The 280,187-nt window shown below is 40.3% G+C and overlaps 28 protein-coding genes, 2 long non-coding RNA genes and 1 other non-coding gene across 55 annotated transcripts in view; 20 read left to right on the forward strand and 11 right to left on the reverse strand.

The window, feature by feature from the left end:
• Positions 1-4,966: 4,966 nt before the first annotated feature.
• Positions 4,967-8,503, reverse strand: apof (apolipoprotein F). Its single transcript, XM_018673487.2, has 2 exons — positions 8,343-8,503; positions 4,967-7,616 (listed from the first exon to the last, which is right to left on the reverse strand). Exon 2 carries the CDS (start codon positions 7,575-7,577, stop codon positions 6,249-6,251), a length of 1,329 nt encoding a protein of 442 aa, XP_018529003.1. The 5' UTR covers positions 7,578-7,616; positions 8,343-8,503; the 3' UTR covers positions 4,967-6,248.
• Positions 8,504-8,722: 219 nt separating this feature from the next.
• Positions 8,723-16,938, forward strand: tac3b (tachykinin precursor 3b). 2 transcript variants are annotated; one of them, XM_051074800.1, is made up of 8 exons: positions 8,723-8,860; positions 10,886-10,958; positions 14,651-14,768; positions 14,949-15,060; positions 15,136-15,165; positions 15,270-15,314; positions 16,388-16,460; positions 16,543-16,938. In XM_051074800.1, exons 3-7 carry the CDS (start codon positions 14,655-14,657, stop codon positions 16,435-16,437), a joined length of 351 nt encoding a protein of 116 aa, XP_050930757.1. In that variant the 5' UTR covers positions 8,723-8,860; positions 10,886-10,958; positions 14,651-14,654; the 3' UTR covers positions 16,438-16,460; positions 16,543-16,938. The 2 variants fall into 2 exon arrangements, with proteins under 2 accessions (XP_050930757.1, XP_050930756.1); XM_051074799.1 differs by lacking the exon at positions 10,886-10,958 and having other exon boundaries at positions 8,724-8,860; positions 16,385-16,460.
• c1galt1lb (core 1 synthase, glycoprotein-N-acetylgalactosamine 3-beta-galactosyltransferase 1, like b) lies at positions 16,745-25,247 on the reverse strand. Of its 2 annotated transcripts, XM_018673492.2 has the most exons (4): positions 24,605-25,247; positions 24,163-24,423; positions 20,339-21,003; positions 16,745-20,024 (listed from the first exon to the last, which is right to left on the reverse strand). In XM_018673492.2, the coding sequence occupies exons 2-4, from the start codon at positions 24,377-24,379 to the stop codon at positions 19,713-19,715; spliced, it is 1,194 nt and encodes a 397-aa protein (XP_018529008.1). In that variant the 5' UTR covers positions 24,380-24,423; positions 24,605-25,247; the 3' UTR covers positions 16,745-19,712. The 2 variants fall into 2 exon arrangements, with proteins under 2 accessions (XP_018529008.1, XP_018529009.1); XM_018673493.2 differs by lacking the exon at positions 24,605-25,247 and having other exon boundaries at positions 24,163-24,527.
• On the forward strand, positions 24,493-26,611 carry LOC108881463 (uncharacterized). Its single transcript, XR_001960618.2, has 2 exons — positions 24,493-24,589; positions 25,623-26,611. It is a non-coding gene; the product is annotated as an uncharacterized LOC108881463 (long non-coding RNA).
• os9 (OS9 endoplasmic reticulum lectin) lies at positions 26,295-39,110 on the reverse strand. Of its 3 annotated transcripts, none has more exons than XM_018673490.1 (15): positions 38,901-39,109; positions 38,303-38,485; positions 35,462-35,525; positions 35,305-35,381; positions 33,994-34,092; positions 33,624-33,825; positions 33,346-33,501; positions 33,096-33,214; positions 32,523-32,583; positions 32,135-32,214; positions 31,827-32,030; positions 31,500-31,701; positions 30,877-31,044; positions 30,312-30,421; positions 26,295-28,192 (listed from the first exon to the last, which is right to left on the reverse strand). In XM_018673490.1, exons 1-15 carry the CDS (start codon positions 39,069-39,071, stop codon positions 28,055-28,057), a joined length of 2,034 nt encoding a protein of 677 aa, XP_018529006.1. In that variant the 5' UTR covers positions 39,072-39,109; the 3' UTR covers positions 26,295-28,054. The 3 variants fall into 3 exon arrangements, with proteins under 3 accessions (XP_018529006.1, XP_018529004.1, XP_018529007.1); XM_018673488.2 differs by having other exon boundaries at positions 32,135-32,217; XM_018673491.2 differs by lacking the exon at positions 30,877-31,044 and having other exon boundaries at positions 32,135-32,217; positions 38,901-39,110.
• A 451-nt stretch (positions 39,111-39,561) lies between these two features.
• On the forward strand, positions 39,562-50,573 carry b4galnt1b (beta-1,4-N-acetyl-galactosaminyl transferase 1b). Its single transcript, XM_018673495.2, is given in 13 exon segments — positions 39,562-40,080; positions 41,718-41,819; positions 43,126-43,348; positions 43,472-43,648; positions 43,958-44,064; positions 44,411-44,448; positions 44,523-44,564; positions 44,566-44,704; positions 45,581-45,673; positions 45,796-45,983; positions 46,086-46,226; positions 46,317-46,554; positions 47,810-50,573. Coding segments are annotated over 11 exon segments (1,596 nt in total). The 5' UTR covers positions 39,562-40,080; positions 41,718-41,819; positions 43,126-43,133; the 3' UTR covers positions 48,028-50,573.
• Positions 50,574-51,638: 1,065 nt separating this feature from the next.
• On the reverse strand, positions 51,639-72,735 carry arhgef25b (Rho guanine nucleotide exchange factor (GEF) 25b). Its single transcript, XM_051074543.1, is given in 17 exon segments — positions 51,639-52,531; positions 54,708-54,848; positions 54,948-55,153; positions 55,244-55,421; positions 55,504-55,695; positions 55,853-55,930; positions 56,030-56,080; positions 56,542-56,634; positions 56,747-56,836; positions 57,768-57,837; positions 58,046-58,149; positions 58,368-58,434; positions 59,050-59,078; positions 59,080-59,178; positions 62,835-62,940; positions 63,054-63,376; positions 72,344-72,735. Coding segments are annotated over 16 exon segments (1,755 nt in total). The 5' UTR covers positions 63,200-63,376; positions 72,344-72,735; the 3' UTR covers positions 51,639-52,426.
• A 429-nt stretch (positions 72,736-73,164) lies between these two features.
• Positions 73,165-73,236, forward strand: trnaq-uug (transfer RNA glutamine (anticodon UUG)). Its single transcript has one exon. It is a non-coding gene; the product is annotated as a tRNA-Gln (tRNA).
• Positions 73,237-76,385: 3,149 nt separating this feature from the next.
• Positions 76,386-83,076, forward strand: ankrd33ab (ankyrin repeat domain 33Ab). Its single transcript, XM_018673499.2, has 5 exons — positions 76,386-77,962; positions 78,938-79,240; positions 79,343-79,472; positions 79,782-79,922; positions 81,438-83,076. Exons 2-5 carry the CDS (start codon positions 78,986-78,988, stop codon positions 82,277-82,279), a joined length of 1,368 nt encoding a protein of 455 aa, XP_018529015.1. The 5' UTR covers positions 76,386-77,962; positions 78,938-78,985; the 3' UTR covers positions 82,280-83,076.
• Positions 83,077-84,206: 1,130 nt separating this feature from the next.
• On the forward strand, positions 84,207-94,444 carry LOC108881466 (activin receptor type-1B). Its single transcript, XM_018673498.2, has 10 exons — positions 84,207-84,404; positions 86,236-86,246; positions 87,440-87,685; positions 88,807-89,073; positions 89,179-89,409; positions 89,551-89,718; positions 90,739-90,895; positions 91,030-91,154; positions 91,275-91,405; positions 91,709-94,444. Exons 1-10 carry the CDS (start codon positions 84,337-84,339, stop codon positions 91,832-91,834), a joined length of 1,530 nt encoding a protein of 509 aa, XP_018529014.1. The 5' UTR covers positions 84,207-84,336; the 3' UTR covers positions 91,835-94,444.
• Positions 94,445-94,716: 272 nt separating this feature from the next.
• prkag1 (protein kinase, AMP-activated, gamma 1 non-catalytic subunit) lies at positions 94,717-101,571 on the reverse strand. The gene is made up of 13 exons (XM_018673500.2): positions 101,405-101,571; positions 99,918-99,969; positions 99,727-99,827; positions 99,560-99,641; positions 99,409-99,467; positions 99,223-99,268; positions 99,087-99,141; positions 98,355-98,481; positions 97,937-98,102; positions 97,795-97,832; positions 97,311-97,457; positions 96,688-96,787; positions 94,717-96,549 (listed from the first exon to the last, which is right to left on the reverse strand). The coding sequence occupies exons 1-13, from the start codon at positions 101,411-101,413 to the stop codon at positions 96,539-96,541; spliced, it is 993 nt and encodes a 330-aa protein (XP_018529016.1). The 5' UTR covers positions 101,414-101,571; the 3' UTR covers positions 94,717-96,538.
• A 208-nt stretch (positions 101,572-101,779) lies between these two features.
• LOC108881470 (GTP-binding protein Rheb) lies at positions 101,780-106,533 on the reverse strand. Its single transcript, XM_018673501.2, has 8 exons — positions 106,115-106,533; positions 105,053-105,124; positions 104,875-104,942; positions 104,643-104,725; positions 104,142-104,198; positions 104,000-104,047; positions 103,594-103,675; positions 101,780-103,495 (listed from the first exon to the last, which is right to left on the reverse strand). The coding sequence occupies exons 1-8, from the start codon at positions 106,164-106,166 to the stop codon at positions 103,403-103,405; spliced, it is 555 nt and encodes a 184-aa protein (XP_018529017.1). The 5' UTR covers positions 106,167-106,533; the 3' UTR covers positions 101,780-103,402.
• Positions 106,534-107,877: 1,344 nt separating this feature from the next.
• On the forward strand, positions 107,878-116,418 carry LOC108881472 (zinc finger protein Eos). 5 transcript variants are annotated; one of them, XM_018673503.2, is made up of 8 exons: positions 107,884-107,970; positions 109,210-109,267; positions 109,361-109,465; positions 109,813-110,067; positions 110,478-110,645; positions 110,740-110,889; positions 111,215-111,346; positions 111,662-116,418. In XM_018673503.2, the coding sequence occupies exons 1-8, from the start codon at positions 107,902-107,904 to the stop codon at positions 112,543-112,545; spliced, it is 1,821 nt and encodes a 606-aa protein (XP_018529019.1). In that variant the 5' UTR covers positions 107,884-107,901; the 3' UTR covers positions 112,546-116,418. The 5 variants fall into 5 exon arrangements, with proteins under 5 accessions (XP_018529022.1, XP_018529019.1, XP_018529020.1 ...); XM_018673504.2 differs by having other exon boundaries at positions 107,941-108,056; XM_018673505.2 differs by lacking the exon at positions 107,884-107,970 and adding an exon at positions 108,126-108,501.
• Positions 116,419-116,735: 317 nt separating this feature from the next.
• Positions 116,736-118,764, reverse strand: LOC108881476 (40S ribosomal protein S26). Its single transcript, XM_018673510.2, has 4 exons — positions 118,606-118,764; positions 117,380-117,557; positions 117,126-117,256; positions 116,736-116,829 (listed from the first exon to the last, which is right to left on the reverse strand). Exons 1-4 carry the CDS (start codon positions 118,606-118,608, stop codon positions 116,794-116,796), a joined length of 348 nt encoding a protein of 115 aa, XP_018529026.1. The 5' UTR covers positions 118,609-118,764; the 3' UTR covers positions 116,736-116,793.
• A 1,214-nt stretch (positions 118,765-119,978) lies between these two features.
• On the reverse strand, positions 119,979-123,066 carry fkbp11 (FKBP prolyl isomerase 11). The gene is made up of 6 exons (XM_018673507.2): positions 122,683-123,066; positions 122,480-122,542; positions 121,256-121,343; positions 121,067-121,100; positions 120,861-120,931; positions 119,979-120,229 (listed from the first exon to the last, which is right to left on the reverse strand). Exons 1-6 carry the CDS (start codon positions 122,806-122,808, stop codon positions 120,021-120,023), a joined length of 591 nt encoding a protein of 196 aa, XP_018529023.1. The 5' UTR covers positions 122,809-123,066; the 3' UTR covers positions 119,979-120,020.
• Positions 123,067-126,434: 3,368 nt separating this feature from the next.
• Positions 126,435-133,101, forward strand: arf3b (ADP-ribosylation factor 3b). 3 transcript variants are annotated; one of them, XM_018673509.2, is made up of 5 exons: positions 126,436-126,520; positions 128,363-128,605; positions 128,705-128,815; positions 128,921-129,045; positions 130,802-133,101. In XM_018673509.2, exons 2-5 carry the CDS (start codon positions 128,458-128,460, stop codon positions 130,961-130,963), a joined length of 546 nt encoding a protein of 181 aa, XP_018529025.1. In that variant the 5' UTR covers positions 126,436-126,520; positions 128,363-128,457; the 3' UTR covers positions 130,964-133,101. The 3 variants fall into 3 exon arrangements, with proteins under 3 accessions (XP_050930424.1, XP_018529025.1, XP_018529024.1); XM_018673508.2 differs by having other exon boundaries at positions 126,463-126,565; XM_051074467.1 differs by lacking the exons at positions 128,921-129,045; positions 130,802-133,101 and having other exon boundaries at positions 126,435-126,520; positions 128,705-128,829.
• A 2,700-nt stretch (positions 133,102-135,801) lies between these two features.
• Positions 135,802-154,696, forward strand: erbb3a (erb-b2 receptor tyrosine kinase 3a). 3 transcript variants are annotated; one of them, XM_051074469.1, is made up of 30 exons: positions 135,802-136,198; positions 143,191-143,348; positions 143,720-143,906; positions 144,307-144,432; positions 144,931-144,996; positions 145,464-145,582; positions 145,862-146,003; positions 146,232-146,345; positions 146,580-146,697; positions 146,841-146,914; positions 147,018-147,108; positions 147,294-147,311; positions 148,002-148,219; positions 148,311-148,443; positions 148,606-148,699; positions 148,908-149,062; positions 149,149-149,202; positions 149,304-149,445; positions 149,534-149,653; positions 149,751-149,849; positions 150,036-150,221; positions 150,335-150,490; positions 150,673-150,748; positions 150,869-151,015; positions 151,392-151,489; positions 151,576-151,770; positions 151,871-151,939; positions 152,053-152,314; positions 153,543-153,907; positions 153,982-154,183. In XM_051074469.1, the coding sequence occupies exons 1-30, from the start codon at positions 136,108-136,110 to the stop codon at positions 154,039-154,041; spliced, it is 3,933 nt and encodes a 1,310-aa protein (XP_050930426.1). In that variant the 5' UTR covers positions 135,802-136,107; the 3' UTR covers positions 154,042-154,183. The 3 variants fall into 3 exon arrangements, with proteins under 3 accessions (XP_050930426.1, XP_018529018.1, XP_050930425.1); XM_018673502.2 differs by having other exon boundaries at positions 153,543-154,696; XM_051074468.1 differs by lacking the exon at positions 147,294-147,311 and having other exon boundaries at positions 153,543-154,696.
• Positions 154,697-155,825: 1,129 nt separating this feature from the next.
• pa2g4a (proliferation-associated 2G4, a) lies at positions 155,826-162,761 on the forward strand. The gene is given in 14 exon segments (XM_018673511.2): positions 155,826-156,025; positions 156,923-157,051; positions 157,341-157,446; positions 158,334-158,403; positions 158,511-158,603; positions 158,895-158,958; positions 159,207-159,285; positions 160,127-160,136; positions 160,138-160,206; positions 160,335-160,468; positions 160,599-160,693; positions 160,775-160,902; positions 160,998-161,051; positions 161,214-162,761. Coding segments are annotated over 14 exon segments (1,176 nt in total). The 5' UTR covers positions 155,826-155,943; the 3' UTR covers positions 161,277-162,761.
• Positions 162,762-163,548: 787 nt separating this feature from the next.
• LOC108881478 (uncharacterized) lies at positions 163,549-165,670 on the forward strand. The gene is made up of 4 exons (XR_001960621.2): positions 163,549-163,623; positions 163,723-163,749; positions 164,237-164,259; positions 165,334-165,670. It is a non-coding gene; the product is annotated as an uncharacterized LOC108881478 (long non-coding RNA).
• A 1,689-nt stretch (positions 165,671-167,359) lies between these two features.
• Positions 167,360-178,558, forward strand: crbn (cereblon). Its single transcript, XM_018673515.2, has 11 exons — positions 167,360-167,503; positions 167,809-167,921; positions 168,091-168,293; positions 168,652-168,801; positions 170,298-170,460; positions 171,152-171,214; positions 171,327-171,411; positions 171,558-171,673; positions 173,061-173,125; positions 175,101-175,232; positions 175,652-178,558. The coding sequence occupies exons 1-11, from the start codon at positions 167,431-167,433 to the stop codon at positions 175,833-175,835; spliced, it is 1,347 nt and encodes a 448-aa protein (XP_018529031.1). The 5' UTR covers positions 167,360-167,430; the 3' UTR covers positions 175,836-178,558.
• A 6,135-nt stretch (positions 178,559-184,693) lies between these two features.
• Positions 184,694-187,725, reverse strand: LOC108881482 (vasopressin V2 receptor). Of its 2 annotated transcripts, XM_018673516.2 has the most exons (3): positions 186,408-187,725; positions 185,276-186,176; positions 184,694-185,078 (listed from the first exon to the last, which is right to left on the reverse strand). In XM_018673516.2, the coding sequence occupies exons 2-3, from the start codon at positions 186,120-186,122 to the stop codon at positions 184,870-184,872; spliced, it is 1,056 nt and encodes a 351-aa protein (XP_018529032.1). In that variant the 5' UTR covers positions 186,123-186,176; positions 186,408-187,725; the 3' UTR covers positions 184,694-184,869. The 2 variants fall into 2 exon arrangements, with proteins under 2 accessions (XP_018529032.1, XP_018529033.1); XM_018673517.2 differs by lacking the exon at positions 186,408-187,725 and having other exon boundaries at positions 185,276-186,379.
• Positions 187,726-187,860: 135 nt separating this feature from the next.
• On the forward strand, positions 187,861-190,708 carry vhl (von Hippel-Lindau tumor suppressor). The gene is made up of 3 exons (XM_018673518.2): positions 187,861-188,310; positions 188,722-188,844; positions 189,455-190,708. The coding sequence occupies exons 1-3, from the start codon at positions 188,124-188,126 to the stop codon at positions 189,652-189,654; spliced, it is 510 nt and encodes a 169-aa protein (XP_018529034.1). The 5' UTR covers positions 187,861-188,123; the 3' UTR covers positions 189,655-190,708.
• Positions 190,709-193,698: 2,990 nt separating this feature from the next.
• Positions 193,699-198,526, forward strand: tatdn2 (TatD DNase domain containing 2). Of its 3 annotated transcripts, none has more exons than XM_018673514.2 (7): positions 193,699-194,031; positions 194,765-195,074; positions 195,189-195,611; positions 195,802-196,752; positions 196,898-197,025; positions 197,601-197,784; positions 197,963-198,526. In XM_018673514.2, exons 2-7 carry the CDS (start codon positions 194,775-194,777, stop codon positions 198,101-198,103), a joined length of 2,127 nt encoding a protein of 708 aa, XP_018529030.1. In that variant the 5' UTR covers positions 193,699-194,031; positions 194,765-194,774; the 3' UTR covers positions 198,104-198,526. The 3 variants fall into 3 exon arrangements, with proteins under 3 accessions (XP_018529030.1, XP_018529029.1, XP_018529028.1); XM_018673513.2 differs by having other exon boundaries at positions 193,699-194,006; XM_018673512.2 differs by lacking the exon at positions 193,699-194,031 and adding an exon at positions 194,106-194,621.
• A 1,472-nt stretch (positions 198,527-199,998) lies between these two features.
• On the reverse strand, positions 199,999-200,744 carry ghrl (ghrelin/obestatin prepropeptide). The gene is made up of 4 exons (XM_018673448.2): positions 200,566-200,744; positions 200,388-200,465; positions 200,191-200,302; positions 199,999-200,075 (listed from the first exon to the last, which is right to left on the reverse strand). Exons 1-4 carry the CDS (start codon positions 200,677-200,679, stop codon positions 200,056-200,058), a joined length of 324 nt encoding a protein of 107 aa, XP_018528964.1. The 5' UTR covers positions 200,680-200,744; the 3' UTR covers positions 199,999-200,055.
• A 1,152-nt stretch (positions 200,745-201,896) lies between these two features.
• Positions 201,897-205,884, forward strand: ccdc174 (coiled-coil domain containing 174). Its single transcript, XM_018673519.2, has 11 exons — positions 201,897-202,020; positions 202,217-202,324; positions 202,423-202,523; positions 202,612-202,670; positions 202,761-202,917; positions 203,114-203,209; positions 203,314-203,450; positions 203,543-203,637; positions 203,900-204,047; positions 204,159-204,311; positions 204,927-205,884. The coding sequence occupies exons 1-11, from the start codon at positions 201,979-201,981 to the stop codon at positions 205,553-205,555; spliced, it is 1,725 nt and encodes a 574-aa protein (XP_018529035.1). The 5' UTR covers positions 201,897-201,978; the 3' UTR covers positions 205,556-205,884.
• A 15,555-nt stretch (positions 205,885-221,439) lies between these two features.
• On the forward strand, positions 221,440-242,260 carry LOC108881486 (FYVE, RhoGEF and PH domain-containing protein 5). Of its 4 annotated transcripts, XM_018673521.2 has the most exons (22): positions 221,440-221,704; positions 222,687-225,282; positions 228,694-228,847; positions 229,331-229,389; positions 229,492-229,522; positions 230,177-230,328; positions 230,529-230,685; positions 232,740-232,827; positions 232,951-233,001; positions 233,474-233,532; positions 234,780-234,851; positions 235,066-235,134; positions 237,498-237,581; positions 238,168-238,247; positions 238,444-238,534; positions 238,688-238,825; positions 238,984-239,086; positions 239,870-240,006; positions 240,105-240,230; positions 240,433-240,587; positions 241,134-241,184; positions 241,349-242,260. In XM_018673521.2, exons 1-21 carry the CDS (start codon positions 221,695-221,697, stop codon positions 241,168-241,170), a joined length of 4,449 nt encoding a protein of 1,482 aa, XP_018529037.1. In that variant the 5' UTR covers positions 221,440-221,694; the 3' UTR covers positions 241,171-241,184; positions 241,349-242,260. The 4 variants fall into 4 exon arrangements, with proteins under 4 accessions (XP_018529037.1, XP_018529038.1, XP_018529036.1 ...); XM_018673522.2 differs by having other exon boundaries at positions 232,743-232,827; positions 241,134-242,260; XM_018673520.2 differs by having other exon boundaries at positions 221,441-221,704; positions 241,134-242,260.
• Positions 242,261-247,161: 4,901 nt separating this feature from the next.
• prkcda (protein kinase C, delta a) lies at positions 247,162-261,279 on the forward strand. 2 transcript variants are annotated; one of them, XM_018673524.2, is made up of 18 exons: positions 247,162-247,324; positions 250,492-250,621; positions 250,773-250,972; positions 251,071-251,137; positions 252,020-252,176; positions 252,687-252,718; positions 252,880-252,965; positions 253,518-253,647; positions 253,736-253,836; positions 255,047-255,143; positions 255,258-255,388; positions 255,974-256,147; positions 256,249-256,340; positions 258,108-258,170; positions 259,321-259,459; positions 259,590-259,778; positions 259,982-260,110; positions 260,226-261,279. In XM_018673524.2, the coding sequence occupies exons 2-18, from the start codon at positions 250,513-250,515 to the stop codon at positions 260,382-260,384; spliced, it is 2,055 nt and encodes a 684-aa protein (XP_018529040.1). In that variant the 5' UTR covers positions 247,162-247,324; positions 250,492-250,512; the 3' UTR covers positions 260,385-261,279. The 2 variants fall into 2 exon arrangements, with proteins under 2 accessions (XP_018529040.1, XP_018529039.1); XM_018673523.2 differs by having other exon boundaries at positions 247,163-247,324; positions 250,489-250,621.
• Positions 261,280-262,311: 1,032 nt separating this feature from the next.
• Positions 262,312-265,559, forward strand: rft1 (RFT1 homolog). The gene is made up of 10 exons (XM_018673528.2): positions 262,312-262,602; positions 262,698-262,783; positions 262,884-263,006; positions 263,092-263,383; positions 263,462-263,596; positions 263,741-264,001; positions 264,093-264,237; positions 264,349-264,454; positions 264,546-264,795; positions 264,891-265,559. The coding sequence occupies exons 1-10, from the start codon at positions 262,540-262,542 to the stop codon at positions 265,053-265,055; spliced, it is 1,626 nt and encodes a 541-aa protein (XP_018529044.1). The 5' UTR covers positions 262,312-262,539; the 3' UTR covers positions 265,056-265,559.
• A 759-nt stretch (positions 265,560-266,318) lies between these two features.
• On the forward strand, positions 266,319-268,107 carry mustn1a (musculoskeletal, embryonic nuclear protein 1a). The gene is made up of 3 exons (XM_018673536.2): positions 266,319-266,788; positions 266,901-267,030; positions 267,385-268,107. Exons 1-3 carry the CDS (start codon positions 266,780-266,782, stop codon positions 267,480-267,482), a joined length of 237 nt encoding a protein of 78 aa, XP_018529052.1. The 5' UTR covers positions 266,319-266,779; the 3' UTR covers positions 267,483-268,107.
• Positions 268,104-273,399, reverse strand: ruvbl1 (RuvB-like AAA ATPase 1). The gene is made up of 11 exons (XM_018673533.2): positions 273,107-273,399; positions 272,291-272,377; positions 272,051-272,183; positions 270,909-271,060; positions 270,524-270,613; positions 269,710-269,859; positions 269,557-269,620; positions 269,261-269,459; positions 269,048-269,150; positions 268,869-268,960; positions 268,104-268,514 (listed from the first exon to the last, which is right to left on the reverse strand). Exons 1-11 carry the CDS (start codon positions 273,245-273,247, stop codon positions 268,355-268,357), a joined length of 1,371 nt encoding a protein of 456 aa, XP_018529049.1. The 5' UTR covers positions 273,248-273,399; the 3' UTR covers positions 268,104-268,354.
• Positions 273,400-273,539: 140 nt separating this feature from the next.
• eefsec (eukaryotic elongation factor, selenocysteine-tRNA-specific) overlaps positions 273,540-280,187 on the forward strand; it is an 82,977-nt gene continuing 76,329 nt past the window's right edge. For 5 of the 6 annotated variants that reach the window (XR_001960625.2, XR_001960626.2, XR_007814357.1 and 2 more), the window contains exons 1-5: positions 273,540-274,340; positions 276,185-276,392; positions 276,714-276,810; positions 277,383-277,547; positions 278,905-279,549. Coding sequence is in view for 2 of the 6 variants with exons in the window: in XM_018673527.2 (XP_018529043.1) it covers positions 274,034-274,340; positions 276,185-276,392; positions 276,714-276,810; positions 277,383-277,547; positions 278,905-279,549 (1,422 nt within the window). In the remaining 4 variants the exon portion in view is untranslated. The remainder of the gene's footprint in view (positions 274,341-276,184; positions 276,393-276,713; positions 276,811-277,382; positions 277,548-278,904; positions 279,550-280,187) is intronic. The other variant, XM_018673525.2, reaches the window with a different exon arrangement.

Raw genomic sequence — 280,187 nt, forward strand, 5'->3', positions numbered from 1 at the left:
ATCTTTGACAAGGTCTCTGCAATCGTGGATGACGTTTCTGATCATGGACAATGACTCTGCAATCGTGGATGACGTTGTGGTGATCATAAACAATGTCGTGGACGAAGTGGTGACACCTGGAGGAAATTAAAGAGAAACATACAAAAGAAAATGATCAATACACTACTACCAATTCCTCATCCACAGTTTAACCATGAAAACACAGATAAATATTCAACATTATGGCTGAACCACTTTTAAGCACATTTAACAAAACATGTTTATGCCTTACTATACCATTTTACTTCTGATAATGCAAATTACTTTTACATTACTTCTCTTAATACAGATTACTATATTATTTTCATATTGCAGATTACTTATTCTAATACTTTTATGATATACTGCTTTGTCTTGTACAGTTGATGTAAAGTCGTTTGTGAATTACCTGGAGGTCTCTGTCCTGGTCTCAAAGAACTTCATTGTACGAAGACACTCACAATCATGCACGACATCTCTGTGATCGTGGACTATGTCTCTGCGATCGCGGACAATGTCTCTGAGATTATGGACAAGGTCTCTGTGATCATGGACAATGACTTTGTGATCGTGGACGATGTCTCTGAGATCATAGACGGTGTCTCTGTGATCATCGACAAGGTCACCACGATCGCGGGCAATGCCGTCAAATCGGTGACCCCCGTCTCCGCCGATTCTATCGCAAGGTCTCTACGAAGCATGGGACAATGTCTCTGTTCATGGACAACGTCTCTCTCATCTTTGACAAGGTCTCTGCGATCATGGACAATGTCTCTGATCATGGACGATGTCTCCCTCATCCTCAACAATGTCTCTCCAATCATGGACGAAGTCTCTGTGATCGTGGACGATGCCGTGGACAAAGTGGTGACACCTGGAGGAAATCAAAGAGAACCAAAGGAAAATGATTAATACACTACTTCCTATTCCTCATCAACAGTTTAACCATGAAAACATAGATAAATATTCAACATTAAAGCTGAAACAGAACATTTAACAAACATTAGAATGCAGGCTTTTAATTTGAGTTGAGTATTTTTTCCACCACAGATGGTCACATACAGAATCATTATTTCACATTTCAACCTTCTTCTAATTAACATTTATTTATTCATTCATTCATTATCTATACCACTTATCTGTTAAGGGTAAGAGGGGGCTGGAGCCTATCCCAGCTGACATTGGGCGAGAGGTGGGATACACCCTGTATGGATTGCCAGTCCATTGCAGGGCCAATACATACAGACAAACCATTCACACATCCACACCTATGGGCAATTTAAAGTCACCAAGTAACCAAATGTGCATGTCTTTAGACTGTGGGATGAAGCCAGAGTACCCTGAAAGAACCCATGCAAGCACAGGGAGAACATGCAAACTCCACACAGAAACGCCTTGGGCTTGAACCGGGTGCTCAGAACTTTCTTGCTGTGAGGCGACAGTGCTAACCACTGCACCACCATGCCCAAACAATCAAATCTACAAAGGTCTTAACAGCAGCTTATGTGAAAAATGTACTAAGTTAAACTGGCCCTTATACACTATAAAAGTATTCTTCAGTTAAAATTTACACATTTATGAACACGTCACTCCAATATTTTATTTGTAGACTTGATATTGTTTTGTATGGTGTAGTCTAGTATGTCTAACACATAAACATAATTAAGAATTTCCGATCATGTACAGTCAAACTGAATTTAAGATATTTTTAAATCCCATTTTGACTGATCCTTGACAATAATAATCCAAGACAGAAAATTTTGCATTTGTTGGTTCTGATGTATTTTACATTCCTTGGAGAGCTACAGTCAATTTGTCCACAGACAAAACATTGACAACTATTGTGATACATTTTTTTTAAAACCAAGAATGCCAAATATTTGCTTCAACAGAGACTTGAGACGTGAGAATTTTAGTTTTCTTTGTCATATGATAAATGTCATATGATAAATAGTAAAAACTGTTGATTAAGCAAAACAAGACATCTGAAAACATCACCTTGGGTTCTGAGCAATTACATTTAGTGCTATTTTCTGATTTAATAGACAAGATTAATTAGTTGTTATATTCAGTACTAAATCCATAAAATCCAGTGACACTGAACGAAAAAAAACAGGTGATTGCTGAAATGAATAATTCATCTCATGAATATATTTTTCAGACTGGGTAAATGTTTTGGACCCATACCTATTGGTCTGTAAGGTGATGTTGGTGTCTTTGTCTAAGCTGCAGCAGCCTTTAACACCAAACCATGCTCAATCAAGCATCAAGTCTAAACAAACAAATGACTAATCACTAGGGAACGAGATCTCATGGCATGAGATCTTGTGATATTAAAACATTAATATTAATTAATATTAATCATTATAGCTGAACCAGAACATTCTCCAAACATTAGAGGAGTGTTTCACAAAATGGGCTGTTTACTGTCACATATGACAAGAAAAAGCATCACATCCAACAACAAAGTAACTAAAATGTAACTAAAAGATGTAAAAGTTAAGACTCAAAATGGTGCAGTAAGACCACAAATAGACACAAAATGATCACAATGACATGGTAATCAGACAAACAGGCTACTGAACAGTTACCTTGCTTCCGTAAGATACCCAAAACTCATGTCATGGACACTATAGTCACAGAAACACAAATACATTAACCCAGGCGCATAACAACGACGACAAAAAGGAAAAAGCCCCCAAAAGGTGTAAGGCAGCCAGGTACAGACACATTATGACCACAAACAGACACAAAGCGATGACAACGACATGATAGATCGCTATAAAGTTAAGATTATACGTTATAAAGGAGTTAAAATTACCACAATGGAACGCAAGGTTACAAAGAGATGCAAAATGTCGGTAAAGCGACTGCAACTACAACAGGAATTTAAACAGACCATCAAGAGTTTGTTGCGTTTCCACCCGTCCACATTGGGGGTCAACAACTAATATCAGGGACGCCTCGGTCACGGAAGCTCGCTCTTACCTACACTATAAAAACGACTGAAAGTTGAAATAAGGTCAATATGTGTCACTTAAAGAGAAGGCTAATGCTAACGCTCGCCACTAACGGAAATGCTAACGCTAGCCTCTAGCTAGTTCGCTCCTTAGCCTTACCTTCGCCCCGCAGGTGTGTTCAGCGTCCAGCCTCACTCATTTTCGACAAAAAACAGCTTCAAAACTTATTTTAGCATCCAGGCTTCTTCGGTAATTGAGTTTTTCACAGTACTGACAAACCGAGGCGGCATCGTACACGCTGGTTTTGATACTTTTACCGACTTCCTTTCTCCGCCTCTCTGTGCTCCGCCCAGAACGTCGTAGCCAATGACAACACATGCAAGCCAACAACGAAAGAAACAAACGCCAATTGGCCAGGTGACTCTGATCCACTTAGCAATTGCCTCTGATTATTTGGTATATGTATTATTTTATCTATCTATTTTTTTAGTTGTCTTTTATTTCTGCACTTACTATCAACAGTGTTTACTTATTAGGTAACAGTCACAAATTCAAAATTTTACAGGCACCACTGCGGAGGTACAGAATTACCTCGCTGAACCCAATACTAGACGGCTTAAAGATCCACTGAATTACTGGGAAATTAATTTATCCAGGACTGTACAGGGTGGCAATGGGATATTTGTGCACCACAACCTCATCTGGTCCCTGTGAATAATGTAGTCAAAGGGAGGGGAGTTCATTTCAGAGGTTTCTTTTCAGGTTGGGAAGTTATTTCTTAATAACAAATGAATGTTTTTCCCAAAATCACTTTCCATTGTAGTGATTTCCATTGTCCATTGTCTGTGCCCACATTGTACATTGACTACTCTATTTTCATGCTTCAGTTAAAACACAGATATTAATATAACTGGTATTAATAATAGAAAAATGTTTATCATTTGACAGTAATTACTATGAACTTGTGGTCAGAATAAAAAAATAATCGATTTCCCTTAGATTTGACTATTCTACATTCTGACCAGTAGATGTCACACTGTTAACATGAATTGAACAGTATGCTTACAGTTTTTCTGTACAGTAATTTATCATCACAGGGCTGTAGAGAGGATTGTAGAAACTCTGAGATCAGAAATTTAAATATCCCCACTACAACTTTTTGCACTGTCATGCCCTGAATTGTGCACTGTTTTCAAACATTTTAATTCATGCAGCATGCTACAGAGTCTGTGACTGCTTAAACACACAAAGGTGCCATTTTAATTCATCCACCACCTGCAATCACCTGAAGGAGTTAATTCGCATTTATTCAATTATCTACTGTAGTTGTTGTTTCCTACCTTCCCATAGACGAACACACAGGTTATCTTAAACTTAAACTTTTTATTTAATCAAATCCCTTTTTCTCATTACCAGGAGGCAGGCTAGGTGTTCTGCATTGGGCTTATCTGATCCAAAAACAAATAGCATGTTCAGTTTATGATATGATATACTGTATTCATAACTATTAATGCATCAAGCGGATTAATTTGCTGCAAATTTAAGAACTGAGGACTTCCAGAGAGAAGTGGATTTAACAGTTTGGTAAAAAAGAGAGCAAAGTTCACAGGGCAGCTCTCAGAATCATGGAAGAGATAACATATTGCCTGTCAGCTATCATAAATGGCTCTCTACCAGGGTAAGAAACTGGCATTATGGACATGTGACCAATCTGTCACAGGACCAACATAAATACAGACAGACAAACACACTAACTTCACCTAACTTACATGTCTTGGATGGAATGTCATGTTATGTGGGAGGAAAAACACATGGAGACAGAGAGAGAGCATGCAGATTCAAATGAGAGGTGTCAGCCAGCTGCCTTCAAACTGATCCTTTTTACAGCAGTCATAATAGTCATAATAACATAAGTGACCCAGTTTTGTTCAGATGTCTGGTTAGCCAGCACAAACAAAAGCAGGCACCCTGACACTGAAGCAGACAAGTGGAGATCAGCCATCATTGATTTTATTATTTACACCTGCAATTTTCCTACTGTGACATGTCAAAATGTCTCTGGTGAAAAAGGCCCATTCTGGATTTTCTTTCATTGAGATACCATGCTCTTCCACAGTAAAAAGAAAATGTAATAATCCAGAAGTCAGAGAGTGTGACCCTCACTTTTCTTTTAAAGGTTTGCCAGTTGGAGAACATCAAATGTTTGTCGTCACACATGAACACAAGCAGCTTCCACAGCTCTCATCATAAATATAAGAGCTCCTAAATGATGTGTTGAACTGTTGTTGTGCATATAGGAAGAATGTATGCAACTGTTTGCTTTTTACTTACATACTTACATTCATTCATCAGAGGGCAATTTGACTTTCTCCTCAGAGTACATTGTGTATTTCACAATCAGCTTGACAACACTGAGTCAACTGAACAAACTACCACACTGACAGCAAACTATGTGCACACACATTTAATATACAATTTACTAACACTTAAAGATAAACACATAAAACAATAAGATTTAGTTCCCAGTCTACTGTCCCTGCAATGACACCAGAGGTGAGAATGTGACCTGTGTCTGACCTGACAAAAGGTTTTGATGGGAGGAGGAAAACAACAAGAATGAGGAAGGACAGTACACAAAGGAAAAGACACTGGACAGAGGGCAAAATCAAAGTCTTGAGGGTTTACAGGCTTAGTTTCCTGAGACCAGTTCTTTAAATGTTGCTGCTTAACGTGATAAATTGTTCAACTATTTTCTCATATACACAGAGATTTGTTTTTTCTAAAAGCAAAGGTTCAAAGCTTACTCTCTGAGGTTACCTATACTGAGATTATTTACAATTACTGTAATGTGTAATGTAATCCACCTTTAACTAATTTATATTATTTTATTTTATAGGTTAGATCGTCTTCCTCTAAAAAACAAAACAACTAATTTACTTAAATTTACAGACTGAGTTAAATCACTATTAAAATCACTACAAAATCACTACATAATTATTGTGTCAAACTGTGTAAAATGAGGTGTGTGTGCACAGTCACACAAATAGTAAAAGCTTTTTTCCCCTTTCAAAATGTGACTGATTATCCACTGAGAAATACAACAATGTGTAATACTGCATTTTCCTTGTAATCTAGATCACATTAACTCTGGTAAACCAAATTGTTACTCTTCAGCCATGTCAGTTAACAAACACTGATCCTGTGTCATTGTTTCTTTTTTAATGTATAAACAAATTAAAACTTTGCAGGCTGATTTATTGATCCTTCAGTCTATTGGATGGTGATGACTCCCTCCTCCCAGCTGAACTGGTTCACCAGCACATCATCCTCTTGCTTCATGGAGTTGAGCAGATACCTGACTCCGGCCTTCACGCCAGTCTTCACCCCTGCACCCAGAGCATAACCTGCCACCCCAGCGGTGCCCCCCGTGGCGACCATGAGAGCATCTGTGCCCAGGTCGACAGCACTGAGGATGGCTCTCTCCTTGGCGGTTTCGGAGCAGTTGACCGAGGCGTAATACACTGCTGTGCCCAGGTTGTAGAGGGTGCTAACTGCAGGGATCCACTCCACCACATTGTACACGCGCTCCTCGCTTTTGTTGATGCAGCTCCTCTGGGTGTTGCGCCTCATCCGTCGACCTGAGGTGGTGGGGATGGAGACATCCTCCTCTGCACTGCACTGACGGATCCAGCACTCACATCCAGAGGAGTCGGACGGCAGGACACGACTGCCTTTCTTCAGCACTGCCCGGTATGTGCCAGGTGTGAGCAGTCCACTGCTGGTCACGCCAGCACACAGAACTCCAAGTCTCTCACAGCTGTTCACTGCCTCCTCCAGTCCACCTGTAGCTCCCTCCACAGCTGTTCCCACCAGTGTGGTTCCATTCACCCTGGTCCACCCCTCACAGTGTCCTTCCTGCGTAGAGGTTTCTTCTCCCACCATCACCAGCTGCTGGATGTTAAACATCACAGCTTCTATGTGGGACCCTGCTTGATCCCTCTCTGAAGATGATGCTGCAGATGGAGGTGATGGAGGAGATGCTGACTTTCTCATCCTCCTCTCTATCAGACTTTCCACCTCCATCAGGAGCTCCTCCGTATCCTCCACTCCTAGCAGGTCATACAGCTTCAGCACCAGGGTCTGAGCCTCCTTTGGGCATCCTGCCACCACCAACACAGGCACCAGAGAGAGACCCAGCAGCTCCTGGGGGAACATGGAGGACAGTGGGTCATCCACGGTGCTGGCAGACAGAAGCTCCTCACAGCTGATGTTGCCCTGAATGTTGAGATGATCTCTGATCTGCCCCTGAAGCTTCATCTCGAGGTCTGATATCACATGTTCGGCAGAGCGGGCTCTTTCCTCTTTTTGTGCATCCGCTGACACAGGACCAGTCTTTTCAGCAGAAGATAGACCGAGCTGGAGTTGGGATCCCAGGAAAGACTGATGGTTCCGTTTGGGCATTTCCTCTGCCTCTTCATGGGAGCCAGTTCCCAGGAGTAGAGCGTTCCTCTGAGACAGAGGGGGTGTGACCCTGCACAGAGCCTGTTCATTCAGTAGGAGCTGGATCACAATCAGCCACTTCAGTTTGGAGGACATCATTTCCACTCCTGTTTGTTTTTCCAGATACTACACCAAACACTGAAGACAGAGACATCGCAAAATTTATCCTTATGTGCCCTTATGTACTGAATAAACAGTGACTTTGAGGTCTTGAACTTTTATTTGCTTAATGTGTCGTCAGTGTAAACCAAGTAAATCCTGCAGTCACTCTCACGCAGAGATTATTTGCCTGTTGTCTCGCTGTTTGTTCAGACCGTCTTGTGGCTAAACTTGTTTCTTTGCAGACACTACTCAGTGACTGGTGCAGTTGTTTGGTACTGTGTTTACTATCACAATTAGTTATTCATGTGGTATGATTTAAGAATTTTAACAAATTCTGCCCGAAGTAACCTAAAAAAGCCAAGTCTAGAGTAAAGTTAGCTTCTTACATGAGGAGACGTTTTCAAATCTTGAGCAAGAACATTGATAATTTAAGTTTTGTGTCTCCCTGTGACTGTGTTTGAGTGTAAAACTACTGCAGTGCCAATATTAACTAAAGGAGAGGATTGACAAATCAGGAAAAAATAGTGGTCCCCTCTGCAAACAACAAAAATCTATATTTTAGGATGATTTAAACATTTTTTTCGACATACAAGAAAGAGCATCGCATCCCAATATAAAGCCTTGACACTGAGCTGAAACATTTTTGCTTATCCTCTTTTTCCTGCACTGACTAAAACTAAAAATAGAAATGTTACTCTACTCACAACTTCATAACTTCAAAACATCTTTTGAAACTGTGCCAGCCATTCATGCTGCACCTACCTTAACCAGATCTGGAGTCCTGGAGTCCAGAGAGCAGCAGTTCGACCGAGATGGCTTCAGTGTGTAGGATGTGTTTTGTTTTTTTCCCTTTTTTCTCCCCCCCTCTCTTTTTCTCAGAACATGCATAGCGATCTTCTTTCTCTTTGCCTCCAATGAGAATCCCCTTCTTTACACATGACATCCCACAGTCCGTCCCCCCCCCCCCCCCATCTCATCCGTCTTTCAGCGCCCTCTCCTCTTTGGCCTCGTTGCTCAACAGAGAGATCAGGGCTTGAATATTGATTCACGTGGGGAAAGTCCATGTGTTCTAAAGCAGTTTTTGTTTGTCTGCCCTGTTATCCTCTCATCCCGTCCCACCCCTCCACCATCTCCCCCGTCCCCCTGCTCCCTCTCTCGCAGTCGGTAGGTTTTGTTTGTGACCCAAATACTTGAAAGAAATCTCCTCTCATGCCGTGAGCAAATTTTTTCTCTTATACAGCAGAAGAAGTGAAGTGAGGGAAAACGTGGGGCTATCTGAGGTAAAGACTTGAAAAGAAATTAAATCCACACAGCGTTCTATATTTTTTAACTAGCTTTATTTCTGTCTTTTCTGTTCACACTCCCTGTTCTCTTACCTTCACATCTTAACAAAGCATTTTCTGTGCTCTTGAACTCCATTTAAGAACAGACTTCTTTTACCCTCTGAGGCCCTGATGTCAGTAAAGGTCCATCTCTGTGGCAATCAGAGCACCAACAACAGCCTGACTTAGCAGCATGCATCAGTGTCAGTTAGAAATGTTATCTTACCAGGTTCACTGCAATGATAGATTTCAGTCTCTGTCTCCAACATTTATTCCATTTTTCAGCAACACCTAAGTAAATGGGACTTGGACCTAGCTGCTTAACTAAAAAAACATTTTATTAGGAGATTAATTTGAAGTTGAAACAAGTGGTAAGAAGCAGAAATACTAATTTCTGTAGTAATTCTCCAGCAATATGCAGACTTCTTTCTGTTTCTAGTTGTATTTGCACTGTGACCAACAATTAGTACAAAAGACCACTCTCATTTTATTCACACTCAAAGAATTTAGCCTCCTCCCACTTCCACTATACCTCTCTCACTCTCACCTCCTTCCACCCCCTTTCACTTCCTTTCACTCTCTCTCTCCTTTTACTGCAACACAAAAAACCTGCTTTATTCTGTAAGAGTACTCCAGAGTTTTTTTTTCTCTCCTCATTCTCTTTAAACTGAAAGGACAAGGCTCATTCATGAACAAATGGTCCACAGTGGCAAAAACAAAGCATCAAAGATTCATCATAGTGGCACAAAAACCTGTGTTAGTGTTGTCTGGTATCACCTATGAATGTTTTTCCTCATCAATCATGTAGATGATCTGTGAAACTGCTCCTGAAGGTGATATTATTATTTCAGTTCAGTGTGATGTTTATGATCATTTTATTTATGTAATTGTATGGCACCAACAATTAAAAGTTCTGTACATTATGAGGAGATATGAACCATACACTGATGGATACAAAAAGAGATTAGAAAAAAGAATAAAAATGAAATAGAAAATTAATAAAACAGGAAAATAAAAGTTACAATACAGGCTCAGTGCAGTGCAAGATGTAAATAAATAGTTCCAAATTTAATTCAGTAGGAGGCAGTGACAAGCAAGTGTCACTGCCTCCTACTGCAAGTTTTAGGTGATGCATAAAAACTGAATGCTGCTTCTCCATGTTTAGTATAGACTCTGGGGACAGTGAGCAGATCATATTAGATCATAATGTAGCTGCAGGTCAGAGATGTATTTTGGCCCGATATCATTCAGTGCTTTATAAAAGTGCTTGTTTGGCTGAGATTTCAGGATCTGTTTCCTGAATCCAGAAACAAATGCATTAATTTAAGTCATCAGAGACAGACCAGAGTGTTTTTATTCATCATTAAATCAACAGCTTTCCTACAAGCTTAAGCATAGAACAAATAAATGCTAAAGATTAAAAAAGAAATCATGGAATTTTAAACCTTAACTTAATCAAAATTTTCAACACAATCAGCAGCCGAACACACTTCACTGTTTCACTGTTGTTTGCTTTGTTTTCACCTTCTGTCAGTTTTATCCCAAAACAGCTTGATAGGGTTTAAGTCTGGTTTTCCCTTTTCTCTAAAGAAATGGGTCATCGTCTGGCTGTAGGACAAACACACCATTCTGACAACAATATACAGCTGCAATAAAGTATTGTCCTGATAATACATCACAGGGTGTAGTAAAACAATTTGTTTCAACACCTTTGTCCAACTTTTAACATTTACTTATGTTACTGCAGGAAATCTGTAAGGTAATACATTTCTTAATCCCTGAAAAAGGCCTGTTTTATACTCAATTTACAGTCTTTGGTGATGTTTTTATGGTCATTGGTAGACCTCAGGGAGTTTAATTATTTCCTGATTATTCAATGGGCTTGACCTGCTTAAATTTTAATAAAAACTGGAACAACTGGAGTGTTATAAAACTTTGCACCAGTAATGTACCTCTCAACCTGCTCTCACCTGATTCTTTCAGGGAGTCTGGACATGAGGAGGCAGGCCACTGGGTTTCACTAAGTTAACAATCTAAACAATCAGACCACAGGCTGGTGAGTGATTCATGAGGTATGATGGTTTATGAGTAGGACGGACACAAGTTAATGTATGGATATAAGCCTCCAGAGTCCAATCAAAAACCAAGCTGATGTAAGCTGACAGCACTACACACAGCTGTGGGTCTGTGTCTTCAGAGCATCAGCTCATTAGATGTGAGTCACCATTGTGTTCACACTGATCATCCCAGTGCAATTATCATGTCTGAGTATGTTCTATATAATGAATAAATAAAACAACACATCAACATGTTTGCAGTGTTTGTGATTGTAGTGTAAGTTTTACATCAAACTGCTGAGTGTTTTGAGAATTGAGATTTTCTAAATTTAAACCTGTCAGAATTTACAGCATCACACTGTGTAGCATAAAAAATAAATACAGGCATGAATGTTGCTTTTCAAGTTTTCCTTAACAGGAAATGTAGCCTTTTTCAATATTATTTAATTCACAAATAGCCTCTTTTAGTTAAATACATTTTTACATTTAAAAATTATGTATTTTAATTATTTATATTATTTATTTACTACTGCTGAATCCTATTTGTTCTGCTGAAAATTTTCCATCTAGTCATCTCCCGGATGCTGCTGTTATTTATAGTTACACAGAGTTAACATGGAAACATCCCTGTGGTACACAGCCACAGCCTGCTGCAGGTGCCTCATTTAAGACGACCAAACACTAAACGTTTGTCAGGTTTGTCCCAAGAATGACTGGAGGAAATGTCTTGAGGTGATTAAGAGAAATTAGATTGTAAAATATCATGCAGAATTCATATTATACCTTGATGGTTCCAAAACTTTTGAAGTGTTAATAAAGTGTGATTGATGCAGTGCCCTTGAGTCAAGAACTGTGAACACACACACATACACACACACACATACCAGAAAACCAGAAGAGACTCCAGGACTGTACCTGGCCAATTACATAACACCATGCACAATGGTGTATTGTTATTCCTCCACTTCAATTTTTAATAGATTTCAAAAACATGTTTCTCATTGTCTCATGTCTCATCCAACTTACTGCCAGTTACAGACTCCTTTATTCTGCAAAGTAACATGTGATGGCAGCTCTATAAATTTAGTACAAAGTACAATATTACTCTTTAAAACACTGTGAAGTAAAAGCATCAAGTCTCACAAAATGGAAATGCTCTTTCACAAGTATTTCTGGTAGTAGTGCCTTAGTAGATGCACTTTGTCATTTTACAAGTCTAGGAGGAGGATAAACATGGTTACCCAGGGCAATTCATTACACAGAGATTGCAGAAATTCAACACAATAAGTCAATAAACCAGGATGAGCTTCTCCAATGCAAAGCCATAAAAAGTTAATTTTAACTCTTACTACAGGTTCTAAATCCTATCTCCACACAAAGTTTTCCAGGCTGCTCCTAAAGTACACATCAGTCACAGCGGATGTGTAGTTTCCTAATGAAACTCAAAGCTTCAAGCCATCGGGCATTCCAAAATGGCAGGTGGTGATTTATATCTATTCCAGATACAAACCCTCCCATGTTTACTGCCATCATTAACAAACTATCATCATTTTTATTGTTCAAATGCAACCTTAGATTGGTGGAATGAGCCCTCCTGTATTTAGTTTTTTGGGGTTTTTTTGGTTTGTTTTGTTTTTTTGGTGTGGAAGAGAGGGGTCAGTCAGAAGGCTTCCACTTATCATTTGTGGAGGACAGAGACACAGGTTATTGATTCAGAGAGTGTGGGAGTTATTTGGCTGGCCGCTCCATCACACCAACCAATCAGAGAGCAGACCTTAATATCCGCTTGCAGGGCGTTTGCAGTTTCCAAGTCAAGTCAACTCACAGAGGCACATTACACATTTGATTTCTCCTGGGACGCACATGCACACTCTCTGCTGAGAATATAAGATCATGTACATCTGTGTGATTTCATCGCATATTTCCTGCTGTGTAATTATCAGGGTTTGGACCTTCCGGTCAGTAATCAAGCCTACACACGTATAATATCATTACACAAACATACAAGGGTCAGAGGCCAAAGAAATGGCACCATTGGCACCACACAAAAAAAACACAACCAGTTGCCAGTTTATTAGGTACACCAAGCTAAAAGTGATACAGTCCAACACACAGTCCTGCAAACATGTTGATTCAGTTTTAAGGCCCACACTCCACACAAACTACACAAGAGAAACAAAAACATGTGAGTGCTTACTGACTTTTGAATAGATTTGCTTGTCCACATACATGCTCATTAACACACATTGTATGTCAGTTTTGTTTTATCTGTACAGCTGCTTTTATCCTGTTGTTTGTTACACAGCTTCTGCTAGACACCTTATTCTGCATCTTTTGGTATTGCCTCTCCCTACGTAACAGTATTTGTTGGTGAGGGATGGTGCAAAGATGGAGAGCACTTCCACTTTTCAGACTCATTAGACTCATCTGATGCAGAGACATTAAAATGTTTTTGTCATTAAATAACCATCAGTGGCAGAAAAAATGTCTATTAACATACACAAATCTTGTGTAAGTTCTTTTGGTTTAAGTTCAATATGTCTAATGAGAATGATGCTACAAACTGAGAGGAGGGTGTGTGTGTGTGTGTGTGTGTGTGTTTAGGGGTGGGATGTGAGTTTGGGCAGCGGGTGGAGCTCTAATTAGATTACAAATGAGCTCAAGAACTATAATAACTGAGATAGAGAAGCTGCTGAGCAGAAACACTTGTAGTCAGCTGGCACAGAGTTCCTTTCATTCAGAGCAAGATCAAGATTTTAAATCCCTGTTACAAGGTAAGACTTCTATTGTTATTTCAACTAAAATACAGCAGATTGTTGTGATAACGAAGCCTAATGACATGATGACAGATGACTATACAAAATACTTTCATTTCCCCTTTGTCATATATTAATTACATGGCTTATGGGATGAATGAATACACTGACTGACAGGCTTGGCTTTTGATCCGCTCTATAAAACACTGCTGTGTTGTTTTACAGTGTTGAACCTTCATATTGATTATATTCACATATTAATGGTCTATTCTGTTTGAGTTTACAGCATCTGTGGTCATGCCAAAATGAGATTATTCTTATTAATTTTAGGTCATTTTATCACATAACAATGCTTTAAATCACAGGTTCATAATATCCTATTTGTAATTTCTTAATAATTTGTTGAAAGTTTCTCGTATTGAATCTCAATGGATGAAATAAACCACATGGAAAACTGCGCTTAATAAACTGGCTCAGTTACAGATCCAGTGGAAGTGAACAGAGGCTTTAAAACACGAAACATGCAGTCAGTCTTTATTCAGTGTGTAGCTCATGACAGCTGATGTACAGAGTGTTTTCAGATGTGAATCAGAGTTTGTACTGATTACAATGGCTGATATTTAAAAAAAAAAAAAACCCAATGGCTGCCAATTTAATAGTTTTTCAGAGCACCTGAGGCCTGAAAACTCCCTGCCACTGAAACAACTGTGAACTCAGAGTTAAACAGGTCTTTTCTCATAGTACACATGGTAGGAGGGACACTCCTCACACGCATATCACTGTTTTTCCCAGCAGTTCTCCAAAGGCTTTGCTGAAGATGTTGAAATGCAACATTTACTGTGTGTAAAATGTATGTTTAAAGCCCAATGATTTCTCTATGTTGTGCTGTGCTTTTTTTTCCTGCTTTAAATCTATTGCACTTGTTCCTGTCTCAGAGTGATGGAGAAAACTTCAAACTGCTGCTCTTTTGCTTCACTCATCGCTTTGGTCATCCTTGTCTTACTTCCTGTGAGGTCTTGGTGTAAAGAAGACACCTACAAATCACTGACGGAGGTACAGTACGACTGACCTGGCTACAATTGTATGATACTCACTGAGATAAGTGAATTACACCCACACATCCAGACCTGATCTTCCGGCTTATGAGAGCAGATTTTAACATTTTTAGAGTCAGGGGCAGAAATCCACAATGATTTGCCACAGTCTAACAAATTTTTTTATTTTGTCTTTCAGGCTAAGCCAGAGTGCTGTGCCAGTGAAGGTCCAGACTTGAAGAGATTCGATGACATCGATTACGACAGCTTTGTGAGTTTGATGGGAAGGAGAAGCGCTGCTCAGCTAAACAGTGAGTTAATAAAACACCTGTAACATTTTTACTGAGACTGGAATGCTCATCATTTAAAGTGGTAATTTTTTGCAGGTCAGAGGAACTTCCCAATGTCAAGAAAAAGTAAGAACATGAAGTTGAATTCCATGATGAACCTGTATCCAACCAACAGCTTTATGGTACGAATATAATATATATAATATACATACTCTGCTCATCACACACAGGACACATGGACAACATCCTCGCTGAGTTTCTGGGGCGGAGGACAAGTGAGTAACTTCAGCAACACTGAAACAACACTAATATGCTGTGGATAGGGCAAATATATATATTAGTGCAGACTGTGTTTTTATCAGTACCAGAAATAAAAACTCCCAGTATTACAAACCTGACCCACTAACCCACTTGAAGCTTGTGATAATTTTAGGCTGATACTGATATTATATTCTAAAAAAAGACAATAATATTGGCTGATATTTATAACAATTGTAACCAAGATATGTGCTGAGAGTTGAAAAATGAATCCAGGGTTTAGGAGGAAGTAGACAAACTATGGTGGCATCTTAATTGTGTATAACACTGTAATGTATGAAGAGGATTTCACTTTCTACATTTGATTAGTACAGGTTGAACAGATGACTGTGCTGCTATCAGCTGCTCCAACAACAAACTGTTGGAGATTTTTATGAAATAATGCAATTTTTCTGATTTTTTTTTTTTTTTTAACTGAATAACTACCGCATTTCTACAGACTTCCTTCATCTGTTATTGGTAAAACAATCCACACGAATCAGCTTTCAGTGTCAGTGTAAACATGTTCAACTGAACTCTGCTAGTTTGTTATTTCACAGTTTAAAGAAATTTGGAAACACAAGTAATTGGATTTTGAAGAATCCATCAGGTCAAGCAGTGGTCAATGGGGGTTTGGCAATGCCCATAAAGCACAGCAAATTTGAACTTTCCACGCACCCACGTTCCGCTCCGCTCAGCACACCACACCACACCACACCACACCACACCACAGACATCCAGGCAGAGGTGTCTCAAAGGCATGTGCAAAAACTACTTTTCCATGATAATGTGAATACACATCAGTCCCCAGATTTGTCAGTACTTTACTGCTCTTAAATACTGACAGTAGCCCTGGTGTTTAATCTGAGAAAGCAAGCACTGATAAAAGTGTATTTACTCTGTAGTTAACATGCTCACAACAGCAGTGCTTTCAGAATGACAGCTACTATTATAGAGGGATTTTGTTGCGGTGAATGTGGTAACCAGTAATTGACTGTGTAATAACAGACTTCAGGTCGGTAAGAACCAGCTTTGTCTCGGTTCACAGCAGGAATGGCTTGTCCGTGTACACAGGAGTATTTACAGAAAAGGAGAGGCTGATCGATCTCTCATCAGAGGCAGAGGTAAGAAACTTTGACCTTAACCCTCCCTTAAAGAGAAAATATTTATCTCTAACTAACCTCTAACCTTGTTCTTTCTACTCAGGTTCCAGCACTTCTTTGTAATGGAGACAGTCTCAACCTCTCCATTTACAATCTCTCACAGCGCTGACAAATCCTCTCAGCTATTGTATCAACAGAGGGCATGTATTGTAAAGTTATTCAACCACACACACATGCAGAAAAAAGACATGTAATCCTGTGCATGAGTGCTTTCTATTGCCACTGAACAAACACAAAACAAGATGTACAATAAAATATGTATTTATTTATAGTGATTAAAGTACTGTTCACAGAAAACAACCCGGCACACACTGATCACATGTGCTCACTCACTCACACAAGAGAACCGACTCAATTCAGACATCAATACCAACATAAATATATTTCCAATATAAATACAGTACTGTACACCTTTTCCCTTTAATAAAATTTGAATGTTGGAGAAGATTGTCGAGGACTGGATGTGTTGTATCACTGCCACCAGAAATCAGACATGGCTGTTACTGACTGGGTGTTTGGGCCGGCAGAAATGTGATCCACTGACATTAACATGATAATAATACTCAAATCCTTTGCTACTGAAATGTCCCAAGACTGTCAATTCAGTTGAAAACAAACATGTGCATTAATTTCAAAAGAAACTTGTTCTTTAAAACATGCTGATTTGGTTTAAACAGGACTTTTCCATTTTAAATACAAAACACAAAATGGAGCATGCTCTGTGCTCGTGTACAGAAGGAAACTGAGTATAAACACTTCGAAAAAGGCATTTTGATAGGCATTAGTTACTTCAAACAACTTGGAGGAGAATAAAAGGTTTAAGTGGTTAAAAAGATAAACACCAATTATAACACTCAAAAGTGCATTCAATTTTCACATAAATGACAAATTTGTTCTGTTTGAATCCTCACAGAATCCTGCCCAATTCCTGAAGCCATTTTCTGTATTTGGTAGTTACTGTATCTCCCATAAAATTAATTATTTGTTTGGTTACTAAGTAGTAAAACTGAATGATTTTAAATATATGCAATGTAATTACTACAAAAGAAAAGGTCTGGCCCACCCAGGATTTAGAAAATACCCAGCATTGCTGAAACTACAATTGTGTAAAAGAAAAAAAAATCTTGCTTATTCCAAAAAAAGCTGTCAAGAGTAAGTCATCCACTGACTTGCGCAAAGGCCATACTCACTACACTGGAAGGATTCAACTAAATGAAACTCCTTCCAAAAGCGTCACTCTCATCACGGTAACGTCACAGTGCAAAGACACGTGTGCAGCTGTTGGCTCATACAATCTCAATTTAGAAGGCACAAGCTAATGAGTCCACTGAGGGAGCAGATTCAGGGGATCTGTGAAGTGTGTGTTTGTCCAGGGCCAGTTACATGAAGAACAAATAGAAAACCATGTGCCAGGTGTGTTCAGAGTTTCATTTCAGGGAAAGAATGGTGTGTGACGGACTACTTCCTCCTCCGGCTGAAGGTGTGTCAAACCAACAGGACTGGATCCCAGATCAAATGTCAGCTTGTGATAAATTGAACACACACCATTTGTTAAAACTAAGCACTAACATTCACTGCAGAGTTTTCAAGATAAGCTCTGGAATAAAGGCTCGTCTGTTGTAATCTGATCTCATCGCACTGGAGAATCTTTGGCTGGATCAAATGAATTTTAATTTCATCTGGATTTTTCATTTAAAGCATCGTGGCCACATCAATGGCTCTCTATTAGACATAGAGAAAGTATGGACATATCCTAACAATGAACATAACTTCATGTTTTTGTATTTTAGGTTGAGTTTTTAAATGCAGTGTTACTGGAAGAATAGAATTGGTCTATTTGACTAGTTCTATTTAACATTGATTAAGGCTGAAAGATCATGGCCAACAACGCAACACATTTATTGAGCTGAATGTTGATCAGAGTTTTTCAGTCATCTAGAGGATAAAATACTTTTGCTTTACTTTTTTCTTACTTAGAGGAAACTACCTGCATGTTAATAATGTCATTCATAGAACTGAAACTACTGTTAATCAATAAGTCACTCAGCAGAAAATGTAGGTACAATTGTTTCAGTAATTGTAATTAACTGGTCAAGTCTTTTTTTTTTTTGTTCTACTACTTCTGATAGTAAGTTGATCCTTTTTGTTTTTTTTGACAGTTTGTCAGGACAACAGGTATTTTTCAGTATTTTCTGACATTTTATAGAGCAAACAAATGATCAGTTAATCAAGTAAACGATCTGTAAATTCAATAGTAAAAAAAAAAAAAGAAAAAATCTATAGTTGTAACCCCATTTGTTTAAATAAGATAAAATAAAACTGCAATAAAAACTTTAAAAATGACTGAGACTTTCTTAACCATCATAGAGTTAAATATCAATAAAATATAATAATAATATATAATAATAATGCCACTGCAGCATATTAACTTCTGGATAAAGCCTGAATGGAATTTGGGAGCCAACAAACTAACAAAGAAACCGATACACCACATCATTCTCAGAACAAATATTAATAAATATTAATATGTCCTTTATATACAGTGTGTGTTTGACTGAATGCACAGGGTGAGGCACTTCTATTTAATATGATCTAGTATAATTATTAGAAAATCGCTGAAGTAGCCCTGCACCTCATGGACTTGTGGCCCCTTCAGATTTGAATCTGAGAAGAGGAAGTGCATCTTGGTATCTTTCACGCTCATCAACAGGCACATGGTTGTCTATGTGTGAAACGAAAACAAGGATGTAAAGAGTGGTAGATCAAGTTTTGGTACTCTTGCAGCAATTGACAAAAGAGAAAACAAAACACTATATCTAATTGAACTGGCTCTGGAAAATACTTATTGGTTGATATGAATTAAAAAGGTACTTTAGTTCATTTTCAAATGAATACAGCCTACAGACAGCTGTTCTCAACTTTTAAAGAAAACACTCAGTTGTAAAAACCATCAAACAAAACTGAAAATCAGAAGTAAAAATCATAAATCACCTCTTAGACCAGTCTTGCAGTCACAGTTTACATAGCAGTCCTTCAGCTTGAGAATCCTCAGGCCATGCACTTGATGTGGAGAAACTTAAGATAAAAGTGGACTGTCTTCTCTACTTTTGTAGAAATGATCAGAAATGATCTCAAATAAGCAAACATTAAAAACACACATCCCCCCTCTTCCTAATCACTGATCCCTTCAGACTGTTCCACACAGTCCCACTGTTATTTGTTCACCGGTGCAGCAGGAGGGTCTTTACCAGCTGCAGGAGGGGGATCTGCATCCTGTCTCTCGTCAGTTCTGGACACATCACCGCCCTCTTTTCGTCCTTTCACCTGAGAAACCAGTTCTCTTTGTCCTTCTGAAACTTCAGAGGAACCTGACTTCTCAATACTGTAGCCTTGTGGGCCGGGGGGCTGGTAACGATATCTGTATCCAAAGGCACGCAGGTGATAGGTGTAGTACTCCAATAAATACATATGTAAAGCGTCTACATAGTGGAAGGACACCGACACGTCTGAGCAGCAGTTTGGGCCCTGAGAAAAAACAGAGTATGTGGTTATGCAACATAATAAAAGCATCAAAGTCGCATGGTGGTTATAAGCCAAACAAATCTAATGAGCAGCAGCTAGTGCCAATGTGAGAGCATTTGTGTGCTGGAAATGTAGCAACCTGATAAGTTATTACTCTCAGTTTACAGTGTTTACAATGACTGTGGCTCTACCAGTTAGACAGCAAATGATGCAAAAAGGGAGATACAATATTCTTTGTTCTCAACCATTCAGCTGTCAACTTCAAGCAGACACATTGTTAATTCAAATATTGACAATCCTGAAGTTGTTTCACTTGCCTCTGAGATGGGGTAGTAGCAGTAGCTCCAATACCAGAAGCTCTTGGGGAACTTGGCAGTGAGGTGCTGCTCAGGGACAAAGGGGTGAAATGTCTCCCTGTGTGCAGTGTCTCTGGAGTCTCCTGCCAGCACCCCGACTTTCTCCATGCACTGCCCCATTGCTAGGTCCTCCACAGAGGTAGTGTGAGTGCACTGTTTGTTTTTAAAACCCTCTACAAATCGCCGCAGAGCCTCTTTGCTCAGCACGTAACCCGCTCCGCCGCTCATATAGCCCTGCTTGGTGTAGGGCTTGAATCTGCGGCCAAAGTAAATCGGCTCCTCCGGCGTGTGGTTCGCGAGAACCCACCGCAGGTTGTCTACAATTACGTAGGTGTCGTCATCCGCCTTGAGGAACCAATCCGCCTCGTGGCCATGATGCTCGTAGGCATAATGGAAAGCCCGGATCGTTTTCCAGTACAGCTGATCCCGACCTTCCTTTGTGCCTAATCCCACAGTGGGGAAGTCGGGGTCATCTACAGAGCTCATGAAGACCACAACGTTGCAGTGACGGCTCCAAGTGGACTTCACATGCCGAGCCTTCTTCTCCAGGTTGTTGGGTCCAGTCATCACCCAGCAGAGAATGCGTACCTTTTTGTATAGTTCATCAGCCATGCGGCTATCCTCACCTGGTAGAGATATAAACATTAACATTACATTTACATCATTCATTTTATCTATTTAAAACTGCAGAAAAACAGGAGCACCTCAGGTGTCTTCTTGTCGAGGAAACAATATGCTGTCATGGAGGTGTTGAAATGTTTCAGTCAGTCAGAGAATTCAGAGTCATCAAAAAGACTTAGTACACATACAGTGTCTTTACATGTAGTTGAGTTGTAGTTATTCTCTTCATATACAAAAGTCATGAAAGAAACTGTGCTACAATTTACACAATAAAAACAAATAGCTTTACAAAAGTACACAAAACAAGCACAAAGGCAATGAAGTGCAAGTGGTATCAAGTGGAGTAAAGTGTAAAAACTGAATAGAATGACTTTTTAAAAAATGTTTATTAAAAATGACTAATAATGCTTGCTACACTAGCTTTCCTCTCCCAATTTGGAGATAAAAGCTCATGAGCAAGCTAGGCCTGCAAGTTGAGAGCCAAAAACTTCAGCAGTTTGTCAGTGGGGATGCTTTTTAATTGACATACTGGACAGAGATAACAACAATTGCTTGCTGTAGCTGATAAATGTGGGCTGGGTATTGTGAATGATGAATGGTAGATAGCAGAAAGTAAGGCAGCCCAACTGATTATCACAATTATTTTTTGTTACTCCCACCCCGATGATAAATGGCAATTTTGTTGTGGGGTGAGTGATAATGATGAAATATGTCTGTTTTTTGCCATATAAAATTAATTAAATCACTTATTAATTTAGCACTCTCATTAACATCCATTTTACTGCTCCAGTTTTCCAATGTATTCTCATCGCTTCCATTTTTATTAATTCATCTTTGTGACCTCCATCCTTCACAGGCTTGTGTTTATTAATTTTTGCCTGCTAAGAATAATCAGGTTACACAGGCAATCAGAGCATGCTCATACACACTGTGGTAACCTGTGAACACGTGTAGCACACACATTTCTCCCCTACCCCCTGACTCTATTCTGGCTTTCATATCTTCACTGTAGTAGTGACAGAAGACTCTGAGTCATTCCTGATTTTTTCTGTTTGTCTGTGTTGGCTCAGACTGATGGTGCAGTGAGGACAAGCAGACGGACAGGTAGAGCAGAATATTCAGATGAGAGAAACTCTCTAATCTCAACTAGAGGCTAATTTTAACTGTGTTGGTCAGAGAGGATGTTTCTTTAGACTTCTAGAGTATATTTTTTGTATTGGTACAGATGGATTTTGGATGGACTCATTTTAGAATACTCTCCTTTCATCAATCACTCAGCTCTTACTTTACATCTCAGTGGTTTTTTGTCATGCACATGCATACTTACAATAAGCTGACTAGAAAGCTGTACACGTGGTAGAGAAAAGTATGTGTTGTCCCAAGAGAAAACTAAGAAAATCAGGTTTCGCCAGTCCCCTGCCCCAACTGAACAAGTGACAGCAACAACAACTCCCTAGAAAAATGCACACTCCAAAGTATAAAGTAAGTCATCTGGACTTTCTATTCTAAGCATCAAGGTCAAACACAATCTATTTTAACTAATAAATCACAAATCATTGTATCATTCTTGCCTGAGCTGAAAGCATCCATCCCATGAAATTAAGGTTGACAAAGTAGTAGGGACACCTCTCAGTATAGCCCCATACAGTTCAAGTCAGTAGTTTTATCTATGTGTACCAAATAGGCAAGTGTGTTATCAGTATTGTCACTGAAGAAACTGGCTGAAAACTTAAAATGTGTTTGACATGGATTTATTTCATCACAGTCTTTTTAAAGACTTCCTTCAAGAAATCAAGCTTCTAATAATGTCACCTCAGCATCCACCAAATAAAAAGGATTTATTCAAACACAGAAAATGAACCTTAACTTTATACTGAAGTGAGAGACAAAACACTTCTGAATAAAACCTGAATAGAATCAGGAGTCAACAAACTCTAAAAAAGAAACGAATCCACCAAATCATTCTCAGAACAATCGTTTATATCCTTTATAAACAGGCTGTGTTTGATTGAATGTGCAGGGTGAGGCACTCATCTCATTTAATATGATGTTGTTTAATTATCAGAAATCACTGTAGTAGCCATGCACCTCACAAACTTGTGGCTCCTTCAGATATGAATGAAGGAGCAGGAGCAAGATGGGCTGCTTCTTCTAAGACGAGGCTAAAGAGTGGTAGATCAAATCTTGGTAAATTTTAGGATAAAATAAAACACTAAGCTGGAAAATACCTATTGGGTGAGAGGAGTTAAAAAAGGAGCTTTACTTAGTTTTCAAGTGAATACAGCCTACAGAAAGCTGTTCTTCGACTCAGTTGTAAAAACCATCAAACAAACCTGAAAAACGAGGGTAAAAAGTATAAATCACCTCTTGGCCTTAAGACAAAATCTGTAGTCACAGTTAAAATTAGTAGCAGTCTTTGTGTTTTTTCTTTTTTTTCCACAATCTGACACAGCTCTCTCTGTGTCAAATATTAAATTGAAAACAGAAAGTCAAACTCCAGCAAGTCAAGACAAAGCGACTGGTAAATCAAGTTTTGGTCATCTTTTGATGTTAGGAATCTTTTTAGCCTTCACGCATCAGCCAGGAGGAACTTAAACTGCAAAACTAACAAAAAGTTCATAGTCACTTCACACGTCAGCAAATCTGGTTCAGCCGAACCAATGCAGCCACTATCACTGCCTAATGTGGCTTCTCTTAGGTCTTAGTACTTGAAATAAACGAGAGAATCAGAATCTGTCATTCATACTTTATTTATTACACCTACAAATATCAGATTATGTCAAGTCTGAGTGAAACAAAAATTTACACAGTGCAAAGGAAATCAGCTTTGAATTGCAGACGGATTGTTATACAACGCACTGCATTATATTTGTTACAAGCTTGAGACTTTACCTATGTCAATGGTGCGTCGAAAGGAAACGGTCAATCTAGAATAAGCCTGGGTGTCAGATGGTGTATGAAGAACAGAGAGAGGGTCTGAGAGGGACAGATACACTGCCCAGCTAAATATGTACAGTTTTAGTTTTAAGTTTAAGGAAGCTGACATTTGATCTAGTGGTTTAGTAAGGTTTGGTGAAAAGAGTGGTGTCATTTACTCCCCCAAAGGAATACATTACTGAAGTATGTTATCTTTTCAGAGTGACAGCTGTGCAGATGTGCCGTACCTGTATGATGAGGGTGTTTCAGGTTGAAAAGAGCAGATCTCTCCTTCTTCCATATCTCCCCCTCTTCCTCACTGTGGTCATGAAATTTAGTCACGCTGCTGGGCTGCTGAGCTGACATAGTCCTCTCAAACCACACTTGCCGTAGAAACACGTAGAGTGTGAAGGTTCCCACCACAAAACCCGCATAAAAGGAGAATCTGGATCCGAGGGCCTTCATGCTGAATCGGGTGTCTCGCTGTCACTCGTTCAACTTGGCAGGTGCTGTATACGAGAGAAAGGGGTGGGGGGGCACGGACAGCATGGACACAAGTTTGACTACAAGGGCCTCAGTCTGGAGCTGTGAACTTTAAGTCCGATCGCTGTGTGTGTTGGCGAGTACGAGGAAACGACCAAGTGGGAATTGATAGGGGTCACTCCCCGTTTAAAGGTGTGGTTTACTCACCAGCGGTCCCGCGATCACCATAGCAGCCTTATTATCCGCCTGCTACTTCATCATAACGGTCAACTCTGAAAAGCAAATTCTGAGCCAGTTTTAACCACGACGCAGTAATTTTTTTCCTCTGAACGGTAACTTAGCTCAGCTAGCCTCAGTCGCACGTTGCTAACATTTATCCTGGTAAAACAGCGAGCGAGCTCACCAAAACGCTAACTAAATAATCTCATAGAAAGACAAAAACTAAATTAAATGTCAGTCTTTAATCAGAGGATGTTGGCCTACGTGTTGAGCAGCTGGCCTTAGCTAACTGGGTAGAGCGTTGTTTGATCGACGCTGCTAACGTTAACTTCGGAGCTAAGTTAGCCAGTCTCTTTTCTGTCGTGTCAACAGAGCTAACGGAAACGTTACAGAGTTAACTGACCGACCGGGCTAAACGACACGAATGTTATCTTGAATAAGCCCAGTAGTTTAATGCAAAATAACAAAATGACTGAAACGCCGATGTGAAATTACTCCACACAGCTGTATAAACTAAATCTAACTTATCTGACCGCAGCCCCTGATGAAAAACAACTACTTCCGGTCAAGTATTTCAAAAGAAAAGCGCTGTGTACGCACAGACAGACACGTGTCCTCCTGCAGAGGTTCAACCCGGTAGTATGGCCGGATTAACTTCTGGGTGGTGGTGGAGCTATTGGCCCCCACTTTACATGGGATGTTTCATTTTCATTTTCCCAAACAGTCAACCACTTACCAATGGAGGTGTGTGATACCACAGAATTTTGTTTATGTCAAGTGATATCAGGGCCAAGATAACTGATGTGAATAATGATTTCAGTACTTTTTTATCGTGAAATGCAGCTAATACAGAGAAGAATACAAGAAACACATGGGATGATTTATGTGGCTGCATCATTAGCAGGCTACATCTGTGTATATGGTATATGTATGAGGTATTTGTTTTCACCACTCCCTGTTAATCACATGCATCTTTGAACACAAGACTTTCATTCTGTGATTTCAGAGGCAATCACTGCTCACGTGCATGCAACAGCAGCAGAGATGCAATTATTGCAGCGTTGAGAAGAGTGTTCCTGTGGCCAGAAGAGATCTGAAATGTGATAGATCAAATTCTGTTTCATTATTTATTGGTATTGCTCTTACTGACACTTGCATTGATTCTGTAACAGTAGTATCCATACTTTGGGCATCAAGCCACCAACCCCTAACAACCAGCACTGCAGAGCTTAAATGTGATACAGATGATTGACAGAATTTATATTTATACTGTGATGTTCCATTAAAAAAAAAAAAAAAAAACTAACTAAAGTAACTATTTGCTTAATCATCCAAAAGTTGTGTGCTTTTGTTTTATAAGTTAGAAAACAACGGTTGTAACCCTTATAATAACGGCTACAAAGAAGTAGCTACAAACAAAGCTGGCAGGCATGATAATTCATAATGCTGTCATCAGTCCTGTCACTTGTCTTGTCACTTTCAGACTATTAACCTGCACCTGAATAAAACTTCAAACGTGCAGCAACACCTTGCTATTATCTCAGTGCACGCAAATTCCATACAGTGCATCTGAAAGCTGGAGCACATCCAGCACAGGAAACAAGACACACAGGAAATCAGTGTTTCATATTATACATACAACATAACAAAAGAAATGGCTGGAAGATGTCCAGAGGACTCCTATGGTATTTTTTTATTTTAAAAAAAGCAGAGTGCTCAAAGACTTATTTTTACAAGGCAGCTCAAATGGACTTTTGCCAGATTATGAAGACAATATGGTATTCCTAATTAAGTAAAATAGCCCCATTCAAGAATACAGTAATTAACAAATCTTGTCTTTTCTGCCTCTAGTGGAAGGTGTCATGGTTTATCAGTAATTTGTGCAGCTAAAACATAAAGATCAGAATGACTGATGCAAAGTGTTACAGCACACCTGTGCTTGTCTTAAAACAGGTGTTTCCCCTTCAGGCTGCATGATAGAGCTTAAACACAGTCTGGCTCTCTTTGGGTTACCTGGCTTCACTGGTTGCACCAGTGATCCTGGATAACCAGTGTAATGACTGTGATTATCAACAGGCTCAGTTGGAGTTTCCTATCCAGCTCATTTTAAAGAGGCGGTTAAAAATGAGCCAGTTTGATGACACTGGAAAACCTGAGTTAAGCCCAAAGATAGTTGGATAAATTGATAATCCTGCTTTGTGATCACAGGCCCCAGATCAGACAGCCATTAAAAGGTGGGAACCATCTATATTTTGAAAAGACAAATTTAAAGAAACACACCCACAGCACACTGACATCTTCAGGAACAAATGCCTCAGTTATGTGTCTGAAAAAGTTTATGCATGACTCAGCCCCACAGTTTCATATTATATCAAGATTGCACTGTGACAAATTTTTATATTTTTTTTCAGGCAGCTCAAGTACCACTTAAGTTTGTGCTAATATACAACAAATCAATTCAAAAACATATTCACGCAAGAATTATGTACACGTTGAATTCCAAGTAGCCACAATTATTCACAAACTGTACAAATTCAGCCCTTTTAAGTACACCTCTGAAGGATCCTTAGAAAAGTTTTGTGTGGATTCATTAATTTGTGTTGTATTAGACTGAATATGATTGACAGTGTAGCGCTCTTTGTTCCCCTTTGCTAAATTAAATATAGGTAAGTTCTTGTCAGAAACAAAAGTACACACTTAAAAGATTTCTCTTTCTTCACTCCTTTAAGTGTTTTTCTTTTGAATCCCTTTAATAGCACAAGACAAACCCAAGGGAAACCGAAGAGGAGAAGCAATGTTAAAATCCAGAGTTTCTAAAAATATAAAGTGCCACAGAATGTTTACAAACACTTCTGTAATCTACATCTGTGTTTGCTGATACCACCAAACACCTTGTGTCAGAAAGACAGTGGGAACTGAAACATGAACCCTTGAGTATTTGTCCTTTGTTTTTCATTTTCACACACAATCAACCTGTGAAAACACCCATTCAGTCTGTTGAGGCATGCATAACCCCTTCCCCTCCAAGATGTGTCACTTCTTTGTCAATGGCAACATGTAAGACAAAGACAGTAGTAATTGGACACAGTGTGCTGCGGACAACTTCAGAACTAAACTGCAAGTATTCCGTAAAACTCACTGAAATATTTCTATAAAGGTAGATATTCAATATCACTCGGCTATTCAAGCCATCTATCAAAACTGAATCCCATCAAAAAGGGGAAAATGCATAACTTCATTTAGCCGCACAAGCACAGCTGACATGTTGCTGTTTCATCGTGCAACATATAAACGGTGCCCACTAAAGACACATATTGCCTAGTCAAAACACACGGACAGATTTTATGAATGTGCAAACAGGTGAGTTGAGTCCCCCACCCTGCCAGTCTCCACAGGAGTTCACCACAACAAAAGGTGCACTGAGTGTACTGAATAAGCTCATAGGTCCACGTCATCTGAGTCGGAGGTGCTGGATGATTGGGACTCCTCCTGGGACTCTCCCCACACAAACCTATAGTTGTTTTCCAACTCCTGTTGCCTCTTCTGCTCCTTGTAAACTTCTTCTGTGCCTCCGGTCTGGGGGATGAAAACAAGGCGTGTTAGAGAACAACCACAACTTTTCTGATCTAATGTTTGACATGCTCCAGAAAAGACAGAACTAATTAGAGGTGTGTTCATTCTGATAAGCTGACAAAATAGTCAAAGAGGCACCATCTGTTGTGTGAAATGACTCACTGAGTTTTTTCCCATAGGTTCATGTTTTGTCATATTAAAAGTGTAGTCAATTTTTATGATGTTAACCAAAGGTGTCATCCTTAGGCAATGTAGCTCAACAATGAAATGCCCCAAGAAACATTGTGAAATTCTCCCAGCAAACCTGTTCCCGTATTTTACAAACTAGTTATTCATGAATGGTTTTTGATGAAAAGTTTCAGTGAAAGTAGCTAGGTTCAGTTTTTTCAAGAAATTTGAAAACAAAATGACAAGTTAAAATACATCCTGTACTTTATACACTTTAAGATTATCCCTTAAGGCGACAATCTCTCAACTGGCTGTTAAATATGAAAATGCAGCTGGTTTGTATAAGTTGGCACAAACAAAGGGAGGACGGACTCTGGTCTTCCTGAAGCCTGTACTGTGAAGCAAGTTCAACATACCTAGGATATCTTTTCGCTATCTGGCTTCACTAAACCTAACAACCACAGTCTGGCTAAGCGGTCTTACAGCGGTGGTTATCAATTCATTAATTCAACCCAGGATTTCCTGAGTGCATTCATTCATTCTTAGTAAAAGCAGCATTGTCAGAACCATGAGTAAGGTACTTAATATTATATGAGAAGTAACGCTGATAGCTCTATGTCGTTTCGGTTCTAGTGAAATGTATAAGTATCAAGTATCAAAGTCAGGCTGAGGATTTATTGTAAATAAGTACAAAAATTCTTTTTACTTGCTGAGTGAGCGTTTTTGCTCTTTTGTCTGATGGTGATTTATTCTGAGTTACTCTGAATATGTGATGCAGATTTTTGTAAAACAGTGACAGTAATGTCAGACTGTTTCTGCTGCCAAAGCAGAGAGGAGACATGTCTAAGGTCGATCTAACTGAAATGTTCATTCATAATCAAGGAAAATATACAAGACTTCATGGATAAAATAATCTTTGTTCTATCAAAATGAAGATATAATAGTAAGTAAGTATGTGATGATTTAGTGTGTTAAACTCTCTCTCCATTTGTAGGAAGCTCTGTTGTGGACATGGAAAGAGTAGAACAAAACAATTCCACAGAGCTATAAAATATCTACTGATCTTTATTATTTGTCACTTTATGATGCTAGTTTTCCAGTGATCTGATTGGTCAGTAGTTAGGACACTGACAGGTTTTGATCTGATCCTCAGAAGTTAACCTGCCCCGGAGCAGTTAGCCGTTCAGCGTAAGTTACTGTGGTGATTTACCGCGATAAGAAGTGAACCACCAAGACTGAAAACCCAGAGTTAAACCTGAAGTTACCTCGCTAACCACAAATCCCGCTTTGTAGTACAGGCCTCTGGAGCCTTGGTGCCACTGGTTGTCTGACAACTACAACCCAGTGAGGAAACAGTCTGACACACAGCGATTTCTCTTTTTCTTCCACTTCAGTCTTTGTACAGATGTTAATTTAGTGGCCAGTATAGTCCCTCAGAACTGCATGTCAGATGGGGGTGGGTGGAGGTGGTGGTGACAGTGGTTTCAGAAAGTTACAGAAACATTCCAACCATTTCTGTAACTTTCTAAAACAATCCGACATTTGCACCCACCTCACAGTGACTGTGGAGGGGGGGGGGGATTTTGAACTTCTCTCTCTAGGTCTTTGGTTTTCAGTCATGGCACTATTTCTGTCACTTTTCATGTGAACATTTGAGTGTAACACTAAAAATTTCTGCAAGGAGAGACTCCCAGGAAGTGTGCATCATCATCCCCATTGTTGTAAACCGTGACCACTCAATAATCCATAAATGTTTTGTTTCATGACTACTAACATCTACTCAGTTGTACAACAACCCTTTGTTGTACAGGTCGACATGGTCTGTCTCACATTGGGTGAAATTATTTACTAAGCCAACACTACAGCACACAGCAAACACAGTGCGACTGCATAATTCACACCCACAAGGATCCCAATGAACCCAATAAAAAGTCATTATCCCTTCTCAAAGTACCAGGAGATTTATGAGGAGCTCCCTGAAGGACTTTGTATCTTCTTCTGTCAGCCACTGATCACCTGCCTCCTCTGCATTCTTTCGTGTCAAGATCTTCACCTCAATTTTACCTAAAAAAAAAAGAGAGAGAGAGAGAGAGAGAAACAGGGGAAAAGAGAGGCTTACCAATTAAATATGTACTTCCAAGTTGCTCTGATTAAGAAAAGTGTACTGCATGTTAAAAAAAAACAGATAATCACAATGAAGAATGATAAAGACAAAACAGTGGATGACAAAGAAAGAACACGCATGGATGACACACCTTTCGTTTCTGTTTGTCTTTAAGATATTCTTCAGATAACTGCAGTCAAGAAATTTGTTTTGCTATCATGGCCTTTAATTTTGCATGTGCTTAATTGCTTTCAGTATGAAACATGTAGGAAACCCCATATGCTATTAGCATGATATTTATGTCTTTTGAATGGCTAAACCTGAGTCTGACAGTTGTATACAGAATTGTATGTTCAAGATAACAGATGAAAAGAGAGAAAAGGCCGTGAGTGTTTCGGGCACTCCCACTTCATACCTTCGGCCTTCAGTCCTGCTTTCTCTAGCTGTTCTTTAACCACGTCCTTTATGTGCTGCCACTGGGGGTCTCCTTCGCCCATCTCCTGAACTTTGACCTCCCCATCTGGGCTGCTGCCCGTCTTATATTTAGTAATTTTGATCTTAACATGGTCGTCAGCCGCTTGGTCTGGGGTGACGAGACAAAAGAGGGACAAAGAACACAGTTCACCTCAAAAAATAAAATGAAAAAACCCATCAAGCAGGGCCACAGGATGGAGGAGGTAAGAGTCAAGAATGTGGAATTGAAAACACGGTCTCATAAGCATTACATTTGTGTCACAGATTTGACCTACTGTGAGTGATTTGAGTTATTTCAGTTTTGATTTAATTACTGAAAATCATCCACAGATATCAAAGGCAGCAGAGGAAAGACCACTAGCTAGCCAGAAATTAAAAATATCAATCTGAGAAAATGAGTTTTTTTGTGGATTGAGTTTGTTTTTTGCATCAAACTAAGTCCATGTGTGCATCTATTCTGGGGTGAGAATGCCACAACAGACCATCTACTGTATATATGGATGAAATATGAAGATGATGGAGGTGGACAAAGAGTAACCACTGAAAGGAAGGCAGCCTGGTTACCTGGCTGCTTTGGAGCCAGGCTGGGGCTGCCCCTGGTCGGGTCACTGGCTCTTTGAACTCCTGCTTTTTGCTGCTCTTGGTCCTGGACGTCTTTCTCCTCCAGATGGTCGAGTAGCTTGTCCAGTGTCGTCTCCAGTGTCTGTGTCGCTTGAGAGCGATCAAACTCTCCTTTCAGGCCCTCTGTCTCCAATTCCTGCTGGGCCTACAGGACAAAGAAAAGCCAATCACATCACGTTACGTGTAAGATCTGCCTTATAACTTTTAAATATACATGAACTCTAGGCATGTTCTCTGTGTTAAAATGGCATATTATCTGTGGTCTGAAACCTCATTTATGATGTTGTCAAACTCCTTCTGCATCTCCTCTTTTATTTCTTCAATCTTATCAGACGGCACAGAGAGGTCGGCCATTTCATCCTCAAACTCCTGTAGCAGGCGTTCATCTTCATATTTCTCTTCCTGGCCAAGCTTCTCTGTCTCCCCGTCGCTTGTTGGTTTCTCTCCATGACTTTTGGCTTGGTTTTGTGCTTTCTAAAACAAAAAAAACACAAAAAGAATGACTGCATTGAACTGGAACACCCATACACCACAGTGAAAAAGAATTTACCTTTAAGAGGTGTACAAATGGTACTGACCTTCCTGTTACTCTCTTTAAGGTGCTGGACAAATTTCATCAGGTCCGCTGGGTCAGTGATGATTTTAAAGTTGAATTTTTCTACTAAAAGAGATTCATTTCAAAGACAGAAAACACTCAAAGTCTAACACAGCACACAATATAAATGCATAACTAATCACCATAAAGTACCACATTTGGACTGTTGTTCACTTTGCAAAACAGACGGCGTAACTGCACCCACATAAAAGACTCTCCGGTTCTAGTAATTCTGTTTGAGGCTCTCTAAGCCAGCAACCACAAGACATTGGTGGTCAAAGTGATCAGAAATGGCATCAGTCTTTCTATGTGTGTGCGTGTGTGAGTGTGTGTGTGTGTGACTAGTAGGCAACAGTGGCAAACTGCATTACCTTCATCACCATCATCAATGACTTCATTGTCTGTAAGTGAGTTATAGTCGTCATCTGTTGCCTGTGGAGAAAGATAATAATCAGATTAGTGACGGTAAATGGTAATGTGTTGACCCACACCCTCTAGTGGTCAGATGGGTTCTGAAAGAGACTTGAGCCTCAATTCAAATCCTCACTTTGACCAATTAAACAGAAACTTACAAATTCATTTGTAGAGAGTTTTTGGAAACACAGTTTTAGAGGATAGAGACAGCAATGAACTATAATATTCAGAAATAATCTATCAATTTAGATGGGTTAAAGCACAAAAATTACGAGAATGCATGAAAATGTACTCAGTTACAAGAAATTCCAGTTGATTTAGCACATAATAGTGTTTCTGTGGTCAGTTATGAATGAAATGAAATACAATTAGTACTCTGATTTCAGGGACACTGACATTTCTTAGTTCAAAACTTGCAGAAAAAGTTGTTGTGATGAAACATAATCAGTCAGCCTTTTATTCACCGCCAATGTAAGGCATCATTCATTCAGAGGGTAAACTGATTCTAGGGCACGCAGTGTTTACTGTACCTGACCCTCCTGTTGAGGAGCAGTTGTTTTTGAGCTCCCTGGTTTCGTTACACCCTCCCAGAAATCAGAATCCTCCTCTGCCTCTTCTGACCCAGCATCCTCGGATACATCAGTAGTGTCTGTTTCCAAATAAATGCAAACGAGAAAAGCTTTGTGAGAATGTGAAACTATGTGGATCCATTTAGTCAGTGCACTGACATATTACTACAGTACTTTGAACACATTTTCACTTTAACTATAAAAAATGCACCTTTTCTGTCTGAGATGTCTGAGTCATCACTGGGTGCAGGTGATATCTCTTCTGCTGTTACTTCCACTGCTCCATCTGCCCCTTCATTACCAGCCAACATCTCATCAAGACTCCTCAGCTCCTCTGAGATCTGCTCTACTTTTCGCTTTGTGTCCGCTGGGAACACACAGCGGAAGAGAAGAAAGAATGAAAGAAAAAGTGAAAGATGAAGGAAAAGTGAGAAGGCGAGACAGTTTCCAAATGCTACATCACGGTCACCTTCATTTTTGTCAACTCACAGACTTGGGCCTTGACGTAATCCATGTACTGTTGGGCACTTAGTGCTGGCTGGCACACGATACCCTGGGGCTTGGCAGTGGACGGTGGTCGCAGGAATGGATGCTGGCAGGTGCGACTGGTGTGAATTGTCAGCACATAGCGGCACGACTGAGGCTCATCCACTCTGGCGATGTAGTCACCTGAACCCTCTTCACATACAAACTGGAAATAATAGAGTAAAACCATCTAGGTGCGTCTCGGATTCATATTTTGGTTTAACATGCAAACTGACTTCACATCTCTGTTTGTAGTAGTAAAACAGAAATCAAAATAAGAAAAACCACACAGGCAGAGTGGGATACAAATGTCACCTTAATTCAAATATCTCACCCGGACTTCTGTCTCTCTGGGATTTCCATTTAAGTCACATTTGGATCCATTTACATAGGTCTGACTGTGGTAGCGCTTCAGCCTGTGCTGTTTGGAGGCCTGGGAAATAAACAGCAAAGATACATTAATGCAACCGTTAAACACTGATGCTTTACTGCATCATCCAAAACTTTAAAAAGGTGCTTCTGAAGCTTGTGCATGTCTAATGATTTGCATATTGAAAGCTGGTAAATCACAATACAGTCTTTGAAGTGAACAGGATCTAAGTTACACCAGCAGTTTGTAAATCTAAGATTGTGTGTAAAGTCCTTTTTAAGTTCTACTAGTTCTACTACTTAGTAACAAGTGGTGATTTTCTAAATTGGGTTGCACATGTCTTGGCTAGTAAAGGTCGTAGTACTGTGTAAACTGGTTGCTTTGTGGAGCTGTCCAATCAAAAGCAAGCAACTGTGTACACTGCGAACATTATGAGCTGTAACATCACTATCAAATAATATATTAAATTTAACTGATGATATTTTAATGATGAGTAATTGAAGTAATTTAAAATCTCCCCAGATCACATCATCATTAAACTGCATCAATCAAAGTGTCAGGTCAGATATGACAAACATATTCTGTTTAGGTTACCTTGTGTGTTGGTTCAGGTAGCTACACACAGTTATATCTGGCAGTAACACAGTGTAAATATTTAGCAACAGATAATACCTTGGTAAGAATTAGTTTGTGTGGTGTAACCCATCTAACCCACTTAACTGATGTGTAAATCTCCACCCAGTAAACAATAAAGGCAGGTATAATCAGCAGGTGCAGGCAGCTCTTGTTGTTCTTATGTCATTAAAAAACCATGTACACTTGTTGGACAATCCGACGCTAAAATAACATAGAGGCAGAGGATAAATGAAGAAAGTTATATATATGCATTTTTCCTGAACATTGTCTTGAACTGGGATTTTACTGGGTTTGATTTTAAAAGCAAAGATCATGATAATGTACAGCAAACACTATGATGTGTCCTTTTTTATCTGTAGCGTCAAGTACTGATGAAATGAGTAGAGCTCAGCAAACTATGTGGGCAATTAGTAATGACAATATATTTTGGAACAGAGAGCAAATCCAAATTATATCTGTCCCACATACAGAATTAGACTGGGATTAATTAATAATATGTTGAACACTCAAGGCATTCAGTTTTAAACTACCCACTGGCACATACAGCTACAAGGTTGAGTTCACATCATACAACCATCTTTTTTATACCATAAATCTGATATTTAAGAAAATGGAACTGCAGATCTGAGGTAGCCTTACCTTTGCTGTTTCATTGTTCCAATCAAATTCAGACTCATAATAACCAAGAAACAGAATGTCCCCTTTGATTTCTGTGTCTGAGGAGAGAGAAACAACATCTGTAAAAGTTCATTTGTCATAAAATACACAAACAGAAAACACAGTGATGCGCTCTCACCTTCAAGGTGGTACTGTCTGATATGCTGACCATGACAGAACTCATATGTCCACCAGTCCTTCGTCTGCAGGAAACACACACAGCAAACATTTCAAATTACAAACCGACACATTTTCCTTTTCATTTAAGCTATTTGCTTAGTCTTGTCACCAATATCAGAAATCATCCAATTAAAATTCCACAAAATCAAACAACTTCAAATTTACTTTCCTGCACACACATGGTGTATATGTGTATTTTTGTGTGTGTATTTTTCAAGTATTTTTATTTAATCTGGAAAATGCTATAAAGCTGTGTATCTGACCAAAAATTGTACTTGTTCCTCATTGGTAAATGCCAGTACTTTGTTCAGATGTGCTAATATCTTATTGAGTGCAACAGTAGAAGCAATTACAGACTGTATTATGTTCCTGTTATAATAAAACAGAACAGAGTGTCCCTGAGGAAATTATTCAGCAGAGTTGATCTTCATGTATCTTGTCTCAGTTAAAAGAAAACACCCTGAACAATGGCCACACTCATTATATATATGTAGCATTTGCTGCGTGAAATAACACCTCTGCTCTTTTTCCATGATTATTAATGTTTCATTTCTTCAGAGTAGGATGTAAGTATTTTTTGTCATGTTAGAGGAGATGGTCTTTGTTTCAGACAAGCTGTCCCATGTCAGCTATAAAATTCTGTGGAAACCACCAGTAACTGAGATGATTATTTACAGGACTAAAAACAAAACAGAATTCTTTTCACATTCCTCACAGCCACAGTTCCCTTGTGTGGCATGAAAAGCACCTTGTCTTTAAGCAACCACACAAAAATGTCTTATAAGGAAGTCATTGGATAAGTACGTCACTGGGCACTGGGTTAGGCAACAAACATACTTATAACAGCCAAACTTCTTCAACATTCATAATCTTTCTCTGACTGGACTACAGGATGAGAAATTTATGGAAAAAAGGTGAGAGAAAGAAAATATGTGCATATTATTTGAGGCATTTTGGAACAACGTCTTTTGGTTACTCCCTATAGTCACATTGGATGGTTGGGGTTAAATAAAATATTCACGAGGAAAGTGTAACCACTTCCTGTTTTACCATCTTACTGAAAGAGCAGCACAGTGATGTTAAGGAATGTCCTGAGTTACAGGACTGTGGGTACACTGGAAAGACCACATGTATGAATGCAAATTAGTTTCAGAGGCCCTGTTCAGACATTTTCTCTTGTATTCAAATATATTTAGACTTTGGTGTTTGTAGATCTAGCTTTGACAGATTGCTGTTTATACATCAAACCAAGTCACAAATGAATGAATAGACAACCTATAACCTGATTTCACTTCCAAACTCATGTGATTATACTGTGTGTGTGTGAGGAACCTCGGAACACGCAACAGAAAAAATACACATTTATGTTCTGCCATACTCCTAGATAATATGACTGTGCTTACTTACTGGTATCTTGCCTCACGTATGGACCTGTGAACATCCTGTCTGAATTGTATGGCATGTGCAAATCACCTTTGTTTCAAAGATGTCTTGTGCTTTTTATACAAACTGTAAAATGGACAGAAGTTGTAGAGTGTACTGTACACGGTTTATCCTATGTTGACAGCCTATTTTATTAAAACTACATGTATTATGTACATAGCAGATATTGTTTTTGTATTTTTTCAGATCATAATGTGCTCTAATTTACAGGTGGTGCTATCATATCCATCTGTATACATATCCTGTCAACCTGCTGCCTCAATAAATCAGTCAGTCCCTCTTTTGTGTGCTGCTTTTGCCTTGAGGATCAATGTGCTCACTATCTTTCTTCTCAACACTTCAAGGTTGACTAATGCAGACATACCTTTCCTGCCACAGTGATTATTAAATCACATTATACATTTACATCATTAACTAGAATGGCACTCAGTAGAGTATATACCTCCACCAAACTCATAGACTTCAACACAATAAAGACATATTTTTTACATCAAGACTCAAACTTTATTCCCTGAGAAATTGACAAAAATGTTGAAACATACCCTATCTCACAATGTTAAAGAAAGTGATTTTTAAAAAATTCTGCATCAACCTCTTTCACTGGATCCATACCAAAATTTTATGGTTTCTTCCCTGGCCTATGTCCAATCCCTCCACCAAGTTTGGTGCAAATTGGTTCCTCCCTTTTACCATAATCCTGCTGACCAAGTAAACAAACCAAGCAACAGACAAGGGGAAAACATGACCTCCTTCACTGAGGTAAATATGGCCTGAGGAGTTAGATTTCAGCACTTTTCATACATGCAAACTCCTCACAAGAAGGCCAAAGCTGGCCGGCAAGAACCTAGAACCTCCATGCTATGAGGAGACAGTGCTAACCACTGTGGCACTGTGCCGCCCCACATCAAGAAGGTTCTGGGTTCAAACCTGATGCCTGGGTGAGGCCCTTCTGTGTGGAGTTTGCATGTTCTCCCTGTACCTGCAGAGATTTCCTCCATCAGTCCAAATATTAGCAGGTTAGGTTAACTGACAACTATAAATTGGCCGCAGCTGTGAATGTATGCATGAATGGTTGTTTGTGTGTTTGTGTGTTGGCCCTTCTCACCCAGTGTCAGCTGGGACTGGCTCTACCCCCTGCAACCCTTGGTATAGCTACTGGGTGAATGGATATATGGGCTTTCTCAATGTGCTTTTGGTGCAGTTAACTATGGACTGTATGACTGGAGCCTCTACTTGAATACATTTTAGTGACAGGTGTGATCAGTCAACGTGATACAGTTTGCATCAAAAAGTTTAATTAGTCTAAACAAGCTTAAGCACTGGGCTAATAGACTTCACAGATAAGCAGAGGACCAACCTTCACTAGACATGGGGCATTGTGCATTGGATTGAGCAGGTCTGGGATGTCTGGTCCAGTGTAACCCTGTGAGTCCGGCTCGGAGGCAGGGTCCTGATGAAAACGGACAGCCTGAGCTGGAAGTCGACACTCATACAGCTGCTTGTATTTACTGGACACCATCATAACCTCCTCTGTCTTGGTCTGAGGGAGAAACACAGTCGTGTTAACTGCTGTATGACAAAGCAACACATTAGCAGAAGGCTAAACCTTCTTTATGGTCCATTAACTCCCTGGTTTTGCTTCTATAACTATGGTTCATTTTTGGTAATGTGAAGAAGTTACAGGTAGGTGGAAGTAAGGAAACCGAGGTTGTGTTGTGACAGCTGTCAACGGTAGCTGCTGCGTAGGTCACTTCAGCATTAACCCCGCTCCTTAATATAACTTGCAAGCATATTGTCCATTTCAAAGTAAGCCTCAGCCAGCTAACAGGGATGTTACTTTTTATTTTCGAATAAAAAGTTAAATATTTAATAACATTTAACGCTAGCTAACGGTAGCCTACTTTCTAGCTAGCAAGCTAATCTTTAGCTTTCCCAAACACCCCCCACACGCTCACCTGCCCCAGGATGACAGGGTCGGGAAGAATTTGGATCCCATATTTCATCTCGTTCAGTTCCTCCAAATTCAAGAAGGCCGGGACACAGAGGGGGCATATCAACAAGAAAACGTACAGTCTTTTTAGCCATCGTACCAAGGAAGCAGCCATGATGATTGACTCTCTCCTCATACCCCCATTAATGTGACAGCAACAAAACACAGGAGGACGACTGACATGGTAGCAGCTGATTGGTTGCCGTGACAAGCGCTGCTCTGTCATTGGTCAGTTTTTGTGTCTCTCAACGGTTGGCAAGTTCCGTGGGTGCGTTAGCTTATAGTACTGGTACAGAGAGAGTGGGCGGCAACCTTACCTTGCTAGTATGGATCATCATAAAATAACGCACACATAAGCTGTCCAGGTCTGTGTAGCCATAAAACAAACTCACCGACTGAGACGGTAACCAGACTGCCATTGCCTTGATGGGTGAGGCGTGTCGACAGCCAATTTGGCCAAATGACAATCATGCGGGTTATTTTCTAATATGGTAACACCAGACCACTGTTTATTAAGATTTCTAAGATTCACATTTTACAAGTGTAACAATAAACTTCTCCAGTTAGGGCCCTATAAGCACTCAGTGGCGGACTGAAAAGTGAAAATGTGAACTCAGAGTGTGTGGTATTTGTGTTCAGACTAGAATACTTACCTAATATTACTTAGCCAGACTAGCCAGAAAAAGAAGAACCGTTAAACACGCATTCACACATTCCCATATGATAGGACACACACAGGCCAAACACATATGTGCACAGACGCCCACACACACGCGCATGGTTTTGTTGATCTATATTTATGAGCAGGTCTTGTTACTGGGACATCAGCCAAATAAATTATTACAGAAATGGTGCTATAGCTCATACGTGGTTGATGATGTGTATTACATGTTGGGGCTCCATGATTGACCGCTGAGTGTTGTCTTGAGGTGCGGTGCGCGCTCCGCTCCACTCCGCTGTGCTGCTGCTGCTGCTGCAGGGGGAGCGTCCGTCCAGAGCCTGCAGTGCTGCGATGTGTGGCTGCTGCGTTTTTCCACATCTAATCCCATTTCCAAGACCGGTTGAGAAACAAATTCATTAAGAGGGACGACCTCCTTGCAGGGCGGGTGCGTGAAGCAGCTTACAGTGTGCGTCTTTGGACTGAGGTGAGATCCCCCTTCATTATGCTATGATTTGACTGAAGACATAGGCCCTGTCTTCAGCACGTTATTACATGTCGGTTTCCCTCAGCTGTGGATGAGCATTTGACGATTTCGCCACCGGACAAAACATCAGAGAAGAAGAATTATTAGTATTATTTATTTTATTTATTTTTTGGCTGCCAAAATCTTCGTCGTTAAAATGCTTAAATTCAACGGATCTTTGTTCTGAAGGAGATGGGTTTGGCACGTAAGGCAATCGAAAGACAAGATTTGTGTGCATGATAAAATTTTTCTCCCGGCAATCTTATTCACGACAAGGTAGGATAATAGGCCTGTCCGATGGAGCTTATTACATCTGCAGCCAGGCATTTATAATCGCTGGCCCGGATTGCTGGACAGATGATTACGTTAGTTCTTGTGCTTAAGGATAACGGGTAGCATCAGAGAGTAGCTTATGCCAATTTATCCAAAATTTGAACAAATCATATTGAGGTAACACATCTGTCACGCGCACTTTGGGAGGGACCGATGTCTGTGTCTGTACCGTGTTTCCTTACCTCCTGGTGGGGTTGATTCAGCATGTTTTTACAGTGTTACACTCTAAATTAAAACATGTCATTTTATTAATGATTTGAATTAAGATTATAGCGCGTATAGCATTCATTCATTCATTCATTCTTATGATCAGTGTTCTTCATATTCTTCAGAGCTTTGGTTTGTATTATGGCTGGGCTGTAACTCAGTGTTATTATTAATAGTTTTTCATTGGAGTTTATCATGAAGATATGAACAGAAGGTGTTATTATTATTATTATTATTATTATTATTATTATAAATAACTAGTATCATAACTAATTGTTGCAAATTAGTTCTGTTTAATGTTGCCTCACAGATTATTAGATTATTATTTGTCCACTTTGAGTTACAGTTTATCTGGAAGGAAGGATACTGAGCTGATAGGCTGATAGGCTGATAGGTTGCTGATAAAAACAGTTAAATTGTCTGTTACTGGATAAACTTTGCAGCTGTAAAAATACACTTTCCTATATGAAATTATCATTGCTCATAAACAATTAAAGAATGTATTCACAAGATTCAGTTTTTTATACAGAGCAGATACATGCTGCCTGAAGGATCAAATGCCCAAATGTCACTCTCTTTTGTTTCTAATAAAAGTGTATATATACAGTATATATGTAATGTGTATATAAGCTTTGCATCTAATGTACATTGAGTGTAGCCTACATCACCAGCAGAGATGCTTTTAAAAGGAGCACTCTAAGAAACCATTTCCTATGAGAGATGAAGTCCTATAACGGCTCAGGTGATTGGCTGCTCACTGCTGACCCTATCCATCTCTCCCCTCTATTGATTGTTTCCAGCTCGCCACAGTAATGCTAAATTGGTCACCCCCATCCTCTACAGGATTTCCCCTGGGGGCCGTGAGACCACGTGAGCAGCTGATGAAGCACCATATGGGTGCTCAACTGTGTTTTTTTAATGTGACGATGCAATTACTTTGTATTATTTTGTATACAGTGTACACTTCATCTGGAACTAGTCTGTGATGTTATAATGACTTTTTACTGCTGTATTTTATGGCATTTAATGTAATTTTGCTTATTTCTTCTTGTCTCTAGATGGGGGAGGCGCTCACTCCTTTCTGTAACTATCTACATGGTTTCTGGAGATGCAGGTGCCTACAGAGGATGACCTTTCACTGACTGGATAGAGGCAGTTGGGTATGTAAAATAATAATAATAATAATTTTAAACATTTATATTAGGTGTAATTGAATGAAATGGATGAGGAAACCATCAAGCGTTCCTCTGCTTTATTCCCTTGACATCTTTTTGTAGCGGAAAAAAATGTTGACAAAATTCAACGTGATGGCAAATTGAACTGACTGAAATGTTGAGCTCATCTTCACTAAACTCAAGAGGACTGAAGTCTGTTAGAAAGCTCAAGTGTCACAGGCCAAAACACCACAGATGGTGGAGTTAAAGAAACTGAAAGAATCAAAGACAAACCAATAATGAAATCACAGTGGGTCGGATAAAACATTCAACACTGAACAACCAGCCTCTCTCAGTTTACAGAATATATCTTAGATCGAAAACCCACCCACCACACACACACACACATAATAGTACAACATCTGCTTCTTTCCAGATTTTACACTTCGACACTGAGCTATCTTGTCAGAAACTTCACTGCTAACACAGCAGGCAAGTGCCAAACTGCTTACGTTGTAGCACTGGCTGGTGGAAATGATGATGATGGAAATGTGTCTGAGCATGTGTAAAACTAACGGTTTGTTATATGTTTAACATGGTGACAGCCACATTCCTGATTGTTCATTGTCTCCAGAACAATTTACGAGCAGCATAGATGTGCAAATACCATCTACGGTACACTTGTGCTAAGTGGATCCTCCATAAATGTAACCACAGGGCACCTGAAACAAGCTCAACAACTCTGGAGTCGTGATGATTTATCGACAGGTTTTTCCATGTCAGTCTTATGAGTTTTTGCGTAATGAGGGACACAGTCTTTGTTCTGTGCAGTCAAAGCCAACATGAGGTTTCAAATCAAGTGGAAATCCTTAAAGGTTTCAGGCATTTCTTTGCACAAAATTCCTTTTCTCTTTTTTTCTTTTCTTCCTTTGTGTTAAGATGCAATGGAGGGATAGTAACAAAGACAATTTCATACTTAACCCCTTAATCCTCACCCCAACCTCTAACCCTAATCCACTAACCCTAACCCTAACTCTGCTGGTGATCAGGTGGGTGCTAAGAGGTTAAAAGACTGTAATTTGGAAAATAAATATCCTCTTCATTTGGCTAACGGAGACTGCTGAAGCCTCATATTAGCCTCAACTAAACCTTAAAATTATATTTTTACACAGAACAACTGTGGATTTTGTGCCTTATCTTTCATGTCTGTGTTTGTAAAAGGATCTCTCAGCAACCACTCTACTCTTTTAATACACATGTGGCGCATGTGAGCATGGTATTATGAGAGACTTATTGTCCTTGTCTGTGTCAGGTTTTAGGATGCGCTCCCTAAGGAAGACGGTGTTGCTCGCCATTCTGGTGTCTGTGGTGCTGGTACTGGCCCTCCTCCATTCATGGCCAACTCGGGCCTACAACACAGTGGATGTGTGGCAGCGACCAGGGCCAATAGTAGAGAGGCACCTGGAGGACAGGCTCCCAGAACCAGACCAACGATTAGGCAACATCCCCTTTCATGTGAGGGATAATGTGGCAAGGTAAGTGTGGCTTTTTTTTTTTTTTAGCCAGTGAATTTATTCTGTTCGTTGACTCCTCAGCACAGCAGGCCTGAAATAAAACCTGATTTTCCTCACATACATGTGTCTCTAATCATCTGCCAGTTTGTTGGCCCGTAACGGGTGCGTATGTGAGGGTGAGAGTGGAGGAGTAAACCTGCCCTTCGCCCAACTCTTATTCCCGCGGGTGTCAGCTCACCCGCTGCACACTGCCTTTGAGGCCTCCGAGCTGGAGGAGATGAAGAGGAGACGGGCCAAAGAGTACAAGAGTTTCCAGAAGAGGTAAGAGGCACCATCAAACAAACATTACATCCACAGAAGCAGAATGATGAAGCACCAGCAAAAACAAGATCGAAAACACAAAACCATGTTCCTCCCTTCCTAAATTAAATTGTCTCTGCACAAGGTTTTTTCTCCACTGAGAACAAAATCATGATTTTTTATTATTACCTGCTATTGAAATCTTCGCCTTGTTTTTTTGGATCATGTCAGTTTATATTTTTAAAGTGCTGAAAACACTTATTCTGTTCCTGCCTATGTTTTTCAATGTGTGTTGTGTGGAGGCTACAGTTTGTATCTTCCTCCCATCAGGTCACAGACTCCTGCAGATGTTCTCATTGTTGCAGAGGCTAACAATCCCTTACAGTATCCAACACAGGGGGTGGAGGTACGGCCCCTGAAAACAATCATCATCCCAGGTATGACTTCAGATGGGGAGGCCGGGAGCTGTAGCTGCTTCTTGGGTAGAAAATGTATCAAAAAACCAGACCAGTGCTGGCTCATATATGTGCGACTACTACCCTACAGCCTACTGAATTAAAAGACATTGTTGATTTATGCAAGTACTAATATGGCCTGGAGCATTTTAAGATGCATTTGGCGCCAACAAACACAAAGAATAAATTCCTGTTGCTCAACTATTTACCAGTGACTGAGCAGTGAGCTGAAGCCTTCTATAATATGTGTGGGTAAGTGTGTATGTATGTGTGGCTGCAGGAACTAAATCTGTTATCTGTTAAATCTGTTGTTATCGTCTGCTTTCAGGCTTGGCCTTACACAACCTTCCCAGAGACCATTACTCAGTAAGTATTTCAGTATGTCTACATGTTTTAGATCCGGCCTTTTATTTCATCTTCTTTTTCCCATGTCGCCTCAGATAAACATCACTGCCACACTGGGAACGCTGAATGTGGCAGCAGGAGGTAGACGGGGTGAAAATCAAAGGCGATGGTGAGATGCACATGACTCTGTCTAGCAGCCTCCTGCCGAACCTGAACCGACAGCTGCAGTTTGTCACCTACACAAACACTCTGTTTCACCCTAGCACAGCTGACACAGGTGAGGACTCAAACACAACTGAGCTTTTCTTTTTTGTTGGTCCAGACTTTCTTATGATGATTCTACTTTTTAAAATAACAAGAGAATGTTTTCAAGTTATTTTAGGACCCTACCCTATTTTTTCAGTGTTTTTTCATGTACACAATCAAGTGCTGTGTAATTTGTGATTTGATAGTTTCACTTTGTGGGAAATACAACATTTGCTTTCTTGTTGATCCACAGTATGAAAACAATAATTCCCAGTTTCGTTTTTTGGGGTGGGTGGGGGGGTATGTGTCTGACTTTTCCTTCACCTATACCAGTAACTCCCCTCCTGGTTGCCTGGCAACTACTCAGAGCCACAAAATAGTCAGACATCTCTCCATAAAACCACAGTTTTGTAGGGATTGGGTGAGAGCTGTTGGTGATATGATGTGCTAGTAAATGTATTTTGTTTCCTTTGGACAGAGCCAGGCTAGCTGTTTCCCCCTGTTTGCAGTCTTTATGCTAAGCTAACTGTGCCTCAGCTGTAGCTTCTTATTTACCCCACGGGCATGAGAGTGATATCATGTAAGTCTCAGCAAGCATATTTCATTTTGATTCATTTCGATATGATTTTATTGTCCGTCACACCTGGGGTGCTACGCACCCACTGCCCAAAGGCTGCAGCCCAGAAATGTCCCAGGGCAGCGTCTCTCCACACACTTCTAGTGGGTTATACATGATGTTTTAGAGATGTTCATTTTAGTATTGATCTTTTGTTGCTTGTACATAAATATGAGATTTAATGCATATAGATGTCCTACTCCAAACAGCACATTAACAACTGTGGAACCAGGCAGGAGAGAATCAGCAATAATCAGATTTATTAAAAGTTATTTTTGTTGTGTCTTTTAGTGCAGTTTGAGACAGAGGGGCATCAAGCTGTCTTCAGTATCAAGATCCGTCACGGTGTAACACCCAAACTGTACAACACTGGATCCAAAGGAGGTAAAACACAACATATGAATAGAGTTTTAGAAAAATTTGAACAATATGAATGCTTTTTATTATTATTATTCTGTAAAAAGTGAATTTTCATCAGTTTGCTGTTTGACCTTCCTTCTCCACAGACTACAATGTGAGCGCCCTCGTTACCATAGCTACAAAGACTTTCCTGCGTTATGATAAGCTTCAAGATCTTATCGACAGCATCAGAAGATACTATCCTACTGTCACCATAGTAATCGCTGATGACAGTGAAAATCCCAAAACCATCTCTGGGCCTTACATCGAACACTACATCATGCCTTTTGGAAAGGTACAGAAGTTCAGGGGACAAATGCTGTCGTCTTTTAATTTCACATTTACGCAGACGCTGTTGATGCTCTCTGGGACTCAAGCTCAGTGTCATATGTTGTAGGGTTGGTTTGCCGGACGAAACCTGGCCGTATCCCAGGTGACCACAAAGTACGTGCTGTGGGTGGATGATGACTTCATTTTCACGGCCAACACAAAGCTGGAGAAGCTTGTGGATGTTTTAGAGAGGACCACTCTGGATCTGGTGAGGGGGACGGACAAATAAACAGCTGCTGTCAGTGCTGTTTTTGCAAATTTGTCAGTGACGTGTGTGTGTGTGCGTGGCTGTGTCCAGGTGGGTGGTGCAGTGCGGGAGGCCACAGGGTATACTGCCACATACAGACAGACCATCTCCATCGAGCCAGGGGAGGAGGACGGTGACTGTTTACACATGAGGAGAGGATTTCATCACATCATCCAAGGCTTCCCCAACTGTGTCGTCACTGATGGGGTCATTAACTTCTTTCTGGCTCGCACTGACAAAGTCCAGCAGGTCGGTTTTGACCCGCGCCTCGCCAGGGTAGCTCACCTGGGTGAGTACAGTGAAACCAGTGATACAACTGTACAGCTCAACAAATATGCAATGGTTTGATTGGTTATGTTACCTTCTATTAATATAACTATGACAGCAACTGCTGTGAAGAAAGTATACATACTGATTCTATTCATAATTCACTGTATTTATACTTTGTATTGACAGGAAACAATAGAGGGCATTAAATGATTAGTCAAACACTGCAGGATTTTGAAAAGATACTCCAGATTAGTCTTACAAAGTCGTCTCAAAGAGTTTAGATTAACTTCAAGATGGACTTGAAGTATTGTGTACCTATCCTTTAAGATAACATCTTTCATGTCTCCATTGAACACAGCTATTAATCATTCACAGTGCTGGTGGAAAAATGAGCAAACCTTTGGATTTAATAACTGGTCAAACCTCCTTTGGCTGCAATAACCTCAAGCAAGCATTTCCAGAAGGATCAGCAATCCTTAAAGCACATTATGTTTGTGACTTAGGTGAAGATCAGATCACATTTTATGACTAATTAACACAGAAATCCAGGAAACTTTTTTAGTGCCATTGGAGTTGCATGCACTGGTTTAGCATGAAATTAGAGCACACCCTAACACATGAAAAGAGAAACAGACAAAGAGAGATGAATAACTTTTTCCATCAAAAGGATGACTACATGACGCTAAATTTAGTATCTGAAAAAGGTCCTGATGAAAACCATTAGACTGAGCAGCAAGACAGCAGAGTTAAAAACACAACTGCGTAATAATGAGCCCGACTTCACTGTGAAGAGTTTTATTAATTTGTGTTTTAAAAACTCTTATCTCATTTCAGTTTCTGAGATAGCATCATATACCAAGATAATTTTTGCATTAAATTAATTAGACTGTGAAATTTTCTTGGCAGCACATGCCAACATCCCAGAGTCACTGCACTGCTGTGATTCTACTTTGCATGCACACATTAGAGTTAATTTAATTCAGTTTCAATTATATATTTTTTCTCCCCTTAGTTTTTAGGTTGTTCAAATCTTAAAGTGAAATATCGAATCCATAACTCCATGTTTTTATGGCTGCACAGTTCCATCAATGGAGGTAATACTGAATGTCTTGTACATGATTTTTTATTTTAGGTCTGATTTTATTTCTCCTACATATGACAAATCTTGTATCAAACGTTTAGGTTTGAAGAAAGTTTGAAAGAGAGTTTTTTATGGCTGACCCACTGAGTGAGTTTTGAATGCGTGTGGTTGAATTATTGTGTTTGTTTTTCAGAGTTTTTCATCGACGGCCTGGGATCTCTCCACGTGGGCTCTTGCGATGACGTCATTGTCAATCACGCCACCAAAATCAAACTTCCCTGGGTCAGCCAGTCAGAGAGCGACAAGATTTATGCCAAGTTTCGTTACCCGCCGGCCTCGTCCGACGCCACGCACACGAAAAATGGCCTCCTGTTCTTCAAGAATCGATTCCAGTGTTTGACTCATAATTAGTCCCCACCACCCACCACACTCACCTTCTCCTCTTTATCCTAAGGTTCCTCTGCTCTTCCTGAGTTGCCAAAGAAGTTCTCCTCCACTGCGTCCCGTCAGAGAAGATTTCAGACAAACACTTTTGTTTGCCTTTCGTTGAAAAACTTGAAACGGTTTTCAGGCTTCACCGCAGAGAACATGTGCCATTAGAGCAGTATTATAATGTTGATTCTGTCAGCGCGCAGCTCTGCGGTGAGCCGACAAGTCCTTTTACACTGTAAATATCCCGAAACCTGGCATAAAAGTTCAGGTGCTCTTCTAGAGTTAAATCACAGCATAATCTTGATTATTTCAAGGTTATAAAGGGATACTGCTTTGTGTTTGTCCAAACCTTATCTGGCTACACATCCTCAAGTTGTACAAACAGAGAGACCAAGCTTTGGGAAAACCCAACAGGTAGCATCCAGACAGTCTGAGTCACTTCATCATCATCCTATTCTAATGTCAGTAGAGGTACAAGTCCTCCCTCAATTTGCACTATCCAAAAAAAAAAAAAAAATAAGAAGAATAGAAGAAGACTGAGCTTGGGAAAGCAATAGTGACTTGGTGAGAGTCTGAGAACGAGGTTTCACGGTTAGTGAGGACAAAGGTGACGCTTCCCAGAAAGTGACAATCCTGTAGACACAGAGCATAGGTATCATTTTACCGATGCCACATGAAGAACGTGTTCAGAACTTTTCACGCTGTGGTACCTACGCTCCGTGACAGGTCGTGCCAAAGGTATGGCTGCTTTGGGATGGTTTTATCTTGTTTGTGTTCTATTTTTGCCACCCCACCCCCCACCTTTTACCCAGAATCCTTTGTGTCAGTTTTGAGTGATTAATCACACCTGAGGAGGAGAAACTTTTGGGGTCTCATCCATCTGGAGTCACACCTGGTGTTAGCTGATCTGGGAGCAGCCTTGTTTTTTGTTTTTGTTTTTGTTGGTCTCCTGCTATCTGTCACTCTCCGGTTTCTTCGACAAGCATCTGAAGAAGAGGAGTGTTTGTGTCCGGTGCACGCTGATGAATAACAGTGAGACTGATTGCATCTTACACATGCTGCGTAAAAGAGAAGTTGGATGAACCAAAACGCATGTGAATTTTCTGTCATTATAAAACAAGAAAAGAGCTGGGGGAGGGAAAAAAAACAAGAATTAATGAGAGTTTGATGATTATTTGACATCTTGAAACACAGTCTGAGTGGTCAGAGCATGAGAGGAAAACTGTGAGTGACACGTGGTGAGACAAAGCTGATGAAACAAGACTTGAAAATCCTGTTTTTATACTGGCGGAGAGTCAGTGTGCGTCAAAGACTGTGATACACTCATGCCTGAAGTGTCGATGCTGTTCTTTTATACCATGGCCTTTAGATGGCGCCCTTGTATCACTCTATTGTTTCCTAATAAGTTTTTCAGTTATTTGTTATCAGCAAAGAGGTGCCCGAGATTTATAAAAGGATTTTTTTTTTTAATCTCAAGAGGAATATTTTAAAACTATCTTGTGTGAAGTTTTTGTCTGTTATGGATTTGTTTTGTTTGTTTTTCTTTACCAAAATGTGACATTACCTCTGTGGACAGGAACAAGAAACTAACTTCATCAGTGAAATTATTCAAAAAAAGAAGAAAAAAAAAAGGCTTTTGTGTAATTGTGTGTTCAAAACTTCGTCATACATTAGGATTTGTAGCTGTCGAAAGGATCTATAGCTGAGCTTCTTTTTTTCTTTCTTAAGATTTAACTTGCCTGCCTCACCCCAAAACCACCTGTGTGAGTCTTCTGATCACAGCATAACGAGCATTTTTTTTTAATTTATTTCAAATGTTGACATATTAAAATGTCTAAAAAAACAAAAAACAAACTCTTTCATTTCCGAAGCATTTGTTGGGGGGTGAAAATAAAGGGTCCAGTCTACATTATAGTCAAGTGTCCTTTAAGGCATCCCTGTCCAGCTCCAGAGAGTGTAAAACTTATATAATATATAACAAAAATGTATTTATTTAAACAAAGATCAGGTATTTCAGGTAGTTAATCGCTGATTTTTGATGTGGTTTTGCTGTTTCTTTAATCCAATCAGCAGTTTTTATCAGCGCTCCTGTAAATGTTGGACTGTGACATCTTCACCCTCAGGACTCACTTTATATTTCACATTAACTTTTTGATGTGAATATAATTGTGTCTGTTTTGTTTGTTTGTTTTGTTTTGTTTTCTTGGAACAAATTCAATAGTTGGAACCTGCATCATAAAGTCCTGAGTTCATATGATTGTTCGTATTGGTTCACATCATTACAGTCGTTATTTTGTGACTAATGCCAAACAATCACTGAATGCATTCCAAGAGTAAATGTCTTTGAACAATGAGGACGACAAATTAAAGCAGCTAAAGTCTCACATGTTTTACTGCTGATGATGATGGGACGAGTCAGTCTTTTTTAAAAATAACAAACACACTAAAAAAATGTATCAAGGCAAAAATGCTAAAAAACACACTTGGGAAAATGTGAAAGTGTTTATAAAGAGCAGACGTGTTGATGTTGAGATGTCGTGAATTGAGGCAGCGTACTTGTAAGTACATAGTGCAAGTCCCTGGCCTCACTTGCACTTTAACACAGTGTAAATGAACAACAGGCCTTTGGGACTTGATGTGTCATGCGGTCAGATGGCTGTTGGCAGAAACAAATGCCCGTGATGTGCAGTGTGTTGCAGGGAACTGAAGGGATTCCAGGAAGTCTTTCATCTGAAGAAAAGCTGAAGTGCTACAAGGATTTTTTTTTTTTTTTTTTAAATCCCCACAGTGTCATCGGCCACAGAGAGGATAGTTTTGTTTTCAGAGGTGGAAAGAACAGCAGGAGTTGGAGTTAATGCCTGGCTTGAGGATACTTCAGCAGGGCAGGTGCTTTTTTTTTTTTAACACTGAAAACAATTCAAATTTTTATTTATTTATTTCCCTAACAGCACCTTCCTGCATGTTAACCCCACAGTTTAAGATATAATTATTCAAAATATAAAAAACCTTGATATTGGTAAATTAGAGAACATATCATGAGACTCACTCATTCATAATTATACGCATGAGCCTCTTAAATCTGTCCACTAGAGGGTGCTGTATACCAACAGGTTTGCTCTTACGCAAAAGATCTTGAACAGAGATATAAAACAAATTTAAATATACATTTCAGACAATCTGGATCAAATATCTCATAATTTCTACAAAATAAATACAACTATCTCAGAATAGAAAAGCTGCTGTATAAAGAGACAGTGGAAACATGGAAGACATAATATGGTGAGGTGGGTGCTAATGGGGGCCTCTGACATTATAATGAGATTATTATATGAAAATGGACATATGGAACATACTTAAAATAAGTAAATCACAGGAAATAGATCTGCAGTTTTCCTTTTTGTGAAATTGTTCCATGCTACAAAATGACCCTGCAGTAAATGGGCGATGAGCCTTTATAGTATTCATATCCTTTGGGGGTATTCGTATGTTTTCATGGTTCTATTTATATTTATAATACACTGGGAAATATGTGAGTGAGTGCTTTACGCTGCGACATAAAATAGCTCTAGAAGAAAAATGACGACGACAAATATGTGAACAGCATTTCTCTTTAATTCTGTGAGTGTATCAGGACGTAACAAGTCGCAGAGTTTTACTGATATGATCCCACATGAGATTATTTACATTCAAGACGACAGTGACAGATGAGCACCTCTGTATTATCTTTGTTCCCTTTTTCCTCTTTCTGCTTGATTATGACACACGCTTTGTGCGAGTTGTGTGTGTTTAGTTCAGATAACGCTCTAACAATGGCAGGGTTAAAATAGCCCACCAATGGGAAAACACAAGCTATTTGCTAATCTTCAGCTCATATGGATTCAGATCCCACAGCGAAAACTGGGATCTACAGTCACCCAGCGAGCTGAAGGATACAGTCATTTGAGGACACCGAGCATGTCTGTGTTAGGGGATTTAAGAGCCCAGTCCTCTGGGGGAATGAAGTGGAATTGGTCCCTTACGAAAAATATTATGCATTAGAAAAATATCCATCAGGGAGATTTCAATGGAAAAAGTAAGAAATTAATACATATACAATATGAAGAACAGTCTCTGTGGTGCTTCCAAACCATATTTTCACACCTCACCTATTATCACCATCAGCACAATTACACCAAGATCAAATCCAGATCAGCCTGCACCGTGGTGGTATCTGAAGGAAACTCAAGAGGGACTCTGGGACAAGAAATGTCAAGACTGAGACACTGATACTTGGATGACTTCTGTACAGGAGTCAAACGGTGCTGACAGGGCAGCCTGACTCAGTGGAGGCACTCCCACCCCAGGAGGGTAAAGTGAGTTCATGGGTCATCGCAGGGTGTTACTGCTCGCTCTCCTTGAGCTGATCCAGGTTGTTTGGTCGATGTGCTGAACGAGTCCCGCCCTCACCCTTAAGAGTGGTCGCCTGGAAATTGGCAGTCACTCCCTGAGAGGGAAAAAAAGCAATAAATGAAATATTTCCTTGCTTGTGAGTTTCAGGAAACGTCACAGAGCAGCTCCTGTTTCTCAAAGATGTCTCATTACTGATATTACTGATAAAATATTCTTTAAAAGTGAATTTATGTTTCATGGAGTTAAACATATCACCCGTGATAAAAAAAAAAAAACTAAAAATCTTGACTACAGACTGTAAGTTATGAATTTTATGACAAACGTGTTTAAAGCTGCATTAATTTATTTTTTTGGCCACTGGGGGGCAGCACAACAAAATGTGAAAGCAATCATGTTTGCAAACAGTTGCCATTTTGCACATCCAGGAGATCTGGAGCAACATAACCATTCATTTAGAGTCGTGTTTCTTACCACCTGGTGAATGTGAGTCCAATATTTTGTCTCCTTTTAGCTCTGACTTTGGTCTCCACCGACACCCAACTCCATTTATGAGCTAAGAACGCCACTACATTCACCTGCCAGTCACTAACCGGGTCTGTCAGCCTTCTGGAGATGAGCATGTACAGTGGGTTTGTGCTGCTTTTTATGTAAAAGCTGCTGCCTGCTGCGGCCAAAAACAAGGAGAGTGAGGAGAGTGGCAGGAATACCACACCAAAACAGTAAAAACGTGGGTTGACAAAGCTGAAAGATGACAAAGTGCTGCAGGGAACAGCAGAGTGAGGTGATACGTCTGTGTGGTTTCAATCCGGACAAGTAATCCTTTCGCACAAAGACATTTTATCCTTTGCGAATACAGAAGTATTGATTAACACACCTGTATGGAAACAAAAATTTTTCGTATTTTTCTGCTTCTCCAGTGTTGACAACCTTTGGTTGATGCCTTAACCTAACTGGTATTGGATTTTCCTCTTACAATAATAAGAGTATCGAGCTGTTACAGGAAAGAGTCCTGCTGTTCAGAAACAGACAGTGAGTAAAGTCTGACGAAGGCTCAAGGTCTGAGGGATCAGCACCTTAGACAACAGGATTTTAGGTACATAGGAAACTGTTTGCACGTCTGCACCGAGAGCAGGATGGAAACGTTGCTGATCCAAAAACACGAAGAGGGAGAACAGGTCGAGTGACTTTGTGGAATCAGGCCAGATAAACCTGACTAATAAGAGCACTGTGATCAAACCACTTCCTCCTCTTGGTGGAAGTCTGAGAGAATAAGATAAAACAGCAGGTCAGTGGGTTTTCCATCAACCAGATGACTGAATGACACCAGCTACACTTTAGGTCGTCCAGGTTTTTAAATCCACGCAGAAACAACAACAGGATATATGACAAAGGCAACCAGAGTCATTTCCCCTCATCATCAGTGATCATGACAACAAACAACCTCAGGCTGCAGCCACAGTGAGAACAGCTTCACCCATCACATCAACACAACCCTGAACCCTGTGGATTTATTTGTTCTGTACGCGATAAAAACAGTGTAGTTACAAAGTGTCTTATGTTATGTCTTGTGTTTTGATTATGTACGTCAGTGATGTTGTTATTTAGTTGTAGACTTTGTAGATAATGTTTTCCTACATGAAACATATACAGAAATGAGATCAGACATTTTATATTAACAGTTTTACAGCAATAAAAATGTGCTTTAAATGTGCTTTATTTTTGGATTTTTATTTATTTTTAAGTAAGAAAGAGGACTTTTACCTTTAACTGTGTGTGCCCCAGAGAAAATTGATAGCTAGCTGAAAAGCAGTGTTATGCATTGTGGATAAGTGTTTAAATCAGCACCACTGACCACACCTCGGAGTACATCCCTACATCACTGCACCACGGTGAGAGGTTTAACCACCAAAACATTCACAGCTGTTAAAATGCTGATTAAATGTTAAGTTAGCCCAAAATATTCATATGTGAAATTTTGACATGAAGAAAATCTCCCAGTGAAACCTGTTCACAAAGTATTTGGTGGATTATCCAGAGTAACATAGAGACTGTCATAGAGACACATAGAGACTTTTGAAAGGCTGCAGTGTCACAGTGTTGTAAGCCTGCAAAAGCCTGGATTCACCTGAACTGTATTGTGATGGCAGAAGTTTCAAACAATGATATCTCCAAACCTGGATACATTTTTTTAGAAAAAGATAGTACATTAATAAGTCTACTCGAGAATTTGAGCCCTTGTTTCACTTCTGTGTAAATGAGGACTGATGTACCTGCATGCTGCGCTGGCTGCAGGGCGGCAGACCGTTGGACGTCCCACAATCGTGTCTCACCTCTGTGCACGAACCAAGCTGTGGGTGGGAGGAAAGCGGCGGGGGAGCTGCTTGAGTTGTCACAGCACAGGGGTTAGAAACCTTAAAACAAAGACAGAAATTGAATAAAGAGGATGTCAGAGAGAGGGAGAGATGCATGCTTGTACGTAAACTTGTGAGGCAGTGTTGTTGCACACTCACAGACTTTGAAGCAGGGCTATGCTGGGGCGGACGCAGAGAGGGCAGGGAGCTGTTGTAGGACAACAAGCAGGGCTGCTGACGTCGATCCATGGACGCTGAGGAGTGAGGTCGCAGCCCAGATGCTGACGCAGTTGGAGACTTCATGTTTCTGCCCAGACTGTTGGACTTGCTCTCCTTGCGTTGATACTCTATTGGGGACTGAAGGGCTACGGCAGACAGGAAGAGATGTCACATTACTCATACGCTCCGAACTCTCTCATCTGCAGTTTTATTGAAGAAACACTCAGCTCTGGTACCATTAAGGAAGTTCCTCTGACTCTCTAAAATCTGGAGCACGTCATCGAGCCAAGCCAGCTGTATTTCGGGAGACGATGCCTGCATGATGAAGCGTGTCACGCTGCTGTCAGTCCCCCGGGAGGTCAGGACCAGGCAGCATGGATCCTCAGAGTTCTCCTCCACCCCCAAACAGCTGACCTGCAGAGTGCAGAGTCGTGTAAACCATTGAAAAGAGAAACACTAAACACTAAAATGCAGTAAAATATAGCATTACTCTTACCTTGATGCTGTTTTTAAAAGTATACCCTGGCAACGAGAAGCCTTTTTTCTTATCAATTGGCTCACTGAAGATGACCAGCTGCTCGAACAGGAAGACCCGCCTCTCCCTCGCTCTGGACAGGAAGCCACCTTCCTGCTCACTGACAGAGAAGGTATCCTGCTGGAGCAGCTTCCCCTGAGCTGTGATTTTACCCTGAAACAGTATGTGTGTTACAAACACTGTGAGAAACCACAAGTCACACTGGATATGTGTTTTATCTGTGATATATATGTATATATATACATATATATATATATATATATATATATTTTTTTTTTTTTTTTTTTTTAATTCTGTTTCAGTTTCTCACCTCAAAACCTTGGAGCCTGCCCACGTTCATCATATCATTGCAGCGTTTTGGCACAAAACACATCACCTCCACGGCCCTCTGATGGAGGAGAGGGACAAGTTAAAATAAGTGTTTGTTACGTACAGATTCAGAATATTATTACTTTATATGGATTTCCATTACATAATGAGCTCGTACCTGTAGTTCCTCAACATCTCTCCCTGCCTTACTGTAGTACTTCAGGAAGTCCTGAGGGTTCCAGACAAAGAGAACATTTTATTTAGTTTTAGAGATTTTAATATGAAAAACAACATCAACTTTTTCATGCTTTAATTCTAACAAAAACAGGCTGATGGGGAGATTAACTTTTTATTCTATGACAAGATGTTCCATTAATTTGATGCTTAATCAAAGTTTAAAATGTTTTAGTTTTTCTCTGTACCACCATTCATTAAGTGTTTAGAAGCTGTGATTGATGACTGTAAAAAATCATGTACTAATGCCTCTCACATCGGTTACAAGCCACTAATATGAACAACTTTTGTATCCCTAGGTTGTATAAAATCCTGCCCGTTTACAGAAAGTGGTACCTTTATCCCTTATTACAGTTTTTATTGTATAAATCAGATATATGAGAAATGATGTAAAATTAATTAAAACATGTAACGGTGCCATGAGTGCAGAGACATAAACATGTTAAATAGCAAAACCTTCAGCAGAAGCTGGTACTTCATGATCCTCTGAACAGGTTTGATGAGCAGGTCATTGAGCTGCAGCCTGTGACCCAACTGCTGCCTGAGGTCCTGTCAGGTAAAAAAAAAAAAAAACGAAAGAGAAAGAGAGAGAAAAAAGTTGTTAACAAAACTTTTAAAAAAGTCTTCAGTAAAATTTACTGTGGTGTAAAAGTTTAATCACCTCAAAGTAGGTCTCAATGTACTCAGAGACAATGTGCTCAGACTTGGGTTTGTTCTGACAGTAAACCACGTACATGTGAAGACGTCGTTCCTGGAAATTTAAGAAAGAGAAACAGTTCATGTGGTGGTTATTCTGAATAACACGTGGGTGTGTGTGTGTGTATGACGGACAGTGTGAGGAAGGGACAGACAGAGAAGGAATAAAACCTCTGAGCTGCTCCAACTCTTAGCTTCCTCTCAGTTTTGTTAAGTTTCCTCTTCCCTGAAGAGTTTTGTGAAAGTTTTGTTAAATCGGTGCAGGAACTTTGCCTCATTAAATAGTTCCAGTGGCTGAGAAAGAATGAATAATAAATGGCAATAAATTTGCCTTGTCTTAATTAGGCATGCCACACTACACTGACTGGAGCAGGATAGAGAAGCTGAGCTGAAAAAGCTGCACCAAATCAAAACATTTTTTCCAGCAGTTTATTCTCCCATCCTCCCCGCTGTAGGGTTACATACTGATACAGATATGTAACAAGTATTTGTTGTACTTTTTTCCTGCATATCACCATTTTACATCTTTAAATCAGCATCTTTCGATTCATCAATGGTTTTGCATTTGATATTTTTGCTTTATTTGGACCGTTTGCTCTCACTTTGACATTGAATAGTCTGTTTTTTCAGCGACTAAGTTCATTGTGGGGGTGAATACTTTTTATGGAGCTTTGACATCTGTTATTCCAGCTCATTTTCACACACAGCATGGTCTCTGTGGAGCATCTTTAATGCTGATTGTTGGCTTTGAGAGCTCTTCAGTCAAACCACAGTGATTATAAGACCTTTTATTCTGCAGCTGCACCTGCAGACAACTGATCTACAAGATGAAGACACATCTGGATGGCAGGGGGCCAAGGCTGGACACACAGTTAAAGCCCTGAGCTATGAGACAGCTGCAACCTGCGGCAAAACTAAAAACCTGGGGAGAGACGAAAAAACAAACTTGTCATCCATACTTGTTACTCACTGATCTGGGGACTCACATGTTTGATGAAGAGCTGGGCCAGGCTGTCGGGATCACCCACACATTTCTCCAGCTCTCCCAGGAAATAACTGTGTGACACGAAGCAGAGAAGGTCAAGCAGGAACAGTCATATAATTATATAAATAAACACACACACAAGCAAGAATCAGGCAGCCACAGGGGACATGAGACACGCCAAACCATCATGAAACACGAGAAGCTCAGAAAAAAACAAGCATAAACTGGTTGTTCAAATTCAAAGGGAAAAAAAAGACAGAGGAGACGTTTGTGACTCACTCCTTATGCCAGTCGTAGATCTGGTGGATGTTTCCGAACACAATCCTATCCTTCCCCTTCATGTCCTCTGGCACTCCCTGACTGGCCATGGTGGCCATGTAGCCCTGCACACATCCGCACCCACCCACACACACACACACACACACACACACACGCAAACCCACAAACACAGACACACACGTCAATAATAACATCAGAAGCGGCTAATTTCCATACAAAAAAACTCTATGTTTGTTGTAGAGTTTTATTGATTAAGACATCTGAGTTTTGTCTTGTGTAAACACCATAAACAAATTATTTGAGGCTTTTAAGAGAGACACACCTGCACAATGAGTCCGAGATCTTCCACATACAACCTTTCCGTCTCTATTAGTTCTGTCAGCACATATCTGAGAGAGAGTTTTTAAAACAACAAATAAGTATAATCAGGAAAAATAAAACCAGAAGTGTACATGGGTGTTAAGGGAAAAGATTGACATTTGGGGAAATATATGCTTGTTTACAGAGTGAATATATGCACATTTATGTACAGCCAACAGCTGGTTTGCTTAGCTTAGCATAAAGACTGGAAACAAAGGGAAACAGCTAGACTGGCTTTGTCAAATGGTAACAAAATCTTCCAAACCAAAGTGTAAAAATAACAAATTTTGGTTTTAGGAGAGGTCACATTTTTGGCCGGGGCATAGAAGATAAACCTCATGAAGTCAGTGCACCGGCCAAGACATAGCCCAGCACATAATCCCTTGTAAAAACCACAATTTGTATTTTTTACATTTTGGTATTTTTACAGACTAAACAAAGAAAATACAACGTGTGAGCTTCAGATGTGCTGGTCGGTTCATTTTGTTGCTTCTGGACAGAAGCAACAAAATCAGTCCAGTGGTTTCCCCATTTCCATGTTTTATGCTAAGCTAAGCTAAGCTAACCAAACCACCCCCTGGCTCCAGTAAGGTGTATTTCCCAAAACATCAAACTGTTCCTTTAATGTAGAGGTTGACACTTACATGCTCTTCTCTAAGGCAATGTTTTTCTCCATCTTCGCTGTCCACTGTGGTAGACCACTGACTACCTGAGTCATCGGTCACAGTGCAGCTGTCTTCCCCCTGGAGAGTGTTGATGCTGGACTTCTGACTCTAAAACACACAAACAAGACAGAACAGCTTTTACTAAACATCACTGTAACATATTATGTAAGAGGAGACACTCAGGGAGTCATCCTGCCCTGCGGGGCAGTGAAATGCAGTGTTGGAGAGTAACTAAGTATATTTGTTCAGTACAGTACTTAAGTACAGTTTTGAGGCACTTTACTTGAGTAATTCTTGTCCATTATTTCAGAGGGATATACTGGACTTTCTAGTCCACTACATTTGCCCAGCTACAGCTAATGATCTTACTTTAAAAACAACATGTGATAAGCTATATTATTAGAAGAGTTTAACCAGTGGTTCCCAGTCTTTTGGCTCATGACTGCTTTTATAACAGCAGTGTCTAGTTAGGGACCCCTGTCATGTTTCCAAAATCTATGCATTTTTAGTAGTTCCAACTAAAGAGACATTCCCCCCCCGAAATGTTCAGATGGTTTCATTTAAACACCTGCTTGAGGCTAAAGGATGTAAAATGATCCCATATTTCCAAAAAAAGAGTCCAAAAAGAAAAAAGCTAAATTCAGATTTGTGTAGCAGAACTTTGTTTTTCACTCTTCATCAGATTTGTCTTGCGACACAATGCAACTGCTCAACCCTGAACTAGCTAACTGTTTGTTAAATAGTTCAAACAACAGCTAAATTCTGCACACACATGAATGCATCAGTATTAACTCTCATATAATGACACATACGCCACAGAACATTTTTTTGCATGTGTATTTTTGACACTTTAAGCATGTTGATTTTACTTCTGTACTTTTACATAAGTAGGACCTTAACTTGTAATGGAGTAACTTTAATTTATTGTATTGATATTTTTTCCTTGTATAAAAGATCTGAATATTTCCAGCACTGGTGAAAGTCTGTGGTGCAGAGTGATGCCCGACTACTGGGCATCAACCACACACACTTAAATCATTAAGCTTCAGCGTCCTTTGACCCAGCCAGCACACATCTGTGGAAAAATAAGAAAATGTGAGGGTCCTAATTCTGGGGAACACATCAGTCGGACAATTTTGCTGATCCTCTTCTGGAAAGTCATGCCACCCCCTAAATCTCGAGTAACCTGAGAGTAATAATCAGTTTTTAATGTCTCTCCTCGCTGCTGCAGACACTGTTGGGCAGAGAAATTTGGAAAAGTAGAATCAGGCCTGATGGATGAAGGTGAATAACGAGCAACATTTGTACAATTTGTCAAGTCATATAAAAGAGGTCGGGGGTAACTGACCACAGCATGGAGAGATGTTATATAATGAATACCACTCCTCATTTAAAAGCAGTATAATCTAATGTGAATTTGACTGTAATCCTCTTGACATACTGTAGACTCACCACATTTTGTTCTCTGCCTCAGTGCACTGGATGATAATCCTTCTGTGGAGGCAGTCTGTAGGTCAAATATGCACTTTCTGTTTATTTTAGCTCTTTTTTTTTTTTTTTTTTGCGAGGCTTGTCTTTTTTGCTCTCTCACTCCATTCAGGTCCTCTCCCAGCAGCCGGACACATTCTGCCTATGAAAAAACATCTGAGGCTAATTTCCAGCTCCATCTCCTCTCTGGTTCTGAGCTGCAGCCATTAAAACTGCTGAGCTTCACTTTGTGTTTGCTCTTTATATTTCATCCTCTCTTACAGCAATTAACTCCCCCTGAAAACCATGAGAAGGTTAAAGGAATAGTTCAACATTTTGGGAAATATACTCGCTTCCTTGTTAAGGGGCTCAATACTTCTCTCACACCTGTACTGCCAGCAGTCAGGTAGCATAGCTAAGCATAAAAGCTGAAAACAGGGGGAAACAGCTAGCCTGGCTCTGTCAACACATTACAAAATCCACCGACTAGCAAGTGGAAAAGAGACAATTTGGATTATATGGCAAACTCTTTCCTCAACAAATAGTCTTGCACTTATCAACCTGTCATTTCAACACTTAAGTTATTGTATGGATTAAACAAACAAGATCTAACATGTTCATTTGCCTGTTTCCAGTCTGTATTCTGTGCTAAACTAACTGGACGCTGGCTGCTGCAACATATTTTACCGTACAGATATCATCTAGTTGTATGAGCATATTTCCCAAATTATCAGACTATTGCTTTAAAGAGATGAAGTCTTGCTATTCACACTGACCCAGGCAGCACAAGAATAAAGGGGTAAGGAGCCAAAGTAAATATAAAACTATGAAGTAATTGGGTCCCAACAGGCTATTAGACTGAGAAAGGCTACGAGTGAGGACAGTCATTTATCAAGCAGACTTGATGGGTGAGAGGATTGTTTGAAATCTTTAAAATCCGTTTCTACTTATCTGTTATGTTAAGCTTATGAAACTTGACTCTATCATCCTTAGAGGAGAACTGTCCAACATCCACAGGCCTGTTTCTCACCTTGCCTGTAGGCCTCTTCTTCTTCTAATTTGGGAGTAAACTCCCCCCCAACCCTGACCCTGTTTCAGCCTGTTACAGACTGCTGAGCTAGTTGATTACTTCCAGATGCTGTCTAGAAAAGCCCACAGGATTGATTCCTTTCACCAGAACCTTTCAAAGAGCCCTCAGTACAGTGTAGGGTTTCCAGAGAGAGGTTGTATGTTCATGTGTGTTTATGACTGCACACACACACACACAAAATATGCGACAAAATGTGAAATTGTGTTCTGTTTATTTGGCACAATTGGTGGAAGTCAAATGATGTAGTACGGTGTTGCAGCTAAGAGCCCGTTCACATGCTAAAACAGCTGAACAGGATGCAGGGGGGATATGTGCGTTTTTATAAGTCACAGTCTGAGTGTGAGTTGCCTTGATATTTAAGTGTTTATGATTCAATACATGCATGTGAATTATTAGCTCATGAGTGGTTTGTTGATGAGAGGAGCTCCAGTGACAGAATTAAAGTCACTGTGAGGGCTGTGAAGAATTTAATGGTGAGAGCACGTTTGACTTATATAAGCTGAATAATTCAAACATTAAAATGTGGTTTTTGCGACTGATTTCAATATATGTTCTCACCAGATTAAAGTACCATTTCATACAATGTGTAATTTCATCTCATCATAGTAATAACTTGTATGTATCAAACATCATTTCCCAACTTTTCTGGCACCCTGGTTGATTTTTATATTGGACCAAAGTAAAGGTTTGTCTCTAAAGCAGATCAAATATTTGGATTTTATAAAGACATGCATTTGGTGTTTTATCTCCCCTTATCTCCTTCAGAAAAATGACTGATTTTTTTTTGTTCTTTTTAATATTATTAACTAGCTGGTGCCAACAGTAATAGAAACACAGCTTGCACAGATGGAGGACAGGGTGATTTATGGACTGACTGCCTTCCTAAATCACTTTGAAATCAGGATCCTGTTCAAGTAATTACCGTACAAATACTCTACAAAAAACTTGAAGTATGATTATCACATTATTCAATGCATGCAAATTTAACTTTTACTATAACTGTTTGTTGTGTCTGTGTTTTTGATCCAACTGTAGCAAATTTATTTTGGGATTTTAATTGAAATATGAGATTATTTTTAAAGGGAGACATCAAAGTTAAACTTGTGGGCAGTAGTAGGGGCAGTATATTACTGATAATCCTCACAAGTATGGGAGACAGATGTGTATGTGTGTATGTAAAATAAATAGAATAAAGTAGAGACATTACTAGACTCTGTGTGTCTCTGCCTTGCAGGAGGTTCAGATAAGTAGTTCTGACAGGACGGCTGTGTAGGAGAGGAAGCAGCTGGACTCGACGGACTGTCTCTCCACATCTGTACAGCACAAAAATAAACGGCCATTAGAAACAAGTAGATATAAAATGATGTTTGCTCAGAGTGAATAAATCCACACGTTTAAGTGAAAGCTCTCTGTCTTTACGTCTCACCGTGTCTCCAGAGGGGAGGATGGTGTAGTTATCGTGCGGTTCCAGAGGCCTCGGCTGAGCTTCACTGTGGGAAAGAAGCAATGGCAGCTGCCTCCCATCTGACCTGCACATCTGCTTCTCCACTTTTCCCGCTCCTCCTCTGGCATCAGAGCTCAGTTTGCGGACTGGATTGGTGAGCCATTTCTTCAGGGCACTGACAGGGTGCCGTGATCCTCCAGACGAGGCGTGTGAGCAGGGGCTGGAGCTGCCTGAGGCCTGGTGGGGCACAGAGCCCACTGTTGGGGCCATACTATTGTCACTGCACGCCGCCACAGAGTACGACTCTGCTGCAGGGAGAGGGAGGGAGAGGAAAGGGGAAAAGGACTGGGTTAAAATACAGCAGCTAATTATGGGGTACATCCTCTCAGGTCAGATGCTGCAGACAGATTTCTGCACAAAAATGTTGTTCAATTTCCTGTGTTAAGCCTTAACTGTAACTTTAGTAGCTGCAGCTACTGTACCTACTGGTCCTAAATTATTATAAACACAAAAACAGGTCTGTTCTCACGAGGAAGGACTCATAAATCTAACTGGAAATTTTATACTACAGTTTGACTGCTTGCAATTATTGTACACAATTAAAAGAAAATGCAGTCAAACCAAAAATGTGGTAACATCAACTAAGGATTACAACATTTATATCACTGTTCTTTTTAAAATATATGCACTGTTTTTCACTGAGCTTTACAAAACAGACACATTACTCTGTAGCTGAATCTGTTGTGTACACAGTTCACTCAGTTCTGTTCTTAAAAACAAAGCACTTTGTTAAGAGGGAAGCTCTTGCGCTGCTAACAAGAGCATGTAAAGAAACCTACAGAGATGATTCACAAGGTACTTTCTTGTGAAAAACAGCTTAATTCACAAGCACTGAATGTTAGTGTTTTATTTATTCTAATGTGTTATTTAAAGTCATGGAATAAGGATTCAGATTTTTTTTTCAGTTGAGTAAAATATACTTTAAAGAATCAGCAAAGGTAAAGGTTTTCATTTGCATAATTGTATTATTATCATTGATCCATTAACATGTATTTATATCTGTTGTACCTGGTCAAGGTTGAGCTTTTTTATACTTAAAATAGTTAAAAACAACACAGCTACATTGAAATTGTACTCACAGTAAGTACAGTATGTGAGTAGTGAATGTTTTCACCATGGCTTTATTTGTTTTAATTTTTAATTATTTTTTTTTTCATTGAATCATGGCATCATGAATACCTGATCTGAAAATCTACACTGGCCTATCATAACACACTAAATTCTGTCACCGCTATCCCGACTGTGGTGGCTGCAAACCCTCATTTATCTCAGCAGCAGCTCTCACTCTTGTTTTGCCTACGTGCTGACTTATAATGTCGGATATGGATAGTGAATGAAGCATTAAAGGATAAAAACTCGAGGGAATTTTTGGTTTCTGTGACCCCAGGTCAGTTACAAATGAACTGCCCTCATTCTGCTACTCAGGCTGGACCAACACTGGAGCTGACACCCCTTTACACCACAGCTGGATCTTGTTTCCCGTTTAAAGTCCCTAGACTGTGGAAACTGGTACCTAATCCTCAACCACACTGTTTTAATCACGCATCCTAACATTGACATTTCAGCCTGTTCTGCTGATCGTAGCAAAGTGGAATCTTTCAGGAGCCCCGCTTTGTCGTTCTGGACTGTTCCCAGAAGCCACTATTCCCTGTCAGCACATTTATGTAAGCTGTAATCATAATAACAAGCTTTCAAGAAGCCAGTGAAAATCTGGGTCAGCCATTTGCCAAAACTCCCTGATACAGCCATTAAACAAGACACCATATTGACAGTCAAGCACTGGATGATGTGCTTTTTTCCTGCTTCATTTAAGTCATTCTTCTGTTCCCTAAATTTAAAAAAAAGCACAAATACCACATTCACTGTTCATGACACTGGCTTTTTTGTGACGCTCTTATCCAGACACATGTGCTGTACACGCTGGTCCTTTGAGCTGACTGTCAGGCACAAGTTTAGTCTCAGTCAAAACAATCCAGACATTTAAAGTAGGCTGGATTCAAATAAGACTTTAACCAAACTAATTCCACATCTGGTGCTTCACTCATGCTGTGAACGCCACAAACTCGTTTCAGTAATGGGATGATTTAAAGGGAAAGGAGGAGGGTCAGTATATGCGTGTGTGTGCTTCTGTCTGTGTATGTAAGTGATAGAGAGAAGGAGAGTTTGTGTGTTTGTGCCTGTTTCTGGTGCCTCTTAAGGGTCATGCTGACCAGCAGTAATCAACCAGTTTAGGACGATCATGTGAATGTGAACTGGTTCATTAAAGTCATTATGAGAGTTGGTACCAAATCTCATAGCAATGAGTCCAATAGATGTTGAGATGTGTCACTAAATATCAAAAATGTTAACCCGCTGGTGGCACTACAGGGAAAGTCAGGGGATCAACAACGTTATTAGGGTTCATCCTCTGGGACCATGAATGTCTGAATTTCATTCATAGTTACTGAGACAGATCAACATTGTCATCCCCAGACACTAGTGTTAAAAACACATAAAGTACAAACCTGTGTTGTCAGATTCAGTCTGTGTCACAATCTTCAGTGTATGCTATTGTCTCCCTCCTGTGTTTTACCCACTATAATGAAAAGAGACCAACCATCCAAACAATTAACCATAAAATATCAGACTGGCTTTACCAGCTACATCCTCAACAATGTGACCCAAATAAAAACAGAAATTCACTCTGTGCAAACATCTACCAATGTCCACGTTCACACACATTTACTGTATGCTATCACCCTGAGCAGAGACAGCCATCTGCTGTCTCCTTGTTTTTTTATCTATCAAGGTCAGGCCATACAGCACCGCTAACAACCACCTCACCATCTGTTGAAATGATACAGCAAGTACACCTCACTGCAGGTTTTTCTGGAAATACATCAGCACTTTTTCTCTGAACTGACCCTTAATGGCGCATGATGGTCACTGTGACGTCTGAGTTGCTGCCGAGGCTGAGCGACTCAGCTTGTCATGTTTGTTTGAGACACTTATGTAATGTGTCATTTTCCCACGGAGCAACAGCTGGACCACTATCCGGACCACAGGGAGTGTGAGCGGTGCGTGCAAGCATGCATGCTGTGGATGCATCCTCACATGCAGGCATCATGCACATCCCACTGAAGTTTAACACTTCAAACCTGTGTTGACCTTCTGTCTGGGAAAATAGTGAATACTGACGGTTTAAACTCTGACTTAAATTTTAACAGAAACATTTTCTGTGATAATTTTCACACATCAGTGAGGCTGATTTGTGTGATTTGTCAGCTGTGGAGGTGGTTTCATGCGCAACACAATTTCTCCAGTGCAGACAGATTGATGGATGGATTATGTTTGGGTGGGGTTTGATTCTCTCTGAAACCCCATTGGCTCAGACAATACACTTACCCCAGATGGAGAGAGATGGCAGCAAACGGGACCAAACATTAGCGAGGGGTCAGTCAACCTGACGGAGTTAATCCTGTGTGTTGTACTGAGGCACTGGCAGCTCAAACACTGCCAGAAAACTGTAAAAAAAACTGCAGCTCGATAGTTTGATATGCAAGAGTGGAAACTAACTCATTGCTGTAACTCAGCAGATTGTGTAGTACGAATGTCATCTGGCTTTACTTTGCCTATGCATTTTATTTTGTTACTTCCTACATATAAAAGGCTGCAAATGATGAGTGTGCAGGTGATCAAAGATGTATTTTTGCAACGTTTCCTGTTAAAAGAAATCCAGTTCAAGCTCTGTTCTCTCAGCCTGTTGTCAGGTACCTGTCAACATATTGTCCAGTAATGCCCTTCTTTTCTTAAAAAAAAAAAGTGCTTTAATACTTTAATCAAAGTATATTTTTAAATTGGTGAGTCATTTATCAGTAAAGTGGCAGTTTGTTACTCTGCAAAAGACTTTGTAGCAGCCTGTCATCAAAGGGGCAATATGATGTGATGTAATCAGGAATTAATATCCATCTCTGAATCACAATGTGTCAATGTAATGGGTGGATATTAGCCGCTTAAATGCTAGTTTTGAATGAAAAGACAGTACAGTCACAGTAAGTGGCATAATTACAGTTAAAAGTTAAATTATAAAACTAAAGTGATCTTATAATGTCGGTGTATAGAGAGAAGATCATTCTCATGATTAGTACGTTTGTGGTTCTCTGGCTTTGGTGGGAGAGAGAGTGCCACTTCCATGACCTACTTTACATAAGTGTTGCTGAAGTGGTCTCTCTCTCTCTCTCTCTCTTAACGCAGATGGTTGGGAGACAGTTAACTACATCTTCCCCAACTCAACCCCATAGATGGTCACGGTCAGTAACAACAGGAATTACTGAGATGCTGTTGAGATGATGACGCTTCACCAAGTCTAACCATGACTAAAACTTTGCACATGTTATGTGCCAGGCCTTCACTAGCATGCCACGTGTATATGGGAGCTGATTACTGTTGATGCTTCATATTATGTGCACGCTCACGGATGAAATCATCATTACAGCTGTCAGATCCAGTCATGTTCGGGCTCAAGAGGTCTGCTTCATTTCCTGTTGAAATACTGACCTCTCAGTCCACATTGCTGTCATCACCCAAAACTACAAATCAGCCATTCTCACATCGTCTGCATCCATTCAGTCTTTAGATGACACATGGACACACACAATTTAATTTCATTCATGAGGGGTTTAAATTCCAGACAGAGGACTTTTAGCTTTTAGCTTAAGTGTAAAATGTTATGTTACATTAAATTGCTGTCATTTTTAAAAGCCTCAAGGTTAACCACAGGTAAAAAAAAAAACAAAAAAACAGAATGGAGCTCAATGGCTTGAATAGCCTGAAAAAAGCTGATAAATTTCCTCATGTGATGTCAGCTGAGTCAGCACTGACTGGGCCTAAAGACTACAGGTTTGAAAATGAAAACATCTGTGGGTGTGGCCTCAGAAAGAAGCCAGCTCACCAGAAACTCTGCAGCCTGCTCATCACCTCTGCTCGACGCCCCGAGGCTACATTTCCTGCTACAAGCTTAACACACCTGAATCTCCCATTGAACTGTCCTCAGTCAAGTTGCATTGTGGGTAATGTAAGCACCAGGTTTTGACATGATGAGTCTGACAATATTGTAGGAGAGCAATGTAAATGGAGCTGGTGACTGGTAATGTGATCTGCCATCCTCTGGCCAGCTGCCACAGCTACATAACAAACTGATTCAGTAAATATTTGCAAACTAGGATATATTAGGACATAAAAGGTATCTGAAAGTACATTTTATCATCTATATTATCATTATATGCATATGTCATATGAATATCAGTGTTATGCATGTGCTTTGTTGTTAGTTTTTACTCTGTCTTGGATCAGACCAGCAACTATCTTTCTGAACAGGCAGAATACTGAACCAAGACATAATGAGGTCAACTGTATTTACTTGTAAATTACGACAAGAATGATTATGATTAATATCTCTCTACCCTCACATGCAATGACATCCTGCATGTTGACAATTGACCCAGTTTCTACAGTAGAGTTGGACATCCACTCCTCTCGCCACCACTTCCTTTTTCCCACGACATCGCAGGCTGCTGATGTGGGCTCCAGCTCATACACTGTGGTTGCTACTTGCATCGTCGTTTTTGATTCTCACCCCAAAAACCTTCTCAGTCTAGTCCATCTCCTCTCAGTGAAGGACTGACTAAGGCCAGGTTTGAGTTTAGATGAGAAGAGGAGAATGAGTAAGTTTACTGGTGAGTACTGGACTCAATCAACAAGGTTTAAAAGGTTTATGTTCTCCACTCTGACTGAACATTGAACCTGCATTGCATTGTTTTTTGACCACTTGGGGGCAACACAAGAAACTGTAAACACAACATTAATGTATTATCACCTCATACAACAATATTAGAATTCATGAGAGGTCATGTGTCTGATCACCAGGAGAAGTCTCTGTCTAGGTTTCAAACAACTCCTGGGGGAAACATCTGGCTCTTTAGCTGCTAAAGGTTTCACTCTGTTCAACAGCTAGTTGCTAACGCTGTCTGTCAGCTGTTTGGTATACAGCAGGTTTATCAAAGCTTTTGGCTAAAAACATCTGTCTGCTGCAGCTGGAAATGATGTAGGAGAGATCCAAAACAGTAAAGTTATAAAACCAGAACAATGAGCTGAAAGACACTACAACACTCTCAGAGCCAAGGGGGAACTTCAGTTTCTCTGTGGGTTTAAATTACCATTTTAGTGTTTTAATCCGTATTTCATGTTTTAATGCATTATGTAAAACCCTTTGAATTGCCTGAGAGGAGACTGAGTTATCTATGCCTGCTGGACCCTTCTCTTGTAGGGACACAAGACCATATCTAATTGACTAATTGTGTGCTTTAATGCAAATCAGGTTCAAATGAAGATCAGCCAGTCCTGCGGTTCAACAACAATATTCGATCAAAACACACGACAATCAAACACAAAAGTGCAAAATGGTCGATATGTAGGCTACTGCATATGTAGATGTTCTGTATAACTAAACACTTTTATGCTTTTAGTCATCATGTTTACTTCTTCACATACTGGCAGTGATGACTTCACACACACTGGTGTGCTAATGGACTATTAGTCATGGCGGTTTCTGAGCCAGAGTGATGTATGCGTAATGAGACAGTGAGATTGCTGGCAGGACTTTTAAGTAGATTTCCAAGCAAGTTTCCCAAACATACTTTATCTGGAGGTGTTTCTCTGTCTTTATAAATAGCTGTTGGATGTTGTGCCAAATGAAATGAAACACTCAGGGAGAGAGGGATTGTCAAATGAAGGATTAATAAGAAGGAGATCTTCAGGGGAGGTAGAGTGAGATCAGAAACCCTAAAAAGAAAAACAAAAGAGAAAGCTCCAAATCACATAAGTAGAAGCAGAAAGAACACTTGAAAATGACTCTCCAGCAACAGCACAGACAGCAACAGCTCTTTCCTATACCCACATTAATGGACAGACAGATTACACAGAAAAACGATAAAAAAGAGAGCCAGAGCCATCCTAACTGTGATTTCAAGTCTTCCTATAAACACAAAGCAAACTCATCCACAGATCCACAGACTACCAAACAGACAAAAGAAGGTATTTTTAGAGTCAGAGGGGAAGAAAACACCTTGTATAACAGCAATGCTGACATTATATCACGCAGACGATGTGTATCCTACAGAAAAGTGTCAAAGGTGTCCTATTAAGCTTTGTGAACAAAGGTGAGAAATCAAGGCATCTCAACACAAGGCTGTTTTCATTTTCACATTTCACACATCTATTTGCAGGGTCTGCCAGAGCAGTGGAGCTCAGAGAGGAGCTGCTCTGAAATCACTCCCCGGGCAACTGGAACAACAGAGGATTTAAGGGTCGGGGCAGTAATGGGACACATTTGTGTGTGTGTATGTGTGTGCCTGCGTGCACGTGCATCTTCTAACACATGTGTGTGTGTGTACAGCTGCCTTTTCTCTGAAACTTAGGGGTACAGATTAAGGAAATCACTCTGTTTTTACCCACTGCCACACAAATATATCTACACAGAACAGTAGTCAAAAATGGTGTCTGATATGAAAAAAGTAACTAATCCTACAGCAGGAACAAGAAGATAAAAGTCTTTGTAGTGTAAGCTAATACCTTCATCTAATAATATCTAAAATTTGTGGAATACAAATCAACAAACATTATGTTTTTGCCGGCTGCCACATATGGAGTCTGTGACTGACAAAATGTATAAAAAGTTATCGAATATATAACATATAAATATATCAATAAATAACCATATGAGTTAAATGATTAAAATTGAGCATATAAAGAAATACTTTTAACCTCTAAACACTTTCTAAAAAAATAAATTATGTTTTTTCTCCATCAATCACTGATTGATTTCTCTTGCAGGAGTAGCTTCAACATTTTAGCAGCAAAGTTAGCTAGTGAGTGAGCTAGCTAGCTTGGAAGTTCACAGGCACGATCACTCTTGCCCGGATGTACCACAATGAAAGTCCTGGACTTTATTGTGTTATCTTTGATATGTGTGCAATTTAATGTGTCTTTTGTCCTAATGTTAAACAAACTAAACTAAGACTTCCAAGTTGTGTTAGCTAGCTAACTGAATTAGCATTTGCATCGTAGCTAAAAAAAAAACAAACAAACAAAAAAAAAACTTGTTACTACTGTAAGTTAATGCTTCCATCTCCTCGTATCAAATTATTAATGGACAGATATATAGAGAGATCATAATGAAGAATGTTCTGTTCTCTATCTCATAAATATTATCTATTATTTCTGGATTTAAGTGTGCGTGCATCGGTGTGCGTGTTTGTGTGTGGTAGGGGTCTAGATGTTTTTCGGGAAAGGAATGTCAGGACAGTGACTCAGTGACTCTTGTGTTTCCATGATTCAGTGATCAGCAGTACATTCAAAGGCACTGCAGAGATCCAGATGTGACTCTATCAGTGGCTTTTTGTTTCTTTGGAAGATGAATCATTCCCCAGCCACTCTTGTTGTGCAGTGTCATATTCTCCCAAACACAGGCTGAAAATTTACTGTAAATGAAACCCGAAGAAAATTTGTGAAAGTAACTCTATTTTGTCTTCAGGTGTATAAATCCACAAACAAAACCGACACTGTGTTACTTTGGGGAGTGCTTTTTTTTTGTTTTTTGTTTGCAGCCATGCAAACTTCACATTTAAAGGAATATTCCACATTTTTCTCAAAAATGGACAATGTATACAAACAATATACATTACGTTTGACAAGCTACAATCAACAGGAATAAAGTGCAGTTGTGCAGCCACCTGATACAGTTACTGTTTCTGTAAATTGCTATTTATTGGCAGCAGTGGCGTTGTGTAGCTGGTTGCGTAATAGTAAAATGTATTGTAGAGATGGTTGACACTAGTAAGAGCTGGGCAGTGGATGTATTATTTTTCTTTAACAATTTCTGAGTGTAAATTTCTGTAAATGCAGGTAACATTTGAGTATAAAGAAAGGTTGAGTAGATTTGATTTTATTCTACAATTTGCAAGATCCTATGTGAAAGGGGCACCACAGTGCATTGTTTACTATTTCAAAACATTATGCACACGCAACAAAATTGAATGTCTGTAACGTCCTTGGGAAGCCAGGAAAACAAACTAGTAAACTAAATATGTCATGAGTGAAAAAGGAAAGTCCCTTAAACTTTCAGTCAGACAACATCTACAGTAAAAATCCGTCAGAGCGGAGCAGCATCTACGTACCTCTGACTTGGACAAAGCAGCAGCCACATTTGCTGAGCAGTTTTCTGAACAGGTGCTGACACCCACACCCTCGCTGGTGGTGACCCCCTCTCATGATGATCCAATCCGGCTGCTAGAACCAAGATTATCAGAAGCGGGCATAGTGCTGGACAGATACACACAAAAGCACATGCACACACACTATTCCTGTGTTAATCCCCAGAGGAGATGAGAGGAAAAGTGTACAGAGAGCTCCAGAGTCATTGTCCAAATCTGAGCAGAAACCCCTGAGACAGAAATGCTGTTGCTATCCCATGATCAGAAGCCAAACAGCAGCAGAAAACCAGAGAGGCCGTCCTCTCCTCCACTCCCGAGCCTCTCTGTGTGGTCAGATAGTGGGCAAAGATTATGAGAGGGACCAAAAGTAAGTGAGGGAGCGACAGAGAGGCAGGGAAAGGGAGGAGCTGTGATGAGGGAGGGGATGGTGGCTAACATGCTGCACTGCTGTGCCAGCATCTGTTTCCCAGTCCCACCTCCTCTCATTTGTCCCTCCTCCCCTTCTGTTCCCCCCTCCCCTCCATCCTCACACCTCCCTCATCAGCTTCCCATCTCTTCTCTCTACAGTCATTGCATGTGCAATGAATCAAAAATGGAAAAATGTAATCTGTACAGATTAACTCTCCATTCAGTGTTTTGTCATCAATCTGTCTCTATAGATCAGTCGTCCAGCACTTTGGTCTCAACAATTACTGGATGAATTACCATAATATTTGATGCAGTTGTTCATGGTCCACAGAGGATGACTCCTAATGACTTTAGGAATTTACAAAAAAAAAGCAGCTGGTCCCATGGTGTAATGGTTAGCACTCTGGACTTTGAATCCAGTGATCTGAGTTCAAATCTCAGTGGGACCTCATTCTTTCCCAAATGTCCCTCTGTGGGGATCAGTAAAGTACAAATCCTACCTTAATTCCCTGACTTTCCTCTGTTGCCACCAAATTTTGTACAGATATTCCACCTCAAGATGAATTATATTTTGGTGACTTTTCATCTACTGCCATCATCAGTTCAAAATTTCAAGTTCATACTTTGGTTTATGTCCAAACACTGGCAAAACCAATGACATTCACATCAGGTTTCCTCCAGGTCAAGTCAAGTCAGTTTTATTTATATAGTGCCAGATCACAATAAAACATATCTCAAGGCACTCTTCATACAGAGCAGGTCAAGACTATACTCTTTATATTATATTTACAAAGACAGAGCCAACAATTCCCGCCGTGAGGAAGCACTTGGCGACAGCGGCAAAGAAAAACTTCCTTTTAAGAGGCAGAAACTGGGAGCAGAACCACAAGATGTCACAAGAAAAATTTAAGGGATCATCAGATGATAAACAAGAAAGGAAAGAAGTCAAAAAGGTTAGGTTAATTCATGTTTTTGTGTAGCTTTTTTTAAAATTTACAAATTGATCATTTTATTAAAAAGGAAAAATCAGTCTGGAGTTGAACTATCCACCAAATGTTCATCCGCTATAAGTAAACTGTACTGAGGGCCCACCAGTCGACATAGCTTCATTTTAAGGGGTCACAAGTCAGAAAGATTGGAACCACAGTTTAAAGTGAAGAGGAAATTCAAAACAGTTCTGGAAAATTGTCTCGACCTCTGCAGCTTTGTGGCTTTTATAGTCAACAGAAATCAGGAGTGTTTGAACAAATACCATGACAGTCCCACTGCGAGTGATTATCTGTATGTAAGTGGCTGTGTAAAGTTTTAAATAAGACTTTAAACAGCCCCAGTTACTCAGTTGTACTGGCACTTACAGATCAACATAGATGCATCCATCCTTATAGGTTTTTAAACTGGTAAAAGACCTCCTGCTAAAAAATCAACAAAGCAGTCGTCTGCCCTTTTTTGTCACCAGACCTACTAAAGCATTTCCTGTGCCGTGGACAAATCAACTTGTGGAAATATCCCACACAGAGCAAACTGAGCTGGCAGGATGGAGGCAGGCCGATTTAATCTCAAAGCAAAGATTAAGTATTCATGACTAGATGATCTTCTGAGCACAGCTGTCCAGGCTCGTGGCAGCCAGTAGTGTGATTCAAGGAGATTTATGCATAAACTCGTACGAACCCCAACATGGATAAAGTCAGCAAAGAAGAAAAAAAAAACTGACACACAAGAATTTGTCTCTAATACAGTTGCTGTTTCCATGAGACACACGTATATTACACACGGAGATATTCACACACAGTCACGTCACAGATTGACTAACACAACCCTGGAATCTCAATCCACCGGGGACAGATTACAGCTATAAAAATATCAAAATGCTCTTGCTCTCTTGGCCATCGAGATAAGCTTTTAAAAACTCTGCTGAAATGATGATCCCTGTGAGCTGCAAAGCACTGATGTGCCCACAATGTAGGATTATTGTATATGCATGCATGTGTATGTGAGAGTTCCCAAGCCTAATTAGTCAAAGGTTAATCATCTGGATAAGGTAATGTGCTGCTTTAAGTATTTTAAATCATAAATTCATCAATCATGTTTTTTGTGCGACACTGTCAGTCAGACCTCTGATGTGACCACTGCTCTCTCTTTCTGTCAGATAGCTCCCCACTATGGGAGACATAAGAGTTGCACATAGCCGTAAACAACAGTATTTCAGTACAGCAGATAAACCCACTGTGTTACCTTTGCATCCTGTAGCCACACTGGATTTCCTGGCCCACTTGAACTGTGTCCTGGCATCCTGATTGCTTTCATCCGACAACAGTTTCTCCTGGCTGGTGTCTGAAATCTTACACAAAAGACAGACAAGAGTTAAGTGGGTGAAGCTAAGAACAAAAGAAGTTGAAGTAAAATTAAAAACACCTTGTTCTGTTTATCAAAAGCATTTAATTGTGGTTTTAATTGTGGTTTTTTTAATTGTGGTTATTCTAATGTGTATGCATGACAGGTGTAGGTTTGGTGTAGGTAGAACAGAAAAAGTGATAGGGCTAATTATACCACTTCTCCGCTCTATTTCACCTCTCTCTCTCCACCCTTCTATCTTTCCTATTTTTGCCTCAGTCTAAGTGGCTTCTTATCTTATCTGAGGAATTCCTCTTAGAGGACTAAACTGATTGGGAGGCAGCACAACATCAAATTCTAGGGTCAAAGAAGATTAATGTTGAAGAATAAGTCAGGTTAATTTCATTTTAAGAGTTCTAATCTATAAAACCTGGAAAAATGGGGTTAAATAATTTATATAAAAAAGCCTATTTAGTGACCACCTTAATGAAGGAAAGATAGCTGAAAAGGTTTTGGAGATGTACTGGAGAAAAGTTTTGCATCTGATTCAATTGTAATGGACTTGCAAAAAAAGAAAAAAAAAGAAAAGAAAAATGAAAAAATCTTTTTTTTTCTCTCATGAGTGATGACCTTATTTACACTAAAATTGACTGAAATTCTACCCCATATTTAAGACATAGGAGTGTGATAATAGTCATAGGACCTGCAGCATCATATTTTAGCATTCACATTCTTTCATATTCACAAGAATAAAAATAGCTCATTCCAGTTTTACATAAATCTCACAGTGAATCATCTTAATATAGCATTAAAAGTTGCAAAAGTTATTACACTGCATAGAGAAGAAGGTTTAACTAAAACGTGCCATGGATACACAACTCTTATTCAGCTGTGTTCTTGTTTCATGTCATTAAATGTGTCCTGCTCAATTACATTTAACACTGTTTCAGCATTGTATACCTATATGATACAGCCCAAGTTAATAATTAAATACTTTAGCGTTGAAGTTTGTTATGTCCATCACAATGTCTGAACAATGTTGGAATCGTGGACTAAAGACACTCACTTTATCAACTCTGCATCCCAGAAGCTGTTCAGTCCTGCCTTGCACTTTGGCCAAAGTCTTCATTTTGCATCCCTTGCTCTTCTGTTCCCCTTGATTTTGCTCTGATATGGCGTTCTCTTTCTTCACCTTAGGATATTTAAATTCAGTTTGACTCCTCTCTCGCCGTTCAAACATCCATGCCTGATCTTTCGGTTTTTATTTGATACAAAAGGCAGAAAACAAGTTGAAAAGGGCTTCAGAAAAACATCTCTGTTCCTGCCTGATGTCCAACAGAAAGACGAAAGGAGACAATTTATACTTTGCACCAGATCCTTTTCTCCTCTGGGCAGATGAGGACAGCTGGTCAATTGCAGTGTGATCTGTCCTCAGGCCCTTCTGCATGAGAGGGGGGTCAATCTGTCAGGACAGGTCCAGCCACGTCCCACAGGTCCCATAGGCTAGTTTCAGTCTGTGACCTCTCTCAAAACAGGAGCTTTAACTAACTCAAAACAGAGAAACTTGAAGTACTTTTACTATCGTAGAGCAGACCTGATTGTAACACATTTTTTTACATATTTTTCAGCTTACAACTTTTGTTTCAGTTTCTAAACTCTAGCAAGACTGCACTCAATATACTGAAATCCTTTTAGACCTCACTCTAGAGAACACAGAGGTATTTCAGATTTAAATCATGTTAATACAGTTTGGAAATTTCAGATATTTAGGGACACAGATATAACTGCTCATTAGTTTCACCCTATGAGAACCACATCATAAAGGCTGAAGTCTGAGATTAGAGCCTGTGATCAGAGTGAGAGATCCCCATCCTGTGGTAAATCTGAGAAATACCATCACTCCGCATCAGCTGCAATCATCTTTTCATGAAATAAGTTTTGCTGCTGTTGTCCTGTTTTAACCATTGTCTTTGGATTCTGTCCCATCTGCTCAGAGCACGTTGGTCAACTCTGATGGGATTTTAGTTGTCTGCTAGTCAGTCTTAACGATTAATTAGATTCCTCTGGCTTAAGCAGCTTATGATTAACATTTTCTACATTTACAATTGGACTAATGACTTATTTGTGGACCAAATACAAAACACTGTGCATGGTTTCTGTGTTTTAAAAAGAGATTTTTGCATGAATGCATATTTATTTATTCTTTCAACAGAAGAGAAGGTGTGGTTGTTGCTGTAATTGTTCTAATTACTGATGTAAATGTTAAAAGATCAGAAGTTTTCTCCTCCATGATTTTCTGTTTATGTTCACATGTATTTTTCAGATATGATTTGTGCCATTACATTGTGGGTCTGGTCTATCAGAGAGAGTTTATCAGAAAGCACGGGGAATCTACTTATTTTCCAAAGTAAAGGCATAGCAGGAAAAAAATGCCATGAAACTCAAGAAATTCTTGAAAATCTTTTTAGTTTTGCCAATTAAAAAAACAGGTGTAAGTACCAGGTAGTATGTAAATCACTAGTGTTGTGCTGAAAGATGAAAATGGCCAGTGCGGTAAGTAATCCTCCCCATAAAGCTGTTGTAAGTGGGATGAGCTAAGCACAGGAGCTGAACACAGAGTGTCTCTGTGAAGACTCCTCCTCTCAGTTTTATGTCATCACGACAATATGTAGGATGGAAGTGGGTACAGCACCAGGAGGAAAAGTGTGACCTCGCAGCTGCTCTGACAGTGGGAGTGTTGGAGGAAGTCAGACCTCGGCCACAAGAAGTCTCAGAGCTGTCACATAAACGGACCAAAACGTGGATACATCTACACTTACAGATGACTGATTATTATCCTTTATGGTAAGTGTATATGCTTTATGTTCACTATCGAGTTAGTTTGGTCATTGTGATGGTGCATACATTATGTAATGATGGAGGATGGTAGATGCTGCAGTTCTGCCTTTGAAATTTCACTTCTTTACTTTTGGTTCATGAAACTGAGTTAGTTTGTGGAATTTAAGATGTCACATGTCTGTATGCAAAGATTCTTGAACATTTGTCATAGGAAGAGGTGCATTCTTGTACAGCCTGGACATACAGCACAGGTGATGACCATGTTGGGAAAATATTTATCCCCTATATAGATGTGAAGTATTTCTAAATTTCTAACTTCATAGTATCTGAAACACTCATGTTCTACTGTAAAATTTTGCTTGTGATGAAGTACGCACTACACTAGCTTCAAACACACACACACACACACACACACACACACACACACACACACACAAATTGTGTTAACAATAGTTAATAGTTACAATAACTATTTTGGCTTCAGAAAGCCACATAGAGTCAAAACATGAGTCGACCAAGGCCACATGTGACTGAGGTTATTCTGAGGTGGGTTGTTCCTCATTTAGCCCTCCTGTATGTTCAGCAGAGCTTTTAGATGCTGATCCAGTTACTCAACAGTAAAGGAACACTGAGCTCATACAGCCACACCCACTGCATGACACAGAGATAACACACTCATAATCCCTGACTGACAGACTCACCCCTTGTCAATGTGTCAAAAAGCTAACTATTGATCTGTCAGTAAGTCAGATCTGAGGCCTTATAAATCCAGCGTGCTGTTATTCAACAACAACTTTGTGCCTACAGTGAAGAGATGATTTTAACTGGGCATTATGTGTAATTGCAGCAAGCTTTCCAGGGAGGGAAAATTCATCCTCGCTGAGTTTCCATCTCTAGAGAGTACCTGATTGCACCACTGTTGCTATAGACAACATCCAGTAGTTTCCACACCACCAGTTTCTAATTTTGATTTTCTTGTAGATGTAGCCAAAGGACACAACGCCATCTCACCTGTTCTGCTGTTGGAGGATGGCCACCGCAGCAGAGGACCCCCACCTGGGCTCAGGCCCCGATGATGTGTCTCTCTCAGGGAGTGAGTCCGATTCAGACAGCATCCTCTCCGATGACTCTGTGCTTCCAGACTACAGGCCGGAGGTAACAAATGGGCGTGAGGCGTTACCACTGTATCAAGCATGTGTCCGTAACGAACCGGCCTCTCTGCGGAAAGTTCTGGAGAGAGGGGTCACAAAAGAAGAGGTCATGGAGCTGGACATCAATGGCTGGGTGAGAGTCTCATTCATAATGATAATTTACACACAAGCTTTTTGTATGTTATTACATCTCATGTCATTGTCACTGATCCTCATCATTGGTTGTTATTGACAGAATGGCCTGATGGTGGCTTGCTGCAAAGGTTTCCTGGAAATCATACATGGGCTTCACAAATGTCCCTTTATAGACATAAACCACCAAGACAATGAAGGCAACACTGCACTGATGATTGCATCCCAAGCAGGCAAGTTGTACCTACAAAAAAGTTCACTAAATGCATTAAGAAAAGGTTAAGTTCAGTAGATAAAGCAGTAAGGTGCAAGACAAACAAATGAACTGCCTCAGTAATTACAGTGGTAAATATCATCTGTAGTATGATGTGACCTATATAGACTGTAAAGCTACAATCCTTTCATTTGATCTAGACGCCACCAGTCCCAACACTATCTCCTATCTTCAGAGTTTTGTTGGCAGAGGAGCCAGTTATTTAAATGCTACACATTTTCTGACACACTGCTGATCTAATCTCTGATTTCTGTGCTTTTATCTCCAGGTCATATCAGCACAGTCATGTATCTCCTGAACTACTACCCTGGTATAGACACTGAAATAAAGGATTGTCGTGGTTTCACAGCCCTAATCAAAGCTGCTATGACCGGCCGCGATGACGTCGTGGCTGCCCTCGTTATGGCTGGTATGTGATGATTTCAGTGATTCATGACTTTCTTTGAGACATCTTGTGGGAACTGATTAATAAATTAAGGCACAGTATATCCTCTGTACAGGTGCATATATCTTCCGGAATATCGGAGGACCTTTCTGGCATACGTACTTGTCAACATTACTTGTTGTTCATTGTAATGCAGTTTTATATTGCATAATAATTTAGAAAATCTTAGAGAATAAGTAACAGATCTCTCAGTTATGCACATGAACTACTCACTTTCCCTTCAAGCTTTCATAAATAACAAAATGCACACAAATGCATTTCCATACATAAATAATGTCTGTCAGATCTAAAACACCACACACTTTTCTTTTCTCAGATGACTGTTAGCACAGTTGTCTTGCCGCGCCTCAATGCACACTGAGGGCCTGTTTTTCCAAACACTACTCAGACTTATTCTTCTACTGGTGAAACTGCCTTTGGCTTTTGACAATGCTGCACTCACACAAAAGCTGCTGTACTATGATATTATTAGATCTTTTCTTATTTTTTTGAAACCCTGACATTAGCCCATTAACCAGGACTCTGACAGCTCTAAGTGAACAGTTACAGCACCGGTGGTGAGAATAGCTGACCCCACGGTTTATCTGTCCATATTTGAAGCCCGCTAACTCGGGCTTCGTGAGTGAATGCGCCAGTGACGCCAGACCGGTTTAAGGGATCATTCTCAGGACATTATCACATCTTAAAACACCCGACAGTAATCTCTGACTTACTAGTCTTGCAGGCTGGTTGTAGATTAGCCACTTGCAGAACTATTTTTAGACTGCACGTTTCCTAAAATCTCTGCAAGTCATAAGTTATTGTTTAACACTGAAGGTTTTACAATCTATAACATAATAAATTGTGACATTTAAGGGTACTGATAACTATTTTTACATGTTTGTTTCTGATATTACCATATTATTACTTTTTATATTATTACAGTAAGACATGTACAAAGTATGACAGCCCAGTCCAACTGGACTTCTGAACTATACTGTGGATTAACTGGATTTGTGGTTGAACTTCTAACTAGATGTCACTGGTTGTTGTATCTTTTCCAGTTTAATGATATTGAATTTAGACAATATATTGGTATATAAATGCTATTGTTGGTAAGTTTAAGTTGGTTCAGACATTTATAATGTTGGTAAATTATTTAAATTTGGTTTATTGTAAAGCCCTAATTGGTTATATTGAAAATGACTACACGCTAAAATCTGATGATTTTATTCCCTTATTCCTTAAGTGTGTCATACCCCCTCTAACATATGTCATTGTCCTGCCCAGCAGCTAGTCTTTGGCAGGAATTCACCAAATATTTTGTGCTGAAAGCTCAAATTGTTTCCATCTCACCAAACCTAAACAGCTGCCTTATTGTGTCAAGGTGCTGGTGCTTTGTTGCATGGTGACTCAAAGAAGCTGTTCATGTTATTCTTTTTTAAATTAAAATTTTATTTTACTCTCCTCTTTTCTCTGCTCTACCATCTTTCTTTCCAGGGGCTGACATTAACGCAGTTGACTCCACAAAAGGAAAATGTGCTCGGGACTGGGCACTGAAAACAGGTCGCTATGAGACTCTGTATCGCCTCCGCCGCCTGAATTTGCGTCCGAAAGCTGAGCAGTTCTGTGAGAGTTATGTCCCTGAGTGGCCTGAGCTCAAGGAGAGAGTAGCCAAGGCCACAGCTGAGAAGAGCGCCAGGGAAAAAATTACCCAGCAGATAAAAAACACCTTTGGATTCAGATTACCTCGTGACCCACAGGACAACGGGGTTCTGGACCACATGGTGCGCATAACCACCAGCGTCCACAGTCCCCTAATTTCAACTGGATGTCGTCCACTCTGCCCTACTAGCCCTCCACAGGTGGGGAAGAGGCGGCTTGCTGTACCAGAGCTGGTGAAGAAACACCCAGAGAAGGATCTAGAGGAGGGGTCAGTGTGCCACAGCAATGGCTCCATATCACACATCATTCCCTCAATCCACTCTGCAGAGTCAGTTACTACAACGTGCTGTGCCGACACCGAGCGGCGAGGCAGCATCCTCTCAATGGCCTCCACCAAAGTTGCTACCACATTTATTCCCCGGAGCATGGCAAGAAGGAACAGTGTGTTCCCCTCTGGCTGCATCCCCCAGATCAGCGTCTGCAGGCCACTAGAGGCAACGCCAAAGAAAGAAAAGAAGAAGAAGAAGGAAAAGGGCTTCCTGGAACCACCCAAGTGGAAATACAAGGAGATCAAGGATGAGAAAAAGAAGGAGAAGAAGAAGGCTGAGAAAGAAAAGGCAGAGAAAGAAAAGAAGGAGAAAAAAAAGGAAAAAGACAAGAAGAAGACCAAAAAATAGGAGTCTAAATAAAAAAAGGCTCCTCTGCTGTACGAATCATCCCTTTGGAGAACAATGTGTTTTTTAAGATGTGATCAACTCAGGGCTTGAAACTGAAACCAAATATCCTGGAAGCATTTAGTAAATACTGAACCAATAACCTTGAGAGGAAATGGGTACGAGAGGAGATTTTTTTTTTCTTTCCAACAGTGACTGACAAAGGGCCTCAAACAAGAACTGCAAAGACTCTTCAGGAGGAGTTTAAAGCTTTAAGTCTGTCATATTACATACATTTTGAGTTAGGATAGAAAATAAAGTTTATTTTTATCATCAATATATTTGAAATTTATAGAATCAAAAAAACAACAAGAGTGATTATAATAAAATGCATAAACCCATGTTTACTGAATCAGTCTCACAGGTGCTGAAGCATTTATAGTAGCTACCTCATCATTCATATAAAATACAGATGCAGATACATACTGTATGAATCCATTCCCTATGCAAGTATGTGAGATGGAAATATAGAAATATATAGCTTTGTTATAGCTCATTCGTATTATTATTACTATATACTGTTGTTTACTCTGTTAAATTTGTTGTAAATAATCAGCCAAAATCAGCAATATACTGTGCAGCATGTAGCTAACATGCATCAACATGAAGGATCTTTTTAATCCTCTATTTCAGTTTGCCATTTTCTGATATTGCCAACATGTTCATATGATACATCCTGCTTTTATTAACTCTGTGAGTGCATGGATTCAGCTTACTTGAAATTACTAATAAATATAGGACAGTGAAAAATTTGTCCATTTGTGGTTAAAGGTGCACTGGTCAATATTTTCATATAAACAATGAATCAAATGATTAGGTGTAATATGAAAGATGTTGTTCACCAACCTGTGCAGTGTTCATCAACTCGATGGAGAATCTAAGTCTGTTTTTAGCTCACTGTTTTGGTTTCCTGGCTCACAGCTCTTCTCTAACAAACCCATTTACTTGTTTTCAGCAGAAAAGCTCTGATAAAGCAGCTGTACACCACCATCACCACACAGCAGACAGGCAAAGTTAGCAACACTGACAAACACAGTGGAGCATTTTACAGCTGAATGCTAATGTTCTACTGTATCTGCTGGGTCTGTGTTTATACACTCAGCTGACACCTAGCTAAAACTAAGACAAACCGTGTTAGAGGAGTTGATTCAACTGTATGTATATATATGAGTCTTCAGCTGCACTGTGCTGTGTTGACAGGTATTCCTATTATTTTGTCCACCACACAGTTTTTAAAAACCCTGAAATTTATAACCTCTATAAGAGGGATTCATTGGAGAACTATTGTGTTAGACTGCATTAGTTTTGGTTATATGTTCCCATTAAACTGATAAATGAGTTTTATTTTTATGACAATAGCTCTATGCCAATGTTGTATTTTCAGCAGCTGAAAATACAACAAAAGAAACAATGACAGCAACTTTAATATCCAAAGGCTGTTAACAGTAAAAATCAATCAACTGACCACAATTGAAGACAATAATCTCCAAAGCCGGAAGTGATGAGAGAGAACTGAAATATATTGACAAAAATATAAACTATTTGCAGAAGCAGCCTTTTCTCCATTCCTCTAATGAATAAATCCAGGGATGATCTCAGAGCAACAAGAGACAAATGAGAAGGACATGAAACCAGGATCTGGTGTTGACAAAAGGCCAAATGTGAGTGGCCTCTGTGACCTGATATGTTTGTATTTTGTCGCATTATGTTTCTCTGAAAAACTCAAGGTCTGACATATCCAGGATTATACCTACATGATGTTGACCTGTTGTGACCTTTGTGAAATGGATGGACATCTCGAAGATTAGATAGATAGATAGATAGATAGATAGATAGATAGATAGATAGATAGATAGATTCTCACCTCAATAATCTCCACTCCCTGTGTCTGTACTGCAGCCTGCTGGTGGAGCATGTTAGTAAACTGACAGCATGGTTAGCTGTCATCACCTCGCCTCGCCACCACATCTAACGTTAGCTAACTAAACGTGTTAATGCGATGAACCGGGAATGTATTGATCATGGCTAACCTACGGATTTCGCTGGCCGTCGCGGTCGTCCAGGCTGTCCTATACAGAAGCTCTCCAGGGTGAGTAACTTGCTGTTTTGTTTTCGTCCCTAAAGAAGCTCAGGGCCGCCGACAGCATCAAGGCGAGCGGATGTGGGGTTAGCTGCGAGCTAACGTTAGCTAGGTTAGCTAGCCGAGCCGAGCCGAGCGGCTCATTTAACCGAGCCATAGAAATGAAACCAGGTCAGCTGGCATTTGTATAGACGTGGGTGTTATTTAAATACATTTCATGTTAATATAACAAAATACGATATCACACCGTCTTCCTGTTGCTGTCGAGTCAGCTGGGCTAGTCTGAAACGGCAGTTAAACGTGTGTTAATGTAGCTGGACTGTCAGCTCACTGAATTATTTTGCTGTAAACACAGACGGTCTTGCTCGGGTTTTGGAGCTGTGTATTCCTCCTGAAACCTCTCCCTGTTATTTTGTAAGCGTTTAATCACCTTAATCAGTGTTATCCAGAGACATATAACATGGAGCTGGTTAAATGATGACACCATGAAGATATTATTGCATGTGTCAAGGTTTTAAAGTGCTTAGAGTGGATGTGCTCAAATTACTTGTAAGCAGACATGAGTAATCTCATGTTTACAACATCCAGGCACATATATGGACTCTTTTTTACAGTGTTGCTGTGTATAGATGTTGTAAATTAAAGGGAGGATGAGGATGGTCTGATAGTAGATCATTTCACAGTTCATCATGAGTCTGGTGTGTTTTGTGTCTAAGAGATCAAATTGTATTCAAGCAGGTTAATCATGTGCATGGCTTCCTATCTGATGGGACAGGATAGGAGTGGGCAATAACATCCTCATTTATCATCCATATTTCCTGGCAATGCGGTTGAAAACAGTTTATGGATTAAAAAATAAGCAGTGGGAGTATCCATTACTGGCTTATATAAATCCATGGCTGCAACTATTATTGTCATTATCATTTAAATTGTTAAATGTTAAAAATTATCTTTGTAATTAATATTTTTTTCTATTAATTGGTACAGAAAAGCAGTAAATCCTCACATTTGAGAAGCTGAAACCAGAGAATCTTTGGTGTTTTGCTTAATATAACATATAAGATATAATATAACAAAAAAAGGAAATTGTCACAGAAGATTCTATCTGTCTTCCCCACACAGTGCTCAGTATTGTGCACATTTTGATGTCTTAATTTACAATTTGTCGTCTTCAAAAGCATGAAACAGAGACTTGCTGCTTGTGCTGGAAAACATGTTGACACAAAACATGGCCACTCATTCCTGCTCTGTTCTGGTTGAAAACTGTGCAGCAAAGATGACACAGTGCTCACGCAGCTGAATTCCTGTGGTGATATGAGCTGTTTTGTACCTCACAAGGAAACATTTTTTCACACTGTGATTTATTATTATCGTTATTATCACTTGTATTGTTTTTGTTAAACATTGAGAAAATACATTTTTACTTTTGTCTTTTACCGTGGTGGACCCACAGAAGTCAGTATCTGATCTATTCTGATCTGTGAGTGTTTTGAGAGTTTCCACCCCTAATGCTTCTTCTCTGAGGACCCGTTTGTGGTTTTGAAACAATCATCCCAACATGGATTAAAGCTGTGGCATTTATAGCCATGGAAAGTCTGAAATGTCAGTTTCATGTTTAGTCAGCATTTATCTTCCTTATTTCCTTAATTCTTCTCTAGTGGTTTTTGCTCTTCTCATATCTGACCACCAGCATTTGCCAAGTAGGTGTTGGCATTGTGTGAGTCAGTACCACAAAACATTTTGTAACGCATTAACTCTATATTTCCCCTGCTTGATGAAGATAATGCTGAAGTTCAGTTGCATGTGTGTGGATTTTTCAGCAAACACATCCACCACACAGGCTCTGCCAAGGTCATTTTCTGCTGAGAATCCACTAGGGGCTTTTTTAGAATTACTGGAATGTCACATCATGTCTGTGTCTTAATAACATTACTCAATTTCACAGAGGAAGTCTGAGTCTCTTGTTAGTCTAATGACTGTCACAGCTGGTCATTTAATCTCTACTCCTACATGCCCTCATGTAAACCCTCCACCCATCCTCCCAAAGCCCCTGCCACCCTAACACACCCCACCCCACCCCACCCCACCCCTAACACTTCCTCTACTTCCTGACCTCACCAGTGCCATCCTCTGTCTCTCTGTCCCTACTTCTCTAGCTCAACTTTGCAAGATGCCACTCATTAAAACTTTTCCCTTAATGCTTGAAATATTTACGGGGCTTTGCCTCAAAATTCTCACGATCCCTTGTCAGGTAGCCACCTCACACAGGTCTCCCACAAACCAAAATGTTCTATTTGCAGTTATCTTTACTGGCAATCAAAAAGTGAGATGTCACATGCTAGAAGAAGTAGCAGTTAATCATTGACAAAGTATTGCTAGTTAACATCCTTCTTGCTTTTAGGCTTCATGTAAGGCTGTTTGTAAAGTGTTATGCGCACTGATGCTGCGTCCCAAATCCATACTGCAACTAACCATCATACTATACTGTTTTAGCAGTTGTTATGCCAAAAATGCTTTACCATTTTATACAAACAGAAAATGATACAGTATGTGTGACATCTGTTGTCAATCAAGCTCAGCATCAAAATGTTTTTTGTTTTTTTTTGTTTTTTTGTACTATTCAATTCTTTCTTTTTTCCCAAGATGTTTTTTTAAGCTGTTTTACCACCAGTCATAATTTATTTTATTTTTTTCCAGCTGTGTGTAGCTCCTCAATTCTTCACAGCACACTCAAAAGTCGGCCATATTTGTTGTTAATACTGAAAGTAGAGAGTATGCATTACTGTCTGCTTTCAGTATATATTGTACTATAATGGATATGGGACATGGCATGAATCTGCTTGCTGTTACTGCCCTCTACTGCACATGATGTGTAATGGAAGATCCTGCACAGCTGTGAACAAAATATAGTACTTCATTAATACCTTTTGATTATTGTTTTCTAACAATAAATTCACAGCCTGTACAGTCAATATTAATTTGCAGTTTGTTACTCTGAAACATTCACACAGTTTTGCTTCCTCTGTCACCCTCCGTCTCTGCAGCTCTTTGGTGTAACTGCACCACTGCCCAGTGTGAAAAGGCTGGCTCCCAGTGTGAGACCGACGGAGCCTGCATGGCTTCCACCTCCTTCATTGACGGCCAAGAGCAGCACATCCGTATCTGCATCACACGGGACAACCTGGTGCCTCCCGGACAGCCGTTCTACTGCCGCGGTGCAGAGGGCTTGCTCAACATACACTGCTGCTACACTGACTACTGCAACAGCATTGACCTCAAAGTACCTTCAGGTGAGAACTGTCACATGGCTGATACAGCAGGAGCAAATAAATTACACAAAAAAGAAACATCTTTACCTCAAGCATCATACATGTAACACATGCGTACAGGAAGAGGGGTAACCCTAAGACAGGCAAAGGCATGCAATAAACTGTCTTGTGTCCACCATTTAATGTTTAGGTTTGAGAAGTGGTTTTTGCACCATCTCTTTAACTTAAGTCCTGAAAATGAATGAGTGGCCTAGTTGTTTCATGCATTCGTACATTGCCTGTGATGCTATTTAAAAACATCTCTGTGCCTGTGAAGGATTTCCGACACAGATTTTTGTGACTCATGGTTCCTGGAAAGTGTTTTGTTCAGTGTATGTGGAAAGAAGACTGTAAGTGTTGAACTACAGAGACAGGAAATAGTGGACAGTACCCTTCCACAGCAAGAGCAAAAAATCAACAAAAATAGAGAGCTTTTAACCAAAAAGCAGCACTTTAGAAACAAAGTGACAAATGGTATTTTTACTCAGAGTTGCTCTGCTTGGTTTGCTGTCACACATACTCATAGAGTTTGGATATCCTCATCTAAACTCTGTGTTAAAACACTACAATTATGCAGCATGCATGTTTGGTGGTCTTGGAATGACCACCACCGGAATGATTTATGCGAGGACCAGCTATAGTGTTTTGAAACACAAATAGCTTTGCATTAATTTATCAGATTTATATGTCTAAATCAAGCATGGAGTTGAGGAGAAAAGAAAAACCTGACACAAGCATTGCAAAGACAAGGTACTGCTGAATAATATGAGTGTGTGGTCAAGAGAGAATAAGCAGACCTTGCAATAGTATTAGGAGGTTGTTAATGTAATTTCAACACTTCCTGTTGCTGCTTTTCACAGTTAAAGCCTTTCAGTGTTGAGAATTGATTATTTCTTTGTGAAATAACTGGAAATAATCAACGAAGGTTGATGTGAGAGTCAAATGTTGACTCAGTTTTATAATTATCTGCTTAGACAAAGGCTTTGCACATTCATCAGTGACATGAAGCAGTTCACATCAGGGAAAGAAGTTTTATGTGTGCACTGGTTGCCTGATGTCACATTAATTAATTCTCATTACTTTCTCTACTGTTCTCTTTCCAGTGACAACTCCGACAGGACTGGAGGGAGGCTACGGCCCAGGTGGGACATGGGGGCTGGTGGAGCTAGTCGCTGTGATTGCAGGGCCGCTGTTCCTGCTTTGTCTGCTGCTGTTGGTGGGTGTGTTCCTGTACCAGTACCACCAGAGGGCCTACAACCACAGGCAGAGGCTGGAGGTGGAGGACCCCTCCTGTGACCACCTCTACCTGGCCAAAGACAGGACCCTGCAGGACCTCATTTACGACCTGTCCACATCTGGTTCAGGCTCAGGTCAGTTGGACAGTTTGATAATAAATCTGGCCAACACTCATGTTTAGATCATCTATATCAGAGGACTGGGAATGACTGTTGTTTACTCTCATCTTTATTGAGCAGGTCTGCCTCTGTTTGTCCAGCGGACCGTGGCCAGAACTATTGTCCTGCAAGAGATCATCGGTAAGGGGCGTTTCGGGGAGGTGTGGCGAGGACGTTGGAGGGGTGGAGATGTGGCTGTAAAGATCTTCTCATCCAGAGAAGAGCGCTCGTGGTTCCGTGAAGCTGAGATCTATCAGACCATCATGCTCCGCCATGAGAACATCCTGGGATTTATAGCTGCTGACAACAAAGGTGTGCACCTGTAACATCACAACATGTTTGGTTTTGTAGTCAGATAATGAGGGAATAACTTACTTTATCTGGGTTCTGGTGTTTGTCATTCTCAAGTTATCATTTCTTGTCATCATCATCTTCTTTCTGTCTCTTGCTCAGACAATGGCACATGGACCCAGCTGTGGTTGGTGTCGGACTACCATGAACACGGCTCTCTGTTTGACTACCTGAACCGCTACTCTGTCACTACTGAGGGGATGATCAAACTGGCACTGTCAGCTGCCAGCGGCCTTGCACATCTGCACATGGAGATACTTGGAACACAAGGTAGTGTTTGTGTAATTGTTCATTTATATTTAAGCATGACTTCATTCTGCCGGTCCTTCAGACTTAATTAACATGATGGTTGGAATGGTGACGCTTTCACACAGAGGCTAAAACAGCTGACACATTGTATATGACATTCAGCCAAGAGGTTTAGTTCCTAATGAGTATTAGTTACAGAGTTTCTTCTTATTGTTGTTCAGCCACAGTCACAGTAATGACACCTCATAGCCTGGGCAGGTCAAGTTTGCTCCCTACATTACTTACTTTCCCGTCTCTTTGTGTTGTAGCTACCTGTAGTAAAATATTTTTGTGTTTTTTGTGAATTTTCATCCAAGCTAAATTGCTATTATTCAGTTGTTTCATCCAGCAGTAATACAAGTGAAAAAAATGTGTTAGTGTACCATCTGAAAATAGATTTATTAATTTAGAAATGCCTCTATCTACAAGGAATTGTCACTGCTTTCACTGTTGGTTTTATACATTTCCCTTTTGAAAACAGTTTCTCGCTTTGCCTCTTCCACCCACAGACTGGCACAAGGCCCTTCCTGTTGATGACTGATCTTTCCCATTTATCGCAAGACTTGACTTGAGTAACCAAACAGAATGTATCACAACGGCAAAGACCAACTGTGTAGTTGACAGAATATGTTTCTAATATATTCCATAATTTAAAATAGAAACTTCAGTGAATTATTCTGTGTCTGAGTCGCAAATAGCAGAGAAAGAGGTTAAATAAACAATAAATCTTTTAAAAAGAACAGGACACTGAAAATCCAGTGTGATTGGTGTCATGTCCAAATTTTCATAATGTTAAGCTGCTGTCACAGTCACATACATCACTTCCATGGAGGAGTGTTTTCTGTTTTTATCAAACCAAACTGATGCCCAAAAAAGGAAAATTTCACAACATGCTGTAGTTTCCAGTTTTTCATAAGGAGTACATGATTAGCAGTAATGTTTGAAAAATAATTGGAGCAGAAATAACAATCACAAGTGATTGTCATGTACATGTCTTAATAGGAAAGCCAGGCATTGCCCACAGAGACCTGAAGTCCAAGAACATCCTCGTGAAGAAGAACTGCACTTGTGCTATAGCTGACCTGGGTCTGGCTGTTCGTCATGACTCTGCCACTGACACAATTGACATCGCCCCCAATCAAAGGGTTGGCACCAAGAGGTCTGTGCCCTCATGCGCACACCTGCTGACTAAACGCAGATCTTCCTTTCTCACACATATCTTTGACACCTTTCCTAGAAAAGTCTTTGATTCTGTGAATAATTACAACCTGGGGTTGTTTTTACGTCTCACAGGTACATGGCTCCAGAGGTTCTGGATGAGACTATCAACATGAGACACTTTGACTCGTTCAAATGTGCTGATATCTACGCGTTGGGACTGGTCTACTGGGAGATTGCACGGCGCTGTAACAGTGGAGGTCAGACTCTTTTTGTTTTCACTCTGGATACTTGACCTGTGTTGTTTGTTTTTTTTAAATCAGTGTTACAAGCTGAGTTCACAGCACTGGTCTGACCTGGACACTGTCCTGTATTATCAGGTATCCATGAAGAGTACCAGCTGCCCTACTATGACCTGGTACCCTCTGATCCATCCATAGAGGAGATGAGGAAGGTGGTGTGTGACCAAAAGCTACGACCCAATATCCCAAATTGGTGGCAGAGCTACGAGGTTTGAAAATGCACTTAATTGTTTAAAGTTAAAATGTTTACTCTTGATGTTTGCACGGTTTCTAGGGGTTTATTTAATTTATTACAACCTGGATCTCATCTTTGTAACTTTGGTCATTACTGCTGTTGCTAATAGTAAAATTGCACTCACAAAATTATGACCATTACAGACTAATTAAAATACACAGTTTTTCCTTTATCCTTTAAAGCCTTCTCTATATACTGTGCCTACTGTACCTGTGCCACATTTTACCACATTATAACATCTTGATTCCCACTATATTTTTTCCTCCTGCTGTTCCAGGCCTTGCGGGTCATGGGTAAAATCATGAGGGAGTGTTGGTATGCTAACGGAGCTGCCCGCCTGACAGCCTTGCGAATCAAGAAGACCCTGTCCCAGCTCAGCATTCAAGAGGACATTAAAGTCTGATCAAAGTCAGCAGAGCACCAAGAACGAGCACCTAGCGGGACCCGGTCTGGAGCTGGGTCCTGCCAGACAGTGAGAGGAAGGGTCCAGGCCCTTCTACAAAGAACGCACAAAGTAAGAGAATATGATGGAGAGTGGCACTTTGTAAAATAGTAGTCCATAGACACTCCTGCCAGTTTTGAAGCCACTTGATTTCTGACAAACCCTACCTCGCTTACCCAGCCAAACTACCAAGAACACCTTTCCTGTCTTGTCCTCAGCTACTGCTGCCCTACCTGAACCTTTCTCTACCACTCTACACTCCATACTAACAACAATCCTCGGATCTCCTGTGTAATTGTATGCAATCAGTTACAGGATATGTAATTAACCAGTTAACATTTTAAAAATCAGTCTCTTGATCACTTTTGCTTAATAGTTAACAAACAGCATTCGCTCTTATTGTCTTTGTAAGGGGGCAGACTGGGAGGGTTAGGGGTGTTTTTAACTTATTTTTACTTGTTCTGTTATTTGAATGACTAGATCTAATATATGGATGTTTGTGAGGCTCCTGTGTAGGTTTCTCTATGACACACCTATAGCACACAGGCACATGGTAAACAGACTTAGAAACCTTCAATAATCCATCTGGCTCTGCTACAGCGGTGTGGTTTAGTTAAACGCAGATTACCATGTTAACATATACAGAGCAGTTGACACAGTTTGTGTAAATGCAGCCCACTGACTTTCAGTGAGGTGCTCTGAGACTTCAAAGTCACCAGAGCATTAGGGCACCTTGCCAAGCATGAGAAAGCCCTTGGACCACTTGCCTGGAGCCTTTCCCATAAGCTGTTGTAAACCTCAGGTTTTCTTTATGCTTACCAATCACTCATTTTTTCCCCCTTTTTAAAACCAGCTTAAGCTAAATACACATTTAGGGATTGTTAAATAAAAATGGATTCCATTGGGATGGAGGGTTCGACTTGATAGTGACTTGATACTCTATGTGTCACTCGCTGGCTTCAGATCTGGACGCTACTAATGCAAGACACTACATGCCGCATGTTGCTCAACAGTGGTATATGTAGTATAGTTTCTGTAATGGCGTCCTGTTCTGAATGCAGCTGCTCTCAAACAATCAAACCCGTAGAGCATAACCTGCCATGAGAGCGCACACTGACTCCAGTCCCTCAAATAAGCTGGGATACACAATATTCAGATAAACCTTTGCAGCAGCCAATACTATTTACACTAACTAATTTACACTGTACATTAAACGCGAGGCAGAAATGTATTGTTTTTACTCCCTTTTAGATACACTAACTCCAGGAATCTGAATAATGGCTACTTTTTATGTTCTTGTTTTTTATATTGTCAAAGCATGTCCATTGTTCTTTTTGCCCTCAGGGCTCACTCACCCTGGCCAAGTATAACTACTGCACATAAACTAGCTTTTTAAGATGATACTTGTGTATATATCAGAGTTACGTTTGATTGATACTTGGGTCATGTTTTAGATGGTTGAGTCTTTTATACCAGCTTTTTGGTTGGTGGGAAGAAAATCAAAGACTTCTCTCTCGCTGTTTGTAAAGAGAATTACGTACCAATCTACTGTCTGACCTCTGAAGTAACTTTACTGCATCTGTCAGACACACTGATCATGTCAACTTTTCTTTTAGCTCTCTATTACTGCAGAGCAATATTTGATTTTTAATCAATGTCTCCCCTCGCGGCGCCTCTTGTTCACCATGCATTACCTCCTCAATGTGCAAATTGTATGCAATTTGTTTCCTTCATGCTAACATTGTCAGAAATCACTGTCTACATTTTTTGTTTTCAGGAAATAGGTGCACTTTTGTCTTTAGTTGTATGCAAATCCAACAGGTACTGTTTGTGTGTATAGTTGTTCCCCATGTTATTTATATGTGTAGGCTGTGAGTCCCTATGAAAGCCTGAAAGGCCACATGTGCACTACTACTGACCTCACAGCATTAAAACCAAATTGTTCTCAGAATCATCTCTGGTCATGGCCTCCAGTGTTTATTTAAGATCACGCCACTGAAAACGAGAATGTTTACACAAATCATGCCAGTCAGTTGCAGTACACTCCGTCTGACCGGAGAGAATCTGACTTTTCTTTGGATCTCTGGGAGAAGAAATGTTGAAACTAAATACTACTGAAATGACTCGATGCTGTCTCTCAAATGTGTTTAACCAGTACTTTTTGATTCAGAATCACTTGCTCACCTGCACTGTATCGTTTTAGTCATACTGGACGTTGTTAAGAAAAGACAGACTGTACTTGATGCTGTTGTTTTTGGCTGGAAAGACTGACAACTCTGCTGTTTAAATAGGTGGTTGAATGTCATCCATATTTATACATTAAAGAGGTATGTTTGTCAAATTGTATCTGCCTTACAATGTTAAAAATGCATAGTGTATTTAAGGTTTTTAAAACCTTACTCCAGTATTGGGGTGTGAGTCAAAGAAATGAGGTATTATACTACAGGTTGTGGTAACTCCCAGGTCTCTGTCCAGTTATGGCAAAGAGACCATTGCATCCATGTACAAACCCCTTCAGGACTTCAATCATGTATCTTCTAATATAGAGTAATAAATACAATTGTTTTCCTATGTTGTGTGTTTTATTTCTTTCATCTTTACCATCCTCTACTTTGTACTGAAAGGGAGTTAAAGCAGCTACAGAATGAATGAATAATGAATAATGAATGTCACTCCATAACTACTGGATGTGTAATTAGGCAAATATTTTCTGATAAGTGCATATCTCAGTTCAACAATGGTAACATGCCAGTGTTGTGTCAGTATCCTGTCCCTACTGCCCCCCAAATGACAAAAAAAGCATGTGTGTCATACAAGATGCATGCATTTAAAATGAATACCACTTAAACTCAAAGAATGTTTATTGCTCATTCTTTAAATTATAATCTCAATGCAGATTAGTACAAAAACTGTGCATTTACATACAGTTGTACACATTCTATTCATATATACCAAAACAGAAATGGAAATGAAATGCTGGCATTTAGTGATTTGGATAAAGATCCTTAGACACAATGAACAGAAAACAGCTGAATACACCTGTAACATCTGAAGTTTTGACATCAACATAAACACACCACTAACATAAAAAAAATCAGAAAATGAATAATACAGAAACTGTCATTTTGACCATTAGTTTTCAAGTGATGGACCACATTTTCAAAACTTGGTGAGATTTTGCAGCATAGAAGCAATAAGAAAATCCCTTTAACGCTAATAATGCCAAACCCCAGAGTGAAGCTAACAAAACAAGCAGAAAACAAATTGTCTCTAAAGTAAATTGTACAATCCATTACATATTTAGTTATCCATGACAACACAGACAAAATGGCAAAACATAAAACCCATAAATATTCAGAATTTGTGCACTCAAACAGAATACAGCACAATCAATGGTCGTCTCTAACAGCAGGGTCATCAATGCTGTTTTGGACTTCACCAGTGAGGTTTTCTTGGGAGCCTAAAGTGCTGATCCAGGTTTGCTACTTCGCTGTCTGGCTACACAACAGATTAAAACCCGAACCTTTGGATTCTTCTTCACACTGGTAACTATGGTAAATTAATTCAATTGTTGACAAGTACACATGAATACATTTTTTTCAGGTAATTTAATTTCACTTGAAATTTATCCAGAGCCATTTTTGGGGCAACAGGCTGTGAAGCTGAAACCTGCAACAGTCCACTTAATCAAAAAGACCATGATTAGGCCTTTCTAATTTTACATCTATACAATAATTTTCAGTGCGGACCACTGACAAAGTCTTCCAACTGTTTAAAAGATAAATTGCAGAATAATTTTCCAATCTTGTCAAAAGGGTAGATGCGTGGTTATTTTCTGTATGTATGTACTGCATGTACAGTGTGTATAACATATATACAGATAAATACTATACTAAATCCATCAATATGTCTTTGCAAATTGGAAGGTTAGGGTTTAAAAAGATTAACAGCTCAATCCTCTTCCTGTATTTAAATAATCAAGCCGACTGAATAAGGAATAACAAGATCATTTAAGCCTCATAATGTCATAGTACTTGTATGTACAAAGAACAGGGCTCAGGCAAAGACCAACACCAGAGTTACAGTGTTTAAAATTACCTGTAGATAGGCTCAGACCCTGTGCATCTACTTTCAGCCCTATTATAGAAATGCTACCAACAAAAGGCAACACCAGTAAATTGGTTTTCCATTTAGCTGGTAACTGATTGCTTATTTCATCTGGCAATTACTTTACATTACCAGGAATACCTTTGTAATCAAAGTCTTAATTTATGGTCCTCCTCTACGCAGATCAGCATAACAACAGCTGTAAAGGTGGGAATGATGCTGATCATCCTGAGCGGCTCCAGCTCTTCTTCAGAGGTTTCTTGTGCTTTTGCATCTTTCTTGTCACTCGCTGGTGACATGGAATTAGGCTCAATTTACAGGGGATTCTATGTGTCCCGTAATACAAATATTATTCATTGCTGGGTTGCTAAAACTTGGTGAACTTCATATTTTTGCAGAGAGGGAGACATCTTTTGTAAATAGAGGAAATGTGGTTACAGAAGATGGATGATGATACTAAAATATACTATCATAATTCCCCTCTTACATGTCTGTTCTCTTTCTCCCTTTGCTCCGGCCTCCTCTTGAAACTGTGTAGCCTTTCTTTGTTTTCCTTTCTCAAGCAGTGCCTGTGGACAGAGAAATCTACGTTTACCTTGGACTCATTCAGGAAAATATTTGAATGATAACACTGTATGCTCCCCGTTCTATTAAAATGTGTTAAAAAAAAAAAAAAAAAAAATAGGCAGCTATACAACTGTACTTACCCTCTTCCCCATCAGTAAGCACTAGTGCCTGGAGAATATCTGAAAGTGAGACAATTCCCCTCACCACATCCTGCTCATCCACCACCACCAGCCTGTGCACCTGAGGGAGACAGAAGAAGAGGACCATCAACATTACTTTTATCTCTGCAAGACAGAATTTCTGCCATGGCCAGAAGAATGTGTACAGATATTGATACATGACAGCATCAGAATTAATAACAAGAGACAACGTGGTGTTTTATTTCAAAAGAGAGCTGAGGAGAAACAGACATACTAACTGTGGCTGGCTGAGATTGTGGTGACTTAGTAACAAGAGAAAGCTGGGCAGAGTTCAATCTTGTGCAAGAGTAATGACACACTGAAGTGCAGCTGTGTGCACATGATGTTCTTTTGTTAGAAAATATCCTTATGACTTCACTGAGTTTAGTTTCTATCAACCACAAAATTAAAATCTGTCTGCCAGGTGGTTTTTGATGAGAAGGTGTTGAGAAACAATTCAGATATTTTTTATTATAGTCTGAAGCTCATGCCACCCTCTGGGCAGTAAAGCCCACAAGTGACACAGAGTAAACCAGCTACAAGACACAGCTACTGTCAGACAGACACTAACATCCAACCCTCACCTCAGCCTCCACCAGTCTGTTGATGATGGCCTCCAGGGTTTCGTGTCTGTGGCAGGTCAGAACTCCTTCAAAGTACTGCGATCGGTGCTGCAAGGCTTTGGTCACTGTCACATCCAGGTTGTTGTACGTCTTCTCCGCTGCCAGGTTCTGTATAAATACAGGCCATCATATTAAAGTCTTTATCTTAAATTCAGTTAGCCATGAGATTTATATGACAATATATCAACCGACACATAGACTGACACAGTATGTGTCTTGATAAACTAAATTTTCTGGCAATTCAGAGAAATGTAGATTAATCAAGCAGATGAACAGAGATATGTAGATAAAATAATCATCATCAGAATATCTGTTTTGGCTAATCCAGTCAATAAATTGCTTGCTCATGAATTTACAACACATTAAAACATAAAAAGGAGAATTACCTCTTTAGAAACAGTAGGAAGAAAAGAAATAGAAAAAACAGTTACAGAAAAGAACTTACTATAACATCGAATTTTGAGTATATGTCCACAACTCGACCTGCAAAAGAGGAAGACAGCACCTTAGTACATAAACAAAATTCAAGAGGTCTCTGGTCGTCAATACAAAAACAATAAGGACATCATTTCAAGTGGCTCACATACCTTTGTCGTCCACAACGGGGAGTGCTGACACTCGCTGCTCAACAAAAATACCCAGCGCCGTGTACAGCGGAGTGTCTGAGCGGACCACCGCTATGTTCTTGAACGTTCCAATGTTCAGCTCCTCTAAGGTTTGACTCAAGAATGAGGGTTTTGGCATCTCTGATATCTGAAAACAGTAACAGCAGAATATAAATGCTTGATTAAGCATTTATAAGACTGCAGGAGACTGTAGGAGAATGGATGTCTACAAAATTGTTAAAAAATAATTTTAAAAAAAAAAACACTGTTTCCTTAATGGTAGCTAACAGCCTTTACTCTGTGCCAGGCTTCTGCAGTGTTACTGTCAGAGTAAAACAATGATGGATGATTTACATAATTTAATTTAGCAGAAGTGAGGAGAGAAGCCTAAGACACTTACAAAAAGCTTCAGGAACTTGAGAATCCTCTTGTGTGTGAGAATATAGAGCGTGTTCCCTGTCAGGGGGTCGATTACAGGCAATCTGTGGATCTTGTTCTTCAGCAAAGATGATACTGCATCATACAAACTGTAATGCAGAGAAGTTAAGAGATGACCAAGTTAGTGAAGCTATTTGTAGCATGTTGTGAAATAAAATAGCTGAATTCAAAGAAAATTACAGTGAAAATTTTTTAATGTGAGTTTCTAATGCTAGCCTGTATCTTGTCAGGAAATGTGTGTTTAAGTGTAGATTAAGTGCATTTGTACAATAAATATTGTGGGTATAAACTAAACTTCAAATCTCCCAGCAAAATTTATTTAGACAACAAAAGCTTTGAAAGGTTAACATGTTGATAACTTCCTTAAGTTATTACTAAGTGTAGAAAACATTAGACATTTCTAATTTTCAAGTGATGTCTGATGGAGACTCTGGTCAAAAGAACAAGCTGTGGAGGAACATTTCAGACACCTAAAGTGTTCCCACATATAAACATGCAGTACTTAACAACATGTGCTAGAAATAGATCAGCTTAAAGAGTTTCTGCCACAGACTAAAGCATCAGATGCCCCTTGGTTTTATATTCCAGTGTCCAACAGCCATGTATTCAAGTGATGTGATACCACCAACAACTAAATGCTGATGCCTGGAAGTCCTACTACTTACCAAGCATTAAAAAAAAACAAAAAACTCACCTTGCATTGGGAGATATGCTGACCAAGGGCTTGAACGAATCTTGAAGGTACACCTCTATTACAAACAGACAATATAGTTTACCTTCAGGATTACCAGTATAAATAATAAGACATAACAATCATTAAACATTCTTACCTCTCCACGTTTCAATTTTGTGTTCCTCTAACTCGTATATCTGAACCTGAAAGATTACAAAGAGAGAAAGGTTTGACTTCTTTGAGAGGAACTAATAGAGAAATGACAAAACAACCTTGCAGCTTAAGTTTAAGATGTAATATGTTTGCACCCAATCTTATAATTCAAGGATGATAACCATCTTACCAATGGAGATTTGTAATAGCGGTGAAGAATGTTAATGAAGTCTGTGATGGTTAGCATACCTGCGGAGCAGAAAAAGGAGCATTTAATCAGTCCGTTATTTAATTCATTCTTATTCAGAGAATAAAATGAGCCAAATGAAAATTACTCTTACCAACAAAGCACTGCTTCTTACTGTCCCACAGAGGTGCTGCTCTTACCCCATTAGAAACAAGTGCAAAAAATGCCTTCTTCACCTGTAACAATAATCACACTAAATGTTTCATGTCTGTATTAGCTAATAAGATACAGATTCATGTTTATTTAAGTCCTTTGTTTTACCTGAAGTGACGTATCAAACACAACCAATTTGGAGCTGGTAGGTACAAGGTCATAACATCGGTGTGACTTCATGAACCTGGTGTACACATTGTGCTCCGGGTCTGAGGGAATACAAGAGAGACCATTGTTCACTGTTTTTAAACATCACTGTTTCTCATTTTGGTCTCATGAGATTTATACAAGTGCCTTACCCTCTATAACTGGGTCCTTTTTGCCCTCAAGATCATCAATAGTTACTGGAATCTGAAAGAAAAAGATAATTGTCAGTAAAATCCTCTAGCTCCTCTAGATGATCACCCACACAAATGAGGGTAAAAAGGCTCTGCTGTTATACAGAAAGCATATTACACAGAAGCCTGTGTAACAAGGCTTAAAATTCTCCAGCCATCAGGGCTGGAGCATAAGGTTTAAAATGTGTGTGCAGAGTCATGTACCTTGACATGGTTACGTTTACATAGCTATAATGCTGCATTCTTAGAATTAGATATAATAGGATTTTTGGGTTTAGGTAAAGTCAAGTGGTTAGCGGTGGTGCAAAGTAACCACATACATTTTCAAAGACAGTTAATGTACACCATGCTCAACTACATTTATTTCATAACTTCCGTTAGTGGTTGTATCAAATGCATCAAACAAACAAATAATGATGTATTACTGTGGATTAGCCTACAAGGCAGTATATAAAGTAGTTAAAATCAGCACCAGCTGTAACACTAATGATGTTTACGACACTGTTTCATTGCTTTATATATAATTAAAATCTAGTAATATAATGCCTATTATTCTGGAATAGACCGTTCTGTAAAACTAGTTTATACTTTTGTACTTAAAAAATAAAATTTGATGTTGATACTTAAGTGAAGTAAAAGTGAAAATGACAGGGTATTTCTGCGCTGTGGTATTGCTACTTTTACTTGAGTAAAACCTCAGACTGCTTGTTCCACCACTGGCGGTTAGTGTGGGAATGTGTCATGGTACCACTATCAACAGGTCCACTGCATTATTACCCAGGACAGGCTCTAAAAATATGCACCGCTTCATTGATTATGACTTCAGTTTAGGATGTAGCTAAATGAATTATAACATACACTTGAGTAACTTAGTCATTCAACGAGTTAAACTTCAAACAGCGCTGGCCAAGCAACAGCCGCTCACTTGGGTAAATCTTGGAACAGTTAGCTACAACTAGTTATATCCGCTGTAATAAAAGAGTCAGTCACCTCGACTGTCAACATTTAACGATACCTAGTTGTAAAACTGACCCGGTGTCGTCGCTGCTTAAGTGCAACCTGATTAACCCCACTTTGTGCAAAACCATAATAACAACGTTAGCCAAACGTTAGCGTTAGCTAGCGTCACAGTCTGTTGACATTAATGAGTCAGTCGAGGTGACTTTCGCCTCTGCCTTTTGCGTCGGATATGCCGGTGAGACATTATGTGGAAAACTGTCTTATTTTGGAAACTATTTACACTAGTGGGACCATATTAACATTACCCTAAACGTGTGTCTGTTTCTGACGGTGGACTAAGGTTACGTCCAATCGAGCTAGCCACGGAACCACTACCAACAATTAGCTCGTTGCCTGCTACCGTCACCATGCTTCTCGTTAACCGAAATCGAGAGGATTTGTTAGAAAGCTATCGAACTAGACATATTAAGGTTAGTTGGATAACTTACACACTCCATGTTCCATCCGCCGTTTCGCCTTTCTGTAGCCGGGTTAGTTTACAGCTGGTAGCGTCCAGCAGAGCCAAAGTCTTCCGCTACAACTCCCAACGAGCAACTTGAATGGCCGTTCAGGCGTTACCGTACTACACTTAGTTTAAGCGCATCCCAATCTCAGGTCTTCAGCGATCCGGAAATTGAAGATAATAACTCCCACAACACGACGCTGTATCTGCCTACATGTTTCTATAAAAATTTAACGTTCATATTAAGCTATAGTCCTAAGAAATATGACCAATTATTGTAGTATGTAAAGCCATAGGACAGCTACGGGCAGTAATACTCTGTATAGGCGACCTTGCTTGCAGCCAAAAACAGCACAACACATCAAATGAGTAACAGATTTATTTATATACAAAACTGTTTACAGCAAGATTTCTGAATTAACATTTACCCACATGGGAAATATTGGTGTTCAGGTGCACACCACCACCTGCATCCATAATATCAAGTCAACAGAAGGAGAAAAAAACAACCTTTGAGAGCACCTTGAGTCATGAGGGGAAGCAGATGTGGGAGTTTGAAAAACTGTAAGGCACAAGACACAGCATCACCAGCTTCTGTTCAACCATCAATCATCCATAAATCAACTACTTACTCAGAAAAGCACTTGATAAAAAGTTACAATTACCCAATACAGGCAAAACATGAGGATTGTGGGGAAAAATCCACAGTCTGTGTCATGTCTCTGTAAGGCTACACAAGCTAAGAAAAACAAGTCATTAAGGATCTCAAGTGTCTGACAGTGATCATGCAAGTCCACAATATGAGTTAAATGGGCTGCATGCCATCCTGGCTTGGTTTTATCAAGCTTGTATGAACCATCAAATCAAAATTACTAAGCTAACTCTGTGGGCTTCGGCCACTTAACTGGTCTTATGCAGTGTTAAAATGCAATTTAAAAATTGCAACTCAACAATGTTCATAATTATAACACGCTTATAAGCATATACTCATCATATTGAAGGGAGAGCAAACCTGAACCACTCAAGATATAACCAATAGTATCAAACCGATTTATAAGATTCTATTTATATTGTATAAAAAGGCCGTAACTGGTAAATACCAAAGATCTGCTCCAACCTATACTAATTTCTCTGAGGGTTGTCCATAAGATAACAACTTTATTACAGTCAGTCATGAGAAATTAAACTGTAGAAACAATGGGAGAGGCCTATCTGCTTAGCAGAAAAGCTTAAAATATCTGTTGTTAAATATACAAATAGATTCTTTCATCATGAAGACACAGTTCAAGAATTCATAGGTGAACGGTACCTGAAGATGAGTTGATAAAAATTACAGTGAGAAGAACTGTGAAACCACAGTGAAATTTCTTATCAGAAATCTCATTCTGAGGTGTTCCAAGGAAATCCACCATTGGTGAGAAATAGTGACATTTTAACACCACATTTAAAGCAATGTGAACTGTGACTCTGCATCACTGTCAAAAAAAGACCTGCTGAAATAATACACCAGCCCTAAAAAGGTCACTCACTGTACATTAACGTAACTATTCAAAGAATTATGAGACATACGCCAATGATGTCTCAAACAGCAGATTTAGAAGTAGTTATTACCATATGTTCCTGAAATTTTTTTTTGATGCAGTTAATTGGGGCAATCTTATTTTGTTGTCTGAGCATTCAACTCAAAACTCAAAATTACATTTCAATATTTCAAGAAAATGCTCACTGAAGGCACTTCTTTGTCTAAAACAGATTAGTCATGCTCTTAGAAATTTCTCCCTGTGGTTACAATGAATGGTATAGTTTATAAGCTGTCTGGACAGTTGATAAACTATACCTTGCTATGCAAATCAATCTGGTATCATAACGGAGCAGAAAAGGTCCACTGCAGTGTAATGGTGTCGGTGAGGTCACGATTGGCAAGCCGGTGAAGTTGTGCCCCCTGTCTTCAGCAAATGAGCTTACTCATGTCCTGGATGCACGTTTACATCACAGCACACTTCTTCTCCTCTGGGGCTGCGTTTCCATCAGCTTTCTCCATCTCCAAAATGATTCGCTTGAAAACCTCCACAGCAGTCTGCATTGGAAGGACACTGAGTGTGAATCTGTATCAGAAAATGCAAACTGTGTAGACTGTACCACTGAGTTGGTATTCAAAGAGCTATCTACCCTTACCTCATTCTCCTTGGCTGAGGACTCCATGAATGCAGCACCCCAGGAATCAGCAAGTTTCTTTCCCTCCTCTGGCTTGATAACCCTGTGAAAAATGAAACAGAAACATCACTTAATGAGAACAGAAATTTTATAACTGAATTCCTGTAACTTTTATTTTACACGCACACACTAATCTAGAAAACATTTTTGAGGATAAAGTTGCTATGAACCAACAATGTGTTAGTCCATCTCTTAAGCTATTTACAGTTTCCCAGCCTGTGTATGGCTCTCTCAGCCCTAAGCCCAGACATTCCCACTGAAAATGTTAATCTTTAAAAACAGGTCAGAAATATGGTATATACCGGTTTGTTTGTTTTCCAAAAAGGCAATAGTAAATATTATATTTGTTGGAGTGTAATAGGATTACCTTTCCATGTGGAGATCTTTTTTGTTCCCGACAAGAACAGTTGGGACCCTGAAAAGAAAATATCCTTGTTAATGAAAAAAAAAAAATCACTTGGAAAAACAAAACACATTTAGAGGCAGTGAATGTTAAAAAGCCAACTTACTGAATCTTCCCAACCATGTCTAGCAGCTTGTCATGTAGAACCTGCACAACTTCAAAACTGAACAGACAGACATCATTTAAATACACTTACTTTTAAATACACTGCCAGTCTAAAACAGAAACCTAGCATTTTTGCAGTTGAATATAACACCAAAAACTACAACCCTGATAATTACATTATAATTATGGTTGATTCAACCCCATTATGATACAGTATCACAAATCAAATTATAAACCTAGTTATATAGCAAGTATACTGCATTAGGTGACACTGTTGTTATACATAATAGTGGATTCAACCTTAATAAAACACTGTGGTTTAGGAATTATGTATTATGGACAGTTAAATCTGTATATACTAAAAGACAATGCTAGAATCAATTGTAAGACACATACAGTCCTGTCTACCTATTATACAGTGTTCTAGGACTTAGATGTATCAGAATTAATAGTTACAGTAGTAGTATTTATACAGATGAATAAAACACAACCATCCCTTTACCTTTTGTTGGAAGTCACTGAGTAGACAAGGACATAGCCATGGATGTCCATAGAGTGGGACTGTGGGAAAATTGAGTACTCATCCTACAGACAGAGGAGAGGTATAACAGTCTCACTGAGTATGACCAAACGCAACATAAACGATTTATCGATCTGATATCTGAGTATACAACTGAGTCACAATATCAGCAGCACCTAAGGTTAAATATTTTGGTGGTAGATGTACAACTTACTTGTCCAGCTGTATCGACCAGCTGAAGGTTGAAGTCTTGCCCGTTCACGCTGACCATTTTGTTAAAAGCTGGGAAAAGAGATTAGCTAGTTTTACAAAATGTGTCTTTGCATTAAGCCAAATCCTTTGTGATTTTCTTTGTTGTAGCATCATACCAACTATTAAATGGTGACACTTACTGTTTTCAATGGTGGGGTCATAGGAGTCAACAAACTGTCCTTCCACAAACTGTATTGTAAGAGATGACTTTCCTGTGGTGGGCAAATACATACACACATAACATGGCACTTTACTCCTATTGCAATACATTGTTAACCATATCTTTCTTTGTAACATACACAAATACAGTGTCAGTGTAGTGACTTATTTATGGCTTTTAGCCTATAAATTAAATAAGACTTATTAACACATTACACTACTAGTTACAAGTGTTACACCAAATTCAACACATCAAGTCTGTGACTTGATCAGACATTTCAACCATATTGTCACTGACAAATGTTTTTTAATCATATTTTGATAATCTGATGTTGATGTATTGTAATCTGTGACCTGTCAGAGTCTGTAATGCTCAAGGATCAGTTAGATGATACAGACCAAAGGAAGTGGCCTTCCTACATACACACTTCGGTCTCTACCGCCACAGCTATCAAAATTTACAGGGGTCTAATTAATTTTAATCTTTACTTCTATCATCATGTGACCTTATCTAAATCCTATGAAGGCACCATTTTTGGTAACACCTACTAACACAACAGATAATGTGCTATTTTAAAAGCGTTTGCACTGGTTATATGGTTGATCAATTGGGTCACATAATCTGTTGCAACATCAGCCACACAAGGTCATTTTAGAATAAATTCGACTGATAATGACTTTGTAGGAGGTAAACATGGTTAAAAACTGATTTCTTTACATTTTAAACGTGACTGGAGTTCAGAGACATACCCCGCTTGGCATTTTACCAAGACATCACCGACTGAGCTAACTTTCTTTTCACTGAAAAGGATACCACTAGTAACATATAGCTACAGATATTAAGCAAGACAATGTTGATTTTAGTGTTTCATGTTAATCGACTTCGCTGTAAAAGCCTACAACAAAAAGAAACATAAACAAAGGTGAGCTAACGGCACTAGTGAAACTCGGATACTCTTGGAGAAAACAAAGCCAGGACGTTAGCCTGTTAGCCAGCTAGCCAACTAACATTAGCTGTGCACGAGCTCGTGTGCTTTACTCACCTACAGACCTGTAACCTATAACAGCAATCTTTCGATATTTTGGTTGAGGCATTGTGATGAAGACGGTGTTCAGTAGGTTTAGATAATGCTGTACGCCACCTAGTTTAACTTTCTAAACAAACTTTTATCGCCACATTCGTCTCACGTCACGTGACAACAACAAACTTTTCAGAGCTGCCGCTCGAGCTCTCCGCTGGGCCTCGAGCTGTAACTTCAAAGTTAAACTACAGCAAGTACAACTTGTACTTATCTCATAAATTACTCTCTTTCTCTGTTTGATGTAGTAATAGACATCGATCGATAGTTTGAAAAAATGAAATGCTCGTTTCAACTGAAACTGGAAATGACAAATAGCTTGTTCAACGCGGTTACGACTCGCGAGTGAAACTGACGGAAACTGTCATTGTGTAAGCACACCGTCGTAAAATAAGTGGCTACGTCAGGACTGACATGGGCGAGCACTATGGGCATTTTGTACAGTAGAGGTCACTCTTTGTGCAGCACAGCATGTTTCAGACAGCTGCCCTTTAGACTTTTCCAGACTGAACCTCAGGCCACAGTCACAAACTTTCACCGTCAACATGGGTGGGCTTGCATTGTCTCAGTATACAACAGTATGACATAGGTTTTTTTTTAGACCTAAAGAACATTGTCCGCTGCTCTTCACAACCTTATCTGAACAGATTTAATACAGAACTGAGGTGGAAGAGCTAGACACTTTTTATGCAAATAAAAGTACCAATATAGTGAGGATGGTTTAAAAAAATAAAGCAATGAGTAGGTTTCTTTCCCCAATTAAGTACTGCATTCAAAACCCTACAAAAAGTATTACCAGTATTATATAATTTTTATGTAAATTATTAATTTAGAATAGTAACTAGCTGATAAATAAATGTAGTTTCCTCTGTAATGGAACTTCTGTCTGGAATAAACATATTAAGTTGCATAAAATGGAAAAACTCAAGTAGTTAAAAACTGTTCAGTAAATGTACTTAAACCCCATCACTGATCCAGCTGTTGGAACTAGTGTATAGAAAGTCAAACAGCTCAACATATATTATGCCTATCTGACCTGTCATTTATCTGTGAGACTGATATACACAGATGGATTGTATTTACCTGAGGAGAATGGTGAGCTAAGTCATCCAAGTCTTGTATATTGTATCAAAACATAATGAAAGAAATGTAAGCAGGCTATATCTCAGTTGCTGGACCCCTTTAAATCTATTTAAATTGTTCTGCTTCATGCCCAAAATTCATTTTTTTCATCAAAGCTGAAAAGAAAATGCCATCACTTACTACCTTTAGAGTTTTCTACAATATTATGTTAAGTGTTTACTGGTTAAAGCAGTCAATATATTCTCCTACTTCTTGTTTGTTAAAACAGTATATTGCATTCGTTTATGTCCATCCACTTCAGTTTATCTTTTGAGCCTGACCCCTTGTCCTTTATGTCCTATTAAGGAACTCCCACTTTACATGAAATCGGTGAACAACATAATCTATAATGTGGTGGACATATTTCTAGAACAGGCAAGGCAGGATAATTTACTGTATGGGTGAGTTTTGTGAGTTTTTGTTAAAATAATACAGATAAGGTGTGGTTCAGTACACTAAGGACAACTGCAGCTTTAAACTACTATATCAATATAATGTGTCAGCTGTAAAAACACAGCCACAGAAAATTATTTCTATCAAAAACACATCTAAATCACTACCGAGCCTATTCGTGTTACTAATGTGTGTTTGCGATATTTTTCTCTTTTTTAAATGCAGATTTGCAGCTCATGAAAGCCCGTTCGCCGTTGCTGTCTCAGCTCACTCGGGATGTCACCGGAAATTGTTTGAAGCTCGAGGTAAATGCTACCGGGAGATGTCGCCGTCATAAACAGGCAGATGAAAATACAGAATAACCTCACTGAAACGGCCCTGACAGGAACTGGTAATGCAGCAGTTACTGGGAGAACTTGGAAATGTTAAAAAAAAATACTTTTGTAGCCGCCTGCTTCCGTTGTGCTGTGCCGTGAAAGTCCGTTTCAAGCTTTGAGGGAGAGTACGTTAGCTAGCCAGCTAACCCATAGCTGGTTAGCCATAGCACTCTGGGAGGCGGTGGGTGCCATAGCAACGGTTTAAGAAACATTGACTGTGGTGGCTAGCAAGCTAAGATAGTTCAGGCTAACGGTGGTTTGTTATGCTAACGTTAAACAAGGCGTCGTAGAGACTTCAGTGTCCAGTTTAGCGTTAGGCAGCCACAAGTCATTGTTTTCTACATTGCGCCAGTGCGCATATTATTTAGCTGTCACATTGCTCCGTGCTTCTTAGTAAGCTGTCTAGGATGGCAGATTGTTGTAACGTTACAGTGTTGTGTTGAGCTAACTTGGCTAACGGTAATTTCCATCACATGCAGTAAGCTAATGTTAGCCACCGAGGCCGAACCGTAAACTTTACCTCAATGCTACCGTTATGTAAACGCTGTCTGTGTTGCGACCCGGATTTCAGAATTAATTTGTCTCAAATGAGCCTAACGCTAGATCAGCTCGTCATTAAGTTACTTTGTCAGTGTTGCCATGAGTCAATTTAATTGTTACTGAGTCGATCAGCTGATCTGTAGTTGCTGAGATCAAAGTTGGCGCTAACTTAGCTGCTAGTTAACTGTTTTCAGGTACAATTAGTGAACCCACATCGGTTCATCTTCAGCACATTTGCTGTTTGTGAGTTAGTGTACCTAAATATTGGTACAGAATCCATGGCCTTATGTAAATTACACCGACAAGTTAACGGTAGTTAGCTAACAATTAAGCTAGCTTTTAGTGTTGGTTTTTGTTTTCGGTCATTGAAAGTTTCAGACATAATTTAACTCGTACATTAATTCTCAAGCAATAGCAATTCAGCTCGGTGTACATCAGGGGTTTTCATTTCGTAATGAGAGTTCAAATTGAACCTTTATCTGCTTTATCTGTAACTACTGTATGTTTTCTTGTTATTAAAAGGAGGTTGATTGTGTTTAGTTATGTTTGAGTGAAACAATGCACAAGGGAATGTTTGAGAGATATAATTAAGCTTGATCCTAACCTCTGACATTACTGTCATTTCAGTATTCTGCTTTAACTAGTATGGATGTTGATGACTGCAATGGCCGGTCTTATATATCAGGTAGGACTCTGGTCTGTTGTATCACAAATAGGCTTCTCTTCAGAGGTTGATCTGCTGTGATGACAGATCTTGTGTTTTCTTTTTTTATTGCAGCTAGTGGAGACTCCTCAATGGAAAGAGAGTTTTCTGGAGCCCTTGGAGGTCCAACAGTGAGCACCCCAAACAGCAAGGAGACATCTCCTAGTCGCTCTCTCAGTGGTCAGTGAGAAAATACGTTTGAATCCCACAAAATGTACTATGTAATCATTAATCAAATCACCAAATGTTAGTTATTTTGCATGTCTCCTCTTTATTAGTTCTTATATAAAATTGGAACTGCATGTCACTTTTACTGTGATATGTTGAATGTTTTCAAAGTTTGTGCAAATATTTTTATGATGTTATTATTCAGACTACGCTTAATTATATCAATTTGTGAAGCAGCCCTACTCTAATCATGTAAGTAATGACCTATGCTAACTCTGTTGTTTCTTTCTGTGAAGTCTGGCAACATGCTGGATGACAGTCTAATTTAAGGTCTTTATTTTACTCTTGCACCTCTGTAGCCAACTCCATTAAAGTGGAGTTGTACAGTGATGAAGACCCAGGTCGCAGTACTGAGGATGAAAGAGGGGAGCGGGTAGAGGAAGGAGGTCCTGAGCAGACATCCGAGGCTGTTGGAGGCTACAGGGAGCTCACCAATCCTGAAACCATGCCAACTGGAGCCACCAGGCTGCCAAATGGAAAGCTAAAGTGTGACGTCTGTGGAATGATCTGCATTGGGCCTAATGTTCTCATGGTGCACAAACGCAGCCATACAGGTGACCGATCACTTTAGGTTCTGTGAGAAAACATTTCTTTTTGCTAAACAAAGTAGGTTAGATTTAGAAGGTATCTTTGATTTAAATTAGATCTAATTTTGATTATGTCTTAAAGAAGTTTTTCTCTTTCTTATCAATTTGTCCTATTTGTATGCCATTCACCATTTGCTGATGCATAGTTACATTGGAGTCAAAAATATGGGGAAAAAACATAACAATAAAAAAAACATGCACAGCCGAAACCTTGATTATGCAAATCTGTCTGAATCTGGTCATTAATCAAGCTGACTGGCAGAAAAAAGCTGCTCTGATGTTTGTAATTTAACAAATGGATCTGGGTATAAAACACAGTTTCATACACTATACATGTAATTAGGGAAGTTGGGTTAATAGGTTTAATCTATCTCCAGGTGAGCGACCATTCCAGTGTAATCAGTGTGGCGCCTCCTTCACTCAGAAGGGTAACCTGCTCCGTCACATCAAGCTGCACTCAGGGGAGAAGCCCTTTAAATGTCCCTTCTGCAGCTATGCCTGTCGAAGACGAGATGCACTCACTGGCCACCTTCGCACTCATGCAGGTAGGACAGATTCAAGCGTGACGAGTGACTTTTTTGAATAAAATGACTGCCATGCTCAGACAGTAATAATCCTGTAATCCTACTTTGTCCCCAGTGTCTTCTCCAACTGTAGGGAAGCCGTATAAGTGCAGTTATTGTGGCCGTAGTTACAAACAGCAAAGCACCCTGGAGGAGCACCGTGAGCGTTGCCACAGCTACTTACAGAGTCTGGAGTCACAGCAGCCATCCAGTGCACAGAATCCAGGTATGTGTTTTATGAAATTCATGGACATAACATATCAGAAATAAACAACATATTTTAACATAAAAACAAGAATCTGAATCACAATATAATGTTCCATATATCAGTTTCCCAATGGATTGTATTAGCCTCTCATGTAGAAATGTAGTCTACCTCCTTAACAAGGTAATGCACAGAATTCCCCATTTACAGTCATTTTTACTGTATCCAAAACATGGTTTAGATTCTAATGAAAATCAGCATACAACTTAAACATTTGGGCTAAATGCTGACTGGGTAATAGGAAAACCCCAAAAATAACATTACAGTTTGTTTGTACTCTGTGCAGGAGAGGAGATGAGAGAGCTAGAGTTTATACCCGACTCTCTACTGCAACCCTCCTCAGACAAGATGGCATTTATCGATCGGCTCGCCAACAGCATCACCAAACGCAAGAGATCCACACCACAAAAATTTGTAGGTGAGCATTTGGTCTCAGTGTGGACGGGTTCAGGAAACTTAGACAGCAGCAATTATTGCTTGAATTGGATACCACATGCATTAGGACTGATCTTATTGTCCTAATGATGTGACCACCAGCTTCTGGCTTTTATGCACTTTTGTTTTATCCAGGTTGTATGATTTATCATAGCTTACCTCCAATTATTTGGTTTTAGCAGGTCTGACTCATCCATAGCTGCAGGATTAGACTCCAGTCATTAACTTGAAAACTCAACCACAAAACTTATTTTTATTCCACTGTACAATATTGTAAGATAATATCTTTCAACTGCAGGGCAGAAGCACATACGCCTCAACCTTGGAGATGCACCTTATGAGCTCAGTGCTGGTTTGGATAAAGATGGGGAGATGCACGTAGGGGACCTTGAAGCCCCGCACTTTACTGGTCTGGGAGGAGAATACACAGGCATAGCCGGTAATGGAGGAGGGGTGTCAGACACACTAAGGCCTCTCCACCTTCCTGCCACTCACCCTTCATGTCTATCGGAACTCAGGCCGATCCACAGCTCCTCTAACACCCCCGTCGCTCTAGGTCCAAGGCTGGACTGTACAGGAACAGGAACTGGACTGGGATCTGCGGGTGTCGGGGGAAGGGAGGCAGCAGAGGGTCACGAAGACCTGCCCATCGGTCGAAGTCATGCGCCCTCACCTAGCAATGGTTGTCAGGACTCTACAGACACAGAGAGCATGCCAGATGAGCCATGCAATAGTACTGCTCCAACTCCAACCCTGCACAGTAACAATGGCCATCATCTCCTCCACTCCAACAACCATAACCCAGTGCCTCCCCCCATTGCACACCACAGGAGTCGGGACAGACACAGCCCCAGCCACGCCAAAGAAAGGGAGGTAGAAAGAGAGGATGGAGGCCACTCAGCCCCACCACCTCCTGCACTCGCTCCAACTCCCAGCTCACCTACAGCACCCTCCTCCACCTCCAGGGAGGCTTTTCGGGTTGTAGATGCAGAGGGGCGGGCTGTGCGCTCTTTCCGTTGCGAGCACTGCCGTGTGCTTTTCCTGGACCATGTCATGTTTACCATCCACATGGGCTGCCACGGTTTTCGTCAGCCTTTTGAGTGTAACATCTGTGGCCACCGCAGCCAGGACCGCTATGAATTTTCTTCACACATCGTCCGCGGAGAGCACATCCTTGACTGAAGATGAAGGGTGGACAACCTGCTTCACCTAGAACTATTTTTACACTGAGACAAGGACCTGGCTGGGTTTGGTCTGCACACAAGCTAAAAAGAGCACCGATGACGTGAAACTGATTCAGATATTTCAAAGAGGCATTGGTACAGTAAGTAAGTACCAGCATTAATGAAAACTTTATATTAATGTTTCTAGAATTATAATAGTGGCCCTCAATATTTTCAATGCACTTTGAACAACAAAAAATGCACTTATAATTAAATGTATTCTAAAGTAGATGAGGAGCCAGTTCTCTTTTTCATCCACAGATGTGCCTTGCTCCAAAATCCAGGATTCAAACCTGATGCACAAATCATTGAAGACAAATCTAAGTTTTGTCCATAACCTAAAAACTTTCCCCTCTTGTGCACTTTAATAAAAATAACAAATAATTAAAAATTAATGTGAAGTTGATGGGCTCGCCTACAATGGAATCTGTAGCTTGTAATGCCTTGTTCTTAAAGCACTTTTTCAGTTAAATGATTCCCTAACAAAAATGACATCCTGCAGTTTCATTCTGACTTGGGATTGACTGTGTACAATGGATCGCTTTTTAGAATGCAAAGTGAAGTGCAGACCAAACTCAAAAACCAGGTCCAAGTTGAATAGATGTGTTTGAGGAGTTGTCCGTGAATTAGAAATGCACTTTTGTTTTTCATGTGGGTTTGAGTGACAGATCTTAGTGTGTGTGTGCATGAGAGTGTGTGTGTGTGTGTGTGTGTGTGTGTGTGTGAGAGTGAGAGAGAGAGAGAGAGAGAAAGAGTGACCCTGTATTTTTTGGAAGTAAATTGAATAAGTAAGTGAAAAATGAAGGCCTTTATTTGTGTGAATGCTGAATGGGGCTGTGTATGAAATGTTTTTTCTTTTCTATGACTGCTTTTGTTGCACTGATACCTGCCAGAATACTATGATTATATTAAACTATTTTGTAGAATACATTAATGACCTGCACATTTCTCTCAAATGTGAGAAAAACTGTTTTTTTTTTCTCACTAGGAAAGGATTATGAGTATCACTGCCACAATTTTAGAGATTACTGAAGAGGTTAGGGTCTTTGAAGTCCTTGACATTTTCCTTTTTATCACTCCATCAAACTTCAAACCAACACTAATATATTTATGCTATATTTAAACATGATTTTGGTGTTATTATCTCATTGTATTGTGCCTTTCTTCACCCTGATCACACCTTGTTGACCAGACTGTAGGACATGAGCTACAAGGTCACGTTCATTGTGGGTGATGTTAGAGATTGTGACTTACTAAAAAGATTTAAGCACTCCAGGTGTTTTCCAGACGCTGTAAAGTCTCTGGCTTATGGCTTTGCACAAAATCTATTTATCCTATTCAGATATGGCTGATTTTTTTTAGTGTTGGCAAAGAACCAATTCTGCTAATTTATCAAAGACTAAATGTGCATGGCATTTGGCACATGCTGCTATGACAAGAATGAGTGCAGTGTACAGTGGCAGTTTACTACCGTCCTCACAGATTGAATCCCAAAAAGATGTTTTATTTGTTTTGTTTTTTTTTTCTCTGAACATATTTCAGTCCACACAGTCACCAGGCACTGATGTGACAGTGACAGAGTGGAACAGGTGTTTATTTCAGTTCAGTTTTGTCAGTTGTGATTTATAATAAAAGATCCTGTCTTAGTAAAATTGTACAGAAAGGAAATATACGTTAAGAGAAATGTGTTGGTTCAAAGAACACCGTCAGCTTGTGATTCTGGCTGTTTACATGTCGAAACAATGGAGATGGTTATTTTAGCCACTTTTTGTTGATAGTTCATGTTACACACTTTAAGCACAATGAGTTGTACTGTCCCACAGGCTAACTTGGTAAAGTCTAGATTACAGAATTGGGCACAAAAATGAATACTCAGATTATGTTGATAAACAGGACGTTTGTAGATGAGATATGTACATCATATATGCACTGATATCCAAAAAGGCTGGAAAAATACTGACAGTCAAAATCATCAGCTGACATGAGCCCATTAATTTCAGTGTGGCGCAAAAAAACAGCTTATTGAACAAACTGTCCCCAATATGTTTATCAGAACTTTTATTTTGATATTATTTCATAAAAGTGTAGATCTTTTCAGTTTCAATAAATGTTGCTTCTCAGACGTCTTTTCAGAAGCAGGCTGAGCAGAAACCAATGAACCATTCAAGGCTCTAAATGGACATTTAAGTTTATTTTAGCATTGGGAACAGTTCCTGGTTCTGTCATGGTCTGAATTTAACTCATGTATGAGTTCTCACAATTTTAAGTAGTGTAAACTCCAAAATATTGCTGTTTTTTATGAAGAGGAATAAAAAAAAAGTGCTTGGTTATTATATCATTTTTAGATCACAGTGAGTGTGGTTCTGTAAAATGTGGCTGAGCCAAAGAACCACTACTTCCTACTGTACGCACTTTTCCTTATTAGAGTAGCAAAATGAAAAAAAATCAAAGTAAATGAATATATTTGTACATATAGTATGAAATATGAAGAAGCTGCAAGGTAATTTTTTTCCACTGCTTTGTCAGAAGAAACTTATAGATGTTAAAAACTCTTCTCCCCTTAGTTTTACAGAATACGTTTAGCAAAGATAATTTCGGGTTTCCCTCTGAAAAATAAACAATGTAAATGTTAACCTCAGTTCATTTTTGTTTTAAGAATTGTTGAGAGTTCTTAAGTGGAGCTACTTTTGTTTGAGGGATGGTTTTATAGTCTGTTGTTGACACAATGCAATGTGACACACAAACCAAAACAGGTGGTTAAATCGTTTTTTTTCCAGAGTTACAGTTTAATAATTTAAAATCAGATTATCTTGCCTTAATATAAGAATACAGACTGTTATGTCACATCAAGACAGAGGTTGGTTTGTAAATTGAACATCACAGAATCTGGAAATTCAGTATGACTTTAATGTAAATGATTTGACACCAAAGTTGTCATTGCAGATCACTGAAATTGTCATGGAGTCATTTTGCATGAGGAAAAAAAAAGCTTTTACAGACAAGTTTCATCTTACACCCTGCTTCACTGTGTATATTCTGATTTAGGCAACGACTTGTCTCTACAAAGGCCCAGGTGTGATCTTTCTCCAGTTGGTGTGATTTTTGTGTAGTAGACTTTGCTATTGTGCCTTTAGCCTGAGGTCTTTTTTGCATTTTTCCCCCTCAACAGTTCAAATTCTCACCCTTTAAGTGTAAAGCTTATTTTGTTAATCCTGTGGTGCAAGTACTGCACATTATAAAAGGCTCCACATTATTTTGGATATCTTTAAAGTTTTTATTCACCAACTATTCAACTGTAGAGTATAACTAAAACCACCAGTGCTCAGTGACCCTGGTCAGAGCCCGTTTTTAATTTTTACAGCCAGACAACCATAGATCCATCAGAACAACTTTGGTAATGCTGGCAGCTAGGGAGCCAAAGAAATAACTCTTAAATGTGTAAAACTTCCCATACACCTCAACCTGCAGCCATTATGTTGGACTGTAGTGAAAAATGCTGTAGAAAAATAGAATATTTAAAAAAAAAAAAAGCTTGGAGCTCTAGTCCATGTTTCAGCTAACCCCCTGCAGAATTGTACTTTTAAGTCCTAAGTTCTGCCTCAAAGTAGGTGCATATTCACTATCTAAGAGCCTGCTTTCCCTTCACAAGTTGCAAGTTTGGACATAGATTTTTCTTTTATTTTTTTTTATTTCTGTGTGCTACACTGGGCAGTAATGTGCTTCTAAACCTGATGCATGTGGTACCAACGCTGTTTGCTCCTCAACCTACACCCCAATCACCTTTCTGTTGTATTCTTAAGGACAACCAAATAAACTGTCTACTCCAATTTAAGACTATACTTCAGAAAAGAACCTAACTCTAGTTTGTGGTATGTTGTGTTCAAATGTTTTCCTTGTTGCACTATTTGTTCCCTTCAGTTTCACTCTTAAACCCCCCACTCCTGTAAATGGTCTGATATCGCTTTAAATAACTGCAGAGCCTTTTCAAATGTATCATATGTAATTATGCATTTGCGTAATTCGATCTTAAACTACTGTAAGTTTTGTACTGTAAGAAAGTCTATTCCAAATAAAATACTTGACAGGCCTGTCTTTCCTACAACTACACAACACAGTCAGTTTAGAAGAATGAGCTTCACACTTTTCAAAGTTTTTGTAAAGATTTTTGACTTTATTCTTCAGGTGTACAGCATTTTCAGAATCTGCTTTACATAGGCTTTGCAGGAGTTCTTGGTGCACCAGCCTGTTAAACAGAAAAAAAAAGAGTTTTAGATTCATGTCACTTCTATTGCTTTTGACTTGTCAAACACAGGTGTAACTAATTACATTAATTACTGTGTCCACTTTGATCTATCAGCCCCAGTGGTCTGGTATTATGCATGCTTGTTTGTTTCAAATGAACTGAACAATCATTGACATTAGCTTAACCTGTTCTTTTCCTGCTATGACTAGTCCAATTATCAAAATAAGACTTTGTCGAGCTTCACTGAACATAACGTGTCAGTAAAAACGAAGTGCAGTGTTGTGGATGTTACTCACCGTGGGCCTGAATCTGGGTGGGGGGGTACGGTCTTTCCTGGCCTCACAGGAGCGGTTCCTCACCACCTTGCTGTGAATGGCGCAGCTGACACAGTAGTGCAGCTTCACATAAAGCTTGGGCAGAACATAGGCTGCAGAGTGGATACAGAGGAGAAGGGTACAGATGAGGACGTGCTGCCAGGACTAAAACACCAAGACGGCTTGTGATGACGATGTGTTAAATGAAATAAATGAAATAAACGAACTACACTCACGGTCAAAGACACTGGCGTCTGAGATGTCTCTCACGGCCGCAGCCTCCACGATGTTCCTGATGACAAACTTCTTGATGGCCTTGTCCTTGGGGACACAACGGGCACAGTTGGTGCAGCGGATGGGCTGCACGTGCCCACGGCCCTTCTTAGCACGACCGTTGTTCCTCCTCTTCTTAGTCTGTAAAACAGAGGCCACAGTTAATACAAACTACATCACAGCCTAACAATTGAAGACAGTATCAGCTGGCAGTTACTTCCATTCAATTAATCTGCCAATTTTCTATTAATGTCAGGAAATGGTGAAAAGTATCCTTTCAGTATTTTCTTTACATGTTGTAATTTGTCCAAGAGATACTAATGGTAATCTAGTAATATTCAGAAAAACAGGATATACTCATACGAGAGGATACATTTTGGGGAAAAAAAATTATAATTATGATGAATTTGTTCTGATAATCGCAGCTGTGGACACAAGTATGAAAACAACAACCACCAAGCAAAAGTGCATAATACTGCCCACTGATCAAATAACTTCAGTGCTGTAGTCTATAATCAATTCAACAATGTTCACTTTTACAGAATTCAAAGATTAGTTTAAGCTTTACAATTAAAAGGAAGAATTTCTAAATTTTGACGTTAGTTACTGTAAATCTTCAATGATGTCCTTTCAACATTTGCAATAAACACACAACCTCACCCGCTCACCGAAACAGCATAAACTGACAATGTTGTCGTTTTTCAAGACGTTTAATCTGTATTTTGTTGGGTGAATACAGTCTTTTTAGTTACTGTAGGTTTGACTCAGTGGATCGTCAAATGCACGGAGTGACTGCGGTGTCTCGAGCCGACAGCTAATCAAACTGAAAAACGTATATTTTTGCGTTTTTTGCCTCTTATTTTGCTTGACGTATTGGAAAACACAACGACAGAGTAACCTGTGTATTTTAACCCACACCGCCTCACAGAGATTGACTGCACTTTAACAGCGGCGTTATCCTTTGCTGGTTCACAGGAACACATGCACAAAACGGCTAGCCTGCTAACAGCTAGCATTAGGCCCAGACTCATTTTTTTATTATTTTGACCGACATCTAACACGGATTCTCCTCACCGTGGTTCAGCTATGTGTTTATAATACCTAAAAAGACACAATCGTGTATGGCTGCTCGAGTAAAACACCAATTTAATTAGTTTTTGCCGGACGGCCGCCACTGAAACACACTCACCATGTTGCACGGGAAGCTGGAAAGAGGACCGGAAGAGGTTGTACCGCGAGAAGTAGTGCAATCCGCTCCGCCCTCTAAACGTTTCTATTTGAAAAACGACCTAATCAATGTCTTGTGTTATTTTTATTATCTAAAAATTTTGTATTCGATTTACAGTTAAATAAAAAATAACAATTTCACAATTTTTACTGCTGGAAAACAACCTTAACAAATGTATTCGCGGAGGGATATCCGTATACACAGGTTTTTATTCAAGCGTGACTGGAGTGAGCGGAGTTCTCTGTTACTGCAGTAACCAGAATCAGGGGCGGTGCCGTCGAGCAACTCTGTATAGTAAAACAAGCACACCTATGTTCTTTAGTTCAAGTACAACAGGATAAGTAAAGTATTTTGACCTGGACTCATGTCAAACAGTGAGACAGGGCTGTGTTGATGCTGAGTTTCTACTGTTATCTACAGTCAAGCCATGAGAATCAGCACCACTCACAATTACATTAAAGAAGGATAACTTTTAGGAGACCTTTAACTAGATTTGGGGCCAGTTTTTTTCATCTCCTCTAACATGAGAATCTGATGTCTCTTCTTCAGCTTAACTAAGAAGGAGATGCACTGTGACATACAGCTGAAAGAGGTGCAGGTATATTTAGAGGAATCTGTTTTAATCTTATTTATTCAGTTGATTTTTAGTGTCTCCTGTTGTTCTTCCTCAAAAATCCGTATCTTATTTTATCAAATCCATTCAAAGACTATCTCTTAGTAACATCACCATTTTGGAAATTAGTCAGTTTCGACTTTAGACTATTCAGTGGGCTTCGTTCTAAATCATCTGCCCTTTAACTGATAATAAAAGAGCAGATCTTTGCACAAAATTCTTTTCAGTAGTTTCTCATACAAACACCCAAAGAAAATCATACTTAAGATGGTGTGACCTTGTACTTTAACAAAATGTCCCGCTGCTGTGCAGAAACATCTTTTCACTTTTGATCACACCATCACTGATAAAACAGTTTATTGTTAAAAGATGTTGTGATAGAGCCTCCATCTAAAGGAGTAGAGACATTTAAAAATCTGCAGTTCTGAAATATGTAGTTCGACTGCTGCTTAATATGTGCTTATATGTATGTATATATAAGTAATTAAGTCTAATCTCTCTGCTTTTAGTGAGGGATTGTACAGATTTTTTGGGTTTGTGGCAGCTGCTGCTTCTGGCTATAAACAATCTGAAACCATCAGCTTTTTCAGCTTCAAGAATCTGCAGCTTCTCTGTTAATGCTGACAAATGTCACTGTTACTGAAGTTGTTATAACAAGTATAACACACACTCAAAACACAAAAGCATATATTAATACTGAATAAACACAAAGAACAAAAAATACAATTAAAAAAATTTATTTAAATAGTTCTGTGCCTTGTCATTATTTCTTCTTGATCTTCTTGTCCTTTGCCTTCTTTTTGCTAGGCTTCTGGGCACTGGCCTTTTTGTAGAGGTAGAGTCCCACCAAGCCGAGCAGAGTGGGCACCAGGGCCAGACACACCAGGGGGAACACGTCGTTGACCATTTTCTGCCATGGCGTCTGCTGCGTTACAGAAATCACCTCCACCTCGAACTCAAGGGCGGCATCACCTTGGACAGATCAAGGTTAAATTCATCGTTCGGTAAAAAGACACAGTCACGTGTGCAACATGAAGTGAAATGCCTTAAATTTGATGTTTGGTGATGGTGATGAAGAGAACTGTCTAGCATTTAATTCCAAAATTTCACATAGATCCAGTTGAGTTGATATGTCCTGACTGTGAAGGACATAACACATGATTTCACGAGTATTAAAACTGTGTTTTAATGAGAAGCTGGGAAGTTTTCTGACATTTTGGTCTTTGGTCTGGAATTTAAAGACAATGAGGAAATATAGAATAACACCAGCCATATCCTAAAAACAAATGTTATATGTGATTGTTAAATGTATGTGATCATAGTATTGTAGAGCCATACAATAACATGCAAACAGTGATCTTCAGTATGTACAGAATGGGGACTTTCTGCAAATATGTACTACAGTATCAAAACAGAGTTTATTGCATTCAACACCAGTTAGTTTTTATTATAGGAGTCTGCATTCACGTGCCAAAATATTACACATGATGATGTGATGTGGATTTTAATATTGTCTGTTGTAGTATATGTGTAGTGTGTCAAATCCTTAACCAAACTCTTGTGTCTCTCAGTGTGTATTGACTGATATGCATGTGCTCAGTACCTGGAATCGTGGGAGGGTAACCTTTTTTCCCATATGCAAGGTGAGAGGGAATAGTGGCTTTGATTTTTTGCCTTAATGAGAAAATAAGAAACAGAAAACACAGTTACTGAAGAAGAGTTTTCTCACATTCTATCACAACACCATCAACGCTGGTATTTCTTGAATTGAATCTGTCTCTTCCCATTGAACCTTTAATTTTCTCTTACCCTTCACACACACCAACCAAGCTTTGTTCCAGGCCTGATAAGAAAATCACACAGAGAAAAGTTAATCAGCAAAGCAAGCACATTCCCTGCCACACAGCAGGCTGCAGTTATCTCTGTCATGTAACAAAATCAGTCACTGATTGAGCAACACAACCCAGATATAACTATTACTATGAAATATTGATTTACCGGCAATAACTGTCCTCTTCCCCAGCTCCACGACAAGAGGGTCCCGGGACAGTGATGAGTCGATCACCTTTCCGTCCATCAATTTGCCCTGGACGGGATAATAGATAGTACAGTTTACATTTAAATCATTTGTAATAAAATAAGAAATCACATCACAAACTTGTTACTTCACTCACTCCCCTCTTACACTGTGTAACTCTATGTTATATTCAGTTGCAGGTTGAATTGGTTTTGTGCTCATTTTACTATGTTGGTGCTATGTTGCATTTGTATTACATACAGTATATAGCATATATGTAAGCATTTGTTGATTAGATATTATACTTTAATATGGAGCCCAGGAAGAGCAGCTGTTATTAATGAAATGCTGCTCTTCCTGTTTCTGTTCTTTGGTTCATACTAAATATTGTTCTTTAGCCACAGTTTGGGCCTCATATATTACACTCAAGTCACAGAGATAAGCATCTGATTTTCTGCAAAATGTCCACTGTAAATACCCAGCAATGTTTGAAAAACCCTGGAGGTTTTTTGTTACTTGTTCTAAAGGTTCTTCAAAAATCCTCAAGGACACTTTTCTCAAGTTGAGACTTTTTGTTCGTGCAGTAGAAAGAATATTCTTCTAAGCAGATGTTAGAAGAGTTGATCAGCTCCATGGCTCCAATGTAATGGTAATACACATATGTTAACTGTGTAATTTAATGACATGGAGTTCCAATGAGCAGACGACCTGTCATTACACGTTTCGTATCATAAAACTGAGACTTTTTTACATTCCCTACGCTTCTCATGTGTGCAGGACTGAAAAACCACGAGCCTCCAGTATAATGCATGGATGAACCGGTGGTGGTGCTGCCCACTGACACACTGAGCTGCTACTGCTGACGTGTTGCACCGCCCCATCACTCCATAGTACAAGCAGAGGCGATCCACTACTCACACACACCGGATCAAACCAAATAAACCGCACACACTAAAACCACCGTCTGCCCCGAGCTCAATCACAGCTGATTTCTACCCGCTGCTGACCTCAGATCTGTTTATTATTCAGATTCAGTCTCGGCGTGTAAATGCACAAACACAGCGCGTGTCCACATGGCTCGTGCAGACGGTGCCACATTGACAACAACCGCGTTCGTCATCAGCTGGGCCCTCCAAACCTGCAAACCTTTTGTGCTGTTTTATCAGTTAGTTGACAGTGAATAAGTAAGTGTTTATTTGTCTTACCGTGTAGTGGATTTGCAGCGTGTCTCCCATTTTGGAAAGTATCAAGCAAGTTTCGGGCTTCACCTTGGGTCAAAGGAGTTGACTGTTAAACACTGTTGCATGTGTTTGTTAGAGGCTGTTATTGTGTTAAAGCTGCTTGTTTTTGTTGTTTTTTTTTACTGCAGTATGACAGTGTTACAGTGTAATTCATGTGTCCCACTCACCAGAGTCTCCACCTGCAGCTCCTCGGCTGCGTTTTCATCTCCTCGCGCGAGCCCGCAGGTGAAAGCCGCGAGCAGGAGCAGAAAAACGCTGGTCTTCATTGTGAACTTCTGGAAAAGAGCTGCCATCCAGCAACTTCCGTGTAGGGTTCTTCTACACAGCAGAGAGAAGAGAGAGAGAGAGAAGCCGAGATGCACAGTACTGCCCGTCGACCCCTGTGTCCAAAATGGCTCAATACCAGGTAATGCTGATGTGTTATAATACTGTAGCGATAAGGACTAGCAGTCCGTGGACGTTGTCCCAACACCTGGGTCTCCCTGAAGAGCCCGCCTCATACATTCCACCAGCATCCCATCAGGCTGTCTGTGGGTGGGAAGCGGAAGCGGTCTACAGAGGCGCTGGGGGCGGTGCTGTGCTCTGTTGAGCTGAGCTGAGCTGAGCTGTGCAGCCTCTGCCCGGGCTCTGCTGCTCCGTGCTGGAGCCAGTCAGGGGCAGACGTACCCTGTTAAAGCCTGCTGCTGCTGCTGCTGCAGCTGCACAGACGCCACGTCGCTGCCAGTCCCCAGGCTGACTTTAGAAATGTGAAGATGACGAGAAAGAGGCTTCAAATCGGAATTGAGGTCAAAGTCAATGAAAACTTGTTTTTGAGAAAGTATTTCTCCACAGAGATAAACATCCAGGGTTATATGTTATATTTAAGACCTATAATTAAGACCTATATTTTTTTCAATTTACAGTCTATGGTGCAACATTAAGCAGCCTATCTCAGTCTACATCAGATTTTGATTCAAAAGTTGCTAAACTCTGATTCTCAACAACGCGTGACAACTTTTTCCAAATGAGCCTGCTCACTTCAAGCCATCGAAAAAACAAGGATATGAATATGAATATGAATAAATAAATGTAAACTACTAGTTGTATTCATGTTCATGTTGTTGGATCTCATTAAGAAAATACGCTCTTAGGACCTTTCAAATCATATAACTATACTTTGAAAGTTATCCTACTCTTTGTAAACATTATTAATACGCAGTTATCTTATGTGATTATGTCCACTTGTTTACATATAGTTTATAGATGACACATGTCACATACAGAGCAGGCAGACTGGCTGTATGCAGGCCTGGATTAATGACCAGGGAGGCTCCAGGTTTTCCATGTGGCTATTAATTTATGGTAGTTTGATTAATATTTAATTTGTTTGGTACTGATGCTGTGTGCACCACTAAATCACTATAAACTGAGACTAATCGAGGCATCATGGTGACATTTTATGGCCCTCCATCATTTCATTACTGTTCTTTCATCTTGCATATTTCTAAATAAATGTGTGTTTTATCAAGTTAACACAAAAGACCAACCAAAAACTGAAATTAAAATCTATATACAAGTAGACATACGTATGTCAAACAGAAGAAATATTATGTGGTCACATTCAAATTGATTAACTGTATATTAAGCAACATACTGTTTAGAATTTAGTAAGAACAGGAGATGCTTCTCTGCTGGTGAAAAAGAGGCTCTTCACCCATGACTCACTTTCATCACTTATTTTTAGTTTCAGTTAATGTAGGAGCACTGTCACAGATCCTGTCAGACATGAACCTTTCTCACAGGGGCATGAAATGTCTGCAGGTCAGATATGAACTGTAGATGTGATGCTTAATTAGCATGTGGGACATTCAGGGAGCCTGTACGTCATCTAATTTCAAGTATAGGTGCACATAACTCTCCAGTAAGAATCCAGGAAAATGTGCCCCTCACATATAGCAGGTTTTTTTTTTACTTGCAGGCACTTGTACATCACAGTCTCTTAACAAATGAATTAATTTCTCATTCTTTTCTCTGTTATACAGTTATACAGTCTATATACAGTTATGCTATACTGTATTATTACTCCCTCACTTTCCCTCTGTCACCGCCTAAAATGTCAAACTCTGAGTCATGCATGTCAAATTTATACATTTTTATTTTATTTATTTAACCTTTATTTAACCAGGAAGTCCTTTGAGACTGCAGTCTCTTTTTCGAGGGAGACCCTACATAATTTTCCTGCTATTTCTAAACATGTTGTGTTTAAAGAAGGGATGACATTTTTGCCCAATGATTCAGCTCATTTCACCTCTCCTTATCAACCCATATCTGCAACAATGACACGCAAAACTACAACCATTTAAGTCACCAACTGTCTTAAACCCACAAGTCTTCTGTTTGCCAGCAGGATATCAAGGAAGTATCACCAGCACAGATTGCAGTATTTGTGCCACATGCTCATACATTAGACAAAAGATTTAGTTGTTCATGCAGAAAGCGATGAGTTCAGTAACAAGCTCTGGTGCTTACTAAAACAAAACTCTAATTCCAAATGTGCTGGGTTTCGTGCCACACGTCTTACCAAGCTGAAGCACCATGTTGCTTATTCATATGTAACTCTGAACCATGATCATAGTGTGGGTCATGTGCATTAACTCAGTAAAGGGCTGTATTTACAGAAAACTCAATTCCTCATATTGAAACAGGTGTGTGATCAGGAAGGGTACATTAAAACACTGTCTCAGTGCAGCACTGGAATAGAAATGAATTACTCATCTTTGTGTGCTAACTAAAGATAAAACCTACTTCCTCCCTCAGATCACAGAAGTAGATAAGGGTTTGCTGGTAAAACCACCGTATTTTCACAGTCAATGATTTTGCCCCATCACCCCATTCAGCTCCTACATGATGATGCGCTGTGGTTTTAAGCTTCACTAGCAGTAGGTCATAGGTTTTCTGTAGCTGGTAAAAACATGTTATTATGATCTGATATGTGCAGCAGCATCATAAATCAGGACTCACTCACTCTGAAATGCTCTTTTATGCAGTGTTTTATACTAATGATTGCACAGTTACTTCAAATTAGAAACTTTACTTTGTTCCCCATCTTGAGTCAGAGTTATGCAATACTGAGGACTATTTCACCATTTCCTGAAAACCCATTAACTCCACGCATACAACAGGAACTAACAGGATGTTGGGCTCAGCTGCATTTAGATTTATTACAACTTCAAAATTCTTACTCATGTAATTTTAGTTTATTTCCACTTAACACATCCTTGCTTAATACTAATTGTACAATCATACAACTCATTATAATTCAGTGAGGCAAGCATGTGGCTTTTTGTTATCTTTCGGAAACACATCTCAGATGGTTTGCAGTGTTTTAATGAGGGAAGCTGGTGATGCTACTCAGCATTTTGTGTTGTGACTATTGTGTATTGTGTGTGTGCAAATGTACTTACACAAAGTATTACCCTGTATTACATACTGAAAATATTCATACCAATTATATAAGGTTATGGACAGTGAATTTAAAATGTTGTGATGTTGTAAGGCCTCAAAACAATTTAGCCCCACAGCCAGAAAACTGACTTCCAAAATACCATCATTTTTTGAGCATTTTTTTTCCACTGAGATAAGTTGTTTTCTGTGTAGACAACAAAGTTTTCCTTTTGAAATGTTAAAGCCCTACACAGTGCACATTGAAAATAAAGGGAGGCCAGAGTCCCTGACTTGTGCAGAGCAGCTTTACTGCGACACTGTTTGTTACATATAAAATATTCTTATGCATTTTCGAAGATAAACCAGGACTGAGGTGACAATGTTTCAAAAACCTGATAGAGAAATGTCAAAACCTGGTCATTTAAGCGTCCTTAAAAAAGAAAAAAGAAAAAAAAAAAAAACAGAACTGTCAATAAAAATGTGATTTTGGTTTTTACACCTACTCTCGCGAGATGTCGTTTACTGCTGAGTTGTCCCCTGGAAAATATCGTGAGACGTTTAGTAGAGGACTCCTCAGCTAAGGTAAGTGAGGACACTGGCAACACCGTCAGCCCGCTGCATACACACGTAGGTCCTAGCAGGTGATAAAATAATGGTGTGTTTGTTGTGTGTCCCGTGGCGGTTGTGTAGCCTCGGTGTTTGTCCGGGGGCATAAGCAGCACTCGCGGCAGCGGCGGGCGGGAGGGCGGCTCGCTGGACAGCAGGATGCCCGCTGAGGATGGATGAATGGGGGGGATCGGGAGGACGGCACGTAACTCGCTAGCTACCGTCATGTCCCAACGATTGAGCGGTTACAGCTAAAATAAACCGATAAATGAGCTTATACAAGACCCGGTAATGAACAAATTATCAAGCTTGTGTGGCGAAATGAAGCGTGAATGGTTTAGCTGAAGCGGGGGGGACGTGCTGGGGCCGATGTTAACGGCTAATAACGGTCGGATAGCGGTAACGTTACCTACCCGTAGCATCCCCGGCTAACGTAACCGGAGTCACCCGGGGCTGAATGAACGTTATCAGACCGGCATGTTGCGGCCCTCGCTGCCAGATAACATCACCATCTTAAGGAGATTTGGTTGGGCACGGTGATGTTAGAGGAGCTGGTGTCAGGCTGAGAGTGTGTTGATCCTCTTCAGCACCATGGACAGGGCAGCAACTTACATCTACCGATATCTCTATTTTATTTCTCCCTTTATTGAGTCAGTGAGATAATGTGAGGTAATAGAAGGGCTTGAGTTACATTACACATAAAACGGAACCACTGTATTTTCCCCACACTGGAGAACATAAGAAAACTGTTACTGTATTATTAAAAATAAGTATTGTCATTGTGGTTTTTCACATAGCTAACACGTGTTTCAGCACTTACCACAATGTCCAGTATTTTTACTTTTAGAAGATATCACATCTCACTTTTAACTCATCAGACTGTGTTGGTAGGGAAAATGTGCAGTTTGCAGTCTGGACATTTGATGATTGTATGTTCAAAACTCTTTGGCCTCTTTGCTATGTGGCATCTAAAAGTTGCTCAACATCCTCTCTAATCCATATTATTTATATTTGTTTGCATTTTATTCACCTAATATTGTCATTGTGTTTCAAAGTAATGCATCTTACTATTGCTGTCTCTGATAACTCTGTATATATGACATCTTGAAAGAAGGATCCCATGTCTGTTTCTCATCCTAAGGTTTCATTTTCACAGTTGAAGGGTGTTTCCTTATCCGAATCGAGGGTGTTGCTTGTTGTGCAGATTGTAAAGCCCACAGAGGCTAGTTTGTGATTTGTGATCTGTACTGGCTTGACACAATTTGATGAATATTTAGACACTCTACAGCATTTTAAGGGGTTCATCATCTGGACTACAGGGGAACTGTAATCTTCTTTTGTTTCCAGCCAGGCCGGGTAATATAGGACACTTTGCATGTGCGCTGAGGGCTTGGCATTGTTACAGACTAACATTTGAAGGGGAAAAGAAAAACAGCGAGAAGGGTCTGAACAGATTGTGCTGTAGCCTGGAGTCATGGCACTGACATGCTTCTCCTTCACCCTCTCTGTGATGATTACTGTGGGCGATTAGCAATAGCTCTGCACCTGTCTTGGGAAGTGCATGTAGAGGTGAGATTTTCTGGTGATGTAGCGATATTTTTTTTTTTTTTAGAAAGGTGAGAGGGGCTTGGCTGGATCATTTCTGCTACTGTAACTTAACAAAGGCCATACAGAGGACTGTTTGGCTCATTAATAATTCTGTCTTTATTCCAATATGTGGGCTATTTAGACCACTGTCATTCATTTGATGTTTTTCCTGCAATATGGCAACACACTTCATAGTATTACTAAATGGTTATTTGCTCTGTTTCATTTCAGCCCTCCTTCGTAAATTACCCCTGCTCGACAACAGAGACTGGCCTCTGGCATCACGATCGTAGCTGCACACTGAAGTTTAAAACCTCATCTGAATCATGGGGAACATTTTTGGGAATTTGCTGAAGAGCCTCATCGGAAAGAAGGAGATGAGGATCTTGATGGTGGGGCTCGATGCTGCAGGAAAAACAACAATCCTCTACAAGCTCAAGCTGGGAGAAATAGTCACCACAATCCCAACCATTGGTAGGTGCATGGAGCAGTGACATATGATATCTTCATGCACACTAATGATAGACAACTGTGTTTGCCTCACATGCTGTATGACCTCACTTCTGTTTCCAGGGTTTAACGTTGAGACAGTGGAGTACAAGAACATCAGCTTCACTGTGTGGGACGTGGGTGGGCAGGACAAGATCCGCCCTCTCTGGAGACACTACTTTCAAAACACACAGGGTGAGCAGAGCTAATCAGAGGGTAACAGCAGCTTGAAGAGAGGAGCACTTCTCCTCCTCTTCTTTAGAAAATATTTTACTTAGCGTGCTCTCCTCGCTCTTTCAGGTCTCATCTTTGTGGTGGACAGTAACGACAGAGAGCGTGTCAACGAAGCACGAGAGGAGCTGATGAGGATGCTTGCTGAGGATGAGCTGAGGGATGCAGTCCTCCTCGTGTTCGCCAATAAACAGGCAAGAAGACATACACATACACAGTACATATGAATACAGGGCTTGTACTTCCCATTCTATCTCTGGGATAAAATTCATTTAATCTTATCATTGTCATTATATTAAATTATACCAAAGCCAAACAATTCCTCCATCAACACCTTTAAATCATATCAAAATACATCCACATGAGACAATGTCTGACATTAATGTATTTTACCTTTTGAAGCAGTTGTGTTTTTTCAGCTCCACAGAATAGCTGCAGGTGCTGTAATGAAAGACACTTGGTAATAGGTAATATATATGGTAAATTGGTCTAGGGCTGCAACAGTTATTTTCATTTTTCATATTGATTTTTTTTTTAATTTACCAGGGACAGTGTGCATTAATCAACATTGCAGTTTACACTTCAACATAAATGTGCCAGAGTTAACTAAGAGGCTAATTTTCATTCATAGTCCCTGGGTTATGACAAGATTGATCTGCCTCATATTTTATTGCACAATCAATTAATGCTTAAATCGAATATTACAAAATGACAGAAAACAGTGAAAGTCAGTTTCCTATAGTCTGAGGTGACACCTTCATGTGTCTTGTTTTGTCCAACCATTAGTCCAAAGCCCCAAAACACTCTGTCAGTGGACTAATCGATTCAGTTCTATTTCAGTTCCGCTGACGTTTTTTAAGTGATAAAAAAAATAATGAGGCCCAAATGTAAAATTATTTGACTAAATTACATTAGACAAGTTTGTGTTTATAACCTGTCAAACTTTCATTCATTCTCAACCAAACTCATGCTCTGCAGTTTCACTGGAGATAGATAATAACTTCACAAGACTTTAGGTGGACAGTGTATTTATATTATCCTGTCATACAGTCTCTCTCTGTTGCTAATAATTGTTTACTTTGTGGTGCTAAAGCTCAAAGGAATAGTTTTGTGAAATGTGCTTACTCGTGTTTTTGCTGAAGAGTTAGATGAGAGGATTGATGTGGTGCTCAGGTCTGTACACGGGTTAGCTTAGCATGAAGACTGGAAACAGGATACTGACTGCTCCTGAACCAGTCCAACACACAACTCCCTGTAATACCACAGTGGGGTTTACACTTCAGTCTTTGAGCAGATTAAACAAACAAACAGACTGGTTGTTTCTATTGTTTTCTATTATTTTGTCCCCCTCAATTATATCAATGGGGCTAGGCTAAATAACAGACACACCTCTCTGTATAATGCAGTACAGTTCAACAACACCACAAACTACATCCTGCATTAGTTTTAGCTAGGTGTACCTAATAAACTGAGAACAGAACATACATGAGAGTGATATCAATCTTCCTCTAACTCTTAGCAGGAAAGTGCATAAATGTATTTCCTTAAAGATTACCATTTGATCTTACAGTGTATAATTGCAAACACATTATTGAAGCTGCAAGTAACAATTACTGTTGTCAGTTTACTTGCTGGTTATTTACTGGATTCACTGATTAACTGTTGGTCTATAAAATGTGAAAAATGCTCTTTACAGTTTAACAGAGCTCAAGGTGACAACTTCAAAGTGCTTGTTTTGTCTGACCAGCGATGAAAAAGATCCAGAGGAATTTAATTTTCTGCCATGTATGACAACAAAAAGCAGTAAATCTTCACAATGAAAAAGCTGGAACCAGGGATTTTTTCACTCTAACCCAAACAATAAAACATGTCGCAAGCTGTCCCGTTTTCAGGGTCATTCACTAATCTCTTATTAATTCTCTTCACTGACCTCTGTCATCTCTCTGACAGGACTTACCGAACGCCATGAACGCTGCAGAGATCACAGACAAGTTGGGCTTACACTCCCTGCGTCACCGTAACTGGTACATCCAGGCCACCTGCGCCACCAGTGGCGACGGCCTTTACGAGGGTCTTGATTGGCTGGCCAATCAACTCAAGAACAAGAAATAAGAAAACTGGAAAACAGCAGCCAGCAGCCACACCCGTCCACCATTTTATTTGTTTTGGGAACTGTGTGTGTGTGTGTGGGAGGGAGGGGTACAGGTTAGGCACAAGGGCTTCTGGTTGATAGCTGCAAAGCAAGATTTGGGGTCTGGGGGAGATTTTAGGCTTTCATTTTCTGTCTGTTGAGGTTTCTAATAGTTTTCAGCTCTGCAAACAGATTCTCACATACTACATATTTAACCACTCACACACTGACACACACAAATGCACACTAACCGTAAGCAATCACATGCAGACACTTGCTTTTCCTGTGTCCACCTCTTGTCCTTAGGTGCAATGTACTGTATGTTAGTCTCTAGGTGCTGTTCCAAGTCTTGTCTGACTCCACTGAGTCGACAATGAGTCAAATGTGACTTTTTGTTGATATGTGTTTTTCAGCTGCCACTCGTCCGCGCAAACAGCTGTTCTGTGTCAGTTGCACTTCCTGTTTTTTTGTTTTTTTTTTGTTTTTCCTTTCTTTATTCCCTCTCCTGGTGGGTAACAGAGCCATGTTTGAGAACAATCATAGCTGGCAGATTCATGTCACCATAATTCACTTTGCTCTTCCTTTTAATTTGTGAGCAACGCTGAGGCACTTTGATACTCTGATAAAGCGTGCACATGTGTGCTGTATGTGTTTCTGCGAGCCGCCCAGACAGTGTTAATCATGACCAACAAGTCCTCTTACTGCCTCATTTTGGAAATCTTTTTGATATCTGTGGCATCTTTGTACTCCCCTGCGTGGCAACCTGAAGCATCGAAGCCGCCCTTTTTAAATAATTAAAAACTCACAACACCTTCTCGACTGCCTGACCTGCATGCGACCTGGTAGATCTCTCTGACGTTGTTGCGTACGTTTTCCATCCTCTCAGCTGCATGGACGTTGATGCTGTTTGTATATTTCCTCTAACTGCCCCTGATCGTGTTCTGGTGCTGTTTACCGTAAGATGCAGAAACCCACCACAGCCACCACTTCCTGTTTATCCGCCGTCAACATGTGCTTAAAACACTATCGTCAGCTTTATGGTCTTTTAATGTGAAAGCAGTGTATAGGTAAACTTGCGCATAAACCACAACACACATAACCTACAGATGCTGCTTGTCTGCCTTCTTGTATTTGCGTACGAGTACTCAAACTGCACCAGGTTGCTCTCGCTTTTGTATGTGTTTTGTCTCAGAGGGGGGAGGAGGGGGTGGTGTGTGATTTTGTCTCTGTGTTACTGAATGTGAATATTGTTGATGAATCTATAAATGGGCCATAATTATATTTATTTGACACGCATATTCCTTTTATTTCCACGACGTGTGGGCATGATTATGTGAAAGAAAGCAGGGTAAGCAGATCGATATGTGGATGTTGTAGTTTTCAGAGATTCATCAGCACATCCACAGCTCACCTCTGAACAGCAGACGAGTTACTGCGTCACCTCCGATACCAGCAGAATCCACAGATTTCTGTCAATGAAAACTATTTCTGTGTGCCATACATGGGTACAACCACTCATACACCAGTGACAGTACGACATACTGTATATCCACTCCACCAACTTATCAGTGCATTGTTCATATTCAGCATCTGTTGTGTGTTAAATCATGAGTTTGATCATTTGGGTTTTGTGGCCTTATATTTAGTAATGACTTCAAATTGATTTCTTCTCAGCTTGTTTGGTTCTGATTTTGAGTCACATATATTTATCTACAATATAAAAAGAATGATTTACAGATTTATTTCTCTATGCCCTCAAAAGGCAGGTTTTGCACCACAGTTCGAGATGATTAGGCAAAGGTTTTGTCTTATAGTATCTTTTGTTTTTTTGCCAGTATACTTGATTCATATTTGGTGGTAGATGATTTATTTGGTTTGTTTCAGGGTGTAAAGAAACTTTGATGTAGACTGTGTCTGTGAAACAATGATAATCAGTGCGAACAAAACAAAAAACAAAAAAAACCCTCTGATGATTCATTCTGTACCGTTATAGTTACACAAGTAGATTTAAAAACGGTGAAGATTAAATGACTCAATGCTGAATGCATGGAGACATCTCTATGTGATGTAAGACAACAAACAAAATCCTGCTGTATTACAAATAAACCCATTTTCTGTATGACCTGTCTCATCAACTGTGAGTGAGTGTTACTGATGGACTTACATACTAAACGTACCTGAGGAGACAGAAGACCTTGCTGTAACAAGTTTTCACCAGAAGGGGGCAGTCTTTAGCAGCAATATCTGTCCAATCAGTTTGACTCAAAGTATGAATAGCTGTATCTACTTTTCAGAATTTAAAGTTATTTCTAGTGGCTTTTTAATCCTACTTTTCTGAACTCTCTCAGTTACAAAGGTTTCTTAGAGCCTTTGCTGTGGCACTGCAAATCATAATCAGGTGCATCCTGATTGCTTTAATTATCCTTGAGATGTGTCTAATACTTGACTGGAATCCAGCTGTGGCAATTTTAATTGATTGGACATATCTTAAAAGGTAACACAGTTCACACTGCAAATCAGGGCAAATGTCTAAAACCATGCATTTCTAAAGCTTTATGTGTTCCCAGCAACACAGTGGCCTCAATAATTGTGAAATGGAGGTAGTATGGAAACAAGAGGATGAACACAGCCAGGTACAGAGAGGTCCTTCAAAAAAACCTGCTCTAGAGCGCACACAACCTGAGACTGAGGCGGTGGATCACTTTTCAGTACAACAATGACATGAAGCCCAGATTTAAACCCTATAAAACATCTGTGGAGAGACCTTAAGATGGCAGTTCACAGACACTTCTCATCCAATCTAAACTGCCCAAATCCAGGTGCACAAAGCTTGTAGAGACTTACCCAAGAAGACGTCAACAAACTACTGAATTAAGGATCTAAAGACTTTTGCAAATGAGAGATTCACATTTTTGGTTTTTAATAAATTTGCATTATTGGCTTTTGGGTGTAGATTGATGGGCAAAAATGACAGTTTTAACCATTTAAAGTGAAATCTACAACAACAAAGTGTGCCGATAGTGAGGGATCTGAATACTTTCAGCTGCAGCAGGTAAACAGGAGCTATTGTTTGTTTCAATCAGATGTCACACTCAAAACACATAAACACACACAAGGAAACATGTTTACTACAACGTTTCCCTGAAATTCACCTGTTATTCAGCAAGTTGTTTCTGTGGGGACACATAGCAAATAAATATTTTTGAGAGTGACTTCCTGGTGGAGGTGAAATATTAACCATTTGTTTGGAACAACCTCCTTTTACATTTCAGTTGACTCTGCCAGGAAGTGAAGATCACTCCTCGTGGTGGAGTGGAGAAATTTTTCTGCCAGATGTATAAATCTGTGTAATTAGACCCATCCAGATAGGAAACAGAGGACATTTTCTTGTATATGTGTGTGTCTGTTTGTGTGTATGAGACAGTCAGACTGGAGCTGCAGGCAGAGCCAGTTTCTTCACAGCAGTTCAGCTGGCTCGCCCACTCTTACAGGCAGACGATGTTTGCATGAAGCTTAAGTGACAAACTAACACGATGGGAAGAGATAAGATTTTCTAACCAAACCAGATGTTAGTCTGGGTTCAAGGAGAACACGTCCTGCTTGAATTATTCAGCACGTTGGTGTCAAGCAGTTATCTGATGAAGAAATCAGTCTGAAGTACAGCAATAAGATCACACAGCAATAAAACGATCTTACATTTCCAACATCAGCATAAAGGAGTGGAGGGGTCAAAGTTTCATTGCTTTTGGAAAACAGGTGCAGGAAATGGTCCTGTAGGCCAGTTTATTGTTGATTTTTGTGCAGGTAGTGGAGGGGATATTTTTATAAAGGGGAGTAAAGCATTTCATTCTTTATTCAGGTGACATGCTCACAGGTTATGAGGGAGACACAGGAAATTACTCACCTGTTCTGATTGTAATGATAAAGCTACTTAAACATGAAGGAGCCATGAGGAAGACCAGACCAGTTTTCAATATGGCCAGTTCATCCGTGTGATGCAAAATGCCCTAAGGGACCTGAATAGTGTAGAGCCCTTCAAATTAACTTAATAAATTACTATTTAATGAAACAGAATAGTTGAAGGAATGAGTGAGGGATGCAACACCTCCACTGCATATCTGCATTTTTACAGTGCTTAAGCACAGAAATGTGAACACTGAGAGTGACGTGGAGGACTGATGCAGAATGAGGATGAACATCCTCCTCTGTAGGGCTCCACTCAAGTTGTGTTAGAACTGAGAAAAATCATGTCATAAATTTAGTTGCAGGTGGCCCAGTGCCTGAAAGCACACTGTAGAATATCTCACTCATTTATTCACTAAAGGCCATTTCTGGCACCGTCCTCCAGGTTCTGAAGCCAAGTACATAAAATATCCTGAAAAATGCCTCGACCTTTGTTACAGGTCGTCCTTCTTGCACATTCCCCTGTCAAGTCTGTCTTGACTGTCAAGACTACAGATAAAGTCAACATTGTTGTGAAAGCGCTGTTGTGTAAATGGTCACAGTGATCAGTGGCACAGTTTTGGTACAGGACTGCATACACAGCAACTTGCAGATTTTATGAGTGTCTGGATCAGGTCCTCAAGTATTTCTTTCCTCTTTGCTTTGTGTCTCAAAACCTAAACCTCAAAACCCTGTTGTGACTGCTGAGCATCTTTCAAGGTGTTTTCAAGGCTCCCATTGGGTTTCCAGGTTTACGCACTGTGCGTACTCCTGTGGCCGCGGGCAGCGCCCTCCCAGATAAATCAGTGCCAGAGGAAGAGACGCTCCAGCCGCTGATTGGCTGCCGCGCTGCGCTCCAATCACTGAGCTGTAGTGATTCCTCTCACACAGACCGGAGCGGGCGGCTTGTAAAGTTGCGGCTCAGTTAAGCGTCAGAGACACAAAACACGAACAGGTTTTCACGTCAGGGCGAGAGTCCAACAGAGGAAGTCGAGGGGGAGGAGTACAGAAAGCTCACGGGGGGGAATCTGGATCTGTTCAGCTGCGGTTGAGTGGTCTAAATGGACTCTCTCGGGTTGAAACGACCGAGGACGATTTTGGATGATAAAAGGACACGTTTCCTCTCGTTAAAATGACGGTGATGTTTGTTTAAAACGCCAGCAGTCGGAGGATTTGACTGAGGATGACCGCCCTCATGAGGAAGGTGCAGCAGGTGCTGCTCCTGCTGCTGCTGCCGTGTGCTCTCCAGCTCTGCAGCGCTCAGACAGAAGGAGGTGGGCTCACACATAAACACACAAACACTCACTCACACACACACACACACACACACACACAATCTCTGATAACTTTCCTTGGACAAATCCCTCTGAACACTCAGAGCTGGAGATGTGTACATTGTGTGTTTTCTGATGTAGGAAAACACCGGTCACTCCTGAGAAACCTTAGACACCAGAACCTGTTCCGCACACGTAAAACTTGTTTGCTGTGACTCACCTGCACCTCTCCCATGATCCTGTGTGTGCGTGTGTGTGTGTGTGCTTTATTATGTTTGTCTCAGTTGTTTCAAGCTTTTGCGACACTGTGGCCCAACCTTTCACCGCCTGTTGACTGACAACCACAGAAAAAGATCTTTTTCTTTGAAGTGGGAAACTTTTATATTTAAACCTCTTTTTTTGTTGGGGATTTATTACTTAAGTAAAGGCAACAGCACCACAGTGTAAATCTATTCCTTTACAAGTAAAAGTACTATGTTTTGGATGAAGTATCAGTATCATTATTATCAGTGATGTGTTAAAGTATGTTGAAGCTGATTAAAGTGAAGTCAATTCTGCTTTTATACAGCTGGGTAGTTTAATCTGCAGCAAAATATAACATTTTAGTTTTTTTCTTTTTAAGTAAAACGTTAAACTTTAAAATAACTAGGGCTGCAATTTAGGATTAATTTCATCATGGACTCATCCTCATTATTTTTGTAAGAAAACAGAAAAAAAATGCCAAGACTTGTTTGTCTGATCTACAGTCCAAAACTCACAGATATTCAATATAAGTCACAGAAAAGCAACATGTCCTCACAACAAAGAAATATTTGCCCATTAATCATCTATTGATGCTCTAATCAGTTAATTGACTGATGTTTCAGAAATTGTGGTTTCAGCAGAGTAGAGGAAGAGAAATGGAAATAAGTTTATGTAAGAATATTCCTTGAGTAAAAGTACTAAGTTATTTTCTAACACAGAGTATGTCGATGTGTTTGTGGCAGAGAGAGGTGTTATGATTTTAATCTCGGTGGAACTCTGTGACCTTTGACCTCGTGTTGCTGTCGCTGTCACTTGGCCGCAGGTGAGCCGAGTGGCGCGCTTCGTTTGAGGAAAAACAACAACAATGTGAACATGAGCTCATCGATCTTTAGGCAGCTGATGCTCAGATGACAGAGCCTTTGGCATGAAATGAACACACACACACACACAAAAAAAAAAAAAAAAAAAAACCCAACACACACAAAACCCAACAAAAATGCTAATACAAAAACTTACAAACCCTTTTCATTGGATCATTTGATTGTTGAGACTTTACTGACTCACAGATACTAAACCACCTGAATGTGTGTCCTGTGTATTTCATTTAAGATACACAACTGCTTTATATTGTGACTGATTTACTTGCTTGTGTTGGTCGAACATTAAAACATATTTCAAGGTATAGAGATATAATTCTATGTTGTTTACTCGTCAGTCCTGGTCCTTGTCAAACAGGATTGTGTTGTGCAGTAACCAGGCAGTTGTGAAAGAGTTGCTGTTGTTTTGCTGATGCAGAAAGGTGGATCTGCTGTGCACCAACCTTTGATATGAACACACCAGTTGTAATGTTTGAGGCAAACTGGCCAGTCACAATAGAATAACTAATGGTAATGGAGTGTAGTTGTGGTGACCTGGAGGCATTCATGGCATCTTTTTGTGTAACATCAAAGCCTTTTTTTGTTGTTGTTGCTCCATCCTGCACCTTTCATCAATAAAACATGAATTGTATTGTGAAGAGAAATTAATTTCACATGCTTGTTTGCACATAATTCACCAGAGGGATGCACATTACACAAACTGAATCTACACTGTAAATAAAAGACAAAGGTACTGCCAACTTGAGCAAATTCAAATTCAAATTTAAGTTACTGTGCCAAGAGGAAGAAGAAATGAATTTTTACTCCACAAATAAAACAAGACAAGAAAAAACTCAGGTGTAAGATGTGTGATGTGATTTAAGTGTGTGACACTGACACTGCGGAGTAAGATCTGATTTATTATCTGTAAAAAAAAAAAACCACAATAGTTAGTACAACCTTTTTAAATTGCTTCTGTGCTTTTACAGGTGTGACTTATCCAAATAACAGATGCGTCAAAAAGCAAATATGCTGTTGCTCCTCTTGCCAGAGCATGATGTTAAGCAACTCTCTACGTCAGCTTCAGTAAAGTGCAAGGGAACGGTCCTGCACACTGGAAATACAGAAGAAGAAGAAAAAGCTCTTTCTGTTCATTTGTGCACAACAACCTCTGGCTGTAAACCAGTGAATGCACCATGAAGTAGTTCATGTGCTCAGGTGTCTGTCTTTGTGTGTGTGTGTGTGTATGTGTGTGTGTGTGTGTGTGTGTGTGCGCGTGTGCTCACCTGTGAGGCATGCAGTAATCTCTGTCCATCCTGTGCCAAGTTTCTGTTTACTTCAGTCATCGTCTCAACCGCTTTATTGAGCTTGTTTATCTCCTCCTCCCTCTATTGTTTTCTTTCTCTCTCTTGCTTCTTCTTGTGTATTGAAACCTTGGTAACAGACGAATGAAAATAACAGCTAAACCTGATCCGTGTTATGTTTTCGTCATGTGATAGGTTACACTTTAGCACTGAGGACAATGACACCATTTTGCAGCGAGTACATGCTCTGCGTATGATGGTTAGCGATGGAGTGATTGTGAGGGCCGATGTGCTGCACCGTCTGTAAAGACACACTGACAGTGAAGTGTCCGTGCAGAGGCTCGGTCTTGATGCACTAGGACTCTTGTTTTGCACTCTTTTGAAATAGTGTGTCCTTGCGTGTGTGTGTGTGTGTGTGTGTACATTGACTCTAAACCCTCCACCCCATTCATTTTTTCTCCCTCATCCATCTGCCAACACTGAAAGTCCTCCTTTGACAGAGAAAACCCACTCAGCCAGTTGACATTGTCAGCTTCCACAGCCGCTGATTGTGCATTGTCTGCATGACTGCCATACCATTTAATCATATACTGTACTCTGTGTGTACATATCGGTTTGTCCTCCCCTTCTGTACTGTATAGATGCTTTACATATTGTTACGTGTGGAAGGTTCTTGAATGTACATGTGCAGGGCGTTCATCAGTATTTCCCCACAGGCTAATTCAAACAGTGTAGAGTCAACACCTCAAGTCATCCACTGATAGCACCGAGCTGCTCTCAGGAATTAACCAAGGTGGGGTAGATAAAGAGCTTCACCCTTGAGCAGCTAATCAACTGACATGACTGACATTTTTGATTAACTGGCTTCTGTCAGCATGCAAACACTTGTGTATGGTGAAGAGATTGTGTAAAGTAAGTAGTTCATAACCTCATAACTTTTTTTTTTTGCATGTGACCCCCTATAAAGAAGAGATGTTTACTTGTGACCATTCTACACTGACTGATAAAATGATCGAGTAGGAAAAAAAAAGAAAATCAGAAAAAACTAACATAATCTTGCCTAGCAAAATGTTTTTTCTCCTTTAACCTCTTAATCATCTGTGACCACTCGTGTCTTTCTCCCTGCGATGGTCGCAACAGAAAAAAGATAGATTAGATAGATTAACTCGCAACCACTTTGATAAGAAATCGTTTCAATCCTTTATCCAGAAAAATGCTGAACACTCTCAGATTTGAGTGTCTCAGATGATGCTGATTCGCATCATTGTCACCTGTGTTTCTTTGGGTTTCAGACTGTTGATCAGACAAAGCGAGACATGATACAGTAAGCACACGTCACCATGGATGTTTATAAAAATAGATTTCTTTTTCATTTCACAGACCAAACCATCAATCAACCGATCAAAGAAATAACCTGCAGATTAACTGATCATGAGAATAATTGTTAGTTGCAGCCCTAGTTCTCCAATTTATCTCCCTCTTGATGAAAAGATCTACTGAAGTGTCAACAAACCAGCAACAAAATAGCATCAACACTGATACAAAAATGTTAACAAGTTAAAAAGGAGCCACATGCAGTTTTTATATGCAGTTTTATTTGTTAACAAGCCTTTAGCCTAGCGATGTGGTACCATCTCAGTCTGACACGTGATCACTTCGACGTCCTGTTCTTCACATTCTGCCAACATTAAGTGAAAGCTACGAAAGGCTTAGGTTTATTTAACTCCATGCCTCCATTTCTAACACAGGGTTTCTGTCCAAATAACCCTGGTGATATCATTAAAGCTTATTATTTCAGACTTTAGAAAACTCTGCCTGAGGTGCCCCACATGATGACTAAACTGTTCTTCTTTATGGGCAAAATCAGAGGAATGCCCCATTAAAGGCTTGTTTCACCTAAATTGCACATTTTCAACTTCCCGTCAGTGGTGTCCAGGCATGGTGATGAGATATTTGCCTCTGAGTCTCCTGCCGCCACTCCAACAATAATGTTTCTTCCCGGAAACAATGTCCTGGTTATTCTTGATAATCCCCAGACGTCACTATTGTGAGTTAGTCTTTATTTCTGGAAAGAAAGCTTTCAGCAGCATAAACAAAATTCCATTCACCTCTGTTGTACTGTGGCGGCGGTGGCTCAACTTTCCAAACTATCTAAAAATATCTTCAAGTAAAACTAAAACAGTTTTCATGGTCAGGCAACATGCAGGGGGTGATACGTGTTTTCTGTGAACTGACCCTTTAATGATAATTGTTCCTGTAAACCTGATGTTCTGAAAAACACAATAAAATGACTCTTATTGAGACTTTATTGCCATTGGACATGCTCATTGCACCGCTGTCTCACACACACACACAGTGCTGTGACCTCCCTGCTGTGCTCTGGGGTTAATAATTATTAGCCTTTTTGTGCCCTTGTTGATCCTGTTGTTCTAGTGGGCTCTATTTTGACTCAGATGTCAGTGGATGGAATGTGTTTGTGTGTTGAGCACACTTCATGTGTGGGACTGGTTTAACACACATTCCTGAAGTCTCTGAAACAACAACAGGAAAGAAAAATCTTTTTTTTTCATATGATAGTAAATAAACATTTAATGTGTTCATGACAACGCTTATTGATCATATGGTTAAAGGGTCAGTTCACCAAAGAAATCTTTTCATTACTAGCTGATGTCTGGCCATGCTGATGGGTGACAGGTGCGTGTTGGTGTCTCAGTCAACAACATTAAGTTGTTTTGTAGTTTGGCTGTTGATTTGTCCCACTTATCAACACAATCTGAACACAGAGACATGATGCACATACATTTAGACTCAGTGAGACTTTGAGGATATCACTGCCTCGTTACCCAATGTGACAAATCAGAGACAATTGATTCTCTAAATGACTGCAGTACTTGCCTGAGAATTTTTTAAAGTTTTCCTCTTTAACAAAGTGATCTGATGATAGTTGTGTGTTCGACTGTGTGTACACTGCAAACAGGAACTGCTAATAGTGGATTCAGCATGCTTCTAATGGTGCCAGTTTATCAAAATGTAAACAAATATGAGCTAAAAAATAGGGTTCAAGCTGCAGCCCAGCCAATTATTAAAAAGTAAGATGAAGAATAATAATAGGTGAGATATCTCGTCCTGTTTCAGGGAAAAATTAAAATGTCATTTGTGACACTTGAACATTACACTCTTATGTGATTAGTGAATATCTGATTTGTCATTTTTGGAGCCTGGTTGCAGTGATTAGATCTGAGTATGAGTACAGTGGAGGGCTGAGGGTGGGTGATGAGAATGGTTTCCAGTTCATCACAAAGGTGCTGGACTGGGTCGAGGTCTGGGCTCTGTGCAGGTCATGTCTCCAACACCAAAGTCTGAAAACTGTTTCTTTAAGGACCTCACTTTGTGCACTGGGGTATTGTCATGTTGAAAAAGGCTTTCCCCACAACATCTGAAGCTGGCTATCGTCTATCATTGTAAGGTTAAGATTTCTGTTGAGTGGAAATCATGAAAAATGGCCCCTGTCCACATACTTTTGTTCAGGGGCCATTTTTCATGATATATTACATTATATTGTGTATGTGCCAATGTGACCAGTGTGCATATGTTTTTATTTGTGTGCGTGTGCAAAGTAATGATTTCTAGATGACATTCAGATCAACAGTCAAGTTCAACCCTCTGTCCTCACTTCCCTGCTGATTCTCTCCTGGCTGACATTTGAATAGCAAAGCAGCTCTCAAGTGACGCTGAATGGCTGAACTCCCACAGATCATAAACAAGGCCTCGTATGTTTGTCTCAGAGAGGGACACGTCCCGTACACAATCGTCAGCTTGTTTCACACTGTTACAGTACATTTGTTGATGAAGTGTGAGCAGAACACTGTGCCTTGTAGTGAGAGACACAAAACAGTCTTTGTGAAATCTGTTGTCTCATTAATGATTTATTAGATTCTCTGTAGGATTAGTTTTTACTGTGATACCATTACATGAACATCAGTGAACGTTTTTCTTTGTAACTTATGTGTCTGGCTGTATGGCCCTCTCTTCCCATTTAGCATAGATGCAAATACATTACTGAGAACTGACTCGTGACACATACATCTGTAACATTTACTCTAAAATGTAATGAAAGTGACAGAATGTGTGTTAAAGGATAGAAAGATCAATATTTACCAACTTTCACCTTTTCTGTAGCTCTCAGCACCGACCTCATTCCCTCCTACTGAAGATGTCGATTTTTTTTAATGGGTCACATTTTATGTAGTTTATAGTTTATAGTTAGATAGTTATAGGTTTATAGTTTTCTTCTCAAAAAAGGCTGAGTAACGTCCTGACAGCTGGGCTCTGTAGTTTTTAGCTAAAGTTAATTACATAAGAGTTAATAGTGTTTTTGTCTGGGACTATTTTCAGTCGCGGATTAACACACATTTGGTGTTCTATAAGCAAAACCAGGTTCTGGCAACACAGACAACACACATGGAAAGGATGAGTTCGCTGTTGGGATTTATTGACAATGTAAAAAAAAAGTATCACTAGACTTTAAAATTGTGTACTTTATCTGACGTGTTGACTTTAAAGACATTTGTATTCTTCACCTTTTCAGTGGTCATCTGTTACGGCACCAAGAACATCCTGAGTATGACAGGAAACACAGAGAATCAGTACAATCTGATGAAGGAGAGGTACACCGGCTGTGAGATTGTGATGGGAAACCTTGAGATCGCCATGATGGAGCACACCAGAGACTTCTCCTTCCTGCGGGTGAGGCTTTGAATGGCATTGGGGCATCACAACGTGTTTACAGAGAAGATCACTGGTAGTCATTTCAAAGAACAACAGCGTGTGTCACTGCATGTGAAAATCTTAGTCACTGAGAACTGGTAACTAGCCCAGACAAGGGTGCTAAAACCAAAGCAAGCTGTTGTCTCTGTCTATAGCAGATGATGTCTTTGTCTCAAAGGCACAATGAGCTCATTTACGTCCCCTCTTCAAGTCCTTTTCCACATTAATCACTGCAATACAGTCATGGTGACTAACAACACAAGTGGAACACACATCTGCTGCCAGGTTGTGATAACAATCAATTGGATTAACAACAGCATCTCTTTCCCATGTTTTTTTTTTTGACACAGTCTATCAGGGAGGTGACAGGCTACATCCTGTTCGCCGTCAACGAGTTCAGCTGCCTGCCTCTGGACCAGCTGCGCGTCATCAGAGGCACCACGCTGTACGAAAACGAGTACGCTTTGGCTGTGATGGTCAACTACCAGAAGGAAGGGCAGCATGGCCTCCAGGAACTGGGCCTGACACACCTCACAGGTACACAAGAAGTCGCTCAGTTAGTTGGAGTGAATGTTTAAAATGTGGGAGGCCGCAGAAGAGCAGATAAGAGCTCAGACTGGGATGTGACACTCGATTACGTCTGGAGCTCCCACGCCCACGCAGTGTGGGCCACACCTTTGGAGTACTGGTCGTAGGAGAGCACAGTGTGTGTGTGTGCAGTCGCTGTGATGTGAAGTTCCAGGAATGTCTCATGCACTCAACCGCTCAACCGCCCAACTGCCATTGTAACATGAGCCCCGGCACATTATACTGAAGTTGTATGTGCTGTAGTAAACAGCGAATGGCTGAGTGTGATGGGATGAGTCATGGGCCTGTTTGGGCCTGCTCTGCTTAATTGTCCTTTACCCATTTACATGCATGTGTGTACCGCCCACAGAGATACTGGAGGGAGGAGTGAAGATCATCCAGAATAAGTTCCTGAGCTACGCTCCGCAGGTGAACTGGCTGGACATAGTGAAGGATGGAACAGCTCATATCATGATTGAGGGCAACGGGCCTAAGAGTGAGTGTAAAGGATGATGATACAGACATGAGCATCAGTTCTATATCAGAGGATTGGTTCATACAACATGCTTATACAACCTGAAACATACTTGAAACTATTTTAATGTGTTGTTATGGTCACATACAGCAAATATGAGACTTCAGTAACCTGAGTTAAACCACTCAAGTGGATAAAGTTGGAAGAGTTACAGTGTTTTTAGTTCAGATTTTTGTTTGTGTGTTTGTGTTACTTTCTCTCAGCCACAGTGCAGTGAGAAAACACAGGTAAAACAAAAAGAGGGAATTTTGCTCCAAAGTAACTTTGGGAGATCCCCTCTTGGTTTTTCCAGCTCATACAGCCAAAGCGTCCTATTAGCTTCAGCTGAACTTTATACACATTAACAACAATACATTTGATCTCTTTCACTGAAGTCGCTTCAAAATGTGAACCTGTCCTTTAAGTTCAGACTTAAAGTACATTAAAATACATCCGTTGATAATGACGTTGTGTCTCCAGAGCCGTGTGACAAAGCCTGTGGAGACGTGCCATGTTGGGGACCAGGAAATGACAGCTGCCAGATCTGTGAGTGAAATCAATACCTCTTCATTTTGCAAGTCAGTTATGTAAAACAGTCTTAATACAGATGTTGCAATACATTTTTTACTGTACATTTTCAATTACATTTTGCCACTACATAATAAACATAGTGACATTTACACTGATTTTACTGATATTTATCTACAAATACACACAGCAATTTAGTCTAAAACAGATTTCATTTGACAATGAAATACTCTGCAGATTACTACTTCTCCTCCTCCTGTATTACTTTACTTAATATTGATGTTACTTCATACTGTATATGTCACCTATTTTAGAGAGGAGTTACATTATTTGAATCATTTTGAAAAACATTTTTAGTTAAAGTTACACGCATATGCTTGTTATATGAAACAAAATCATAATGTGGGGCTGTCTTAGTTTTAAAAAGTTTATGAACCACTACTGTAACAGAATAACAGATTAACTTATCCTCAACTTTCTTTCAGTGACAAAGACTGTGTGCGCCCCTCAGTGTAACGGCCGATGCTTTGGTCAAAACCCCAGCGAGTGTTGTCACATTGAGTGCGCCGGAGGCTGCACTGGACCTCTAGATACAGACTGCTTTGTGAGTCTGCTGCCTTAATAGGCCTTTTTACACTGAAGTCGTTTTGACACGTCGCAGTGGGAAAAGCACAGGTGCAAATAATAAAATTAAGGATGGCTGAATTCCATTTAGCCCATGTCTAACTGGGACATGTGAATAACACAGAGTTACTTTTCCCACCATGACGAGTCAAAATCTCTGCTGTTAAAAAGGCCTGTTATAGACATAAACACACAAATGGACAAAACAAATCTGTAACTTCTTGTCGTTGTTGAACGTGCCGTGTGCGTCTTTTTACAGGCTTGCAGGAACTTCAACAATTCGGGCCCTTGTGTACCTCTGTGTCCTCAGCCCCTCATCTACAACAAGCACACATTCAAACTGGAGCCCAACCCCGATGCTAAGTACCAGTACGGCTCCATCTGTGTGGCCCAGTGCCCCAGTGAGTCCCTACACAGGCCGCCTTATACCCTCATGTTCACACAGACTCACAGATTAAATACTGTAGCTGCACTCCGTATGTGAGAGCTGCTTGTAGCTACAACAATGTCGTCATTGCTCATTCACAGATTTTCATAGACCAGTTGTTACACTTTGTAAAATATTATCTTAACATGCTTGTTTTTGGTTGATGTCACTATTTGACAGTGTTTTCTGTATTGATTTACAGCTAACTTTGTGGTGGATGGCAGCTCATGTGTGAGCAACTGTCCAATTGATAAAATGGAGGTGGAGAAGAATGGAGTGAAAAGATGTGAGCCCTGTGGAGGCCTCTGTCCAAAAGGTATTTACACAGTTCAGTCTAGACAGTTGTTTTATGTACAGAATGAATATATATATATATATATATATATATTCCCCAGTGAATATATATATACAGTTGAGTACATTATTTGGGGAAATGTATTTCTACTTCCCACCACTGCCGTTGGTTCTAACTGACTCTGTCATTTGTTTAAAGCTGTACTTCATTATCTTAAGCTTCTCTTCCTCCTCCTCTTCTTCATCTTCCTCCCAGTTTGCCGTGGCACAGGAAGTTCAACCAGACAAACTGTCGACGCTTTCAACATTGACAGTTTCATAAACTGCACTAAGATCCAGGGCAGTCTGCACTTCCTGGTGACAGGGATCAACGGGTAAACAAGACTCTTACTGTTAATAGTCGCCCTTATTTATTATAAAATTCAAAAGAAATGTTACTATATTTAATGTAAGTATTTTATCTTGCATTTAATGGCTGCTTTCTGCCTGCTTTCTGTCTCTTTCCTTCTGTTAAAAGTGATAAGTACAATGGTGTGCCACCCCTCGATCCAGAAAAACTGAAAATCTTTAACACCGTGCAGGAGATCACAGGTGTGTGCGAGAGTTGATTTTTTTCAAACTTTCACTGCACTTTTGTTTTTAATGTCACATCATGGTTTTTGCAGTGCCTCTGAAACAGCGTCTCTGTTTTCAGACGTCCTCTGTATCCAGTCGTGGCCTGAAAACATGTCTGACCTGTCAGTCTTCTCTAACCTCCAAACAATTCAGGGAAGAACACTTTACAAGTGAGCAATAGTTGTTTTTTCTCTTTGTTCTAACACTGCTTTTGTCTCTCTTGTTGACTCATGTCACATTGCTATCATGTTGTTGTATCTTTGTGATGCAGACAACCCCTTGACTGACATGAATCTGTTTTTTTGTGTCTCATATCTTGTATCCCCTTTTTATATGTCATTTTTACATCGTGTAGAGGAGTGAGCTCTAGAAGGTACAGTAAATAATTCACATGCCTGCCACTCCCTGCCTTGTCATGTGCGATGTTTCACTTTAAAATATCTTTTCTTGGTGTCTGTTTTCTACATTATTCTGTGATTTGGTGGTGGGCACAGCTCTTTAATGAGTTCACATGGTTTTCTTGCATCTTCTGAAAGGTATTTGAGTGGAAAATGTTGGAATCTGAGAGTCTGGTTGTATTTTATGGAAGCAAATAAAGCAGTAGGTAATTACAGGCCGTGCTGTACTATTTGTTAAGGTTCACAAATTCAGAAAACAAACACAAGTGGATATTAAATTCAAGTCAAATCAAAAAAGTCTCTTGGATTGATTCAGACACCAAAATTCAAACAAAACCCTCAGGCTACCTAGGATGACAAGCAATGAGACGTGACTAAAATCAGACATTCGTTCCACCAGATTATCTTTAGTCACTGATATGATCCAAGAGACTGAGTGACTGGAAACAATAGACTCTTGAGTTTTTAGATCTGAAGATGACGTACTGATTCTGATCAGCAGGAATATGGTTTCTTGAATGTTGGAAATGTGTGTTTTCTTCCTGAATTTGTGAAAATTTCACATTTTTAAAATGACAAAGCATGAAATTCTTTGCTTCCACAGTATTTTAAAAGAAACCACAACACGCATTCATTGCTTTAACAGCATTTATTTTATTTTTCAGGGGCTACTCTCTTCTGGTGATGAGGATCCCCTCTCTGACCTCCCTGGGGTTACGGTCACTGCGTAAAATAAACGATGGCAGTGTCTATATCACGGGAAACAAGAATCTCTGCTACCACAACACTGTCAACTGGACGCGCATCTTGAGCAGCAGCTCAAGGCCGCAGCGACGCCAGAGGCACATTGACATCAGGGAAAACCGACCAAGAAACGAGTGTGGTGAGTGAGGTTGGATCATTTTAATCCAGCTCAATTATACACATTAATGTTGATGATGATACAGTAAAGTCTTGTTCCTCTGTGTGTGCAGTTAACGATGGCCAAGTGTGTGACCCCCTGTGCTCCTCTGATGGCTGCTGGGGTCCTGGGCCAGACCAGTGCATGTCCTGTAAGAAATACAGCAGGGGGGGAACGTGCGTGCCAGACTGCATGTTCTTAACTGGGTAAGTCTTCACAAAATTACTAATAATAGGAATAACGATATCCACCCTGTTTGTCTTGCGTGAGTAATGTTTGCTGTGTGCGTAGCTGTCCCAAGTGATTCAATCTTATCTACAGCCTGTTGAGAGGTTTTGAAAGTGAAGTGACTCTTGCCTTGAATGCAGGAAGAAGCGTGAGTTTGCTACACCATCAGGGGAGTGTATGCCCTGTCACCCTGAGTGTAAAGTCCAGGAGGGGAAGGAGACCTGCACAGGCCCGGTACGCTTCTCTCAACTCTAACTGATGCCAGACTATCAAGCTGTAACTGCTGCAAAACAAACAAGTTCTACAAACTCAAGAATCCTGTTGATAACTTTGTGTGTGCTGCTGCCACCTAGTGGACATCTCTCCACTGACTTTGAACCAGTTTTTTGTACATGTCCACCTGCTTCTTTTTGTCTGAACTCTAACTCCTTCCCTCTTCCAGGGAGCAGATCAGTGTGTGGCCTGTGCCAGCCTGCAGGACGGCCCGCACTGCGTCTCCTCGTGTCCCGAGGGCGTGATGGGAGAGGAGGGGGTCATCTTTAAATACCCCAACAAGCAAGGCCACTGTGAGCCATGCCACATCAACTGTACGCAAGGGTAAGGAATGAGTGGAGTTCTGTGTTTATGCACACATATGCATGTTTTTGTGTTTTAAACAGACCCCTTAATTTCTTTGTATTTAGGTGCTGCGGTCCAAGAATTGAAGACTGCGTGGGGTCTGCTCGGTACATCTCTGGGTACGTTTCTCCTCTCGTTCTCCTCAACATATGTCAAATGATTCTCACATTTTGATTCTGACAATGTGGCACCTCTTCTTCCTTGTCATCTTGACCTCCAGACAAGAGACGACGGCCATCGTGCTGGGAGTGATTGCCCTCATCTTCGCCTCATTCTCCATCTTCGTGCTGACCGTTCTGTACCGCAGAGGTATTGCCATTCGTCGCAAGCGAGCTATGAGGAGATACATGCAGAGTGGAGAGGTCAGTCACAGTCTGCCATTCTGGCATCGTCCTTCTGTTATGCTTCATTTGGGGTTCATTAATGTATGCTTTACTCACCCACACACAGGGTTTTGAACCTATGGACGCTGGAGAGAAAGGAGCTAAAGTTCATGCTCGGACTCTGAAGCCCACAGAGCTGCGTAAGATCAAGCTGCTGGGTACTGGAGTGTTTGGATCGGTCCACAAGGTACAAGGTGTTTGCCACAGTTGCCCATACAATTTTCCTCTTACACGTTTAACTTTTATTTACCAAATCATGTTTCTCTGCTTTCTGTGCCTCACAGGGTATTTGGATTCCAGAGGGCGATACAGTGAAGCTTCCTGTGGCCATAAAGACGATTACTGATCGCAGTGGTCGGCAGACCTTCAACGAGCTGACAGATGTAAGAAAACTTGACTTAAAGGAACCGCCATTAAAAATATATCATTTGAGTGTAAAATACTCTCTGCCTGAAGGCTTGAAATGTGGCTCTGAAATGTTTCCAGTCTACATGTCAAAATGTATCAAACTACTGAATGTTGACACTAAAAGAAATCACTGATGTTTCCACCCTAAATGTTTCCCACAGCACATGACGGCGATGGGAAGCTTGGACCACATTAACGTCGTCAGGACGCTGGGTATCTGCCCCGGGACCAGCCTGCAGCTCGTCACCCAGCTCAGCACTCAGGGCTCGTTGCTGGATCATGTCAGGACGTATAAGAACAACCTCAGCCCGCAGAAGCTGCTCAACTGGTGTGTTCAAATTGCAAAGGTAAAGGACTAATGAGTTTTTTGTCTGTGTGTATGGGTTTACTTTTTCACATTGTTTGTTCTATTCCATCAGTAGTCCAAGCACATAAACACACTCTTGCCCTTTTTCATCAGGGTATGTATTACCTGGAGGAGAACAGGATGGTCCACAGGAACCTGGCCGCCAGAAATGTGCTCCTGAAGAATAACTTCACCGTCCAGATCTCAGACTACGGCATTGCAGACCTGCTTTATCCTGACGACAAGAAGTACTTTTACAATGAGTCCAAGGTCTGTAGTCTGGCAGAAAAGATACAATAGATGAATGAACATTCAGTAAAATGATCAAAGTTTATTAACACAGGGTTTGACGTGATTTCCTTTGAGATGTTGATCTTGTTTTCTAACAATAAATGACCACTTATGTTTTCACTGAAGTAGATAATAGAGACATTTCCTGTTTATATCTTTAGACACCTATCAAATGGATGGCCTTGGAGAGCATCTTGTTTCGCAGATACACACACCAGAGTGATGTCTGGAGTTATGGTGAGTTTTAAACCACGCTGCATGTCCCAATTTGGTTTGTGAAAACAGTGGTTGAGGTGTGGATGTTTGAGTTGTGCCATTGCTGTTTAATGCCACACTGAAACCATTCCTCTCGTTTAGGTGTGACAATATGGGAGATGATGTCCTATGGAGTGGAACCGTACACGACAATGCGTCCACAGGAAGTTCCCAATCTGCTGGAAAAGGGCGAGCGTCTCTCTCAACCTCCAATTTGCACTATTGATGTCTACATGGTCATGGTCAAGTGTGAGTGTCTCTCTTCTGTTCTTCTTTAACATTTGGTCTGAACTAAAAGATAGCATTAGTAATACAAAAACATGCTTTTTATCCATGCTAGCAGTGTGACTCAAGGGGTGGCTTAAAGTGCTTAAATATATTCAAATGGATTGCTGTGAAATTTGGTCCAGAAATTCATGTCCCCATGAGGGTGAATTGTAATCAGTTCTTGCAAAGCTTGTGACAGTCCCATCAGCCTCAGCTGGACTTTGTGTTTAGAGCTAATCAGCAAATGTCAGCATGGTAAACCAAGATGGTGAATGTGAACACTACACCTGCTTAGCATCAGCAGGTTAGTGTTGTCATTGTTGACAGTGAGTGGCAAAGTGTGACTCTTAATTTCCAGGTTGGATGATAGATGAAAATGTACGTCCAACGTTCAAAGAGCTGGCCAATGAATTTACCAGGATGGCCAGAGACCCGCCTCGCTACCTGGTGATCAAGGTAATAAAGACTTTGTGTTTGAGTTTGGAGCTTCATTAAAAGTGTGCATGCAGCGCACTGATCTATGTCTCACCATTGTCCACCAGGAGGACTGCAGCCAACAGGATTCGCCCCTGGATGAAGTTGCCCAGCGGAGTGCAGACCTGGACGACCTGGATGATCTAGACCTTGAGCTGAAGGACCAGGAGGCGGAGGAGGTCGTGGATGGCATGACTCCAGGGTCCCACTATTTCTCTCAGTCCAGGAGCCTCAGTCGCCTCTCCAAGATAGACACTCACAGAGTAAGGGACACCACTTCCTGTTAATATTACAGACAGTTTATGTTTGGAAAAGTCATTTCTCTCACCTCCAGGGTCTTAATTTCACTCTTTCCTTGTAAAGGTGGTTCTTAATCCATCAAGCACAGCTGGATACCTGCCTATGACCCCAGGTTTTGACAACCCAGGACAGGTAATTAAAACAGAAGTCAAAGTATTCAAAGATATCATCAATCCATCATCCTACTGCACATCCCTACTAATGTCATTTCACTAATACAAGTCTGTTTGTGTTGTCTTGTGCAGGCTCCGTGGCAGTCACGCTCTCGACTTAACTCAGCCCGCACCGTGTCTGAGAGCTCGGAGGGCTGTGGCACAGCAGTGGAGCTGGAGATGAACGAGGACTTCTCTCTGGCAGGGAGCCTGAAAAGAAGATGTCATCGTGAGGACAGCGCTTATATGTCGCAGAGGGACAGCATGTCCGGTGGGCCACCGGAGACTCCATCCCCAGAGATGGAGGAAGAAGACCAGAATGGATACGTGCTTCCTGGAGACAGTCCAGAGAGAGGTGATAGCATCATTCATAACAGCATCACTGCAAATTTACATGGCCCTAACTATTGTTCCCTGAAAATGGGAAACAGCCCTAGAAGTCTAGGGAAGTTCACAACCTCCAAGTTCCTTAAAAATGTTATTTTGAGGCCGATACAGAGACTGAACATGAAATCAAATACCATATTTACTTGTGTACCATGTTATATTTATTTGTCAGTTTAACTAATTGTTTAAAATAAACATTTGGGGAAATACATTTATGAGAATTTGATGATATTGATTCCACTCTCAAGTCTATAAGATAAATATGAAGCTACAGCCAGCAGCAGGTCAGCTTAGATTAGCACAGAGACAAAAAAGAGGGGGGGGGGGGGACAGCTAGCTTAGGCCTGTGTGAAGGTAACAAAATGTTGCCCTAAAATGACAAATTAACATGTTATATCTCATTTGTTTAATGTGTAATGTGTGTAAAAAGAAGTGAGGCAGGCGTTCAAAACAGACTCCAGGAAGTCACTGGTCCCAGCCAAGAAATAGTCTGTCACATGAAGCCGTGTGGTCCTCTCACACCTTTTCACCTTCTTACTCTTGGTTTTTGTATAGATTAAACAAACTTGTTAATTAGTTTGAGGGGTGTTGGTAAGTGGATTCTGTTACCTTTGCACAGAGCCAAGCTGTTTCCCCCTGTTACCAGTCTATATGTTAAACTAAGCTAACCAGCTCCTGGTGTTAGTTCACCGTAAAGTCCTGAGAGTGGTATCAGTACTATCAATAAGTCCATTATCTATACCGCTTATCCTCTGAGGGTCACAGTGGGCTGGAGCCAGAAAGCTTCTTGCTGTGAGGCAACAGTGATAACAACTGTACCACTGTGCCACACAAGAACACATGCAGAGAGTGCACAAGTTACATTTCCAGTTCTTACAATGTCATATTTTTGTTTTAAAGAAAAGAAGAAATGGGAAAAAAGAAATGTAGAAAAATAATTATCACATACAGAAATATTTTTTTAAAAAGCATATTAAGGTAGGCGTGCTAAGGTATCACAAAAGAAGACAAGAAGCCGCAAAGGGGTGTATGCCCATCTCAGTATCATATCAACTGGCAATAAAAAAGGTGCCTTCACCCTGTAAAGATGTAAAGTCATTTTTTAAAGATGATCTTCTCCTCAGGTAATGCAAAAAGAAAAGAAAAAAAGACTTTGGTCTCACTTTATCCACTTTTCTTTTTGTTGTTTTTTTCAGATACCCTACTTTCTTCATCTCGAGCTGCTCCTGGCAGGATGAGGAAGTCTCATTCATCAGGCCTCCTGGATGACCCAGACGATGAAGAGTATGAGTATATGAACAAACAGACGCCCGTCACACCCAGGCACAGTAGCCAGTGGCAGAGGCCGAACAAAAAGCGAACCTCCTCCGTGTCGTCGCAAGTGACATCGTGCTCAGGTGACACCATGCTGTCTATGGAGGTCAGGGGACTTCACACGAGGAGCAAGGACAACTCTTATTCAGAGCAGCAGGGGTCCAACGACGTTGAGTATGAATACATGGACATCAGAGGAAGCGAGAAAGACGAAAGCCCACCGGCGCACGACCCTCCTCCGACACAGGTAAGGATTGGAGGACAGGTGGAGAATGAGGAGGATGAGTACGTGGAGGACAGTAATTATCATTACACCAACAGACAGCCGAAGCTGCGACAAGCTCTTCAAGACAACAAGGAGCTGAAGATACAGGGCAGTGACAATGGCGAGGCGTACGAGTATGAGGACATGGACTGCTTCGCTGCCCTGCAGCCTGGAGATGCGGTGGTGTACCATAACGTAAAGAGGGACTTGGAGGGAGCGGTGGGGGGCACAGACGCGCATCACTCTGGGTTTGAACCGTACGTGAAAGTGCGAGCTGGAGTCGGGGTTGGTGAACCCAGAGCTGGAGACAGCTCTTTTGACAATCCAGACTACTGGCACAGCAGGGTGTTCCTGAAGCCCAAAGCAGTGCCTACATGAAGAACATTTTAAATCTCACTAACTTCCCTCTGAGATATATTCATGAAGGACCTGAAACAGGAAATGCAATCAAAAGCCACGTTAATAATGTAGCCTGAGACACCAGTTAAAAAACTTTTTCACAGCTTCGTTGTCTGTTACAGGCTGACATTACATCTCGTATTTAGGCATTTGATTTGTGGCATTTCCAGAAGTAATAGCACTGACTGTTGAAAACACTACCAGAAACAAACAGATTACAAGCTATATTTTTCTGTTTACATTTTGAAATGAACAAACCATGTTTTTGAGAACAAATGCATATGTTGGCAGTTTCTTTAATGTTTCCAGACCTCTTTGTGTGATTATATATGAAATACATTTTCTACACAATAAAAATATTTTGAATAACTATTTTGAAGCAGCGGCTTTTTATTTTAACTTGCCAGTACAGCGTGATCATGTGTGCATATGTTCCTCAGTTCAGGGTCTTATAATGGAAGTAAAAGTTCAACTGTCGTTCAGCTGTTGTCTGATAGCTACATAGACTGTAGCAGGACCAGATTTACCACCAAGGGGCCTGGGGCAAAAACAAGCCGTGGGCCCCATTGACCCACTATTTCTCCTTCTCTATGAACTGTGAATCTACCCAGTCACCATCAGCTATCTACAGTTTCTCATACTAGATAAATGTATGGTAATTTATTGAAACACAAAAGTAACCAGGAATGTGCATCTTGTAAATGCAGTGTCTGCCATCACTGACACTGGAAGCACAATAGGAGGGTGTCTTTTAATGGCCTCTACAGGAGGAATGATCACAGCCATGGGTGACAAAATGGATCCCTGGGCACAGACATGAGCCCCCCAGTCCTTCTACATAGGGAAGACACCTCAACACTTGGATGCAAAGAGACACAGAGTTACTACAAATGTTGCAGCAAGTCATTCTGTGTCTCTGCATTCGCCTTGTTTCTGCATTGTCACTCTTTGCAGCCATTTCGCATCTTATTATGGCCATTTTGTTACTTGTCATTTTTTTCTTCGTGTAGTCATTTTAGCTCTTTATTATCTTTTTGTCTCTTGTAATTTAGCATCTCCATCCTGTCGTTTTGAGTCTCTTAATGATCAATCTGCCTTTTTGTGGCCATTATGCTGCTCTTTGCAGTCATTTTCCTTCCCTTTGTGATCATTTTGTGTCTCTTTATAGTTGATTGGCCTTCCCATGTTAAGAGAGGTCCTGGAATACAGAGGTACAGGCCAATGGACCCAAGGGCTCAGAGCCCTTGGGTTTTGTACCTGTTAAACTAACCCAGTAAACTACCCCTTATTCACTCACCCAAGTTGACAATTGTTTTAAAACAAATTTTAAAAATTGTAAAACTGCCCTTTAATACAAAATAGAAATGGCTGAGCATCGACTTTAAAGACATGTTGCTGCTACACCACAAGGCAACTGAAAGCATCTAATTGCACTCAGGACATTTTACAGAGCGCCCACGTATTTTGGCGGGTCTGGGTCGTTGTGACGTCACGGTAAGGTGGGCGGGGCGTGGAGGGCAGCGCGAGGCCCGTGTTAGCAGCAGCGGTCAGAGCTGAGCGGAGCTGCGGGGAACTGTCGCTGTTCAGGGCCGAGTAGCGACCGAAACTTCACTACCAAGATGTCCGACGAGGAGCAAGAGCAGACCATAGCCGAGGACCTGGTGGTCACCAAGTACAAGATGGGGGGTGACATCGCCAACCGTAAGTTAACGTAAACGAACAGCCGTTGGTGACGGGATGAGATGACCCGTTATTCTCGGCCTGTGGTGCAGCTAACGTCAGGTCCCCAGCAGCAGCAGCAGCAGCCGCCATGTGGTGTACATGCGAGGCACACATATGCTGCTCTAACAGGCTAGCTAGCAGGTGCAGCTGGTTCAGTTTAGTTAATGCTAGCTCCTCTGTTAGCTGCCTAGCATTGACGTTAGGCTTCGTGGAGAAAACTGTCTGTTTGACTGTCGTTGGATGCTAACTATTTAACTAGCTAACTCAGTCAACCAGCTTAACATGAAATGATAAGCAGGCAGCCGAAGATATGAAGCCACTAAAAGGGTAGTTACATTCTCACATATCTCTGTCCTACAACCACCAGTCTGAACTGGTGGTTTTAGTTCGTCCCTAAGTCTTGAACTGACAGATAACAGACGTGCTGATATGTCTGCTACAGGCATTAATATGGGATCCACTCGCATGCAACGCTATTCATATTACATTACTTAATGAGTTTATTTGTGACCTCTGTGCATTTGCAGAGCCAGTAGTTTGACTTTTCTGAGTCATTTGTCTCAAATGTATCACGATGAAAATACTTAGTCATTCACTGGTAGTTAAGGGTGAGAAGAGTGACTTAGTTATTTGGTATTAAGTTATGGATATGGATCACAGTCTATGTAGTTTTATGGAAATTTGGTGAAGGAACTGTTGAAAAATAAAAATAACCAGGAAGTAAATTGTGTTTTTGGAATGTCCAGCACATACTTGACAATATTTGACTTAGATATTATTTGGTCTCATAACACACTGTCAATACTACACTAATGTGTCCACCTGCTCTACTTTGTTATTCTCCTGTCTCTATCTAATGCTGTTTGTCTCACTCAGAGGCTCTTCGTCTGGTTGTGGAGGCTGCCAAGCCCGGGGTGTCTGTTCTCAGCCTCTGTGAGAAGGGGGATGCATACATCATGGCTGAGACCGGAAAGGTCTTCAAGAAGGAGAAGGAAATGAAGAAAGGTAAGGCAAAGATGATGCAAATGTGGCTGAGCTGAGCTGAGCTGGACCCATAAAGAAGAGCCTAGTCATGCAAATTGGTGGCTGTGTATTTGTGTGCGATTGCACTCAGCCTGAATAGCTTTAGTAATAGCAGGGGTTATTACAAACCACTCATATGGTGGCAGAGAGTGACAGTAAAATTTTACTGGGTGATCCTAGCATCATTCCCTCCTTCCTTGTACAGTTTTCTTGCTAAACTTGTGGATGATTTCCAAATGAAGACTTGGTGGTTTTCTTTTCCCTCTTCTAGGCATTGCCTTTCCCACCAGCGTCTCAGTCAATAACTGTGTTTGCCACTTCTCTCCCCTGAAGAGTGACCCTGACTACACACTTAAAGATGGGGATCTGGTGAAAATGTAGGCACCACGCTCTGCAATAATGTCACCCCCTCCTTCCCCCTCATGTGTCTTGAGTCTCCCAGTGTGTTGTCCTCCCTTCTTTCTCTATGATATCCTAGCTTGTATGTGAGGGTTTTCTCTCTGCTGTTGATTGTCTGCTTCGTCAGTGAGGTCCTGTCTTTCTGTCTGTCCTGTGTGGCAAACGACAAGTAAGGTTGGATGTTTTTAGAACAGGTGTTTTTGTAGTTTTTTTCTTGTGTGATATGTTGGAATTTAGCCTCGATGGTCGTTCATCTGCTAAATCCCATTTATCACGTTTTTCTAACATGATGTTCTGCTTTGACAAAGGAAGTCAGCTCATCTTAGTTGTTGTATTGCCACTAACGTCTTTGTCCTCTGTAACGTCTTTCGTGCTACATGTAGATTTTCAGTGTTTAAGGTGTTTGTCATAGCTCATCATGGTGATGTGGTTACACACAATAGTTTTGTGTGTTTCTCACTTTTCATACACTCACAGCCTAACCGTCTGGCCGGGCATGTCTGTTCAATTTATTACCGCCTGTAGTGCCGCTCCCTTGAATTCACAAAAAGTCCTTCACTGTATTCCAGCTGATGTTCAGCCAAAATCGGATTCACCTTGGAATATATCTGCTGTTTAACGGCCATAGATTTTTTTGTCTGACCTTCTCTTATTGTTTAGTCTTTTATTAGTTTCATTTTCCAAAGTGGAACGTGGTTGACATTTTGTCCTTCCCAAGTTGATTTGATTGATTGGCTCCTGCATCTACATTAGTAATCTTGACAGCTGGGTGGCAGTTAAACTTGCAGTAAATTTGACACATGACCAATTTCTCTTTGCTTTATTTTTAATTAATTACCTCTTCTTTTCATCTAATTTTGTGTAGAGATCTTGGGGTTCATGTCGACGGCTTCATTGCCAATGTTGCTCACAGCTTTGTTGTAGGAGCCAGTAAGGTAAGAGTGTTTTTATTTATTTATTTATTTTTAAATACCCACAATTTTGTGTTGCCTCGTTAAAGCACACCTTCACGTCCTCTTCTCACTGTGCCTTATTTCTGCAGGAGAACCCCATCACAGGTCGCAAAGCTGATGTAATCAAAGCGGCCCATCTGTGTGCAGAGGCAGCTCTTCGCCTTGTTAAACCTGGTAACCAGGTACATGACTTACCTTCTTTACAGTGGCTTGAAATGCTTTGGATGAGTCTTAAAACTCCGGCTGCATGTGTCAGTGTGTGAAAATAATCTTGTTGAGCAGTTCACGTAATTAACTGCAGATCGTCCAGCGGTCTTGCTCTGCTACTCACATTATTGGCTATGGTTTGAATACAACCCAAAATGAATAGCTGTTCTCAGACTCTCTTGTTAGCTCTTGGCTCTTGCATTTGTTATACTGGTAAAACTGCATTTTTCATGCGAAAGTAATTATTGTTTTTCTCTGTCTCTCAGAACACTCAAGTGACAGAAGCCTGGAACAAGATCGCTCAGTCGTTCAAATGCTCACCTATTGAGGGTGAGTGTCTGTTAAAAGTTTGTGCCCGTCAGTCCGCCATGTCACAGAAAAGACATTTAGCATTAGTAGAAATGTTTGGATGACTTCTCTGTTGAGTTTCCTTCTTGAATCTCTTTTAGATTTGGTTATAAAAATAGAAACATCATCACTGTTAATGGGTGCACAACATAAACGTCAGTGTTTTCATAGAACTGGTTCACATTTCCTGTTTTTAACTTGTGTTCCTGCCTGGCTGTGTATTTTTAAAGGCATGCTGTCTCATCAGCTAAAGCAGCACGTCATAGATGGAGAGAAGACCATCATCCAGAACCCGACAGACCAGCAAAGGTACACGTAGTTGCTATTTACTCATTGGATTAAGCGTTCTGTGGGTTTGCTGAATTGTAGTAAACACCAAGACTCTGATAATAATAATGCTGCATGTACTAACAAGCAGTGAAATTTGACCCTACAGTTATAATATTACACATCGCTGCTGGTCTGTTTGTTCATGCACATCAGTTAATATTCTTTCCATAGAAATATCAGTGGTTTTCTGCATTTCCGTGTAATTTTCTCTCAATCCACTGTCTGCCCACAAATTGAAGACTTTTTTCTCTTAGTGTCTGAGGTCTGGCATAGTTTTAAACAGGAATGATATTGTCAGTTACTGTGTAGTTGTCAAGTTTCACATATGCTTGAACAGCTCAGCTGTGCAGAGTAAGACAGGGCTGTATATGTTAGATACATTTGAAGTCACCTTCAGTTGTTCTCAGCTGTTTTGAGCAAGATGCATCATTGTTTTTTTTTTGTTTTTTTTACTTTGTATGTGACTAGAATTACTGCAAACATTAAGGTTCAAGGGTCACTCATATCACAAAAATGCATATTTCCCACTCGCCTGGCAGATGTTGAGTTTCAGTTTTTGAGTCTGACTGAGACTTATGCTACTGCCCCAATATAATGGAAATGAATGGAATGTGGGTTGTGGTACTAAAACCAACCATAATTACACTTGGAAAAACTCAGTTGCAGACATTTGACAGAACCTCTTCAGTGGAATAGTTTGGCTCTTAAAACTGAGTACCCAGAGTAACTGATGTACCGTAACTATCTTTAGTGTTAGTGTATCGACCTTGAGTGTTAACAAAATGCAGAATATGTCACTTCTCTTTTTGACTGTTTTCAGGAAGGACCACTGAGAAGGCAGAGTTTGAGGTTCATGAAGTCTATGCTGTGGACGTCTTGGTCAGCACCGGAGAAGGGAAGGTCAGTGTCCTCTCTTGCCTCTCTCTATCCACAGCTGCTGAGATTGTGTTTCTGTACTGCGGCTAAAAAGCACTTTAGTGTAATGAACAGAGGCTTATTGTTTTTAACCTCTTGTCATTTACAATTAGGCCAGAGATGGAGGTCTAAGGACCACCATTTATAAGAGGGACCCCAGTAAGCAGTATGGCTTGAAAATGAAAACCTCTCGTACGTTCTTCAGCGAGGTGGAACGACGCTTTGATGCCATGCCCTTCACTCTGCGGTACGAACACTGCACTTAACATATACTTATTAACATACATAGTTCACCTATAAATACATTAATAGCAAGTTGAATATTAATGTGCTTTGGATTATGCATTTAGTCAATACCACTGTTCATTTTCCATCAGGGCGTTTGAGGATGAGGCCAAAGCCCGTCTGGGTGTGGTGGAGTGTGCCAAACATGAGCTGCTACAGCCCTTCAGCGTGCTGCATGAGAAAGAGGGTGAGTGTTTTTACCTTCATCTTTTGAACAGCCATCGCTTTTTATTTACTGACTAAATCTGTCCGTGTCTTTCATTCTCAGGAGAGTTTGTAGCTCAGTTTAAGTTCACAGTGCTGCTGATGGCCAACGGGCCTCACAGAATCACCAACGGACCCTTCGACCCAGAGCTCTACAAGTCAGAGCATGAAGTTCAGGATCCAGAGCTAAGGGTGAGACTGAGATCAATCAAGCTCCTTCATCACACACTGAAACTGACTGCTTTTAACATTGTACTCTAAACTGAAACGTCTCCTCTCTTCTGTAGACTTTACTACAGAGCTCTGCAAGCCGCAAAACACAGAAGAAAAAGAAAAAGAAGGTAAATTATTATTATTAACAATGAATATAGGAGTGATCCACTGTCTTCCACTGTCCTACCATTTACTTCCCTAAGTGTCTTCCACCAGCTGCAGACCCTACATATCTGGTTTAACGTCACATCGATGTACTGATCTGTTACCAACTCTGTCTCATCCCACAGGCCTCAAAGACAGCAGAAAATGCAACTGGACAGCCAACTGAGGACACAGAAGCAGCAGGATAAATAAATAATGAAATACTGCCAATCCACACATGGAAGACCCCACAGAGAAGCAAGAGAAGACATGACAAATTGCCCCACACTCTCTGCCCGCAGCACTCACCTAGTACAGTTGATTTCACAAATTAAACTGATGAATTCATGAGAACTTTGGCATCAGTTGAATATTTGAAGATCCTACACAGACGCTTAACCCTTTACTGCATTGAAGAAAAGAACCGTGGGAGGATTTTTGCTGTGTTTTTCTTACCTAACTTCAGTAGGAAATAAAGACTATTTGCAAATAGTTTTACATCTTTGAAAAGACTTGTTGCCAAATGGTAAATGTGCGACTGGTGCCTGTTTTTTAATTAAAAATCTTTTGGTCTTCTTCGCGCCTGTATTGCAGCTGAAAATGTCCTGTTCAGTAAAACTGAAGTGGGCATTAATGGGAGTGAATCAGTCTGTGTTGTGTTTTGGTCTTTTTTTTCACCTGAGTAAAGAGTTATTAAATAGATGCTTGTATCATATTTGTCATCTAATTGTAAAGGCATCAGTGTATCTGAGGCCACCAGGGACTCACTGTTGCTGGGATGTTTCGACTGAACTGTTGCACATTGTTTCCCTTTGGCAACAAATTTAAAACAAGTTCTCTCAACTTGTATTTAAACAATAATGTATTGTCAAAATTAATATCCAGATGTGATTTGGAAGGTTAAGAGAACCTTGTCTCCTCATAAGAGGATGATGATTTTAGTCATCTGCTGCTTTATTACACAGCTGAAAATGTTTAATCAAAAAATAACTTCCTTGACCACACCATGCAGTAAAGGGTTAAATTATGAATTTGTACCACACATGAAATGACAAACTAGAAATAATGTTGCAGCACTTCCAAAAATGCAGCTCAGAATTGACAGTAATTACAAGGATAGTGGTAAAATAGAGGACTTTGGCTCCAGAGTTGAATGTAATGAGGGTTTTCTGGTTACTCTTGTACCTGACCACATTTTTGGCTGAAACTACTTTTTATTTCCTTTAACCACACTCAGCAATAACCTGAGCAGAAGACCAGAATATTTTTAAGTATACACACAAACACACACAGTTATAATCAGCTTGAGTTTAGGGAACAAACTGCTGCATTTACTGCCATTCCCCTTGAACTTTATGAAAATACAGAAATCTTTATGTTCCAGTTTGGAAAGACTTTTCTATCTGTCTGTGACACCTGTTACTTGCTTTACTACACCATTAGTCTTGTGAAACATGAAACTAAAGCTGATCAGTTTAGTTTTAAAAAAAGGGGGGGGGGGGGTATGTGTGTCTTCAGTGGAGTTGGACCAGTCAGAGATCATTTCAGGTCTGAGTTTCATTCAAAGGTCCAGGACAGCGTTGGGTCAGATTTGTCACCGGTTGAATATGTTGAGAAAAGTAAAATCCTGCTTTGTAGCTCGGTCAGTGGCTGATGGAACTTTACATCTAATGAAATAAAAACATTTTCATACATTTCTGTTTGTTTTCTGTGAAGATCACTGAACTATCAAGACTGCCTGTTTATTTATAAAGTGGTATTAATGGAGAGGAGCTGAGATACAGTCTGTAAGCTATTTACACATAGGTAGTTATTCTTTAATATATATGTGATTATATTACAGTTACTAATGTTGCAACTCAATGAGCTGAATATTTTATGATTTTTTTTGCACTTCAAAATAATGATGTATCTTGATTTATAGGCTAATTAATGTTTTATTTTTTATTTTTTATACAAGATAATTAAGTAGTTTGAGATGTGACTGTGGAAAAGTCTGTCTGTCTTAACAAAACAAACATCCAATGCAGGATAATTAATTTACCTTTGTCACAGGTCTCAGGTCACAGTTTATTACTTACACCATAAATTGTTTGAACTTAAAACCCTATATTACATTAAATGAGGCATAACATCCAAATAAAATTCTATTTGATCATCGGTGGAAAGTAAGTACATTTACATGTACATGGACTGTTATGTGTTCTGTACTATACAATTTTGAGGTAGCAGGTAGTGATTATTTTTATTTTATGGTACTTTATATTTGTATTCCTGTTTATACTACTCTTGATACTTTTGTACTTTTACTACAGTAAACCTCTGAATGGACCTTTACTTGTAATGGAGTATATTTACATTGTTAAACTGGTACTTTCACTTATGTAAAAGATGTGAATTCTTTATCCATCACTGCCTTTGAAGGGCCAAAACGCAGAGCTGGTCATTAGGACTACATTTCCCATGATTAAACTAAAACGACATGACGTCAACTAAGTATAAGTACCGCCCTCCTCCTTCGTCACATCCTCTTTCCGTTGCTCTTCTCGCTTTGAGGTATGGAAAGTTGTTTCCCCGCTAACACAATCCAAACTAATCATTACATTTTATTAATCATCCGCAGTCACTAATCATTTAATTTGTTAATTTTCACAGAAACCTCTCCACACGATGAGAGCCAAGGTAAGATGACGGGCCGGTGTCAGTAGTTAAATGTATTTTCTTTATCCTCTTCCTCTTCCCGCTGCAGTCAGCGCTGGTACCGAGTATCTGGATGTCTGCTCTTGTTCTTCTTCACCGTGGCTTTTAGTTTAAATTGTGTTTCTGTCCTCTTTGTCTGTTCTCCAGTCTCGCTAACTGTGATAATAACATTGATTTCTGCTTTTAACAGTCCTAGATATGTGCTAAGTCGTGTAATGCTAATGCTAATACCAGGCCGTGTTTGGTGCATGCTGTTTGTTAGTGGTGAGCCTCTGAACCCATGTTTCTCTGTGTTTATGGTAAAATGATCGCTTATGTTTGTGCGACCAACATTACTGATAATTCTTTCATTGTAATTTTAGTCTGCAGTACTTTCACTGCATTACTACAACCATACTGTCCTGTCGCAGTAAGAGTGAGGGCACTCATGGTGTATTTAAGACTAATAAATGTTCTTTTTCTCTTCTAGTGGAGGAAGAAGCGTATGCGCAGGTGAGCTTTAAAAGAACACATTCAGTTGTACACACATGTATTTGCTCAGCATTGCTTTAAGAATTTTAATAGATTTAAAAGCTGCTTGTGTACATGATAGGAACATCTTTATCTAAATTTCAAGTGCCCATGTTTGAAAGAACTGTTTTGGGTTGTTTGTAAGCTGTCTCATCTACTATACTCCAGTCCACTATTGTACTGTACTGGACTGCAGTATAGTAGATGCATATCACCTGTTATACAACAGCACTTGCTTAGTCTCAGTACCAGTATCAGAGAGGATCATCTCTGACTACAACCTCAGTGTCAGTTCTTGTCATTATCAGTAGTGGTGTGTGTGTGTGTGTGTGTGTGGTTGTGTGTAAGCACATTTTGTCTACAGGCCTGGTGCTGCTTATAATTTTGACACCTAAAGGCCTAGGGCAGGTGTGTTCCTTGCCTTGGTAAAGCTGAAAAAGATGAAATGCATGCTGTAAAGAGTCATGTACTTAAGGCAGCACAAGACAGGAGGCTATACCTCAAATATGCACACAGGCATGTAGACAGTAATTGATCCACGCTCTAATTATTGGCAAAGTACCCTTGTGTACATCACATTTTCAACATTAACAATTCACAATTTTAAAATTGATTCCTTGAAATCATTTAGCCACTTGCTTCTCAACACATTTCTCTGAGAGGGTCTCAATGACTGTTACTGTTTAGTTGCTTAAATACAAACATGGAGAGTAAAATATGTGATGCACAAGCTGTTTCTTCACCATATAGAGTGTTGTAAAATGCTGTGGGTTAACAAAGTTATGATCAAATGAGTCTTAAACTGTGAGTAAAAAGCTGGTTTAAGGCTCTTTGAGGCATTACTGTGTAGTATCAAGTTAAAATTTGTTACAGTGCTTTCCAACCACAACCTTGTTTCTGATTTATTTTTCAATTGGCTGTTAAATCTTTTTAAAAATCTTTTAAAAGTATGGATGACCTGTGAGGTTCAGTCCAGATATTTGCACTATTTAAGGACATTGAGCAGGAGACTTCTGTACATCTTCCTGATATTTGTTGTTTATTTCTTTTAAACAGGCTGAAGCGTAAAAGGAGAAAGATGAGGCAGAGGTCAAAGTAAGCCCTCATCGCCGCCAGCTGTGATCCTGTCGGAGCCTTTCCAGATGACTGACGCGTGTGGCTGAAGTGGACTGTGTGGCATCGGCGAAACAAGGGCCCAAATCCTGTTTTCAGATGACGGCGTGTCTCATGGAGCCAGCTGTGGATGTCTGACTGGAAGACGGCGAAGACGCTGGACAGATCTCTGACCATCAGAACCACGGCTGTCCTGTTCATGGACCATAATACATGTTAACCAACAACTGTCAAGTGGTGTACTGAACAATAAATCAACACTGTTAAAAGTTTAACATAAGTTTCAGAGTCTTATGTATATTGATTATATAAATTTAAATGTGTTAATTGCACAGCCTGAAGGGATATTATTATGTAAACCATCACTCAGGTTTTAGTGTTGTGTAATTTAAGTTTCAGTCACTTCAGGTGTATGATGCAGATGTGACAACACAGAACTGTGGCTTGGGAACATCTCAGGATTTCCCAGGAGAAAACTAAAAAACATTACTGTGACAGGGACATTGAACTATACCTCACTTAAACTGCTACCACTGCTCCAACTCTGGTCTCCAAGTGTCAGATGATGGATGAGTCACAATGTGCAGTGTTTCTCTCAAGTCTCAAGTCAAAATAGTAGACAAGGGAAGAACATAAAGGTTAAACGATCTCAGCAACTTGATTGATCTGTATAGCAACAATGAAAATAACAGAATAAAAGTAAGCTTATCTGTTTTTAAGGAGAGGGTTCACAGTGCATCATGTTCCCCTCCTCAGTACAGACAAGGAAAATAATAGTTTAGTATCAACTTTATCAACCAGAAGAATTATTGTTTAGAATATAAAGGATAAATGTATATTTATCTTTTTAAAAGGTTATGGTTAAGTGAAAAGGCAGATACATAGGTAAGTCATTTATATACTTAAACAATTTTCAGATCAAGAAAAACCACTGATCAGTGAAGCAATAATGAAAATAACATCTTAAAAATACTTATCGTCTTAATGGAGAGGGTTCACAGTTTACGGTGTCTCATCTGGTCATGTCACATTTCATCTCATCTGTAAAAATGAAATGCCAAACAAGGGGAAAATAATTAAGTGACAACTTCGGCAACCAGAGGAACTATTGGTCAGCAAAGGAATTTGTGATAATGACAAAGAATAAATGTATACTTATCTTTTTAAACGAGGGAGGTGATGGTGTGTGATGCCTCCTCTCCTCTCTGTTAAAATGACACGGCAGACAGAGTTAAGCAACGTCTTCAGCAACATTAATCGGTATAGAAATAAGTATAATGCAGAATAAATTAATACATATCTTTTTTTAAGGAGAGTGTTCACAATGCATCATGTTTCATTTTGTCTCATCTTGCGTTGGCTCTGTAAAAGTCAAAGGACAGACGAGGGGAGATAAGATAGTAGTCACAGGGCATCATGGCTCTTTTCTTCTTGTCTAGTTTCCTCTCTGTAAAAACAAAACGGCAGACAAAGGAAAGTGAGACTTAAGTAACATCTAAAGTAACAGAGGAACCATTAATCACTATGAAAATGATGAGAATAATGCAGAGAAAATTTATACCTTTTTGAAAGAGAGGGTTCACTTGGTGTCATATCTGGTCTGTCAGAGTAAGGTTGATGATGGATGGGTAAACATTTTAGTAGATAGATGAATAAATGAAGAAGAATAGATTAAAGGTGGGACAGCAGAGTCCAGCCAGAGGGGTTAAAAACGATGGTAGAAGAGTTACAGCCTCAGCCGTTTCCTTGGTGGAGACCAATTTAAAGGTTTTAATTACGAGGTTTTGTTTATTTGCTGAACATCTGTGTGAAAGAAAACGAAACCGAGTCAAAAAAGAGAGAGAGTGAGTGATTTTATTCTTATTAGAATTTTTTCTTTTTAAAATACATGAATGATTTCCACAGGTAAGGGAACAAACACGTGTAGTGTAATCACAACATCAAATCCAGGTCTGGTCGGCGGGGGGCGCTGTGGAGCCGCCTTAGTGCTGCACACAGCAGACGCCGCAGAAGAAGAGTTAGTATTGTAAACACAGGGATATGGCTGACGAGAGGGGTGGAGGCGAAGACAACATCAACGACAACATGGGAAACCAGTTACAACTTTTACCAGGTAACAGTTAAACTCACCAAAACACCACTCGGACTTTCACCGGCGGAACTTTTATCTCTTTATCCGGACAGCAGCTAGCTAGCATGTCTGCACAACAGGCCACTGTCAAGAGATTATATCCTGACTGGCACATTTTTCGAATCAATGCTTTCGCTTTTCATTTTTCCTATTTTTATTTTTTGATTTTTTTGTACAATCAGAATGACTTGCTAAGCTAATAATTTTGCTACTGTAGTTATGGTTAGGAGACACCTAGACGGCTAACTAGCCTCTCTGAGAGCCTGCATGTCTTTGTGCCATGACAGACAATGAGGAAGAGGAGGAGGAAGATGACATGGAGACTGAGGACCGAGATAGCGAGGAGGCAGAGAAGCCCAACATCATAACCTTTGACCCCAGTCTTCCCACATCACATTCTGTGAGTGATGTTTAATAGATCATGTCTTTGTACATATTCACTTCCACACGTGTAGTTTTACCCTCCCAGTGTGTTTTTTTTTTCCAGCCATGGGAGAGTTGTGTTGTGTAGTGAGTTCTCTGCAGCTGTTGTGGACTTGTTGTGTTGACACTGACCCCTGCCTTGGTAGTATCTGGGTTCAGACATGGAGGAGTTTCATGGCCGCACAGTCCACGATGACGACAGCTGCCAGACTATTCCTGTGCTGCCACACACGGCTGTGATGCTGGTGCCGGGCCAGACGCTGCCTCTGCAGCTCTTCAGGCCACAGGAGGTCAGCATGATGAGGAGCGTCATCCAGAGAGACCGCACCTTTGCTGTGCTCGCACACAGGTACATGACTATGGAAATGCCTCTGCAAAACATTGATGCTGATCAGAGACTGGATTAATCTGATAAACACCTGTAGAACTGTTGTATAAAGTCTTTTGTGACACTTGAGGAAGTTTCTTTTAAGTCGCAGAGCTGTCCTCTAATTATGACATTTCTAACCTGTGTTGCAAACTACAGATGGAAAGTTTAAAAGATGTGGATACTTATCAAGTTTGAAACTCTAATGAAAAGATGCTACCAAGGTTCAGTATGGGAAATGTAGGATCCAGCATCTTTGGAGCTTAAATCACTGGAGTACCCCTTTAAATATTTTTTGTAGTCTAATTTTAATTTCTTTATTTGATATCTGTTTCTGCAGCAATGCAGGTGAGCCAGAGGCAGAGTTTGGGACAACGGCTGAAATCTATGCATACAGAGAAGAGCAGGAGTATGGCATCGAAACAGTCAAAGTGAAAGCTGTGGGGAGGCAGAGATTCAAGGTCCATGAGATAAGAACTCAAGCAGATGGGTGAGTTGAAATTGCCCCCATAAACCATTAAACCAAAGGTCAGGACTGATGGTTTGCTCTGATGAGAGCTGCTCTCTGTGAATAAAGACCGGGGTCTGACATGGAGTTACACTTGTGTTTATCTTCAGGAGTCAGAGTCATGCAGGTTTTTATCCTGATTATCTAGTCAGGGTTTGATTCAGACAGGGATCTGTTGTATGTTATTACCTGTAATCAACTATCTGCTGAGGTTTTAGGGTTAGGTTAAGGTCAGGGTAAAGATTAGACTTTTAGCTGTGATGGTGAAGGTTGTGTTAAGGGTCTAGGAAATGCATTATGCCGATGGGAGTGTGCCCAGGAGGATAGTTTACCTTTAATGATCATGCTCAATGAGTTCATTCCAGGAGAACCAGTTTTTGTTCAGCCATTTCTCTGAGCCCAGTATAAAGCCTGGACTTTGTTCAAAATGACTCACTGTATTCCCATAGTTCACAGCTAGAGGGCAGACTAACTCTTCATACACTCATCAAAAAGTGAACTGAAAATATCAGCCAGTTTCCTTATGGACTGCAGCTGTGACTCCTGCACACATTCACAATTAGGTTTTATATCAGATTTATGGTTGTAACTTGTTCTTTAAGAATGGCTTCATGTTGCTAATTTTCTCAAGAGGTTTAAATTTGTTATTTTAATGAAAGTGTGTCATAGTAAAATGTGAAGCACATTCTTTGTGCTTCCTCTTGTTGGTGGGTAGATCGTGGGAGCATTTATGGAGAATTGCTGTCTATTTAACTGCTGTAGTCATATTGCAGTTCATATCTGATCACATCCTCCTCTGCTCAGGAGGTCATTGAATTTTACTGCCCATAAAACTGAGTCTTCATTAAGACACATTTCCCTCTTTCTCTGGTTGTTGTTATATAATGCACACAAATTGCTTGACATAATCCTGTTGACCTTTTCTTGTACTGTAAGTGACTCTAATAGGTATAGCATTTAAGAAATCACTCAGTCAAATGGAATCTGCTGTTGTTACCTCTGTTTGTGGAGTGATATTTACTGAATACTGGTATATTCTGTATATTTCAGTGTCTTTTTCTTCTCCTCTGTAACTTCTGTAAAACATTTCTGAAGGTTTAACCTAGGAATAGTCAGTGTGTTTTGGCAGTAGTTTTGTGGGATTGAACTATATGCTGTTTGTATGTTCACACCAGCTGTTCATTTGTGCATGTTTGTTTGCCTGAGCTCCACAGAGTTCAATGAAAGCACTGTGGGTGAGGAGTTGGAAGGACTACTGACAGAGAAATTGTACAGACAGCACCTTTTTAAGATCATCTCACATTTACAAACATCCTGTCACACACCTGATAACACTCAGCCAGCACACCATTTGTTTAATCCCTTATTCATCTGCTCGGTTTTGTTTGGCTTCTCCTACCCTCTTTCATATTTCCCTCCTCCCCTCTCTGTTGTTCCACTGCCTCTAGTCATTGTCTCTCTCTGTTTTTCTCCTCCAGGATCAGACAAGCCAAAGTACAGATCCTTCCAGAACGAATTCTTCCAGATCCCCTCTCTGCCGTGCAGCTAACGCCCCTATCCAGGCTCCACATGCACCCCTCCTCCAAGCCCCCGACTCAGAGCTGCAAACAGGCCCAGTGCTGGTGGAATAACTATCAACAGGTCAGACACACAAACACGTACACACAGCATAAACATGCTTTTTTTTTTTTTTTTTTTGCTTTTGAATACTTCAGTATTAGAATCGGAGAAACCTAAGTGTTCACACAGAGTAGATCCCAGAGTCCAAGGTTGATATCTTCAGATGTCTTGTTTGTCTGATCATCAGTCTAAAGCCCAAAATATATTAAGACCTTCAGATAGATATTGAGATATTCAGAAGAACAAGTGATTAGTTGCCAATAAATATCTTTCTTTAACTAATTGTTAATCACTGCAGCTCTAATAAAAAATACACGCAAAGATTTTAAACAAAAACATGCACAGAAAGTTAAAGTTTGAATGTGCAGAACTTAGCAAAGTGCAAAGATGTAAAACTAAAAGCTTTTGAAATTAGATTTATTGTATGAAACCAAGTGGAAATTATAAGTATACAAAAAAATCTCATGCTCAAAAAGTTAGTTACCTGGTTGCAATTAATGGAAAACTTAATGCTACTTTTTGGCAGCTGGGAAAAGGCCTTTTCCTATTTCACATCTGACTTAGTGCACAGGGACATTGACGCATAGTCGTGTAGGTCAGTAAAAGCAAAGTTAGAAAGGGAGGGAAGAGACATTGAATGGATGTTGGGGCGCTTCAGTGATGGCCAGATGTCGATTTAATTCACTAATGGTCTGACTGCTGTTCATCACAGAGGAAGTTTCACTGTGCCAGTCTGACGCCATGGCCACCCTGGGTCTATGCACTCTACGACTCTGTGAGTATTGCAGCGTGCGTTGCACCTCACTCTGTATTTCCTCCATGCATAAACACAGCACAGATGTGAATGTAAACCACGTTTACTCCTCTTCCTCTGTTTCACCTCACAGGAGTCACTCATGAACAGAGTGAAGAAACAGCTCCACGAATGGGATGAGAACCTGAAGGATGACTCTCTCCCCACGAACGCCATAGGTCAGCCCCTGTTCGGTTTATTACAGATGGATCGCAGGCACATACACACGCAGGCACACGTTTCCCTCTTTGTTTGTGTTCTTTGTGCTTTCTTTCCTTCCTTCCTTTCATCCCTCCTTCTCTCCCTTCTCTCTGGTTTCTGTCAGACTTCTCCTACAGAGTAGCAGCCTGTCTGCCCATAGATGACGCTCTGCGGCTCCAGCTGCTGAAGATTGGCAGTGCCATCCAGAGACTTCGCTGCGAACTGGACATCATGGACCGGGTAAGGAAAAGTCACCGGACTGACTCCACCTCCCCGCGCCACCACACCAGCCCTTTTCGGTCTCCTTTATCTCTGGAGTCTCAGCTGTGATTTCCCTCATGGTGTGATCTGTGGAATAAGATCCGGTGTGGTTCCTTGTGCTGCACTGAGTAGAGTGTGTCTGTTTCTGCCTCTGATGTTCTTTGGTGTATTTATAACCAGGCCTGACAGGAGCTGACAGATGTGCTGTTGCTGCCATATTTCAGAGTGGGCCCTCACAACCAAAGTGTTTAGAAATTCTTTAATAGGCAAAGATAGTTTGATTTTTATCATTGTAACAATGGTTTTTATTAGTCCTCACACTGTACACATTTATGTTTATTGTCATTTTTTCCTTCTAAATCTGTATCAAACTCCAGATTTTAGCAGTAGGACCCAAATGATTGTATTCATTAATCATCTTGAAGGTCTAGATACGATCTGATTGGGCTTTTGGACCCAGACTCGAGACTGTACACTTTGTCGAGGCTGTTCTAACTTTATCTTGCCTTCCTCACCTCTTCACTGCCATCTATATCCTAATATAAACAGCACAAACTAGTCTGGCCTCTGTCTCCCTGGTTTAACTCTGTCCTGTGTGTCAGGGCAGTCACAGGTTGTTTTTAGCCATGATAGCAGTGTCCCTGAGACCTGGGACGGCGTTATCAGTCGTCGTTCCCTCACTTTTTTCCAGACTCAGATATGAAAAACAGCAGCTACTGGATGGATTGCTGTTGAAATTTGGCACAGATATTTGTCGGCCTCATGATGAACTGTTCCAACTTTGGTTAACCTTCTCTCTAGCTAAACCTCATTAAGCATTCATTCAGCAATCGAACCAGATTCTGTTCTGCAATCTGACACTTTGTAGATATTATGTTAGACAAAAACCTCTCTTAAAGTCTGAGTCAGCACAGTTATGGGAAACTGACTTTGTGGAAGCTATCATTAACATTTATTGATCAAATGCATCTTGTAAAATGTAGATTCTGTAGATTTAAGTTAGAATTTTGTGGCAGAAATTACACCTATTTTTGGGTGAGAAAGACATTAGGCCGAAAATACACACACATACACACACAAGCTCTAAGTGTTAAGTGCTGCAGGTCCATTTCCAGAAGCTGCAAAACCGTCACTGAATGTGTGAAGTGATACTTAAAAGTGTCGGCCCATCATCTGCTTTTCTCCTCCTGTCTGATAGAAGATAATAATCCTCCCTAATGGAGAGTCTCAGTGGTCTCACCGAAGACCTGAGCTTGAGTCATTGTTCTTGTGGCTCTTGAGCAGCCATTTTGATCAGGAGAGCGTTATTACAGCATCATTTTACGTGTTTATAGCCTGTTAACACTTTATTATCTCCTCTCCTCAGTGCACGTCACTGTGCTGTAAGCAGTGCCAGGACACAGAAATCACCACAAAAAATGAGATCTTCAGGTGAGAATTTTTCACATTAATGTCTTTTTTGATGCAACATCAGAACTTCAGCACGCCGCAGCTCGTTTTTTACAAATCCTTCTCAGCACAGTGTGGATATAAACTTCAAGAGACTTGAAATTTGTTTCAAATAAGTTTCATCACTGGGAATGTGACACTTGATGCTGCACTTTCTTCCCCCATCTCGCAGGTAAACAAAGAGCTGTCTAATGTCTAATCAGCAGCACTAGCAGCCTCTCACCTCACACAGAGCGTCATTTGATCCAGTAATGATATAAAAAGTATAATGGAACATTTTAGTCTTCTAGATTCACATATTTCTTTCTTTGAGGTTTGTCCTATTTTTAATGTTGATACAGTGGAAAGGCAGCACATCTTTTTTTTAACTTCTATTTTAGGCTGCCTTTCACTTTTTTAGTTTTTGTTTTTTTGTAGAAAAAAACAGAGCTGTCCCTGCAGCAGTGTGAGTAATGTAAAAAAAACACATTAAAACCGTCTGAGGTTGGTATTCTACCAGGAACAAAACTGCACCTATTTATAATAGCTTTTATTGTATTTTTGGGTCTACCTTCATCACTGTAATCACTGTAATTATTAATAAGTAAGTAAGTAGCTCTGCTCTGGACCTCCACACTCACACAGGGCACAGACACACACACACACACACACACACACACACACACACACACACACTGTTATGTAATGTAATTTTCTGTCTGTGATGTGTAGTGGTTAATGTGTTTGTCCAAGAGTGACAGAGAAGAAAAAACCCCAACACCCATGAAATTGTCCAGACGCTCAGTGCACACCGATGAGAAAAGTGCATTAACTGTTTTGTCTGACGACATCCAGATTATCAGAGTGAATGAGTCATTATGTCTTTAATATCATTTCTGAGTGAGACAATTAGACGTTGTTAGCTTTTAAAGCACACTTCCTCTGACTAACAAAATGACAGAGGTAGTTTATGCATTTTCAGTTAGGGCCTTGAACCACAACTGGAGTACAGTAAATTACTATTTGAGAGGTTGCTGCTGCTGATTATATTGTGAAGTTGTGTTTTTTGTATGTGGTTGTATTGTCTGCAAGATAATTAACCTGAAGAGGTGAAAGTTGAAATAAACTTCATCATTCATAGTTGTGGTTTATTCCCAGAGTTGTGACGCCCAGAGTTTTTACTTCAGTATTCTGCTTCACCTCAAGTTGGTTGTTTCACTGACATTAATTAACCTCATAAAGTTAATGCGGCAAATGTGTCGACAAACAGGAGCCTATTTACAGCTTCAGCAGTGTAGCACTAGAATTAGCGTTTATGTAAACTTCACTTGAAAACTGAACCATATGAGTTGTCGCTCATTGAACCAAAACAATGAGCTGAAAGACACTAAGACACTCTGAAGAACTGAAGGATTTGTAGAGTGATGATTTTCTGTCTTTATCTGAGCACCTGTTGAATTACACAGAGTCATTTGATCCTTTTGTTAATATAAAAATACTGATTGTAGTAATTTAAATGTGAAAAAAGTGAAACATTCCCAGGCTGTATGCTAACATCAGATATTCTCTGTACCTTATTCTAATATTGAAACTGTGTGTATCCTGAGTGATATTTTTTAACTCCAGAGTGGCCGTAAGTTTTTCATCATATGTATTTTATGCAGAAAATCCACCTTGACACACACGGTGGTGTTGACTGGGTTTGTGGATTTAAACAATCATTGTGTAACTTGAGTTCATTGTGATGAAGTCAGCGGTGGGTTCAGAGTTGCTGCAGAATTTTAATTTTAATTTTAGGCATTTTTAAGGCAGTTTTGCTGTTTTTTTTTTTTTTTTTTTTTTTATCTTTTATGGAGTCTCCATTCAGTCTTTCACTTTCAGAGGATCACTCTGATGTTTTGTTTTTGGCCAAAGCGTTTACTAAAGTCATAACCACTGCTGATGACAAACTCCACCTGCCTTTATTCTGTCTTTGCAGCTTGTCTCTGTACGGCCCCATGGCTGCGTACGTCAACCCTCATGGTTACGTCCATGAAACCCTGACTGTCTACAAAGCCAACAACCTCAACCTGGTCGGCAGGCCATCCACACTGCACAGCTGGTTTCCAGGGTAACTCTGTTATACTCATGGCATTTAGCTCATATTCCCCCCTCAGACTAGTGAATACAACTCGTAACACACACAGTCAATAAATTGACATTGACACATAACTTAGTTGTACCTGTGTTTGACAGACCTGCATGTGAGAACATATCGCATACAGAACATGTAGACTCAGCACAATGAATATGTTAATTTAATTAGTAAGCTGTTATGTGGAAATGTGTAAGCTTTTTTTAAAAAGTGAAATAAGAGATGTGTCCATCAGTTAAACTTTCCAAATGATCCAAATACTTGCATGTTTATAATCTCTGGAGAAGTAGATGATGATGATTATTTCAAGTGAATTACTTTTTTGCTTTCTATGATAATCTATGATATTTCTATAACATGTCTGATAAATGTTGTCCCCGTTCCTTTGCTCTCAGGTACGCCTGGACAATCGCTCAGTGCCGAACCTGCGGGTCTCACATGGGTTGGAAGTTCACTGCCACCAAGAAGGACTTGTCTCCGCCTCGTTTCTGGGGTCTGACCCGTTCAGCCATGCTCCCCCGTATCCCCCAGGGCGAGGGGGAGGAGGGGAGGGAGGGCTCTCGCCTCTTCTGCCTGTGATGTCGGACCATCGACCAGCAAAAAAAAAAAAAGAAAAGAAAAAAAAACTCCCCCACCACCCTCAAGCCTGGATCTTCGCTCCCTGGCTGCGATTACTTTGAGTAATCAATGCATCGCTCACTGCCTGTCACCCCTGGCAGCAAATCCATCATATTAGTGAAAAGGTCATTCGGCCTTTAAATGGCACTCTACGAGCAAATTAGAACAGGATAGAGGCAGTGGTTGCTCTCAAAGGTTTTTAAAAATGTGGAGGCAGTGGTGAGATTAATTCCATGAAACGTGGTAACATCCTAGCATGCGGCTTCCCTGTGTGGCTGTTTTCTCGATAGCTGCAGACACACAAACACAAACACACACAAACACAGCAGCTACGCTCAATGTCTAATTTCCCCCTCAACTCCTTTTGTCCGTATAACGGAGAGCGTGACCGCATGTAGTTGCGATAGAGATATCATTGACAAGTGGGCTGCGTTAGCCCATTTTGATTTGTCGTGAAGCCAACCAGTATACAGTAAACTCACTCGGCATTCAGATCTTTTGTGGGTTTCTCAGATGTGTTTTCTGCAACTCCAGCTGCCATAGACCAGTGGAGGAAGCTGTTTTTGAATGAAAGTGCAATCGCGTACATGCAGATGTGTCATGCTAGATAATTTTGAATCTTGGAATTAAATTGGATGTATTTTTGTACGCAAGAAGATTGGATATTAATTTAATATGCCATTCATGTGTGGATAAATAGTGCTTTTTTATTATCACAACAGTTTTTGTGTAACAGACAAAAAAAACTGAGGTGAAAATAACGATAATGTGTAATATACTTGATATAATCTGTGTCTGTTTTGTATTCAACTAAAGCTCATTGTCTTGTCAGATGATGTGCTTCAGGAAACGGGCGTTATCTCCGGTTGCACAAGTGAAAATTCTGAGATGTCTTGGTGCCTCATGGCAGCCGATGAAGACAGAGTGAGAGGAGTCTTTACCCTTCTTCATTTAGTTTGTTCATGTTGTGTGGCATGTTAAAATGCTGTGCCTACGCTCCAGCTCACATAGGTTTGATAAAGCAACGAACCGCAGACCCGAAGGAGAGATTATAAACGGCGAAGTGGTGATAAGACTTTGGTTTAATTTAAGTTCTTTTAGGATTCTCTTTGGTTTGTAGTCGCGCAGTTTTCAGGATTCTACTTCTTGCGATTCTGTTGCAAGGTGCTGGCTCACGTTTGTATAAATGTTACTGTAAATAAGAGGCAATTATAGCGTTTGTTGTGTAATATAACTGGTGTTCTACTGTTTGAGGAATCTGACTCTTATTTCTCATATCTCTTCATGTTGGACAGAAATCTTTGTCATCAGTGAGCAGAGTAATTGAAAGCAATAAGAAAATGTCTAGAATCTGAAGATGTTGGTTTGAGTAATGGCATGTTTTAGGATAGTTTGACAAGGAAGGAATAGTTTGACATTTTGGGAAATTTTAAGGCTGTTTGGTTTCTTGCAGAGAGTTAAATGAGTGGATTGGTCTTTAGGATAAATATGAAACTAACCGGCTGCTGACTGTAACATTATTTCTAACAGACATCTCATTTAACTCTCTCCATTAAAGCAAATAAGTATACATCTGAAAATGACTGTATAATAACTGTTCCTTTAAAGAGAAAGGATTTAGAACATCTTATGTGTTATCATTATGGCTGAAGTGCACTGTCACATAGGTCTGTAGTTTTGAGTTGCACTGACTCAATAAGAACATAACTTTGTCATCTCATGCAGAGTTTGTTTTCACTGACCTTCATATTCTTGCTGTAGTACCTCAGAAATCAGAAAATGTGAGCTTCCTCAGAAAAGTAAAATCACTTTCACATTTTCAGGCCTTTCCTTAATAATTCTCAAGCTTGCTTTCATATCGTTTCATCATTTTGTTTCACTGAAGAGAGGTTCTCGCCATGAGAATAACACGTAAAGTCTTATCTAATGCCTCTTTTGATTATATTCTCCGTCATATCACTCATTCAGTGTTTCGCCAGGCTGTCAGACTTTGGTCCAAACCCCACCCCCAATAATAAAATAGACGCTTCACTAAAGAAATCAATGCCGTGGCTCCAAAAAAAGGCCTTTGCTTGTTTTTCAGTGACACTCATTGTACACAGAGTGAAATAAACATTCCTCTGATTCACATGTTTGTCACCAGAGATGTTGAATATGGTTCAGTGGGACACTTGAGGCAGGTGTGTGTGTATGTGTGTGTGGGTGTGTGTGTGTGTATAGTAAGCCCGTGTGGAGGAGATGAATTGAGCTTTAATGAGCTGGTAAAAGCCTACATGGTGTCTTTGCAGAATTTGTGATTCTTCACATCTACAGGCAAATCGACATGTGCCTTCATTGTGTTTGTGTGCTTTCATGTGTCTGCGTGTACTGCATTTGAAGTGTATCAGTCTCTTGTGCAGAAACACGTGGATGGAGGATGATTCTTATGCCGGCACAGCAAGGGTCTAATGAGTCTCAGTGAGTGGGAGAGGAGACATGGCGACTGCTGTGCTTCGCTGATGACTTGAACGTGAGGCTCCCTCAGAGAAGGGCATTTCTAATAAAGAGTAGGATACGGTCTGAGACACGCAACGTGATTTCTCATATCTCACCACATCAACTTGATATCAATAATAATCTTGACTTGTTTTGTGGCTTCAGCAGTCATTGTGTGTTTCTCTCCAGTAAAGTTTTGCTTTCTGAAACTGTTTTTGCTGTTGTCTGTTAAATTAGTGCTTTACCTTTTTACTCTTATTTTTAATAGGGCTTCAACCAACATCACTGTCATTACTGTGTGATTTGCTCAGTAGAAAAGTCTCAGAAATAATGCAGTGATAGTTTTGTTTTCTGTCAGTCCACACACTTGAGAAGCTGGAACCAGTGAATGTTCAGGATTTTTTTGCTTGGCAAATGACACAATGAGTGAGTTGTCATGAGCTACTCAGACATCAGAGAGCTTTATTCCAGTTGTTTCTTTTTTTCCCTTTTTTCTTTGTTTTGGGGCGTTTTATTAGATAGGACAGTAGAGAGAGACAGGAAACGGAGAGAGAGTAGGGGAATGACATGCAACAAAGGTCTGAATGTATCAGGAGTCAAACTGGGGTCCAGTCACTCAGGGCACTGAGGTCCCTGCATCATGCTTCATGTAAATTATCCACTTATACTATTTCCTGTCAAAAATATTTCCTTTAACTCTGCAGATAGATGCAGTTTTCCATGGAATACAAAACCTCAGACCATTGCTCTTCTCCTTCAGGGTGAGTTTTACACGTTTTTTTAATTTAGCTCTTTTTTCCTGTTCTCTTCTTTGTATTACCTCCTTTCATTATGGTCTTGTTTAATGTTGGTCTCACCTGGGTAAAGTCTGTGCTAACTAATGACACTGCAGCTGCTTGCTCTCTGGGAAATCTGGAACAACATTCAGTATACTTTAAAAGTTTAAAATAGTGCCCCACAGATTTAGAATCGCACTTCTGTAACATCGTCAGATACATGACTGTTAAGAAAAAAGAGGCTCAAAATTGATGCAGCAGAAGCAGGGATATCATCTTTTTTTATTCTGCACTTTCTTCTACCTTGTCACAACATGGTGCCTACATTACCCACAATACAACTCAACTGCTGGTGGTTTGATCAGAGATTCGGGTGTGTTAGGCCGAGATAAGGAGGAGGGGGCTACAGAGATCTGGTACGGTCACTTCTCTCTAACTCCACACCCAAAGATTTTTTCATTTTCAAACTTCTTCTCAGCTCCCTCTGGAGACACTAAAAGATTTACACAACTTTATTCACACATGCAGAGTCACTCCCCAAGAAACAAAGTTTAATGTGTAAAATTCTTGCAGTTTCCCTTTAACCATTCTTTCTTGACCTTGGAAACAACACCTGACAAAACATTCATCCTCATCCAAGGTCCACCTCCTCACCTGTTGTGGAGCTCTCAGCTGTATTACATGGTCTTCACGTACAGGCAGAGTTTTCTCAGGGGTCATGGAGCTGTTTAGATTAAATAACTTTCTGTTATTCTGAGCACCTACACAGCTCATGTCACACATCGAGCTAAATTTTTCACCCAACATGGACGAAACATCCAAAAACTGCTCTGACTATACATCTTCATGACAACAGTCAAGACCTCCAGAACAAACGAGGCAATGGAAGTTGTTCTGTCATGACCATATATGTTTGTTGTTGTGAGCTTTAACATGCTCCTTTACATGTGACATGTTTGTCACTGTATTCATTTTCATGTACTGATCCATGTGAACAAGTGTACGTGTGTCTAAGTGATGCAAGCGTATATTAGGCTTCATTATTTTCAATTACAGCCAGTGTGCATGTTGTACAAAATGCCTGAAACCAGGTTGATACAATTATTTGGGCTTATGTAATGTCCTCATCCATTTAACCACAACTACAGATGTGTACAGTGAAACAAAAGTCATAATGGAGGGTAACACTTGAATATTTAGATCCTGGACTTATTTTATCAAATTTTTAACTATATGTTTTTTTTTCTGAGGTGGAGAAAGAAAATAGAGAAATAAGCAAAAATAATTGGAGGTGGATCCTTTACATGAGTAATTGAGTTGTCTGCTCTCTCCTCCACACTGTCTCGCAGTCATTAGGAGTAATCACATATCCTTCTGCCTGCATAATATTACTCAGCCTTGTATTTTTCATGAGTGGGGGCTCTAGTAATTGATGATGAGGCTGGATTGTATTGTTTGAATAATCAGATTGAGCCTAGCTATTTAAAGATCAGATGAAACATTGCTGATGTCCGTGGGGAAATCGGGTAACAGTAGCAGCCGACGTAAAGAGGGATCCACCATCCACTCTGCTTGCACAAGACAACACAAACCTTTAAATGAACAGTTCAAATACAAACTTGTCACTTTCATCTTTAATATTACTTCATTTTTACCTTTTAAGACAGGAAAAAAAAACAGAAAACCTTAACCCTTTTCACTGTGCTCCACAATTTTCCTTTTAAAAACTCCTAGTGCAGCGGTATGATAGTTTATATGCTGATATATATGCTGTTATCTTTTCTTGGAGGACTTGTTACAGTTCTTCTGTGGATTTTGTTTCAGTGTCTACTGTCTCTGCATGTAATCCCAGACTGAGTCCACGATGTGGAGATCAGGGCTCTGTGAGGTCCAGACCTCCTTCTTCTTCTTGTCACTGAGGATTGGTCTTTCTGACTCTGGTTGTGTGTCTGAGGTTGCTGTCAAAGGACAGATCAGAGGCCTCCCTGGTGGTGCTGTGTGATGGATATGAATCTGCCTGTAGCTTTTCTAAGCACTAAAGAGACCACTAATTCTGACCAGATCCCGACCTCCATTCACAGAAACAGCCCCAGACCTAGAAGGAAACTCCACCTGTGGCCTACAGACTCTCCTCTTTGCACTTCTTTCCAGCCAACATGTCAGAGTTTAATACTTCAGATCCTGGTTCATCAGTCCAGACCTCCTGCTGCCATTTTTCACCATCCCTGCTCTTATGTTTTTGTGCATTGGTGAGACTCTTGTCTGTGTTTTTGTCACAGTGGAGGGCTTGTTTTTTGGCTGCAAGTCTTCCATTAAGACCACTCCTGGCCAGACTTCTCCGGACTGTAGACGGGTGCACCAGGGTACCGCTGGTCTCAGCCAGGTGCGAGGTGATGGCGCTGCTGGACATCGTCCGGTTTCGAAGCGAAGTCAGCTTGATGTGTCTTTCGTCTGCTCTACTCAGTTTCCTCGGCCGTCCGCTTCGTCTCTGATCCTCGACTGTGCCCGTTTCTTTGTGCTTCTGCAGAAGAGCTTGGACGGCGCATCTGGAAACACCTGTCTGCCGCGAGATCTCTACCTGCGAGAGACCTTGCTGGTGCAGGCTGACCACCTTGTGCCTCGTTGCTATGTTCACTTTTGCCATGGTGCAGGGTCTGTCACGTCCTGAGCATCCTCTCCTTCTGCCTGGGAGGGCGACAACCGCGGCAACAGGCGGAAATGAGATCTTCTTCGCGGTTTTCGTGAGGCAGAGAAGAGGGGGCTGAAGAAGAAGACAGCGCCGGAGTTGGCGAGTGGATGCTGGAGATAGCTAGACATTTAGTAAAATCCAATGTTCTACTCTCATCTACATAAACTAGGTTTTAAAACTATCAGGCTCTCTGTTGCTCTGTGGCTCAAACTTCAGTCAACACCATACAGCAGGGTGATGCAGCTCCTGCGATCCAGTGCATGATCAACATCCTGAGGGACCAGAGGGCAAAAATATATTGTTGGACCCCCACCATCCATAGCAGTGCCTTTTCCCCAGACACCTAAAAACCAACCAGAAAGAGCAGAAAGTATTTGTTTTTCGATTGATTAATCAATAGGGTGGCACAGTGGTGCAGTGGTTGGCCCCGTCGCCTCACAGCAAGAAGGTTCTGGATTTTCTGTGTGGAGTTTGCATGTTCGTCCTGTGTCTGTGGGCTTCCTCCCCCCAGGTTAATTGGTGACTCTAAATTCCCTGTAGATGTGAATGTGAGTGTGAATGGTTGTTTGTCTATATATGTTGGCTCTGGATATCCGTACAGGGTGTACCCTTCCTCTCACCCAATGTCAGCTGGGATAGGCTCTGGCCCCCCTGGGACCCTTAATGGATAAGCAGTATAGATAATGAATGAATGGTTAATTAATAGGCAACAATTTTGATAATTGTCTATAGTATTTAAGAACAAGAATAGTTTGAACATGTTAAGTTGGGCTTCAATAAGCTTAAGGGAGCGCTCCCAAATATCATGTTTGTAATCCTGAGAAGACTTCAGCCTTTGTAGCTGAATGATAATGACAATCAGACCACATAAAGACTTTACATTGGTTCATATGTTAAGTACTGGCAGGACAACAGCTACACTTGCAAAGGTGTTAGCTCATAACCCCACTCTCAATGGCTGTAAAATTTTCAAATTTTAGTCCCAACAAGTGTTGGTTATTGCTAGAGTGGAACATCATAATGCTTGACTTCATTTTACTTATGAGAAGACAGCAGTTCTGCTGCTGTGCACTGTCCCCTCAACAGAAGGCAGTGCTGTAGTTTGTTGGTCAACTGCTCTACAACAGCTCATAATGACAAACACCTGGACTGCCAAAGAGCCTTTGAGCAATGTAGTTTCTTTATCAGTTTTTACGTCTTTGGTGCTAAAACCAATCAAGAGCTTTGATTTGCTTGAGAAGAGGATTCCTCACAGGGAGGACGTTGAACGCTACATCTGTATATGTAATATAACAAATGAACGATAGCACTGCACAAGATTAGAATATTATATAACTGCTGGATCCTGTGCAGTCAAAGCTGTTAATAACCTTCAGATGTTGTCATGAAGGTCGAAGTACTGAGTCATATTAACATTTTTAGATGAAACTGAAACTGCCACAGTGACACCACAAAACCCTGTCCATAATACAGACTGCTGTGTTGGACCTATTCACACTATCACACAGGCAACAGACTCTAACAACCTGCCTCCGTCTGGTTTAATGACAGAGCATTAGTTTCATAATTGCACACAATAATGGCCGAAAGAAAATGATGGTCAATGACTAATTTTCAGGTTTGAGCCTTTTACCCTGATAAAAGCATTTGTAGCCTCACTTGTACTCACCTGAGTGTAGCTGAAACTAATCAGGCCATGTTCCCTGTATGTACACTGTGAGCTTGTGGAACATTTTCCAGGCTGGAAACTTTGGTATGCTGCTCCCTCGATGTGAAAATCCTTCATGCTTAGTCTCGGTGTTGTCCAGAAGTTAATGCACATACAGTACCATGTATGACATACACCAGCTTTGAGTCTGGCCAATATCTCTTCATTACATACTGTGATATAAATGGAAAGATTCATTCACAGTGTAAACAGTGTGATCCTTGTTTAAGTGAGCATTTATCTAGATGGGTGTTACAAATTAACATCAGGAGGCTCTTTGCACACAACCTTTTTGCTGTTCAATTGTCCTTTCATAGTTTAAAAAAAAAAAAAAAAAAATATATATATATATATATATATATATATATATATATATATATAAACACAAGTAAAAAGACAAAGCAGCTGTGTGAATGACTTTATTCCACACTTGCTTTCTACAGATGGCTATAACATGAACAATACCTCAATACCTTACAAATACAGTCAGTGTGTGATTGTTTGATTTTTAAAAGAGAGAATATTTATCAAAATGGCAAATGTATTTTACATTTTATTTTTAAATAAAATTATGTTACCAGTTTTTTGAGGCAGGCACATGTTGCATGTCATAGTTTAAACAATGTGTTTTATTTTATTCTGTATATTCATGAAAACACAGCAGCGCCTGCTTTCTTTTTAAATAATAATGCTATAGATACAGTACATATTTAATCTTTCAGCTCAACTCAAAGGAGTGTGGTATGATTTCATATCCTTCATTATAATTACTGGCACTTTGCAAAAAATAAAAAATAAAAAAAATCCACTCATGCAAAATACCAGTTTTGCCGATTCACAAAATAACAATACACTGAATTTCATAAGTTCTCTTGAACAGTTTTATCTGAAATTCAATCACTGAATTTGTCTGAAAATGCACAAGTGTTTCTGAACTTCAAATCCAGCTTCTATTAAATGTAAATAATATTTTATATCGCATCAAAACCGTCATAGTCATAACAACGAGATTACAAGAGCCAAACCAACGATTTACAGCCTGGATTGGTTCTGTTCTTCGGCCCCAATGGTCCAACAAAACGCTATTTGCTTTTGTCGTCCGAGAACATCCAACATCTGCACCGCAGTTCTCACTCATAGAGACCCATCTCTGGTCGTGTGACTGTTCAGTGATGCACCATATTTTTATATGACAGAGACACAGTTGGTCCCGTCCTCATGCCTTCTGTTGAGAGGAACAGTCGTCCAATGCAGAGAGAAAGAGCTCGGAGGCAGCTCCGCGAGGCGCACCGATCTCGCACGCTTTTCCATACAGCTTTCCCCCCATTTCCCAGTGATCCGTTGCCCTCATTTGGACTCAGAGACATTTTTGAAACTCATGTACAACGTGCTGACCAGCGTCGCCTCCTCGTGTATTGAGTGTTTACCGTTGGACTGTTTCTGGCACAGGAGTGCCACCAGCCTCCTGGGAAACTGGCCGCTGAACAGAAGATAAATGCAGGGGTTCGCGCAGCTGTTCAGACTGGCCAGCAGCATCAGGATGGTGAAAGTCGCAGCTGGAAGGACAGGAGAAGCGCGAAGCGTCACAACGTTGCATAGAAACCTATTAAGATGTTATCGGTTTTGTGCGTAATTACGCACTTTTCGGATAGCGTGTTGAGAATCTAACTTTATATAATTAGCTAAAGTAAACCAAGATTTAATATATAGTAAAAGAAGAGATCTAAACCATCGGGAATTTTTATTGACTTACTTTCTTTTGGTGCATGTGCGTCCCAGGCAGACCAAAGCTGGACAGTGAAGAAGGGAGCCCAGCAGACAATGTAAGCCAGCACGATAACCACCGTCATCTTCAGCGTCTTCACCCTGGCTTTAGACATGCCTGCCACACCGCTGGCTCTGGATGGCAGCGGGAGACCCACGCCGCCCCGCTGTTGGGTCTTTTGTTGGTACAGGTTGATCTGGATGGCCCGGCAGATGCGCACTTGGCAAACAATGATTGTAGTAACAGGTAAAACGAAAATGATCAACGTGGTCCACGTTATGTAAGTCTGCAGCCCCCACGGTTGGATAAATTTAGCCCAGCAGTCGAGCACACCGGGTGCAACCTCGACCTGTGAGAAAATGAAAACCTGTGGCAGGCTCCCAAGCAGAGAAATCCCCCAGGCGACGCACACGGGGACGTTCAGTCTCGTGCGTGACCGCTGGAACTTCACCATCGGGTTGCAGACAGCTTGGTATCTGTCCACTGTCATCACTACGATCATGTAAGTGGACGAAAACATGCCCAGGACTTGCAGGTACTTCACCAGGCGGCACACCAGGTCTGGTCCGGCGAATCTGTCTGTGATGTCCCAAATGAGCTGCGGGCACACCTGGAAGAGCGCGACCACCAGGTCCGCCAGGCACAGGTGAAAGACAAAGATGCGCATCCTGGACATCTGTTTGCGCTGCCTCCACAAGACGAGCAGCACGGCGGTGTTGAGGATGGCGGCGCTGACGAAGATGACACCGAGTAGCGCGATCTCCACTCTGGCCAGACTCTCATCTCTCGCCACGTCCTCCGCATCCACAAAGTCACTGTCATTCAGAGGACGCATTGCGCTCGGGTCGTGGAAAAAGTTCAGACCTTCCAGCTGACTTAAAAACAGAATCTTTGGGAATAAAAGAACATATAGTTTGATTATATTAAAACTCGATATTGTTCCAAAACAAAAAAATATTCAGAAAACTTTTTATATTTTCCTGTATTCCTGACTAGAACCAGGTTTGTTACATAATTACTAACACTTTTCATTCTGGAGAAAGGTTTCAGTTGCCAAAAGTGCCTGTCAAAGTACAATTTTAAAACTTCTCTGTCGCTAAGGCATTTTATTTCTACCTACCTGTATAGATATCTTTGTTCAACTCTTGCTGAGGATGAACTGAAGCTGTTGAGGTCGAGTTCAGGTCAGCTCCGGAGAGGAGGGTGGTTGTGCTCGGGAAGGTCTCCACAGCTGTGTTCATGTGTTTTATGAGAGGATGAAACTGGGTGGAGCTAACGTTCATTCAGTTCTGTGAACACTGGACACACACTGTAAGTCTGATAATTCTTCACTGGTGGGGAAGAAATGAAGCCCTGGAACTATGCTCCTTGAGTTTGTGCTCATAATGGAATTATACAGATAAGTGATTACAGAAAGAGTTGCCCAGTAGTAACAATACATCCCACTGGTAAAAATACTGTTTAGAATGCAGTGGAATGACTCCTGACAGTGTAATTTGGCTGTGTCTCTTTTATTTGCCTACTGATTTAATATTGCTGATGCCTAAATGTGTCTTCTAATGTTGTAGCTGGTAGAAGTGGAGATCATTTTTGACTTCTCTTTATTCTGTGGAGTAGTGGAGTAAAAAGACGGTAACAGAAAATGAGAGTTCTTAAATTAACTACAAATACCTTAAACTTGTACTGTGATATATCTACACACAGTGATATTGATTTCTTGCTTCAAAGGGATCTGCTCTATGAATGATGAGATCATTAGCAGTCATCTTTAGGTTGCTTGTGCTCTCATATTTATCTTAAGGGTGCTGCTCTCTAATAAGGCACCATTTATAAAGCATTTATAAGTTGTATGGATTTATCTGCAGATATAATCATATAAATCAGCCACTAATGCTTTAAAAATTAGTTATGAACAACCTTTGGGTTTTCCTCCGGCATGTCACTTTTGTCTTGTTAGTGAGCTTGTGATCTCTCCAGTGGACTGTTTGACCACTTATCTTCTGGAAAAGAGCTGCAGGATCAAAATCTATTCATAAACATCTTATGAACTTTTATAACTGCACAGGCTACTTGATGGGTTATTAATTAATAATTTATCAAGATTTATAGGTGATTGACTTTTGCTGATGGCTTATTACAAATTGAGAAACCTGTCACCCTTTATTAATGGGTTATTTACTGCACAAAAGATGATTTATTAAAAAGTGAGAAACATGGGGATATTTGTTAATGACTAATTAACAAACTAACTACGAAGAAGTCCTTATGAGGAGGATTCACAACCTGGCAACCCAAAAGTTGTCTTCATTATAACTCGTCTGTAAGGCATTGGTAAACGATTTACCCACCATTAATACAGTTTAGTAGTTAACTGCAGCATGTACAACCTTTATAAACGGTGCCTGATCAGCAAGTCGTACAATATTAAGACATAAGTTGTGATTAGTTTATTTCTTGCTTCCCAGTCATGTATAGCACGTACTTTCTGTGAGACCAAGATGTCGTCATAACTCTCGACCAATCACAGTACAGAATAGTTTGACGTCTCACTATTCAACCGGAAGAAAGAATGTAAACAAAATACTTTGGCTGAGAAGAAGTAAGAGGAGACCGTTTCCTTGCTGCAGTGTAATTAAGAAGAAGTCGCAAGTTGTCGCGTGTAAAAACGATGTAATATAATTGGGCTGACTTCGTGGCACAACTGTTATTAATCCAATAATCTCCGGGGTCGACGACTGGCTCCATTTACGGATATCTTGTTCGCTAGCTGCTAGTTAACGTTAGCTAAACGGCTAATCTCTCTACATTGACGGTTTAGAGTTTACATTAGCTACCGATGCCTCAAGAGGGTGAGCAGTCTCTTCCCCTGGTTCGCTCCCTGAACAGCCGAATACAGATCAATGCTTTGTTTTGTAACCGCACTCCCCGTGTGGTGCGACCACTATGGATAAATTACCTCGGGAGGCCTCATCCGTACGCAGACATACAGCCAGGGAGGACAAGGAGAATGACGACGTTCGTCGGTAAAGCAGCTTTTCCAGTATCCTAAATGTTGTCGGCTACTTTGTCTCACATCTGAGCTGCGTTTCCAATAAACAAAGGTCAACTAGGGACAACATGCAGTTGGTATTCCCAGAAAAACAGCAAAAGCCCCATTATTGTATTTCTGCAATATTTATAGTAATCTAATACAACCGTCTAGATTTATGGACATGAAGTTTGCAGCAGAGAAGTTGCTGCTCATACTTCCATCTCAGGATGTTTTGATAGTAACAGCAACAATGTTATCAGCCACAAAAGTTGTCACCAATCAGTGGCAGTGCACCGGCCATGTTTTGATTTTGAGTTTGCCTGTTGTCAGTGAAATGTTATCATCAGAGGGCTGTGTAGTGTCAAATCTTAAAGAAAAATTATTATGTACATGTTCTTCCCAGGCCACCCGTGGATGTTCAGAGATGCAGAGACTGATGAGCCACTAAAGGTGAACTGCAAAGAACTGTTTCTTCCTAAACCAGCAGAGGGTGGAAATGTTACTATTGCTAGTATCACTTTACCAGGTAAGATTGGCCAAATTACTTTAAAAATTAGTCGTAAGAGTACATTTATGATGCAATGTGGAATAAGTCCATTTCACTGTGAACTGCGTCTGAGCACACTTAGGCTGACTCTAAATACCAGTCTAAGTCGTATCAGTGTATTTCGAAAGGCTGTCAAATTGCTGTCGATTTCAGTGTGGTGATTCTTTTCCAGTCTGGTGGTTAAAATGGCCAAATCACATAAATAGTACTTGTATTTTCCACTTGCCCTAAATTTTATTTGGGCATGCAAGTAGATTTGGTTTTATTTGGCAGGATTTTTATACATATTGCAATAAAACAGATGAAAGGCATTGACTTGTGGTGCTGAAAACTTAACAAAATTAAATTAAAAAAGCTCCAGAAATTTCTTGTGTAAACACACTGGGTCCTGCAACCTTTTTTGAATTTTCTAAAGATTTGCATAGCACAAACCACAAAAACAGGCCTATATTCTGTGTCTGTCAACTGACACACAAAAATGAAATTCAAATTTAATTTGTTTGTTGTTTTAATTGTTAAAGTGAAAGAAAATATATTAGAAAATTGGTCTTTGCTTAACATATTCTAAACGTTTGTTTGGCTTATACAGTTTACAGCCTCAAGGATCGAGCTCTTCAAGTTATTCGGTGTCTTGTGCAACCAGAAGACTACAGGAGGTTGGAAATAGCGAGGTGTCTCCATGAGGAGCTGGAGGATCAGCCCAGTGTGCTGAAAGATCTCCGCCGCATGAACCAGCGGGTAGAGCAGCATCTGCTGGAAAGAATCCAAGGCCAGGAGGAAGAGGCATGAAACTGGATGGACATAGATCACTGTTGGACAGCAAATCTGTACTGCAGAGTATCAGAAAGACAAGACAAAGATTTAATGAAAAGTAAGATAAAGTGTATCTTGAATGAGTCAGCAGCTGTTGCCAAGACGTCCCCAGAGATCTTATGTTTGCTGCAAATAAGACTTGGTTTGATTCACTGCCTGTTTGTCATTTTCACTCACTGGCTTTAGAAAATGTCTTCCTCAGCAGAATTGTATGTAGCTTTTTTCTTTCAGTAAGCAGGGTTTTTATATAATGTGAAAACAGAATGGGCTATGAAATAGTATTATCCTCTAAAATGTTATCTAAGGAAGGCTACTAGGGAAATGGGGAAATTTTAGCCTTTAATGCCTGTCTGTTCATATAAACACGACCTATCATACATTCACTTCCTAATCCTGAAATCCTGTTCAATCATTTGCACAAGACAGAACTTAAAAGAATATTTGTCATGGAAACAGTGAAGCAGTATTACAGTTGAATTTCTGTCCTGAATACTTCCATTCATAAAGGAAACTAAATAAAAGTGTATAGTTATATTAGACAGGATTTTCAGGGAGATGCACTCTGTTACTATATTTTTACTGTATCCATAATATTCTTGTAAGGAATACCAAATAGTGCCATCTTATTGCAACAGTCCCCTCAGAAAACAACATTTTACCTTGTTATCCTAGCTGTTAACCTTCATCAATCTTTAGCTTTGGCACTTTAAATCTGGAAAAATATGGAGTGATTATTGTTTTCCAAGTTAGACTATTCTGATAAATGCAGACTTTTTGTCAGAATATACCAATGACCAGAGTCTCTTCAAAAAAGTTTTATCTTGCAGCTATTTTCCAATAGGGAAAACAAAGTCATTATGGTTTTGAAGATTAGATTGTGACTGAGGCGATTATACTTTTATTTTGACTACTTTGTAATTCTTATCCTTTTATGTTCTTGTCTTAAATTCATACTATGCTGCTGTATTTCTGATTCTTTAATTGTTCATATTCCAGAATAAATGAAAGATATATTTCTTACTGGTTGAAATGTGCTGTAAAGACTAGTTATTTTATGCATTCACTCAGCTTCTAAATATAGCAGGGGAATGTGACCTATGAAACAATGAAACTGAAACCAAAACAAAAAAATCATGAAATTATGACATAATTTCTGACATAGTGATTCATTTTAACAACATACAATGAAGCAGCACATTTTTTGGTTTTAAAGTAATATCATTTCTTGTAATTATGCTGCTGTGGGTAAATGGCCATAGCACTTCATGTGTAATATATCAATCTTTGTACAAGCTGAACAACTTCACATAATTAACACTTGTGCAAGCCTGACTGTACAAGCTCACAGACACACTACATGTGGATATCTGTTCCAAGCAATGTGTCAAAATCTGAAATTATAACCGGCTCCAGGTTGTCGCAGCGGGGGTACTATTGCCAAACACGTTGCTAAGCAACAAAGTAACACAACCCATCTTTGTATGCATGTGAGAGAGACTAACAGGGGGTAACTGGGTGCAGTAATATCAGGAACATGCAGGCAAAAGAAAAGAAAAGAAAATGGGATCCAGGTCGTTTCAGGCAAGAGCAGTAAGTCCTCGGTCAATGTTTCTCTGTGTCTCACACACACATGTAAAGTATTTGTTTGGCAGCCGGTTTCCTGCATTGTGGGTGGTGTGGCTTTGATTAACAGAGCGAATAGATGGTAACTAATATTCATGATCCTTCTATTTTCTTCACCAGCATGACATTTTGGGCAAGGAGTCACCCAGTGATGTTTCCACATGTCCATACAGATCACTGGAGTAAAATGAAAACAATGGTATGTAAGAGTTAGAGAAAAAAAACTCTATACTTAGAATAAAAAAAAACAAAAAACAATCTACTTTTTATTCTTGTGATAATATGCACATTTATTCCCACCTACTGTAGGTACCAGATTATCTTGCATTAGTTCCATCTGCCTTGTTGAAGGACACAGGTTTGTAAAAATGATCCTATTTAACAGATAATATAAACTGAAAATACTGTATATTACCAGGTAAGATTCATCTGTAAATTGGTTTTATTATTTGCACTAGTGCATGAATCACATGAAGGTTCTCAAAACCACACCGCCAGCAGCCTGTTACCGCCGCTGACTCAGGATGAAACTGCAACAATTGATCATATTCCCTCCATGGTGCAAACACAGAGTAGGTCCCAAATTAAATTTAAATATTTTTATGTTTATTATTTGCCTCCCTGCTGTTTCACTACTATATGTTTGTCTTTAGGCATCCGTCATAACACACCAAGAATCTCACCTCAAAACCAGCCCCAGTACAGGAATGTGTTCAATGACCGTGCCAGGAGGGGCTTCTGCTACTGGATCATGGAGAGGAGAGGCCCAGCATGTAAGTACTAAGTAGCTTTGACAAAATGTCACCTATACATTAAGTATCAGCTTGGCGCGACATTCACATGCACATGTGGGTGAGAGGGGAGAGATCCATACCATAAATCTGTTTCATTGCTGACTCTGCTGCTCAGCCTTCCTCCTCTGTACACTCAACCATTAAGGTTTCGAAGCTTAGAAATCCCTCCTCACTCCACCCTCCTGTGTGACTCTGACACACTATTGTGTGCAGCAGGACAGAATGAAGAACTTTATCTAATTCCTTATATCGAGAGACTTAATGTCAAGTGCACCTGTATGTCTGATAATCAGCATCTTCTGTAAGGGATGTGTATCACAAGCAGAGCTTTTAAGGACAACTTTTATAATAACTTTTGTCCCATTTGATTGTGATTAGTTTGTTAAATGGCCAGAAGACTGATGCACCTTTATTCTGTCTTTGCAGGTAAAGGTTACAGCTTTGGTGCCTACAAGACCTCTCTGGGATTACCAAAAGTCTGACAAACAAGAGTTACTGAGATTCTTTTAACTCTCTGTCCAGATTTGTTTAAGTTACTTAAAACCATATGATTTCCCTCTGGGGTAATTCATATGAGTCGGTTTACCAGAGCTCGTACACAGTTAAGATGCTGTCAGGAAGCAGTGTTCACTACCTGAACAATGATTTGCCTTTTACTGAAAAAGTTGTCGGTAAACTTGTAAATTATGAAAAAAATGGTTACAATTATGTGTAAAATACCATGTGGTATAACTATTGTGCACTAAATTTGAAAAAAATAAAAATGTATGAACATCTCAAGAGGAGCTGTTATATATGTGTACTGTCTAAACCTCAACTTTGAGCTGGAAGGACATTTTCCTGCAGAGATTAATGAAGTGTCCCTTTAATATTATATTCACAATATATGTAGCTTTTGGCATAGGACATAATAACCACTATTTTGGGTCAATTTGTAGATATCTACTTAGGAAATAAAAATGTATTGTTGTTCACCCCTTGAGCACTTGTGGTACTAAGGTGTACCCCATTGCTGGCCATCTTCACCTTCGCTTTTATTTTGTTTTAATGCATTTTTGTTTTTACATCAGGATTGTCTCTAAATTTGTGTAGGCTACAGTGTACATTTTCTTAGTTTGTTTTCATTTTGTTTTGAATGTACACGGAGCACTTTGAAACTGTATAAACCGTGCTAAATAAATTATTTGCTAGGCCAAGCCTAAAGTAGGTCATGTGTAGAGCCTGTTGCCCTGAGCACTGAACATTTGCTGCTGTTGAGTAACCCAACAGGCCTGACCCATACATCCATCCATCCATTGCTCCAGTTAGTTGACCAGCAGATATTTTTAATGACAGGTTACACACACGTCTTGCATTGAAATGGGCTTTGTGCTTACTGATCATAATCTTTATTGTAATTGTACAAGTACAACGAAATTTTGTGAGCAGCCTCAATATGCAATATGAAAAGATAAATAGGTCAGATAAAAGGTATAGAAAATTCACAAAACTACAGTTTCACAATTTTGTAATCCCCTTTGTTACCGTTTGCTTCATTCATCCTTTCTGATCTGTAAATTATATTGTATCTGTACCTTTATGTTGCCTACCTGAACGTCAGGTGTTTTCGCTTATTGGTAAAACCTCGTTGGTAGGATTGATCTCGCGAGCCTTGTCTAAAACTAGCCGCTTGGTCGCAGTTAAACGGTTGTTTACCACCACCTAGTGGTTTACTTATGCCAATGTTTTATACAATTTTATTTTAATGTCAAAGACACATTTTTAGAACTTATTCTAGTTCAGAAACTCTGTTCGCAAGAAACCGTTGAAGCTCCCAGGCAGGAACTCGGAGACTGATCCGATAAAGTGCCACTGTTTGTTATCTTCCCCCTCCTCAGTCTTTGATATTTCAATGGAGCAGAGCCGGAGACGGTAACTTCACAACTCCACAACAATTGTTCGTTAAATTCATTTAGAAACGTAGTTAGCTAACTACCTGTGTGATTAATAAGTGTAACGTCTCAATAAAAATAACCGTTAACGTGTTGTTGTAGCTAGCTAGAGTAATTATTTCACGAGCTGCAGTTGGAAACAGTGAAAACAGCTAATGTTAGCAGTTAATTGGCTAAAGTGGAGGTGCTAAGCTAACGGTCCCATTTGTTTCTGAAATCTCAACGGTGTTTGTGCAGTTTCTGCGCCTTTTATTTATTTATTTTACCGAGGTCAGTTAAGACCAATATACCACTTCACCGAAGCCCAAAAAGCTCTGCTGCAGACAGTTTCCAAATCAGTAACTTTTAAGCTAGGTTTTACCTTCAATTTCATTTTAGCGCCTTCAATTGATTAACAAATCCAAGTACGCAGTAATAAAACGATACGTTAAAACCAGGCAAATGAGCTGGAACAGTGAATAAAATGACATGCAGGAGCGTTAAATCAGTTAAACCCAAGCTTAAAGAGTGCATTTTATTTAGTTTAGGATTAAAAGAGAATATTGTATCACAATCAGCAAATGCCCAATCATCCTTGGTTGACTGTGCATGTTTGGTGGGTATTTAATTTGAGATACAGACTCATCTTGCTATTGTAAACTGACATGATGCTTTCGTGATTTCACCTTGTTGCTTGCAGGATGTGCCAGATGGTCATACAGATATGTTCATTCCTTCTCTAACTGTATATTTGATTAGGATCTTAAACATGGACAGCAGCAGAGAGAAGGTGACATTCAGGTGGAAACGAACTGCAGTCACCTCACCCACACCTCTTCAGAGGAGAGATGCTGGCTCATACACACCCTCACGCTGGAATATGTCTCCTGATGGAGATTCAAAGACTTTACCCCTCAGTGACTCCCCGGGATCCGAGGGCCTTCGAGAACTAAGTCTGGACACTCCCAAGAGAAAAGCAGAGGAGCTGGGTGAAAACACACCCTCGTTGGGCAAAGTTAAACTGAGGAAGCTTTCCAAGAGAAATTATGAGACAATCACAATGTCAAAGGTAAATCTGTATTGTAAATCCTGTTTTGCCCATTGTCTCAAATGTGCTGTTTCATGCATTCAGTTTTGTGAAGAAATTAGCTATTTATCTGTCCCGTTGCACTGTAACCATCAGGAAAAATCTATGGGCAGCTCATTCAAGCAGCTGGATGAACCCACAGAGAACCAGGATGTATCCCCACCTCCATCTCACTCATTCATCCTGAAAAAGAAAGAGAGGACACCTGAGGAGGGATCAAAGGCTATCTACAGGATGGCAGTGATTGCTGCCCTTGGTGGCACAAATGCAAGACGCAGCTCTCCTAACATCCCCAGGACTGACGCTGACAACCTGTCTTTGCCTCTTGTATCTTCCCCTGACAAGACTGATGTACCCAGTCCAGTGTCACTTGACAGAACTGTCATAAATATTGATAAATCCAATATGAATAAATCTAAAGACAACAGTACCGTTCAGGAAGATCAGTGGTCCCCCCCTCGGGTGTTTGAAGACCTAGAAGCGCAGGGTGACAACTCTGAGCCAAAAGCAGACAGAAGGGTAAGTCAGCTAACACCTACCTGTCTTTTCTTGTAGTTTCTATCAATTAAAATAGTTGCATATCTTCTGCTATTTTGTGTGTAATTTAAATTTTGCTTGTTTAGTTAAAGCTTTTTAGTTTTTGTAAAAGCTAAAGGGAGATGGGAGACTCTTTTTTTTTATTTCTTTCTCTCTTGTTTATATTTTTCAGAGTGTTGTGCTAACAGGACCCAAGAATTTAGTTGCTCAAGACTCTTCTCAGGACAAGTTACTTGATACAGTAAATGAACCAGAAGCTGAGGACTGTGACTCATCCCTCCCCACTCTGGAATATATCCCAGAATCTTTGCCTTGTTTTACAATTTATCAGAAAGGCTTTTCTGACAGCCAGCATCAGCAGTGTCCATCAGTGAATCCCCAGGGAGTTACTAATGAAACCACTGCTCTCATAGTTGCTCCTGCTGAGGACGAGGAGCTTTTCTCACCGCCACAGAGGACAGTTTTCATCTCATCCAAGCAGCCACCAAACACCAGCCCCTCAAAGGCTTCAAGAGCTGAGACAAATAATTTTCGCTCCTCCAACACAAAGGCCTGTTTATCGGATCCCTTTGCTCTGCCACTACTCTCAAATAGGGGAGTATCGAAACCATACTTGAAATCAACAACGACACGCAGGCAGTCAGATGCTGGCTCCAACATACATTACCCCCCCTACTCTTTTACTCATGGTGGCACTCCTAAGAGAAGATTTTCCCTGGGGGCAGAACCTGTATGGACCAGTTACCCCTATCTGGACAATCAAGTTGGTTTCATAGACACACACTGCCATATAGACATGCTCTATGGGAAACTTGGCTTCCGTGGAACATTCAGCAGTTTTCGACGGCTTTACCAGAGCAGCTTTCCATCTGAGTTTCAAGGGTGTATCGCCGACTTCTGCAACCCAGGGATCATGGTGAAGGAGGGCCTGTGGGAAGGTTTGCTCACTGAGGATTTGGTCTGGGGGGCATTTGGGTGCCACCCCCACTTTGCCAAAGAGTACTCGAGTGTCCAAGAACACAACATACTGACGGCCATGCGACATCCGAAAGCTGTGGCATTTGGTGAGATGGGGCTGGATTACTCACACAAAAACTCAACTAACACCTCCAGGCAAAAAGAGGTACGTTTGTTGTCCAGTAACTGTTTGTGTTGTTTTATCTTTTTCAAGTGGCCTGAAATCTATTGTGGTGAATGGAATAATGATATTGAAAAAAATTGTAATGAATGTTGTGTTTCATGTTTTGTTTCTCTGTTTTTCTGAGAAGGTGTTTGAACGTCAGCTCCGTTTGGCTGTGGCCATGCAGAAGCCTCTTGTGATCCACTGCAGAGACGCAGATGATGATTTATTGGAAATCATGAAGAAGTGTGTTCCCAGGGAATACAAAATTCACAGGTGTGTGTGCATTTTACATCACATTCTCATATATTTCTTTACTTCTTTGTCAACATGAAAAAATGTTAAAGGTTAGTATTCTGTTATATTTAGTTCTAAGTTATAATCCCCAGGATTTTCACCAAATCAAATACTATTTATGGTTGGATTATTATTTTTTTTGCAATATCTATTTATATGTGCATTCATTAATTATCTCTATACAGTAGTTTTAATTGTTGATGGAAGAATCCATCATTCCTGTGCTGGGTTTAAACTGCCAACCTACACACAAGGGCTTGGCAGGCAGTTATGCAGCATGTAATCCAGTGTTACTGTTTGGTTCACATTTTAAGATTTTAATTGGCAATGTGCAGTATATTTATAAATGTGGTTAGCGCTCACTGTGATTGTTCATTAAGGATACATATGGCAAACAATGGTCATTTTCAGCATTTTTGGCTGTGGATTAGTTTTTTTTAAATTTCCTCCAAATCAGCTTGACCTGAAATCTGAATTTTCAATGATCTTAAACATGCAAAGTAATATGTATTTTATCAGTGAATTTTCTGTGTTGTTTTTTATGTGGTTTACAGGCATTGTTTCACAAACAGTTATCCAGTCATTGAGCCCTTCCTGACAGAGTTCCCCAACTTGTATGTGGGCTTCACAGCCTTGATCACCTACTCCAGGGCCACTGAGGCCCGAGATGCTGTCCGCAAGATCCCTCTTAACCGTATTGTGTTGGAGACAGATGCACCTTATTTCCTGCCAAGACAGGTACGTTTAAATCGAGCAAAACTCTGAAAATGTTTCACAATTCCAAGAATGGATAAAGACAGACTGGTACAGGTATTGATTATTGGTACGATATATCAGCTATTGGCCATTTAGGACTAAAATTATTGATAGTGATTTTCAAAAATATACAGTATATTGTTTGTCTCATTCTTAACAGGTGAGTAAAGATGTCTGCCGGTTTTCACATCCTGGAATGGGCATCCACACTCTGCAGGAGCTGAGCCTGCTTAAGGGAGAGGACATGGCCACTGTCCTCACCACCGTCCGAAACAACACCACCCAACTCTATGGAATATGATCTGCAGAGATGATGGATCAAAAAACTATCCAGCAAGAAAAGACAGAGTGAGAGTTTCTGGAGCTTGTTTGTGACACATAAATATTTTATATGGCTTTTTGTTAGATGTTAGTTGTTAATCCTCTGTGTGGTGATGTTGTACAGAGAAGCATTCTCATTTTAAACAACCTGAAAGATTCACAAATTGATCTTTCACCTAATAAAAGGCAAAAAAAAAAACTTGACTGAAATGAACATACATTATTGTTTATCTAGTCATTTTTCATCATCAAAATGATTTTCTAAGACATTCTAGTTTTAAGTTATTGTTCTCGCTGTGTTGCCTTGCCTTGTTCTAATTTGTCTGTGTGTTTGCCTTGTCTGGCCACTGTGTAGTCTAGTTTGGTTTAATACAGTGCAGATGTATTAAAAAGCCTTCAATTCTGCTCCTTCATTCTTGCATTAATGGTTTTTGATTTACTCATTAATTCACGTAAGTGCTGAATGAAGAGCACACGAAAATGGAGATGACAGAAAGTAAAATGTCATCTGTGACAGCGAAGTAAACACGTGAGATGCCCACCTTGAACAAAGCTGATTCTCTGCTGAAAAAAGGAAGAGGCTGTGAGACTGGTCCATTAGCTTGTTTTATGCAACTCTATTCATCACACACATTTGGCTTGAGTGTTTTTTATTTTGAGAATGATTAGGCTAGAATATGCCATCTTAGGATAGGATTAATGGTAGATGGAGAGATGTGTCTCTCTTCAGGTTTGACAAGAAAGATGTGTGAAAATATATACATTTCCCCTTTTGGCAGGTTGTCAATAAATGCCTAGTTTCGAGGACTTTTCCAGAATGTAGGGCAGAACACATTTTGTTCGTGATTGTATATCTGTGTGTAGAAAAGGCTACAAGGTGGAACACAACACAGACACAAGCATCGGGGCAGTATGTGCTTTGTTGTGTTTGACCTAGTTCCTGAGATTTAAACAGGAAGTTTTGCAACCTTGTTCAGGGAGCTGGTAATTCAATGTTCTCAACATGAATAAAACAACAATAGTTCAAACTGTGGTCACAGTTGTAAATGTGGAGACCTGCAGGAAGCAGTTAAACCAGGACACGAGAGAGTTTTGACCGCACAAAGGTGCAGCTCATTTAGGAGGTGAATGACTAACTCTTATTATTTGCAACTTAAGAGCCACTCTCAACTTTATTACCTAATAAAAGAGAAAAAAACATACCCCTGATATTTTCTTTTGTTTAGGATCCACTCAAAGATGAGACAGACACAGAAAGTTAATTGATGCTTTATTTCTACAGGCACATGCGAGCCTCTGAGGGGAAATAAGGACTGATTGTACAGTGCATTCTGGACTGGTGTAGCATGGGTGTTTTTAATTCTGAATTACAGTAGATTATCATACAGATATGAATATCAGTAATTCATCTAAAGCACAGGAGAGTTTTGAAAAATAGAATATCATACGTGACTTAATAATGAATGTCTGTGAGACATTAATTTCACTGCAGTTTTAGACAATTAGATGCTGAAGTTCATGAACAGTAGTTTGATGAAATAATTTAAACTCATGTTCCATATGTAACAATAGTCAAACTGCATTATTTGTAATTCATATTCAACCATGTTATCTCTTGAGTTAAGATTATGTTGTTAAATCATACACATGGTTTTACCTTCTGAACAGATTTTATTTTGTAATGATTTGGACATTGGTCATGTCTGCCTGATTTAATGGTACAGATTGTAGATTATTTAGGAACAGTCTGAGTAACAGTGTTTTAAGAGCTTTAAATCTAAAGAACACAATGAGCTTTGAAAGAAATGAGACAAGCACAGGAACTACAGGAAATGGACACTTATTTTCACTCATATACTAATGATCACTATCTAATGAAGCTGAAGTTGGAAGGCAGTGAGACAGCAAATTTTAAAATCTTGTCCACAATCTTCACAGTTGTGATGGTCTCTCTGAAAACAAAAAAAGAGATTATGTTAAAAGAACATTTAACATTGTACATTTGATTATTTTGTCAGCCAAAGGGAACTTTGTTGTGCATAAACCAGAGGTGTTGGTTGGGCGTACCTGCTGTCTCTGTGTTTCCCAGCAGACGTTGAATGATCTCCTGCAGCACCACGCCGTACTCCTCAAAGTCCTCTGCTGTCATGGTGATGCCAATTTCAAAGGGGGCACTCACCTACTCAGAGGAGAGGAAGACCATAAAATAGCTACAGGGTGATTTTAGTTGGTGTTCTGTGGTCATGAACATGATTTCCACTCACCGTGATGTGGTTGTCCCCAGTGGGTTGACTGGGCTCCTCCATGACTTGGCGGCCGACTCTAGACGACTTCCCCTTGTTCTGTGTTTGACCCAGAAAAATAACAGAAACCTCATCTCAGCCTTACACTTTTTATTGCTGCTTCTTTTTTTTCAATGAATCCTAACAGAAAATAACCTACCTGAGGTTTTTGTGAAGGGCTGAGAAAGCTGGAGCCTGCGCTGGTCGATTTGCACCACAAGGTCAGAGAACACAACAGAAAAACCAGCAGACAGGTGTTTCTTTTTAAAAACATGATGGAACAAATATCTCCTCTGCTTGATCTACCACACACAAAATGATGAAGCAACCTACAGGGTTAAAAGATTAAAAATCTAATCTGCTGCTATCAATCTGATATTGGCTCAGATCATAGTTCCTTTTCCTTAAGATGGTCAAGAGTGCTGTGTCTGGCTTCATACCTTTATATACCTTCCATCCTCTTTCATACAGGGTTATATCTTGGTAACACTGGACTGTTCAAATGTTTAAATTGATAACAAAGTAGAAATTTCTCTGTTGTGTCCTGCTGATCATTGTATCTATTCAATGGGGTGATGGAGATAATAGTATTGCAGTCACAGAGATACTGATAAAATGGGCTGTTCTGCATGTGTACAGCAACATTACAAGACTGGACTGTAATACACTGAATATGGAATTAATCGCTAATAGTGTTTGCTCAGTCAACATGTCATGCTGCCATTTCTGAAACAGCTTAATTTCCAGTTTTCAGCAGGTCAGACATAATACTAGAATTTCCACTATTAATGCACTAGGTTGATACTAAATGTTTTAATCTCTAAATATTGCACAAAGGTGCAGGTCAGGTCAGAGGATCCTAACCTGACCATATCATGATCTTGATCTCATGCTGGGACCTCTCCATGAGAGCTGCAGTCTAGAGAGAGGGATAGAAAAGGCAGTGATGAAGAGGCAGGTCCATTATGAGAATAACAGGGGGGAAATATTCAGATCATTTGTAAAACATTTCATCTCCTCGTTTGACACGGAGGCCTGGACTGGGCTCCTGTTTCCGTTCCTATGTTCCTAGTGTCCTATAATACCCTGATTTATATGGAGTGGGATAGTGGGAACATGACAGAGGCTCGCTCGGGGTCCTGCATTCTCCAGATCTATATAACACTTAATGATAACCTGAAAAAGAAGTTCCCCAGCTCTGTATTCACATAATATAACATGGGCTATTGTGGGAACTCATCAAACTCATCTGGGTCAGGGACAGGGGTTAGGACTGTGTTTATATGACTGTTTTGAAAACCTTGTTCCGATGGAAAAAAAACTGGATAATATTTACGAAATATATTAACTTGAAAGGAGTCAAATTTGATGCGTGTTAACAGAATATTGAACTGGGGGACATAAGAGGAATATAAGACCCTGGTAAGCTATGGTGATGTGGTTACCGTGGTAACGACACTAGATGGCAGTAAAACAATATTTGACCGGCGAGAGAAACACCAACGAAGAAGTCCGGGTACGTTAACACAGCAGTGACCTGGAGATATTGCAGTGTCGAGAGGATTAAACAAACATGGATAAAAAGAAGAAACCCTTCGACGTGACTGCTTCGTCGGTGAGTTCCCTACATTTATAAACACTTTATTGACACCCTGAGTGGCTGTATGACGTTTAATTGAATTGTAATAACAGCTAGCTGACTTGCTGTCAGGCTAGCAGCAACTAGCAGCTAACATATAGAGTTGTAGTTGTGTTTGCTAGAGAATAAACACTTATTTATACTCGTATTTCTCGATCTTTTTTTCTTACAGTTAGTGGACCTTAAAGCTGAACTGTACAGGAAGCAGGAGCAATTCAAACAGGACAAGCTTGGGCAAGAAAATGCTGGTGCTGGATTCAAACCAAAATCTAAAGTGAAGGTACAGTATATGTTATTTAAGGGCATATTTTCACCTGCTCGTATAATCAGAGGTAGGGATCTCTAACCTGCATATTTTATCTCTGTGCTCTTGTGTAGAAACCCAGTGTCTGGAACAAACAAAACGCTGGTGTTTCAGCAAGGGCTGAGAAAGATGCAGAGCAGCTGGCCGAGGAGCAGCGCAGTCTCGATACATCAAAGTGAGTTCAGCACATATTCAAGAGTATTTACTGCCTTAACATGCAGGTGATCAAAACATCTGACTTCTCACTCCTGCTTTCACAACAGACGCAAGTTGGAGGAGAAGGCCAGACTCTACGAGCAGATGACAAAAGGAGACTTTCCAGGTTGGTGAAGTATAAATTATACCCTCCTGATATTCTGTTGGACAGCAAATTGTATTCATGTTGTATTGAATTTGTCTTGTAATGTGTCAGATGAAGAGACAGAGGGTCTGTTCCTGGTTGATTTCACTCAGAAGATTATTGACAAAAAGAGAGCAACACTCGCACAGCGGGATGCAGAGAGAGAGGAGGATGACGATGGAGACAGCTCAACACCTATACCCGCTCCTCAAAACCCAGACGAGGAATGGTACTGTCTGATCAATTTAGCTTTGGAAATATGTAGTTTGTTTTTATGTTGCTTAAAAGTATGTGTTAATCTTATCAGCAAAAAACTCTGATAAAAAATGTAAAAATGTATTCATAATGTATTTGGAAGTGTTGCTGTATTAAACAATGAAAAAACTGTTAGTAAACTGTTCTCCTGCTGTGATTTTTCTCTGTAGGGTGGACTATGTGGACGCTTTGGGCCGTTCTCGAAGATGCATGAAGAAAGACCTGCCAGAATTTAAGAAAATGGACCAAGATCTGAAAGGAAAAGGGTGGATACAACATTCCACAAATAAATAACACTTTTAAGATATAGGCAGTATTTTTTAAAATGGGGTGATACTGAGAACTACAACTCTATGATTATTCCATGTAGAAAAGTCTCATCTGAGAAGACCTTACTCTCAGAGGACATGCGTCGAGAGCTGCAGAGGCAGGAGTGGGAGAGGGAGGAGGAGGAGGCTATGAAGAGGCCTGTTGGACCCATCCACTACGAGGATATCAGAGGACAAGGTTACTATCAAAGCATTTTCCACAACTACTCTGCTCGCATTTGAGATCGAGGGTTTTAGTTTCCAAACCTTTTGTCTGTTTGTTCATCTCAGAGGCTCGAGAACTTGGTGTGGGCTACTTTGCATTCTCCCATGATGAAGAGCAGCGCAGAAAGCAGAGAGACACTCTGGACATGCTCAGAGACCAGGTGAGCATCCAGTATAAACATGCCTCCCTCCTCACTCCTAGTTCCACATAGATGGCCGTATAGACCTTTTATATTTATCTTGTTTTACTCATCAACTGTCAACCATCAACCAGCAGCTTTGGTCATGCTGCTACACACTTAGTCCTTGTGTGCTTCATGCAGTGAATATAAGCTATTTACAGTCTAGTTAAAACCCATGATTCATGACTCTTTGGGTTTTGCTCAACCTTTGTTTCTCCTTTGCATCTGTCCTGTTCTTCAGACAACAGAGCAGCGCAGTAAAAGAGAACGGCTGAAGGAGAAGAGGCAGGCTATGCTGCAGGCCCGGCTGGCCAAGGTGAGGCAGAGGAAGATGAAGAAATCCAAGCTGGATGGCACTGAAGAAGAGCAGAGAGAAGAGGAGAATGAAGGTTGGTTTTGTACCGCAGAAGTTGAGCTGTTTGTGTATCAGGTCAGTTTATATACTGCATTTTAGTGGTCTCATGAATGTTAATAAGATTTCTGTAATTTGGTTCTCCCAGGACAGGAAGAGGAGGATGATTTGATAGGTTCCCCGCCTCCACCAGAGGACGCCCCAGAAGTCAGCATAGTGAAGAAGGTGGAAGTGGAGATCCAGGAGAGGAGGGACACTAAACCAGGAGTTCCTCATGTCAGAGAATGGGACAGAGGCAAAGGTAAACCTTATTATTTAAATGTCTGTGTTAAAAATGCTGAATTAATTTCCTTAATGTAGATAAAGTATGTGATTTAAATGTTCATTGAGGAGACAAAAAATGATGGCAGATCTGTGTGGAGAGATAATTGTTTTACTCCGTTAATTAATACATTAAACAAACATAAATGCCATACTTCATCTGTGTTTTCTGTGTTGTTCTCCATTGTTTGATTGCAGAATTAAAACCACTGGCTGTTTATCTCAACGAAGTAAATCTTAATATCTGCATAGTGATAATGGATGGAAAGACACATTAATTTGCATTTTCTTTGGTCTTTTTGTTTTTTGTTTTTTTTTTTAATTTGGTCAAAATGTTCACTGAAGTTGGATAAAAACCTGGATATTTTTCTGGGGCCTCCACTGCTCTTGGTTTCACAAGTCACTATCCAATAAATTTGTAGTTAGTGAATTAAGTTTTAGGATTTATATTGCAATCTGTCTTTTTTGTATTCTTAGCCCTAACCATGTTTGTTTTTAAAGGTTTTAAAGATCATGGTCACTCGACTGTCTTATACACTTGTGCTCGATCTGGAAATTAGCTTCTTTAACAGCAATTTTAATATTTTATTTTCAGAATTCATGTTTAGTGAGTGGAAAACGCGGTGCCGAGATGAGCGAGATTCTGAATTTGCACCTCCCTCTGCATATTTCACCGATGAGAAGAGACAAAGACCAGGGATGAATAAAACTCAGGAGAATAAATCCAAAATGTCCTTCAAGTGGACAAAGGGCCCAGGAGGAATCTCTGAGAGCAAAGAGGAACCACAACCTCAGCCTGAAACTACTCCTTCACCACCTCCACCTCCACCTCCACCTCAACAGGATCATCCTGCTCCTCCACAGCCACAGACCTCATCACAGCCTCCACCCTCAAACCCGCCTGTTGTTTCAGCTCCCGTGTCTGCTCCCCCTTTTCATCCTCAGTACCCCCCTCCTCTATTTTATCCCCCATTTCCTCCTCCACATCCCCCTCAGTTTGCAGGTCCACCTCACCTGCCTCCTCACTTCCCCCTGCAGTATCCCCCCCACTATCCACCCCAGTATCTCCCACAGTATACGCCCCAGTATCCACCTCAGCCACAGAGCCAGTCTCAGCCTCAGCAGCCGGCTGAGCCCACAGACCACAACCAGGCCCAGCAGCTCCCTCAGGGTCCCTCTCAGAGTCTGGATGACATGTTGTCCTTCTACAGGAACTCTACCTGAACTCTACCTGAACCTGAAATATCATGTTTGCTGTGTAGTTGGTTCACATTGGGATTTGTAAATATGTTAGGAAATCACAGAGAGAACAGAACATCAGACCTCATGCAAGAACATTTTCATGAGCTTGTCTTAAAATTCAGCTGATGTTTTCTGAGATTTGTTTATTGGTTTTACCAGACTCTCATACCTGCACAAACTTATCGTAACTTTTTGACTGATGAATACCACCTGTTCACTGGATCTGCTCGCATGACTGGTTCTTGCATGATGCCCAATGTCTCAGCTCTTGTGCGTTTTCCAATTTAATAAATATAAGGAATTTAAGTAGACATTGTTCTGACTTGTTTGTTTGTGCTTTTCTTTGTTGTGTTTTTAAAAAGTTGTTTCAGCTCTTAAACATAGAAAATGTCCACTTCATGAAGCATTTTTTGTAATGTCAAGAGGGCATGAAATTAGGTGATTTCACCTGTTTGAAATGTGGAAAATTATTGAAGTCTGGACATTGAGTTGCAATATGGAAATATCCACCAGATGGTACTGTACATCTTCATGTTGTGAAAACCTCTTCAAGTGACCAGACCGGTTATGCACTGCAGTGATTGATCTTATCTGTTATAGGGAATCCTTTTAGAGCTGCAACTAACAGTGATCTTTATTATCTTTATTAAGTAATCGGCTGATTATTTTCTTCATCAAATTTCTTATTTTTATGTATAGAAATTGTCAGAAAATAGTGAAAAAAAAATTAATATCATGTTTTCCCAGACTCCAAGATGATGGTTCCAGATGTTTTGATTTGTCCCTCCGATATATAGTAATAACAGTAACACAACTGACATGCTGGAATGGAGGGATGTTTGGGAGCTGATTTAAATCATTAATTGAATTTCAAAATTGTTGATTATTTTTACAATTATCGGGCCACTAAGTGATTAACTGTCTTTAACCAATTCTACATGAGTGTTTGAACTTACAGTGCTAAAAGATTTGCACTGTATATATATATATATATATATATATTTACACAAATGTAAAAATATTCTGCTGTATATTGCCTCTTATTTCTCAAACTGTGTTAAGTCATGCCAGCTGGGAAAAAGCAGCAGGGAAGATGTAAGTGCATTTGCTTTCAGAAATGTATTTTTCTGTTAAATGGGTGCCAGGGTACTGTACTGCTGAAATTTAAGCCATTAGTAACCTGAGGTGAACCTCTTCATTGCTGATTCCCCGGTGCCTGAATGGACACATCCTGGTGTTCTGCATCACCTCCTCCCTCTGTCCTCCAGCTCAGGCCCAGCATGAGGACAAAGGCTTGCAAACAGATCCACACCTCCTCCAGTCCCTGTATGTGGTGAGTCTCAAACTGTGACAATTTCAGTCTCCAGCTCCAGAGAAGAGATGGACATTTAAATGCAGTCACCTCTCACAAGCGCTTCATTACAATTAGAGTGACAACCAGTCATAATTCTCATTTTAAATAATGTTAGTAGTTCATGCCAGAGGGAATACATTTATTCTGGGCTACATGCCCCAAACCCATGTTCTCAGATAATGTATTAGCGTACTGTTCCAGAGAATCTTTTTAAAGGCCACTAAGGGAATTTATAACTGTGGAAGATGATTTAGTAACTTCTCTAACTGTTGTACAGTCACCCATGTAACCTCACTGCATATCACAGACACTACACTGTATTTCTGCTAGTGGGTTACGTTAGTGTACATGTGTTGAAATGAGACACAGACACAGTCAATTGTCCGTCTCCGACCTCTGGCCCTGTCCAAGTCCACAGGAACCATGTGAGACCTGAAACCCACCAGGAAGCGAGACAGGAACTATTTCAGAGAGGTTGATAGCTGCCAGTAGTTTGAGTAATACAAACTGGAACTACAACTTAACCGCAGATCAAAGACCAGCTCACCCCATCACCCTTTTAATTATATATTTGGCCTGATTTTTGGCTCTTTTGTTTCCTCTGTCTAGCAAGAGAATAGGTAGTTTGGCCACTTTGTGTGTTTTGTGAATCTCCTGTATGAGGAGGTGGTTCTCTTCCTGATGTGGTGGATTGTCGACCCCACTGTGACCTTAAACACTGTGTTTTTTCCCCTCTTTGTTCCTGCAGCCTCAAGTTAGACCAGTCCGAGCAGAGTGGGAAATACATACTCCGACAGCTTCTGCACTGCCTCCTCCCCCCTCCCTGGTAAATGTGTGTGTGTACTTATCATTTACAGTATGTATAAGTGTGTCTGTTTGTGAAATGATATTTGCATTGTAGCCAATTTGCTGCCTGAGTAAATTTGCTGCCTGGGAGGTGAAATGATATTGATACAGTGACAGGTCCTCACAGTGATTGTCATACAGAGGATTTAAAGTTGTTCTTACACATCCATAATGCAGCTTTGACTGCAATGCTCATAACACTAAAGAAAGGCACTGTTTAATTAGGTTTATGACAGAATGATTCAGCAGCCAGATTTCGTTTGTAGCATTGTCAGTCTGTAAGTTGGTCAGTCCACCACTTTGATTCAAATATCTCAACATCTGTTGGATGAATTGCCGTGAAATTTTGTACAGATGTTCATGATTGGCAGAGGATGAATTCTTATGACTACCAAAATTGAAATTTGGTACACTTCATATATTCACAGGATGAACTTTTCCTCCTGTGCAGCCATCAGGTCAAAATAGAAAATTAGATTTGTACAATACTTTGGTTTATGAGCAAATACCTGCAAAACTCATGACACTCTCCTCAGCTGTACTTTGTATTTAGTGCTAATTAGGACATGTTGGAAATGCAAAACTAAAATGGTGAACGTGGTAAGCGTGTCCAAGCCAAATGCTAACATTTTGTTCAAATCTCCGCTGTGCCTAAATACAGCTTCACAGAGCTGGTAGCGTGGCTGTTGACTCTATGAATAATATGTGTAGTAAATTTTCTTGGACAAATATTGGCTGTAAAGCGCTCAGAGCAGCTTCTTCTCTTTTGTGTAAATTTACCGCAGCACAGATAACTAATGCAGAGTGGGGAAGAAGGTGCATTTTCTCAGCTTAATTTGACTTGCTGACTCACCACTTTGATGGGTCTAATCACTTATTAGGGACAGGAAGGTGTGTCTCATCGGCAGGTCCACCCTCCTCTCAGAGACCAGCTGCACTGAGAAATGATCTCTGCATTTAGTTGTGGCAGTTTAATCCTGCTGTGGCCGAGAAAAATGGCAACCTGCTGTTTTCATAATAGATAATAAATTACCTTCAGAACGTGGAAGCTGCCTCAGATCCAATATAGTGGGATTTTTCTCAGTAGTTTAATTTACTTAAGACTATTGGTAAAGTATTACCTGTGTGAACAGCAGTCATGTATGTGCTAGCACATATTCTCAGTGTATGGTTAGTTTACTGTTGATTTTCCTTACGTGCATCTAATGGAGCCTTTATGAGGCAGGTTATGAGTTCTTATGAGATCCTATCTTATGTCCTCTAGACCTGAACAGACAATCAGTGTTGTCTTTATGGCACTGCAGGTTCCTGATCCAGAGGGGACAGGGAGTGGCAAGTTTGGCCTCTTGTTAATGCAGTTACACAGGAATGAAAGGCAAACAAGGAATGGCCAGGACAATGAGCTGTGATGTTTATCCTTCTGCTATCAAAGTGAAACTTCAGACATGGTAAAATCACATAAATCCCCTCACAGACCTGCAGAGTTTAGATACACTGCAGTTATTGTGTGTCGTGTGTAATAGAAAGGTTGTGTGCTGAGTTTTTGTGTTGTTAGTTTGGAGCTTCTCTCGATTGTGTCTTATATTGATCCTCAACAGAAATGGCTCCATTTGACACAAATAGCACTGCTGCAGTGAGATACAGCCATGCTGTCTAAAACACCCAAAGAAAGAGTTTTCCAGAGGAAAACTCTTTAAATTTTTACAACATGATTTATACAATAAAGAATTTCATGGATTATCTGAGATACCACAGTGAGGTCAATCTAATTAAATAACTGAATCTTAATTTGCCTCCTTAAAATTCCTTTTGTCATTAGAAAGATAAAGTGTTATTTGGCTTTGTGGACTATGAGAAGTCATTTAAGTATCTCAAAGGATTGCTGATTCTTTGACAGACTTAAACACTGTGCAACCTTTGCTGAGCAACAGCAGCCAAAAGTGGTGATTAGACACAGGACACTGGTGCATTCAGTTCACTTGTACTCTGAGTCTGAGCAGTTAAGGGTAATAGAAGCAGCATACCCCTAGAGGCTAACATCTCATGCACAGATAACGGAGCCTCTTCACCAGACTGCATAGTCCGTCACACTGGACTGACACATAACCGAACGGTGTATATTCTGCCTCTGGAGCAGGAAGTGCTATCACTGTAACAAACACACCAAAATCTGTTTAAAATTCTTGCTGTTGTTAACTGCAGCTATTACAGCCAGCAGACAGTTAGCTAAGCTTAGCATAAAGACTGGAGATGAGGGAACAATTTACGTGGCTCTAACAAAGCCAAACACCTCTAAAACTCTGTTAACACCGTCTATCTTGTTTTTATTCAGAACAAAAACCAAAGTATAGAAATGATGTTTTATGGATGATTATGTACCTGATTATTTCCTAGCTGGAAACAGTGACTTCCTAAAGTCTCTTTGCTTTTGCTTGTAGTGAAACATCACACAGATCTTCCTCAGAATCTTCACACACTTTACTGCTGGTGTATCTCCAGTTCAGACAACACGCTCATCTGTAAGAGATTTTTAATCCTCTGTGTGGTTTTATGATGCAGAGTTTCAATGACCCAACTGGGGACTGAACTCACAAACTGAGAGTGGGAATCAAAATCATAAATTGTTAAACCCAGGGAAGATGCTACAAAAAATCTCACTGAGCTGAATGAATCTTTTATCTTACAGTCAACAAAAGAACAGTGCCAGTTTAGACTGTGACTATAGAGACAAAAATAGACTGGAGAGATAGGATTTTAAGCTTTCGGGATGAGTTTAAGATTCTTTAAATTACTGACATTAACATAAAACAAGTGGAGGGTATAAAGATAAAAGGTCATTAAAGATAATAGGTCATTAAGACTCGATCAGTAAAATCAACCACAAAGAAATTTAGAAAACCAGAACAGGATAATGAGAAGTTTATAAAAAAAATAACTAATAATACAGTCTAAGAGCTTTAAAAGTACTTCAAGTAGAATATCCAGGTTTCTCAAAACTGGGATCTGATATTTAAATGCATTTAACAAATAAACCAAAGAAACCAACTGGAAAATAACCAGAATACCAGAACACATGTAAATGCTGATAGTGAGTATTTTAAGAGTTAGTATAGGAATAATTTTTAAATAACTCTGCGAAATATATAAAAGTTTTTTTTTTGGTACACAAGCCTGAAAAGCCTTATGACTGATTACAGTCATAAGAAGATGCTAAAGGCTTTGCAAAAATAGACTCAGGAGACTTTAAACTTTAAAGATTGGTTCACATACAAATCAAAATACACCTAAAGTAGCACTCCCACAGCATCTCACAGGTGGGATAGTGTATTTTAAAAGTTTTAACATTTCAACAAGACATTTTGACTCGGAAAACAAGTAAAACATACAAAAAAATACACAAAATTCACACTCGTATGAAACAACACTGATAGAAAACCGCTAAGTCGTAAAGTAACTTTGAGATTAGTTTTTCAGTGGGGTCATAAAACAATAGGGGGGCTTTTTGTGAGGTCCTGCAAGACCAAAAGAGAGACAAGTGGAAAATCTCACATTCATTAGAGCTTATTACATTTCATTTCTGATACGTAAGCATGTTTATCCATCTAAATTAATTTCACCTTCTGTACTGTAGCACCTGAGATGGACAGCTGGTCGATTTCATTTCTTTTCACCGTGACATGATTCTCTCTGAGGGATCCAAGTTGTTCTTCTGTGTGCTTATCTCAGCTTTGGAGCGCTGCAGGAGTTTAACCTGTTTTGTGTTGTCAGAGTTCTCACAGAAATGCCACATGATATAAACTAATTAATAAAGTAATAAAAGTAGGGGGGGGGGGGGGGACTAAACTAGAAAAGTACAAGGAGAGGAAGAGCAACCATCTCCTTGTTTTGCTTCTTTTACTGGTATTACTGTTACTGGTGCAATTTCTACAGCTGTTACAAATATTGCTTCTACTACTGCTAGTAAAACTCATGCTGTTACCACTACAATTAATTAAAAATGAGTAAAAATGTCACTTAAAACCTCCTACTTACCAGAAGTGGTCATTTGAAATACATTTTTCATAATTTGGGTCCAAAATTAGGACATAATACAAAGGGAAAGATGCTGAAATAATAGGAAAGAAATCTGACTTATTTGACCACAAGCTTTCAATAGGGCAGACAATTAAAACACATTATTGCCTCGACATCCCACACTGTTCAATGAGAGCACTGTTTCGCTGCTGTAGGCTCCTTTAATGGTCCATCAGTGAATAGCGTCTTCCACAGGCATGCATCGCCACCTCCACACTGAGACGATGTGCTTCAGATGGAGGCCTGGGTCTCTCTGTCAGCATCACCCCACGGTGAGCTGTAATGAGTTGGTGTGTGCGTAATGAGAGCTAATGCTGCCACAGCTACTGAGCTGCTCTTGCCACCAGGCCATAATGCAACTCCTGCTGTGTTGTGTCAAACAGCCACATGTAAAACAGACTGGTGCCAGTGAGCTGATGGCAAGCCTGCTGCAGCGTCTCACCACCAGCAGATGGATTAGAGAAGGAGGGACAAAGGCCCTGTGGAGTCTCTAATGACAACGTTTGGCCGCGGTTCAACTCACAGCGTGGGGTGGCTGAATTTATGTTGTAAAAAACACCTTTGCTGAAATTTGAATTTGAAATTCTACACCTCTGGTGCTGCCACAACACCTGAGTTTTGGTCCAGATTCAATATGTTCCTTTGAGAAATCAAACCTGCTAAAACCTGCTTTCTGCAAAACTGTTTTCTATTTTTCCTCATGTAAGAGAAAAAGGCCAATATGCAAATATAAAATAATGATAAATCAAAGCAATATTGCTATATTCTTATTCCCAACAAATGAAAAGACACAAAATAAATAGATTTTACTAGTAAGTTTTCTGACTGACTGTAATGGAAGAAGTATTCAGATCAGATTCTTTAGTTAAGTAAAAGCACCATAACATTAATGTTAAAATACTCCATTACAAGCAAAGGTTCTGAAAGTCCTACGTATGATTAGCAAAATGTACTGAAAGTGTCAAGTGTTGAAAGTGAAACTGTTCATTTTGTAGAAAAATGTCCCCTGTGTCTGATATATCTGACATTATGAGACCATTGTTACTGGTTGTGGTGGAGCTGGTTTTGACTAATTTATACATAGTTTGGTCATTTAGTCCAGTGTTTCCAAATCTAGAGGGGTCATGACATAAATAATGAGAGAGGTTTTCTCTTTATTGGAGAGTTTTAAGAGATTACAGGCCAAAAAGGCTGGGAGCCACTGATCTCTGACATTTAACAATGCATTTTCTGTCCTTAACTTATTTAAAAGTTGTATAAAAGTTACCACTGTAGTTGCTGCAGCTGTCAGATAAATGCAACGGAGTAGAAAGTTCAGTGTTTCCTTCTGAAAAGTTTAAAGTACTGGAAATAGAAACACTCAAGTACAAGTACCCCAAAATTTTGCATTACTTGAGTAAATGTAATTTCCACCACTGCTGGCTGACATGTTTCTTTGTTATGCTGCTGAAGAGAGTCCTCAACAGAAGCAAATTACTCCTGTGTGAGTAATATTTGCTAAAAACTACAGCGCCCAGTGGGGTTTGGAAATTATTTACCCTTTTCCATAATAAAACCATATATTTTTAACTTTCTAATTGAGATTTATGTCTTGAAAGGAGCAAATGTGCTTAGGTCTGAGAGCCACAGAAAAGCAAGGGAAGTCAGAAAGTATTGAGTGATGGAAGAACAAATAAACAAGATTACAATCTGTTTTTGTTGATATCAAAAAGATACTGAAGCCCTAGTTAGTATATACATACCTGGATTTATTTCTGTGTTTGTGTGTTTGAAGGTGCAGTGCATTGATTTTAGTCCTCTGGGCATCTGACCAGGTTTCAGTTTCCTCCATTAATCAACCAATTTGTTTATAATAAGAGTAGCCTTGTGATGAATTCATTATTTAAGTTGCTGGCTACCTAAAAGAAGCCAGCTAATGTGTTTGAGATGCTGAGGCATGTTAAATGTCTTAAGTGTTTACGTGTGTGTTCAGTTGAACTGTGTGCTGGGAGGGCAGTTTGTCTCCTGGGCAGCGCATGTGTCGATTTGACAGCCGCGCCCCCCCCACACCCCAGCCACCCTTCCCACCCTCCGCACAGTGTTGGATAAAGATATTAGCTGGGCACTGTTGACACTGCATGCACACTTGTAATGGCCTCATAAATTTTGCTTGTGTGAAAGGGAGAAAGGGAGTGAAAAGGGAAGGAAGGGGACTGTGGACTCATTGGCAGTCCACGCTCACCCTCTGCCTCCTCTAAACCTCCCGCCGTCCTCTCTACCTGCAGTTAACAGATGCAGCAAATAGTCCAAGAAGCAGCAACTTGACATTTGTGTTTATACTACACTTCAGGGCTCTGGGGTTGCTTCATATTATGGTTATACATATTAAGAAATCCCATCTTAGAGCACCACTTCACAAAAAGATTGAAGCTTTTATTCACCCAGTGTTGGTTTGAATAAAATGTCTTTTACATTTTTAATCTCACAATGATAAAAAATACATGTGCATATATGTTGGTGTAATTTTATGGAGATTTTATGGAGAAGGAGATAAGTCACCCCTGGTAATTTTATATGAATCTTGTGATAGTGTGACCCCCTCTCCTTAATTGTATGAAGGTGGTAGTAACAATCTTTCAGAATAAGGTGGCATGTGAAATAAGATATCGTCCATATGTTCCAAATGCTTCCTTCAGATAGTTACATTTATTTGTGTTGAGTTTAACACCAGCAGTGACAGTTGAATTAAAAAATGATTGAAGAGACTCTGCCAGCTCATACACAGTCTGAATCTGCTGTTGCTCCCCTGCCATCTCTTGTCTGAAAGCTCCCTCCCTCCATCATTGCCAACACAGTGTTTTGTTTTTTCCTAATTTTTACCATCCCGCCTGGAAACACTTTGTTACTGTTCTCTGGGTCCGCCAGCAGAATCATGAGAGAGTCTCCTGTGCTCTCTTTTCTCCAAAGCCAAATGACTCCAAAACCTTGAACCTCCAGATCCAGTGATGACTTCAACAGACTTTTAGTGTGAAGGGCCTCTTCCGTTTTTGTTTCAGCTACTGCACTTCATGTCCATAAACATCTTCCTGTACTCGGTAGCTGCTCCTCTAGAGCCTGTTGACCTTTTTGCAGCTGGCTTGGGTTGATCGTTGTGCTGCTTTGGTCCCCATGTGACCATCACCACCTTCTCTGCAGACTGCTGTGCTGCTGTTCTCTGTGTTGCAGGAAACATGCTTGATGGACTTCATAAATGTCACCTGTTCCTGTTAGAATTTTATACTGAGCTTTCAGCAGCCTTGTTCTTTTCCTCGCTGGACTTGAGTCTCACCGGCTCTCCACAAAGTAGTACCTAGCACCCAGACTGTAAGCAAGCTTGTTTCAGGTGCACTGAGACTCCTCCAGCTGTACAGCTAGTGTCTGCAGCTGTGTGTCCAGATGGGCTCTACTCTCTACTGTCTTGATGATGGGCCTCAGGGTCATGGTCTTCTGGCTCAGAAAGTTCTGATAACTCAGTTTTAGTAACAGTTGTGGGTTCAAATAGTTTCTGCTTGTATCTCAGTACAAAAATATATTTTTCTGCATTTGATTCTGACTTCAAGACTGTGTGTTCAACACCGCATTTATATATCGATTCAAGATATAAAAGCATTAAAGGAGCTATATGTAATTTTTTGCTATTACTATGTAGCCAACATTAGCATTAACAGCTGTTTACTTGACAGTCTAGAGGAAATGCTGCTCTTGTTTTGCTTCTATTTCTCTTGTTTTGCTTCTATTTCTATCTCTTTTTTTCCTCCACTGAAGTTAGCACGCTAACTGGCTAGCCTTGACCCAGCCAGCCCATTTTGTCACTATCAAATAGTGACTCAGACAACCCTGAGGAAGTAGCACTGCCCTGAGGGCGTATTCTAACCTCTTGTGTTGTAAATGCAACAATGGCTGAAGCTCTTGGCAGGCAACTGCCACCACCACCTGCTCCAAACAAAAAAGCATTTTCAACAGCAGAGAAAACTTACATATACCCTTTTTAAAATGTATTTGTGTATATGTAGCATACTTTATACCCTGCAAAAATATGATGTTTCCACTCTTTTTCAAGTCATAGCTTTCTGTGTCTTGAAGTGTCGGTGAAGTTTGATGTATCTCCCTCTTACAGCCTGCTGAGTACTGTACTCACAACACCTTCATTACACCATAAAAACTAAATTTTATGTGGGAGTCTTGTCAGTCATCACACGTGAGAATGAGGCAGAAGCTGAATAATAATTAAGAGTTTAAAATGTGTTCAGTGTTGTCACATCAGGTCAATGAGGTGCATTTGATGGTGATATGTGACAGTCAGTGACTTTGCCTAAATTAGACGCTGTAAAGGGAGGAAGTAATGTTTCTTGGCAGCAGCGATGTCACTCTCGCCGGCTCCAGTATCACATGGGCAGTATTGATTGTTAGATCCAGGGGCTGTTAAGGGGCTACTTGCATCTCAATGTGTCCTTCAGTAGAAGATTAATGCTGGCTCTAAAAAAACAGACTCTACCCCCCCTGCATTTCCTCTTCATTATTAATGAAACTTAAATGGCAATTTGCCAAACTAAAGTAGGCATCTGATTTTAGACACACAGCAGCTCTGCCACAACAACAAAAACACCGGACAAATTATTATAGTGACAGTGGAATACATATTTACTGTTAACAGACAGACTTTAAGGATAGTAAATGATTACATGTAGAGATTTTCCTCAAAAGAGAAAAATCTCTCTGATTATTTTATTTATGGTCAAAACAGTACAGATTTAGCCTCTTCTCTGGTGGAGGAATCAGTATTTTTATCACGTTAAGTGTGTGTTATCGTCAAATTAAATCCCTTAGTCACAGAAATATTTGTAGTCTTTGTCCTAAAAGTGATATAAAATGTAACTATGTTGAGTTCAAGCTTTGTGTGAGGATTGCTGAACAAGGAATCTCAAGGTCTTTTTTGGATTCTCAATTTAAATTTATCGAATGTCAATCACCCTGACAGTTGTCTTGTCCAGTGCGCGCGCGTGCACACACACACACACACACACACACACACACACGATTGAAGACAGACAACACTCATGACAAAGGGTCAGTTCAGGTTAATCCAGTGTGGTTTTATGGAGATGTGTGATCAGTGCTCACATAAATATGGTCATTAGACTTATTGCTTCCCATGACAAGAACCTGATGGACATGTTGTTTTGTTCTGTTCAATGTTGAAAACCAGTTTAGTAATACTGAATGTACAGGTATGTCTATAAACTTGCCTCGTAATGTATTAAAGAGAATATGAAGCACTTTAAATCAGTGTTAAACAACACGGACACTGTTGCTTCACATTTAGTTAAAATGTTCCTTGCAGCACAAATGGCTCTGTTCATATTGTCCATTGTTTATTGTACTGAGTCAAAGCTGTGTGCTATTATTGGTTCCCATGAAGGTAAATAGCCTTAATGCACAAGTGTGTACGAATGAAACAAGAAAATATCTACTAATATCTGCTATTTAGTATATGATGAAGATAGATAAATTCTCTCAACACAGTCATTTTCTCTATGTTATAAATCATATTTTTTATAGCTTTCCTTTGTAAAAACTATTCCCATTGTAAACCTGTCAGAAAGTTCTCACAGAAGAACAAAAACAACCCTCCAGCTGTGTTTTCTTCCTCGTCATGATGTGAAGGGAAACTAAAATTAGACCGCCATGACACAAGGGTTTGTTCCTGTGTCCCATTGGTTCAAAAACTCAACAGTTTATAGGACTCAGTGTTGCCAAAGACAACACAGGTCGACAATACTTTCCAAGGATACACAAATGTGCACCTGTGGTTTTTTTTTTCTGTTGGTGTGTTTGCGACTGGATTTACACAAATAAGGTTACCTGTTTGTTCAATGGTTCTGTGAAAGTGGGAATTGGTGTGATCTTAGAGTAACAGCCACTTGGGTTCCTTTTTTATTTACTTCTGTCTGCATTAAAACAAAATGTGTGTCTAGTGGGTCATTTAGCTTTTTGGGAAAGTAATTTAATTATGCACCAATGATTATGAGTTAGATGAATTATACTGCCGTAGTTTTGAAAACATAAGTATTATTCTGAATAAATACACAAGAAATTCTAATAGACTTATAAAACTCATGGATCCCATTCCTTAAATAATGATCAAATGAAAATAAAGTGATTTAAAGGAGACAAAAAATCTAACAAAATTAAATGGCTGTGCTTCTTGTCAACTGGAGATGCACACAATGGAGAAAGGTGTTTTTTTCTAAATTTTTATAAACATGCAGAAAAGAAAGTAGGACATTGAGGCCTGTGTTGAAGATTACTGGAATTATCCTTTAAGTTTTGGTGACTACGCCCTCTGTGCTCTAGTTTTGCTGAAAGACCTGAAAACAGTCACAGGAAGGAGTATATCAAGATGGAGTTCCTTTTTTAAGCCCCAGTCTTATTGTTTTCACCTCAGAGCAGGAGAGAGGAGGAGACGCGCTCTTTCCTCGCCTGACGCAAACAGGAGACACGCAGACAGAGATGGACCTCAGGGTTCAGGCTGCACATGGCTCGAGTTGTTTTTCCAATCTATTACTGAAAACATACCGGCATTGTCCAATACTGTTACTGTACACAGCCCATATATCATGCCTGTATGTACATCTGACCTGGATCGCTTATATCCCAAACCATGAGAGAGCGCCACATAAATAAAGGAGAGTTTATTGATTAGTTGTTGAACTCCAACACATGCACACATTCATTTTGATTTGAAGAGGAACTCAACACCTTATGTTGTAGTGCAGCAGATTGAAAGAATCTGTGCACATTTACTGTCAACACATCCCTGTGAAAAGACCAAAACCAACAACTAACTGATCCCACTAACAAGTGATTGTGTGCATCCAAACTGTTCAAAAAACACATCAGTTAACCACACTGTTACACTGGGAGACATGTTCCTTCATTACAATAAACATGGGCACTGCACTTTATTAGAAGTCAGTTCTTTAAATACTAAATATAAGACTAGAGCACCAATTCTGTATTACTCCACCTATAAAATAGTCCCCCAAAAATGCAGTATTTACTCCTGTTTCAGTAACATTTGATAAAAACTACAGTGGCCAGCTGTTTTAGGAAATTAATGAGCCTTTTTTCCAGAGGTGGGTGGAGTAGCCAAAAAAAAGTACTCAAGTAAAAACAAAAACAGATAGAGAAATAGAAGTAAAAGTACTGTAGTCTGTAGCATAATAATTACTCAGGTAGGCACACTGAGGTAAAATGTATCTACTGAAAAGTTTCTTTATGAGTAAAGATAAATAATTGAACATTCATATATATCTGTAGCCACTTTATGCTGAAATGTCCCATCATTATCCCCTGATTACGTAATCGGTTAAATGTGTACCAGGACAAAACTTCTCTTTGAAGTGTGATCACAAAATTCCCATCAGCCGGCATCAATATGATTAAAAACATCTACTACATAAATGAAGCATGACGTAAGCTTGCAGATGAACAGATTTTCTCTCAAAATGTACTTGAGTAAAAGAAAAAGTATGCTGCATTAAAACTACTTCAATATGTACAATTAACTCAAAAAGTCCATGTAACTCGTTACTACCCACCTGTGCATTTTTCAAAATAAAAGTATACACTGAAGATTTACATCTTCTGAAGATTTACATCTTCAGTGAGAATGAATAGGGCGGAGTGCCACAGACCACCAGCCTTATGCTTCAACCATCTTATTGTGTGTGCCGCCTGTGTGTGTGTGTGTGTGTGTGTGTGTGTGTGTGTGTGTGTGTGTGTGGTATGTGGGGACCCCCTTCATCCCAACACATGTTTTCATTGGGGCCATGTTTGCCAGAGGATCTGTGATTATTCTCTCGCACTGCAGACCACAGAGCACACCTTCCTCCCCTTTATTGACTCAATATGAAAACGCAATTATTGCACCGACAAAAACGGGGTCAAAGGTGCAGCCACATAATGTTTTTCAATGAGCCCAACACTCTGTTAATGACAGCACTGTTTACAGTCTCAGTGAAAGCAACACATATAAACGACTGTTTTACAGTAAGACTTTTGTTTGATTTTCTCCCCAATATCGTCCATGGTTTGTGTCAGGTTGTGTCTTAAGACTTTTTCACACAGCTGTTGATTGATTTTTGACCTTATAGTGTGATGCACGAGAATATAAAAGGAGAGAGATCGTTCATCATGTTGTTTTTCAGCCTCAACACAGAGAAGCCTGTAACACAAGGATTACATATCATCACGTGCATGTTTTATGGTCTTAAAAAGCCACATTTTTAGGTGTGAAGTCAGTTCATACACACGAGCAGATGGCATCAAATAGAAAATAGATTCATGTGTTGCTATGTATTGGGTGTGGCATCAAAACAGTCAGGACTTGACTCCCTTTTTTTCCCTCCTCACTGCTGTACTAAGCCTCCACAGAGCCACTCCCCATCTTTATGCTTCTGTTTGTTGCTGTGATACACAGCACAGATATTTTTTAGAGTAATAAATCTTCACCAGCTGACCACAGTTCAAGAGTAAAAATAGCTCCCCTTACTTCATCGCCAGTGAGTCATGGTTAATTCAGCGAGGGGTTAAATGTGAGCACGATGACCATAAGCTGCTGAGGATGTGAAGCTGGGTTGTGCAGGAAACAGGGAGAGCAGTTTCCTGTTATGTAGAAAAGAGCTTGTTGTACACCAATCAGACCGTCGGATTGGGTGTGCAAGCAAGGCTGGTTTATCGATGCAGAAGAGTTGATATAAAATCACAGATATGGTCTGGTTTTTAATCTCAGGTAATCCTGAGAAATGTGGCTTTATGAGTATATATATATATATATATATAGTATCATCCAGAAACAACTCAGATCTGAGAATTTATTGTTTTCACCCAGTTTTATCTGAACTAATTTAAATACAGGCTTCAACACTATAGTGGAGGAATGAAGGCAAGTTTTTTAAAGTGTAAAAATCATTTCGGTACCTCTTTCTAATAAGGCATTAGTTGTTAAGGGGTTATAAATTGTAACTAATGGCTTTATTAGTGGTAAATAAATAATTTACTAACACTTTATGGAGTAGTTATACATCATCAATAAGACTTACAGGTTGCCAGGTTGTGAAAACCCATTTGTGGGGTGTTTATCTTAAAAATGTAGGAATAAATGTTGATTAACCATTACTAAACCTGGCAACCCAAAAAGCCATTTTAATGTCTTTCAAGTGAACTATAAATGATTAGTAAATTATGTAAAAATGATAAATTAAGACATTTGTAACCCCTTTATAAAGAGTGCCTTTTATTTTCTGTTTCCACACGTTGATGTTTTCACGTGTAGTGTGGAAAATGAGCGAGGAAAGTCTTTTATTTTAAGTCTGTGATGTTTGTAATGTGTGTGTACATGAGTAAGCTTTAACACACTTCACCATATCTCATCCGTTGCAGCTTTAGTAGTTAAGCTATTGGTGCAATGTATATGATTAATCAGCCTTTAAATTCACTCGCATAGGTTGATATTAACACCTTAGACACTTGACTGGAGCTGCCGCTGCTGTAAGCGGGATCCTGTGGTGTGGTGTGATGGGGAGCGGATCAAGCTTCTCTCCATTTGGTTTCCAGTCGCGTCCTGCGCGCTGTAGGACGCACAAACGATCAGCTGAGCAGCGTTTCTCTCTCAGAGGGAGATAGACAGAGCCGTGTTCAGTCAGAGTCTCTCTCTCCCTCTCTGTATTTGGACAGTTCAACGGAGTTTGGTGCGGGCTCTGTTTTTACACTTGTGCATCGCAGCTGCTTTTGTGAACGAGATGTTGGAGATATTCGCTTCGCCAAAATGAACACAGGTGAGATATTTTTGAAAGGACAAGGGTGGTTTCTAAAAGCCTGTTTTTTTTTTTTTTGGTTTTTTTTTTTTTTTTTTTTTTTTTACTGTGAATGCGATATTTAATATCATTTAGTCAGAGCAAGTGCATCGGTCTTGACAGAAAGAGCCAGAGAGCAAAAACATAAAAAAATAAGAGTTTTAGTTTTCATATCTTAAAATGTACTTTTTGAATCCAGCGGTAGCAACAGGATGTGAAACAGAAGTGTCCTCTATACAGTGTTTATTGATGTCAGAGGGCAATGTAGTGATTGTTGACTTTATGCCATACTGATAGAATAAAGAGATTTCAATGTGACCCAGCAAAAATTGAGCTCATTCTGGGTTAAAAACTCATAAAGCACATAAAGTAAGTCTTTTCTGGTTTTGGTGGGTGAGAGTAATTTGCTGAAGTTATGCTTGGTCACCTCATTTCAGGTCCTTCTCTGAAAGTAATAATATGTTATACATGAGTTGAATTTATTAAGTACAATGTTGTTTTTTGTCATGGTCCTTTGCTGCAGTTCCAGTATTACACTAAGGGCAGTAAAGGCCGTTTGAGAGGGGTTTTTCTCACTTGAATCACAGGAAGTGAGTCAGGGAAATCCCTTAGATTTTTTTGTATTATTTCTCAAAGGGTGTAAAAGCTTACATTACTCATTATCAGTCCCTTTTAAGTTCTTCATTCAAGGACCAAATTTTTAACATTTTGAGCTGATTTTATATGTAAACTGTAAGGAAAGCTTCCAGCAGACCTGTGTGGTCTGTATAGGAGGTTATCTGATAGTTATGGTGAGGAAAATGATCAGCTGGAAATATCAAAATGTGACGAACAGAAAATCCAATTACAGTGTTATCATGTCTGAAGGTAGAATCTTTTAGGTCACAGGAACACAAGACAAATGACCTGTAAGCTATTTTAAAGCACATAATCTTACAGTTTCCTTTTCCTGTTGTTCTTTCAGACTGCACCAAGCCTTCTGTTGCTCCAAAGCCAAGATTTGTTTGTCACGCCAGTCTGAAGCTGCCTTCCCCTCTCATGTCTGTGGCCAGGGGTCCCAAACCTTCTATTGCCCCAAAACCTAAAGTCACACCTGAGCTTAACGGCAACCAGGGAGGATGCAGTAATGGTGGCTTGCTAACTTCAGACAGCGAGGTTGATGAAGAGCATGAGACGGAGAATGGTCTAAACAAAGCGATTACAGCAGAAGAACAATTCAACGCCTACGTCCTAAAATCACCACAAAAAGATTTACAGAATGTGTCACCGGGGCCGGAGGACGGAGAGGTGACAGAAGAGGAAAAGGAAGAGGAGGAAGACGTGATTCAGAAGATGGATGAGGACTGGAGATTAACTGACAGTGCTGTAACAGAGGAGGTGGACTCCCTGGAGACACTGTGGGTCAGTGATGCTGGACTCACAGCTGACTCCGAAGAGGCAGTGGAGATGATTGACACAGACATGACGGAGGACATGGAGGCTGAAGGTTGTGACGCAGGCGAGGCTCTGGCTGACACAGATGGCCTCTCTGTGGGAGATATTTCTGTTAATAGCACTGATGAGCAGGCCATTTGCCCCTCTGCTGAAAATCAAGACGTAAGGCAGGAACAGCTCCAGGTCAAAGAGGATGAAACAGCTGATGATTTATCTGAATCTCTCACAGACGAACCTGGCATACCCATCAATGAAAACATGAGGGACACTGATTCACAACAAGATTTTCTATCAGATGGAGAAGAGAAAGGGGAGGAGTCTGCTTCTGATTATGGCTTCTCTTGCAACATGCTGAATTTGAGGTGTGGCCATAAAATAAAGGAAAAGGGCGAAATTCTACACAACATTAGTTTTTATGACTTTATCCCTGAAGACCAGAAACAGTTCTGTGATCCATCTAAGAAACATGTTGCCTTAGAGGACAATCCAACCCGTGAACCTTATTATGTCTGTTCAGAAGACATTATCAACAGAGACATGATGCCACGGAATAACAGCTCAGCTCATGGACTGCCAGATAGTCCACAAACACTACAGAAGCTTTTGTCTGTGAACTGCAGTGGAATATCAGCTGGGAAACATGAGGAAACAGCAGAAAATGGACAAATAGATTGTATGTCTCCTGAGAATTATGTGGAGATTGGTAACAGCGATGAATATGACTGCGACAAAGATGATGCGAACAAGGTAAGAACATGTCAGAAAAGGACATCAGGAGAGCACAAAGCTCATACAGCGGAGGCCTTGCTGAATCATCTGGAGTGCCAGCCGAGGTTCAGGCTGGTATCGATCTCAGTGCCAACGGACACTGACACCTCACTGACCTCTTCGCTCTCTGAAAGCCAGCTGCTTTCCCCAAACGACTCCGACGTCTTTAGAGACGACGACGACGACCTGGAGGGTCACATAGTGCCGTTTCTGGACGACACCACTGACACAGAGCAGGACATCAGTGATGAGCATGTTTATGAGGAGCCACGCCACAGTTCGGAGGGTGAACATGTTTTTCCATTTGACAGGAAGGCCACAGGGATGCGATCCCACTCACTTTCACACCACACTAATAACAGTGTGGCTGAGAAGGGAGTGCAGTTTGTTCAGAGGCCCTACATGAGTGGATTCGGACAACCTGCACTGAGCAGCAGCCCCATGTTAAGCTCGATGCGATACAAGAGCTACTCCAAACCCCACTATTTGTCCTTGTATCCCCGCTCCCTCTCCATGGAGGGACAAGACATGCCTCTGTGTGTCTACAGAGACAGAGAAGAATCTCAGAGACAGAAGGGTGCCATTTGTTCATCTGGAAGCTTCTCCAGGCGCTCACCTTTGTCATCCAGTGGCCTGTCCACTCCAACATCTGTAGTGGATATCCCCCCTCCATTTGAGCTGGCCTACATCACCAAGAGACCCATCACAAAGAGCTCCCCCTCACTTCTCATCGAGGGAGACTCATCAGAGAAAAACAGGAAGAAGAAGTCCTCCATTAAACGCTTCCTGATGCTTAAGTTTAGGCGGAAAACAGAGAGCAAGTCTGTGGTGGATGTCAACCCGTCCTCCTTTAAGTCCTCAGCAGAATCCAGCCACCACACACCCAGCAGACTGCTGGATTTAGACAGACACAGCTTAAGTAGTTCTCCACAGCTCAACTCACGCTCTGCTAGTAAACCTCAAGTTCCATCTGAGCCGGCCTCCACCTTCTTGTTCTACAAGGAAAGTAAAAGAAAAGGGAACTCTGTGGCCTTCCTCAATCGTAGTGTTGTCCGAGTGGAGTCCTTTGAGGACCGCTCCCGTGTGCCTTTCATACCTCTTCCCTTGACCAAGCCTCGCTCCATCTCCTTCCCCAACACAGATACCTCAGACTATGAGAATGTTCCTGCCATCAGCTCGGACTACGAGAACCTACAGGTCCCACAGCGTAGGCCTGTTCGACAGGGACCGTTCACGGACTTCTTTGACCGTCCCAGTTGTGTGCTGTCGTCTGCCAATGACACGGATGGTTATGTGGACATGAGCAGCCTCCCTGGGTTCAAGAGCAAAACTCAGTCACCTGAAGAGGAAACAGAAAGGTACGTGAACAAGACTAAGAGTCTACAACCATCCGTCTGTGAGTCTAACAATGCTAATGGCACGTTAATGTAGCATGCTAACATTTGATACTGAACACTAAGCACAAAGTACAGCTGAGGTATCTGATCTTAAGAGTTGGACAAATCAAACTGTTGACTTAATGTTACTATAAAAAATATTGACGTATCTGAAAGTCAGAAGGGTTGATCATCTGGGGACCACAAATGTCTACACCAAATATCATGACAATCATCAGAAATTGTTGAGATATTTCAGTCTGGAACAAAGTGGTGGATGAACCATCCATACAGCCTGTGTTCATGAAGACTGATGCTGCTGGACATAATGTTATCCTTACCACCTTTAACACCAAGCACTGGTCTTTTTTATTACTGCTTGGCCACTGTGTAGGTTTAACAATGCCCCTGGGGAGGAAGATTTATAACTATTTATTATGTTGCGTCCCCTGATGCTGTGATCACAGCCGACATGGATGTGGTGATCAGTGGTACAGAGGAAAGTGCAGTAGCTCCCCTTTTTCATCGCAGTGAGATGTACTAAATCCCAGCTGTGATGTGTCTGTGTGTTTTTGGGACATGTTGGGTGGTAGAGGAGGAAATGCTGGTGGCGGTGGTCTCTTAAGATCTTTTGAGTTTAAAACAGGCTAGTCTCATTCATAAATCATCTGTTTAGATGGAGAAACAGTCTCCTGTGTTGATGTTGCAGGTAGACCTTTGCCATCTCCCTACTGTGTGCTGTTTGTTGGTATGATCAGCAGTGCTGCGCTGACATTAACCCATCCCCCCCGCATTCCTCTTGGCTGTGCCCATATCATACAGGCCGCTCAGGATGATTAATAGTCAGAGCATTTTGGAGTCATTGCTCTTCTCTAGCCAGTCAGGAACAACGGGCTGAGATACAATCTCAGTATGTTCTGTAGTCAGCAGTTGTTCACTGCAGTGCTTCCCTCTCATCGTGAGTACAAGTAAAACCATACAATAAAGCCTTTAAAAATCCTAATTTTGTTGAAATATTTGATAAAATTGGGTAGAAACAAAAAAGTAGTGTTTTGTATTTCTTTAAAGTGCTAACACAGATATAAAGATACAGCAAAGGCACAATCTTCTTTCTATCGTCTGCTCCACTCTGCTGGTGCCTCCATCCTGTGGGTCCAGTCATAACATTATGACGACTAAGCCTCCTGTTATCTATCTTTTATCACAAATGAGTGAGCTTTAACAAGCCTTTTGATTTCTGTTTGTACTTTGCATTCTTTGAGGTAAAATACATGTTTTCTTTTGAATATGGATAGGTAAATATCAGCATAACTGTGCTAGCAGTATTCAGATTTTAAGTCACCTAGAGGGTTTTTATTGTGGGCATACCTTTAAAGCAGTATAATAGGAGTGTGTGTCAGTTGTGACTTATATAGGTATAATCTGTATTGACATTAGTGTGTATGAACTGTGAGCTCACTGCCAGTTGCTGCCCCTGCTGAATTATTACTTTCAACTTAAATGTAATTTATTGTATCCGGATAAGCCAAAAGTTAAGCATAAATTAGGTACCTCCTTGAAGATTGAGTCATCTTGTTTAAGTAATTTAAGTTGCACTGCATTTCTATTGGGTGCCTTTGTTTTGTCATTATTGTATTGTGTATTTTGTTGTTGCTCAAGACCATCTAGAGTCAATAAAATCTGAATGTGAGTCTGAAAAAGATGCCAATCTCCCTATACTACTCATAAGGCAGATTTTGGCAGGTAAGACATCAAAGTTTAGTGAAACACTTCCTAAGTTTTTATCATTTTTATGTCATTTCTTTTCCATCATGCATGTTGCAAAAGTTTTAAGTCTTTGTGTAAGACCCTGAGCTTTCTATGCTAATACTAAACAAAAGAGAGTAGAATGATTATGATCGTCTGCTCCCGGTGAATACAGAGGTCGTAATCACAGCAAAGCAATATCCGGATGGACGGCAGTGCCAGTGGTTCAGGATTTTAGTTTTGCAATAGCCTGAAGGAGTAATATTAGCAGATAGTTTGGAGATCGTTGGCATCTCTGTCCCATCACTGCTATCGCTGGAACAAATAGGCTCACCAAGGAACCTGAGGCAAAAGGAAAATGAATATTTTTTTTATCTCCTTCTGTAATTTATCTTCATAGATGTTGCCTTGAGCCTTCATACAACATGGCAGGACTGTGAGACGTGACAGAGGCAGTTTCTGTGGGAGTGATATAAAACCCTAATATAGAAACTGTGCATGTAGTTTGTGGTTCAAGCACCCCCTGGTATCTCATCCAAAGTTTGATGCAGTGAGTAGTAATGGACCATGCAGCTCTAATGTGTGTGATGCAGAGACCTGAACTGCTCACATATGTTGTTCATATGTAGCTAATTTGCATCTCAGTGGGGTTAAATCCATTGGTGCTTGGAAGTGAAACAGGGCAGGAACATTGGCAAGGCAATTGGTCACATAGAGGACTACTGCATCACTACCGTAACTTTAGGACGTGTTTTTATTTGCATAGCTTACACTCCCCACTGAGCTGCATCCATTAGCATATTCATTTGGGCTCCCTGCAGAAGAGAATCTCGTAGCATAAAATACCGACATGCGTCCCTGGTTGGGTACAGTTGTCACTGCAGGCCTTTCGGGATCAGTTTATTGGTTTCTGTAGACCTGCGATGTTTTATCTATTCACATTTGCTTCTAACACTGAATACAGTGTGTTTATTATAGTGATATTTCAATGTGGAGGACCATAAAGGACCATAAAGATGGCTTGGATTGTTAAATGAATTTCACCTGATTTATTTTCACATGAATGAAGGCAGTTCATAGTATAGAATCAATAAGTAAAAACTGAAATACTACATTACAGACTAGACAGGTGGTTCCCAACATAAAGGTTGGGACCCCTCAAGGGGCTGCAAGATGATTAAAGGAAGAAGAGGGAAGAACTTACACAGTATTTCTCTCATATTACTCTAATTATACCTTTTAATACTGGATACTGACACTTCTCTGGGGCTCCTAAAAGTTGTTAAAGGAATAGTTTGACATTTTGAGAAACACACTTATTAACTCTCTGATGGAGAGTGAGATGAGGAGACTGATAACACTCATATCTGTATGGTAAATATGAGGCTACAGCCAGCAGCCACTTAGCTTAGCTTAGCATGAAAACTGGACACAGAGGGAAGCTAATCAGTTGCTGACTGTAGCTTCATATTTAATAGACAAGATTGACCTTCTCACCGCTCAAGGCTTGGCAAGAAAGTAAAAAAATGTATTTGTCAAACTCTGTGTTGAATTGTTATACAAGGTAAATAATACTCAGACAGCTCATGAATACTGTGTGTAACCTGCTGTGTATTTTACTGATCTGACCCGTTTCTCTCCCCACAGTGCCTACACAGAAGCCTACAATGTGTGTGCGGTGGCTGTCAGTCCACAGACTGGTTCAGCGGGTGATGTCAGGGGAGAGACAGCGGGTGAGGAAGACCAGGGGCGCACCTCTGAGGAGGAAGACGGAGGTGCAGACAGCAATTATGACAGACAGGTTAGTTCTGTCAAATGTGAGCTGAGTTTGTGTAGAGATGGACGTATTTATATGTAGAAAAGTTTTAACGTGTTATATTTCTGTGAGTTATTACTTGAGAATGTCTCTGTGCTTGCTAAGGACCTGTGTTAGCCGCTATCCTTTGTGATTTAATTTTGTTTTGATTTGTACCATCATCTTACAAGACAGATGCTAGATAGAAATTAAGACACATTTGAAGAACAGAACATAACACAATAAAACAAAGGGAAGTGTTTTTCACCTTGGGCAACTGGTAAAATTGCCCTCACAAGCAAGGATTTTAATGTGGGTTAATGGAGGTTAATGGGCTACTACAAGGCTGTCCTCATTATTTAGAATTTGATTGCCGCTTAGAGACGATGTGTAGTGGAGAGCCAGCTATATTTGTTGAACCAGTGCCAACATGCTTTAGCTCTTCCTAACCCTGGGCTTATTACAAGTAAATGATATGATTGTTTACAGCCTGATGGCAGATCCAGAGCCTTTTACATCGCCAAAGAACTGGTGGATACAGAGAGATTGTAAGTCGCTCGTAAACTCATTTCCCTTATCAAACACCTCTGCCTATCTGTCTAAAGTAATCAGACTCTTATTAAATTGTGTGTATATATCTGTGTCCACAGGCATGTGAAAGCTCTCAAGCTTCTGCAGGAGGTGAGTGTATTCTTATTAAATTTACTAATGCAGTTTGTGTGTGTCCAGATGTTGTCTATGGGAGGGAGAATTATAGTTTCTTATAGTTTCTGGCTACAGTAATCTGTCAGAGCTCTGCAGAACTGGAGTTGCAGAAATATATAAAGGTAATTCATGTTTTTCTACTCAGATTTAGATTTTTTTTATCTCTCAAATTTCCTTAAACGTAAACATCTGTCTACTTTCTGTTCTTAAATGCTGTTTATGTTTTGTGTTTGTTCATTTTTTGGCCAGGGTCAATTCACTGAGCATGACTGCTCATGTCCTGTCTGTTGGCCACTGAGCAGCTCCACTGGAGCAGTGAGAGCTTTTGTGCCTTGCTCAAGGGCACCTCAGCATTGGTAATGAGGGAGGAGCAAGCGCTGCTCTTTCACTTTCCCACCCAGAGTTACTCCTCTGGTGTGGTGATTAAACTGGTGACACCGCAGCTCCAGTTTGCTCAAACAGAGGATGAGATTATTTGATATAATAACTCATGTAGTTCCTGTTGTCAGATGTTATCGTCTTGTCTTATTGCAGAAGGAGGGAAGAAAATACAGACTTTGGTGAAAATTTAAGTTTAGTAAGATGCTTAACAAAAATGATAAAACCTAACCTCTCCGCTCTGTGTGCCAGGACTTTCGGGAAGCAGTGGGGGCAGCCGTTGGGGACGAGGGGGAACCTGTGTTGGAGGAAGAGAGGCTTCGAGAGATTCTCAACGAGCTGCCTGACGTTTACTCCCTGCACCGCAGAATCCTCACCGAGCTGGAGAACCGAATCCGACACTGGTGAGATGCGTACACAGTTGTTGAAGGAGGAATACAGGCACACACCGATACACACATACAATATGCTATAACTAAAAGGAACTTCCAGGGCTCCACAGAGTCCAGACATTAATGCAGCTCAGAAACATTAAATATAACCTTGAGACCGGTGCATGCCGTTTCTCTCTCCTTCACCCTCTCATGTCTGTTTCTCTACTCAGGGAGGAGAGCCAGAGAATTGCAGACATCTTCCTGTGCAGAAAAGCGGAGTTCTTGGTTTTTACCACTTACATCGGCCACTACGACCGAAGTATGAACCTGCTGGAGGACAGCTGCCGAACTTCACCTGCCTTTGCAGCAATCGTTCACCAGTTTGAGGTCAGGCCTACAGTGCTTCTCTAACCTCTACACACAAAATGTGTAATGCAACACATAATGTAGTCCATAATGATCTACATTTAAAAACACACCATCTCAAAATTCAAATTTAAAATAAAAATTATACACATGTCACAATATGAACAGATATTTCTGAGAATGAAATTCCCTCTGATGTGCTCATGGGAAAGCACACAACTATCTGTATTCACCACAAAGTTTATTGTGTATGTACAATACAAAAATTAAACACAGTTCGGTACATAAAGTATTTTATCCACATCCTCACCTGTTCTCCTCCTCTTCCTCTCTCTGCAGTGTTGCCTCTGATTTGTAGTTTATAAGAAAATAAAATCTGAAATCACAGCCTGCATGAAAAGAATATAAAAGAGTTTAATTAATAGAAAACTAATTGAGGTGAAAAAATGCTGCAGTTTTAATTCAAAAAATAGTGACATTTTAGTGCCAACCTTTTGTATTTGATCTTTATCAAGAGTCTTTCTTATCTCTGATAATCATCCACTATTATTATCTATTTGTGTGTGTGTGATTGTGTGTTATGTACAGTGACAAAGATGAAGTGCATGTTTTGCAGTAGCAGAGATGGTGTGTGGTACTGGCCTGTGTTCGTGTGAGACTTAAAGCAAGAGATCCAAACCTTAAGAGGTTCAAACTAAAGGGAGAGCAGCTGAGTGAAAAAAAAGTAGTAATTTAATTTAAAGGAACAACTACACTGTGTGTTGGCTGTTAAAAGCAACAGTCATGATGCTCAAAGGAAAAATATAAACTTTATGTATCATATGTTGGGAACAAAAATGTTTGACATGAGCCACTCAGAGCAACAATTAAACACTGAACAGTTCTTTTAAAAACAGGGGAACCTTAAAATTAATGTAGGTAATGTAGGTTGCAATTCCCAGCAGCTTTTTTGAGCACTTTAGTGAGGAGTTATAATTAGCCTCAGTTAAATGAAGTGTTTTTCAAACCAGCGAACCAGAGACATTGTTGCAGAAGATATTAAGATCGATAGATTTAAAGTATAAAATATAGGATATGGTAGTATGATATGTTATGATATGTCCAGCCAGCTGCTGAGTACACAACCTGGCAGAAAACGGTGGTAAGATCCGACCACTACACCCTTTTGTAATAATCTACCAGGATTGTAGAAGGAAATCCAGAGACGCTATATACATGCATCTCATTTATGGACAAAGGAGTTTTCAATAATTTCCCTGTATTTTATAGACCTCTGAGGAGAGGAGTTGGCAGAAGGTCTTTGCAGAGCTGGGCAGTTTTCTCTGTCTGATTTAAGAGCACAAGTGTTTTAAAGTCCTTAGATTCTCCTGAGCATTTGTATTAATGTCAGTGCAGCTGCATCATTGCATTCAGGGTTTAAACCGTGCTGGCAGTATGGCTGTCTGGATGGCAGTCACCTGGTTGCGCCACCACTTTGTTCTATACTCGAATATCTCAACAACTTCATGGTCAAATTCAAATTCATTGTCCTCAGAGGATGAATCTTTTTACTTTTCCTCTTTTGGCACCATGAGGTTGACATATGTGGTTTTGAGTGAGATGTCTTGACAAGCACTGGGTGGATTACTGTATCATAGACATTTATGCATCACTCCTGGGGAACTGTGATCAGTTTGGTGAGAGCCCCCAAATTTACATCTAGTGCCAACAGCAGGTGGCAGTGTGACTGTGTAAGCAAATTTAGGTCCCCACAACATTAGAAATACAAGTGCACACATAAGGCACTGTGCTGGCCAGCAGTCTGTGTTATTGGCCCAGGTCCACACTTAAAATATGAATATACCCTGTGGTTGTGCTCAGAGGTCCAGTGTTGTTGTTTAATTTGCTTCTCAGCACAACTTTTGTTTCCTTTGTCAAGGTATTTTACACACTCAGTGGAGACCCTCGACTTTTTTAATTAATCTGACGTGGATTGGCCAAAGTTCTTGTTAATTTGTACAGTAAATGTGGCCCTAATGAACAGCAATGATGCAAAGACAATGTTGAATTTGTATTTGTTTTATTTGTCTCAACAGCAGAGTCCAGCTGGGAAGAAGGTTTCTCTCAAACACCAGCTCCTGCAGGTCATTGTGCGTGTTGCTCAGTACCGCATGCTCCTCACCGGTGAGTCAAGTGTAAAAGGCCAAGATTTAGTTAAATGTGGTCTTTTCTGAATGAAGGCATATTTCACGTATAGTGGTTGCATTGACACTTAGGAGGAATCAATTTGTTTCACTGCTCTCACAGATTACCTGAACAACCTCTCCCCTGACTCCAAGGAATATGAAGACACCCAAGGTACTGTAAACAAACAGCAGACTCAGTGTGGACAGAGGCTGCTCACTCTACACTCTGTTACTCACAGGAGAGTCTTACTGGCCTCTGCTTGTCGCTGTGTGTTTACAGGGAATTTATTTGTGCTCATTTGGCATGGAGAGATGGCCATGAGAGAGCCAATTTAGATTTCTTTGTCTGTGGTGGTAACCCGCCAGGAAGCCATTTCAGCTCTCCTCTGTGTGAGGACTGTAATGTGTAATTCATGAGAAGGCAAGTTGCAACAGCACTATCTCTTACTGTATCTTCGATAAGGGAGCCACCCCCAGTCCAGACATGCAGTCATGTCCAGACTCCTGACTCATTTTACGTCTTTTATGTCGGGTGACTTTCCACACAGACATAAGGAAAAGAAACATCTCATCAATTATGAATATTTGTTGTGAATATGTTCACTTGTTAACATTTAGCTTATGTCTGTGTTTATTTTATTCAGCTGCTGTGGCGATTGTGTCTGACATCGCAGATCAAGTAAATGACAGTTTAAAACATGGGGTAAGTGTCATGTGGAACTCTTGAACCCAGCAAACCAACATTTGCATCCAGAATTACATATCACATTTTGTACTGAACACACAGACATTAATACACATATCCACTCAATCTGGTATGTAGTGTGACTGCGTCCGAAGTCTCTGGTTTGGGAAAGAGGAAATTAGTCTAATTCTGTACATTTATTAAAACTGGACGACCTTATAACTTTAGGATCTTCTTGCCCAGTCATCTACCTAAAGTTTAAGTTTAAGAAGTTGAATAGATGTAGCATCACAGCACAGATTTGACTTGATGTAAACAGAGGAAGAAATGTGAGTCGTTTCATCCCAACAAATTATAAAAAATGCTACTATTAAATCCTTTATTGTTAGAATAGAAATGTGAATCACACTCTTTACTTAAGGTTGAATCTACTTTCAGGAGACCAAACTGTCGTATAAAAAAAAGAATGACGCCATCTATAAAAATTGGCCCATTTTTCTAGATGCAGTTTAACCTCACACTGCACAGCATAGAGCATCCCGAGAGGCACAGAGCAGTGGTTCCCAGCCTTTCTGGCTTGTGGCCCCTTCAAACAAACTACTACTGCTTTACACCAATTTTCCCAAGCTAAAAATAGAGGAAAGTCTGAAAAAACAAGCATCAGTTTTGTAGCAGAAATATGTTTTGTTTTTTTTGTTTTTTTCGACTTTCCTCTCATGTTAATCGTCTGGTGACACATTTAGATCAGGAACCAACAACATACGGTTCATGCATTTACAGCACACTCACACTCTTCAGTCAGTTACTATCATATCAGAGGTGGTTAAAAAAGTTTTTAATGCATGCAAAAGAAAACAGAAAAACAATTTCTTAGCCACTCTCATCAGCTGGTCCACCACTTTGGTCCAGACTGAAATATCTTAACAATTACTGGATGGATTGTCTTGAAATTTGGTGCAAATAGTCATGGTCCCCAGAGGATGAATCTTCATGGCGCTGGTGATCTCCTAACTTTTCTTGTCTTTGCTTTATGGTAACTACACATACAGTAGTTAGAGTTATATGCCAAATGATGACATTTCTGAATAGTCTAGCTTGTTCTAAAGAGAACAATACATGACATGCCCACTTGATCCAGGTGATAACTATGTCTGAAAACAGAGGGAGTCATGAAAATAGCCAAGCAGACGAAAAAAGTTTGGGTTTACAGGAAAATGACTAATGGTCTTTTATCATTTCCCCTTGTTTCTCTCTTTGTGCCTCAGGAGAACCTGTTGCGTCTGGTCAACATAGAGTACAGTGTGCACGGCCAGCGAGACCTGCTGCAGCCTGGCAGGGTACGACTCTGATAACGGCATTGTTTCTGTCTGAAGCTTGCCAGCCCACCCTGTCTGCCCTTTACACAATCATTCAGCTGGGAATCCCCAGTCGGGCTGGACTGGAACAACATTAATTACTGCAGACGTCCTGTATGTGTCATGATTACAGAACCTGTGAAATGGACAGTTTGATTGATTCTTGTGTATATGTTTGTGTTTTTTGTGCAATCAGGTTTTTGTTAAGGAGGGCACCCTGATGAAGGTCAGCAGGAAGAGTCGCCAGCCCCGTCATCTGTTTTTGGTAAATTATATTTCCTCGTTTGTAATGTATTACTTAACAGACACGTATTAGGTTCATCTTTAATGTTTCTACACTACAGGTCAAAAGTTTTAGAACACCTCCGTTTTCCCAGTTGCTACTGAAATTTGCATAATGTCTCAGTGTGCTCTGAAATTAAAGCTTAAAACAAATACATAATTAATTTTTTTAACAATTAAAAAATTAATTGTAAAATCTTGAATCCTAAATTTTATATAAATTTTTGACACATGTAGCAGCTGAACACACTTGCTGTGTTCTTTTACAACGGATATGAGACATTTTTTGGAACATTCGTCCCAACACTGTTGCAGAGGTTTCTACAGATGTGTCTCACCTGTAGTTTGCTTTTCTTTCACCCTCTGTCCAGTTCATCCCAAACAGCTTGATGCGATTTAAGTCTGGAGACTGGGCTGCTTTTCTATTATTTGTAGCCAACGCCCAGTTCTTTTCTTCTAATGTTTGGGGTCATTATCTTGCTGTAGGATGAAGCCCTTACTTGCCTCTTTTTCACCATTCTGACAACAATGTACAGCACTACTTCCTGCAGCACAGTATTGTCCTTTTAATGCGTCAGAGGATGTAGCAACACAGTTTGTTCTGCCTTTGTTCAGTCAGAGGGTTTGTAAGTTGGAGCATCTGTAAGAACTGTCTGCATTAACTTTCAGGGTTTCATTTACTTCCATTGCTGCAGGAAAGCTGTAACTTAACCAACTTCTTAACCTCTGAAAAAGTCTGTTTTTTATTAAGTTTAATAAATCTTTCAATTTTAACCTAGGGCCGTTTACCACTGTTCTTTGTACTATTAAAGGTTACTCATTGGACTAGAACAGCTAAAATTTCAATAAAAAAAGTCAGGGTGTTGGAAAACCTTTGACCGGTAGCTTATGTCCAGACTGAGCTATTAAGAGCAGGGTTTCCTGGCAGGATGTTTCTGAATGCTGACTTCCTGAGCCAGCTCTTAACTGACAGCACAGGGAAGGTCAAGACTCAGCTCCTTATAAACTGAAGAATCCATGTACGCCTGTGAACTTTTATGACATATAATATTAATAGGCTGACAGAATTAGTCTAATGTGTCTTCAGCACTTTTAACGTACTACATGGTGCTTTCAGCTCCCTGAGATAATGTAAAAGTAAACAGGAGACAGACGGATGTAGAGGAAGGAGACATACAACTAAATAAAATTGTAAGTGTAAACTGAGTAACAATATAATTCAGGTCTTTCGTCACCACCTGTCACACCAGATCAACACCATATCATTTACTTCATGAAAGAGACAGCTGGATAAGAGTGAATCAAAGCCACAGACTAAACATTCAGTATGTAAAAGATTAGAAAATTAAACGCCTTTGCAAATTATCCATAGAGCATCATCAAAGTGCACCGCATTTCCCTCCTGTGGCGTTTTTGAAATTTGTGATCTGGGCTTGACACTAAAAAAGCTCGTAAATGTCTCTTCTGGAGGAATGTTGGTAATCATCGCTACATAACTTTTATCCACCCAGATGCTGATCATGTGTGTTGAACTGTTATTAATACTGGAGACAGCGTAATAAAACAAGTCTGCAGGAGTTGGCAGTCTCCTAAAGATGACAGTGAAATGATCCACTGGAAAAATAATACAGAGGTTAATGATAATGCAATTTGATATCTATTTACTGAAGTATCTTGTTCATGTTTGATCATAAAAACTGAGGATGGGGGATTTAAGTGTATAGAGCCCCTCCAGACATGTGTTAGGGTAAAAAAGTGTAACTAATGAACACAAGCTTTTTCTTACTTCACATTAAAGTCTGTTCTCAGTGAACATGCACTATAAGCTTCAGGTTTCGTTGTCTACTGGACCATGATTGGCCCTTAAACTAGTTGTGATGTCACAGATCCTTTAACTCAGATTTAAGGTGAGCACAGATAAAAGTGAAAACAGCTTTTAGGCATCAAATCCTGCACAATCATCATTCTGCACAGGGAAGTTCAAGCATCCAAGTGAAGCAACAATAAACGCATTTTTAATTTAAGTTTTGTGTATACAATCTTAAACTTACAATCTTGAACAGTAGTGCTGACTGGTTTCCTTTAACAGTCTGTGTGTGCTTGTTTGTGAGCTGGTGGAAGTACAGCATGTTGTGATTGTGTTAATAAGAGACAAAGTACATACAGTGCAGTCTTAGCCCTCAGTGCACTTATAGAAGTAAAGTTTTCTGTGAGCTTAGAGTGCCACCTACTGGAGGACTGCTGCACATACATGAATAATGAAGTTTGGGCAGCTGACTTGATTACAGATGACCTGAATGAGTGACTTGATGTATTGTGAATTATGAATGTTTTCTCTGTTGTCAGATGAACGACGTGTTGCTCTACACCTACCCTCAGCAGGACGGGAAATACAGACTGAAGAACACTCTGCCGCTCACTGGGCTGAAGGTCAGAGTCTTTCATTAAAAGTCGACTAATGTCATAATCTCTTTGATTTCAAACTGTGGTTTCCCCTAAGAATTCCTCAAGAGTTGATCTGCATTTAAAGCAAAGTACAGTCATACAAGTATTTTTAACACTTCATAATACAGCCTCTATTTTATATCATTTTGTGCATAATTTGGTAACAAAGAGTAAGAAACAGTCAACACTTGACATTACATACTTTATTTTTACTGTATTATTAAATTGATTAACATGGTAATCACGAGATTATGCAAGGTTTATTAGATAATGGTTATCACTAGATCATATTATACACATTATATTATTACATGACTTTATAATGTTATAGTTTTTCCTTCTTCATGTGTTTGTTTTCAACCCCAGCGTACCTCTTATTAGCTGCTGTGTATTGTAGTGTTACCACAGTGTAAAATTATAGTTAAATTAAATGATTTACCTGTTTGAAATCAACAGATAATGTAATTATTTTTAAAAGTATTTTGTTTTCCAGTCAGACAGACGGACTTTTCTCTCTCTCTCTCTTTCTTTTTCTACATTCTGATTTTTTTTAAACTAATTGATTATCCAGGTCAGTAAACCCATCATAGAAAATGTCCAAAATGCACTGAGGATCGAAGGAACAGACGTCTCCATCACTCTTTCTGCGAGGTGGGTCACACTGCACTGTGTCCTTTAACTAATAACTAATAACAGCAATAATGAGAAACGTCCACATCATCACAGAAAGTTAAGACATTTAAACCTAAAAACTGATGCAGCTGATATTTTGCATATTTGGTATAAATGACTAAACTGTAAAATCAACTGTGATGTATTGTATGTGTACGTGTTGTATGTTCTGCAGCTCCTTCATTGAAAGAGAGGACTGGTTTTACACTCTAAGCCGCGCTGTAACTGAACACACCAGGGGATCTGTCAGCAGCTGCTCAGGAGAGGTGAGCTAACTCTGCCTTTTTGTTGTCATCTATTATATCATTACTTCATAACATTTCTTCAGTCATGCATACCCTCACCAACTGGAATGAGAATGACGTTACACCTTATGGCCTTCAGTCTTCTTAGTATGTGTATATGTGTGTGTTTTTCAGGCCAGAGATCGTCTCCATCTGTCTCTAGGAGAGAAAGCTCCCACGCTTGTTCCAGTCTCACAAGTGATGATGTGTATGAACTGCACCTCAGATTTCAGCCTCACTCTTCGTAAACACCACTGCCACGGCTGCGGGAGAGTGAGTCACACACAAACATAACACACCGCTCTGTGATGCTTTAATATCTGATAGACAGGATGCAACAAACAGGATGCCTTTGACCGGAGCGCTGAGTTTGTGTGCTGGATGTGCCTGTTTTCATCACACCTCTGTTGCCTGTATGTTATTAAACGCAGATTGTTTGTCGGAGCTGCTCCAGGAACAGATATCCACTGAAATACATGAAAGACCGCATGGCCAAAGTGTGTGATCACTGTTACAACGAGCTAAAGAAGAGAGGTGAGGAAACTCTACGTTCATCAATCAGTTTGACTGTCAGTGGCAAGGCAATATGGTAACCCCCTGATGAGTTAACTACATCACTAATCACTATCAGTGGGAGACCCAGCGTCAGGTGAAGTTAAATACAGGAAGAATGCGCCACTTACAATTAACTGACATCAGATAGAGCTGGCATATGTTTATTTTACAGGAAACAGAGGAAGTAGTGAATGATAAGTAGAAATAAAAGCAAAAAGTCATGTTCTTCTGTTACTTAGTGCGCATCAAACACATCAGTTATAATCACACCAGAGTGTAGTTATCTGATACAGGTCAAGGCACACTGAGTGTAGGAAGAAGATAATGTGAAATGTATGAAACGTGCCCATACAATAATGTACATAATTGAGTTCAGTGTGTTAGGGTATGATGAGTGTGATCATGGAATTTATAAAACCAGCAAAAACTGAAGCTCAGGTCCATTAGCAAAGAAAACCCTTTTATATTGTAAATATATCTAAAAATCTAAAAATTGTGATTCAGTTCACACTTGAGGAAAAAGTTTCTTTATTGGAGTAGTTCTTTAATTCATATTGTTGTATATTACTGTACAGTTTCCATTGTCACTCATGCATATCCCCACAATCATTTAACAAAGATGATTAAAGCCTCTGGTGCTGCATAGTACAGACGTTCAGGGTGCACAATTAGCCTGCCATGTTCCAGTGTTTGTCAGTGTGGGTGTTATGTATTTGTACCTGTCCTCTGCTTTGGTTGAAAGGAAGTTGTGTGTCTCTGCAGGAGCAGATGTGTCTGTACTGACGGGTAAAAACAGCCCTCGTTTAAACCGCTCCAGTCGTCCTCTCTCTGCTGTCTTCCAAAACATTCATCCTCCCAACATTTGGAGACATCGGAAAGGCACCGTCACCTTCAACCAGGTACACCTTCCTCTCTTATGTTCACTGTACAGTGAAGATTAATGAACAGTTGATGATGAATGACGGCTATGCCATTTCTTTTTGCCACCGTCGTGCAGGTGACAGTGTCAGAGGAAGGCTCCATTAGTGGCAGTCTACAGCGCAGCAAGAGGAGCAAGAGGAACTGGAAGAGACTGTGGTTCCTTCTAAAAGACAAGGTGCTTTACACCTACCGAGCTCAAGAGGTGAGGGGAAACATGCTCTCCCCTTTAACCTGAACAGCACACATTCACTCACACACACTTTACACAGTGAGGGGACATCAGCTCGAGTTTAAATTGTGGCCACCAGTTGACTCAAAAAAAAGAAAAACTAAAAGTGCAGACCAACCCTCAGTTACATCACTGTTTCTTACACTTTCTGTCGTGATGAATTTTTTATCTGCAGGAGAAAGTGGCGTCAGAGAGTTTGCCTCTGTTGGGTTTCACAGTGAAGCTGCCTGACAAGCAGGAGGGAGAGGAGGAGGCCAACGTCTTCCAGCTTTACCACAAAAACACTCTGTATTACACCTTTAAAGCTCAGGACAACTACACAGCCCAGAGGTGAGGAGCATGCTTACTGATAGCTAAATGTAACACATTTAGACTTTAATTTAAAGATTTTAGTTGGACTGTGCTTGAAACACTGTTACTGCAACATCATGGTTATTTCTGTAGTATAGATGTCTGTCTGTGTTTTGGAGACTCAGACTCAGTGACTCACAGGATTCTTATTGATAAGTTGTTGCTGTCTGGGAACTTTCACATTACTCAGTGGGTTCCACAGGGTAGTTTTCTGTGACCCACATGTAATCCTTCAACTGAAGTGGAAATATGAGCATCACCAAATTTGGAGTTTGAAGGTTTATTCTTTATTTGTTTACAGAAACGGAAATGTTAGTTTTACTTACTCCTCTTGGACAAAATATAGTCATTTTTAAAATTCAGGAGAAAGCTATAAAAGTAGCTCAGTTATTAATGTGGGTGTACGTCATGTTTACAGACACAGGATTTGTGGTTTTTAGGCAAAGCAGACAGACATTTCTCATTTAGCACAGCTGCAGTTCGTGTTGTGTCTTTTCCCTAATTCAAAATCTGCTCCTCATACAGGTGGGTAAACGCCATGGAGGAAGCCACAGTTTTATAGGATCAGCTGCTCTGGTCAGTTTCTGAAAATAGAAGTGTGCTGCCTTTCTTCATCCACAATCTCCTGTCCCTACAAAAAATAACCGACTGTGAAACCAAAAGGGGAATATAGGGGATAAAAAACAATATTTGATTATGTCTGCAAGCTGTAACTTGAAGAAGACGTTTTGTTCTTTTAGAGGGGACGCGATCACCTACTTTGCCAACCTCCAGTGTCCCCTGCCCGCTGTTACAAGCAGGTGTGATGCTGAGAGCCACGAGAGGCGATGGCCCAGATACCTGCCAGCGTGGAACATTACACTGACGTGACCTGTATTTCCCCGCAGCAGCTGATCAGCGACATTCCTCCTATTCATGGGGAAGATTGTGGATTTTTGGAAAAGAAATATCTATTTTATGATTTCAACTTTTTTTTTCAACATATCATATCATAACATAACAAATCATTTCAATAACTGATTTTACCACCATTTCCAGGGAGGCAGAAAAAATATCAAACAAATTCAGCCTCACTCAGAAATGTCCAAATCTGGAATGGCCTGATTTTCAGTGTAAAACATTTATTAGTAATGACTTTGTTTCAACATCTGTTCTTCCACTGGATTAAATGCATCTTTATGACTAATAATTTAAAGCACAGGCTTAATCAAAGAATAAGTAATTTTATATGTATAGAAGTGTCTGTAGCTTTGCAATGTACTGTATCTATTGTTGGAGATGGTCCTGCCAGTGAATGAATAGTTTATGCTTTTTTTGCACTGATATATAGAGAAATGAACCTGAAAAGGAATATGAGTGTACCTTCATCATAGAGGCCCAAAGCTTCAGCTACTGTACTTTACTTACTTAATTAATTTACTTAACATACTTTTCTATCGGGAAACTGTGGACAAGTTCTTTATTGTTTTGAATACCTATAACAAGTATAATGTAAATTCATATTTGTGTAAAGACTGTTGCCCTGAACCACGAATTGCTGATTTCACTGATCTACATGATCAGTGTACTGGACTTTGTACTGTACTTGATTTATTAAGTTTATTTCTAACACTGTTATTTTAAAATCAAGTAAAGGAGGCTGTGATAATGGATGCAGTGTGCGTCTGTGTTTCGTCTTTATCCTCCTCATGTCCTCTAGATGGCAGGTGGATTAAACATTAAAGTACAAGAGGTTGTCATTGACTTCCTGTCACTGTGCCCTTGCTGATGGAGCACATACATTAAAAATGGAAACATTCCCCACTATGCCGCCAAACTGTTTGCACTCTACATGTAGCACCCCCCTTGCCCCTACACGAGCGTATCGAGTCTGTGCTGGCGTGCAGTCCGTGTCTGACGTGCTCTGATGAAACACCAAGCTGGCGTGTGTTTCAGATCACACTCTGAGCTGTTTGGGAAGACACCGGGGAGACAGAGAGTGATACACAGACAAGTGCACTGTGCGGCCAAAGAAAGGCCAGGCCTGCTCTGCTTCCCGTCTCCCCCCACCCCCCTGAGGCTTCCTGACCCAGAATAATATCAGGCAGAAAGTTTGCTTTCTAGGGCTTCTGAAAAGTTGCAGACACCTCGTCCTATATAGAGGACAGATCATTCATCACTCTCTTCTCCCGCTCTAGCCCCAATTCTGTTTTCTCCCTCCCTTTTATCAAACACCTAAATTTATGTTTTCTTCACCTTTGCTGCTGCATGTTAAGACACAATACACATTCCTAATGAATGACAGTATTTATTGTCCCACACTTCCTGCACCTGTTCCTTCTTGCTGCATCCTTCACCTGGAATGACTTAATTTTACTTTTCTGTAGTGCTGAGTGAAAAACATGCTTGTCTTTCATCTTGTCTTTATACAACACTAAAACAGAGAAAACTCAAGATAAAAGCATGTACCTGATTTACATGAAAATAAGTGTGCCTGTCAGTTACAGTGATATGTAAAACAGCTTTTTCATGTTTGTATTTTTTCCTATATGACTGCTTGTGATTTTCTGGCATCACCAAAGCAACAAGGAACAGGAAAGTGTTGACTTGTGCTAGTTAAAGAGTAAACAGGACTAAAACTGGAATGTCCAGTTGCATTTTTAATGATTCTCTGTGTGCCAATTAATCAAAAAAACAAGCGATGAAAGCCTGCTGTGGGATTGATGGTGGATAGATAGGCTCTTTTTTTACAGTGGGGCAGCAACAGTGTCATAATCCAAGCTTGCTTCCATATTGCCGCAGGCGGTAGCAATGCAGAGAGAAGCAAATAATCAATCATACACACACAGCCTACTCAATAAAGTCAGATGCATTCAGCTCTGTTATATGTGCTCAGCCTCAGGAATCATTAACGAATGATGCCAAAAAAAAAGTGAAATATTTCCTGAGCTGAACTTCCTCGTCTTTGCCTTTTGTTTACTTGTGATGCTCTGACAGCAGATTTGTGTAAACTCTGCTGTTTTTAATGACAGACTCGTACTGACACACTTTTGGGCCATTTTCAGTTTCAGTTCGAGAAGGCAATGCAGTGTTTGTGTTGATGTCGTGAGTTACAACAACGAGGCTTCTCATCTTTCATAGTGTTGTGTGGGCAGCAGATCCTCAGGGGAAAGGGAAAGATTTTATTACATAATAGCTCAAGATTTAAATTAAAAAAAGAAGAAAAAGAAATGGGAGGGAGGGAGGGGAAAAATGGCTGCGTCCACTTGACATTGGCTCGACATTTCTGGGTTTGCACCTTGTCTTGTGTTTCTCTGCACCCCTCAGAGACGGGGAGAGGCAGAGGAAAAATGATGTAGAGAGGCTGGAAGAATAGAGGGACGCACTCTTATGTCCCACTTTGCAAACTCTTTGCAGCCTACGCTGCCAAGTCAATGTTACACCTATTCCACCTCCCCTAAAGCTTTAAATAGCCCACTCTCCCTCCACAGGACAAACAGAGAAAAACACACAGCCTTCAGCACACTCTGCACCTCCGAATGAACATTTATTATCCCTGTTGCCTAAACATGGAGTCTGCATTGTGCTTTCCATTCTCGTGTGACCATTCTGTCATCAACAACTATCTGCAGAGAAAGAAGTATAAACACATGTCAGCAGGGCCGGCAGCTGTCACTGAAGGAGCTAAAATCTGTCTGGAGTCTTTGAGCCAAGACAGAGTGTTGTTTTTCTTTTCCTTTATGTTTAAAGGAACAGTTCAACATTTTAGGAAAATACTCATTTGCTTTTCTGCCAGATGTTAGATGAGAAGATTGATACCACTCTCACATCTGTATGACAAATGTGTAGGTGGAGGCGGAAGCTAGTTAGCTTAGCTTAGCATAAAGACTGAAAGCAGGAAGAAACAGCTAGCTTAGTTCTGACCAAACTTAACAAGATCCGCCCACCAGCGCCTCCTAGATCACTAATCATCATTGCATATCTTGTTTGTATAATCCATACAAAGTGAAAGGTTAAAACACATTTTCTTTCTGTTGTAAGTTTACAGGGGGTTATGTGCTGAAGGTTTGAGTTTCTTTTCTGGGTACAGTTGCCAGGCAACAAGTTGAGACTCTGGTCCAGAAAATATTCCAGCACACAACACCCATAAAATGAGCAATTTTGGTTTTTACACTTTGTATCCAGATATAACTTGTTCAGTGAGTGTTGAAGGTGCTAGTTGATTTTGGTACCTTTGCACAGAGCCAAGCTAGCTGCTCTCCCATGTTTTCATTTTTTATGCTAAGCTAAGATAACCGGCAGCTGCCTCCAGCTACGAAGTTTTGTGTGCTGACATAAGGGTGGCATTTCTCTGCAAGTACATTTCCAAAATGTTGAACTATTCCTTTGTGGGGCCATTTTCCTTGAGGCATGACAACATTTACGACAATCTTATCAATAAAAACAACATTGTGTCATATGAATAAACTTTAGATAAAAAGTCTGTATTTGCTGTAGCAGCATCATCACCAGACAGATTAACTTACTGACATGTCTGCTGCCTACTTTTATTTTAAATTCAGTCTTGGCTCTGCTAGTGACTCTCAGACACTGTACCTTTCCTCATTATTTATTTATATATTATTATATATTTATTACCTATCAAACTTGCTGTTAGTTTACTGTGACACTTTACTGTGATCACCTTTCCTGGACTCATTCATTATTCTTTTTAGACCCTGTCCATTCATCAACTAATCACCCAGCCTTACATGTTTATACATGCTTTGCCAACGGTAACCAACCCACTGTACACGAAACCTTGTGTGTCCTTTAAGATCCAACCATGTCACCTCATCTACCTATTTTATAGATATTTTAATGTTTGAATCAGTGGTCCCCAGGGTGGATTAGGTATAAATATGTGACGGTTTTACATTTTGTTCCGTTTGGGGGAAGTTAAATAGGAAACAGTGGAAACATTTTTATCAATGTATTTAGCCCTCTCTGAATAAGAAATATATTGACAAATAAACCAGTGATTTCCATCCTTTTTGGCATGTAACTGTCTAAAATGAAGCAGAGTCTACTTAAAAACATGAGTGTTTCCTTCTCAGATTCGTTTATTTATATGATTTTTAGTATCCAATATTTTAAAAGAGAAAGTAGAAACAGACAAAAAAAAAAAAATCAGCTTAATTTTAATGTTTTTCTTTCCTGCTCTTTCAGTCATCTTGCTACGTGTCTGATTTATCTTGGAAAACCATAGCATGGTCACAACCCTCACAAAATCTCCACCTATTAACACATCAATACTTTGCAATTACAAGCTCAGCTACAACCGATGCAACTTTCTCCTGACTATGCCCCATATGTATCAACTCCATGCATATGAGCATAGTCTCTGTGTGGATCTTCATCAAGCTCTCTTTAAGCGCTGCATGCTAAATTTAACATCCACCTGTTCTGCAGCCTATACATCCCATGACAGTGGGTATGTGTGGACGTGTATGTTCGCTAGAGGGAGAACAGAACGAGAGGGTTCCTTGAGCTTTGAATGTGCGTCTGTCAGAGTCAGAGAGGAGTCAGTGAGCAAAGAGGCCTTTAGTGCACACACACACACACACACACACACACACACACACACACACACACACACACACACACCTAGTCTCCACTATAGACTTCCTGTGTCTGCCATGAGTCACAATCTGCCTGTTATGTAAGTCCATAGAGGAGAGCGGGGAACACTGACACACCTGTGCCCTGTCCGCCTGCTCCTGGCAGGTTTCACTTTACACTGACTTACAGCACCACGCACAGCTTCATGCTTGTAAACTGCACCTTAACACTTAATTATGACTCACACTGCAGGAATGAATCTGCTGCATTCTTAAATTAGAGCTTTGTTCACTTCAGCCAATATTTCATTAGTGTCATCAAGATGAGAATAGCTCAGTTGGCATAAATGATTTTCTACCCTTGCTCATTTGTTCACACACATATATTTGGATGTGTGTGTGTGTGAGGGGGAGAATACAGGCATGAAATAAATAAAGCATGTGGATTATTTGGAGTGCTTATGCTAGTTTAGAAAAAGAAAAGATCCTTTTTGCCTGAAGAAGCCAAATCTGCCACCTCCTCACCGGCAAAACCTAGCTCAAACCTCAAAACTACCCCCGCAGCCTACCAGCCACGTGACCCCACCCCCTACCACACAAACGCTTTAGGTTGAAAAAACAAGAGAAGAAAGTCTTCCCCCACATACAAGGCTGTGCTGTAATCTAGGGCACACTCACCAGCAATGCAGATCTTTATGTGCGGGTAGAGTTGCCTGGGTAGTTTTTTTCAGTTCAGGTGATCAACAGGTTTGCAGTAGTGAACTATCATCATCATGTTAGTCACACAGGGGGAGGGGGCTTAAATGGAAAATGACATGTGTGGTTGAAGAGAATGTGAGCGTGCATAACAAATAAACTGCCAAGCTCGTGTGGAAAAATGCATTATAATAAATATTCAAAACAGGACAACTGGGTGCTCTGAAACCACTGGGGCGCAGACTGTGTGTGTGTGTGTGTGTGTGTGTGTGTGTGTACCAGGTAAACGTCACAGCCTGCCTGTTGAGAAAGCCTCTGTGAGCGGGCGCCACACTTCCTCAATCGACGGAATCACAGAGCGAAAAAACGAGAGGAAGAGAAAGAGCAACTTTTCGTCGTGCTGCGGTGAAAAAAGAACCAGCACCGAGGTTGCAGGACGAGGTGAGACAGCCACTGCTCTTCTTTTTAGTCGAGCTTTTCACAGACTTTGTTTCTTTAACCAACCAAGAGTTCGCAGAAAGTTGCTAAATGGTCTTTTTAAGCGCGCCCCTTTCTTCTTCTTCTTCTTTTTTATGTAGGGGGAAACAAACTGTAACGTTTACCCGTTTAACCGTAACCGTTGGCGCTAACGTTAGCGAGATATTTACAGTTAAAATGTACGTTAACTTACAGTAGTAACAGTTTGTTTACCACTTTTTCATGACAACTTCAAGTACCACCTAGCTGCTCTGATTTATCCTAATTATACACACCAACTTTTTAGAATAGCCGCCTGTTTTGCCTCGTTTTTGATAAAGTAGTGCGATAAAGTGGTGCGACGGAATCTGTGACCTGTCGCATTTTATGTTGCTATGGAAAAAACGGACCTTTTGACCACATATTGGCAGGTGATAGGACAACACACGCTGACCTTTACTGGCCACCACTTAATTACGCTAGTGTGACCGCATTTAAATACAGGTGGGTAACAGCCATTAATGTACCGTTAGCAATAGGCATGTTGTTGTGGAAGCACTATGGAATTCCAGTTCAGGTCATAAAATCTCACGGGTCACATAATACGCTGTAACACCGGGCGTGAGGAGGAGGAATGCGGGCAGGTCCGGACAGTGAGGAAAGGGGCAATCTGTTTCTTTGCTTTTAAATAAAGGGTTGCATTTGTTTGAGTCTGGCCGCAAAATGCCTGATGTGAGTAAGACGTGAAGTGACACTCTGTTCAACCAACTGACAGTCAACCACATCCTTCACATGTTATAAGAAAATCAAATGCGCTGACTGACTCTCAGGTCGATGCTGATCATCTCGAAATGATGCATGGGTCACAGTTGCGTTGTAAATCCCTGTCATAGAGTTTCCGTGCACTGTTCTAGTCTTTGGATAACGTGAATGATTTAAAACTTGCCAGAGTATGTCCATAGCTGTCACCACGTGTGTGCGTGCGCGCGTGTGTGTGTATGTGACTCAGAGAGGTACATGTGAGGACGTGTTGTTTCCATCACCGGCAGTACAAGTGTCGTTTTATGCAGACAGGCTGCATTGAGAGGTGCTCCAGAATAGTCTGTAGTGGTTTTACATCCACGTATCAGATCACTGCACAAGCTCTGTCTCTTTTTCTGTCTTTTACTTCTTCTCTTTTTTTGTCCTGTCATTTTTTTTATTCACCTATTATTTTATTATTTCAAACAGCTCATTATTAGTCTACACCTATAGACTCCAGGCTTGACATAGACAAGCTAATACTACAACTATGTTACAACAAGTACTACCTATATTATAGTTGCTTATCTTATATTTTAAGATATGGTGTTCAAGCGAAAGCTCTAGGCACATATTCTAGGTGTAATATTACTGTATAATAGCACAATTTAACCTTAGTGAAGGTACTTGGTACTCCTGCTAACAAACATGTTTTTCTGTTGCTTATCAATGCAGGTACCAGGAAGTAGAGAATATAAAAATGAATACTGGGAAGCCAGGTGGAAGTTTGCAAGTTACAGTGTGCTAGTGCATGGGACATAACTACGGAATTTAACAGAGGGGACAAATCGAAACAGCACATGAACCGTTTGCTAGGAAATCAATCACTACTGCCCTCAATCACACAGTGTGCTTGCTACTGATTAACTCCAAAAAACCCTGACTTCACAGCTCACAGCGGCAGTGAGTGTGTGAACATCACCGTTCATCACCACCCGTTCTCATACTTTTTTCCTTCCCTGTGTTTTTTTTTCTTTTCTGTGTCATACTTCTCTGGCCTCAGCGTGGGTAGTTTTGGGTTAAGGATTGTGAAAACTAGCTAGGCCTACTGTGGAGGGCTACATGCCTGGAATTAGATTAGCGACATGTTGAGACTAGCTCTGCCTTTGTAGCACAGACAAACACCTCTACTATTGCAGCTGCAACTTTGCAGAAGCTATACACACTGAAAAAAAACACACGCACACACTGACAGGGAACTAAACAAGAATCAGAGGCATAAGTGTGAGGTTGTACATTTGACATTGTGGTTGTATTTTATACAAAGACGTGTCAACTAAGAGAATAGGAATATAGAGCAGCATGAGTGTGACTGAAGTTCCTGGCTAACTCATGGGAGTGATGGGCGTCACCTTGCATTGCACATATAGAAATCGGTGGTGTAGAAAAAGTTGTGGCTCTGTCTGTACCACATGTAAGGTTATGCAAGCAGCAACTCATGCATGCAGAAATAGTGCCCAGCATGTAGGATGACATTGATCTCTCACCGGTATGTCACTATCACCACGTATTTCACCTCCAATGCCCAAGAGATACAACTAGTTTACTTGACCTTTAAATATACATATGTGTTTTTTCCAATAATTTAATCATTAGGTCCATAAAATCTCTATAAAATATAATGAGTCTTGCCTACAATGATGCTTTCAAACTGTTTATTTTTAATTTCTGGAAAAATCTTTAAAGTATTCAACTTACCAACTCAAGCCTCTTTCCCCCATAAAACCCAGTTTGAAAACACATTCACATTGGAAAAACATGAAATACAAAATATATGAAAAATACAAAATACAGATTACTACATTGATTTTTCTGAAACTTCCAACAGATACAAAAACCCTACAATAGTCAGTCCTCCACACAAAAGCAGGTGTTTTTGACAAGTGTAAAAATGTTCCTCCTCCATGTGGGTGTGACTAAGTTAAATGTCTCAAAGTGAGATGACAACGCACAAGAATAAATGCAAAGTCATGGTGGCAGTCAGAGCCAATTTTTTTTCCATTTGTGGCGACTTCTCTGTAGTTCAGTGGAAATCACTGTGTTTGTGTGTGCGGTATCAGGAGTATGTTTTAATTCTGTTCCTCAGACATCAACTAAAGGAGCAGTATCTTATCTGCTCTCTGATATTGTTTGGTCTCACAGTGTACATAGAGATTATGTAGTTTAACATAGACCTATAGCACTTATCTTAATGCTTGAACGTGAGCCAGCATGAGAATTATGCAACTATGTGTATGTATGCAATATAACAAGTGGATATGGTGATGAACTATGTCTCTGTGTGTAACTAGCATGTCATTATAGATAAATGTCACCAGGGTAACACTGTGTTTGTCCATCTCTGACAGCAGGTGACCCTGGTACTTCTCACCATGGCTCCTTTCTTGAGGATCACCTTTAACTCGTATGACTTGGGCATCCTGCCCCCGTTGGCAGACCCTCCCTTCTGTGCCATCAAGATGAAGGAGGCCTTGACAACTGGTGAGAAATTCTTTCACAGCCTACAATGCTCTGTCTTAGAGAAGTTGAAATCTCTAGGCTGTCACTTTTTCCACTATTTCCTGCACTGTATTGCGGTATTAATACTACACTGTACTAAATATTCTCTCTCTCTCTATCGTCCTTTTCCAAGAACGAGGTAAGACCCTGGTTCAGCGGAAACCTACCATGTACCCGGCTTGGAAGGCCAGCTTTGACGCACACATCTATGAGGGTCGTGTGCTCGAGGTGCTGCTGATGAAGACAGCGGAGGAGCCTCTGGCTGAGGTCACTGTCGGCGTGTCTGTCCTTGCTGAGCGCTGCAAGAAAGCCAACGGCCGCGCTGAATTCTGGGTAGGACATTACAGATTGTCCTCGGTCCCTGCAGAGCAGTTTCTCACGCTGTCTTTGTGTAACTGTCTGTGTGTTTAACTGTGTGTGTATGTGTCCAGGTGGATCTCCATCCTTCTGGGAAAGTGATGATGGCAGTGCAGTATTTTCTGGAGGAAGTGGATACAGGTGAAAGGAAATAAAATTTAAACATTTTCTTCTGTAATAATCTGTATGATTATTCATAGCTGTCTGGCTGCATTGTTTTCTCTACTTTAATACTTAATACATATTGTCAAAAAGCCCACGGTTTCAAATCTTAAGTACTTTTCTACAACATTAAATATTCATCACAAAGAAGTTAGAAGAAGTTAAAGTTTATGATAAAACCCAGTTATCATTCTCTAAGAGCTTAACAGTCAAAAACTCAGCTGGTGTTTTTCATCAGGACTGCGTGGGTGTGAGTTCAAGTTTTTTTTTTTAATTCTGATTGGTGCATTGGGGATTTATGACATCATTTCCATATTCATTTGAGCCTCGCCCACTTCAGTACTGAAACTGCTCATGTAAAATAGCCCAAACTGAGAACTTTGTGTCAATTTATGACCCCCCCCACCCCCACCCCCCCACCCACACACACACACACACACACACACACACACACACACACACACACACAGTCATAGTAAGATGCTGACTGTGAAAATAGGTTTTTAGGGCAAGAGAAGGAAAGTGGGTGAATAGTATAAAAATGGGGAAGAATCTTTTCTTCCTCTGTCTCAACTTCAGGATCAATCAGATGCCATGTTGATAAGGCTTTATCTGTAGCTCCTCAACCAGATTGTCTGTTTTACACTCACAATAGTTTTCATTCCTTTCATTTTTAACCCCACCCCCACACAAATATATTTACAGACTGTCTGAACCACAGTGTTTTTCCTTCCTATAATTCACAGGCATTCTCATGAGCAATTCCTGTGGCTCCCCATAGATCGTCTTTAAGGTTATCAATTTGGAACATAACCAAAATTAGCTTTGTTTTTGATCTGTGTTTCTTTATGTATTTGGAAGAGAGTAAGCAGGCAGCGAAGGAGGAAGAGGCTCCCACTCTGAACCGCAGACGAGGGGCCATCAAGCAGGCCAAGATCCACTTCATAAAGAACCATGAGTTCATCGCCACGTTCTTCAGACAGCCCACTTTCTGCTCCGTGTGCAGAGACTTTGTCTGGTCAGTGAGGCCTACACTCCAGCTCTGTAAACAAATCCTCAAGGCAGCTACAGAGGAACTCAGAAACCATTGATCAGATAAACTAAAACATTAGACAGAGTGATACAGGGAGATTAAAAACATAGCGTAGGGACTTCCTGATATTTGGCAGAATAACACACTCTCCAAGCAGGCTGATTTTTGTGAGTTAAACTTGAGTTACGCGACCTATTTGCTTTTGATGTTATTGTTAAAAGCAGTAAGGTCAACTTTCCCTTTAAGTTGTAACGTCTGTCTGTGGCAATGATAACGTTCACAGGGCCACAGAGCTCCACTTATCTGCTTTGAAGTCAAATTTGGTCTCACTGGAAAGGAAACTTGTACAAAAAGGAAACCCTGATACACAAATAAGCATGGGTGTGCTGCAGCTGTTCATTATCACTAACGAATGATTAATCAGCAAACTATTCACATTCACATGATCAAAGAATGATACAAATTGACCCATTTGTGTCTCTTTGCCTGCTGCAGGGGACTCAACAAGCAAGGCTATAAATGCAGACGTAAGTCGATGATTTAAAAACACTTGTGCTTTGTGCAATACAAACCAGTGCATGAAAATGAAACACTTTTTCACTGTTTTTGTTACCATTGTCAGTGTTCAAGATATGCTCAGATACTGAATCAAAGTTTACAAATCTCTTCTATCTTTGCTTTTTATCAGAATGCAATGCAGCCATCCACAAGAAATGCATAGACAAAATCATCGGCAGATGTACTGGTACTGCTGCCAACAGTCGGGATACTGTGGTACGTAACACACATTTCTGCAGTACACCATGTACTGTGAGTGTTCCCCATATGTCCGCTTAGTGTGGGCTTTTCTCACTCTGCTTTATGCTGTTGTATCTCTCCTCAGCGATATAAACAATGGTGGTTTCTTCATTGAACTGACAAGTGTTGGTAGGTCAGAGTTTGATACAAAGGCAGATACCAGTCAGGGCCTATTTTCAATGATCATCAATATTGGTGGATAAAAGCAATCAAAGACAAACTGACCCAGATGATAGTGACATGGGAATGATCAGGTACACAAACCCACACAGTGGATGTGAAGGATGGGGTGTGGTCTGAAAGAGGCACTTTAAATCAGAGTGGGGACAGACCTGGGAAGAAACAAGTAACTTTTTATTCAGCAGTGTGGTCACTTCTCACAGTATAAACTCAGAGAGGGAAGCAGAAGTCAAAAGAAAATAGAAAAAGATGAGACAAGTGCGCAGGGCTGTGAAGTATCACAGGCCACCGATTATTTTTCCTTCACCAGTCATTCATGGAGATGATGATTCCTCTTTGCTCCCTCAGTTCCAGAAGGAACGCTTTAAAATTGACATGCCACACCGGTTCAAGATCAACAACTACATGAGTCCAACCTTCTGCGACCACTGTGGAAGTCTGCTGTGGGGTCTTGTCAAACAAGGCCTCAAGTGTGAAGGTACAGTGCAGATATGACTGATCAGCTGTTGAAAGGAAAGTGTACTTCTGTCTTTAACACACTTAATTTCATTTTATTGTTTTTGTAGATTGTGCCATGAATGTCCATCACAAGTGTCAGGATAAAGTAGCCAACCTTTGTGGTATCAACCAGAAACTACTAGCTGAAGCACTTACACAAGTCAGCCAGGTGAGTTTGTGGAGACAAGTCTGACTCAAGTATCATACCACCTAATTAAATCACAACACAGCTCTTTCAGACATTATGGATATCTCATTATCTCTAACTCAGCTGTTAGTATACTCAGATGGGTTGATAAAATAGGACTTGAGGTTGAATTGTAGATAAGCACTTTGTGCATTTTAATACCCTTGCCCAGGGCTTATTTATTTATACTAACATGTATACTAACAGAAATGGCAAAAGTTGTTAGTCTGTAGGCCGTCTGAAGTGACAATTTACTTGGGCAGTGTCCAAGTACAAGGGTGTTACTGAACTATTTAGTGGCAAAGATACAGCAAAGAAGATGTAATTTAATGATTTAAGTGACAAACTAAAAAAAATGTTTAACATTATCTTTTATCATGTTGCATATATCTTTGTTATTGAAAATTCAGAGAAATTGCAGCATGAAGCAGGAATGAGTGACCATCCTAAAGACATATTGAAGAAGCTTTTCCAAAACATACAAATATCCTGATGTTGAAAGCTGTAAAAATTTTGGTGAATGGTCTGGCTGTGTCTTTAACAAAGTATCATTGTTGACCCTGACCATGATCCCAGCTGGATCCCCGTCATAACAGCTGAAATCTTGACCCTATTTTAGTCCTGAATCCAGTCTTTATCTGAGCCTATTGCTAATATTAATCCTAACACCAAGACCAGTCCTAACCCAGACAGATCCAGACAGAGCAGATCTGCTGACAGCTTCTTAACAGTAGTATCACATGACACTCAGTTCATTGTTCACTGACACATTATAATCCTTTGATTGTAAGCTGATTGATAACAATGGACTATCAAAATAAAGTGAAACCATCAAACTGAGTACCACATGAATGTGAAACTCCCAATCCCCAGTCCCGCGTGTGTTGACGAATTGTTCAGTGTCAGACACCTGACCTCAACGGGAACCTGAGCCTCCTGTCCTGGTGTGCTTAAGGACTGGCTCGTTTTGAAACTCCTAGTTCTCTTCTTCTCTTTTTACAGGCATCTGGTTTACAGCCAAATGTATGTAGTTTGGGGGACAGACGGGTCACACAATCAATACTCAAAAGAAGAATTTGACAAAATGTGCTCGCACTGGATAAACCACAGCTAGATGGGTAACCATTGCTGGGAAACTATTTGTCTGGCAGTTTCATGCTTATTTTTCCTTTTTATTTCTTTATTCCATCAGAAATCGTCCACTCGCCGTTCAGATCCAAACCTGCCTAATCTGCCTGATATTGGAATCTATGATGAAGTTAACAAACTTGCTGGACTGGAAATCAATGGTCAGTGAGTGTTCCTCTCTATGTGCATGTGAGCAGTAGCATAGTAAATGTTAAAGAGATAAACTGTTTAAAATTATTATGTGAATGAGTAATTTCTATTTGTTTGTCCATCAGACGGATCTCACTATGGCAGACTGTGGGAGGGGTCCAGTCCACGGCCTCAGTCTCGTATTACCCACCTGACCCGCATCAATGTGGATAACTTCATCTTCCACAAGGTGTTGGGAAAAGGCAGCTTTGGCAAGGTACCATGCAAACACATAAGTGTGAATTGAACTGAGAGACTGCTGTTGAGAAAAAAACAACAACCTAAGAGTGAGAATATAACTATGACTCAAGTCACTCAACACTTATCAGCTATCAAAACTGCACAGGAAACTGTGGGCCTCAGACAGAAGTCATGACTTAGATTGTAAGTGTTTGATTAAACTGTGAGCTGCAGCCACCTGAAATGGACCTATGGAAAACCTACATGGACCTGACTGTGCTTAAAATAATTTTCAATAAAGAGAAACCTGATCCAAAGGGGACCTGAGAACAGCCAGACCTGGACTGGGTCATGGTTCCATGTTGAGTGCCAATATTCTTCTCTTCTCTTCTCTTCTCTTCTCTTCTCTTCTCTTCTCTTCTCTTCTCTTCTCTTCTCTCCTCTTGTCTTTTCTTCTCCTCTCTTCTCTTCTCTTCTCTTCTCTTCTCTTCTCTTCTCTTCTCTTCTCTTCTCTTCTCTCCTCTCCTCTTGTCTTTTCTTCTCTTCTCTTCTCTTCTCTTCTCTTCTCTCCTCTTGTCTTTTCTTCTCTTCTCTTCTCTTCTCTCCTCTCCTCTCCTCTCAGGTTCTCCTTGCAGAGCTGAAGGGTCGTGGAGAGTACTTTGCCGTGAAGGCTCTGAAGAAAGATGTAGTGTTGATGGATGATGACGTGGAGTGCACTATGGTAGAGAAGAGAGTCTTGGCTTTAGCCTGGGAAAACCCCTTCCTCACTCACCTGTACTCCACCTTCCAGACCAAGGTAGTCCCTCTCCACCTCTGATCATTTCTCTGCTACTACACTGGTATTGTATATATATATTGGGATTATGTAAAAAGTACTGAAGTGAAACTTGTCTGCAGGAGCATCTGTTCTTTGTGATGGAGTATCTGAACGGGGGAGACTTGATGTTTCATATACAGGAGAAAGGGCGCTTTGAACTCTACAGAGCCACGTGAGTCACACCTGTCCCACAGATGTAGTAATATACAAACGCACAACCTGCCATTATTACTCAGCACTCACATGTTCGTGTAGCTGCGCAGAGACTCACTGAATAAATGAGCTGATGCAAAACAGATACTCATAAGAAGAGCCTGTGTTTACTCTCTCCATTTGCCACTCTCTTGTGTCTCTCTCCCATTATGGGTTTTTTTCTTTCACATGATACACTGAGCCCTGATGGACTGGGTCTGGGATGGTGTCCATTAGCTGCTGCTCACTAGCAGTCTGGCCTTGTAAGGAGAGAACAGCTCTTAGTGCCTGTGTACTGTTTGTAAGGGGATGTATCAGTTACTACCACCCACCACTCCACTCATGGCTCTGTGGGAATCCCTCCAGAAGAAAAAAAAAACAAAACAAAAAAAACAATACCACACACTGGGAAAAGAAAGTGTTATAAAGTCGCCTGTGCTATGGCCAACTAACTAAAGTTTTAAAGTGTCACATTTACAAACATAGTGATGAATGCTAAGAAACATTTCTCAGCAGGTGCTCCTAAGATGCACAAATCATATTCGAAGGCAATAAACAAATCTTTGACTACAGTGTTTTAGATTTATGTTGTTGAGACTGTGAATACAATTACCATAAAGCAGCACACTGCTTTGTGTACTGCTGTTTTGTTTTTAAAACAAACAGTGTGTTTGGGCACTGATCTCACTGCGCAGTCTGCAGTTACATCTCCTGTAGTTAAACTGGTCTGCGTCCTGGAACCATGAGATGACAGAAGTAATTCTCTACTTTACAAACACAGACACCTGATCTTGAGTTGGCATCCGCTTAAATCCTCCTCAGTCAGCGACTGTATTCAGCCTGGATGGATAGATTACCCTCAGTGAGAGACAGAGAGAGAGAGAGAGGGCTGTTCCATCATCTCATAATACATTCCTTTTTAGCGAAACGTGTTTGCATGTTTTTTTTTAGATATGTGTAAATGCAGTAAATAAGTTTGTGTGATGGTACACAGGCTGCCACAGTGGAATAGATCTCCTGGATTTGGTTATGCAATATTTTTCCTTGGGCAGTGGCTGAACTGCAGAGTTTCCAGTGACCTCTTTATCAGCACAAAGGCCCTGTTTTACTTGTAGTTACTGCTAACCTGCTGGTCCAGTGCTGTAGAGAGTATAGTCCATCGTCTCTTTCTCGCATACTGCTGCAGGCCCAACTTACTTACCCGTCATACATACAATCAACACAGAGACTTCATTTTATGTTGTTGTAGTCTTTGTAAGGTTGTTTGCAGAGCAGATGTGCATGTAAATATCTGTGTACACTTTCTAACTTGCTCTATGAAAGCTACATTTATAATGGTCTTAAGTGGTATTGTGTAGATAAAACCTGACAGTCTAGTCTGTCCTTGTCAGTTGGTCATTTACAGAGAGGGACCAGTTACAGCACTAGAGTGGAGGCTGCTCTTATCTCCTCTTAGGACTCAATCGTTTCACCTGACACAGATGACAAGGGAAGCAGGTCAGAGATAGGCTAATCTTTTGGCGCACAGCAGCTCTCAGGTTGCACATTATGAGAGTGTTATTCACCTGTCTCCTGCTCTATACAAATGTCCCCTTCAATAATTTAGCTCTACGCTGAAATGAGTCTGCAGTGACACCGGTCTTTAGCTGCCAACTCAGTAGTGAGATAGCTTCGGTGCAGGCCTGTAGCTTTCCACCAGAGATGAGTGGTTAATATCTGTCTGTCTCTGTCATCTTTGTCTCTCCAGGTTCTACTCAGCTGAGATCATTTGTGGTCTACAGTTTTTACATTCCAAAGGCATCATCTACAGGTCAGAGCAAAACGCTTATTACATCTGGGTGGACAGTACATACACTTAAATGATCACACTCGTGATTTATCATTTCACACACAAACTAGAATTACCATATTCTTTACAGTGCAGCTGACTTTTGTGGATTATTCTCCTGTCGTCCACAAGACCGTTGATTTCAGTTCAGTGCATTGTGAAAATTTGCAGAGATTCTAAACTTGCTTGGTTAGGTAATCCCACGCATTATGACACTTTCTTCCTGAAAGTTTCATTATGATTGTGTGGTAATGCAGTTGTGAGCAGGGACTGCTGAGAGGGCTGTCGTTGTGGGTGCAGTCCAAAAATCTAACTCAGAAGAAAAATGTTGAAACATGGAGTCTGTGAAGAAAAATTTGTTCATTTCTTGCAGTAAAAAAGCAGGAATAGTGTAACTGCTCACAATTGCATAACCAAGAATAATATAAATTTTACACTGGACTGAATATTCACTTTGATGACTTTTTAAAGCAAAAATGCCCCCAAAAAACTCTGATTTATTTTTGAAACCCAAAGATATTTAGCGATAATCAACTAAATATCTGATTTGACAAAGCAAGACATTTGAAGACACCACCTTGGGCTTAAGGAAATTTTTGAAATTACCTTTTTATTGTTTCCTGAGTTTTTATAAACTAAATATTTAATTGAGAAAATAATTGCCAAGTTTCAGTAGTTTCAGCCCTAAACTCAGGCAAGTTTCAGGTATCTACCACATTTTGACTTTCAAATTACAGGGAATTTAACCGAAACCAGCGGCTGCCTGGAAGTAATAGTTAAACTTGAGTAAATTAAGCACATGCAGCTTTGAATTAATACAGAATTCATGCAAAAATCACTGCTATGGTCCATAAAACCATTTTGTAAGTCAAGAGTAATGAGGTTTTTTCTGGCTTGAGAGATGCTCTAAAGCAGCGAACATTCAACATTCACAGTCCAGCTGGCAAAACAGTTTAGGCAGATGTAATCCTCTAAAAATTAAATAAAACATGCAAACAGCAAGTAACGGTGTAAACTCTTGGTTATGTGGTTGACTTATTGTGATAAACAGAGAATACTCAGATCAGTCACGGTCTGTTATTGTTTTCACTTGTGTTTATTGCCATTCCTGCTGTGATTGTTTTGTTTCCAGGGATCTTAAGTTAGACAATGTGATGCTGGATCATGAAGGACACATAAAGATCGCTGACTTTGGGATGTGCAAGGAGAATGTGTTTGGAGAGAATCGCGCCACAACTTTCTGCGGCACTCCTGACTACATCGCTCCAGAGGTGCAGTGTTTCACATTTAGAGATACGCTTCTGCTCTGAAATATTCACATCTGCAACTGAGTTGATTTTATCCTTCTGTGTGCAAAACAAGTATCATAATTCTTATTTATTATATTTTGTTTCTACTCAGATCCTGCTGGGACAGAAATACTCGTTCTCAGTCGACTGGTGGTCGTTCGGGGTGTTGCTGTATGAGATGCTGGTTGGACAGTCGCCTTTTCATGGAGATGATGAGGATGAGTTGTTTGAGTCCATTCGCATGGACACTCCCCACTATCCCCGCTGGATCAACAAGGAAGCCAAGGACCTGCTTGAACGGGTCTGTATTATACTTCTCATACAAACCAATGGGATATTATTCATGGGAATATGTGGTACTTCCATGATTGATAATTTTTTATGATTTAAATCTAAGGATGACGTTAATGAAATTTATCAAATCAAATTGGACAATGTCAGTCAGTGCTGTTTTTATGTTGTGATGATGCATATTCCTTACTTATGCTTACTGTTTCCCTGCAGTTGTTCGAGAGAGACCCCACCCGCAGGCTAGGAATCGTGGGTAATATCCGTTTACACCCCTTCTTCAAGGCCGTTAACTGGCAGGCCTTGGAGAGGAGGGAGGTTGAGCCCCCCTTCAAACCCAAAGTGGTATGTCTCACACATAAATCAGTTGGGGTTAGACTGTGATAAGATATCATTACATACATCTGCAATCAAGTGATGTGTTATCATTTATCTGATATACGTTTGTGGTCATTTACAGAAAGCACCGAATGATTGCAGCAACTTTGATCGGGAGTTCCTCAGCGAGAAGCCTCGTCTCTCCTACAGTGATAAGAACTTCATAGACTCCATGGACCAGTCGGCGTTCGCAGGTTTTTCATTCATCAATCCCAAGATGGAGCATCTTTTAGAGAAGTAACTGTTTTAATGACAGTCAGACTCAGGTCACATCTCTGCTGTTTACGGGACAGTTCACTTACTCTGCTACAGATGAGTGAACAGTTTCACAATCAGCATTTGTGTAATCTTATTTTAAGCACAAACTATTCTACTTGGGTACGTGTAGACATGGTAAGAGTAGAAACGGGCCCTTGTACTGTATATATTGATGTTACTGTATTTGTGTGCATGCTTATTATTTGTCTAGGCTGTGAAGGCCTGTATGAGTAATAATATTAGGGCAGAAGGCTGAAAATCCTTACATTCCACTTGACGTCACTGCTACCATCTGCAGCCATTCTGTGTCCCTTTTTGGTAACATTCAGTTAAACCCAACTGGGATTGAAAAATTATGAGCGGTGAATGAAACCCATAGGAATAAATTGTACTGTATACTTCAAATATAGATTGTGTGAATGAGGTGACTGCATGTAAAGAAATCTCAGACCAACAAAAACACCTATCCATGTTTAAATATAGCTTAATAATGAATGTTATCTGTCTTTGAAACATCTGATTTCTTGCCTTTGACTGGATGAATCATGTCTTGCTGATAAAGAAGAACTTGTGGTTGTATGGTTGACTAAACAGTGCCATGAAAAGATCAAATTCAAACAGAGCCACATCTGGTCTCAGCTGTATAGAGAGGGTTTATCTGTGGATGGGGGCGGATTGGGTGCAGCCAGGGGTGCAAAAAGTTCAGTAATGGTACGTGACTGTAAACAATGAGTGGGCGGTCACTGGCAGGCTGTATATAGATAATGTATATGTACAGTATATTGTTGTAACATGTATATTGGTTCACTAAGGATGTACTTTTTTTTTTTTTACTGTCTCCATCTTTTACATCTGATTAAAAAACCATCAACTCTCAAGTTGGATGTGCTCCTTTAAAACATCTGCAGTTGTTTCTATGTGGTCCTGGTTCCATGGAGGATGCAAGTTCTCAAAAATGAGAGGGATTTTAGAGGTCAGGATCAGGGTTTAATTATAGTGCAAGGTCAGATGTTTGTTATTGCTGTATTTTTGTGTTCTAATGGATATTCACTTGGGGCTCGGGTAATTTACATTTTAAAAATAATTGTGTGATTTTATCATTATTTATTTACTTACTTTTTTGTTTGTTTGTCAGACTTTGTTTTTATCTTGGAGTTGGAAACATGTTTTCCCTTGAACTGATATTTTAGTAGCTCCATTAAACCAAACCAAGAATCAGTATTAATAGACACAACTTCACCAGCAGCATCTACAGTAAGCAGTTTGCACTTATTCTCTTAAGAAACTGAAAATATTCTTATTTAGACTGGATAGGTTTTGGCTTGATGAGACTACCTTTCTGTGAAGTCTGACAAACTTGAGTTACCTTGAAATCCAGAATTGATGCCTCTAATCCATGAGCCCTCCTGTAATAGGATATCAGAAGTGTCTCTGGTTCAGAAAGTGCTTGTGTTAAGACAGCAGCTCTCCCTTCATTATCAACAAGTGGATGGGTTCATAGTTAATTTCTAATCATGGAATATTCATCAGCAAAATTAAATGGGGTTGGTACAGACACCACTGGGGCTTGAAAAAGTTATATAGACATGGTCCATATGTGTGGTGTGACTTTAAATAAAACTGAAAAGCAGAAGTGATTAATGCTGCTTGTAATGTTTTTATAGCCTATAGATTTTAAAATCTGTTTGAAAGAAGAAATCGACTTTTTCAAGACTTTTTTCTTGAATTTACCTGAAAGCATTTACCTGGTGACAAACATTTGCTCATTCCATGGAGGCAAATGCACACTTCAAGGGATCTAACTTGTTTACGACAGTCAGCTCCTATGGGTTATCAAAAGGATGGTTACGCCCTCTAGCGGCACTACGCTGAACATACTGCTCTTTGACGTCAGCGCGTAACGTGTCTCCATAAAATGTGTACGGAAGTGTCACCACTGCTACCTTCGAGCCTCCAGTTTTTACCTCAGTTGTCACCTTATACTCGATTAATAGGAATAAGGGGCAATTGTTATTTGGTTTACAGGCAGCCGGTTTTCACATAATGTCTTCATAATGATTTTCCTTCGCTGAAAACAGCGGATATTCAGTCAAATTCAGGCTTGATAAAAGTTTCCAGCGGAGCAGAGGAAGTCCACAATGAGCTCTCAGGATGTACTGAAGAATGCGTCCACTCTAGCATCGTATAATGTGTTGTTACAGGTACATGTACGCACTCAGCCCAGTGTTTTAAAGTCCTGCCAGCTGATATTTTGCCATGACACGTTTTCCTGTTTTTTGTTTTTTCCAAATCTCAGGTGATGTTCCGCGTGCTTACCTTCTTGCTGAATGCATTCACATTGCGGTTTGTGTCCAAAGAGCTGATTGGTGTTGTCAATGTCAGGTAAAGATGGCAGTTGCTGCTGTGATTGGAGCACAGTGCTCACACTATTTCATTGCACCAGCTGCTGTAATGGGAGTTTTCCTGTGTCTTTATGCTGCAGGCTCACACTACTGTACTCCACATTAGTGTTTTTATCCAGAGAGGCTTTCCGGAGAGCCTGTCTGAGTGGGGGATCTGGGAAAAACCACAGCTGGAGACAAATTATCAACCTGCTATGGCTGACGTGAGTTAGATTCACTAAATCATTTCACTCAGGAGTTTGATCTTGTGTACTCAGCATGTTTGTGTCTTGCCTTTTTCCCCCTCAGGCTGCCTCTCGGTGTGTTATGGGCGGTCCTGCTGGTTTGTGTGTGGTTGTGGCTCCTGGAGGTCCCAGATCCCCAGACTGTCCCCTACTACGGCCCTGCTGTGGTGTTGTTTGCCTTGGCAGGAGTGCAGGAGCTCCTGGCTGAGCCCCTCTGGGTCTTGGCTCAAGCTCACATGTTTGTCCGCCTGAAGGTGGTCGCTGAGAGCTTAGCAATGATTGCTAAGTGCAGTATAACTGTGGTGCTGGTCGTCTCTGCCCGTGAGTGGGGCCTTTACATCTTCTCTGCTGCTCATGTAAGAAATCAGCTGAAGTCTCTGTCATTATTTCTGTAAACATGTATTTCATATTTAATCATTTCAGTCTTTTTATAGTTGTTGTACACAGGATTCCTGGTGCTCTGCTATGCTGTTTACTTTATTCGTTTCCTGGGCTCTAAAGAAGCAAAAAAAAAGAGTTTTCCTTTCCACCGTGTTGGAGATCTTTTGCCCTGTAGAGAAGATGGAGAGGTAGGAGAGTTAAAAATAAAAAAATTTAAAAAACACAAAAAACTGATGAGTTTCAAGATGTGCTGTTTACAAATTTCCCTGTTGTGGGACTAATAAAAGATTGTCTTATATATGACTAATTATCCTAATCTTTTGTTTTTGCAGCCGCTGGTTGACTGGACTCTTGCACGACTCACATGGAGCTTCTTCAAGCAGTCCTTCCTGAAGCAGATCCTGACAGAGGGTGAGCGCTACGTCATGACCTTCCTGAACGTTCTCAGCTTTGGGGACCAGGGCGTTTATGATATCGTCAATAACCTGGGCTCTATGGTGGCGCGCTTCATCTTCTTGCCCATCGAGGAGAGCTTCTACATCTTCTTTGCCAAAGTTCTGGAGAGAGGACGTGATGTCAAAAGTCAGAAACAGGTTTGAATTTTGGACATAAACACTGCATACACATTTGTGAACGGCTGGTGAGAAAGCCGTGTGTCGATGTTACTTCGTATTGTGTCTACAGGAAGAAGTCGCCATTGCAGCTGATGTTCTGGAGTGTCTGCTGAAGCTGGTGTTGGTGATTGGTCTGATTATCACAGTGTTTGGTTACGCCTTCTCTCACTTGGCTCTGGACATTTACGGCGGCTCTCTGCTGAGCAACGGAGCAGGTCAGTGAGCTATGACCCAGTCACAGGAGATGGCAAGATATTACACATAACAAGCGTGAAACTCTTTTTTGTTTGGTATTCTTAGTCATATTGTTCTTATTTTTGTTAAAGGGCCTACTTTGCTGCGATGCTACAGCTGCTACGTCCTCCTGCTCGCTGTAAATGGTGTAACAGAGTGTTTTGTATTTGCTGCCATGAGCCAAGAAGAGGTTGACAAGTAAGAATAGAAAAATACACAGACACGCAGATGCAGTTATCACACAGTATATCATCTGTCAGTTAACTCTGTGTTTGTGTTTTGTCCTCAGGTACAACCTGGTGATGCTGGCTCTGTCTGTGTCTTTCCTCTTCTTGTCCTACATGCTGACCTGGTGGGCTGGAGGTGTTGGTTTCATTCTGGCAAACTGCCTTAACATGGGCCTCCGCATCTTACACAGCCTGCTTTACATCCACCACTACTTCCAGTCCAGTCAGTGGAAACCACTGCGAGGCCTGTTGCCCTCCCCACTCCTGCTACTAGCACTTGCCATCAGTGCAGTCGTTACAGCAGTTTCTGAGGTACATTGTAATGAACTGCAGCAGACTGTAGTATTTTTGTAATATGTGTTAAATCAGTGGCCCTAACTCAAGCTTCTTTTATTCTCTGGTTTCAGAGTGTTTTCTGTTGCGACAGCGGCTGGTTGCTGAGGTTCGTCCATATTGGCGTGGGAGCAGTGTGTCTACTGGGTGTCCTTGTAGCTGTTCTTCTCACAGAGACTCGCCTTATTCAGTTTGTGAGGACTCAGCTGTTGCCCCGGTACAGAAAGAAACACACGTAAATTTGACTGAAAATGGAAAAAAACTTCTGTACTGCTACAAACAGTAGTTAAAAGTTGATGGATGACTACTGGCCTTGTGAAAGCAACAAGGAAACATCTTTAAACAGACCTTTTGAGGGTGAGCGTGAGTGTGTGTGTGTGTGTGTGTGTGTGTGTGTGCGCGTGTGTGTGGTGTAGGTAAAATCTAAATCGGTTTACACTGTTACGAATATGGAGACAAAAGTTCCCGTAATGTAAATCATTACATTTTAAGGTGAAGACATTACGGTTATGGTTAGGGTTAGGAAAGTCAATGTAATGTCCCCAGAAGCCATGGAGACTCTGTGTGTGTGTGTGTGTGTGTGTGTGTGTGATGTTTTCACTGTAACATTCCTGCATTGGCACATGCAAGTATGAGGAAAACTTGTGGGAGACTAACTGTGGGAGAAAAGAAGATGAATGTATTTTTAATTTGCTACAGGGACAGGTTGTCCTACACAAATAAAACAAGAACTAATTAATTCATATTTGTGGTGTTATAAGTAAAATGTGTAAAATGTTTGGATATCAAATGACCAAAAACCAGCATTTGTCATATATACTTCTGATTATTTTGGAAAGTTCCAGCAGGCCATTAAGGAGAAATCAGAATCTCATTACATAACGTAAGACTACAAATCTTTAAAGTAAAACCTGTGTAAATTATGGACACTTGCTTGATACACATTTGATTAAATTTAATACAGTTAATTTTGGCTTTGATAACTCACCAAGGATTTGAGTTGTAGTTTGTTTATGAAAAGCGTTTGGGATTTAATTGAACACTTTGTTTCAGGGTTTCAGTTGACTGATCTCAGAAGCTTTGCCTTTTCTGTTATGTACACTGCAAACAATGAATATGCATCTTCACTCGAATCCCGCCTTGATATATTTTGTAGGTCAAAAAATTTTTTTTTCATAGCCACAAATTAATATTGTTTCAAAGCACACACTTTGTCACATGTGGGTTTGCATGCTATGTTTGTGTTTTGATATTTATCTTTGACTTTCTAAATAGGTTGGATTTCTTGATAGGTTGCTGGGAAACACTTTCTGATTATTTGTTCGTCTTTCCTTTATACTAATCACCACTGAATTTAGGGTCCCCAAGGGCTGAATAATGATGTAATTATAGGAAATAAGCAGGAAGGGGTGGGAACAGCATTCTTTCAAGGCAATGCAATGCTTATTCTTCTCTCTGTTCCTTATGCTTTTACATGTATTTGTACACAAGTCTGATATGTTATAAAGTTAACCAGGAAGTTTGATTGAGCCTTAAGACAGTCAGCTACTTATCTTTTGAGTCATACTTTTTGAACTTTGAGTCCGTGCTGTTAGAGAGTGGTGGTTTGACTGCAGGAGGGCAGAAGACAGACATTTGTCATGTTCTTGCATATCTGGGATTTATTTGGAGAGATGTTTCACTGCCAGTTGTGGCAGTGATCTCATCATGTTTTAATGAGGCAGCAGAGAAGACAGAAGGCCATGAGAAAAACCAGAGGCAGAGAGACAGAAAAAAGGAGGAGCCTGCTTGCTCATTACGTCATTTATTAGTCTTGAGAACAGATTTATTGTCCACTGGAGAATCTCTGCTTGGTTGTGTATATATGCGAATGTGTGTTGGGCTGGACATAGAGGAGAAAAAGAGCGACAGCTGACTGCGGAGAGTTTCTTACAGAATATCTTCAGCTACTACTTCAACCATCATGTCCCAAGTAAGTCCACTGTTTGAGTTTTCAAAACAGGACATAGCTCATGTTTTTAAAAGGGATTGTTGCGGACATGATGTGCCAGAAACCTCTGATGTGTTGTTGTACTGCCCCCCAGCCAGGTCAGGAAGAAGATGAACAAATGCAGCGTCCTGAGGTGAGAGAAGAAGACCTGACTGAAGCCAAAAGCAAACTGGGCACAGGTGGGCCAGCAAAGAGCAAGACGTTTGAAGTAATGGAGGAGTGCGGTAAGGACACACACACACACATGCAGTCATATGATTTGACACTACTCTTACAAGGTGGAAGTGAAAGGAAACAGTCTTTTTCTTTGTGTCTGGTTAAGCTAAGATTCGATTTTGGCAGTGAGTTTGTGTGAGAGGCGTTTCTCATGATGCTCGAGTTTCCACTCCATATACAGAGAGGAAAAGGAGGGTTGTAATAATGATGGGAGATTCCTGTCAAACTGTGCGCTCTCTCTCACCCAGTGGGATGAGAAATGAGTGTGTGTGTTTAAAGAGCATATCCACAATCTTACATAACCCTTCTTCCTGCCTCATTAACAGTGAAATATTCTTATCGCTCTTTCTCTTCCTTCACAGAGAAAATGGGTAAAGTTGCTCCCTCTGTGTTCAGCGGAGTGAGGTCAGGAGCAGAGACTGCTTTCAACACACGCTCGACTCGACCAGTCAGGAAGTAGCAGGGGACTTTCTGACCATGATTGGACAACACCTGTTCCATGTTAGGAGGTTTGAGATCAGTTGTTTTCCAGCTGTACTTCAGTCTATGAAACATCTTACTTAAAGCCCTTTTTTAGTGTCCTCATCTTGTTAATCAGTCCTGTGAGTGGTTTTGCACTAAAACAGTTTAGTTGTCACGTTTTTGCACTTATATGATACTGATTAATAAGTTCATAATGAATCCTATAATTTCTATATACATATATAATTTTTAAAATAGAAAATGCTTATGCTTAAATGTTTATTTTGCCATTACTGTGGTTTCTTCTTACTGGCATTCATCCACTGTTTATGGTGCAGGTTAATTAAAAAAAAAAAAAAAACACACAACCATGTGCAATACAGTTGAACATATGAAAGAACTGCTAAACATCAGTGAGCCTTGCACGCATTCCTAAATTTATACAAAAAATGACTAAATGAATAATTTGTTTCCTAGGGTTGTACTTGGACTGTGATAGTTTGTTAAATGTAACAATTATGGTAAAAATGTATAACCTGAAATCTCTTAAATATTCAGTAATGTAGTAAATGTCAGTAAAATTTAAATGCTAAAGAAAAAATACAAAGGAAAATGTATGTCAATTTGTGTTTTTCCTTTTTATTCAAAAATTATTTTCATCAACAAACGAAATTAATAAAACGTAAAATTTATTAGAACTACTACAGTAAATGCAGTGGAAGCAGGGACACTAGAATGAGCCATGGTGGAGAGAGTGATGGAAAAAAATGCAAAGAAACTAAGCATGGAACAAGATTGAAGACATACAGTGAACCATGTAACAACTGGCTGATAACACCAGCTCTGCGTTGGAAAAGAAAAAAATCCAGTTTATTTCATAAACTTGTGATGTTGGTCTTGGAGGATTTTGGCGGAGGACTTGGCGTCGTAGAACAGCTCGTTGATTTCCTCTACCTGCTCCCTCTCCACCGTCTCTTTTCCCTGAACGCGACCCAGCAGACTGGCTGGTGTCAGCAGCTGCACTGCATATCTGTGAGGGAAATATAAGCCTTATAAATATAGACTTTTATTTTTGAACGTTTTCCTTAAAATTTCAACCTCAGTTATAGTTTTGTGTTACAATAACATACGTTTATGTTATTACTTCAAATGCACTTTTTCCCCTTATGATTTGGCACCAAATAGGACTAAATATGGTGGTACCCACCAAAAATGCAAATATGGATTCAATTTGCTGAATTTTGCTAAGCAAAAAAATTTAACTTAACAATTAATTTTCTTTTTCCTCAGTTGATTATAGTTTCTGTGGAGAAACTGGGACATTTAATGTAAAGCTGCTCGTTCTTCGCTTTATTCAGTGACAAACAAAATGTTGTGTCTTTACCTGAGGGTGGTCTTTGTGCCGATCTCTGCCAGGTGTGTAAGTGCTTCCTCGCTGATGTTGATCCCCTCAGTCTGAGCACGGATCTTGATGATCTACAGAACCACAGCGTCATTAGAGACACAGGCACAGACAAGATGTCAGACGTCACACTGTGAAGATACTGCAAATCTCAGACTCACCTGCTTCATCTCCTGTGGCGTGTACAACATGGTGCGGATGATCATGACTCTGTCCAGTAAGTCCAGAGGAATCCCATGTGGAGAGCTGATGTCCTCTGTCCCCCTGGTGAACAACAGATGATTCTTAACACGACAAATCAAGTGAGAAAACCACTCTGTTCTGCTTCAGGTTACATATTGTGTCTCTCGCATAAAAACATTTTAGACATTTACCTAATTAAACAGTTTCCCCTGTTGGAGGCGAACACAACAATGGGGGCGATGGTGCTCTCGAGCGCCCGATGGAGGTAGGTGAAGCATTCGATGTCCAGCATGTGCACCTCGTCCACAAACAGCACGCCGGGTACGAGCTCAGCCACACCTTGATCAATGTAGCGGTTCACCACCTTGTTGATCTCAGCACGCAGCTTATCTAAAATGGGAAAAGGATAAAAGAGCGTTGATTGAAACACTAAAAGTCAACTACTGGTTTTGGTTTGGATTAAGGTAGTTGTACTTTTCCCCCCTACCTGTGATTTCCGTCTTTTTTGGCTTCATCAGTTGTCCCATCATGGAGAGAATGTCCTGTCCTCCCTAAGGTTGAACAATGAATAGTTATTTTTCTAAAATAGGGGAATTCCCCTTAAGACTTAATCAGCTGCACTGGTGCTACAGTTATGTACCTGGGGTCTGGCGTTTGCGACGTCCAGGTCGTGCAATGTCACATCTTGCACTATCTCCTTCTTCTTGTGGACATCACCTTTGGGCAGTGGCACATACTCCTCTGCCTCCAGATCAAACTCTGTTGCAAAGGTGTCACAGCGACCTTGTCTCTGCAAAGACAGAGTAATACCAGAGTGTTAATAATTTAGAAAAACCCTACTCACTCTTTAACAAAGATGAACGTATCTTCTGGACAACAGTGAAACAAAGACAGCACATGAGAGAGCAGGTGTATGATTGAACCCAGTGCCAGCCCACGGCAGAGAGCAGGCTATGTGGCTGAGGGATGAAAGTGTTTGAGAGGGCAGGTCATGAGATGGCTGTCAACAGTAACAAATGTGTCGTCCAGCCCTCTCTCCCCTGGCCTCTAACTAGAGCCGACCTGCTCCCCCATCGAACCCCGGCCCACCTGTACTGATTAAAGGAGCCGTCATCGCAGCCTGTCAACACAGGCCGCAAGCTCCGCTGCTGGAAAAGAGGCATTGTGGGAGATGGTGAGATAGAGGGAGCGTGAAGAGCTGCAGGAATGAGAGAGGCTCATTCCAGGGTACAGTAGAAACGCAGCAGAGCTTTCATGCAGAGCTAAGAGAGATGAAAGAATGTCACCGTGAAGGGCGGAAGAGGACATGCAAGACAGAAAACACTCATCTTTGGCCTGACCAAGAATTTCTTAAAGTTGTTTCTTGAAATATCTTCAGGTGAATTAGAATCTCTAATCAACTAAATAAGATTTATGACAACTGTGAGGCGCTAACACGTAAAATATAGCAATACCTTGACAGCTCCACTGTTGGCTTCAATGTAGATGACGTCTCCGACTTCCACACGCTCTTTCTGAAGACTCTCATAAATACTGGGATCCAGCTAAGGAAATGAGATGAGAGATATTAAGTAACATACTGGGTTCCTACCTTCATCAGTGTCTTCATCAGTGTATGTCATTGTGAAACATTACATGTTAGTGCATGCTAATCAAACAAACAAGGGTCAGATGAACAGACGCAGTTGTAAACAAAATAGTTTCTTAGGACACACGTGGGGAATAAGAGAGAAGGTGTTTTTTTTCATCTGGGGGATGCTGTTGATAAAATAGCAGTAGAACAAGTACAAATAATGCAGGATAGAAAACACAGATTATTATTATAGTTCCCAATCTGACCTTGAGCTGCTTTGTGCCTTTGCCTGTCTTCAGACCAATGATGACGTGGCTGATGGTTTTCCCGTAGCCACCCATGGGATTCTCAGTCTCACAGGGGGTCAGCTCAGTCACCTCCCCTTCATACACCTCCTTTGTCTCTTTGATACGCAGTCCTGAAGGCAGGCAACATTACAGTCACACACACATGCAGAGTACAGAGTTAAGAACTCAATTGGGTCTTTATATTCCTTCATCAACTAAGCCGCCACGTCCCTCAGTCTACTGGACAATGCGTTTTATTACAGGGAGAGAACATGTGTGCGCGTGCCCATGAAATGTCTGGGGCACCGTTCTGTGTAAGACGATCACATTCTTGTTCCTCTTTCATCCAGCCTGTGGCCCCGAGTATGAGCAGCACGCAGGTGGATGATCCTCTGTGATGGGGGTCAGAGAGCGCGGCTTAAGTCAGGGGCTGTATGTCAAGGTGCTCTTATCGACAGGGTGATGACAACCTTCAAATGAAACCCACTCCCCCTGCGGATCCTGTTCTAGGGGAGGAGCAAAGGTGCTGATGACCACCTCTCCCCTCTACCTAAGCTCCATTTCCTCCCCTGCGACAGGTATCATCAGCAGTCAGACAAACCCCTCTCCCCCCTCTCAGGCCTTCCTTCCTTCTCAACACCACTCTCATAAATCCGCTGTAGTGAGTGTTGCCTTTCAGCTCAGGAGGATGGTGTGAGCAGGACACCTTGCTCTTTCTGCCCAAGGACTCCTCACTGACGGACTCAGTGCACACACACAAGGTAATTTTACACCAACAGATGCAAGAATCACAGGAATAAGAAAATCAGAGGAACTTTGTTTCTCACTGCACCTCAAGCACAATTAAAGGCTCAGTTCTGCCAATTTAGCAAACATATTTGACAAGTTTGATTTTATCTGCTGAAACTTATACTACCAACACAATGTAAAAGGAGGGAATTAAATTGGTTTTGTGTTTTTTCAGAGACAATGTTAGAGTCATGACGTTGCCATAGGAAATCTGGTGATTACGATTTCTACACATCTATTTCCTTTTACTTTAGCATCTGCCCTCTCACCTTGCTACTATGGTAGTAATTTTGAAATCTGATCTATTGATTTATTATTTCAGTTACACTCACCAATGGCCCTCCTGAAATTTTCCATCAGTACTTCTGTTTTTTTAATTTCTGATGAGTAGACCTCACTGCCAACCATAGGGCAGAAAGGCACCTTGTTTCCCAGCTCCTGTGCTATAGCCAAGGCGAGAGCAGTCTGAGGGGAGGAGAAGAAGAGAAGGGATTTATGGTCAATCTGCAGCGACAACAGAAGCCACTTTCACTTAAGTTTTACCTCTGTCTTGTTAGTGAATGATCTCTTACCTTTCCTGTTCCTGGTGGCCCTGCTAGTAACACTGCCCTTCCTGCCATCTTTTTTGAGCGAATGAGCTCCACAATGATGCCACAAGCCTGGAGAGTGACAAGAAGAATATAACGCCATTATATATTGTCATACAATGGTAATAGTAGTGTTTTTTAATTAAGATAACATTGCTGGACAACTGTGAATGATACAAATCAACAAATCTTCCATGACTGGAGTCACACTTTGCCGTTATCCTCGTTTATTATTTATAAAAAGGGTTGTACCAATAGCAGGGTATTACTATGATTTCAGGCTGTGAAGTATCTCTACAAAATATCTCCATGTGTCTCCTTTGTTTATAAATCAGTTTATGAAGACTATGTGTTAGCTTGTTAATGCTGGCTTTTTGTCACTGAATTGGTGACACAATATGGATACATATAGTCTTTGTTTAGGATACCACATCTTATTTTTATTCTAATGTAGGTCTTCCAGAGAAAATATCTCTGTACCTAAATAAAGTCACCACTGGTGCTGTTAGTGTTTGTCTACATAGCATATCGATTTGTCTCTACGTTAATCTATATATTTTCTATACATATATTATATATTGGGGAAAACTGAATGGATGTGACTTCTGTTTAGGGTGGACTTTCCCTTTAATTCACCTCTGACCTGAGTGTGAAACAGCGACCCCACTGTGCTAATTCAGCTAGCATTTTGCTGCCGCCTGAATTAAGCTAAATCTTCCCTGCAAAAAAATCATCAGCTTTATAAATCATTCTTTCGAGCAATACAAGAACAACGTAACTGCAGTGAAACGTGAATATTACCTCTCTTGCAGCCTCCTGGCCCACCAGACCACATGCTGTCTGTTTAGCATTCCCGGCCTCGTCTAGCCCGAGTCCTTTGACATGACTGTGAGAGGCAATTCGCTGAGTCTTCGTGGTGCTTTTTACCTCCTCGATCTTCATAGTTGTGTTACTTGTACAAATGTGTGATGTAAAAACTGCAAAGCAGGGTTAAGGTGCATAAAAACGTCTCCTATGTGTCAGATTATTTCTCCCCGCCGCAATCGGCGCCGAAACTCAAAACACAGGGAAATCGGTTTCCATGTGGGTAACTAGGGAAAATCAGCGGAAGTGATACCCTGGAGTACCGCCCATTTTGTTCGTTAAGTAACATTATTGGATGTTGTGAACTCATACAAAATATTCATTAGCTAAAACTCCTGTCAATCATTTAAAATCACTCAAAACCCCGCCCTTCAGAGTTTTCATTTCCGTTTGTGTTTCAGCTGCCTCGTCGTAGTAGAAACTGCTAGAAACTTGAGAGTTCGTTGATAAGAGTCGCAAATGAATGCATAATTTAAAAGATAGTGGTCTTTCGTAATTCGTTTAACATTTTACAGATATGTTTTAATCAAAGTGTTATTATAGTAGAACAGTTTTCCTTTCTTCCACTCTTGTAAGCTACAGAAAAAACGTTCCGCTTTAGCATGTTGTCAGGAGTGACTGGTTACAGGGAAGTAGTTTCTCCTAAATGTTTAAGTAAAGTCCTCTTTGAAGCTAAGTATATGTTGTGAGCTACAGACTAATTTAAACATCTTGTTGTTTGCTGTGTGTCGGTTTTAATTAACGTGTGCCAACGACGGAAAAGTAAGCGGACAACCAGAAGCACCGCCTGGTGTTTCAGTTGGTGCTGAGTTCAACGTTCAGGTCAGAGTGAAGAAAAACACGCTACACCAGTTAACGGTCAAAATGTCAGAGGCTGGTGGCGACAGTCGCACTAAAACATTAAATTTCAACGTTGGAGTGCTCGGACATGTCGACAGCGGGAAGACGTCGCTGGCCAGGGCGCTGAGCAGCACCGCCTCCACGGCTGCCTTCGACAAGAACCCGCAGTCCCGTGAGAGGGGCATCACGCTGGACCTCGGCTTCTCCTCCTTCACGGTGGATCTGCCTGATCAACTGCGGGACAGCGGGGGGCAGCAGCAGTATGACAGCCTGCAGTTCACCCTGGTGGACTGCCCGGGACACGCCTCTCTTATCCGGACTATCATTGGGGGTGAGCTCTTTGAATTCTTCAGGTTTTGGTGTCACATGTCACTCTGATGACAGCAGATGGACTGGTCGTAAACACATCATAGGATACATACAGGCAGGATATGTTGACCACCACAACAGCGTAGCTGATGATACAGACTGAGGCGAAAGCAGCCATACTTCACCAGCTAACACTCAAAATGTACCAGTCACTTAGGTACTGTCATGCAGTCCATCAACCTTGAAATATATTCGAACCCTATGAAGGTTTAATGTTCTTATCTGAAATTCTTTAGATTCTGTATTAGAACCATCTCTGAACATTATAAACTTCATGAAGGTAGGATTTATTGCACGACTGTTTTGGATTGCATTAGTTTTTGCCAGTTGTACCAAATAAACTACCAACTGAGTTCAAACACAGCTGAAGATAAATAAATGCCCTTTAGGTGGGTGTTTTTCACTGTATACTTATCATAGCAAGATAGCAGAGAGCAGGTGCTGCTACTTAGGTGTTTCTGTTTGATCCACGTGTCCTAATAAGTCATGGCAGTGTGACACTGAACCAGCAATCATAATATTAGGATCACAATATCCATAACCTGGAAAATGGCTGAATACTGAAAAAACAGAAAAACAAATAGAGCGTCTGATTTTTAACCTGAAGTATTACAGATGAAGTGCACCTGAGTTTTGTGAGGAGTGAGGGGGAAAACAGGAAAAAAGCCTCTCAGGTCCTTTCAGTCTATGCAAACAAAGTCTGGCAGAAAACTCACATAAACAAATGACTAACAGCTGAACATTTCTATGTAATGCCCACAGTTAACACAAACTATATACTTTATACTGCCAGGCTGCATTACGTATGAGAACGTACTGCGATACTAGTAGCAGTTTCTGAATAACACTTCACAGCAGAGGATGAGATGATACGTTATTACATTTCCCACCATGTGTTCTTGACAAAGACCTGACTGTCTAAATGCTGCAGTCAGGGCCAGTGCAGGATGCTGTTTATATTCTCAGTTACTACACACAGATGTGACCTCTCCAGCAGAGGGCGCCTTCTCTCTGCAAGTGTTTAGGTTGACTGTGAGATATTGATTTGGATGTCTGGGAGAATGGAGAGAAATAACTACAGTAGTGTGTGGGTCTGGAGGAGATAATTACCTGCTTTCTCTTTTAGTACCTATTTGTCACTCAAGTGCACAGCCAAGATCCTGAGTCTTTAAACTTAGAGCACATGACTTAGGCAGACATTTATAGAAGAAATGGTCCTGGTATTAATGCGGACGTGAAGTGCTCAAACACCGAATGCTGCTTTGTCGTGTAACCAATATAAATTAAACCTATGAGCCGGTGGGGTGGCACATGCTGTAGATTAGGGAGGAAGGAAAGTGTGGGGATTGGGGTATGTATTAAACTTCCCCTCGTGTCCCAAGTGGGGAGAGCACAGGAAAGAGAGGGAGCCAAATAGAAGGAGAGAAAAGAGGGGAGCACAGGAAAGGGAGACTGCCAAAGTCAGGAAAAGAAAAGAGGGAAAGGAAAGACAACCAAGTGAGCTGCAGCTCTAGTTTCAACCCTCTAGCCTTTTACTCTCTCTTTACCTCTGTGCACCCCTCCCCTAATTTCTCTTCTTGTTCTGCTGTTATTCTTGGGTGTCTGCGTCCGTTCCTGTTTGTATTGCTGTTGTCGGCTTCATAGTCTCCTCATAGATTCTACTTTACATTTTTACTTTTTTTTTGAATAGAAGCACAACAGATGAGCAGCAAACATCAAATAACTATGCCACTGCATTTCTGTCTGCTGTTTTTTCCATGTCAGGGTAATAAGTTGATTATTGTTTGTATTTTCTGCCTTCTCTAGGTGCCCAAATTATTGACCTGATGATGCTGGTGGTGGATGTGGTGAAGGGGGTGCAGACCCAGACTGCAGAGTGTCTGCTGATAGGAGAGCTGACCTGCCCTTGCATGGTGGTCGTCCTGAACAAGATTGACCTCCTGCCACCCAACAAAAGACAGAGTGCCATTGAGAAGATGACCAAGAGACTGCACAAAACACTGGAGGGCACCAGGTCTGTAGTTAGTAACGTATAGTAAGTAAAATAATTAACTGGGATAAGTGTAGAGGGGAGAGGCTGTGAAATGTGGACCCAGGCAGCTAAGTGGTTTGTGGCATCCCATGTACTTCAAGTGGCCCAGGATTGAATCTCTTGTCAAATTTCCTCATTCAGCAAATGTTGTGTCTCCCACTATGCGTTCCAGCGGTCTCTCTGTGTGTGGGACCCACTTTTCATATCATTTCAATGATTTTTTACTCAAAGCAACTTAAATCATTACTTCAGCATCAAAGCATGAGGTAATTGCAGCATGTCTTTTTATTTCCTGTTGGCCAGATTTAAAGATTGTCCAGTGATTGCTGTGGCAGCAAAGCCTGGGGGCCCGGAGGCTCCTGACACAGAGGAGCCGCAGGGAGTGCCGGAGTTAATAGAGGTAAAGTCTGGGAACACACTGGTGCCCCTCCATTGTTATTATATCCAGTGACAGACTTTTATATAAACACATGACATACACATTTGCAATAAAAAAATAAACCCGTCAGTGCTCTCAGTTAGATGTATTATATAACTTACACTAGTTTTGGATTATGTCTGATATGTCTTTGGCATTTCTGTACTGAATTTTCTTGTTAGTTATTGGCCAACAAATTCACTAATGTCAGTATATATAAATTATTGATAAAGTACCTCAAACAGTACGAGGGGGCTTCAAAAAGTTCATGGAAAAAGGACAGTTGAAAAAACGGTTTAAGTTCTGATGTTTATTTTTGCTTTGCAACATGCATTTAACGGTTCATGTTAGAACATGTTATGACACGTTAGTACGAGAACGTACAGGTGCACTGAGATCAAAATCCCTGCATATGATTTTTAGCTAAGTACTTTTTCCACAAACTTTTTGAAGCCCCCTCGTATATGCAACCTTGCAGTAAAATGACAGCAATTATCTTTATGTGTGTGAATATCTGTGCTTTTCTTTTTGCCATTTTTGATTGTCTGCCTCAGCTTTTGAAGAAACAGACATACCTCCCTAAGAGAGACCCCGGAGGTGACCTTCTGATGGCTGTGGACCACTGCTTCTCCATCCGCGGTCAGGGAACAGTCATGACTGGCACCATCCTGCAGGGGTCGCTGGCCATCAATGACACTGTGGAAATCCCAGCACTAAAGGTATGCTCAAAAAAAGAAAAAAAAAACCAGACAGGAATTATGAATCTCTGATATTTACAAGCAAGTGACATTCCTAAGAGCTGCAAATGCTTTTGTAGAAACCACAGAGCTTCGGAAGTTCAGAAGTTGGCTGGAAGTGGGCAGACAGAGGGAGGGATAGCAGAGTAGGTTCAGAGGATGTTTCAGTTTAATGCAAGAGAAGGATGAGGGGACTGGGGGTGGACTGGCAGCACAGGAGCTGGGTAATACAGACCAGATGCAAACTTTCAGCTAGGCTCAGCAGTTTTGTCTGCAGTTGTCATGTTCACCTCTTGGTGGCAGCAGATGGCTAATTTAACATTCACTTTGGTGTCTTAACCTGGTCAACTACTGTTGATTTGGTCAGTGTGTGGTAGAGGACAAAAAACAGCCACAGAAACTACAATGACTGTTACACATAGATAGATAGAGGAATGATATAGACAAACATGCAGACAAATAGATGGATATCTTTTAACGGTCTGTTTGTATGCTTGTTTTTCTGGAGATGTATAATTTATTGAATCAAAGAAAAGGACATCAACTATATTTTTTCCACATTTTTAAAGTTTTTTATGAGGGCTTTATTTTATTTAGATATGATTTTACACCAGAAAATGTCCACCCGAATGTTTGTTCTTCAGAAATGCTATAAACCACTTACAGTAGTTTAAATTTTCCTAAGGCTTTTTGGCATGAATTGACTTCAGTAAATTTGATTTGAGTTGGATTGTGTCAGTCATTAATGGGATAAAGCAATATTTTGGGATCTGTTGGGTCTCTCTGTAAATTTTATAACATAAATAGTATGGTCTAGACCTGCTCTATATGTACAGTGCCTCGAGATAACTTGTGTTGTGAATTGCCGCTATATAAATAAAATTGACTTGACTTGACTAATCTATCTATCTATTAAAGAAATAAGCAGCTTAAACTGAAAGTTGTGCATATTTAATAAGCTGTTTACTTACCTATGTGCATATTTTATTGAGAAAATAAATTGTGCCTTTTCTCTGAAACAAGTTTATTATGTAAAATTAAATTAGGACCTGAGGAAATTATGGAAAATGTTAGGAGTTTTTAAATCAACCTATATTTCATATTTTGTGAAAAGATAATATTGTGAGCTATGAACTTTAAACAGCACAGTCACCGTGTACTCTGTGTTTGTGTGTGTGTGTGTGTGTGTGTGTGTGTGTGTCCTGTATCTATGTACCCAGTCCTTTCCCAATCTGTTCTGTTAAAATTGTTTATTAAATTATTATTAATAAAAAATATGTTATTTGTTTCAAAACATGTTTACACTGTGTAATTTTTGCATTTTGTTTTCTGATATCAGGTGACAAAGAAGATAAAATCGGTGCAGATGTTTCGGAAGCCAGTGTCGGGGGCCATGCAGGGGGATCGTGTGGGCGTGTGTGTGACACAGTTTGACCCTAAACTGTTAGAGCGGGGTGTGGTATGCACCCCAGGGTCCCTGCGCACTCTCTATGCAGCCATCATCTCTGTTAGGAAGATAGGCTACTTCAAGGGCTCTCTCGCCACTCGTGCCAAGTTCCACATCACCGTGGGTCATGAGACAGTCATGGCAAGGGTGACCTTCTTTGGCCTGCCACCTGCGGGTGTCTCTGAACCCCCCTCTGACACTAAACCACCACCGTCGCTGCCCTGCTCCCTGGACACACCCTTCACCTTTGACAGGGAGTACTTCCACCAGGATGAGTATGTCACAGGCCAGGGAGAAACGAGTTCTGGACCTGACCCAGAGCAATGGGCCCTGTTGGAGTTTGAGCGACCTGTCACATGTCCATCACTAAGCCTTGTGATTGGCTCCAAGCTGGACACAGACATCCACGCCAATGCGTGCCGGTTAGCCTTCCAAGGCCGTCTGTTGCAGGGGTTTGAAGATAAAAGCTATGCTGAGACTGCCCTGCCTCGTCTGCGCATCTATAAGACCAAACACAAGGAGGGACAGGTGGAGAGAGTGAGTGGATACTCGATCATTTGTCTGTTATTTAAAATCATCAACCATTCCTCTTACACTTGAGTTTTGTCTTTGCTCCTCTGCCCTCTCTGTCACCTTGTGCTTCTTCTGGCTGTGGTTCTTTGGATGTTTCTCATTGCTGGTGGCACTGGAGCGTGCCTCTCAGACAGAGCCCCTATTGTATATTCATAAACAGACACGTACACACAAACAAGCATGCATATGCAGCCCTGCTGAACAGTGTTTGAGGTATGGGCTGGCATGCATTCCTTAGCATGTGCTGTGACACAGAGGTGTGTGTGGGTGGCCGCCTGACGCCACTTGCCCTGTCTAGCTGTCAGAGGCTGGCGCTGTTTGGACACACCTGAGTGGCACAGGAATACCCACATGACTGTCTGTTAACCCGACTGTTCCCTCACTTCCCTCTGGCTCAGCATCTTTCCTTCTCTCACCCTACTCCTCTCTCTCTCTTTCTCTCTCTCACACACGCATGCTGTCTTGATTTTCATTCTTGTGTGATCGCTGTTACGTTCTGTCCTAAATCCGAGTTCCAGTTCATACTGATCTATATCTCACCTTATCTAATTCTGTTGTTTTTGTATTTACTTCAACATCTGATTTGACAGTTTTTCAAAAAT

The sequence above is a fragment of the Lates calcarifer genome, linkage group LG12, assembly GCF_001640805.2.
Source record: "Lates calcarifer isolate ASB-BC8 linkage group LG12, TLL_Latcal_v3, whole genome shotgun sequence".
Lineage (NCBI taxonomy): Eukaryota > Metazoa > Chordata > Actinopteri > Centropomidae > Lates > Lates calcarifer.

Bases quoted from the DNA above. Each gene is read 5' to 3' on its own strand.
- vhl (XM_018673518.2), top strand. From the start codon at position 188,124: ATGCCTCAAGAGGGTGAGCAGTCTCTTCCCCTGGTTCGCTCCCTGAAC. The intron at 188,311-188,721 runs GTAAAGCAGCTT...TGTTCTTCCCAG, and splicing joins GAGAATGACGACGTTCGTCG to GCCACCCGTGGATGTTCAGA. The intron at 188,845-189,454 runs GTAAGATTGGCC...TGGCTTATACAG, and splicing joins TGCTAGTATCACTTTACCAG to TTTACAGCCTCAAGGATCGA.
- ruvbl1 (XM_018673533.2), bottom strand. From the start codon at position 273,247: ATGAAGATCGAGGAGGTAAAAAGCACCACGAAGACTCAGCGAATTGCC. The intron at 268,961-269,047 runs GTGAGTCTGAGA...GTGGTTCTGTAG, and splicing joins CGCCACAGGAGATGAAGCAG to ATCATCAAGATCCGTGCTCA. The intron at 268,515-268,868 runs GTAAAGACACAA...TTTCCCTCACAG, and splicing joins GGCACAAAGACCACCCTCAG to ATATGCAGTGCAGCTGCTGA.
- prkcda (XM_018673524.2), top strand. From the start codon at position 250,513: ATGGCTCCTTTCTTGAGGATCACCTTTAACTCGTATGACTTGGGCATC. The intron at 252,719-252,879 runs GTAAGTCGATGA...GCTTTTTATCAG, and splicing joins GCAAGGCTATAAATGCAGAC to AATGCAATGCAGCCATCCAC. The intron at 255,144-255,257 runs GTCAGTGAGTGT...TTTGTCCATCAG, and splicing joins TGCTGGACTGGAAATCAATG to ACGGATCTCACTATGGCAGA.
- LOC108881486 (XM_018673521.2), top strand. The intron at 225,283-228,693 runs GTACGTGAACAA...CTCTCCCCACAG, and splicing joins CCTGAAGAGGAAACAGAAAG to TGCCTACACAGAAGCCTACA. The intron at 238,826-238,983 runs GTGAGTCACACA...TATTAAACGCAG, and splicing joins ACTGCCACGGCTGCGGGAGA to ATTGTTTGTCGGAGCTGCTC.
- LOC108881472 (XM_018673503.2), top strand. From the start codon at position 107,902: ATGAAAGCCCGTTCGCCGTTGCTGTCTCAGCTCACTCGGGATGTCACC. The intron at 110,646-110,739 runs GTAGGACAGATT...CTTTGTCCCCAG, and splicing joins CCACCTTCGCACTCATGCAG to TGTCTTCTCCAACTGTAGGG. The intron at 111,347-111,661 runs GTGAGCATTTGG...TTTCAACTGCAG, and splicing joins CACACCACAAAAATTTGTAG to GGCAGAAGCACATACGCCTC.
- tac3b (XM_051074799.1), top strand. From the start codon at position 14,655: ATGGAGAAAACTTCAAACTGCTGCTCTTTTGCTTCACTCATCGCTTTG. The intron at 15,061-15,135 runs GTGAGTTAATAA...AATTTTTTGCAG, and splicing joins AAGCGCTGCTCAGCTAAACA to GTCAGAGGAACTTCCCAATG. The intron at 15,166-15,269 runs GTAAGAACATGA...CATCACACACAG, and splicing joins CTTCCCAATGTCAAGAAAAA to GACACATGGACAACATCCTC.
- rft1 (XM_018673528.2), top strand. From the start codon at position 262,540: ATGAGCTCTCAGGATGTACTGAAGAATGCGTCCACTCTAGCATCGTAT. The intron at 262,603-262,697 runs GTACATGTACGC...TCCAAATCTCAG, and splicing joins CGTATAATGTGTTGTTACAG to GTGATGTTCCGCGTGCTTAC. The intron at 263,597-263,740 runs GTAGGAGAGTTA...TTGTTTTTGCAG, and splicing joins CCTGTAGAGAAGATGGAGAG to CCGCTGGTTGACTGGACTCT.
- LOC108881466 (XM_018673498.2), top strand. From the start codon at position 84,337: ATGGCTAACCTACGGATTTCGCTGGCCGTCGCGGTCGTCCAGGCTGTC. The intron at 89,719-90,738 runs GTAGTGTTTGTG...ATGTCTTAATAG, and splicing joins GGAGATACTTGGAACACAAG to GAAAGCCAGGCATTGCCCAC. The intron at 90,896-91,029 runs GTCTGTGCCCTC...TACGTCTCACAG, and splicing joins CAAAGGGTTGGCACCAAGAG to GTACATGGCTCCAGAGGTTC.
- apof (XM_018673487.2), bottom strand. From the start codon at position 7,577: ATGATGTCCTCCAAACTGAAGTGGCTGATTGTGATCCAGCTCCTACTG.
- ccdc174 (XM_018673519.2), top strand. From the start codon at position 201,979: ATGGATAAAAAGAAGAAACCCTTCGACGTGACTGCTTCGTCG. The intron at 202,671-202,760 runs GTTGGTGAAGTA...GTAATGTGTCAG, and splicing joins GACAAAAGGAGACTTTCCAG to ATGAAGAGACAGAGGGTCTG. The intron at 203,451-203,542 runs GTTACTATCAAA...TGTTCATCTCAG, and splicing joins CGAGGATATCAGAGGACAAG to AGGCTCGAGAACTTGGTGTG.
- erbb3a (XM_018673502.2), top strand. From the start codon at position 136,108: ATGACCGCCCTCATGAGGAAGGTGCAGCAGGTGCTGCTCCTGCTGCTG. The intron at 148,700-148,907 runs GTACGCTTCTCT...TCCCTCTTCCAG, and splicing joins AGGAGACCTGCACAGGCCCG to GGAGCAGATCAGTGTGTGGC. The intron at 150,222-150,334 runs GTAAAGGACTAA...CTTTTTCATCAG, and splicing joins GGTGTGTTCAAATTGCAAAG to GGTATGTATTACCTGGAGGA.
- tatdn2 (XM_018673512.2), top strand. From the start codon at position 194,587: ATGCCCAATCATCCTTGGTTGACTGTGCATGTTTG. The intron at 194,622-194,764 runs GTGGGTATTTAA...ATATTTGATTAG, and splicing joins TGGTTGACTGTGCATGTTTG to GATCTTAAACATGGACAGCA. The intron at 195,612-195,801 runs GTAAGTCAGCTA...TATATTTTTCAG, and splicing joins AGCCAAAAGCAGACAGAAGG to AGTGTTGTGCTAACAGGACC.
- LOC108881482 (XM_018673516.2), bottom strand. From the start codon at position 186,122: ATGCGTCCTCTGAATGACAGTGACTTTGTGGATGCGGAGGACGTGGCG. The intron at 185,079-185,275 runs GTAAGTCAATAA...CTGTCCTTCCAG, and splicing joins CGCACATGCACCAAAAGAAA to CTGCGACTTTCACCATCCTG.
- fkbp11 (XM_018673507.2), bottom strand. From the start codon at position 122,808: ATGGCAGCTCTTTTCCAGAAGTTCACAATGAAGACCAGCGTTTTTCTG. The intron at 121,344-122,479 runs GTAAGACAAATA...TATCCCGTCCAG, and splicing joins CGCTGCAAATCCACTACACG to GGCAAATTGATGGACGGAAA. The intron at 120,932-121,066 runs GTAAGAGAAAAT...TTTCTCATTAAG, and splicing joins TTGGTTGGTGTGTGTGAAGG to GCAAAAAATCAAAGCCACTA.
- prkag1 (XM_018673500.2), bottom strand. The intron at 99,642-99,726 runs GTAAAACAAAGG...TTATTGTTACAG, and splicing joins TGTTTGATACGTCACTTCAG to GTGAAGAAGGCATTTTTTGC. The intron at 98,103-98,354 runs GTAAGTGTCTTA...TACTGTTTTCAG, and splicing joins TCAAGTTCCTGAAGCTTTTT to ATATCAGAGATGCCAAAACC.
- LOC108881470 (XM_018673501.2), bottom strand. From the start codon at position 106,166: ATGCCTCAACCAAAATATCGAAAGATTGCTGTTATAGGTTACAGGTCT. The intron at 105,125-106,114 runs GTGAGTAAAGCA...TGCCCACCACAG, and splicing joins TATAGGTTACAGGTCTGTAG to GAAAGTCATCTCTTACAATA. The intron at 104,943-105,052 runs GTAAGTGTCACC...CTCTTTTCCCAG, and splicing joins TGACCCCACCATTGAAAACA to CTTTTAACAAAATGGTCAGC.
- ankrd33ab (XM_018673499.2), top strand. From the start codon at position 78,986: ATGGCCACCGCAGCAGAGGACCCCCACCTGGGCTCAGGCCCCGATGAT. The intron at 79,241-79,342 runs GTGAGAGTCTCA...TGTTATTGACAG, and splicing joins AGCTGGACATCAATGGCTGG to AATGGCCTGATGGTGGCTTG. The intron at 79,923-81,437 runs GTATGTGATGAT...CTTTCTTTCCAG, and splicing joins GGCTGCCCTCGTTATGGCTG to GGGCTGACATTAACGCAGTT.
- ghrl (XM_018673448.2), bottom strand. From the start codon at position 200,679: ATGTTTTTAAAAAGAAACACCTGTCTGCTGGTTTTTCTGTTGTGTTCT. The intron at 200,466-200,565 runs GTAGGTTATTTT...GGTCAAACACAG, and splicing joins GCCCTTCACAAAAACCTCAG to AACAAGGGGAAGTCGTCTAG. The intron at 200,076-200,190 runs GTACGCCCAACC...TTTTGTTTTCAG, and splicing joins GGGAAACACAGAGACAGCAG to AGAGACCATCACAACTGTGA.
- crbn (XM_018673515.2), top strand. From the start codon at position 167,431: ATGGCTGACGAGAGGGGTGGAGGCGAAGACAACATCAACGACAACATG. The intron at 168,294-168,651 runs GTACATGACTAT...CTGTTTCTGCAG, and splicing joins TTTGCTGTGCTCGCACACAG to CAATGCAGGTGAGCCAGAGG. The intron at 171,412-171,557 runs GTCAGCCCCTGT...GGTTTCTGTCAG, and splicing joins TCTCCCCACGAACGCCATAG to ACTTCTCCTACAGAGTAGCA.
- os9 (XM_018673488.2), bottom strand. From the start codon at position 39,071: ATGAGGAGAGAGTCAATCATCATGGCTGCTTCCTTGGTACGATGGCTA. The intron at 32,584-33,095 runs GTACAGTAAACA...CTTTCTCCACAG, and splicing joins CTCCTCAACAGGAGGGTCAG to GCAACAGATGACGACTATAA. The intron at 30,422-30,876 runs GTATGAAGTGGG...TTTTTTTTTTAG, and splicing joins AGCAGGACTGAAGGCCGAAG to GTAAAATTGAGGTGAAGATC.
- mustn1a (XM_018673536.2), top strand. The intron at 267,031-267,384 runs GTAAGGACACAC...CTTCCTTCACAG, and splicing joins TGAAGTAATGGAGGAGTGCG to AGAAAATGGGTAAAGTTGCT.
- arf3b (XM_018673509.2), top strand. From the start codon at position 128,458: ATGGGGAACATTTTTGGGAATTTGCTGAAGAGCCTCATCGGAAAGAAG. The intron at 128,606-128,704 runs GTAGGTGCATGG...TTCTGTTTCCAG, and splicing joins CACCACAATCCCAACCATTG to GGTTTAACGTTGAGACAGTG. The intron at 129,046-130,801 runs GCAAGAAGACAT...TCTCTCTGACAG, and splicing joins TCGTGTTCGCCAATAAACAG to GACTTACCGAACGCCATGAA.
- LOC108881476 (XM_018673510.2), bottom strand. The intron at 117,257-117,379 runs GTGAGTGTAGTT...TCCACTCTGCAG, and splicing joins AGACGCCAGTGTCTTTGACC to CCTATGTTCTGCCCAAGCTT. The intron at 116,830-117,125 runs GTGAGTAACATC...TCTGTTTAACAG, and splicing joins CACCCAGATTCAGGCCCACG to GCTGGTGCACCAAGAACTCC.
- c1galt1lb (XM_018673492.2), bottom strand. From the start codon at position 24,379: ATGAAGGCCCTCGGATCCAGATTCTCCTTTTATGCGGGTTTTGTGGTG. The intron at 21,004-24,162 runs GTACGGCACATC...TATCTCTACCAG, and splicing joins GAAACACCCTCATCATACAG to GTGAGGATAGCCGCATGGCT. The intron at 20,025-20,338 runs GCAAGTGAAACA...GTTTTTTCTCAG, and splicing joins GCTACTACCCCATCTCAGAG to GGCCCAAACTGCTGCTCAGA.